Source organism: Hemitrygon akajei, chromosome 24 (genome assembly GCF_048418815.1).
Source record: "Hemitrygon akajei chromosome 24, sHemAka1.3, whole genome shotgun sequence".
Classification (NCBI taxonomy): domain Eukaryota; kingdom Metazoa; phylum Chordata; class Chondrichthyes; order Myliobatiformes; family Dasyatidae; genus Hemitrygon; species Hemitrygon akajei.
In genome coordinates this window covers 3,758,801-4,016,716 of record NC_133147.1, presented here as the reverse complement: position 1 = coordinate 4,016,716, position 257,916 = coordinate 3,758,801, and the positions used below count along the sequence as shown (strand labels likewise).

The following is a 257,916-nucleotide window of genomic DNA, read 5'->3' as shown; positions in this document are numbered from 1 at the left end:
CCATGTGCTCCCGCTCTACACCGGCCCATATCACTGAGTACTCTGTCTCTCATCTGCTTCTCATTATCACCTGTATTGCTGCCACCTGGATCTCATTGTGCCCCACCTATCATCTGCCTCTCTGTTTATTGCTCAGTGTATTTCAGTCCTGTGTTTTCAACTGTTTGTTGCCAGATTGAGCCAGTGGATTTTCCTGAGCCTGCCCAGCATTTGTATCTGTATTCTGTCCGTCTGAATATCGACTCTGCCTGTTTCCCGATGCTGGTTTTTGGATTGCTCTCTTTTTGACCTCTGCCTGAAGTTTGACACTGACTTTGTTCGCACCTCGTGATTTGTTAATATCACTGTACTGGATCTGTGATTGGATCCCTGCTGGATCCAGTGTCCTGACAGTACAATCTGGCCAGAATGGATCCAGCCAACCCTGGCCATCTGAGAGCTGCACTGGAATAACAGGGAGTGACGCTGGGCAGACACCAGAACCAGCTGGACCGTGTTCAGGGCAGTGGAGTCGCTTTCAGCCAATGTAGCTGACCTTGTGGCCCAGACTCAGTCACTCCAGCTGTTCCAGAGCGCCCATCAACATTCTGCAACTGCATCTTCTGCCCCGTCCTCCATGTTCTCGCTCACTCCTCCCATCCAAAAGCCCCATCTGCCTCTTCCAGAAAAGTACTCAGCTGAGTCTGGTACCTGCCGCTCTTTTCCTTCCCAGTGCACCCTCATTATTGAATTACGACCAACAACCTTTCCAAATGATCGAGCCAAGGTAGCCTACATCATCACCCAACTGTCCAGTCGGATGAGGGAATGGGGAACAGCCGTCTGGCAGGCAGGCTCACCTTTCTGCAGTAGTTTTCAGTTATTTTTGGATGAGATAAGAAAAACGTTTGACCGCTCCAAACGTGGGAGAGAGGCTGCCCATGGAATGCTACACATGCACTAGGGGCACAGATCTCCATCAGATAACGCCATAGCGTTCCGGACCCTAGCCACCTCGAGGGGCTGGAACTCGGAGGCACAATACAACAGCTTCCTGAATGGCCTCTCCAAACACATCAAAGATGATCTGGTCACCCAGGTCCTTCCTGCCACCTTTGAAGCCCTGGTGAATTTGGCCATCTGTATTGATGTTCACCTTCAGCAGTGCTGCAGAGACTGGGTTCCAGAGGGTCCCTGGGGGCACTGGGTGAGTTCCAAGCTCCTCATCAGTCTACGTTGCCCTGCCATTTGCCTCCATCTACAATTCCTGTTCCAGAGCTGAGGCTATGCATGTTGACCCTATCTGCCTGACGCTGACTGAAAGACGAAGGAGATTCAACACCCGCTCCTGTCTGTACTGTGGCCAACCTGGCCATTTCATCTCCACCTGCCCGGTAACAGCCAGCGCTCACCAGTACGATGAGGAGTATGGGTGAGTGTGACCCCTGTCCTGCCCTCATCGGCATCACTCACTTTCATACCTGCTTCTCTGGGGTAGCATGTCCAACGCCAAGCAGTCTCCCCCTTGTTCGATTCTGGTGCGGAGGGGTGTTTTATCGATTCTGGCTTGGCTGCCCAGTGGGGACTATCTCCAGTCACCATTAATAACCAACACCTTGAACGGTCAGAGATTGGCTAAAATCACCCATGTCACGGCCCTAGTGAGTCTCAGTTTATCCGGTAACCATCATGAACAGTTAACCCTTTATGTTATTGACTCGTCTCAAGCTCCCATTGCCTGGGCCATCCCTGGTTATTCAAACACAACCCCCACATTGACTGGCTCAGTTGCAAGATTGTAGGGTGGAGCCCATTCTGTCACTCTCACTGCCTGGGCCATGCCCAGATCCCCTTGTCTAAATGCCCAGAAATCCCTCCTGGAGGAATTTCCGGATCTTAGTGCCATCCCTCCTGAATACATGGACAGCAAGGCTGTATTCAGTAAGTCCTGGGCCACTTTTCTGCCGTGTCATCATCAACATGATTGCACCATTGATGTCTTGCCTTGCACATCTCCCCCAAGAGGCCGCCTGGAATACGCCCGTATTCCCTCTTCCACTCATGACCTCGGCATTTGAACTACTACAAGGAGCTTCAGTTTTCACCAAGCTTGGTATCTGTAAAGCCTACCATTTTGTCCACATCCACGAAGGGGAGGAGTGGAAGACGGCCTTCAAACCACCTCAGGCCATTATGAGTATCTGGTCACGCCATTTGGTCTCACCAATGCCCCCTCTGTCTTGCAAGCCCTGATAAATGATGTTCTCAGGAACATGCTCAACCAATGTGTTTTGTGTATCTTGACGACATTTTGTTTTTTTTTCTAAGTCCCTTGCTGAACACACAGGTCACATCTGCAGAGTTCTCCAGTGCCTTCTGGAGAAACAACTCTTTGTGAAGGCTGAGAAATGTAAAGTTCATCACAGTACAGTCTCCTTCCTGGGGTATGTAATTCCAGGTGGTTCCATTCTGATGGACCAACAGAAGGTCAAGGTGGTGGTTGAATGGCCCCAACCCTCGACTTGTTGGGAGTAGCAACGCTTCTTGGGCTTCGCTAGCTTCTATCGCTGCTTCATTAGAAATTGCAGTGCACTGGCTGCACCACTCACTGCTCATACCTCATCTGCTGTCAGATTCTTCTGGTCCCCTGCTGCTGAAAAACCGTTCTCTGATCTGAAGGAACGTTTCACCTCTGCCTCATCCTGATTCAACCTGACACAGACTCGTAGTTCATTGTGTCTGACATTGGTGTAGGAGCTGTTCTCTCTCAGTGTTCAGCCAAGGATGAGAGGGTGCACTACTGCGTTGCCTTCTCTCACTGCCTCACTCACATGGAGCGGAATTATGATGTCAGGAACTGGGAGCTGCCGGCAGTGAAGCTAGCTCTGAAGGAGTGGAGGTATTGGCTGGAGGGGGCAAAGGTGCCATTCTTGGTCTGGACTGATGACAAGAATCTGAAATATCCCTATGGCTAGGCTTCTCAACTCTCGTCAAGCTCATTGGTCCCTGTTTTTCCTCAAGATTCGGTTTTACTCTGTGCTTCCGCCCCGGTTCAAAGAATGGAAAACCTGATGCCCTCTCCCAAAGATTTCCTTCCCCTGAGGTACCCAATGTCATCCTCCCTGCTCACTGTCTCGTGGGTGCAGCACAATGGGACATTGAAGCCATGGTGTGAGCTGCTCAACAGAGCAAGGCAGCCGCTAGTTAATGTCCCACAGACTGTGTTTATGGTCCCAGCTCTGTCCACTCACAGGTATTGCAGTGGGGTCATTTTTTCTGGTTAACTTGTCACCCTGGAACCAAGCATACTCGGGCCTTCATCAGTCGGCGGTTCTGGTGGCCCTCCATGGGAGGTGACATCTGCAACTTTGCCTCAGCCTGCTCAGTCTGTGCTCAAGGCAAGAGTTCTAACCAGTCACCTGCTGGTCAGTTACAGCTCCTGTCAATCCCCAAGAGACCCCGGTCCCACATTGCTCTGGAATTCGTCACCAGTCTTCCCCCATCAGATGATAATACCACCATTCTCACAGTAGTTGATAGTTTCTCCAAGCCTGTACACTTCATTCCTTTACTTAAACTCCCCTCGGCCAAAGAAATAGCCAAATTACTAATACTGCATGTTTTTAAATGACATGGTGTACCTGTAGATGGTGTGTCAGGCAAGGGCTCTCAATTCACATCCAGCTTCTGGAGGGCATTCTGTAATCTTCTGGGTAGCTCTGAGTCCACCCACAGACTAAGTGGCCCAAACCAAAAGCTAGAGACAGTATTGCGGTGTCTGGCCTCCCAGAACCCCTCCGAGTGGAGTCAGCAGCTACCCTGGGCCGAGTACGCCATTAACTCTCATCCATCCTCCTCCACCAGTCTGTCCCCTTTTGAGTGCTACCTTGGCTATCAACATCCACTGTTTTCTGCCCAGGAGGAGGAGGTTGACATTCTATCTGACGAGGCATTCATCTGCCATCGTCAGTGGATGTGGAGGCGCACTCGCTCTGCCCTTCTCCGTGCCTCTGCTAGGATCAAGGATCAAACGTCAATCTGACCGCCATCGCTCAAAGGTCCCATGTTACCGCCAGGAACAGCGTGTTTGGCCTTCTACCCCAGACCTGCAAACTCGCCCCCCCCCCCACCGCTTCATCAACCCATTTCCCATTGCTAAAGTCATCAGCTCTGCTGTCGTCTGTCTCAAGCTCCCATCCACTCTCTGCTGCATTCATCCCACCTTCCATATGTTCTGCATCAAGCCTTTCATGAGCTACCCCCTGTGTCCTGTCCCCAAAACTCCCTCCCTCACGGCTCATCGATGGGGCAGTGGCCGTCATAGTACAACGACTGCTGGACATTCGTTGCCGGGACCGTGGTCTCCGGTACCTTGTAGACTGGGAAGGCTATGGTCCTGAGGAGAGGTGCTGGGTCCCCACCCATAACATCCTGGACCCCTCTCTCATTGCCGGTAGCCAGCTCAACCTGCCGTGACACCAGGAGGCATCTGTGTGCGGCCCTATCAGAACCTCCAGTTGAACTGTCTTTTTTTGTGTTTCCCACTAGCTGTCAGTCTGTGGTTTTATATTGCCATGCGCTCCTGCTCCACTCTGGCCCCTGTATCACTGAGTATTCCATCTCTCATCTGCTTCTCATTATCACCTGTATTGCTGCCACCTGGGTCTCATTGTGCTCTTCAGACAGGATGAAGAGGTCAATACTCCCCAATGCCATTCGGCTTTACAATTCAACCGCCAGGAGTAAGATATGTTAAAGTGCCGGGGTTGATTGTATTTAATGTATTTAAGTAAACTACTTAAGAACTTTTTAAAAGCTATTATTAATGCTTTTTGAGAGAGTGATTTAGATGCATATCATATTTTTACTGAGTTAAGTATTGTATGTAATTACTTTTGCTACAACAAGTGTATGGGACATTGGAAAAAAAGTTGAATTTCCCCATGGGGATGAATAAAGTATCTATCTATCTATCTACCTATCATCTGCCTCTCTATTTATTGCTCAGTGTATTTCAGTCCTGTTTTCACCTGTTTATTACCAGATTGTGCCATTGGATTTTCCTGAGCCTTTCCAACATTCGTATCTGGACTCTTATCTGTCTGAATATCGACTCTGCCTGTTTCCCAATGCTGGTTTCTGGATCTCTCTGGCTGTTTTGTCCTCTGCCTGAAATTTGATGTTAAGTTTGTTCATACCTCGGGATTTGTTAATCAATTAATGTCACTGTACTGGGACTGTGGCTGGATCCCTGCTCCAGCGTCCTGACAGACGTCCGGTGTGTGTGTGTGAAAGAGATTGTGTGTGACAGACAATGCGCGTGAGAGATTTTGTGTGTGTGCGTGACAGACAATGAGACAGTGACTGAGATGTGTGTGTGTGTAAGGGGGCCAGAGACTGTGTTTGTGTGAGAGAGAGAGACAGACTGTCTCTGAGTGAGTGAGTGAGTGAGGGGGATCAGAAATGGAGAGAGTGAACAATTTCAAGTTCCTGGCTGTCAACATCTCTGAGGATCTAACCTGGTTCCTACATATTGATGTAACTAGAAAGAAGGCAAGATAGTGGCTGTATTTTATGAAGAGTTTGAAGAGATTCTGTTTGTCACAAAAACGACTCGGACTTGTATAGATGTACCATGACAGACTGAATCACTGTCTGGTATGGGGGAGGGGCTTTGGCTCAGGACTTAAAGAAGCTACAGAAAGTTGTAAAATTAGACAGCTCCATTTTGGGTACCAGCCTCTGTAGTATCCAAGACATCTTCAAGGAGTGCTGTCTCAGAAAGGGGGTGGTCCATCATTAAGGACCCCCATCTCCAGGAAATGCCCCCTTCTCATTGTTTCCAGCAGGAAGGAGATACAGAAGCCTAAAGGCACACACTCAACAATTCAGGAACAGCTTCTTCCCCTCTGCAATACGATTCTGAAATGGACATTGAGCCCATGAATGTGTCAGGAGCGGACATGGAATGGACCCAAATGCAGGACGCAGGCACTGAAGTACTAGGGGTAGGACAGGATGGGGATGGCATGCAAGGGGTAATGCAGGCGGGGCTGGATCCCGGAGATCAGGCTAGGCGGGAAGATCCCAGAGGTCAGGCAAGGCGGGAAGATCCCAGAATTAGTGGCAGACAGGAGGATCACAGAGTTCTTGGCAGGGCAGGAGGATCCCAGAGTTCAGGCAGGCAGAAGATCCTCCTGGGGCGGGTGCATAACTCCTGGACAGGGCCGCCTCCCAGGCAGGAACAGAGGCCCGGGCAAGATGCGGAACCCTGGGCAGGTGCGGGCACAACCCGTAAGGAGCAATGGGTGGAAAAGGTTGGAGTCTTCAGGGCGGGCCGCTTGGATCCCAGGCAGAAGCACGGAGGCCTGGGCGGGTGCAGGGCACAACCCATTCGAACAGGGGGAGGAAAGGGTAGGAGTCCTCAGGGTGGGCCGCATCCTGGGCAGGACTGCCTCCCAGGCGGAGACACAGAGGCCTGGGCAAGACGCAGACACCTGGACAGGTGCGGGGCACAACCCATCTGACGTGACGGGTAGGAAGGGAACGGAGTCCCTCCGCCAGGCAACGGCAAGGGGGCAAGCGACAGGAAGGGACAGAACCACCCAAGAGGTAACGGCGACAGCCTGGCTTACCCGACAGAGGCAAGGGATCAGAAGGGAGCTGGGTCCAGGGTGGGCAGCAGGACAACTGGGATACACCGGTAAATTGGAAAAGGCAACCGACAGCGTGACAGCGCGGGCAAGGCAAATTAGGCGGAACAGCAGGACCAGCGCACGAGAGAAGCAGGGGGAACAAGACCAACTGGACAGAACAGATACAGAGCAGGCTGGCTATCAGGACAGAACAGGATTCCGAGCAGTTCAGCAACCGGGGCAGAGCAGGGTAGCAAACAGGGCAGAACCAGATCGAGAGTGAGCGGACCAGGTACAGAGCAGGATTCAGAGCCAGCGGACCGGGTACAGAGCAGGATTCAGAGCCAGCGGACCAGGTACAGAGCAGGATTCAGAGCCGGCGGACCAGGTACAGAGCAGGATTCAGAGCCAGCGGACCAGGTACAGAGCAGGTTAAACCAGCTTCAGAGCATGATGACCCCCCAACTAGGCTCCGTCCCCGAGCCCCTTATAAGCACCTGCCCCCTAATAGGCGACAGGTGTACCTCCTTAAACCAAGATGATCCAATGGCTCTGGGTGACAGGAGGGCTGGCTGCAAGGCCCGGAGTCTAGAAACCATGGACCGGAGCAAGACCCGGAAGGCGGGCTCCAGACCGGACCCTAACAGACTGCTGCCTCGAACAAACACGAGGAAATCTGCAGATGCTGGAAATTCAAATAGCAACACACACAATATGCTGGTGGAACACAGCAGGCCAGGCAGCATCTATATGGAGAAGCGCTGTCGACGTTTCGGGCCGAGACCCTTTGTCAGGACTAACAGAAAGGAAAGATAGTAAAAGATTTGAAAGTAGTGGTGGGAGGGGGAAATGTGAAGTGATAGGAGAAGACCGAGGGGGTGGGGTGAAGCTAAGAGCTGGAAAGGTGATTGGCGAAAGTGATACAGAGCTGGAGAAGGGAAAGGATCATGGGACGGGAGGCCTCAGGAGAACGAAAGGAGGGGGGTGGGGGGAGCACCAGGGGGAGATGGAGAACAGGCAAACAACGAAATATGTCAGGGATGGGGTAAGAAGGGGAGGAGGGGCATTAACGTAAGTTAGAGAAGTCAATGTTCATGCCATCAGGTTGGAGGCTACCCAGCCGGTATATAAGGTGTTGTTCCTCCAACCCGAGTTTGGATTCATTTTGACAATAGTGGAGGCCATGCTGCCTCCCTGTTTCATGTATTATTTCTGTTTTGCACTATTTAAAATCTAACTATTTAATATACATATATACTTACTGTAATTGGCTTACTACTATCCTTTTTCCTTCTGTATTATGCGTTGCATTATATCGCTGCTGCTAAATGAACAATAATAAAACTAATTCTGACTGAAAATCTCACACGAATGCGGAAATGACTCAATATAAGACGTCATAATCTTACATCACACTGATTAACCAGTTTTTTCGAGTCAGTGCTGGATCAAGCGAGTTAAAGCATTACAATCTTGCATCATCAATTCAGTCATACAATATGGATCTCCCTCGGAAGAGCTCTGCGATATTACTAATAATGTTGATCGGTCGCTCCACGGAGGTGCCAGTCAAAGGTGAGGAGCTGCCGTCGGTGAGAGCTGAACCAGGACCCTTTCCTTCCAAATACCCGATCCTCACCCTCCACCCGCCCCGGCTTTCGGCTCTGCTTGGGAGGGATCCCGAGGTGGAGAATGTGGCTGGGGAGAGAGGCTCGTATTGGGATATCAGCTGGTGGGCCGGTGAGGGAAGGAGAGGAGACGGGGGTTTCGGGCTTTGTATGAAGGATCGGTTCCCGCCCACCACTACCCGGCGGCGGGAGAGGCAGCGAACGCGACCTGTCCCGGCCGCCTCCGAAGCCATAGGTTGTAGAGACGGCCCGAAACGTCCATTGATTTCCAATGCCTGATCTGTTGATTTCCTCCAGAAGTTTGTGTGTGTTCCTCCGAATCTCCGTCCCTCGCTCCAACACACTACTCTATCCTCTCCCCTCCGTCGCTTCTCTCTTTTAACCCCATCTACCCTCCCTGACTTGCATCTCTCCCCTCCCCCTCTTCTCTTCCTCACCTCTCTCCCCCATCTACCCTCCCACTCACTCACTCACACACGCACGCAAAAGATATAGATGTATATATACACACATACACATAAATAAAACATGTAATATATATGTAGGTATATAAACAATATACATATATACAAATAAATTAAAAATCTAAATGGATATAAAATATATTAAGAGCAATATATACATAAAACACACATAATAGATATAATGTATATTAAATATTTACATTTGTATATATATCCACAAAACATAAAATATATATAAATATATGTACATCAAAATCTGTATGTTAAAAATAATATCTGTATAAGATTTATAAAAACATAGAGGTAGTGTTCAGGAGCCAACGAATGCCACCTGCCTTGGTTGCCTCCGATTCCTTCAGCAACAACTCATTTCCATTGCCTGACCTGTTGAGTTTTTCCAGAATTTTATGTGTGTTCCTCTGTACCTCCCCCACCTCACTCCATTACACCACTCCACCCTCTTCCCTCCCTAGCTGCCCTCTCTCCCCATCTACACTCCCTGGCTTCCCACTCTACCCCTCCTTCACTGCCCTCTCTCGATTTCCCCCTCACCTCCCTCACTTCCCTCTCTCCCTACCCTCTTCCTATTCCCTCATTCCCCTCCACCCATCTAACCTCTCTCACTTCCCTCTCTCCCACTCCCCCTCTGTCCCCTCACCCTAATATCACCTTCCCTTCCCTCCCCTTTGCTTCCCTCTCTCCCCTCACCTCAATGGGGATTCTGAGGTGAAACCTCTTTATCCAGAGAGTAGGTGGAATCTGGAATGTTCTTGTATACCTCGCTGCAATCACAGCATGGTATGGAAACACCAATTCCTTTGAATGGAAAATCCCACAAAAAGTTGTGAATACGGCTCAGTCCGTCTGTGGAATTTGTTGCTACAGGTGGCTGTGGAGTCATGTCTTTACAGATATTCAAGGCAGATTGATTCTTGATTCGTCAGGGCCCGAAGAGATACGGGGAGAAGGCAGGAGATTGGGCCTGAGAGGAAAAATAGATCAGCCATAACGAAATGTTGACTCAAGCCCGATGGAGTAAATAAATGGCCAAATTCTGGTCCTATATCTTATGGTTTTATGGTCTTCTGGGTAAAGTCATTGAGCATACCTACACGTAGTGTTGTTCCCGGATAGCAGCACCCATCATCAGGGATCCCAATCACCCAGGACAAACTCACTCCTCCCATCAGGAAGGAGGTACAGGAGGCTCAGGACTCACACTACCAGCACCAGGAACAGTTATTACCCCTCAATCATCAGGCTTTTGAATCAATTTCTTCAACGTCATTTGCCCCATCATTGAAATGTTCCCACAATCTCTGGACTCACTTTCAAGGACTCTTCATCTCATGTTCTTGATAGTTAATTGCTTATTTATTTATATTTACTTTTTTTGTAATTACATAGTTTGGTGTCTTTTACCCACTGGTCGAATGCCCAGTTGGTGTGGCCTTTCATTGATTCTATTTAGATTGTTATTATTATTATGGATTTATTAAGGATGTCCATAAGATAATGAATGGTTGGGTATGGTGACATGTGTACTTTGATAGTAAATTTACTTTGAATTTTGAACAGCATCAGAAATTGTTTCTGTACTGTCACATGTATAGTGAAAATCTTGTCTTGGGCACTGGTCAGATCACAGTACATTGTGGCAGGACAAGCTAAAACAATATCAAGTGTAAAAAGTACTGAGAAAGTGCAAGATCATAACGAGGTAGGGTGTGAGGCCAAGAATCCATCTTATCATACACTTGTGTGTCTGTTTATTTTACAGGGGAATATGTAGAAATATTAAATACAACATATCGGTGTAGTCCATCATCGGAAATGGTGGTAAACTTATCTGCATATAATCTGTCATGTGATATTCTGATGGCCACAATTAATGTAAGTGTCCTCGTCGAGACCTGTTCCTTACCATCCTGTGATGAGAGACAGTGTTGAGTTACGGGACGTTGGTGTGAATGGCTTCGTGTTGTGGGGTAACGGGAGGGGCGATGATGATCGAAGGATGCCTGATGGGTGTATGGCCAATTTTGCCAATGATTTAAAGATTTAAACATGTTCTTATGTAAGCAAACGATTGTTATAATTCAAGCTCCCAACTCCAGGCACGCCCTGGTAAATCCTCCCTGGACTCTTCCTAATTTAATAACATCTTTCCTCCAACATGGTGCTCAGATTGGGCGCACTAATCCAATTGTGGCCTCAACAGCATCTTGTATTACTTGTACGTAACTTCCCAATCCTAAATTTCAGAAGACAGGGCAGATGGACAAAGAGTTTTTCCTGGAGGGTATCATTAAGGGGAGGGCATGTTGAGATGAAAGAGATTTAAGGAGATCCAATGGGTAGGTTTTTCTTTTAATACAGGCCGTGGTTTATATTTTGGATGACGGCCAGAGGAGGTGGTAGTTTCAGATATAATTACTACATTTAAGAGGCATTAGGGGCAGTTAAATTTGAAAGTGGTCCTGATGTGAGCGAACGGGATTGACGTAGATGGGTAACATAAGCCAGCATGGCCCCTTTGTGCTCTGTACTGGACCCTGCTAGACCTGGGAAGGAAAGGGGATTTTGGGAGGGGGGGTGGTGACAGGGCAAGTGAGCAGAGCTTGTTTTCTTAACGACTGTTTTCTCTGTCTCCCTTTCCATCACAGAACAAACCAGTTATTGTCCAAAATAACTTTTCTCTACCAATAACTAACTTTACGCCAGACAAGAACTTCACAATCCGTGGTTGCCATACCATTGAATACATATGTGAACCGAGCATAAAATCGGTGTGTATTGTCTCCCCGCCACCTCTCCTGAGCCCTCCTTTTAATGTCAGTTACTTCTCTCCCCCAGTATCTGTTCCCATTCCCCACCCTCACTGTCCCACACCCTTCGCATGGCTTCCCTCGCATGAACCCCTTATCACCCTCGTTCCTTGATGACCAGTTGTGTGGTGAGTTTATCAACCCTCGTATCTCTTTTCTTACAGGGTAACGTGGAGAAACGTATAATAATAAATGGTGAGTCTCATCTTCCAGTGTAGTAGTCACCTTAGACCTGAACTCCCTCAATGCCCCACTCCCCAACTCTGCCTATTACCCTTCCTTTGCTAGTGCTCCTTTGTTTCCCCACTCAAAGTCCCGTCCCCTCGCACTCTTCTCATCCGCTTTCCATTGATGCCTTCTCCTACTCCTCCTCACTCTATACCCTCTCCTTCCTCCACAATCCCCCTACACCCTCGCTCTTCACCACACCCTCACCCACTTTCACCTGGTCACTTCCCTCATCACTCACTCTCATCTCCCTCTCTTTGTCCCCATCAATTCTCCTTCCTGAAACCATCCTCACACACTCTCTCTCCCCATCTCCCTCTCTCTCTCCATTCCCTAAGAATATAAGAACATAAGAAATAGGAGCAGGAGTAGCCATCGGGTCTGTGGAACCTGCTCAGCCATTCAATAAGAGCGTGGCTGATCTCTCTCCCCACCTCTCTCTTTTCCCCCCTCCCCCCTCTCCCCCCGCCTCTCTAACCCGTCCCCTCTCATTCCTCCTCCTCTTTCGCCCTGGTTCTCCTCTCTTCCCCATCTCTCCAGAATGTCTCTCTCTACCCACTCTCCACTCTCTCTCCCACCATCTCTCCCTCCTCTCCCCCACTTTCCACACCTTCTCTCTCCCCACCCTCTCTCTTCAACCCACTCTCTCCCTCTCACTCTCCCTCCACTGTCAATCCCACCACTCTCTCTCTCCCCTCCCTCTCTTCCCACCCTTCCTCTCTCCCACTCTATCCCTTTCTCCTGCCTCTTACCCCATACTCCCCCAGTCCCTCTCTCTATCCACCCCTCTCTATCCCTCACTCTCTACTTCCCTTTCTCCCCAACCCTCACTCACCCTTTCCACCCCACCTGTCTGCTCTCTCTCCCCTCCCCATCTCTCTCCCCACCCTCTCTATCTCCTTTTCTCTCTCCCCTCCCCATCCTGTTCTCCACCCCCCAACCTCTCATTAACCCTTTCCCTTGCTCACTCTCAATTCTCTGCCTCCCCATCTCTACCCCTCTCTCACTCCCCTGCTCTCTCCCCTCTCTTCCTCCACCCTCACCCCTCCCTCCCCTCTGTCTCTCTTCAACCCAATCTCTCCAACCCCACTCTCTTCACCATCTCTCCCACCACCCTGTCCCTGTCCTCTCCCCCTCCCCCTCTATCCCTCTTTCTCTTCTCCTCTCCCCCTCACTGCGCTGTCACCCCGCACCCTTTCTCCCTCCTCCACAACATCTCTCCCCACCCACCCTCTGCTCTCTCCCCCTCTCTCTACCTCCTCCCCTCTCTGCACCTTCTCTATTGCCACCCTGTCTCTCCAACCCCACTCCCTACCCCCTCTCTCTGCCTCCACCGTCTCACCCACCCCTCTCTCCCCTCCTCTCCCCACCCTCTCTCTCCCACTCTCTATCCTTCTCTCCTGCCTCTGACCACACACTCTCCTCAGTCCGTCTCCCTCCCCACTCTCTCCCTCCCTGTCTCTCCATACCTCTCCTCCCCTCACCCACCCCTCTCTCTCCCCTCTCCCCTTCAACCCTCTCTTCTTCCCCTCCCCATCTCTCTCCCCACCCTCAATCCTCCACCCTCTCCCCATAACACTCTCCCCTGCTTCTCCCCAACTTCTATCATTAACTCTCTCCCCTTAGCTCACTCTCAACTCTCTGCCTCCACATCTCTGTCCCTTTCTCTCCTCTCTCTACTCCACTCTTCCCCCTCCTTCTCCACAATCTCTCTTCCCTTTCCCTCTCTCCCACCACTCTCTCCCCACCTCTCTCTTGTCCCACCTTTTCTCTCTGCATCTGCTCTCTCCCCACCCTCTCTCACCCCTCTGTCTCCCACCAACCCTCACTTCCCCCATCTGACCCCACCCTCTCTCCCACCACCCTCTACCACTCCCACTCTCCGCCCTCTCTCCTGATCTCTCCCCATCTCTCACTCCACCCTCTCTCTCCCCATCTCTCCCCCACCGACACTCTCCCCACACTCTCTCTCCACCAACATTCTCCCTCTCTCTCTCCCATGTCACTGCCCCACCCTCTTATCTCACAAGCCTCTGTCCACACCCTCACTTCCCTTCCCATTTTATCCCTCTCTGTCCTGCCTCTCATCCCCTTTCTCTCCCTGATTCTCTCGCCCCTCACTCCCCCCCCTCTCTCCCCACCTCTCTCCACCTCCATTTTCTGTCTCTTCCTATCTCTCTCCCACCACTTTCTCTCTTCACCCTCGCTGTCCCCACATGCTCCTTCACCGCACTCTCTCCATCAACAGTCTCTCTCCCTCCCACCCCCGATTCTTACCCCATCCTCTCTCCTGCTGCCCTCTCTTTCCCCACTCTCTACCTCCCCTACCCTCTCTCACACCCTGTCCCTTGCTCCATCTCTTTTTAAAAAAAATTTTTTTAATTAGTTTTTTAAAACATTTTACAAAATTAAAAACCCCAAATCCCAATGAGGAGCATTAATACAGTGCAAGATTAAGCATACAATAACAATATGCTACAAAGGAAGAGAATTTAACAAAAAAGCACCTAAATTAAAGACAAGTGAGCTTAGTGTCCTCCCCAAGCCCCACAACACAAGAAAAAAACAACAACAACTCCAGACCAACCACCACACAGTATAAAGAGTATAAGTCCGGACAGTCAAACTCCCAGACTGTGAATACACTTAGTAACAGAGGATAATAATGCCTACTACCAGAAAAAAAAGGGAGCTGAAAGCAAGGGACCGAAAAGAAGAAAAAAAAGAAAAAAAAACCCTAGTCAAGAGGAAGGTTATGAAAGTACTCGTTAAAAGGTCCCCAGACCTTATGGAACTTTAGATCCGAATTAAGAACTGAATAATGAATTTTTTCGAGGTCCAAGCAGGCCATAATGTCGTTAAGCCATTGCGCATGAGTGGGCGGGGCAACATCTCTCCATCTAAGGAGGATCAAGCGTCTCGCCAGGAGAGAGGCAAAGGATAGTATTCGGCATTTGGTCGGACCCAGACATAAATCTGTCTCGCCCCAAAAACTGAACAGAGCAATTAAGGGGTTAGGTTCTAGGTGCTGGTTCAGAATACCCAATAATGTAGTGAAGACATCTTTCCAGAATTTCTCCAAGCTAGGACAGAACCAGTACATATGGATGAGAGAGGCCACGCCCCTCTTGCATTTATCACAGAGCGGACTAATGTAGAATCGAGATAGTTTAGATTTAGACATATGGGCTCTATGAACAATCTTAAACTGTAAGAGGCAATGGCGAGTACAAAGGGAGGTTGAGTTAACCGATTTGAGAACTGAGTCCCAGCTCTCCTCGGATAAGGAGATATTTAAATCCTGCTCCCAGGCCATTTTAATTTTATCCACAGGGGCCCGTCGTAAGGCTGCTAGTTTATCTCGGATAATTGATATTAAACCTTTACCTAGTGGAGTAATGGAAAGAAATAGGTCCATAGCATTTTTTGCAGGCATTTCAGGAAAGTTAGGAATTAAAGGAGCAGTAAAGTGTCGGATTTGGAGATATCTGAAAAAGTGAGCGTTAGGCAGGTTGAACTTAATGGAGAGCTGCTGAAAAGAAGCGAAGCGATTATCAATGAAGAGATCTTCAAAATGTCTAATGCCCTTCCTGTACCAAACATGGAATGCTGAATCGTACGTAGTAGGTAAAAAAAGGTGATTATGTGCGACAGGGCTAGAAACGGAAAACCCCTGGAAACCATAGCATTTCCTGAACTGAGCCCATATACGCAAAGTGTGTCTAACAAGAGGATTAGCTATTGATCTGGGCAGACTACTAGGGAGTGCAGAGCCAAGAAGTGCAGATATAGATAGTTCTTTAGTGGAGCTCAACTCCATTGCCACCCAGTTAGGGCACTCGGGTTGACCGTGGAAGAAAGACCAGAAGGCAGCACAACGTATATTAGCTGCCCAGTAATATAAGCGAAAGTTAGGTAAAGCCATGCCACCCTCTTTTTTAGATTTTTGGAGGTGGATTTTATTAATTCTAGAGCGCTTATTCTGCCACAGATATGACAAAATAATAGAGTCTAAGGAATCAAAAAAAGATTTAGGAATAAAAATTGGGATAGATTGAAATAAGTATAAAAATTTGGGGAGAACATACATTTTAACAACATTAATACCTTGCTCCATCTCTCACCCAACTTCTCTCTCTCTCCTCTCCCCACCCCTCTTGTTCACCCAGCCCCCATCTCTTGCTCACCCTCTCTGTCTCCCCATCTCTCTCTCTTCCTTCTCTCTCCCCTAACCCATCTCCCTACCCCTCACCCCTCCCCATTTCCCCCACTCCTCTCTCCCACCTCTCTACCACCCCTTCTCTACGCTCTCCCCCTCCCTCTCTCCCTCTTCCTCCACTCTCTTCCCCACACTCTCTCCCCGTCCATCTCCCCCTTCCGCCGGTGCTCTCCCCCCTCTCTCTCTAACCCTATATCTCCCCCTCCCTTTTCTAACTTTCCCCATTTCTCTCCCACTACTTTATCCCTACACTCTCTCTCTGCACCCTCCCTCTCCCACACACTCTCACCCCACTCTCTCCATCAACCATCTCTCACACCCTGATTCTGACCCCACCCTCCTGCTACCCTCTCCCTCCCCATTCTCTGCCTCCCATACCCTCTCTCACACACCATCCCTTGCTCCATCTCTCACCCAACCTCTCCTCTCTCCCCACTCTCTCTATCCCCATCTTGTTCAACCTCATCTATCTCTCTCGTCTCTCCCACCCATCTCTCCCCACTCTCTCTCCCCCTCTCCTCATATCTCTCTCCGCAAACTCTTTCATTCTCCGTCTACCCTCTTCTCACCCTCCCCTCTCTGTCTCCATATCTCTCTCCCTCTCCTCCCTCATTCCACCCACTCTCCCCCTCTCTCTCCATCTCTTTCTCACCCCTCGCCCCATCTCGCTCTCCCCTTCCCTCTCTCCCCTTTCTCTCCCCCTTCCCTCCCTCCCCATCTGTCCTCACTGCACTCCTCCCTCTCTCTCCCCCTCTCTCCCCTCCCCTCTTTCTACCCTCCTCTCCCTCTCCCCTATATCTTCCCTCCCTTTTTTGTAACTCCTCATCTCTCTCCCACACTCTCTCTGCCCCCTCTCTCCCTACACATTCTCTCAACCCACTCTCTCCATCAACCGTCCCTCCCCCTCTCAACCCCCTGATTCTGACCCCACCCCATCTCCCACTGCCCCGTTTTCCCCACCCTCTTCCTCCCATATCCTCTCTCTCATACTGTCCCTCGTTCCAACCTCTCACCCAACCTCTCTTTCTCTCCTCTTCCCCACTCCTCTCTTGTTCCTCCATCCCCCATCTCTCTCTCACCCTCTCCCCATCTATCTCTCTCTGCCTTCTATCTCCCCCTCTCCCCTCTCAACCCTCTATCCCCCTCTCCCCTCCCTCTCTTCCTATCCATTCTGTATCTCTCTCCCTTTTCTCTCTCTCCCCATCTCTCTCCCACCCCTCTCTCCCCACCGTCACTACTCTCTGCTCCCTACCTCACCCTCACCTCTCTGTCTCCCCTTTCTCTCTCCCCCTCCTCTCTCCCACTCCCCCAGCTCTATCCCCATCTCTGTCTCCACCCTGTCTCTTTGCATCTCTCTCCCACCCCTCTCCCCTTGCCTTACTGTCTCACTCCTCTCTTCTCTACCTTCTCTCTCCAACACCCCACTCCCCCAACCCACACTTCTCTCTGCACCTTCTATCTCTCTCCCCCCTCTCCCCACCTCTCTCCACCTCCATTTTCTGTCTCTCCCTATCTCTCTCCCACCACTTTCTCTCTGCACCCTCCCTGTCCCCACATGCTCCTTCACTGCACTCTCTCCATCAACAGTCTCTCTCCCTCCCACCCCCGATTCTTACCCCATCCTCTCTCCTGCTGCCCTCTCTTTCCCCACTCTCTACCTCCCCTACCCTCTCTCACACCCTGTCCCTTGCTCCATCTCTTTTTAAAAATTTTTTTTTTATTAGTTTTTTAAAACATTTTACAAAATTAAAAACCCCAAATCCCAATGAGGAGCATTAATACAGTGCAAGATTAAGCATACAATAACAATATGCTACAAAGGAAGAGAATTTAACAAAAAAGCACCTAAATTAAAGACAAGTGAGCTTAGTGTCCTCCCCAAGCCCCACAACACAAGAAAAAAACAACAACAACTCCAGACCAACCACCACACAGTATAAAGAGTATAAGTCCGGACAGTCAAACTCCCAGACTGTGAATACACTTAGTAACAGAGGATAATAATGCCTACTACCAGAAAAAAAAAGGGAGCTGAAAGCAAGGGACCGAAAAGAAGAAAAAAAAGAAAAAAAAACCCTAGTCAAGAGGAAGGTTATGAAAGTACTCGTTAAAAGGTCCCCAGACCTTATGGAACTTTAGATCCGAATTAAGAACTGAATAATGAATTTTTTCGAGGTCCAAGCAGGCCATAATGTCGTTAAGCCATTGCGCATGAGTGGGCGGGGCAACATCTCTCCATCTAAGGAGGATCAAGCGTCTCGCCAGGAGAGAGGCAAAGGATAGTATTCGGCATTTGGTCGGACCCAGACATAAATCTGTCTCGCCCCAAAAACTGAACAGAGCAATTAAGGGGTTAGGTTCTAGGTGCTGGTTCAGAATACCCGATAATGTAGTGAAGACATCTTTCCAGAATTTCTCCAAGCTAGGACAGAACCAGTACATATGGATGAGAGAGGCCACGCCCCTCTTGCATTTATCACAGAGCGGACTAATGTAGAATCGAGATAGTTTAGATTTAGACATATGGGCTCTATGAACAATCTTAAACTGTAAGAGGCAATGGCGAGCACAAAGGGAGGTTGAGTTAACCGATTTGAGAACTGAGTCCCAGCTCTCCTCGGATAAGGAGATATTTAAATCCTGCTCCCAGGCCATTTTAATTTTATCCACAGGGGCCCGTCGTAAGGCTGCTAGTTTATCTCGGATAATTGATATTAAACCTTTACCTAGTGGAGTAATGGAAAGAAATAGGTCCATAGCATTTTTTGCAGGCATTTCAGGAAAGTTAGGAATTAAAGGAGCAGTAAAGTGTCGGATTTGGAGATATCTGAAAAAGTGAGCGTTAGGCAGGTTGAACTTAACGGAGAGCTGCTGAAAAGAAGCGAAGCGATTATCAATGAAGAGATCTTCAAAATGTCTAATGCCCTTCCTGTACCAAACATGGAATGCTGAATCGTACGTAGTAGGTAAAAAAAGGTGATTATGTGCGACAGGGCTAGAAACGGAAAACCCCTGGAAACCATAGCATTTCCTGAACTGAGCCCATATACGCAAAGTGTGTCTAACAAGAGGATTAGCTATTGATCTGGGCAGACTACTAGGGAGTGCAGAGCCAAGAAGTGCAGATATAGATAGTTCTTTAGTGGAGCTCAACTCCATTGCCACCCAGTTAGGGCACTCGGGTTGACCGTGGAAGAAAGACCAGAAGGCAGCACAACGTATATTAGCTGCCCAGTAATATAAGCGAAAGTTAGGTAAAGCCATGCCACCCTCTTTTTTAGATTTTTGGAGGTGGATTTTATTAATTCTAGAGCGCTTATTCTGCCACAGATATGACAAAATAATAGAGTCTAAGGAATCAAAAAAAGATTTAGGAATAAAAATTGGGATAGATTGAAATAAGTATAAAAATTTGGGGAGAACATACATTTTAACAACATTAATACCTTGCTCCATCTCTCACCCAACTTCTCTCTCTCTCCTCTCCCCACCCCTCTTGTTCACCCAGCCCCCATCTCTTGCTCACCCTCTCTGTCTCCCCATCTCTCTCTCTTCCTTCTCTCTCCCCTAACCCATCTCCCTACCCCTCACCCCTCCCCATTTCCCCCACTCCTCTCTCCCACCTCTCTACCACCCCTTCTCTACGCTCTCCCCCTCCCTCTCTCCCTCTTCCTCCACTCTCTTCCCCACACTCTCTCCCCGTCCATCTCCCCCTTCCGCCGGTGCTCTCCCCCCTCTCTCTCTAACCCTATATCTCCCCCTCCCTTTTCTAACTTTCCCCATTTCTCTCCCACTACTTTATCCCTACACTCTCTCTCTGCACCCTCCCTCTCCCACACACTCTCACCCCACTCTCTCCATCAACCATCTCTCACACCCTGATTCTGACCCCACCCTCCTGCTACCCTCTCCCTCCCCATTCTCTGCCTCCCATACCCTCTCTCACACACCATCCCTTGCTCCATCTCTCACCCAACCTCTCCTCTCTCCCCACTCTCTCTATCCCCATCTTGTTCAACCTCATCTATCTCTCTCATCTCTCCCACCCATCTCTCCCCACTCTCTCTCCCCCTCTCCTCATATCTCTCTCCGCAAACTCTTTCATTCTCCGTCTACCCTCTTCTCACCCTCCCCTCTCTGTCTCCATATCTCTCTCCCTCTCCTCCCTCATTCCACCCACTCTCCCCCTCTCTCTCCATCTCTTTCTCACCCCTCGCCCCATCTCGCTCTCCCCTTCCCTCTCTCCCCTTTCTCTCCCCCTTCCCTCCCTCCCCATCTGTCCTCACTGCACTCCTCCCTCTCTCTCCCCCTCTCTCCCCTCCCCTCTTTCTACCCTCCTCTCCCTCTCCCCTATATCTTCCCTCCCTTTTTTGTAACTCCTCATCTCTCTCCCACACTCTCTCTGCCCCCTCTCTCCCTACACATTCTCTCAACCCACTCTCTCCATCAACCGTCCCTCCCCCTCTCAACCCCCTGATTCTGACCCCACCCCATCTCCCACTGCCCCGTCTTCCCCACCCTCTTCCTCCCATATCCTCTCTCTCATACTGTCCCTCGTTCCAACCTCTCACCCAACCTCTCTTTCTCTCCTCTTCCCCACTCCTCTCTTGTTCCTCCATCCCCCATCTCTCTCTCACCCTCTCCCCATCTATCTCTCTCTGCCTTCTATCTCCCCCTCTCCCCTCTCAACCCTCTATCCCCCTCTCCCCTCCCTCTCTTCCTATCCATTCTGTATCTCTCTCCCTTTTCTCTCTCTCCCCATCTCTCTCCCACCCCTCTCTCCCCACCGTCACTACTCTCTGCTCCCTACCTCACCCTCACCTCTCTGTCTCCCCTTTCTCTCTCCCCCTCTCTCTCCATCTCTTTCTCACCCCTCGCCCCATCTCGCTCTCCCCTTCCCTCTCTCCCCTTTCTCTCCCCCTTCCCTCCCTCCCCATCTGTCCTCACTGCACTACTACCAGAAAAAAAAGGGAGCTGAAAGCAAGGGACCGAAAAGAAGAAAAAAAAGAAAAAAAAACCCTAGTCAAGAGGAAGGTTATGAAAGTACTCGTTAAAAGGTCCCCAGACCTTATGGAACTTTAGATCCGAATTAAGAACTGAATAATGAATTTTTTCGAGGTCCAAGCAGGCCATAATGTCGTTAAGCCATTGCGCATGAGTGGGCGGGGCAACATCTCTCCATCTAAGGAGGATCAAGCGTCTCGCCAGGAGAGAGGCAAAGGATAGTATTCGGCATTTGGTCGGACCCAGACATAAATCTGTCTCGCCCCAAAAACTGAACAGAGCAATTAAGGGGTTAGGTTCTAGGTGCTGGTTCAGAATACCCGATAATGTAGTGAAGACATCTTTCCAGAATTTCTCCAAGCTAGGACAGAACCAGTACATATGGATGAGAGAGGCCACGCCCCTCTTGCATTTATCACAGAGCGGACTAATGTAGAATCGAGATAGTTTAGATTTAGACATATGGGCTCTATGAACAATCTTAAACTGTAAGAGGCAATGGCGAGCACAAAGGGAGGTTGAGTTAACCGATTTGAGAACTGAGTCCCAGCTCTCCTCGGATAAGGAGATATTTAAATCCTGCTCCCAGGCCATTTTAATTTTATCCACAGGGGCCCGTCGTAAGGCTGCTAGTTTATCTCGGATAATTGATATTAAACCTTTACCTAGTGGAGTAATGGAAAGAAATAGGTCCATAGCATTTTTTGCAGGCATTTCAGGAAAGTTAGGAATTAAAGGAGCAGTAAAGTGTCGGATTTGGAGATATCTGAAAAAGTGAGCGTTAGGCAGGTTGAACTTAACGGAGAGCTGCTGAAAAGAAGCGAAGCGATTATCAATGAAGAGATCTTCAAAATGTCTAATGCCCTTCCTGTACCAAACATGGAATGCTGAATCGTACGTAGTAGGTAAAAAAAGGTGATTATGTGCGACAGGGCTAGAAACGGAAAACCCCTGGAAACCATAGCATTTCCTGAACTGAGCCCATATACGCAAAGTGTGTCTAACAAGAGGATTAGCTATTGATCTGGGCAGACTACTAGGGAGTGCAGAGCCAAGAAGTGCAGATATAGATAGTTCTTTAGTGGAGCTCAACTCCATTGCCACCCAGTTAGGGCACTCGGGTTGACCGTGGAAGAAAGACCAGAAGGCAGCACAACGTATATTAGCTGCCCAGTAATATAAGCGAAAGTTAGGTAAAGCCATGCCACCCTCTTTTTTAGATTTTTGGAGGTGGATTTTATTAATTCTAGAGCGCTTATTCTGCCACAGATATGACAAAATAATAGAGTCTAAGGAATCAAAAAAAGATTTAGGAATAAAAATTGGGATAGATTGAAATAAGTATAAAAATTTGGGGAGAACATACATTTTAACAACATTAATACCTTGCTCCATCTCTCACCCAACTTCTCTCTCTCTCCTCTCCCCACCCCTCTTGTTCACCCAGCCCCCATCTCTTGCTCACCCTCTCTGTCTCCCCATCTCTCTCTCTTCCTTCTCTCTCCCCTAACCCATCTCCCTACCCCTCACCCCTCCCCATTTCCCCCACTCCTCTCTCCCACCTCTCTACCACCCCTTCTCTACCCTCTCCCCTCCCCCTCTCACTCTTCCCCCACACTCTCTCCCCATCCATCTCCCCCTCCCCCTCCCTCTCTCCCTCTCTCCCTCTTCCTCCACTCTCTCTTCCCCACACACTCTCCCCATCCATCTCCCCCTTCCACCGGTGCTCTCCCCCCTCTCTCTCTAACCCTATATCTCCCCCTCCCTTTTCTAACTTTCCCCATTTCTCTCCCACTACTTTATCCCTACACTCTCTCTCTGCACCCTCCCTCTCCCACACACTCTCACCCCACTCTCTCCATCAACCATCTCTCACACCCTGATTCTGACCCCACCCTCCTGCTACCCTCTCCCTCCCCATTCTCTGCCTCCCATACCCTCTCTCACACACCATCCCTTGCTCCATCTCTCACTCAACCTCTCCTCTCTCCCCACTCTCTCTATCCCCATCTTGTTCAACCTCATCTATCTCTCTCGTCTCTCCCACCCATCTCTCCCCACTCTCTCTCCCCCTCTCCTCATATCTCTCTCCGCAAACTCTTTCATTCTCCGTCTACCCTCTTCTCACCCTCCCCTCTCTGTCTCCATATCTCTCTCCCTCCCCTCCCTCATTCCACCCACTCTCCCCCTCTCTCTCCATCTCTTTCTCACCCCTCGACCCATCTCGCTCTCCCCCACCTTCTCCCTTCTCTTACCCCCTTCTCTCCCCTTCCCTCTCTCCCCTTTCTCTCCCCTTCCCTCTCCCCTTTCTCTCCCCTTCCCTCTCCCCTTTCTCTCCCCTTCCCTCTCCCCTTTCTCTCCCCTTCCCTCTCCCCTTTCTCTCCCCTTCCCTCTCCCCTTTCTCTCCTCCCTTCTCTCTCCCCCTTTCCTCCCTCTCCTTCTGTCCTCACTGCACTCTCCACCCTCTCTCCCCCTCTCTCCCCTCCCCTCTTTCTACCCTCCTCTCCCTCTCCCCGATATCTTCCCTCCCTTTTTTGTAACTCCTCATCTCTCTCCCACACTCTCTCTGCCCCATCTCTCCCTACACATTCTCTCAACCCACTCTCTCCATCAACCGTCCCTCCCCCTCCCAACCCCCTGATTCCGACCCACCCCATCTCCCACTACCCCGTCTTCCCCACCCTCTACCTCCCATATCCTCTCTCTCACACTGTCCCTCATTCCATCTCTCACCCAACCTCTCTTTCTCTCCTCTTCCCCACCCCTCTCTTGTTCCTCCATCCCCATCTCTCTCTCTCACCCTCTTCCCATCTATCTCTCTCCGCCTTCTATCTCCCCCTCTCTCAACCCTCTATCCCCCTCTCCCCTCCCTCTCTTCCTATCCATTCTGTATCTCTCTCCCTTTTTTCTCTCCCCCTCCCCCACCCTGTCTCTTTGCATATCTCTCCCACCCCTCTCCCCACACACTCTCTTCCCACCCTCTCCCCTTGCCTTACTGTCTCACTCCTCTCTTCCCTACCTTCTCTCTCCAACGCCCCACTCCCCCAACCCACACTTCTCTCTGCACCTTCTATCTTTCTTCCCCCTCTCACTCCCCTCCCCTATCACTCTCCCACCCCCTCTTTCCCTGTCTCTCCCCTTCCGTTTCACTCTCTCTTACACTCTCCTCTGTCTCTCTTTCCCTTTCCCCCTCTCCCACTCTTTCTCTCGTACCACTTCTTCCTCTATCAACACTCTCTCCCTCTCACTCTCCCCCACTATCTCTCCCCCATCCTCTTTCTTTCGGCACCCTTCCTCTCTCTTCCATGCTCTCCTTCACCCCACTCACTCTCTTCACCAATCCTCTTCCTCCATCTTCTCTCTTTCCAGACTTTCTCCTCTCTCTGTCCTACTATCCTTCTCTCCCCCACATCTGTCTCCCCTCATTCTATCCCGCTATCTCTCTATCACAGATCTCTCTCCTCCGTCTCTCCCCCCAATCCCACCCACTCCCTCCCCACCATCGCTCCCCCTCTCTCCTCCCTCTCCCTCTCACCTCTCTCACTCCCCGAGATCTCTCCCTATCTCACCTCCCTCTCTCCTCTCTTTTTCTCTCTCTCGGTCTCCCCTTTTCTGTCTCCCCATCCCTTTCTCTGTCTTCCCAACCTGTCTCTCTGTTCCCACCATATATCTCCCCCACCCTCTCTCTTCCCAAACTCTCTCTTCCCCTACCTCTCTCTCCCATATATCTGTCTCCCCACACCCTCTCTCTCTTGCTCTCACTCATCCCCTTCCTCTCTCTGGCCTTGTTCTCCCCTTCCCTATCTCTCTCTCCCCATACCTGTCCCCCTTACTTCGCTCTCCCCATCTGTCTCTTCTGTACCTCTCCCCCACACACCCTCTCTTTCCACTTCCTCTTCCCCCTCTTTCTCCCTCCTCACTCTCTCTCCCCCTCCCCAGCCTCTCTTTGTACATCTCTCCCCATCTCTCTCTCTCTTTTTCACCCCCATCTCTCTGTCTCTTTCTCACTCTCCCCATCTCTCTATCTTCCCACCCTTTCTTTCTGTTCCCACTGTATCTCTCTCCCCATCCTTTTTCTTCCCTATCTCTCTCACCTTGCCTCTGTCTCCCGTATCTCTGTCCCTCCACACCCTCTCTCTTGTCAAACTCTTCCCCCCTGTCTTTCTCTCTCTCTCTCACTCTCACTCATCCCTTTCCTTTCCACCCCTAAACTCCCTTAACCACCCCCCCTTGAGAAATTAGCAGGCATATTGCTTCTTCAGGCCAGAGACGAGGTGGGTGGCCTGGTCTTTGGGGACATTGAGGGTTGTGGAAATGTCTCATTGAGGGATGGTCAGACTGACGATGGAGGAGGGCCCCGGGACGGCCAAGAGACCTCACTGACAATCGGATCTCTGCTCCTCTCCACAGGGATAGAAAATCATATGAACAATACTGACGAGGAGATAAAGGACTCTGGAGGTCATATTACAGACGGTGAGACTGCATTTGGATTATGGTGTGTAGTTCTGGGTATCCACACACAGGAGGGATTTCAATAAGCTGGAGAGGGGAATGGGTGGCAGAAATGATATTGACAGAAATGTGAGGCATTGAGATACAAGGGAAGACTCGATAGGACTGAGGCTGAAGATCTTGTAGATCTTTATAGCATTGACGGGCATCGATGAAGTGAATGGTTACAGTCTTTTCCCCAGGACAGAGAGTCTAAAACTAGATGGCATTGTTTTAAGGCGAGAGGGGAAAAATTTGAAAGTCAAGTGCAGTCCATTGCCCTGAACACAAGTCTGGTGAGATACAACGATGTTGCCAGGTCTGGAGGACCTGGAATCCGTGGAAAGACTGAATAGCTTACAACTTTATCCCCCACCCTCGCTGTCCTCCATCTCCTCTCTCTCACCTCTACCTCCCACCCTAACTCACTCCCTCACTCTCCCCCAACTCTCCGTCTCCCCATTTATCTCTTTGCTCATCTCTCTCCCCTCTTGCTCTCTCCTCACTCCTCTCTCCCCACACTCTCTCTCCCATCTCTCTCCACCATAACCCCCCATGTCTCCGCCCCTCCCTCCACCCCTCTCTCTCCCTCTTTCGCCCTGCCTCTCCCCTTCTCTCTACACACTCTCTCTTCCTCACTTTCCACCCATCTCTTTCTCTCTATGGATTCTTTCTCTCTCCCTCTGCCCACCTTCCCCATCTCCCCCCCTCTCCTTTCTGTTACCCATTCCTCTCCCCCTCTCTCACACCCTCTCTCCCCACACGCATTCTTCCCCCACATGCTCTCCCTCTCTCTCCTCTCACTCTCCACTGCTCACACTCCCTATCCCCACGCTTTCTTTCCTCTCCTTCTCTACCATGACTTTCTCCCACCTCTCTGTCCTCTCTCCCCCACCCCCTCTCTGTCCCTCCCTCTCTCTTGCTGTCCTTCTCCCACACCCCCACTCTCCCTGACCCCTATCTCTCTCTTCCCTTTCTTTCCCTCTCTCCCCACCCTGTCTCTCTCTCTACCCTCTCTGTCCTATATCTCTCTCTTCCCTATCTTCTCTATCTCTCTCCCCATACTTGTCTGCCTCTACCTCTCACCCCATCTGTCTCTCCCGTATCTCTCCCCCACACCCCCTCTTTCCACTCCCTGTTCCCCCACTTTCTGCCACCTCTCTGTCTTCCCTCCCCACCCTCTCTCCATCTCCCATCTCTCTTTTTCTCCCTCTCTCTCTCTCTCTCGCTCTCCCCTATTCTCTCTCCCCATCCCTTTCTCTATTTTCCCACTCTTTCTCTGTTCCCACTGTATCTCTTTCCCCATCCTCTCTCTTCCCTGTCTCTCTTACCCTATGTCTATCTCCCCCGACCTCTCTCTCCCATATCTCTCTATCCCCACACTCTCTGCCCCCTCTATTACTCTTTCTCTCTCACTCTCACTCATTTCCTTCCTTTCCACCGGTAAACTCCCTTAACCATACCTTAACCATACACCCACTCGAGAAATTAGCAGGCACATTGCTTCTTCAGGCCATGACGAGGTGGGTGGCCTGGTCTTTGGGGACATTGAGGGTTGTAGAAATGTCTTTTCCCTTGGACAGGAGAGTCTGAATCCAGAGGGCATAGGTCTAAAGTGAGAGGAAAAAAGCTTGAAAGTCAAGTGCAGTTCATTGCCCTGAGCACAAGAATAGTGAGATACTGGAATAATGAAAGAGAAAATTTACAACGATATTGCCAGGTCTGGGGGACCTGAGATCCATGGGAAGACTGAACAGGTATCAGCTTTATTCCCCAGAATGTAGAAGATTGAGAGGAGATTTGATAGAGGTATATGAAATTACAGATAGGGTAAATGCCAGCAAACTTTTTCCACTGACGTTGGGTGAACTGCAGCCAGAGGTCATGGGTTAAGGGTGAAAGGTGAAAAGTTTAAGGGGACCTTGAGGGGAAACCTCTTCACTCGGAGGGTTGTGAGCGTGTGGAAAGAGCTGCCTGCACAAGTGGTGCATGCGAGCTCGATTTCAACATTTAAGAGAAGTTTGAATAGGTACATGGATGGGGGGAGGAGGGTATGGAGAGCTATGGTCCCGGTGCAGGTTGATGGGGGTAGGCAGTTTAAATACTCAGCATGGACTAGATGGGCTGAAGGGCCTGTTTCTGTGCTGTGCTTCTCTATGACAATCACAGTAGCAACACAAATAATTTGTGTATAATTCTTTGATGAAGTACAGGCAGGGTGGACAAAGGAGAGGCAGTGGCTGTCATTTACTTGGATCTTCAGAAGGCATTTGATAAGGTGCCACACATGAAGCTGTTTAACAAGATAAAATCCTGTGGTAGTACGGGAAAGATACTGGCATGGGAATAGCCAACAGGCAGGAAGGAGTCAGTGATTGGGAATAAATGGGCCTTTTCTGGTTGTCTACCAGTGACTAGTGGTGTTCCTCAGGGGTCAGTATTGGGACTGTTACTCTTCACATTGTTTGTCAGTTATTTGGATAATGGAATTGATGGCTTTGTGGAAAAGTTTATGGATGATATGATGGGCGGAGGAGTAGGTAGTGCTGAGGAAGTGGTGGACAGAGGGGAACAGGTGAGTGTTATTTTACTTGGATTTCCATAAGGCGTTTGATGAGGTGCCACATAAAAGACTTAACCGTAAGATAAGGATGCATAGAGTTGGAGGTGAGGTATTAGCATGGATAGAGGACTGGTTGTCTAATAGAAAACTGAGAGTTGGGATATATGGGCGTTACTCTGGTTGGTAATCAGTGGTGAGCAGTGTGCCACAGTGTTCGGTTCTGGGCCTGCAATTGTTAATGATATACATTCACTCACGATCTGGAAGAGGGGACTGAGTGTAGTGTATCTAAGTTTGCTGATGATGCTAATTTGAGTGGAAAAGCAAATTGTGCAAAGATACGGTGAATCTGCAGAGAGATTAAGTGAGTGGGCAAGGGTCTGGCAGATGGAGTACAATGTTGGTAAATGCGAGGTCATCCACTTTGGGAGGAAAAATGAAAGAGCAGGTTATTATTTAAATGGTTAAAAAAATGTAGCATGCTGCCGTGCAGAGGGATTTGGCAGTGCTTGTGCATGAATCACAAAAGGTTGGTGTTCAGGTGCAGCAGGCTCTCAAGAAGGCAAATGAAATGTTGGTCTTCACTGTTAGAGGAATTGAATTTAAGAGCAGGAAGGTTATACTTCAACTGTACAGGGTACTGGCGAGGCCGCACCTGGAGTACTGCGTGCGGTTCTCGTCTCCTTACTTGAGGAAGGATATATTGGCTTTGGAGACCATATGGAGGAGGTTCACCAGAGGGGCATTAGACTGAGCAGAGACTGAGTCTCCAGGGACTGGACTCGCTGGAATACAGAAGAATGAGGGGAGATAATATAGAAGCATATAAAATTATGAAAGGGATAGATAAGATAGAGGCAATAATGTTGTTTCCACTGGTAAGTGAGACTAGAACTAGGGGACATGGCCTCAAAATTTGGGGGAGTAGATTTCAGACAGAGATAAGGAGGAACTGGTTTTCCCAGAGAGTGGTGAATCTGTGGAATTCTCTGCCCAATGAAGCAGTGGAGGCTACCTCGGTAAATACATTTAAAACAAGATTGGATAGATCTTTGCATAGCAGTGGGATTAAGGGCAGGTAGGTGGAGATTAGTCCGTGGCCAGATCAGCCATGTTCTTATTGAGTGGTGGAGCAGGCTCGATGGGCCAGATAGCCTACTCCTGTTCCTATTTCTTATGTTCTTAACGCTCTGTGCAGATGGACTGGACTGTATCCACTACTTTCTGTAGGATTTTCCATTCAAGGGTGTTGGTGTGGCAGAGAGAAAAGATGTCATGGCCTCATTGCTGAGGATCCTTGATGCTGCCTTCCTGACACAGAACTCCTAACGATGCTGTTGGAGGTTGAGGGGGTGTGGGGGGGGGGGGCAAAGTGGGCCTTGTCTGCAAACAACCAGGCCGTGTCCACTGCTGACAAGCTGAACCTTAACCTCCCGAAGCAGCGGGTCTGGCATGTTTGGGGACATTGAGGGTTATGGGGCTGTCCCACTGAGGGATGGTCAGAGTGCCTTTGGAAGAGGGCTCCGGGACAGTGGAGAAAAATCACTGCCGATCGTATCTCTGCTTCTCTTCCCAGGGATAGGAAGTCACAAAAACAATACCAACGTGGGCGTAAAGTCATCAAGAAATCGCTTTACACTTGGTGAGACTGTACTTGGATTATTGTTCGTAGTTCTGGTTTACAAGTATAAGTCCCTCTACACACTCCTCCCACCCCCTCCTCCCATCATCCCTCTAACCCTCCCCGCTTGTCGTTCCACTCTCCACTCACCCGCTGTCATTCTTTCTCCAGCACTCCCCAGCCATTCCGCTCCCTCCCACCTGTTTGAATTTCCCACCCCCCACCCACACCAGCATCCGTCTCTTCCCCCACCCCTCCCTCTATTCACCATTCTTACTTCTGCCACCTCCCTCCCTCCGCTCTGTTAAAGAGTGAACTACCGCTGATAGATTTTGATTTTGTTCCCTGCAGGAATTTCTGTGGGACTCGTGATCTTTATCGTGCTGGTCTTGGTGATTTTTGCCATCAGGTAAATCCCGTCCACTCTCCTACTCCCACACGCTTCCCTCGTCAACCCCCACCCCACCGTGGGTATGTCTGCTCTTCGGATGTTTTGCACCTGACTGACTCTATGCCCTCTCTCTCCACGCAGAGAAAAGATCAAACCCTGGTTGCAAAGTTGCTGCCAACAAGAGGAATCCTCTCGATCACAGAGACTCTCTGTTCTCCAGGAGGTCATTTAGCCACTGACGGCGAGACATCTTGTTCCAGGTAGGGAAGACTGAGTAACCAGACTAATCCCCCTGCTGCTGCCCACCCACCCAGCTCCCAGCTTAGGCATCTTTCCCCACCTCCCACTGTCACTCTAACCCTCACCCCCATCCCGCTGCCCCTCTCCCACTCCGTCCCCACCCCACCATCTCAACGACCACTGGCTCCTAATTGTTTGCCAGCACCCTCACCTTGTCTGGCTCTCGATAACAGCAGTTTTCCTCAGTGATCATTTCTTTATCTGGCTCCTGTACCTAATAAAGTGGCTACTGCAGATACATCTGTATTCTTCTACTGCTGTAGCCCATCCACTTCAAAGTTCCTCTGCACAACACCATATAAGCTACTGTCACCTTCCTGTCAGTTTGAACCAGTCTGGCCATTCTCCTCTGACCTCTCTCGTTAACAAGGTGTTTTTGCCCACAGATCTGCCACTCACTGGATATTTTATTTTTTCTGCACCATCCTCTGTAAACTTTTAGAGACTGTTGTGCGTGAAAATCCCAGGAGAACAGCAGTTCCTGAGTTACTCAAACCATGCCGTCTGGCTCCAGTGGTGAAATTCACTTAGATCACATTTCCTCCCCCACGCTGATGCTTGGTCTGAACAACAACTGAATGTCTGCACGCTTTTATGCATTGAGTTGCTGCCACAGGATTGGCAGATTGGATGTTTGCGTTGACGAGCAGGTGTACAGGTGTAGTTAATAAAGCGGCCACTGACTGTAAGTAAACAGTCAATCGGCAGATCAGTTTATTGTTGTCAGTGGAGGATCTGGTGATTTTTTAGGAGTCCCACAATGTGAAAATGCGTTGTTTTACGATTGTTTATTTTAAAGTTCAGACAAAGGAACAGATACAGAGCATGTGAACTAAAGAGCAGACTGAGGCCAAGACGAAGATGGAGAATATGCAGAGGCTGGCACTGTTTACTTAAGCTAAGGCATCTAAGAAGGGGGTTGCCCACCTGATGACCCCTGGGAAGCATCTGCCACCCACCAAGCCCCACCTCAAGATCTCTATGCTATCACCTGGGTTTAGAGCTGTTTATCATAGGATCGAAACATCTAGTCCTATGAGCTCGAAATCATTCCTGACAAAGTAAAAGGCCAATTAATGCATATGCTAATACTCACCCAATGGAAAATGAAAAATTATGTAACATCTATACCGATCTATACCACATTTTGTGAAAAGTTTTTGCATTAAAAGTACAAACTAATATCTTAGCATTAAAAAACATTATTCCAACATCAGATATACAAAAGTATGGAGAAAATCTTTGATTTGCACGCCAACCATACAGGTAATTTCATTACAACAGTGCAATGAGGTAGTACAAGGCAAAGGAACAACAGAAGGTATATAAAGTATTACTGTTTCAGACAAAGTGTCGTGCAGGCAGACAGTGAGGTTCAAGAGCCACGATGGAGTAGATTGTGAAGTCAGGAGTTTATCCAGGTGACTGTTGAGTAATCTGATAACAGTGGGGTAGAATCCGTTCTTGAGCATGGTGGTACGTGCTTTCCGGGTTTTGTATCTTTTGCCCAATGGGAGAGGGAGAGGCGAGAATGTCAGGGTAAGTGGGCTCTTTGATTATGCTGGCTGCCTCACTAAGGTAACGGGAAGTGTCGACAGAGCCAGTGGAAGAGAGGCTGATTTCCGTGATGTGCTGCACTGTGAGCACAACTCTCTAGTGTCTGGTCACAGGCAGAGCATTTGGCTTGACAAACCGCGATGTATCCAGACAGGGTGCTTTCTCTCGTGCTATATTTCATTTGGAGTTTGAGGGGAGTTAGTAAGTCACCAAAGACTCTTGCAAATTTCTACAGATGTACCACATAGAGCTTTCTTGCAGGTTGCATCACTGTCTGCTCTGGAGGGGTCACTGCGCAGGATTGAAAAAAGCTGCAGAAAGTTATAAACTCTGTCAGTTCTATCATGGGCACTAGCCTCCCCAGTATCTAGGACATTTTCAAAAGGCAATGACTCAGATAAGCGGTATCCTCTACCATTAGAGTTTTGAGTGGACAATAAACCCCTGAACATTTCCTCATGTTATCCTTTTTTGGCACTACTGATTTCTTTTTCCGTATACTCATTGTAATTGCTGTTTTTATTATTATGTATTGCATTCTACTGCTACAGCAAAACAACAAATTTTACGACATATGCCAGTAATGTTAAATCTGATTTTGATTCTGACAATAGGTGTCAGGGCAACAATGAAGTAGATTGAGGCCCAGGTCAAATACAAGGGGTTCATTCAATAGGAGTGGTAGAAGCTGTCCTCGAACCTGGGAGATGGTTAACTCGCTATATAACTTGCTGTTTCTTCAACTCAGTGTCTTGACTAATAAAGGGAAGCATGGCATATGCCTTCTGAGCCCTACCCTATGTTGGAATTTTTTGAACACATTCTGAAAATCTAAATATACTACATTTACTATGTCACCTGACCCACCCTCCCCTTCCTAATTTAATAGACAAATGTGTTAAATTTTTGCTAACTCTGCCTAACCATCAAATATTCCTTTCTGCAGCTCAATCTCCTTTCTATCTTTCTTCCAAAGAACTCTCAACACCCGACAACATTGTCCTTGACCAGCATCATCTCTACTTCCCCACTTCCCTATCACAACGTCAGCCGCCTGTTTCTGTGATGGCAAACCCTTCCGCGATGGACTCGGGATGGAGTTGACGCATGTCGCAGATAGTGTGGAGGGGAAGCGCACAAAATGACAGGATCCCACATTGACATCGATGTCCCAGGCATCTGTCTCGGAGAAAATACCAGGAGCATTTCTGATATAAGATTATTTTGTTACATAAGTATCTCTGTCCAATGGAGTGGATTCCTTGGCCTTTGTATTTTGTATGTTGTATTTATCAGATATGTTATCCCAGAATATTCTACTGAATAGGATATTTGGGTTTAAGGATCGATATACAGTGTAATAGATCCAATATGCATTACAGTTCATGTATTTAAATATGACACAATAGTACTGCATAATCTGTTTCAGATATGTGGTTGTTGTGTCTTATTACCAATGGAGTGAATCTATTGGGCATGACAGCAATGCTTAAATTTGTATTGTATCAAGGAGACCACTCCAATTTTGTTCCTAATACATCCGAAGTTACTTATGATTAATTCTCCCTTCACCAGATTCTGTAGGTGAGTAGGGATACAAAGTATATGACTTCAGGGATTTCTCCAGACTTATGGCCTTTCTTCCACCTTCCCCCCCCCCCCCCCCCACCAACAGCCAAATGCATGTTAAATCATTTTTTTACCTGTTGGCAATTAAGGGCAGTGAACTTTATGAAAGGGAGCATCCACCAAGATGGGGGCAGGGCCGATGCATAAAGGGATGAGCAGGAAAGACTGGCGGGGTTGCATCACTCTAGACTCTTGGCGGTTAGTTTGTCAGAGTTACGGTGCCTGTCTCACGTGGAGTGAGAGAAGGGAGGGTTCTCTTCTGTTTCCAGCTCTGGGAAGACTTGCATATCCTGAGCTGACAGGAGCCTTGGGGAACGAGAGGGGCGCTTGTCCCTGGGTGGTAGGAGGCTCTTTTTTTTAACCGCCCTACCACCACCTCCCCTTTAAGGACAACCCTTCAGGCAGAGTGTTTACCCACTGGCTACCCCCAAACCGATCCCCACCTCCGCTATGCGCTCTCTGCGTGTGTGTGAGCATGAGATTCAGAAACTCTACCCATCCTCCCTGTGGATCTTCTCTGATTTCCTCCCACCAACCCAGAAACAGTGCTGTGCCTGTGGGCCAATGAGATGCTGTAGGTGCCCCCCATCTCTGGGCTGTGGCCAAGGTGGTAGAAACTGTGGGTAGGCAGTTGATTGACGTGAAGAACCGGAATGAGGATCTGTGTAAAGGGGTTGGAATGGACTTGATGGGATGAATGGACTGTTCCTGTGCTGTCCCTCCCCAGTAAAGAACAGAAATTATGTAGGATTGGTATAAATGGGAGGCTAGGGTAAGGCTGGATGTGATGTGGCTTCACATTCAGAGATGTCAGTAAACCTTTGGAGACACAGGTTACCAGGGTTGTGGGTGACCTGACCCATGGTTAGCCTGCCTTATCCCAAATTCTCATCTATATTTTTAAAGTGCATTTTAAAATATAATAATAATAATAATAATAATAATAATAAATATTATTAATAAAGTGTCCCAGTATGATTAATGTGTGGATATGGTTCATGTTCCATTCTGGCCAGTGTCAGGAGTATGATGAAATTAACTTGCCGGTGTAAGTGGATATTTCTAACGTGGGGAGAATTCGGCTCAGAGCCAGCACCCAGGAAGGGAACCCATTCAACACCTGCGGAAGGCCTCTGAGCCCGTCCACTGAGCCAATCCCTCAGATCGTAGATAATGTTTGGACCGCATATGCAAGTTATTACTTTTTACTTCGAGGTACAGCACAGTCACAGGTCCTTCCAGCCCAACTTGTGAAATGTGGCCTGATTTTAAGCTGGAAGGGGGACAGTGTTTGTTATGGACGGGTTTTCAAAATTTTATTGTACCTTATTTTCCTGTGGCTAATGATTGTACAGACTTCAATATTAAATTTTCTTTGAATAAGCTTGCGTCGCCTGATTGTATCTGTGTGACCTATGAACCTACTAACCGATACTATGGACTATATCATAATATATCAACCGATATCATAATACTATGATAGAATTCATCCTGCTGTTTGAAAGCACAGGGTAAATACATCCCAATGAAGAATAAGTACTCTAAAGGCAAGGTGACACAACCGTGGCTGACAAAGGAAGTCAAAGCCAACATACAAGCAAAAGAGAGGGCATATAATCAAACAAAAATGATGGGAAGTCCGATGATTGGGAAGCTTTTAAAACCCAAAAGAAGGCAACTAAAAAGCCACAAGGAGGGAGAAGATGAATTATGAAAGTGAACACACCAATAATATCAGAGGATACGTTATGTATCTAATATTTCAATAAAATTTGTGTTGTGTATGTGGCCTGTTTAGACAACTACGTTATTAATTAAAATGCTGGAGACAAGAACTAAGTTCCATGGTTCTTTACTGGTAGAGTCCGAATATTGAAACGTCTCGATAGAGTGGATGTGGAGAGGATGTTTCCAATAGTGTGGGCAGTCTACAACCAATGGGTACACTTCAAAGTAGAGGGATGTCAATTTAGAATGGAGATGAGGTGGGATTTTGTTAGCCAGAGGTTGGTGAATCTGGAATTCATTTCCACAGGCAACTCAGGAAGCCAGGCCACTGGGTGTATTTAAAGTGGAGGTTGACAGATTCTTGATAAGTCCAGGTGTGAAAGGTCATGGGGAGAAGGCAGCAGAATGGGATTGGGAGGGAAATGGATCAGCCATGATCAAATGCAGAAGCAGACTTGATGGGCCAAATGGCCTAATTCTGTTCCTATGCATTATAGTTTTTGGAATGTGGGAGGAAACTGGAGCACCCAGAGACAGCCCACCATAATGGGGAGGACAAAGTCCTTACAGACATTGATGGGAGTTATACATTATTATCGATTATTTACCAGTATTTACAACAGAATTGGTTGCCATCACTTTAGGCTTACAGTGGGTGGACGAAATTTGTCCATGCAAAGTTGTAATTTGTTCAGACTCCTTTTCAGTTTTGATGAATCTTAGAATAGGTCATTTTAGCAGGAGGTCATACTTAGTGTTGGAAGCTCATCAAACATTATTTCATATAGTAAGTATTGGTTTACATGTCTACTTATGGGTCCCAGCACAGGAGGCAACAAGGGGAATGAGTTAGTTAATTGCTTAGCTAAGAAAGCTGTTATAAGTTCAACAGTGGGCGTAGACCTTCCAGTCACAAGGTTGCGGGACCGGATGGCATCCCAGGGCAGGTACTCAGGATGTGCGCGGCACAACTGGCAGGTGTGTTAACAGACATTTTTAATGTCTCCCTCTCCCAGTGCCCTCCTGCTTCAAAACATCCACCATTTTACCGATGCCTAAAAAGACCAAGTTAACATGTCTGAACAACTGGTGTCCTGTCACACCTCAATAATAAGCAAAATGCTTTGAGACTACAAGGACTACATCTGCAGCATGCTACCATCCACACTGGAGCCCCTACAATTCACCTACCGGCACAACTGATCAACAAATAATGCAATAGTCACAGCTCGACACACTGTCATTACACATCTAGAAGAAGGATGCTTATGTGAGAATGCTTTTCTTGGACTACAGTTCAGCATTCAACACCATATTTGCCTCCAGGCTCGACAAGAAGTTCAGAGACATCGGCCTTCACCCTGCCTTGTTCAGCTGGATCCTGGCCTTCCTGTCAGATTGCCAGCAGGTGGTAAGAATGGGCTCCCTCACCTCTGCCCCTCAATACAGGAGCCACTGTGGTAGCAATGGTTAAAACTAGTGTCTAATGGAATACTTGACAATTCTGGAGCAGCTGGGCTTAAGACTGCTGATGCGTGTCGAGAATAACCTTGGATGATAAGCGCAGTACCAGAAACTCCAATTAATAAGATACTAGGCCTCTGGGACCAAGAGGGATGATGTGTCTGGGGGTAAATTATGAGCCCAGAGAATAGGGAACAAAGTCGACTGTTAAACTTGTGCTGACAGAATAATTGACATGACTTTTAAGCGATTGATCTTGTGCTGACTGTGGGATGCCAAAGTTATGTGAAGTTGTTTGTCTTGCTGTATAAATATGAGCTCTGTATAACCTAGAATTCAGAGTTCTGGTGGCGGTGGGGACTGCTGCAGACCCTCCATGCTGTCATGTTAATAATCTCTTAAAACGAAACTCTAAGTAACTCCAGGTGTTCTTAGTGTTTCCATGACAGCCCCTCAGGGCTATGTCCTAAGCCCGCTCCTTTACTCTCTGTATACCCAATACTGTGTTGTTACCCACTGCTCCAACCTGCTAATTACATTTGCTAACAATGCTACATTGATTGGCCTTATCTCTAATAATAAGGCAGCCAATAGAGAAGTCATCACCCTGACACAGTGATATCAAGAAAACAACTTCTCCAGCCTTTTCTAACATTAAATCTGTTTCATGGAGCAGGCTTTCTCTCAGTCCATTATCCGGGATTCCACAAACTAATTTGTCTGTAACTAGTGAGTCTCTCAAGTCCCCAAACTCACAGGACTTGCTCAGTGTGTGAAGCTCAGTATTGGTCAAAGCTAACACTTTATTTCTAATCACAAGAGAAGAACTTGTATCTTTTGAGCGTGACGTTTATACTTGGAACAAAATATTCCTCAGAAGTTTTCACCCGTGTCCATAGAAAAGGCTGTTCATCAATTGGAAAGCTGTCATATATGTCCAAAGCACCTTCGCCAATTCCGGCTCTGCGCACATCGTTATTTGAAGTGTTTCCAGTTATCTCTTAAGTTGCTGGTAAACTGCATTGGTGCTGGGAGGACATAGCTTATCCATGACAGGATTTTCGGGCTCTCACCTGGTGAATGCAGTCTCTCCATCAGAACCCAGCGCCTCTTTCTTCGGGGCAAACACAAGGAAATCTGCAGATGCTGGAAATTCAAACAACACACACAAAATGCTGGTGGAACATAGCAGGCCAGGCAGCATCTATAGGGAGAAGCGCTGTTGACGTTTCGGGCCGAGACCCTTCGTCGGGACTAACTGAAAGGAAAGATAGTAAGAGATTTGAAAGTAGTGGGGTGAGGGGGAAATGCGAAATGATAGGAGACCGGAGGGGGTGGGTTGAAGCTAAGAGCTGGAAAGGTGATTGGCGAAAGTGATACAGAGCTGGAGAAGGGAAAGGCTCATGGGACGGGAGGCCTCGGGAGAAAGAAAGGGGGAGGGGGGAAGCACCAGAGGGAGATGGAGAACAGGCAGAGTGATGGGCAGCGAGAGAAAGAAAAAAAAACAAACAACTAAATATGTCAGGGATGGGGTAAGAAGGGGAGGAGGGGCATTACCGGAAGTTAGAGAAGTCAATGTTCATGCCATCAGGTTGGAGGCTACCCAGACAGAATATAAGGTGTTGTTCCTCCAACCTGAGTATGGCTTCATCTTGACAGTAGAGGAGGCCATGAATAGACATATCAGGAGAATGGGACGTGGAATTAAAATGTGTGGCCACTGGGAGATCCTGCTTTCTCTGGCGGACTGAGTGTAGATGTTCAGCGAAATGGTCTCCCAGTCTGCGTCGGGTCTCACCAATATATAAAAGGCCACACCGGGAACACCGGACGCAGTATACCACACCAGCCGACTCACAGGTGAAGTGTCGCCTCACCTGGAAGGACTGTCTGGGGCCCTGAATGGTGGTGAGGGAGGAAGTGTAAGGGCAGGTGTAGCACTTGTTCCGCTTACAAGGATAAGTGCCAGGAGGGAGATCGGTGGGAAGGGATGGGGGGGACGAGTGGACAAGGGAGTCGTGTAGGGAGCAATCCCTGCTGAAAGCAGAAAGGGGGGGGAGGGTAAGATGTGCTTGGTAGTGGGCTCCCGTTGGAGGTGGCGGAAGTTACGGAGAATTATACGTTGGACCTGGAGGCTGGTGGGGTGGTAGGTGAGGACAAGGGGAACCCTATCCTGAATGGGGTGGCGGGCGGATGGGGTGAGGGCAGATGTCAAGTCAAGTCAACTTTTATTGTCATTTCGACCATAACTGCTGGTACAGTGCATAGTAAAAATGAGACAACATTTTTCAGGACCATGGTTTATATGACACAGTACAAAAAACTAGACTGAACTACGTAATAAAAAAAACAGAGAAAGCTATACTAGACTACAGACCTACACTGGACTGCATAAAGTGCACAAAACAGTACCGGCATTACAATAAATAATAAACAGGACAGTAGGGCAAGGTGTCGGTCCAGGCTTCGGGTATTGAGGAGTCTGATAACTTGGGGGAAGAAACTGTTATATAGTCTGGTCATAAGACCCCGAATGCTTCAGAGCCTTTTTCCAGATGGCAGGAGGGAGAAGAGATTGTATGAGGAGTGCATGGGGTCCTTCATAATGCTGTTTCCTTTTCGGATGCAGCGTGTAGTGTCAATGTCTGTGATGGCGGGAAGAGAGACCTCAATGATCTTCTCAGCTGACCTCACTATCCGCTGCAGTGTCTTGCGATCCGAGGTGGTGCATTTTCCGAACCAGGCAGTTATACAGTTGCTCAGGACGCTCTCAATACAACCCCTATAGAATGTGATGAGGATGGGGGGTGGGAGATGGACTTTCCTCAGCCTTCGCAAAAAGTAGAGACGCTGCTGGGCTTTCTTTGCTATGGAGCTGGTGTTGAGGGACCAGGTGAGATTCTCCGTCAGGTGAACACCAAGAAATTTGGTGCTCTTTACGATCTCTATCAAGGAGCCGTTGATGTTCAGCAGGGAGTGGTCGCTCCGTGCCCTCCTGAAGTCAACAACCATCTCTTTTGTTTTGTTCATATTAAGAGACAGGTTGTTGGCTCTGCACCAGTCCATTAGCCGCTGCACCTCCTCTCTGTAAGCTGACTCGTTGTTCTTGCAGATGAGACCCACCACGGTGGTGTCATCGGCGAACGATGATATGGTTCAAGCTGTGTGTTGCAGCATAGTCGTGGGTCAGCAGAGTGAACAGCAGTGGACTGAGCACGCAACCCTGGGGAGGCCCTGTGCTCAGTGTGATGGTGTTGGAGATGCTGCTCCCAATCCAGACTGACTGAGATCTCCCAGTCAGGAAGTCTAGGATCCAGTTGCAGAGGGAGGTGTTCAGGCCCAATAGGCTCAGCTTTCCAGTCAGTTTCTGAGGGATGATTGTGTTGAATGCTGAACTAAAGTCTATGAACTGCATCCGAACGGATGTGGGGGAAATGGGAGAGATGCGTTTGAGAGCAGAGTTGATGGTGGAAGAAGGGAAGCCCCTTTGTTTAAAAAAGGAAGACATCTCCTTCGTCCTGGAATGAAAAGCCTCATCCTGAGAGCAGATGTGGCGGGGACGGAGGAATTGTGATAAGGGGATAGCATTTTTGCAAGAGACAGGGTGGGATGAGGAATAGTCCAGGTATCTGTGAGAGTCTGTAGGCTTATAGTAGATAAGCCATCTCCAGAGATGGAGACAGAAAGATCAAGAAAGGGGAGGGAGGTGTCGGAAATGGTAAATTTGAGGGCAGGGTGGAAGTTGGAGGCAAAGTTAATGAAGTCAACGAGCTCAGCATACGTGCAGGAGGCAGCACCAATGCAAGCGTTGATGTAGCGAAGGAAAAGAAGGGGACGGATACCCGTATAGACTTGGAGCATGGACTGTTCCACAAAGCCAACAAAAAGGCAGGCATAACTGGGACCCATACGGGTGCCCATGGCTACACCCTTGGTTTAGAGGAAGTGGGAGAAGCCAAAGGAGAAATTATTGAGAGTAAGAACTAATTCCGCTGGACGGAGGAGAGTGGTGGTAGAGGGGAATTGGTTAGGTCTGGAATCCAAAAAGAAGCGAAGAGCTTTGAGACCATCCGGGTGGGGAATGAAGGTATATAGGGACTGGACATCCATGGTGAAAATAAGGCGGTGGGGGCCAGGGAACTTAAAATCATTGAAAAAATTCAAAGAGTGAGAAGTGTCACGAACATAGGTGGGAAGAGATTGAACAAGGGGGGATAAGACAGTGTCAAGGTATGCAGAAATGAGTTCAGTGGGGCAGGAGCAAGCTGAGACAATAGGTCTACCTGGACAGGCAGAGGTTTGTGGATCTTGGGTAGGAGGTAGAAACTGGAAGTGCGGTATGTGGGAACTATGTGGTTGGTGGCAGTGGATGGGAGATCCCCAGAGCTGATAAGGTTGGTGATGGTATAGGAAACAATGGCCTGGTGCTCCTTAGTGGGGTCATGATCAAGGGGTAAATAAGAGGAGGTATCAGAGAGTTGTCGCTGTGTCTTGGCCAGGTAGAGGTCAGTACGCCAGACAACAACAGCTCCCCCCTTATCAGCAGGTTTTATAGTGAGGTTGGGATTGGTGCGGAGGGAGCGGGCAGCAGAGCGTTCGGAAGGAGTTGGGTTGAAATTGGAACAGGGTGTAGTGAAGTCGAGACGGTTGATGTCCCGTCGGCAATTAGCAATGAAGAGATCCAGAGCAGGCAGAAGACCAGAGCCATGAAGAGGAGGAGGGTTGAAGACGGGAGAAGGGGTCATCGGTGGGGGTAGGAGAGTCCTTGTCAAAGAAGTAAGCTCGGAGATGGAGCCGGCGGAAGAAGAGTTGGGCATCATTTCGCTGAGGTGTGGGCAAAGGGGCCTCTTTCTTCATCGCTTCATCCTCACACGGAGGCGCCATACGTCATCTCCCTTACGTCACGTCCGGCTCACCGGACAGGCAACTGCTGTTTAAGATGGGGGTAGTAACTACCTGGCGGTACTGGTTTATGACCCTGACAATGTGGATCCCGGTCCTGTTAACTGAAGGTGGGGATCCCGAGCTTGGTCGTTTTGTTTGGACGGTGGGGGAAGGAGAGGGGTCGGAATTTTCGGGCTTTGGACGAAGGCTGTTAGCGAGTGGCCGTCGTTAATGTGGGGCGGTTGGAGGGGGCCGTACGACTCGGGCCTAGGGCTAGGCCTGAAGTCACGGTGTCGCCCGTTTGCAGCCGCTCGGAAAGGGGATGAAGCCGTTGTGCTTCACCAGGGGCAGTGTGGCGCGGTATCCATTTCGGAGCTGGAGCCACCCTGCCGGGCTTTCGCTCGGCTTGGACCAGCTCTGCTGTGGCCGACTGCAGATTTTTTTTTAGCTAAGTTGTGGCGCCTGAGTATTTAAAATGGACTGAAGGGTGTCTGGTGTATTTGTCTGGTGGTGTTTTCACTAATCTGTATGTGCTTATATATTCGAGCACTGGGCTTCAAAGCCACGGTATCGCCTAGCAGGCGCCGGGAGCTAGTCGACAGATACTGGTGGGCTGTGGGGTCTGGACTATGTATAAAAGCATATTTTGCATCTTTGTATTTTTGACAGATATTGTACATGGGTTTGTTGACATGTATGCATCAAGCTGTGGCGTCGCCGGGGAGGGGTTTGGGGGAAGAGGAGGAGGGGAGAGATGTGGGCGTCGGCGGGCACGGAGCCACGGACGTCTCCAGACCGCAATTCCCTGCATAAATCATACCAGAGCAGATTCAGTATCCGGACTCCACTGCCATCAGCACATACCAAATGCTGGAGGAACCGAGCAGGCCAGGCAGCATCTATGGTAAAGAGTACAGGACTTAAGAACTTTTTAAAAGCTATTATTAATGCTTTTTGAGATAGTGATTTAGATGCATATCATATTTTTTACTGAGTTAAGTATTGTATGTAATTAGTTTTGCTACAACAAGTGTATGGGACATTGGAAAAAAAAGGTGAATTTCCCCATGGGGATGAATAAAGTATCTATCTATCTATCTAACGGTTTGGGCGGAAACCCTTCGGTAGGTCGGATGTCCACCGCCATCAATACGGGTTCCAACGACCTCTGACATCTTCAAAGTGCCATTGCACAAACTCCAACTGGGCTCTGCAATCCCGTGTCTTTCAGTCCCTACTGCCAGCTCTTGGGTCCTTGGAGATTCCATCTTCCTCACACCCTACCATCCCTGAACACCCCAACCCTCCTCTCCTCTGATTCTACCAACCCCCCACCCCCCCATCCCAGCTCTCATCCAAGCCCGGTCTTCACCATCCCCTCCAACCTTCCCGTCTCTGAGGCAGATGTTCCTCATTGTGGGCCTCACCTTTGTCATAGTGCACCCGCACCTCAGTGAGTTTCACACCCGCCTCGACACTGAGCTCTTCTTCCACCGCCTCTGTCTCTGTGCCTACTTTGGCAAGGACTCCCTTCTCCACACTGATGACCCATTCTCCTGTCTTCAACCCTCCTCCTCTTCCTGGACCCCACCCTGGCCTTCTGCCTGTTCTGGATCTTTTCATTGCCAACAGTTGACGGGACATCAACTGTCTCAACTTCACTGCTCCTCTGTCCAATTCCAACCACACTCCTTCCGAATGCATTGCTCTCCAATCCCTCTGCACTAATCCTAACCTCACCGTCAAATCTGCAGATAAGGGGGAGTGCTGTATTAGTCTGGTGGACTGACCTCTGCCTTGCTGAGGCCCAGAGACAACTCAGACACCTCCTCTTACTTACCCCTGTAACAAGGCCCCACTGAGATGCACCAGGCCATTGCCTTGCACAACATTACCAACCTTATTAACTCTGGGGATCTCTCAGCCACTGCCACCAACCTCATATTTTCCTCACCCAGCACCTCCCATTTCTAACTCCTACCCAAGATCCACAAGCCTGCCTGTCCAAGTAGACCCACTGTTTCTGCTTGGTGCTACCCCACTGAACTTGAGGTATCTGCATACCTCAACTCAGTTTTATTACCCCTTCCCTCCTGGTTTAATCCTTTCCTACCTTCATCTGTGTCACGTCACACATTCTTGATCTTTTCAGTGACTTCAAGTTCCCTGGCCACGATCATCTTATTTTCAATATGGATGTCCAGTCCCTATACACCTCCGTCGTCCACTAGGAAGGCCTCAAAACTCTCCATTTCTTTCTGGACACCAGACCCCAACCAGTTCCCCTCCAACACCACTCTCCATCTGGCTGAACTGGTGCTCCCTCTCAATAATTTGTCCTTTGTCTCATCTCACTTCCTTCTCGTAAAAGGTGTAGCAATGGGCACTCACATGGGTCCCAGCTATGCCTGCCTTTTTGTCGGCTACGTGGAACAGTCTGTGTTCGAAGCCTATACTGGTATCACTCTCCAACTTTTCCTATGCTACATTGACTGCATTGGTGCTACTTCTTGCACTTACGTAGAGCTTGACCACTTCATCAACTTCATTGCCTCCAACTTCTACCTTGCATTCAAATCTACCTGGTCTTGTTTCTGACACCTCTCTCCCCATTCTGTCTCTTTCTCTGGATGCAGCTTATCCACTGATTCACAGCTACCTGGACTATACCTTTTCCCACCCTGTCACTGAGGGTGAGGCATTTTTCATTCCAGAACTAAGGTGTCCTCCTTGTTCAAAGAAAGGGGCTTCCTCATTCGTCCACCATCAACTCCGCCCTCAACTGCATCGCTTTCATTTTGCTTAACCCATCCTCCTGCCACCCCACCAGCCTCTGCATCCAGCGCAGAATTCTCCATAATTTCTGCCATGTCCAACAGGATCCCACCACCATGTACATCTTTCCCACCTCCACCCCAATCCCCTTCCACCTTCTGCTTTCTGCAGGGATTGCACCCTACATGGCTCCCTGGTCCATTTGTCCCTCCCCATTGATCTCCCTCCTGGCACTTATCCTTGCAGATGGAACAGGTGCTAAACCTGCCCATACACCACCTTCCTCACTATCATTCAGATCCCCAAATAGTCCTTGCAGGTGAGGCGGCATTTCACCTGTGCGTCTGTTGGGGGCCATGTACTGTATCCAGTGCTCTCAGTGTGGCCTGCTGTATTACGCAGATTGGAGACTGCTTCGCCGAGCAATTACACTCCGTTGGCTAGAAAAAGTGGTATCTCCATTTTAATTTTAATTCCACTTTCCATTCCCATTCTGACATGTTCGTCCACTGCCTCCTTTATTGTTGCGATCAGACCACACTCAGGTTGGAGGAACAAGACCTTGTATTCCGTCTGGGTAACCAACCTAGTGGCATGAACATCGATCTCTCAAACTTCCAGTAATAGCCCCCCACCTTCACCATTCCCTGTTCCCATTTCTCCCTCTCACCTTATCTTCTTACCTGCCCATCACTTCCCTCTGGTGCCCCTCCCCCTGTTTTCTTCTGTGGCCTTCTGTCCTCTCCTATCAGATTCTCCTTCCTGCAGCCCTCTATCTCTTTAACCAATCGACTTCCCAGTTCTTTACTTCACCCCTCTTCTCCATCTGGTTTCCTCTGTCACCTTGTGGTTCTTCCTCCTCATCCCTACTTTCTACTGTGACTACTGTGACACTTTTTACTGTGCATCTACAAACGTCGACTGCAGATGTTATCTGGCCTGCTGAGTTCCACCAGCATTTGGTGCATGTGGTTTGCTGAGATTCGTATTATGTGATTGTGATCTTGGCTGTGACTATTAGTGATGTGTCTTTGCATCTAGACCGCATAGTAACACTGTCTTGTTTGGCTGTTTCATGAGTTAAGTGGTTAAATGACAGACTTGAATTGAAAGATCTCTCTCTTTCTCCCCCCACCCCCCCACCCCACTCTGCAGTGGGAGGGAGGCAGCAAGCCTGTTCCGGCCTCATCCAAAGTCCTCCCAGGGCTGGATCACCATCACCTTACTCCCTCACGGCCCGCTGTCTTTCGAGGCTTTCAGACACAGCAGTAGAATTAGGCCATTCAACCCATCAGGTCTTCTCCACCATTCGATCTTCTCACTACTGCCATTGGGCAGGAGCCTTGGGTCCCACACTACCAAGTTCAGAAAGAGTAATTATACCATTACCATTAGTCTCCTGAACTAGTGTGGATAACTTCAATCACCACGACTCTAAACCGATTCTATGACCTACTGACTCACTTTCAAGGACTCTTTACAATTTTTGTTGTCTACTGTTTTTGTTCGTAGTTTCTCTTCTTTTGCACATTGGTTGGTTTTCAGTCTTTGTTATGTTTATGCATAGTTTTTCGTAAATTTCTATTGTATTTCATTTTTTTTGTGAATGCCTGCAAGAAAATGTACCTCAAGTTGTATGTGATAACATATACATGCTTTGATCACAAATTTACTTTGAACTTTGAATTCACTGGACATGGCCCCCCCCCCCCCCCCCCCCCCACCGAGTGCGTGTCTGTGCATTATAGAACCCAACCTCTGATCAGATCCCAGTTTGTGACCCACTCACGAGAATCTATCATTCTATAGACATAAACCCTGAACCTGTGTTCAGTTCTGGTCACCTCACTATGGGAAGGATGAGGATACTATAGAGAGTGTGCAGGGGAGATTTACAAACATGTTGCCTGGATTAGAGGATGTACCTTGTGACAATAGGTTGAGTGTACTTGGCCCTTTTCTCCTTGGAGCAACGGAGGATGAGAGGTGACCTGATTGAGGTGTATAAAATGATGAGAGGCATTGATCATGTATCCAGAGGCTTTTTCCCAGGGCTGAAATGGCTAACACGAGGGGGCATAGTTTTAAGGTGCTTGGAGGGGATGTCAGAGCGAAGTTTTTCATACAGTGGTGTGTGCATGGAATGCACTGCTGGCGATGGTGGGTGCAAAAGAGTTGTTTAAGAGAGTCTGACATACATGGACCTTAGAAAAATAGAGGGCTATGCACTAGGGTAATAGTGTAGGTTACCTGGTTTGCACAATCTTGCACAATATGCTGTAAATTTCTATGTTCTAACCCCTAATTTAGATCCCAGCCTATAACCCCATACCGGGGATTCTATATATAAACCACCCCCGAACCTCTGGACCAGTATGTAACCCATTCACAGGGATCTGTTTTTGTCTATATATAAACAGACTGAACCCCTGGATTAGATCCCATCCTGGAGATATGTTATTCAATTCATGTTTAATTGGCATTTAACCAGGTATGAATATTCATGACTATAGCCAAATGAGACACTGTTACTACAGGTTCAAGGTGCACGGTAACAAACCAGTATAGAATACTAGTAAAAATACAATGACGCAGAATGTGCAGAGGTGTATTAGTCCAGATCCCACAGTCCATCAACATTATCAGTTGACTAACCTGGTGCCCACTAGGTGACTCCATGGCTTTGAGACCCAGTCCTTGCTCTGACGCTCGACTCCTGCAAGGTGAATCTATGGCTTTGAGACCCAGTACTCGCAAATACAAGCCCATATACAATATTAGTCAAAACACAACCAGACAAATATATAGAGTGCCTATAAAAAGTATTCCCCTCACCCCCTGGAAGTTTTAATGTTTTATTGTTTTGCAACATTGAACCACGGTAGATATTTAATTTGGCTTTCCCAACATTGATCAACAGAAAAAAAACAGATCTCTACGAAATGATTTAAATTAATTAGAAATATAAACCACAAATTAATTGTACAAGTATTCACCCAGCTAAATCATCACTGGTGTAGCCAATTGGTTTTGGATGTCGCATAATTAATTAAATGGAGATCTGTTTTTGGAGACTTGTGTGCAGTCAAGGTGTTATATTGGAGGGATAGAAAGGTAGGCAGAAGGGATGGTGTGGCTCTACTGATAAAGAATGGCATCAAATCAGTAGAAAGATGTGGCATAGGATCGAAGATGTTGAACTCTTGTGGATTGAGTTAAGAAAATGCAAGGGTAAAAGGACGTTGATGACAGTTATATGCAGGCTTCCCAACAGTGGCTGGGAGGTGGACCGCAGGTTACAACAGGAAATAGAAAAGGCGAGTCAAAAGGGCAATGTTATGGTAGTCATGGGCGATTTTTAACATGCAGGTCGATTGGGAAGATCAGGTTGGTAATGGACTGCAAGAGAGTGCGTTTGCTGAAAATGACTTTTTAGAGCAATTTGTCATTAAGCCTACTAGGGTGTTCAGCAGTACTGGATGGGGTGTTATGTAATGAGCATAACATTAAGCGATTAGGGAGCTTAAGGTAAAATAACCCTTAGGAACCAGCGATCACAATATGATTTTGTTCAACTTGAAATTAGATAGGGAGAAAGTAAAGTCTGCTATAACAGTATTTTGGTGGAGTAAGGGAAATTACAGTGGTATGAGAGAGGAGTTGGCCAAAGTAAATTGGAAGGAGCTGTTGGCAGGGATGTCAGCAGAGCAGCAATGGTGTGCGTTTGTGGGAAAAATGAGGAAGGTGCAAGACATGTATTCCAAAAATGAAGAAATATTCAAATGGTAAAATAGTACAACTGTAGCTGACAAAGGAAGTCAAATCTATTGTAAAAACAAAAGAAAGTGCATACAACAAAACAAAAATTAGTGAGAAGATAGAGGATTGGGAAGTTTTTAAAAACCTACACAGATCAACTAAAAAAAATCATTAGAAGGAAAAAGATGAGATATGAAAGCAAGGTAGCAAATAATATCAAAATGGATTATAAAAGTTTTTTTCAAGTACATTAAAAAAGAGAAATGAGAATGGATGTAGAACCACTAGAAAATGAGGCAGGAGAAATAATAATAGGGGCAAGGGTATGGCTGATGAATTAAATAAGTATTTTGCATCAGTCTTCACTGTGGAAGACACTAGCAGTATGCCTAATGTTGTAGTGTGTGAAGGAATAGAAGTGGAGGCGGTTACTGTTACGAGAGAAGGTGCTCAAAAAATTGGAAGAGCTAAAGGTACGCAAGTCACCTGGACCAGAGGAACTGCACCTGGGGTTCTGAAAGGGGCAGTGTTAGCGATTGTGGTGGCATTAGAAATGATCTTTCAAAAATAATTGGACTGTGGCATGGTGCCAGAGAAATAGAAAATTGCAGATGTTAGTCCACTCTTTAAGAAAGGAGGAAGGCAGCAGAAAGGAAACTTTCAACCAGTTAGCTTGACATCAGTGGTTGGGAAGATGTTAGAGTCAATTGTTAAAGATGAGGTGATGGAGTACTTGGTGACACAGGACAAGATAGTACAAAGTCAGGATGGTTTCCTTCAGGGAAATTCCTGATGGAATTCTTTGAGGAGGTTACCAGTTGGATAGATAAAGGTGATGCAGTGGATGTTATATATTTGGACTTTTCAGAAGGCCTTTGACAAGGTGCCACACATGAGGCTGCTTACCAAGTTAAGAGCCCATGGTATCACAGGAAAGTTAGTAACATGTTTAGAGCATTGGCTGATTAGTAGGAGGCAGTGAGTGGGAATTAAAAGAATCCTTTTCTGGTTGGCTGCCAGTGACTAGTGGTGTTCCGCAGGGGCCAGTGTTGGGACCACTTCTTTTTATGCTGTATATAATTGATTTAGATGATGGGATAGATAGCTTTGTTGCCAAGTTTGCAGATGATACCAAGATTGGTGGGGGACAGGTAGCATTGATGAAACAGGTAGGATGCAGAAGGACTGAGACAGATTAGGAGGATGGGCAAGAAGGTAGCAATTGAAATACAATGTTGGAAAATGCACAGTCATGCACTTTGGTAGTAGAAATAAATGTGTGAACTATTTTCTAAACGGGGAGAAAATCCGAACATCTGAGATGCAAAGGGACTTGGGAGGCCTTGTGCAGAACAGCCTCAAGGTTAACTTACAGGTTGAATCAGTGGTGAGGAAGTCAAATGCGATGTTAGCATTCATTTCAAGGGGTAAAGAATACAAGAGCAAGGGTGTGATGCTGAGGCTTTATAAGGCACTGGTGAGGCCTCACCTTGAGTATTGTGAACAGTTTTGGGCCCCTCATCTTAGAAGAGATGTGCTGTCATTGGAGAGGGTCCAGAGGAGGTTCACAAGGATGATTCCAGGAGTAGAAGGGTTATCAGATGAGGAACGTTTGATGGGTCTGTACTTGCTGGAATACAGAAGGATGAGGGGGGATCTCATTGAAACCTTTCGAATGTTGAAAGGCCTAGACAGATTATGTGGGGAAAGGATGTTTCCCATGGTGGCAGGGTCTAGGACAAGAAGTCACAACCTCAGGATAGAGGGGCACCCTTTGAAAACAGATGCAGAGAAATTTCTTTAGCCAAAGGGTGCCAGAGACAGAGAAGCAGTTTCAGCGACAGGTTACTATCGATGCAATGCTCCTCAGACAGGATGAAGAGGTCAATACTCCCCAATGCCATTAGGCTTTACAATTCTACCGCCAGGACTTAAGAACTTTTTAAAAGCTATTATTAATGCTTTTTGAGATAGTGATTTAGATGTATATCATATTTTTTTACTGAGTTAAGTATTGTATGTAATTAGTTTTGCTACAACAAGTGTATGGGACATTGGAAAAAAGTTGAATTTCCCCATGGGGATGAATAAAGTATCTATCTATCTATCTATCTATCTAAATTTGTGGAATTCGTTGCCACATGCATCTGTGGAGTCCAGGTCGTTGGGTGTGTTTGAGGCTGAGATTGATAGGTCCTTGATTGGACATGGTATCAAAGGTTAAGGGAAGAAGGCTGGGAACTAGGCTTGAGGAGGAGATGGGAGAAAAGGATCAGTCATGATTGAATCACAGAGCAGACTCGATGGGCCAGATGGCTTAATTCTGCTCCTATGTCTTGCGATCTTTCAATTGATTGTAGTTAAATGCACCTGTATCTGGAAGATACAACTGCTGGTGAGTCAGTATCCTGGCAAAAACTATGCCATGAAAACAAAAAAATACTCCAAGGAACTCCACAAAAAGGTTATTGAGAAGTATAAGTCAGGAGATGGATACAAGGAAATTTCCAAGTCACTGAATATCCTTTGGAATACAGTTAAGCCAGTCATTAAGAAATGGAAAGCACAGCTGTATATCTGCTTAGAGCAGGCCATCCTCAAAAATTGAGTGACTAATGTCTTGTAGTGGCCTAGTCAGAGTCCAGACCTCACTCCAATTGAAAATTCGTGGCTGTACTTGAAAAAGGCTGTTCACTCACGATCCCTATGCAATCTGACAGAGTTTTGTAATGAAAAAGGGGGAACGTTGCTGTGTCCTGATTTGCACAGCTGATGGAGACCAATTCACATAGACTCAAGGGTGTGGCAGCTCCATGTTGCGCAGCTTGTTCATTATCTCTGTCAGCAAGCAACTGGCTTTTGGTGTAGACTTGCAGTACTTTTGAGTTCTTAACCTATGACAGAATCTTGCGATTATTAGATGTGCATTTAAGTAGAACGATAGCACCTTCTGTTGACCCTGTAGAAGCTGCTGCGACTAGTCGCACCGCCATCTTGCTGGAGTGTATAAAACCCTCAATGCCTCACTTAGATCCCAGCCTGCAACCCACTTCTGGAGATCAATTGTTCTATATATGGACACCCCAGTCTATAACCCTCTCCCAGGGATGTTATTCTACATATAAATGCCCTCGAACCTCTGGAAATTGATCCCACTATGTTAACGGATCCCAGGCTGTAACCCACTCCCAAGGAATTGTTGTTCTGTATATAAACTCCCCTGAACCCCAGGATTAGACCCCAGCCTGTATCTCACTCCTTGGCATCCATGGAGGGGTGACACAGACCAAGGGCAGAGCCTGCCCATTCCTGTTCTGTTTGTGTTGTTTACTCGTTCCCTGATAGGAGTGGACTTGGGCTGAATGGCCTATTTTTGAGACCGTCTGCTGAGCATTGGGGTTTATCTTGCCTGCCAGATATGCAGTGGTGGTGAATTCAGAAACATCGAAAACATATAGCACAGTACAGGCCCTTCGGCCCACAAAACTATACCAAACATGTCCCTACCTTAGAACTACCTAGGCTTTATCCATAGCTTTCTATTTTTCTAAGTCTTGGATCCCATGCCTCTTTACTTTCTCAATAAGCCTTGCATGGGGTATCTTATCAAATGTCTTGCTAAAATCCATATAGACTACATCTAAGGCTCTATCTTAATGTGTTTAGTCACATTCTCAAAAAATTCAATTACGTTTGGAAGGCATGACCTGCCTTTGACAAAGCCATGCGGACTATTCCTAATCATATTATATGTCTCCAAATGTTCATAAATCCTGCGTCTCAGGATCTTCTCCATCAACTTACCAACCACTGAAGTAAGACTCACTGGCCTATAATTTCCTAGGCTATACTGATACAGGACTTTGTGATATGGTGCAGCTCAAACTACCTGCGTCTCAATATCACCAAGACCAAGGAGATGGTGGTGGACTTTAGGAGATCTAGGCCTCATATGGAGCCAGTGATCATTAATGGAGAATGTGTGGAGCAGGTTAAGACCTACAAGTATCTGGGAGTACAGTTAGACGAGAAGCTAGACTGGACTGCCAACACAGATGCCTTGTGCAGGAAGGCACAGAGTCGACTGTACTTCCTAAGAAGGTTGGCGTCATTCAATATCTGTAGTGAGATGCTGAAGATGTTCTATAGGTCAGTTGTGGAGAGCGCCCTCTTCTTTGTGGTGGCGTGTTGGGGAGGAAGCATTAAGAAGAGGGACGCCTCACGTCTTAATAAGCTGGTAAGGAAGGCGGGCTCTGTCGTGGGCAAAGTACTGGAGAGTTTAACATCGGTAGCTGAGCGAAGGGCGCTGAGTAGGCTATGGTCAATTATGGATAACTCTGAACATCCTCTACATAGCACCATCCAGAGACAGAGAAGCAGTTTCAGCGACAGGTTACTATCGATGCAATGCTCCTCAGACAGGATGAAGAGGTCAATACTCCCCAATGCCATTAGGCTTTACAATTCTACCGCCAGGACTTAAGAACTTTTTAAAAGCTATTATTAATGCTTTTTGAGATAGTGATTTAGATGCATATCATTTTTTTTTACTGAGTTAAGTATTGTATGTAAGTAGTTTTGCTACAACAAGTGTATGGGACATTGGAAAAAAAGTTGAATTTCCCCATGGGGATGAATAAAGTATCTATCTATCTATCTATCTATCTACTCCCCTTCTTGATTAAGTGAACAACATCCGCAACCCTCCAATCCTCCGGAGCCTCTCCCGTCTTCATTGATGATGTAAAGATCATCGCCAGAGGCTCAGCAATCTCCTCCTTCGCTCCCCACAATAGCCTGGGGTACATAATGTCCGGTTCTGGTGACTTATCCAACTTGATACTTTCCAAAAGTTCCAGAAAATCCTCTTCCTGAATATCTACATTCTCAAGCTTTTCAGTCCACTGCAAGTCATCCCTACAATTGCCAAGATCCTTTTCCATAGTGAATACTGAAGCAAAGTATTCATTAAGTACCTCCACTATCTCCTCCGGTTCCATGCACGCTTTTCCAGTGTCACACTTTGATTGGTCCTACTCTCTCACATCTTATCCTCTTGCTCTTCACATACTTGTAGAATGCCTTGGGGTTTTCCTTAATCCTGTCGGCCAATGCCTTCCCATTGCCCCTTCTGCCTCGCCTAATTTCATTTTTAAGCTCCTTCCTGCTAGCCTTGTAATCTTCTAGATTCCTATCATTACCTAGTTTTTCGAACCTTTCGTAAGCTCTTGACTAAATTTACAACAGCCTTTGTACACCAAGGATCTTGTACCCTACCATCCTTTCCACGTCTCATTGGAATGTACCTACACAGAACCCCACGCAAATATCCCCTGAACATTTGCCACATCTCTTCCGTACATTTCCCTGAGAACATCTGTTTCCAATTTATGCTTCCAAGTTCCTGCCCGATAGCCTCATATTCCCCTTACTCTAATTAAATGTTTCCCTAACTTGTCAGTTCCTATCCCTCTCCAATGCTATGGTAAAGGAGATGGAATTGTAATAATTATCTCCAAAATGCTCTCCCACTGAGAGGCCTGACATCTGACCAGGTTCATTTCCCAATACCAGATCAAGTACAGCCTCTCCTCTTGTAGACTTATCTACATATTGTGTCAAGAAAACTTCCTGAACACACTTACCAAACTCTACCCCCTCTAAACCCCTCAATCTAGGGAGATGACAATCAATATTTGGGAAATTAAAATCTGCCACCACGACAACCATGTTATTATTACTCCTTTCCAGAATCTTCCTCCCTATCTGCTCTTTGATGTCTCTGATGCTATTCGGTGGTCTATATAAAAAAAACACCCAGTGGAGTTATTGACCCCTTCCAATTCCTAACTTCCACCCACAGAAACTCTGTAGACAATCCCTCCATGACTTCTTCCTTTTCTGCAGCCATGACACTATCTCTGATCAACAGTACCACTCCCCCACCTCTTTTGCCTCCCTCCCTATCCTTCTGAAACATCTAAAGCCTGGCACTTGAAGTAGCCATTCCTGCTGCTGCACCAGCCAAGTCTCTGTAATGGCCACAACATCATAGCTTCAAGTGCTGATCCACGGTCTAAGCTCATCTGCTTTGTTCATGATACTCATTGAAACATAGAAAACCTACAGCACAATACAGGCCCTTCGGCCCACAAAGTTGTGCCGAACATGTCCCTACCTCAGAAATTACTAGGCTTACCTATAGCCCTCTATTTTTCTAAGCTCTATGTACCTATCCAAAAGTCTCTTAAAAGATCCTATTGTATCTGCCTCCACCACTGTTGCCGACAGCCCATTCCCACTCCTCGCATTAAAATAGACACATCTCAAGCCATCGGACTGAGTGCGTCCCTTCTCTATCACCTGCCTATCCTCCCTTTTGCACGGTCTCCAAGCTTTCTCTGTTCGTGAGCCAACCTCCCTTTCCATCGTCACTTCAATTTGGTTCCCACCCCCCAGCAATTCTAGTTTAATCTCTCCCCCAATAGCCTTAGCAAACCTTCCCGCCAGGATATTGGTACCCCTCGGATTCAAGTGCAACCCATCCTTTTTGTAGAGGTCACACCTGCCCCAAAAGAGGTCCCAATGATCCAGAACTCTGAATCCCTGCCTCCTGCTCCAATCCCTCAGAGACACATTTATCCTCCACCTCACTCTGTTCCTATACTCTGTCACGTGGCACAGGCATTAATCATGAGATTACTACCTTTGAGGTCCTGCTTCTCAACTTCTTTCCTAACTCCCTGTAGCCTGTTTTCAGGACCTCCTCCGTCTTCCTACCGATGTCATTGGTACCAATATGTACTATGACCTCTGGCTGTTCTCCTTCCCACTTGAAGATATTGTGGACGCGATCAGAAACATCCCGGACCCTGGCACCTGGGAGGCAAACTACCATGCGTTTCTTTCCTGCGTCCACAGAATCACCTATCTGACCCCCCTAACTATAGAGTCCCCTATCATTGTTGCCATCCTCTTCCTTTCACTACCCTTCTGGGTCACAGGGCCAGACTCTGTGCCAGAGGCGCAACCACAGTTGCTTCCCCCAGGTAGGCCATCCCCCCACCCCCCAACAGTACTCAAGCAAAAATACTTATTAAGGGGGACAGCCACTGGGGTACTCTCTAGTACCTGCTTCTTGCCCTTCCCTCTCCTGACTGTTACCCACTTCTGTGTCTCCTGGGGTCCCAAGGTGACTACCTGCCTATAGCTCCTCTCTGTCACCTCCTCACTCTCCCTGACCAGACGAAGGTCATCGAGCTGCAGCTCCAGTTCCCTAATGCAGTCTCTTGCAGTCTAATGCTGCCGCTTGATGCACCTGGTGCAGATGTGGTCATCCGGGAGGCCGGGAGTCTCCAGGACCTCCCACATCTGACACCGAGCACAGAAAACCGGCCTCACACACATACTTTCTGTCTTTATTTTAAACAGATAACCTGCCTGGCCTCAACCCTTTATTGCCGAAGCCCCGTTGAGCCAAAGCCTTCCTACTCTGTTCCCAGTACTCCGTCGCCCACTCCTCTGTCTTCCATTTAAACACTTCCGGCTGTTCTCACTGGTTAACCTTTACGCGCTTGTGCAGTCGTGCCCTGTTGAAATGTTTCTTTAATGTGTTTTTTTTTACAGATAACACTGTAAAGGTTATAAATGTATCTTATGCGTCTCAACATATGGGGAATTGCTGGTTTAATTTCAAGTACTACAATATTACTTATGATGATATACATCTTTCTATTAATGTAAGTATACTTCATAACCGGTGGGTATTGAGGGTGGTGGGTGACGGTGGTGTCAGAGGGGCGGTGTGAATCTTTCAGATTACTGCGTTTTTCAGCTCTGGTGACTCTCAGGAAGGATTAGACTGTGCTGGGGAGACTTGAGTCACAGAGATATACAGCACCTCAGCAGGTTCTTCACCCCCAAATGGTCCATAGTCAGAAAGCCTAAAAAGTCTTTTCCTTGACGAAGAGGCATATGGGAGTGAGATGGATCAGCTGGTTGAGTGGTGTCGCAGCAACCACTTTACATTCGATGTCAGTAAAGCCAAAGAATTTACTGTGGTCTTGGCTAGAGAGAAGGTCCTATCTGCCCTCTAAACCTCACCTATCCATGAAGTTGTCTAGATGGCTTTTAGTTATTGCTAATTTGCCCGCCTCCACCATGATTTCTCGCAGCTCATTCCAAGTACACTCATTCTTCATGTGAAGCAGTTGGCCCTGATGTCCCTTTAAATTTCTCACCTCTGATCTTAAACTTAATCCCTCTTGTTTATTCCCTCTTATTCCCTCCCGTAACAAAAGTCTGTGGTTTTACCTTGTCTGTGTCTCTCATAATCTTACACACCTCCATCACTTTGCCATTCAATCTACATTATAGGGCATGAAATCCAAAAGTCTGTGCAGCTTGTCCTTGTAACTCAGGCCCCCAATCTCTGGTAAATCTTTCCAATCTTTCTGGTTTCGGTCTTTTGTATTGCAGCCAAGTGTGAGGTGTTTTTTCTTTGGCAGGAGAAAGCAAAGAGTGGGTCTTGCAGTACGAACGGTAGGACACTGAGGAGTGCGGTAGAACAGAGGGATCTGGGGTTTCAGGTGCATAATTCCTTGGAAGCCGACCGTTGCTGTGGTGACATCTGCACTGGACTTCGAGTCGAGTGGTCTTGTGTTCAAATTCCGCCGGCATGTACTTGCACGTTTTCATTCTGTGCTGGGTTGAGCATTCTCAAAAACAACAACAGACAAGCTGTAGAAATGGTATGCTTCTGACCAATGCACCACAAGGTGTGGAGCGGAACAACAACACTTCTTTGAAGGTGGTGTCACAGGTAGATAGGGTCATAAATAGACCTTCTGGCACTTTGGTCTTCATATATCAGAGCATTGATTACAAGAGTTGGGACAGATGTTCAAGCTGCACAAGACATCATCAAGGCCAAATTTGGAGTATTTTGTGCCTTTCTGGTCACCTACCTACAGGAAACATCAAGATTGAAAGAGTGCAGAGACATCTAGCAAGGATGTTGGCAAGACTTGAGGGCCTGAGTTGTTGGGAAATGTTGAATAGGATTGGACTTTATTCCTTTGAATGCTGAAGAATGCACATTCTGAAAGGGAGAATAAAAGTACAATCTATGTGAACTCCTGCAGCATCTGGTGACCCTGTGATCTGTGTCTCAGAGGCCAAAGTCAGAGTGTCTTTCAAGTGGGTGATCTCTGGAAAAGCATTAGTCCTTGATGGTGCACCTGGTAGGAAAGCCTGTGCCAATCTACTGATGGGAGTGTTCAAGGAAATCTTCAGACTCTCACTGCTGCAGTCAGTAGTTCCCACCTGCATCAGAAGGTTGTTAATCATACCAGTGCTCTAGGTGAGCAGGGTGACCTGCCTCAATGGCTATCGCCCAGTTGTACTCATATTGACTAGGTTGAGATGCTTTGAGAGGTCGTTCATTGCCAGAATTAACTCCTGCCTAAACAAGGACCTGGACCTGCTGCAGTTTGCTTATCGTTATAATAGGTCTACAGCAGATGCAATCTCACTGGCTCTTCACTAAGCCATGGATCATCTGGACAATTGCAATACCTACATCAGGCTACTGTTTATTGACTACAGCTCAGTGTTCAACACAATCATACCGTCGATTCTAACTAAAAAAAAAGCTCCAAAACCTAGCCTCTACCTCCCTCTGCAATGGATCCTTGACTTCCTCACTGGGAGACCACAGTGTGTGTGGATCAGAAAGAAACATCTCCTCACAATCGACACTGGTACACCTCAAGGTTGTATGCGTAGCCCACTGCTCAACTCTCTACACCCACGACTGTGTGGCTAGGCACAACTCAAATGCATCTATAAATTTGCCAACAACAGAACTACCACAGGAAACATCCTCTGAAAATCCACTCTATCAAGGCTTTTCACGATTCGAAAGGTTTCAATGAGCTCACCTCTCATTCTTCTGATTTCTAGTGAATACAGGCATAGAGCCATCAAATGCTCTTCCTACAACAATTCTTTCAATCCTGGAATCATTTATGTGAATCTCCTTCGAACCCTGTCCAGTTTCAGCACATTTTTTAAGATAACATTTCCAAAGCTGCTCACAATACTCCAAGTGAGGCCTCACCAATGCTTTATAAAGTCACAACATGGATATCCTTGTTTGTATTCTAGTTCTCTTGAAATTAATTGCATTTCCCGGCCTCACCAGAGACTCAACCTGCAGAAGGACTCCCGGGTCCCTTTGCACCTCAGATTTTTGTATTTTTCTCTCATTTCCCTTTCATTTCTTCTACCAAAGTGCATGACCGTACACTTCCCAACAGCATATTCCATCTGCCATTTTGTCCATTCTCCTGATTTGTCTAAGTCCTTCTGTAGCCTCGCTTCTTCCTCAAGACTATCTGCCCCTCCACCTATCTTCATATCATCTGCAGAATGTGCTCACAAAGCCATCAATTCCATCATCCAAAATATTGCAATATAATGTAAAAAGAACTGGTCCCAACACAGAATCCTTTGGAACACCACTAGTCAGCCAATGAGAAAAGGCTCCCCTTTATTACCATTTTTTGCCTTCTGCTAATCAGCCATGTTATCCATGTTAGAATCTTTCCTGTAATACTGTGGGCTCAAAGCTTGTTAAGCAGGCTCATGTGTGGCACCTTCTCGAAAGTCTTATGGAAAATGCAAGTACACAACATCAACTGATTCTCCTTTGTCTATCCTACTTGTTATTTCTTCATGTCACCAAAGACAATCGCAAATTTCTATAGATGTACCATGGAGAGCATTCTAACTGCTTGCATTACTGACTGGTACGGAGGGGTCACTGCACATGATCGGAATTCACTGCAGGAAGCTGAAAACACAGCCATCTCCATCATGGACACGAACTTCCCCAGCATCCAGGACACCTTCATAAGGCTAAGCGTCAAAAAGGCAGTGTCCATCTTTAAGGACCCCATCACTCAGGTCATGCCCTGTTCTCATTGCTACCAGCATGGAGGAGGCTCAGGAACCTAGACACACACTCAATGTTTCAAGAACAGATTCTTTGGCTCTGCCATCAGATTTCTGAATGCACAATGAATGCCTGAACACTTCCTTGCCATTTACCCTTCATTTCATTATTTACAGAATTAAATAATATTACTTGAATTACATGGAATATAGAACAGTACAGCACAGGAACAGGCCTTTCAGCCCACAGTGTTGTGCTGAATCAGCTAAAAAGCAAATCCAAAACACCCAAACACTAATCCCTCCTACCTACACAAATCCCTCCATCTTCCTCATATTCCTTTGCCTATCTAAACATCTCTTAAAAGTCTTTAATGTGCTTGTCTCAACCACCATAGCATTCCATGCATTCACCACACTCAGTGAGTTTTTAAAAAAAGTGCCCTTTGAACCTTCCTTCCCCTCCCCCCCCCCCACCTTCAGTGCATCCCCTCTGGAATTAGACATTTCAACCCTGTCTACTCTGTTTGCCTCTCATAATCTTATAAACTTCTATCAAGTACTTATTGTAGTTCAGTTTTTATTATGTCTTACAATATGCTGTTGCCACAAAACCACAAATTTCGCAACATTTGTCAGCGGTATTAAATCTGATTCCGAATGAGAGGAGATCTGATAGGGTTGTACACAATTATAAGAGTATAGATAGGGTAAATGAATGCTTATTTTTTTCAACTGAGGTTGTGTGAGACTAGAACTAGAGGTCATGGGTTAAGGATAAAAGGTGAAATGTTTAAGGGAAGCTTCTCTGCTCAGTGTGTGGAACGAGCTGCTAGCACAAATGGTGGACATGGATTCACTTGTAACATTGAAGAAAAGTTTGGATAAGTACATGGATGGGTGGGGTATGGAGGGTTATAATACTGGTGGGTTGAGGCAAAGGTCAGTCCATGTAGACTGGATGGGCCAAAAGGCCAGTTTCTGTGCAATTTGAGTCATATAATACTCCAGCAAGGTTACCAAAACTGCACACTACTCCAAGTGCAACCTTACAAGCACGCTAAATAACATGCTGGTGAGATAGGGCTGTAAAGAGAGCTTTTGGCACATTAGCCTTCATAAATCAAAGTGCTGAGCACAGGAGATGGGATGTTGAAATTGTCCAAGACATTGGTGAGGCCTAATTTGGAGTATTGTGCATGGTTTTGGTTACCTACCTGCAGGAAAGATGTAAATAAGATTAAAATAATGTGGAGAAGATCTACAAGGATGTTGCTGGGTCTGGGTGGAGTTTGTACATCCTCCCCATGGAATGTGTGGGCTTCCTCTGGGTGCCCTGATTAATTGGTCATTGTAAATTGTCCTGTGATCAGGCTGGGGTTGAATGGATGGGTTGCTGGGTTTGGCTTGTTGGGCTGAAAAGGACTGTTCTGAGCAGTATTTCTAAATGCCTAAATGAAGTTCCTAGTCCTATACTACATGGGATAGTCAAAATGTTTGTCTTAGTGGGACCTTGAGGAAATGGTCAGAGGGTGTTGGGGCAGAGATGTGTGTTCAGACACATGGGCAAAGTTGCTACTGCTAAGAGCTGTTTATTTGCATTCTCCTCCCCTCTCCTGCAGGATAGAACGATTCTCAATAGCGACGGCTATGTTCCGCCCGTAATGAATTTCAGTAAGCCTGAGGGATTCAAGGTGGAAGGCTGCCAAACTGTATCGATGAGGTGCCACAAGGTGAGAAGCGCAACAATCCGAACTCTTATCTCCCTCCTGCATTGAGTCTCACTGTTTTTGCCTCTGTCCCTCTCTCTTTCATTGCTTCCCTTTTCCCCTACCACCCCTCGCTCCCCCTATGTTTCCTCTCTATCCCCATTCCTCCCTCTTCCTCTGCAGCCCCCACCACGTCCCTCCAGTGTTGGTCCACTTCCTCTGTCCTCTTGCATCCACATACACACCCACTTCCCCCCAATGTTCTGGCATCCAGACCCATCCCCCATCCACTGTCCATCCCCCTCCCTTTCACTCATCCCTCTGGCGTCCCTCCCCCTCCCCATCCCTCAGGTATCCGTCTCTCTAACACCCACCGCTCCTGTTCCACAGACACCACTCCACAACCCCTTCTTTCACACCATACTGTGTTAAGCAGTTGTGCCCAATCATTTGTGAGTCACCCTGCCACTCTCTCCCCCTTTCTCTTACAGGATGGCGTGGAGACGATTTATAAAATTCAAGGTCAGTCTGGTCTTCCTGTATTGCGATCAGTGTTTAATCACCGACACATAGCAAACAGCACATAGAACACAAATTACACACAGATTACACTGGGATCAAGGGAAGATTGGTTTATTATCCCAGGTTGAGTGAAAATCCTGTCTTGCACACTGTTCTTACAGATCAGATCATTACACAGTGAATTGAGGTAGAACCAGGGAAAACAATAACAGAATGGAGAATAAAGTGTTAGTTACAGAGAAAGTGCAGTGCAGGCAGACAATAAAAAAGATCATAACAGGATTGATTATGAAGTGAAGAGTGCATCTTGTCATCCTAACACACTGTTCAATAATCTGATAACAGCTGGGTAGAAGTTGTTCCTGAGCCTCGTGGTAGGTGCTTTCAGACATTCGTATTTTGTATCCGATGGAGAGGGGAGAAGAGACAATGTCAGGGTGGGTGTAGTAACTGGAAGGGGGTAGGAAGGGATAGAGGGGCAGACAGATGGGGAAGGGGAGCTGGAGGGAAGAGGAGTAGGAAGTAGTTGGAAGGGAATTCAAGTTAATTTGAATTCATTGCCCTGTGCACTGGTACGGTGGGGTTCCGATGCAATGAAAGACTTGCTTGCAGCAGCATCACTGGCAATGCAGATTTTGACAACACACAGGAGATAAATTACAGAGAGTAAAAATAGAGTGTGCAGGAACAAGAGTGCAGCGAAGACACAATCAGGGACCAGTTCTGGCTCAGATGGTGGTGGTGAATCTCGACAACAACTGGCTGGTGGCCGAGGAAGCAGGGTAAACAACTAAATTCTTTATTTGCCAGACAAAGTGTGATTTAACAATCATTGCAAGCGTTAGAATGTATCCTCCCTTTGGAGTCGGAGGCAATTCATGGTGGCGGCCGTCACCGAGAGTGATTTAAGCGCCATGACGAATCAGAAAGATTGTGTAGAAGCCAAATCAAGGCATGATTTGGTTTTTTTCTCTGCACGTTGGGTGACTGACATTCCTTTTGTTATGGGTTCTTTCGGGTTTCTTTGCTTCACGGTTGCCTGTTAGGAGACGAATCTCAAGGGTGTGTAATGTTTGCATACTTTGATAATTAATGTACTTTGAACTTTGGGAAATGCCTGTAGTAGTGCAAGATGTGGTTCTGTCCTGTTCTGTTGCTGAGGGAGGTTTAAGTTGTAGAAGTCAGTTCAAAATCAGCATAGTTGAAGGGAAGTAGCTGTCCCTGAACATGGTGTTGTGGCACTTCAGGCTTCTGCAGCTTCTGCCCGATGGTAGGTGTGAGAAGATGGCATGGCCCAGATGGTGGGTGATCTACACGGTAGCATAGTGTTTAGCGCAACGCTTTACAGTACCAGCAACCCAGGTTCAATTCCTGCTGCTGCCTGTAAGTAGTTTGTGCGTTCTCCCTGTGACCACGTGGGTTTCCTTGGGGTGCTCCGGTTTCCTCCCACAGTCCAAAGACCTATTAGCAAGTCAACTTTTTAGGAGCAGCTACTTCCCCTCCACCTTCAGATTTCTGAATGGGCAAAGAACCCATGAACACTACCTCTCTTTTTGCACTACTTATTTAATTTCATTTTTAGTGCAAATTATAATTTTTAAATTATTTGTTACACTGCACTACCACCGCAAAACGTCAGGTTTCATGATGTGTGCCAGTGAAATAAAACGTGACTCTGGTTTTCAAAGCTTGGTGATTGGGTTGTGTCAGTTGTTTCAGGACCACGTTGTTGAAGGGAAGTAGCTGTTCCTGAACCTGGTGCCACGTGACCTCAGGTTTCTGTACCTCCTCCCTCGATGGGATGTGAGAAGACGGCACTTCATAAGGGACAATTGCAGGGGCCACAGACAGTGTGATGTGGAGGCCACAACTAATTTGGGGAGTGCTGGAGGGAGGTAGGGAAGAGTTGGGGAGGGAGGGGTTGAAGTAAAGGGAGATTGGAGATACCCCACTAATAGTCATTTCACTGTTTTTGCTTGCAGTGAAGGAAGAGGGTGGAGACGGCAATGGTGAGTGATCCTCATTCTTCAATCTCTGCCTGCCTCTGTCATCTCTTGCTCTCTCATCCAGCATATCCCGTCTCATTATTCACTGCTCCCTCCCTCCATTTCTCATCACTGGCCTGCCCCACCTTCATCTGTTCTATTTCCATCTCTGCATCATCACTCACACAAACCCTCATTCCTCATTTTCCCCCTCCCTTATTGCTCCCTCACCCCCTCCAACCATCCCCCTGACATGTCACCGCTTTCTCCACACCTTCCTCACTAACTCGCGGCACCCTTCTGTCCCCCTTGCACTTCCCCTCTCTCAACATTTCCCTTGCCCCCACTCTCCCTGTGACCCCTCTTTCCACACCTCCCTCGCTTCCTCTGCCCCTCTCATGTGCTATCCTTCAGCCCCTCTCTCGGGACAGGGGGCAGTGAACCGAATGTGACTGACCTTGTTCCCTGCAGGAAATTGGAAAATCTGGGTAGCTGTGGGCTTCGTATCTCTGTTCCTGGTATGTCTGATCCTGGGACTCTTTTGCTACAGGTAAATCACAACCTCTCCCTTTGGCCTCCACCCACACTTATCTGTTGCACTCCTTGGACATCCAGTGCCTGACTGTCTCTCTCCCTCTCCGCACAGGAAAGTACGTCGCCGGAATAAATATCATTTGCCCTTCTGCTGTGAATCCCGAATGAAGGACCCCATCGAAGACCCCGCTGTGGAACAGAACCTGTGTGAATCTCAGGAAACCCTGCAGTCGGAGCAGCTGACTGGCTGTGCCGATCCCAGGTAGGTCTGCTGAATAGCTGGCCCCTTCCCCCTGATACCAGTTCAGGGAGCATCGCTGTGCTCTCGCTCCACCAGCCCTTGTCACACGTACTGAGTTGCAGTGAAAGTCTCTGTTTTACATGCCAACCGTACAGATCTGATCAATACATAGTGCGTCGAGGTAAGCAAGGTAAAACAATAACAGAATGCAGGACAATGTGTTAGAGTTACAGAGAAAGTGCGGTGTAGGCAGACTGCAAGGGCCACAATGAGGTAGATTGTGAGTTCAAGAGTCTATCCTATCGTACTAGGGGGCAGTTCAGTATCTGACGGCAGTGGGGTGGAAGCTGTCCGAGGGCCTGTTGGTACATGTTTTCGTGCTTTTGTATCTTCTGCGCGGTAGGACGGGAGAAGAGACAGTGTCCTCTCTGGACACTGGGAGGTCCAGTGGGAGGTGGTCCTTGAGCCTGGTGGTATGCGCTTTCAGGCTGCTGTGTCATCTGCTTGATGGGAAAGGGGTGAAGAGAGAATGTCCAGGGAGTGTGGGATCTTTTGATTATGCTTTTCTGAGCAAGCAAGAGGTGTAGACAGAGTCCATTGAGGGGAGGCTAGTTCCTGTGATGTGCTGAACTGTGTCCATAACTGTCTACAGGCTTTTTTGTGGTCACAGGCAGAGCAGTTGCTTGTCCAAGCCGTGATGTACCTGGATAGGATACTTTCTATAGTGCATGCCGTCTGTACCAATCTACCAGTCTGTTGCAACAGTCGACTGCGGGAACACCACAGCAAAATGTAGAATAAAGTGTTACAGTTAATGAGAAAGTGCAGTGCAGACAGATTATAAGGTGCAAGGGCAACAATAAAGTAGATAGTGAGGTTAACCTGAGTGCTAGAAATCCATTCAATGGTGTTATAGCAGCACTGTAGGGCCTGGCAGGTGGTTAACCTCTGATATAATTTCCTGACCCTTTGACTCAGTGCCTTGACAAATAAAGGCAAGCATGCCATACACCACCTGAGCCCTGCTCACCCTCCCCACCACCCCTTCAAAGTGTGGAGCTTCCCCCTATGTTGGAACCTATTGAACACATTCCGAAAATCTCAAAGCAGTGGATTCTGGTTAATTGGGCAAGTTGGGACCAGTACTTCATGGCGGCGGCTGCAATTAGTCAAAGTTTCACAGAAATATTTAAAAAATGTATTTTTTAAAAATGGACTGAGCACCAGATTTTGTATTTAAATGAAACACAGAACAAGTAAATACTTATTAGGAACTAATAGTTTTATAGTATTGTATAACTCCCCAATGCCATTAGGCTTTACAATTCAACCGCCAGGACTTAAGAACTTTTTAAAAGCTATTATTAATGCTTTTTGAGATAGTGATTTAGATGCATATCATATTTTTTACTGAGTTAAGTATTGTATGTAATTAGTTTTGCTACAACAAGTGTATGGGACATTGGAAAAAAAGTTGAATTTCCCCATGGGGATGAATAAAGTATCTATCTATCTAACAAACAACAGAGGAATTCATCTGCATTGCATTCTTTTGACTGTAAATGAGCAAATTCAGGATAGACACTAAGTGTAGATAATGGACTGCATTTATACAATGCTATCAACAATTGCATCCTCCAAATTTTCATTTTCGTTGTAACATTCAAAGTGATTGTTGACACCTTGAATTTTTTTCATAGTTTTTTTTAACTTGTTGAAGTGGTAAAATTGTTTCATTTTCACTCCTGATCATCTCTGGCATATCCAAGCCCAAATGCTTGAAACCGCACTGAGAAAATTGGTTCTGAATTGTCTTTCTACTTTCTCGCCAAAGGTCAGTGCAAAGAAATGTGTTTTGAACAGGAATACACAGCTGGTGCTATTTAAAACTTACTTTTTTAAGCATGGTGTTGGATCTATCGGCCAGGCAAGTGTACGTGACTTGACACTAGTTAGAAACCCTTTGGCAGCAGTGTCCTGCCCCCAATTAAGCAGCATAGTGTCCCAAATAAACAAAGGGAACCTTAGCTATTTTCTCGATTAGATTTTGTTCTTTAAGAGTTGCCCCAAATAAGTGACTGCCCTAATGAAATGAATGCCCATTTTACCGGAAACCACTGTGTACCACATCTAGTGTGTCACCCGATCTACACTCCCCATTCTATCTTCGCTAGTAGATTAGACAAATGTGTTGAATTCTTGCTGACTCTGCCATGTTCTTTTCTGCAGCTCATGTCAACAATGAATTTGCTTATCCTCCTTCTGTTGAACTCACTGTGTCTGGCAAACTTGTTCCAGATTGCCATCGCCTCTCCCTCCCTGCACCGCCATCACACCTTCAGCTACTTGTTTTTGTAACGGCGAACTCTCCCGCGATGGACTCGGGAGAGAGTTGATGTGTGCCGCTGATGGTATGGACGGGAGGTGACTGGAATGATGAGATTCACATTGATGCAGTCCATCTATCGATGCCACTGGATGTGTCCTGGAGAAAACTCCAAAGATTTTCTGACATGAACTTATTTGGTTAGAAATGTGTGTTTGATTCCTTGGGCTTTGCATCTTGTATGTTGTATTTAACAGATGTGTTAACTGCTGAGGGTCTTAAGAATGTATGTGCATTGGAATAGATCCAGTGGGCATTATAGTTCATGTATTTATGATGCCCGTTTTGCATAATTTGTTTTAGATATGTAGTTGGTGCTTATTACCAATGGAGTGGATCCATTGGGCATGATAGCAATAAGTAAACTTGTATTGTATAAAATAATTTTGTAATAACTCTAAAGCTACATAGAATGTACAAAAACTGTAGGTGCACAGGAATCTGTCTGACTTTGGGGGTATTTCCAGACTTTTTGCTTTGATTCCCCCCACCCAACTTACCAACGGGTAAATTGCTGTTTTATTTTTTACCTGCCCGCTATTAAGGAGCGGAGAATTTTATGAAAGGGTGAATCCAGGTACTCTGGCATGGGAAAGGCCTGCAGGGTAGCGTATCTCCAAACTCCTGGGGGTTAGTTCATCAGAGTTTCTGTGCCTATCTCACGTGGAGTGAGAGAAGGGAGGGTTTTCTTCTGTTTTCAGTTCAGTCAAGACTTAATCCTGTTCCTCTTTATATCCTGAGTTCTGAAGAGACTTTGAGAACAATAAGGATGCTTGTCCCTGGGTGGTGGGTCCATCTGCTTTTTAACCACTCCTCTACCACCCTCTGCTTTACAGAGAGCCCTTCAGGTGGAGTGATTACCCATTGGCTCATTCCTCTTGGTGGCTCCCCTATTCGATCCTCGCCTCCGCCCAAGTGCTCTCTGCATGAGAGTACGGAGCTCTTCCCATTCTCCCTGTGGGTCTTCCCATCGATTTTCTACCACATCCCCAGAAACCGTGCTAGGTTTATGGGTGAATGGGACACTGTGAATCTCCCTGGGCTGTGACTGAGGGGTGGAATCTGTAGGTGGGGGTGGGTGGGGTGGCCGGTTGATTGATATGAAGATTTCGGTGAGGATCGGTGTAAAAAGGAGCTAGTTGGAGTCTGGAATGGACTCAATGAGCCAAATGGACTGTCCCTGTGCTGTTCCTCCCCAGTAAAGGACAGAATCTAAGTAGGATTGTTGTAACTGGGCGGCTGGGGTCAGGCTGGACGTGACGTGGCTTCACATTCAGAGATGTCATAAACCGTTGGAGACAGGTTCCCAGGGTTATGGGTGACCTGACCTGTGGGTCATCTGACTTTTACCAAATTTTCCCATATATTTACTTTGAAAAAAATTAGAGTGTTCAAAGCAGGCTTGGCATGCCTGAATACTCGAGCTAGGAATATTTCAAAGTTTAAAAAAAATAAGATAATAATTAATATTAATGTGTGATTAATGAGTGTATATGGCACATGTTCCATTCTGGGGAGTGTTGGGAGGGAATGTATGATGAAATGAAAGGATTGCAACAGGCATATGTTGCATGGGTGACTTGTAAAAGTGGATATTTCTAATGAGGGGAGAATTTGGCTCACAGTTAGCACCCAAGAAGGAAACCTATTCAAAACCCAGGGACTACCTGTAAGCCCCTCCATTGGTATTGACTATTCTGTGTGAAAACCAAACCTGTCCATGCATTTTGGGGTCAATTCCTCAATGTATACTCGACCTTGTACTTTTTATGTTGAGGTACAGCACAGTCACAGGCCCACTGGTCCAACTTGTGAAATGTTACTTAGTTTTAAGCTGGAAGAGGGGTCTGTTTTTATTATGTACGTTTTTTCAACATTCTATTATTTTGCTGTAAGTGCCTGTAAGAAACTGAATCTCAAAGAATATTGTATACACACTTTGGTAATAAATTTAATTTGAGTAAACCAGGTCACCAAGTTGTACCTATGTGACCTGTGAACTTATGATTTAATATAATAGAATTCACCCTGCAGTGAGAAGCTGAAGTCAGATGTGTCAGTAAAGGGAATTACAGAGGCATGAGAGAGGAGCTGGTCAATGTTGATTGGAAGGGGATACTGGCAGGGATGACAGCAGAGCAGCACTGTCTGAAGTTTCTGGAGACCTTTCATAAGGCGTGGGATAGATACATCCCAAAGAAGATGTATGCTGAAGGCAGGGTGACACATCAATGGCTGACAAGGGAAGTCAAAGTCAACATAAAAGCAAAAGAGAGGACATATAATAGAACAGAAATTAATGGGAACAGTGCATTGGGAAGCTTTTAAAAATGAACAGAAGCTAACTAAAAAGCTATAAGGAGGGAAAAGATTAAGGTAATCTGGCCAATAATATTAAGGAAGCTAACTCTGTTAATAAATTTTCTATTATTTCATTATTTCTCTTCTGGGATCCTCACTCCCTTTATCTTTTAGTAAACTAACTGAAAATTTGGTAGTTAAACATACTTTGAGGATCTGGGTACAATTAGGAAATTCTTTGGTCATATTGAGATTTTCTCTGTCTCGTCCCATTTTTTTTAAACTTTTTTTAAACCTTCGGTGACCGATTTTAAAGAATGGGATAGATTGGGTATTAAATGCTTCCAGGATTTGTTTGTTGGAGGAAGTCTTTCATTTGAGCAGCTAAATATAGTTTACCGAAAACTTACTTTTTTCGATATTTACAAATTAGAGACTTTCTGCATTCTCAACCACAGTCGGCCCTCTTTATCCACGAGTTCAGCATGCGCAAATTCAACCAACCGCGAAGCGAGAAAACCCAGAAATGCTCTTCCAGCACTTGTTGTTTGAGCATGTACAGACGATTTTTCTTGTCATTATTCCCTAAACAATGCAGTATAACAGCTATTTTACATAGCATTTACATTGTATTAGGTATTATAAGTAATCTGGAGATGATTTAAAGTATACGGGAGGATGTGCGTAGGTTATCATGGATCTGGATCGAAAACATCGGAAGTTCTCTTACTGAGTAAGTCGGAACGTGTACATTTGGTATTGTTCAGCATCAGTTGTCAAATGTTTGTCTTAGTATATAGTATATATATTTACCTTTCTATGCATATAAAACACTTAAGAACATATGTTTTAGTGCCGGGCTGGGGAACAGAAGTTCCCGAGTTCGATCCAGTGACAGATCGCTCCCTAGCGCGCTCTCCACCATGCCAGGTTGATATGGAAGATCAAAACCCCAAAACCCAATAATTAAAACACTGTGTTGCTTAGTAATAATTGTAGCTTTCATCGGGGCAGAGCCTTTCTCACTTTAAAATTCTTCCGAACGTTGACTGACTGTAGCCTAACACTTTTCCAATGACGGATGGTGTTTCACCTCTTTCCAATCACTTTGCTATTTCCACTTTATTTTCTATCGTGATTATTTCGTGAACAGAAACACTGCGGATTCAGAGCTCCGCCACTGGGTCCTAATGTCCACCGCAGTGAGACAGGTTAAATAAGGTTTGGTGTTCCGCTGGGTCCTAAGGTCCACTTCATTGAGACAGGTTGAATAAGGGACTTCAGCATCCATGTTTTTTGGTATCTGCGAGGGGTCCCGGAACCAATCCCTGGTGGATAAGGAGGGCCAACTGTATATACATTTCCTATAAGTTCTGATAAGGACTTATTAGATGTAATTTTTAATTTGAAACCTTTTTATAATGTTCAATATCCAATATTTATGGTATGTTGTTAGGAATGAGAAACGTTCCTGTAGATAAAATTAAAAATCTTTGGGAACAAGATTTACAGGCTTCAATTTCTGAGGAAACTTGGAATGAAGTTTTTGAATTGGTTAACACTTCATCGTTATATGCTCGTCATTCCCTTTTACAATTTAAAGTGGTTCATAGGGCTGACATGTCTAAAGATAAGCTATCTCGTTTTTATTCAGATATATCCCCTATCTTGATAGATGTAATAATGGAGAAGCTTCATTAATTCACATGTTTTGGACATGTCCAAGCCTTGAAAGATACTGGAAGGAAGTATTCCAAACTTTCTTGGTACTTTTCAAGGTAAATTTTAAGCCTAACCCTTTGACCGCATTATTTGATATTGTTGGAGGAAAAGACTTTATTTTGGAAACACCTGATTTGCATATTTTGGCTTTTACTTCTCTTATAGCTAGGAGGGCGTTCTTGCTTAGATGGAAGGATGCTGTTCCACCTACTCTTGCTTAATGGTTACGGGATGTTATGTCATGCTTAAATTTAGAGAAGATCCGATGTTCAGTTTTTGACTCTAGCCAAAACTTTTATACATTGTGTGGACCATGTTTGAGGTATTTTTAAAACCTTTGATTTGTTCTAAAAGTACAGATGGTGGTTAATATATATTATATGATAAGGGTTTTTCCCTTTTTTGCTTTTCCTAACAGCTCTGACTTTGGTAGTGGGTTTAGATTTTTTCTATATAACAAAATTAAATTTCAATATTACAATTTAATTATATTTTTATGAATACAGGGTTTTGTGATTTTGTTTTTAATACAATGTATTTGGGGCTATATTTTTTCTTTTGACTTGTATATCTTGTACTCTGTATTCCTTTATGCAGAAACTAATAAAAATATTGAAAACGAAAAGATATGTTGTGTATTCAATATGTCACTAATATTTGAGAAATACAGGAATTTAGTCTGACATTAGTGGTTTGCAGAATGTTAGAATCCATTATTAAGCATGAGGTTCCAGGACACTTGGAGGCACATGATAATATAGGCCAAAGTCAGCATGGTTTCTTTAAGGGAAAATCTTCCCTGACAAGTCTATTCGGAATTCTTTTATGAAATAACAAGCAGGCTAGACAAAGGAGAATTGGTGGATTTGTACTTGGATTTTCAGAAAGCCATCGTTAAGTTGCTACACATGAGGCTGCTTTGCAAGTTAAGAGTCATGGTATTATAAGGAAGATGCTAGCATGGATAGAGCATTGGCTGATTGGCAGAAAGCCAAGAGTGGGAATGAAGGGCTGCCGGTGCCTGATGGCATTCCACAGGGGTCAGTGTTGGGAGGCCTCAGAAGGATTGGACAGATTTAGGAGAAATGGCCAAAGAAATGTTAGATGGAATACAATTTCAGAAAATGTATGGTAATGCACTTCGATAGAAGAAATGGAAGCAAAGACTATTTTCTAATGGGAGGGGGAGTTCAGAACTCTGAGATGCAAAGGGACTTGAAAGTCCTCATGCAGGATTTCCTTAAAGTTAAATTGCAGGTTGAGTCTGTTGGCAACAAGGCAAATACAATGTTAGCACTAATTTCATGATGACTGGAATATAAAAACACAGATAAAATGCTAAGGCTTTATAGGCACTGGTGAAGCCTCACCTGGGGTATTGTGAGCAGTTTTGGGCATCTCATTTTAGAAAGACTGCTGACATTGGAGAGGGTTCAAGGGCTAGACAGGAGAATTAGATGTGTACTTGGATTTTCAGAAGGCAATTGAGAAGTTGCCACACGAGGCTGCTTAGCAAGATAAGAGCCCATGGTATTATAGGAAAGATAGTAGGGGGTTCAGAAAAATGATTGCAGGCATGAAAGGCTTATCATTTGAGGAGCATTTGATAGCTCTGGGACTGTAGTCACTGGAATTTACAAGGATGTGGGGGAATCTTATTGAAACCTCTCAAATACGGAAAGGCCTTGTTAGAGTGGACATAGAGAACACGTTTCCTATAGTGAGAAAGTCTAGCACCAGAGGGCTCAGCATCAAAGTAGAGGGACATCCATTTAGAGCTGAGGAGGAATTTCTTTAGTCAGAGGTTGGTGAATATGGAATTTGATGCCACAGGCAGCTGTGAAAGCCAGGTCACTGGGGACATTTCAGTTGGAGGATAATAGATTCTTGATTTGTCAGAGTGTGAAATGTTCTGAGGAGAAGGCAGGATAATGGGGTTGAGAGGGAAATGGATCAGCCATGATGAAATGGCGCAGAAGACTCGATGGGCCAAATGGCCCAATTCTGCTCTTATGTCTTATGGTTGTACTGTGAGTGAGAGTGAGAGACACACGCAGAGACTGTTTGTGCCTGTGTGAGGGAGTGTGTGAGTGAAAGAGCTGTGTGTGTAACTGCGTATGAGCAAAAGTATGAGTGTGTCTATGAGAGATAGAATGTGATGTGTGTGTGTGTGTGAGAGAGACTGTGTGTAATTGTGTATGTGAGCGAGAGAGTGTGTGTGAGATTGAGACAGGGAAAGAAAGCCTGTGCGTGTGAGAGATAGACTATGAGAGACAGACAAACAGAGGCTGTGTGTGAGAGACAGAGAGAGAAAGAAAAAAATGTCCATTCCCCTTCATCAGACACACGGCACTTATCATTAAGGACCCTCATCACCCAGGACAGGTCCTCTTCTTATTACCGTCATTGGGGAGGAGTTACAGGAGCTTGAAGGCCCACACTCAAAAATTCAGGAACAGCTTCTTCCCTCCACCATTAGATTTCTGAACGGTCCATGAAAACTATTTTGTTCTTCCTTTATTTGAAGCACTTATTTATTTGGTACTTTATAGTAATGTTGCACTATTGCCAAAAAACAACAAATTCCACATCATAAACACAAGAGACTGCAGATTCAAGATTGACCTGATGCAGACTGGGAGAACGCCTATGTTCTGTCCACCAGAGAAAGCAGGATCTCCCAGTGGCCACACATTTCAATTCCATGTCCCATTCCCATTCTGATATGTCTATCCATAGCCTCCTCTACTGTCAAAATGAATCCAAACTCAGGTTGGAGGAACAACACCTTATGTACCGGCTGGGTAGCCTCCAACCTGATGGCATGAACATTGACTTCTCTAACTTCCGGTAAAGCCCCTCCTCCCCTTCTTACACCATCCCAGATTTATTTTTATATTTTTCTCCCCTTCTCCCATTTTTCTTCCTCTCTCTGCCCTTCACTCTGCCTGTTCTCCATCTCCCTCTGCTGCTCCCCTCCCCCTTTCTTTCTCCCTAGGCCTCCCGTCCCATGACCCTTTCCCTTCTCCAGCTCTTCATCCCTTCTGCCAATCACCTTCCCAGCTCTTAGCTTCACCCCAACCCCAGGTCTTCTCCTATCATTTTGCATTCTCCCCCCCCCCCCCCACTTTCAAATCTCCTACTATCTTTTCTTTCAGTTAGTCCTAACGAAGGCTCTCGGCCCGAAACGTTGACAGTGCTTTTCCTATAGATGCTGCCTGGCCTGCTGCATTCCACCAGCATTTTGTGTGTGTTGCTTCAAGATTGTTTATTGTCATTCATCAGAACACGTGTATAAAGGAGAACAAAATGATTCTTACTCTGGATGCAATGCAGTTTACTAGGGAAAAAACACAATAAACATAAATATAAAAACAACCCTATAAAACATGCTGCAAGTGACCCTTATATATATAGACCGATTGGATGTACTATATACTGTATATATAAAGTCAATGTCCCTATCCCATATTCAAGTTAGTGGTTATTGGCCAAATCAAAGGGGGTGATGTATCAGCATGTAGGAGGGAGATTCAGAATCTGGTTGACTAGTGCCACGGCAACAACCTCTCACTCAACGTTAGCAAAACCACAGAGCTGATTATTGACTACAGGATGAAAAATCCTAGTAGGGTTGGAGTGGGGGGGGGGGGGGGGGAGGTGTGTGGCGCGGGGGTCATTCATTACGAGGTGGACAGGGTCAGTAACTTTATCTTGGCGTTATCATATCAGAGATCTGTTGGGGGACCAGCGCATTAAGTACTATTGCAAAGAAGGTAATGTAACGCCTCTACTTTCTTATTAGTTTTCGCAGATTCAGCACGTCATCTTGACACACCTTGACAAACAGGTGCACACTGGAGAGTATACTGACTGGTGACATTACAGCCTGGTATGGAAACGCCAATGCCTGAAGACTAGAATGCAAAAACAAGGATGAAATACTGAGACTTTATAAGGCACTGGTAAGGCCTCTCATGTACTTGTATCGTGAGCAGTTTAGAGCCCCTTATTCAAGAAAGGATGTGCTGACACTGGAGTGGGGTTCAGAGGAGGTTCATGAAAATGAATTTAGGAATGTAAGGCCTATCAAATGAAGAGTATTTGATGGCTCTGCGCCTGTACTCACTGGAACTTTGAAGAATGAGCAGGGGAATTTCATTGAAAGCTATTGAATGTTGAAAGTTCATAATAGAGTGGATGTGGAGAGGACATTTTCTATAGTAGGGAAGTCTAGGACCAGACTGCACAGGGTCAGAATAGAGGGATGTCCATTTAGAACAGTGAATAGGAGGGTGGTGAATCTGTGGAATTTATTGCCTCAGGCGGCTGTGAAGGCCAGGTCACTGGGTGCAGTTAAGGTGGAAGTTGATAGATTCTTGATGTCTGGGCGTGAAAGATTAAGGGGTGAAGGCAGGAAAATGGGGTTGGGAGGGAATTGTATCAGCATGATCACATGCTAAAGCATAATTGAAGGGCTGAATGGCCTAATTCTGGTCCTATGTCTGATGGTCTTATTGCCTTTGGACCGTTGGAGGAAACCAGAACACCCGGCGGAAACCCATGTGGTCACGGGGATGACAAACTCTTTACAGACAGTGCTGGGAGTTAAATATTGTTGTTGATTATTTACCAGTATATACAGCAGAACTGGTTGCCGTCATTTTAGGCTTACAGTGGGTGGAGGAAATTTGTCCATGTAAAGTTGTAATTTGTCCAGATTTCTTTGCAGTTTTGATGAGTCTTAAAACAGGTCATTCTAGCAGTAGGTCAGATTTACTGATGGAAGCTCATCAAATATTGTTTCGCCTACAAAGTATTGGTTTATATGTTGCCTTCATATTGATCCCAACAAATAGAGGCATTGAGGAGAATGAGCAGGTTGATTGTTTAGCTAAGAAAGCTGTTAGAAGTTCAGCAGTGGATATAAACCTTCCACTTAGCAAATCAGAAGCTAAGGGCTTGGTAAGGTTAAGAATCAGGGTGTTAAGGCAAGACTAGTGGGATAATGGGCATAAGGGGATACACCTTTATAGAATACATAGAACTGTTGGGTTTTTGGGAGAAGGGGATGAAACAGGAAGGGAAAGAATTATTTTGACATTAGTTAGATTGGCCATACAATGCCTAATTATTCCTTACAGCGTCATAGAAAAATACAGCACAGAAATAGGCCATTTGGTCCATCCAGCCCATGCTGAACAATTTAAGCTGCCTACTTCCATCAACCTATGCCAGGACCATAGCCTTCCATATCCTAGTCATCCATGTACCTATCCAAACTTCATTTGGTGCTCACATGCACCACTTGAGCTGGCAGCTCATTCTGCACTTTCATGACCCTCTGAGAGAAGTATATCTTGTTGGAAGACATCATTCTGGGTTGTGTAGGTTTTGCATTATTATAAAACAGCTGAACATATACAAAATTACACCGTGAAGCATACAAGGCGTTTAGGACAGAAAGGAAGGTCCTCCATCTCCGGTGGTGTTCAGGGCTTCCTTCATCGTGTCAGTAGCTTCCCCTCGGTTTTCACTACTGTCAGTCATTCAAGTCCCAGGTGGAGACTCAGGATTACCATTGAACTCAGATATAAAACGCTTCTTCATTGCTGTTTTCATAACAATTTTGTTTTACCAGTCAGGCTTGTTAACCCTGAGCTGAGCCCCTGAACCTGGTAGACCAGTGTGCCTCCACCCTTTGACCTGTTTGGCATGGGTGACCCTACCACGAGCCACAGCATAATGCCTTGACTCGAGCCAACATAGCTCTCTGGGTCACTGAGGAACAGAAGGCTCTAAACCCAATGACAAGATTGTGATCGTCTTGGAGGAAAAGAAAAGTAGTAAGGGTTTCCCCTGCATCCTCCCCCCACCCATTCCCACAGCATACTCCAGTCTAGTTGGTGGCGATATTGTATCTTTGCTGGACTGCCAACTGCCATGAAAGTCAAGAGAAGAAGAATAAGAAGGTGTTAAGCAATTATTGGGTAGATCTGGGGTGCCTAGTTTTCAAGACATCCTGGCACCTGAGGCAGGGACATTTCATCCTTGTAGGGCCCTGGTGAACATTTTAATCAAAGCAGGTTTGGGAGGTGAGGTCTGATCCCCATCACGGGTCCTGTGAAACTCACAGATAAGGGGGGTCCTGTAGTAGTCTGGCAGACTGACCTCTACCTTGCTGAGGCCAAGTGACAACTGTTAGACTCCTCCTCTTACTTACCCCTTGAACAGGACCCCACTAAGAAGCATCAGGCCATTGTCTCCCACATTATCACTAACCACTAACTGGGGATCTCCTATCCGCTGCCACCAACCTCATAGTTCCTCCCATTTCTATCTCCTTCCCAAGATCCGTTAACCTGCCTGTCCAGGTAGACCCATTATTTCTGCTTGTTCCTGCCCCACTGGACATATCTGTATACCTCAACTCAGTTTTATCCCCCCCCGGTTCAGTCCTTTCCATGACACTTCACACGCTCTTGATCTTTTCAATGAGTTCAAGTTCCCTGGCTCTGATCATCTTATTTTCACTATGAATATCCAGTCCCTATATACCTCCAACCCCCACCAGGAAGGCCTCAAAACTCTCCATTTCCTTCTGGACACTAGACCCAACCAGTTACCCTCCAACACTGCTCTCCTCCATCTGGCGGAGCTGGTCCTTTCATCTCCTCCCACTTCCTTCAAACAAAAGGTGTAGCCATGGGCACTCGCATGGGTCCCAGCTATGCCTGCCTTTTGTCAGCTACATGGAACAGTCCACGTTCTAAGCCTATGCTTGTATCACTCTACAACCTTTCCTGTGCTACATTGACGACTGCATTGGTGCTGCTTCCTGAATGCAGGTGGAGCTCAACAACTTCATCAACTTTGCCCCCAACTTTCACCCTGCCCTCAAAATTACCTGGTCCATTTCTGACACCCCTTCCCCTTTCTCGACCTCTCATTCTCTATCTCTGGATAGCAGCTTATCTACAGATGTCTTTTATAAACCCACTGACACTCACAGCTACCTGGACTACACCTCTTCGCACCCTGTTTTCTTGTAGAAATGCTCCTTCTCTCAATTCCTTTGACTCTGTCTCATCTGCTCTCAGGATGAGGCTTTTCATTCCAGAACTAAGGAGATGTTTTCCTTCCTTCCTTTCTTTCTTTCTTTCTTTCTTTCTTTCTTTCTTTATTTCTTTTTCTTTCTTTTTCTTTCTTTCTTTCATATTTTTATTCAGAAGAAAAAACAAGATTTACAGAGTGCAACACAGATACATCTCAACATAAATTGTGTGCATTCATATATTGTAATAAAATTGATCAAAATGTTATAGCATATCACATAAAGGTATACCACTCTGTAATCAAAAATTTAAAGATAGGTCATACATCATAAAAGAATTTTTTTATATAAAAAATGTCAACCCCCTACCAACTACCAAAGAAAAAAGCTGATGGATGATAATGAATAATTAGAAAAAAAAACCATATTCACTTAAGAAGAGAAGATAAAAATATACATAAAAGTCTGTGCACTGTCCCTATGCGACTTTCTTGTTCATTCATCCCTCCCCACTGATCTCCCTCCTGGAACTCATCCTTGCAAGTGGAACAAGTGCTAGTCCTGCCCCTACGCCTCCTCCCTCACTACCATTCATGGATTCAAACAGTCCTTCCCGACGAGGCTTCACTTCACCTGCAGACTGTTGGGGTAATCTACTGTATCAGGTGCTCCTGGTGTGGCCATCCACTGTATCAGGTGCTTCTGTGTATCAGTGAGAGTCAATGTAGAACGGGAGAAGGCTTTGCTGAGCACCTACCCTCATCCATCAGAAAAACTGAGATCTCCCAGTGGCCACCCATTTTAATTCCACTTCCCATTCCCATTCCGACATCTCAATCCATGGACTCTACTGTCGAGATGAGGCCACAGTCAGGTTGGATGAGCAACACTTTGAATTCAGTCTGTGTAGCCTGCAACCTGACGGTATGAACACCAATTTCTTGAGCTTCCAGTAAAGTCCCCCCCTCTCCTTCACCATTCCCCATTCTCATTTCCCTCTCTCATCTTATCTCCTTACCTGCCTATCACCTCCCTCTAGTGCTCCTCCCTCTTCTCTTTCTTCCATGACCTTTGGATTCCCCCTCTCCAGCCCTATATCTCCTTCACCAGTCGACTTTCCAGCTCACTACTTCATCCCTATCATTCCCCCCCCCCCCCCCCTCGGTTTCACCTACCACCTATTCCCTTGGACTCCTTCCTCCCTTGCCTGGCCTGCAGTATTTTGTGTGTGTTGCTTAGATCGAGCACCTGCAGATTTTTTAAAATCGCAAAAATGAGGAAATCTGCAGATGCTGAAATTCAAGCAGCACACACAAAATGCTGGTAGAATGCAGCAGGCCAGGCAGCATCTATAGGAGGAAGTACAGTCGACTTTTCGGCCCGAGACCCTTCGTCAGGACTAACTGAAAGAAGAGATAGTAAGAGATTTGAAAGTGGGAGGGGGATGGGGAGATCCGAAATGATAGGAGAAGACCGGAGGGGGAGGGATGAAGCTAAGAGCTGGGAAGTTGATTGGCAAAAGTGATACAGAGCTGGAGAAGGGAGAGGATCATGGGACGGGAGGCCTCGGGAGAAAAAAAGGGGGAGGGAATCACCAGAGGAAGATGGAGAGCAGGCAAGGAGTGATTGTGAGATGGACAGAGAGAGAAAAAAAGGGGAAAACAATAAATAAATAAGGGATGGGGTAAGAAGGGGAGGACGAACATTAACAGAAGTCAGAGAAATCGATGTTCATGCCATCAGGTTGGAGGCTACCCAGACGGAATATAAGGAATTGTTCCTCCAACCTGAGGGTTGCTTCATCTTGACAGTAGAAGAAGCCATGGATTGAGATATCAGAATGGGAATGGGACGTGGAATTAAAATGTGTGGCCACTGGGAGATCCTGCTTTCTCTGGTGGACAGAGCATAGGTGTTCAGCGAAACACTCTCCCAGTCTGCGTCAGGTCTCACCAATATACAGAAAGCTGCACCGGGAGAACCAGGCACAGAATATCACACCAGCCGACTCAGGTGAATTGACACCGCACCTGGAAGGACTGTCTGGGGCCCTGAATGCTGGTGAGGGAGGAAGTGTAAGGGCAGGTGTAGCACTTATTCTGCTTACAAGGATAAGTGCCAGGAGGGAGATTGGTGGGAGGGGATGGGGGGGTGGACGAATGGACAAGGGAGTTGCGTAAGGAGCGATCCCTGTGGAAAGCAAAAAGAGGGGGAGGGGGGAGATATGCTTGGTAGTGGGATCCCGTTGGAGGTGGCGGAAGTAATACCCGGAGGCTGGTGGGGTGGTAGGTCTGGACAAGGGAAACCCTATCCCGGGGGTGGTGGGAGGATGGTGTGAGGGCAAATGTGCGGGAAATGGCAGAGATGTGTTTGAGAGCAGAGTTGATGGTGGAGGGTGGGAAGCCCCTTTCTTTAAAAAAGGAAGACATCTCCTTCGTCCTGCAATGAAAAGCCTCATCCTGAGAGCAGAAGCGGCGGAGATGGAGGAATTGTGAGAAGGGGATGGCATTTTTGCAAGAGACAGGGTGGGAAGAGGAATAGTCCAGGTAGCTGTGACAGTCCGTAGGCTTATAGTAGACATCAGTAGATAAGCTGTCTCCAGAGATAGAGACAGAAAGATCAAGAAAGTGGAGGGGGTTGGAAATGGACCAGGTAAATTTGAGGGCAGGGTGAAAGTTGGAGGCAAAGCCAATGAAGTCAACGAGCTCAGCATGCATGCAGTCGTCGATGTAGCGGAGGAGAAGTGGGGCACGGAAACCAGTATAGGCTTGGAACATGGACTGTTCCACAAAGCCAACAAAAAGGCAGGCAGAGCTGGGACCCGTAGCTACACCTTCAGTTTGGAGGAAATGGGAGGAGCCAAATGAGAAATTATTAAGAGTTATTAATTAGTAAGCCTCCAACCTGATGGCATGATCTCCATCTTCCTCTGGTGCTCCCCTTCCCCTTTCGCTCTCCCCAGGCCTCCTGTCCCCTGATCCTCTCCCTGCTCTAGCTCTATATCCCTTTTGCCGTTCAACTTTCCAGCTCTTAGCCTCACCCCTCCCCCTCCTGTCTTCTCCTGTCATTTCGGATCTCCCCCTCCCACTTTCAAATCTCTTACTATCTCTTCTTTCGGATAATCCTGACAAAGGGTCTCGGCCCGTAACGCCGACTGTCCTCCTTCCTGTAGTTGCTGCCTGGCCGGCTATGTGTATTATTGCATCATCTTGTAGCACAGCACAACGCGGAAGTCTTCATTCATAGCAACATACACACAGGAATATGGAGCTCTTTAGGCATTTGCTTGTGATTTTACAACTAATTTTCGTCTGGCTATACACTCCGGTGTTTGTTGAAGGTGAGGAGCTGCCGTCGGTGGGGGGTGGATCCGGACCCTTCCCATGTGAGCACACGACCCCCTCCAGCCGCCCTTATTCCCGTGTGCCGGGGATGTCCGGTCCGAGCTACACCTCGGCTGCATGAGAGGCCCTTTTTTTTTGGAAGGTCGGTGGGGAAAAGAGAGGGGTAGGGTTTCGAGTTTTGGATGAAGGATTTCTTCCCCGCCCGCAGTCTTTAGAGGCCTTCAGATACTGTATTGCAACATAATTTAGTCAAGGCTGCGCCGCATTCGATCAAGGCTGATTTATTATCACCTTCGTTTCTGTTCTCCTGCCTGGTTCCCGTTGCCGATTAATCAAGAACCTGTCAGCTTTCATATCAAGGGCGCATGTCGGAAAATGTGTCCATTCGTAAATTGGATGGCGGTGGCGAAAAAGCTGCTTCTAAAACGTTGAGTATGTTGTCCTAAGATACTTGTACCTCCTCCTTGATGAGAGGAGATGAAATGCTCGAGGAACTGAGCGGGGTCCTGATGAAAGGTCTCGGCCTGGCCTAAAACGTCAACTCTGAATTCCTTTCCATCTGAACTGCTGAGCTACTCCGGCATTTTGTGTGCGTTACTGTTGATATTACGGACGGAAGAGTATGGGTTTGCTGACACTGAGTGAGTGATCATGCCCTCTTCTCATCACTCCCATAGGGCAAGGGCTACGGGAGCCTTGGGTCGCACACGACCAGGTTCAGAAACAATTATTTCTCCACAACTAGTAGTCCCCTGAACTGGAGTGGATAACTTCATTCACTACGACTCTGAACCTATCCTATTACCTACTGACTCACTTTCAAGGGCTCTTTACAATTCTCGTTCTCAGTATTGTTTTCATTATTGCTTCTCTCGTTATTGCACATTGGTTGTTTGTCAGCTTTTGACTGTTTATGCATAGTTTTTCATCAATTTCTATTGTATTTCTTTTTTTCTTCTATGAATGCAAGAAAAGTTATACATATATTGATCACAAATGTATTTTGAACTTTGAATAGATTGGACGACGGTGGGGGGGGCGGTGTGTGTGTGTGTGTGTGTGTGTGTGTGTGTGTGTGTGTGTGTGTGTGTGTGTGTGTGTGTGTGTGTGTGTGTGTGTGTGTGTGTGTGTGTGTGTGTGTGTGTGTGTGTGTGTGTGTGATATTCTATCCATTTCTTGATGATTGACTGAACTGTACTCCAATGGATATTAGGTGACTTGGATTTTTTTTTGTGCTTTTTAATAACCTTTTTACGGAGTTGCTTATAGTGTTCTTTTGTCTTTATGGTGTACTTTTTGCCAAGATACTGCCCCACCAGCAATTGGACCTTCCAGATACAGGTGTATTTTCACTACAATCAAATGAAACACTTTGACTGCACACAGTGATCTCCATTTAACTAATTATGTTTCTTCTAAAATCAACTGGCTGTGCCAGTGATGATTTGCTGTGTCATATTAAGGGGGGGGGGGTGAATACTTATGCAATCAATTATTTTGTGTTTTATATTTGCATTACATTTAGATCACTTTGTCTAGATCTGTTTTCACTTTGACACAGAAGAGTCTTTTTCTGTTGATCAATGTCAAAAGAGTCAAATGAAATCCACTGTGATTCAATGGTGTAAAACAATAAAGCATGAAAATTTCTATTAGGGCTGAATACTGTTTACAGGCACTGAACCCTGGATTAGACCCCATCCTGTATCTCATTCCTTGGTACCCATGGGAGTGACACAATCCGGGGACAGAGCCTGGGCCATTCTTGATTTGTGGCTGGGTATACCCACTACCTGACAGGAGAAGACTAGATGGGCTGAATGGTCTATTTCTCCTATTTCACAAACTCTGAGACCGCCCGCTCAGCGTTGGGGTTTGTATTGTGTGCTGGATATGCAGCGGTGATTAATTTGTATGTGTTCTTTTTTCACAGATAATGTCATCAGAGTGAAAAATGTAACTTATTCATCAGATTGCTCATTGGATTTCAAACATTACAATATTTCCTGTAGCTATATACATCTTTCCATTAATGTAAGTATCCTTCAGAACCGGTGGGCACTAAGGGTGGTGGGTGACGGTGTGAATCTTTCAGATCACTGCGTCCATCTCGGGCGACGCTCTCAGGGAGGATTAGACTGCGCTGGGTACACTTGAATCACTGAGATATACAGCACCTCAGCAGACCCTTCTCCCCCAAATGGTCCATACTCAGAAAGCCTGAAGAGTCTTGACGAGGAGGCATACGGGAGTGAGATGGATCCGCTGTTGAATGTGTTGCAGCAGCCACTTTGCATTCCACGTCAGTAAGACCAAAGAATTGACTGTGGTCTTGCCTAGAGAGACGGTCCCATCTGCCTGCGATTAACCCATTGCCCTGTAAACCTTGCCTATCCATGAAGTTGTCTAGATGGCTTTTAAATGGGTTAGATGGGTGGGTTGCTGGGCAGTGTGGCTTGTTGGGCCAGAAAGGACTGTTCTGCACTGCAGCTCTAAATAAGTAAATCAAGTTCCCCATCCTACACTACACAGGATAGGGTAGATGGTCAAAGTGTTTGTCCCGATGGTGTCATGAGCATGTTGGGGGCGAGAGGGGTGTATACAAGCAAGAGGGCAGAGTTGATGTTGTTGAGAACTGTGTTGTTCCCTTCTCCTCCCCACAACCCTGATTCCCTACCCGGGTTTTCACTCCTACAGGGGACAGCAGTTGCTGATGGCGACGTCTTTCATTGGCCCATAACCAAACTCAATAGGTCTGAGGGATTCAAGGTGGACGGCTGCCAAACCACATTGGTGAGATGTTACAAGGTGAGAATCACCTCAATCCAAGCTCCATCTCCCTCTTGCTTAATTTCTCGCCATCTTTTTGCCTCTCTCCCTTTCTTTTTCACCCCTCTCTTGCCCTGTCCTTCCTCTCTACCACCCCGTCCATCCCCTCTGCTTCTGTAACCCCCACCTACTCCCACTCCACCCCCTCGGCATCCGACCCCCTGCCCCGTCCCTTCATTTTCTTCGGCAGTTTAACGGGGGCACAACTGCGCAAGCGCATGTAAGTCGGACTGTGAGGCAGTGGGAGTATTTAAAGAGAACAGTTAGACGGAGCGGGCGACGTTGTAGCAGGTGACGAAGTAGTGGGAGACAGAGTAGGAAGGCTTTGTCTTGTGAAGCTTTGGCGAGCAGAGGCTGAGGATGAGCTTCACTCCAAGTGAGGTAAGGTCGGGTCAGTTCCTTTAAAAGGAGAAAGTTTCAAAAGTTGACGCAAGTATTGGGTAGGTCATGGCAGCTGAGATCGGCCCCGTGGTTTGTTCATCCTGCAGCATGTGGGAAATCAGGGATACTTCCAGTGTCCCTGACGACTATGTGTGCAGGAAGTGTATCCAACTGCAGCTTCTGGCAGACCGCATTGAGCGTTTGGAGCTGCGATTGGATTCATACTGGAGCATCCGCGATGCTGAGAAAGTCGTGAATAGCACTTTCAGTGAGTTGGCCACACCGCAGGTAAAGGCTACACAGGCAGAAAGGGAAAGGGTGACCACTAGACAGTGTAGCAGTAGGCAGGTAGTGCAGGAGTCCCCTGAGGTCATCTCCCTCCTAAACAGATGTACTGTTTTGGATACTGTTGGGGGAGATGTCTCATCAGGGGAAGGCAGCCGCAGCCGAGTTCATGGCACCATGGGTGGCTCTGTGGCACAGGAGGGAAGGAAAAGGCATGGGAGAGCTATAGTGATAGGGGATTCGATTGTAAGGGGAACAGATAGGCGTTTCTGCGGCTGCAAATGAGACTCCAGGATGGTATGTTGCCTCCCTGGTGCAAGGGTCAAGGAAGTCTCTGAGCGGCTGCAGGCCATTCTGGAATTGGAGGGTGAACAGCCAGTGGTTGTGGTGCACATAGGTACCAACGATATAGGTGAAAAATGGGATGAGGTCCTACAAGTTGAATTTAGGGAGTTAGGAGATAAACTAAAAAGGACCACAAAGGTAATAATCTCTGGATTACTACCAGTGCCACATGCTAGTCAGAGTAGAAATAGGAGGATATTTCATATGAATACGTGGCTTGAAAAATGGTGCAAGGGGGAGGGATTCAAATTTCTGGGGCATTGGAACCAGTTCTGGGGGAGATGGGACTGGTATAAACAGGACGGTCTGCACCTAGGCTGGACTGGAACCAATGTCCTAGGGGGAGCGTTTGCTACTGCTGTTCAGGGGGATTTAAACTAATGAGGCAGGGGGATGGGAACAAGTGCAGAGAGACAGAGGGGTGTAAAATGAGGGTAGAAGCAAAAAGTAGTAAGGTGAGAAGTAAAAGTGGCAGGCAGGCAAATCCAGGGCAAAAAGCAAAAAGGGCCACTTTTCAACATAATTGTATAAGGGCTAAGAATGTTGTAAAAACAAGCCTGAAGGCTTTGTGTGTCAATGCGAGGAGCATTCGTAACAAGGTGGATGAATTGAATGTGCAGATAGTTATTAATGAATATGATATAGTTGGGATCACAGAGACATGGCTCCAGGGTGACCAAGGATGGGAGCTCAACATCCAGGGATATTCAATATTCAGGAGGGATAGACTGGAAAGAAAAGGAGGTGGGGTAGCATTGCTGGTTAGAGAGGAGATTAACACAATAGAAAGGAAGGACATTAGCCTGGAGGATGTGGAATCGATATGGGTAGAGCTGCATAACACTAAGGGGCAGAAAACGCTGGTGGGAGTTGTGTACAGGCCACCTAACAATAGTAGTAAGGTTGGGGATGGCATTAAACAGGAAATTCGAAATGCGTGCAATAAAGGAACAGTAGTTATAATGGGTGACTTCAATCTACATATAGATTGGGTGAACCAAGTTGGTAAGGGTGCTGAGGAAGAGGATTTCTTGGAACGTATGCGGCATGGTTTTCTGAACCAACACGTCGAGGAACCAACTAGAGAGCAGGCCATTCTAGATTGGGTATTGAGCAAAGAGGACGGGTTAGTTAGCAATCTTGTCGTGCAAGGCCCCTTGGGTAAGTGTGACCATAATATGGTGGAATTCTTCATTAAGATGGAGAGTGACATAGTTAATTCAGGAACAAAGGTTCTGAACTTAAAGAAGGGTAACTTTGAAGGTATGAAACATGAATTAGCTAAGATGGACTGGCAAATGATACTTAAAGGGTTGACGGTGGATATGCAATGGCAAGCATTTAAAGATCACATGGATGAACTACAACAATTGTTCATCCCAGTTTGGCAAAAGAATAAACCAGGGAAGGTAGTGCACCCGTGGCTGACAAGGGAAATTAGGGATAGTATCAAGTCCAAAGAAGAAACATATAAATTAGCAAAAAACAAGCGGCACACCTGAGGACTGGGAGAAATTCAGAGACCAGCAGAGGAGGACAAAGGGCTTAATTAGGAAAGGGAAAAAAGATTATGAGAGAAAGCTGGCAGGGAACTTAAAAACTGACTGTAAAAGCTTTTATAGATATGTGAAAAGAAAAAGATTGGTCAAGACAAATGTAGGTCCCTTACAGTCAGAAACAGGTGAATTGATCATAGGGAACAAGGACATGGCAGACCAATTGAATAACTACTTTGGTTCTGTCTTCACTAAGGAGGACATAAACAATCTTCTGGAAATAGTAGGGGACCGAGGGTCTAGTGAGATGGAGGAACTGAGGGAAATACATATTAGTAGGGAAGTGGTGTTAGGTACCGTAGATGTCGGATTATAAGCCGCTACTTTTTTCCCACATTTTGAACAGCTTTGAACTCTGCGGCCTTTAATACGGTGTGGCTAATGCATGATTTTTTTCATGCCGCCAAAAACATTTTGCCTTGTAACAGTAGACCAATAAAATTGATGAGTAGTTCACAGAGGTCCAATGAAATTGTACGATAAATCAAGCGCACTTTCACAATTAAATTATTGTAAATCAGTCATTTGTACTCACCCTCATCAACATGGAAAACACTCGAAGAAAAGCATTGTGCTGCCTTTATGGCAGTTATTTAGTTTATAATATTTTCGCTTAGTAATTCATTTTCTAGTTAAAGTTAGAAGTGTTTTAACTATATTGGTTTTCTGTACTACATCGCGGGATGCTATGACGTCACACCCGGTTTCGCCGCGTCTTGTGGGAAAAATGCCAGTTTGCGATAAACGGGAAGGCGGGGGGGCGAGCGGCATTACGCGAGCGGCATTGGATCTGAGTGAACGCTGCTTTTAAGTTAAAGGCGATCAATAACTTTTCCTGGTAGGCTGCAGTATATATATTTTTTACCAGTTGTTAGGAGATATTGGAATGTTGTTCAGTAAAAAAGTATACGCAACGTATATTTAAAAGTAGCCGCGTTACAGGCATGGTTCGAAAAAAAGCATTTGCAATATGTATTTGTTTATGTTACCATATGGATTTAACTAAAAGTTAAAAAATCCTCACGTGTAATATCTTTCTGTGTAAATATCTCATATTACAACGTGGGACACCTGCGGCCGAAAATCCGGTGCGGCCTGTACAAGTAAAAAATTGATTTTCTTTCTAAACTTAGAGCCAGCGGTTTTTAATCAGGTGCGCTCTGTAGTCCGGAATCTACGGTAAATTGAAGGGATTAAAGGCAGATAAATCCCCAGGGCCAGATGGTCTGCATCGCAGAGTGCTTAAGGAAGTAGCCCAAGAAATAGTGCATGCATTAGTGATAATTTTTCAAAACTCTTTAGATTCTGGATTAGTTCCTGAGGATTGGAGGGTGGCTAATGTAACCCCACTTTTTAAAAAAGGAGGGAAAGAGAAACCGGGGAATTATAGACCGGTTAGTCTGACATCGGTGGTGGGGAAAATGCTAGAGTCGGTTATCAAAGATGTGATAACAGCACATTTGGAAAGAGATGAAATCATCGGACAAAGTCAGCATGGATTTGTGAAAGGAAAATCATGTATGACGAATCTGATAGAATTTTTTGAAGATGTAACTAGTAGAGTGGATAGGGGAGAGCCAGTGGATGTGGTATATTTAGATTTTCAAAAGGCTTTTGACAAGGTCCCACACAGGAGATTAGTGTGCAAACTTAAAGCATCCAGTATTGGGGGTATGGTATTGATGTGGATAGAGAATTGGTTGGTGGGGGGGGGGGGTCAGCGGGACATGCTCATGGAGTGAGTACTGTTTTAGATTCGCTCCATAACCTTTACTTTTTTTAACCTTTGATCACCCTTATCCAACTTATTTTTACCTACACCAAAAGATTTTTGCTATTTTCTTGGGCTTATCGTTAAGAGTTTATTGTGAATTTTTGAAGATATGCAAACAGAAATGGCCCTTAGATCTAAAGGACGAGAACCGGGGCGCAACCCGAACGGTAATGGAAAGAAGCAAGCTCATCCACAACGCACTGAATTAACTTATGAACTGTTTATGGAGGTTTTGGATAAAAAATTTGATGAACTACAACAAGTTTTTAAACAAGATATAAAGACTTTTCAAGATTATATGGTTAAGACGGATTCAGTAATTAACCAGCAGCAGGTTCTTATTGCGTCTCTGCAAGAAGAAGCTCGGAAACGAGATTTGACAATTGAAAAATTGCAACAGGATTTAATTTTGACCATTAAACTGGTGGAAACACTTAAAGCCAAGAGTGTCGACTTTGAGAATCGGTCCAGAAGACAGAACCTACGTATACTTGGTCTCCCAGATGGCATAGAAAAAGGCGATCCTTCGAAATATTTTGCTCAACTTTTAAAAGATTTGTCCTGTCGGTTTTCCCAGAGAATCCCCTGTTACTTGATCGAGCACATAGAATTTGGCGTCGTTCATCGAGTGCTTCAGCTAAACCCCCGGTGGTAATTGTCCGGTTTCACTATGTACACGACAAAGAACAACTTATTCGTGTGGCTCGGCGGGCTGGAATGATTAAATTTCAAGAGTACCACTTCCGTTTGGTTGAAGATTTTAGTCCTGAAGTTATGAAGAAAAGGCTTCTTTTTAAACCTCTGATGTCTGAATGTTATGAGAAAGATCTAAAACCTGCGCTCTTATACCCTGCGAAGTTTAGAATCTCTCCGTCGAATGCTCCATGCCAGGTTTTCCTTTCTACATCTGAAGCGAGAAAGTATCTGGAGGAGAACTTCCCTACTGCCACAGACACTAATCTCTAATAAATGAGTGATTCTGATCGTGTAAGATGGTTTTCGATTTCTTAAACCAGAGTTAGTCTCTGGTTATTGGTGTAGGTTTATCCTATACTTCATATTTAAGTTAAAGTGTGTTTTCGTTTTATTAATCGCTCTGTTTTATACACTTTAACCATTATACTATATTTTTGACTATTATTTTTGTTCCTTCAAAGGTATATTTTTAACCTTTCGAAGGGAAATTCTTTTTTATTAAGATGGTGGTTTTTTGGAAAAATATTCTTGGTTTTGTTTAAGATGGTATTATTTTTTCTTTTCTCGTCTTCTTCCTATAATGCATCGCTTATCATAGTTTAAATATTTCTTGATTTGTTTGGGTTATAACCCGATTTATAAGCTTTTAGTGATTATATTCTTTTTTTTACAACTAAGTATATTAAGAAGCATGGTTTTTAGTTTAGTTTAATTTTAAAGTCGGGGTGGTTTTTTAAAATATATATCCTTTATATACTGAGTGGTCTTCCGCTGATATGGGGGTAGAATTAGTCTCATTTTTTCCTTTTTCTAGCTATATTTTGGCTTTTCTTTTTCTTGTGGGGGTGGGGGATGGTCTGTTTTCTAATTTTATTTTTCTTTTACCAGTTTGTTTTAGTTTTTTTTATTTGGGCTGTTTCTGAACTACAAATATGTCTACGATGTCGTCACTTCCGGGTCCGCTCTTTATTTTTGTTCCTCTTCCGGGTGCATGAGTTTATAATTTGGTTAACCTTTTCTATACCAAAGGGTTGACTTTAGAAGCATGACTCAGACCATTAATTTTGTGTCTTGGAATACTAATGGTTTAAACCATCCGATTAAACGAAAGAAGATTTTCAAAGTATTCCAAAGACTCAATGCTCATATCATTTTTGTACAAGAAACTCATGTGAGGAAGGAGGACAAATATCGCTTTTTTAGGTCTTGGCGGGGTCAACAGTATCATTCGAATTCGAATGCCAAAGTTAAGGGAGTTTCAATTGTTATTGACTCCTCTATTGCATTTGTTCAACACAATATCCTTTCGGATCCAAATGGTAGATTTTTGTTAATTACGGGTTTACTTTGTAATAAAAAGGTTGCTATGGTTAATGTTTATGCTCCAAATGTGGATTGTCCTGATTTTTTAAAGTCCTTATTTACTTCTTTACCTAATCTAAATGAATATAAGTTAATAATGGGTGGTGACTTTAATTGTTGTTTAAATCCTTTGATGGACAAATCTATATCTATTCAGACTTTACCCAATAAGTTGGCCACTTGTATTAACTCCTTTTTGACTGATAATGGAATTTTTGATATTTGGAGATTTCAGCATCCTAATGACAAAGAGTTTTCTTTTTTCTCACATGTTTATCATTCCTATTCGAGAATTGATTATTTTTTTATTGACTCTTGTTTTATTCCTTCGGTAATTGGTTGTAATTATGATATTATAGCTATCTCTGACCATGCTCCATTAAAACTTTCTATTAAATTTATGGATACAGCTTCTAATGTTAGACAATGGCGATTTGACCTTATTGCAAGATCCGGACTTTATTAAATTTATGAAGGAGCAGATCGATTTTTTCTTTTCAACTAATTCCACGGATGATATTTCTTGCGGAACACTTTCGGACACTTTTAAAGCGTATATACGTGGACAGATTATCTCTTACTCTGTTGGTCTGAGGAAACGCATTAAGAAGGAAACTCTTTTATTGGTTGATAAAATTAAAGAGATTGACAAGAAATATTCGATCACTCCTAGTAAGGAGCTTTACAAACAAAGGGTTGAACTTCAAATGGAACATAGTTTATTACTTACATCTCCAATTGAAAATCAATTAATGAAAACCAGATCTGATTTTTATATACATAGTGATAAATCAGGTAAACTGTTAGCTAGTCAGTTGAAGAATGTTTTGGTTAAACGTCAAATCACTAAGATTCGTCAGTAGAATGGGGATTTGACAGTTAACCTTGATGAGATAAATAAGTCATTTCAAGACTTTTATACCTCCCTGTATCAATCAGAATTCCCTCAGGATCATAATACCATGTGTGATTTCCTTGAGAAATTGAATTTTCCAAAATTATCATCCGATGATCTTTCAATATTAGATACTTCGATTACGGATGCAGAAATTAAAGGGGTTATTTCCTCAATGAATTCTGGGAAAGCACCAGGTCCAGATGGGTATACAGTAGAATTTTTAAAATGTTTTTCCGCTACTCTGTCACCTTGGTTATGCAGGGTTTTTGAAGAAGCAATTAGATTGGGGAATTTGCCACAATCTTTTTATAGAGCTTCCATTTCTTTAATACTGAAGAAAGATAAAGACCCTACTGACTGCATCCTATAGACCAATATCTTTATTGAATGTGGACTCCAAGATCTTTTCCAAGTTACTGGCTTCCAGGCTGGAGAAGGTATTACCCCAAATTATTTCGGAAGATCAAACCGGTTTTATTAAAAATCGCTATTCTTTTTTCAATGTTAGGAGATTACTGAATATTGTTTATACTCCTTCACATAGCACTTCAGAATGTGTTATTTCATTAGATGCGGAGAAAGCATTTGATAGAGTTGAATGGCCTTACTTATTTTATGTGTTGGAGAAGTTTAATTTTAGTCTGACATTCATTTCTTGGATTAAACTGATTTATCACACTCTAGTAGCCTCGGTGTTTACTAATAATCAAAGATCTCCCTTTTTTTTGTTTATTTCGGGGCACTAGACAAGGTTGTCCTCTTAGCCCTTTACTATTTAACATTGCTTTAGAACCTTTGGCAATTGCTATCAGAGAATCACAGGATATTTTGGGTATTAATCATGGGACAGATATTCATAAGGTATCTTTGTATGCAGATGATTTATTATTATTCATTTCTAACCCTGAGAAATCTATTCCAGCAGTTCTATCATTGTTGGCTCAATTTAGTGAGTTCTCTGGGTATAAGTTAAATCTTAATAAGAGTGAATTGTTTCCTTTGAATAGACAGGTCCCAAGTTATGGAAATTTACCTTTTAAATTAGTTAATGACTCTTTTACTTACTTAGGGATTAAAATCACAAAAAAACATAAAGAATTATTTAGGTTTAATTTTTTACCCTTAATTGATCAGATTAAAGGCTTGTTTACTAAGTGGTCACCATTATCTTTATCTCTGATAGGTAGGATTAATGCTATTAAGATGGTTATTTTACCTAAGTTTTTATATATTTTTCAAGCGGTACCAATTTTTATTCCGAAATCTTTTTTTTACTAATGTTGATTCAAAAATTTCCTCATATATATGGCAGAATAAAAATCCCAGATTAGGTAAAATATACTTACAGAAGACAAAGAAGAAAGGTGGGTTGGCATTACCTAATTTCAGATTTTATTATTGGGCAGTTAATATTAGATATTTGTTATGTTGGTTGAAAGACTGGGATGGTTCTTTTGGCCCTCATTGGGTGAGTTTGGAAATTAAATCAGTACCAGGTTATGCTCTGGGTTCTATTTTAGGGACTTCTCTCCCTTTTGCTCTTTCTAAATTGCCAAAACGAATTGACAACCCGATAGTTAAATATTCCTTACATATATGGTTTCAGTTTCGGAAATTTTTCGGGATGACTCAATTCGTTTTAAATATTCCTATTGTATCTAATTGTTTTTTCCACCCTTCAATTATAGATCAAGCTTTTTTGGCTTGGAAAACTAAGGGTTTACTAAGATTTTCTGATTTATTTTTGGACAATTGCTTTATGTCTTTTGAGCAATTATCTAATAAATATAATTTGCCTAGATTTCATTTTTTTAGATATTTACAGGTTAGGCATTTTTTAAGTACGGTACTTCCTACGTTTCCAAATTTTGTCTCTTCAGATATTTTGGAGAGTTTGTTCGAATTAAACCCTTTTCAAAAAGGGTTTATATCAAAACTTTATAATATAATTATGAAGATACATTCAGGGCCCCTTTATAAAACAAAAAATGATTGGGAAAGAGAGCTTAATCTTATTATTCCTATTGAGAATTGGGATAGAATTCTTCAATTAGTTAATACATCATCTATATGTGCCAAACATTCATTAATACAATTTAAGGTCGTACATAGGGCCCATATGTCCAAGGATAAATTAGCTCATTTTTATTCTTATATAAACCCTATTTGTGATAGATGTCAAATTGAAATCGCGTCTTTAACTCATATGTTTTGGTCATGTCCGCTTTTGAAAAAATATTGGAAAGATATTTTTGATATTATCTCTGCGGTATTGAACATCGATTTACAACCCCATCCTATTACCGCAAACCCTAATGACTCACTTCATTTATCTTCTTCCGCCTGTCGAATGATTGCATTTCTCACTTTGATGACTAGAAGATCTATTTTGTTGAATTGGAAGGAAATTAATCCTCCCACTGTATTTCATTGGCTTTCTCAAACTATGTTATGTTTAAATTTAGAAAAAATTAGAAGTGGTGTATTCGATACCTCTATTAAATTAGATATGGAGACCATTTATTCAATATTTTCATATGATATAATATGACCCTGTTCCAAGCTTATTGAATTTTCCAGCTTTAATCTTATTTATGTTGAGAGGATTGGAGTTGATGACACTGATGATTATGTATTCTTGTGAGATATTATAAACAGCCCTTTTTTTTCCTTTTTAGTTTTTCTTTTTTTTTCTTTTTTTGCTTCTTTTTGCTTCTTCATTAGTTATTAGATTAGTATTTTAGTCAATTTTGCAATCATTTTTTTTCCTTTTTTCTGTTTTTTTATATCATATATTATGAAATACCTAGATTTACCTTGTTCATACATATACTATATGGTCCATGTTTTGGGAAAACTCATTTATACTGTAATCATTGCTTATGTATTCTTTCATGTGTAATGGGAATTTGTATGTTTGTAATCCCTTTATTAATATATCAATTGTATTTTGTTCATAATATTATTAATAATAATAAAGAGATTGAAAAAGAAAGAGAATTGGTTGGCAAACAGGAAGCAAAGAGTGGGAGTAAACAGGACCTTTTCAGAATGGCAGGCATTGACTAGTGGGGTACTGCAAGGCTCAGTGCTGGGACTCCAGTTGTTTACAATATATATTAATGATTTAGACGAGGGAATTAAATGCAGCATCTCCAAGTTTGCGGATGACACGAAGCTGGGCGGCGGTGTTAACTGTGAGGAGGATGCTAAGAGGATGCAGGATGACTTGGATAGGTTAAGTGAGTGAGCAAATTCATGGCAGATGCAATTTAATGTGGAAAAATGTGAGGTTATCCACTTTGGTTGCAAGAACAGGAAAACAGATTATTATCTGAACGGTGGCCGATTAGGAAAAGGGGAGGTGCAACGACACCTGGGTGTCATTGTACACCAGTCATTGAATGTGGGCATGCAGGTACAGCAGGCGGTGAAAAAGGCAAATGGTATGATGGCATTCATAGCAAAAGGATTTGAGTACAGGAGCAGGGAGGTTCTACTGCAGTTGTACAAGGCCTTGGTGAGACCGCACCTAGAGTATTGTGTGCAGTTTTGGTCCCCTAATCTGAGGAAAGACATTCTTGCCATAGAGAGAGTACAGAGAAGGTTCACCAGATTGATTTCTGGGATGGCAGGACTTTCATATGAAGAAAGACTGGATCGACTAGGCTTATACTCACTGGAATTTAGAAGACTGAGGGGGGATCTTATTGAAACGTATAAAATTCTAAAGGGATTGGACAGGCTAGATGCAGGAAGATTATTTCTGATGTTGGGGAAGTCCAGAACGAGGGGTCACAGTTTAAGGATAAAGGGGAAGCCTTTTAGGACCGAGATGAGGAAAAACTTCTTCGTACAGAGAGTGGTGAATCTGTGGAATTCTCTGCCACAAGAAACAGTTGAGGCCGGTTCATTGGCTATATTTAAGAGGAAGTTAGATATGGCCCTTGTGGCTAAAGGGTTCAGGGGGTATGGAGAGAAAGCAGGTACAGGGTTCTGAGTTGGATGATCAGGCATGATCATACTGAATGGCAGTGCAGGCTCGAAGGGCCGAATGGCCTACTCCTGCACCTATTTTCTATGTCTCTATGTTTCGGCGTCTGCTACCCCGACCCTCTGGCATTCAGCTGTAACACACTACTGCGACTCTACAACCCCTTCCTTCCCAATGTGCTGTGTTGAGCAGTTGTACCAACTCACATGTGAGTGATCCCTGCCACTCTCTCCTCTTTCTCTTACAGGATGGCATAGAGACGCATTATAAAGCTCAAGGTCAGTCTGGTCTTCCTGTATTGCAATCAACGTTTAATCACTGACAGATAGCAGACAGCACATAGAACACAAATTACACACAGATTACACCAGGATCATGGGAAAATTATCTTATTATTATCCCAGGTACCCAGGTTCAGTGAAGATCTTGTCTTGCACACTGTTCTTACAGATCAGATCATTACACAGTGAATTGAGGTAGAGCAAGGGAAAACAAGAACAGAATACAGAATAAAGTGTTACAGTTACAGAGAAAGTGTAGTGCAGGCAGACAATAAGGTGTAACATCATACGACATAGATTGTAAGGGCACGAGCTCAATTTCATACACTAGAGATCTATTTAATAGTCTGACAGCAGTGGGGTAGAAGCGGTTCTTGGGCCTGGTGGGGCGTGCTTTCAGGCTTTTGTATCTTCTGCTTGATGGGAGGGAGAAGAGAGAATATATGGAGTGGGTCGGGTCATTGATTCTGCAGGCTGCTTTACTGAGGCAGTGAGAACTGTACACTTGGGGGGTGGGGGTAGATTTAACAGGGAGGTAGAGAGGACGGGGAAGTGAGGTCCATGGGGCTTTGGCCCCGACAGGCACCCGCGTCTTGCGGCAGGTCACATGAGGCGGTATAAAATGCAGGGATATGCTTTGAGCAGCAGAGTCTTGTGATGTCTGGAGGGTGTCCGGTGGAGGGGAGGGGAGCGAGAGTAGGAGGGAGGAAAAGGGAGTCGATGAGGAAGGGTGAAATGCAGGGACTGAGTGTGACTGTGTGACGGAGGGAGGGAGTAGGGATGGGGATGGAGGGAAGGAGTGGGACAGAAAGGTACAGAGGGAGTTGGGGAGAGTGGTGGAACGGAGAGAAGGGGGTGGAGGGGAGAGGGATGGATGGAGGGGGTGGATGGAGAATGAGTGAGGTGATGGGTGGTGATCAGGAGTGGGGAGAGAGGGATGGAGGTTGGATCTGCCCCACTAATGTTATGGTTGCTGCTTTTCCCAGGGATGGAGGATGCCAAAAGTAATAAAGGTGAGTGGATCGCCGAGGGTGACCCTCCATTGTCCCTCATTCCTCTCCCCTGCCCCCCTCCCTCACTCCCCTCATGTTCACTCTTTCCCCTCCATCATCCCAACCTCCCCTGCATGATCACTCCCTCCCTCTAATCCTCAGTTGCTCCCTACCCTTTCCCTCATCTCTCATCCCCTCCTATATTCCTCACCCCTCCCATGTTCCTCCCTTGCTCCCACTGTTCGTAGCCTGTAATCACTGGTATGGTTATTATTGTCATGTATTCTGAGATACAGTGAAAATCTTGTCTTGTACACTATTCATACAGATCAGGTCATTACACAGGACATTAAGGTAGAACAAGGTAAAACAATAACAGAATACAGAATAAAGTCTTATAGAGAAAGTGCAGTGCAGGCAGACAACGAGGTGGAAGATCATAACGACATAGATTGTGAGGGCAGGACTCCAATTACATACACTAGAGATCTATTTAATAGTCTGATAACAGTGGGGTAGAAGCTGTCCTTGAGCCTGGTGGGACATGTTTTTGGGCTTTAGTACCTTCTGCCCGATGGGAGAGGGGAGAAGAGATAGTGTCCAGTGTGAGAGGGGTCTTTGATTTTGCTGGCCGTTTTATCAAGTCAGCAGGAAGTGTGGACAGAGAGGCTGGTTTCCATGATATGCTGAGCTGTGGCAGTCATTTTTTTTATTGTTAGATGTACCAAAGTACAGTGAAAATCTTGCAACTGTTCATACAGATGAGATCATTACACAGTGCATTGGGGTAGAATAAGGGAAAACAATAACAGAATGCAGATTAAATTGTAACATAGTGCAGTGCAGGCAGACAATAAACAGGACCATAACAGGATGGATTACGAGGTGAAGAGTCCATCTTGACATCCTAGGACACTGTTCAATAATCTGATAACAGCCAGGTAGAAGCTGTTCCTGAGCCTAGTGGTAGGTGCTTTCAGCCTTTCTTGTACCTGAGGGAGAGGGGAGAGGAGACAATGTCAGGGTGGGTGTGATAGTGGGAAGGGGATAGGAGGGAGAGGGATGGGGGGGTGTACAGAGATGGAGGGAAGAGGAGTAGGATGTAGATGGAAGGGAATTTGAACTCAGTGCCCTGTGCACTGGTACAGTGAGGCTCCGAGACAATGAAAGTCTAGCTTGCAGCAGCATCACTGGCAATGTAGATTTAGACAACACACAGGCAACGAAGACACAAATCAGGGACCAGTTCCGGCTCAGGTGGTGGTGGTGAAGCTCAGCGACGCCTGGCTGGTGGCCGAGGAAGCAGGGAAAACAACTAAACTCTTTGTTTGCCAGAAAAAGTGTGATTAACAATCATCGCAAGCGATAGAATGTAAACTCCCTTTGGAGTCGGAGGCAATTCATGGTGGCGGCTGTCACCGAGAGCGATTTAACCATATAACAATTACAACACAGAAACAGGCCATCTCAGCCCTTCTAGTCCATGCCGAACACTTACTCTCACCTCGTCCCACCGACCTGCACTCAGCCCGTAACCCTCCATTCCTTTCCTGTACATATACCTATCCATTTTTAAAAAAATGACAATATCGAACCTGCCTCTACCACTTCTACTGGAAACTCATTCCACACAGCTACCACTCTCTGAGTAAAGAAGTTCCCCCTCATGTTACCCCTAAACTTTTGCCCCCTAACTCTCAACTCATGTCCTCTTATTTGAATCTCCCCTACTCTCAATGGAAAAAGCTTATCCACGTCAACTCTATCTATCCCCCTCATAATTTTAATACCTCTATTGTCCCCCCTCAACCTTCTAGACTCCAAAGAATAAAGACCTAACTTGTTCAACCTTTCTCTGTAACTTAGGTGTTGAAACCCAGGTAACATTCTAGTAAATCTCCTCTTTACTCTCTCTATTTTGTTGACATCTTTCCTATAATTTGGTGATCAGAACTATACACAATACTTGAAATTTGGCCTCACCAATGCCTTGTAAAATTTTAACATTATATCCCAACTCCTATACTCAATGCTCTGATTTATAAAGGCCAGCATACCAAAAGCTTTCTTCACCACCCTATCCATATGAGATTCCACCTTCTGGGAACAATACACCACTCCTAGATCACTCTGTTCTACTGCATTCTTCAATGCCCTACCATTTACCATGTATGTCCTATTTTGATTAATCCTACAAATCACCTCACACTTATCAGCATTAAACTCCATCTGCCATCTTTCAGCCCACTCTTCTAACTGACCTAAATCCCTCTGCAAGCTTTGAAAACCTACTTCATTATCCACAACGCCACCTATCTTAGTATCATCTGCATACTTACTAATCCAATTTACCACCCCATCATCCAGATCATTAATGTATATGACAAACAACATTGGACCCAGTACAGATCCCTGAGGCACACCACTAGTCACTGGCCTCCAGCCTGACAAACAGTTATCCACCACTACCCTCTGGCATCTCCCATCCAGCCACTGATGAATCCATTTTACTACTTCAATATTAATACCTAACGATTGAACCTTCCTAACTAACCTTCCATGTCCTCTTTTGGAAGAGGACAGCGAGGCTTTGAGAAGAAGTGCGGCGGCGGCCATTTTCAAATGGCTTCTCAGATCGGAGTTCTGAGAGGCAGGACTGCGCAGGCGCGTGAAGGAGGCCTGGGAAGGAGGGAAGATATAAAAAGAACACAGCCTTAAGCAGCGGGCAGCTTCGTTTGCGGGCAGCGGAGTGAGCCGGGAGCAGAGTGTAGGGCTTGGGCTCAGAGGGCTTAGGCGGAAGAGGGCACAGCAGGCTTATCTTTTAGTTCTCCTTGTTATTTTCAATTATTCGGGAAGTATGAGTGTGAGGGCAGCTTGTTGTTCTCGGTGTCGGATGTGGGAGGTCCTGGAGTCTCCGAGCCTCCCGGACGTCCACATCTGCGCCAGGTGTGTCGAATTGCAGCTCCTGAGGGACCGAGTTAGGGAACTGGAGCTGCAGCTCGATGACCTTCGCCTGGTCAGGGAGAGTGAGGAGGTGATAGAGAGGAGTTACAGGCAGGTGGTCACTCCGGGGCCACGGGAGGCAGATAGGTGGGTCACGGTCAGGAAGGGGAAGGGGCAGGTACTAGAGAGTACCCCAGTGGCTGTACCCCTTGACAATAAGTACTCATGTTTGAGTACTGTTGGGGGGGACAGCCTACCTGGAGGAAGTGACAGTGGCCGGTCCTCCGGCACAGAGGACGGCCCTGTAGCTCAGAAGGGTAGGGATAGAAGAAAGAGGACCATAGTAATAGGGGACTCGATAGTCAGGGGTTCAGACAGGCGGTTCTGTGGAGGTGATCGGGAGTCCCGGATGGTAGTTTGCCTCCCTGGTGCCAGGGTCCGGGACATTTCTGATCGCGTCCAAGATATCCTGAAGTGGGAGGGTGAGGAGCCAGAGGTCGTGGTACATGTAGGTACCAATGACATAGGTAGGAAAGGGGAAGAGGTCCTGAAACGAGAGTATAGGGACTTAGGAAGGCAGTTAAGAAGAAGGACCGCAAAGGTAGTAATCTCGGGATTACTGCCTGTGCCACGCGACAGTGAGAGTAGGAATGGAATTAGGTGGAGGATGAATGCGTGGTTGAGGGATTGGAGCAGGGGGCAGGGGTTCAAGTTTCTGGATCATTGGGACCTCTTCTGGGGTAGGCGTGACCTGTTCAAGAAGGACGGGTTACACTTGAATCCTGGGGGGACCAATATCCTAACGGGGAGGTTTGCTAGGGCTACAGGGCAGACTTTAAACTAGTAAGATGGGGGGGCGGAAATCAATTTGAGGAAACTATGGGAGAGGAGGTTAGTTCACCAGTAGAGCAAGTAAGTAGACCGTGTGTGAGGGAGGACAGGCAGGTGATGGAGGAGGGATGCGCTCAGCCCGAAGTTGTAGGGGAGAAGAAAGAAAAGGATAATAAATTTGAATGCATTGCTAGGGATGAAAAGAGAGGAGGAGGTGGAGAGTATCTTAAATGTATCTATTTTAATGCTAGGAGCATTGTAAGAAAGGTGGATGAGCTTAAAGTGTGGATTGATACATGGAATTATGATGTTGTAGCTATTAGTGAAACATGGTTGCAGGAAGGGTGTGATTGGCAACTAAATATTCCTGGATTTAGTTGCTTCAGGTGTGATAGAGTAGGAGGGGCCAGAGGAGGAGGTGTTGCATTGCTTGTCCGAGAAAATCTTATGGCGGTGCTTTGGAAGGATAGATTAGAGAGCTCCTCTAGGGAGGCTATTTGGGTGGAATTGAGGATTGGGAAAGGTGTAGTAACACTGATAGGAGTGTATTATAGGTCACCTAATGGGGAGCGTGAGTTGGAAGAGCAAATGTGTAAGGAGATAGCAGATATTTGTAGTAAACACAAGGTGGTGATTGTGGGAGATTTTAATTTTCCACACATAGATTGGGAAGCTCATTCTGTAAAAGGGCTGGATGGTTTAGAGTTTGTGAAATGTGTGCAGGATAGCTTTTTGCAACAATACATAGAAGTACCGACTAGAGATGGGGCAGTGTTGGATCTCCTGTTAGGGAATGCGATAGGTCAGCTGACAGATGTATGTGTTGGGGAGCACTTCGGGTCCAGTGATCACAATAGCATTAGCTTCAATATAATTATGGAGAAGGACAGGACTGGACCTAGAGTTGAGATTTTTGATTGGAGAAAGGCTAACTTTGAGGAGATGCGCAGGGATTTAGAGAGAGTGGATTGGGTCAAGTTGTTTTATGGGAAGGATGTAATAGAGAAATGGAGGTCATTTAAGGGTGAAATTATGAGGGTACAGAATCTTTATGTTCCTGTTCGGTTGAAAGGAAAGGTTAAAGGTTTGAAAGCGCCATGGTTTTCAAGGGATATTAGAAACTTGGTTCGAAAAAAGAGGGATGTCTACAATAGATATAGGCAGCATGGAGTAAAGGAATTGCTCGAGGAATATAAAGAATGTAAAAGGAAACTTAAGAAAGAGATTAGAAAAGCTAAAAGAAGTTACGAGTTTGGTTTGGCAAATAAGGTGGAAGTAAATCCGAAAGGCTTCTACAGTTATATTAAAAGCAAGAGGATAGTGAGGGATAAAATTGGTCCCTTAGAGAATCAGGGTGGTCAGCTATGTGTGGAGCTGAGGGAGATGGGAGAGATTTTGAACGATTTCTTCTCTTCGGTATTCACTAAGGAGAAGGATATTGAATGGTGTAAGGTGTGGGAAACAAGTAAGGAAGTTATGGAACCTATGACAATTAAAGAGGTGGAAGTACTGGCGCTTTTAAGAAATTTAAAAGTGGATAAATCTCCGGGTCCTGACCGGATATTCCCCAGGACCTTGAGGGAATTTTGTGTAGAGATAGCAGGAGCTCTGACGGAGATCTTTCAGATGTCATTAGAAACGGTGATTGTGCCGGAGGATTGGCGTATTGCTCATGTGGTTCCATTGTTTAAAAAGGGTTCTAGAAGTAAGCCTGGCAATTATAGACCTGTCAGTTTGACATCAGTGGTGGGTAAATTAATGGAAAGTATTCTTAGAGATAGTATTTATAATTATCTGGATAGACAGGATCTGATTAGGAGTAGCCAGCATGGATTTGTGCGTGGAAGGTCATGTTTGACAAACCTTATTGAATTTTTTCAAGTAGTTACGAGGAATGTTGACGAGGGTAAGGCAGTGGATGTAGTCTATATGGACTTCAGCAAGGCCTTTGACAAAGTTCCACATGGAAGGTTAGTTAAGAAGGTTCAGTCGTTAGGTATTAATGCTGGAGTAATAAAATGGATTCAACAGTGGCTAGATGGGAGATGCCAGAGAGTAGTGGTGGATAATTTTTTATCGGGATGGAGGCCGGTGACTAGCGGGGTGCCTCAGGGATCTGTTTTGGGCCCAATGTTGTTTGTAATATACATAAATGATCTGGATGATGGGGTGGTAAATTGGATTAGTAAGTATGCTGATGATACTAAGGTAGGAGGTGTTGTGGATAATGAGGTGGGTTTTCAAAGCTTGCAGGGAGATTTATGCCGGTTAGAAGAATGGGCTGAACGTTGGCAGATGGAGTTTAATGCTGAGAAGTGTGAGGTTCTACATTTTGGCAGGAATAATCCAAATAGAACATACAGGGTAAATGGTAGGGCATTGAGGAATGCAGTGGAACAGAGAGATCTAGGAATAACAGTGCATAGTTCCCTGAAGGTGGAGTCTCATCTAGATAGGGTGGTGAAGAAGGCTTTTGGAACGCTGGCCTTTATAAATCAGAGCATTGAGTACAGAAGTTGGGATGTAATGTTAAAATTGTACAAGGCATTGGTAAGGCCAAATTTGGAATATTGTGTACAGTTCTGGTCACCGAATTATAGGAAAGATATCAATAAATTAGAGAGAGTGCAGAGACGATTTACTAGGATGTTACCTGGGTTTCAGCACTTAAGTTACAGAGAAAGGTTGAACAAGTTAGGTCTCTATTCATTGGAGCATAGAAGGTTGAGGGGGGATTTGATCGAGGTATTTAAAATGTTGAGAGGGATAGATAGAGTTGATGTGAATAGGCTGTTTCCATTGAGAGTAGGGGAGATTCAAACGAGAGGACATGATTTGAGAGTTAGGGGGCAAAAGTTTAAGGGAAACACGAGGGGGTATTTCTTTACTCAGAGAGTGATAGCTGTGTGGAATGAGCTTCCTGTAGAAGTAGTAGAGGCCAGTTCAGTTGTGTCATTTAAGGTAAAATTGGATAGGTATATGGACAGGAAAGGAGTGGAGGGTTATGGGCTGAGTGCGGGTATGTGGGACTAGGTGAGATTAAGAGTTCGGCATGGACTAGGAGGGCCGGAATGGCCTGTTTCCGTGCTGTGATTGTTATATGGTTATATGTGGAACCTTGTCAAAGGCCTTACTGAAGTCCATATAGACAACATCCAGTGCTTTACCCTCGTCAACTTTCCTAGTAACCTCTTCAAAAAATTCCATAAGATTTGTCAAACATGACCTTCCACACACAAATCCATATTGACTGTTCTTAATCAGACCCTGTCTATCCAGATAATTATATATACCATCTCTAAGAATACTTTCCATTACTTTACCCACCACTGACATCAAACTTACAGGCCGATAATTGCTAGGTTTACTCTTAGAACCCTTTTTAAACAATGGAACCACATGAGCAATACGCCAATCCTCCAGCACCATCCCCGTTTCTAATGACATTTGAAATATTTCTGTCAGAGCCCCTGCTGTTTCTACACTAATTTCCCTCAAGGTCCTTGGGAATCCTGTCAGGACCCGAAGACTTATCCACTTTTATATTCTTTAAAAGTGCCAGTACTTTCTTTTCTTTAGTCATAGTTTCCATAACTACCCTACTTGTTTCCCTTACCTTACACAATTCAATATCCTTCTCTTTAGTGAATACCGAAGAAAAGAAATTCTTCAAAATCTCCCCCATCTCTTTTGGCTCCACACATAGCTGTCCACTCTGATTCTCTAAGGGACCAATTTTATCCCTCACTATCCTTTTGCTACTAGTATAATTGTAGAAACCCTTTGGATGTATTTTCACCTTACTTGCCAAAGCAACCTCATATCTTTTAGCTTTTCTAATTTCTTTCTTAAGATTCTTCTTATATTCTTTATATTCCTTGAGCACCTCATATACTCCATGCTGCCTATATTTATTGTAGATATCTCTCTTTTTCCGAACCAAGTTTCCAATATCCCTTGAAAACCATGGCTCCCTCAGACTTTTAACCTTTCCTTTCAACCTAACAGGAACATAAAGATTCTGTACCTTCAAAATTTCACCTTTAAATGACCTCCATTTCTCTATTACATCCTTCCCATAAAACAAATTGTCCCAATCCACTCCTTCTAAATGCTTTCACATCTCTTCAAAGTTAGCCTTTCTCCAATCAAAAATCTCAGCCCTAGGTCCAGACCTATCCTTCTCCATAATTATATTGAAACTAATGCATTGTGATCACTGGACCCGAAGTGCTCCCCAACACATACCTCCATCACCTGACCTATCTCATTTCCTAACAGGAGATCCAACACTGCCCCTTCTCTAGTTGGTATCTCTATGTATTGCTGTAAAAAAAGCTATCCTGCACACATTTTACAAACTCCAAACCATCCAGCCCTTTTACAGAATGGGCTTCCCAGTCTATGTGTGGAAAATTAAAATCTCCCACAATCACAACCTTGTGCTTACTATAAATATCTGCTATCTCCTTACAAATTTGCTCCTCTAATTCTCGCTCCCCATTAGGTGGTCTATAATACACCCCTATAAGTGTTACTACACCTTTCCCATTCCTCAATTCCGCCCAAGTAGCCTCCCTTTATGAACCCTCTAATCTGTCCTGCCAAAGCACTGCTGTAATATTTTCTCTGACAAGCAACGCAACACCTCCCCCTCTTGCCCCTCTGATTCTATCACACCTGAAACAATGAAATCCAGGAATATTTAGTTGCCAATCACACCCCTCCTGCAACCATGTTTCACTAATAGCTACAACATCATATTTCCAGGTATCAATCCATGCTCTAAGCTCATTCACCTTTCTTACAATGCTCCAAGCATTAAAATAAATGCATTTAAGAAATTCTCCACCTCTTTCTCTCTGTTTATCCCTAACGGTGCAAACAACTTTACTATCTTCTTTTTCTTCATTCTCCCCTGCATCTTCAGTCTGAGCGCTCCCCTTCTCTATCACCTGCCTATCTTCCCTTACACACTGTCTACAAGCTTTCTCTATTTATGAACTAGCCTCCTCTCTCCTGTTCTCTTCAATTTGATTCCCACCCCCCAACCATTCTAGTTTAAAGTCTCCCCAGTAGCCCCAGCAAATCTCTCCACCAGGATATTCGTCCTCTTAGGATTCAAGTGCAACCCTTCCTTTTTGTACAGGTCACACCTGCCCCAAAAGAAGTCCCAATGATCCAGAAACTTGAATCCCTGCCCCTGCTCCAATCCCTCAGCCATGCATTTATCCTCCACCTCACTCTATTCTTACTCTCACTGTCGCATGGCAAAACTTTACAGTACCAGCAACCCGGGTTCAATTCCTGCTGCTGCCTATAAGGAGTTTGAACGTTCTCCCTGTGACCACATGGGCTTCGTCTGGGTGCTCTGGTTTCCTCCCACAGTCCAAAGACCTTCCGGTTGGTAGGTTAATCCCGAGATTACTACCTTTGCAGTCCTTCTTCTCAACTCCCTTCCGAACTCCCTATATTCACCTTTCAGGACCTCTTCCCTTTTCCTACCTATATCATTGGTACCAATATGTACCACGACCTCTGGCTCTTCACCCTCCCACTTCAGGATATCTTGGACGCAATCAGAAACATCCCGGACCCTGGCACCAGGGAGGCAAACTACCATCCGGGTCTCCTGACTGTGTCCACAGAATCGCCTATCTGACCCCCTGACTATCGAGTCCCCTATTACTACTGCCTTCCTCTTCCTTTCCCTACCCTTCTGAGCTATTGGGCCGGACTCTGTGCCGGAGGCACGACCACTGTTGCTTCCGCTAGGTAGGCTGTCCCCCCCCCAGATGTACTCAAACAGGAGTACTTATTGTGAAGGGGTACAGCCACTGGGGTACTGTCTAGTACCTGACGCTTCCCCTTCCCTCTCCTAACCACGACCTACTTGTCTGCCTCTCGTGGTCCTGGTGTGACCACCTGCCTGTAACTCCTATCGACTCCTCACTCTCCCTGACTGCAGCTCCAGTTCCCTAACACGGTCCCTTAGAGTTGCAGCTCGGAGCACCTGGTGCAGATATGGACATCCGGGAGGCTAGGAGACTCCAAGACCTCCCACATCTGACACCGAGAGCAGTAAGCTGCTCTCACACTCATAATTCCCCCTTTCCTCAAATACAGGAAAAACTGAAAACCAAACCTACCTTGCCTCGCCCGTTTCCGCCTAAGCCCATTGAGCCAAAGCCCTTAAGCCTTCACTCCGCTGCCCGCTGTATAAGACTGTGTTCCTTTTAAATCTTCTGCGCTTCACTGCCTGACATCACATGCCTGCGCAGTCCCGCCTATCTTAACCCTGATGAGAAGAAAAAAATCAAAGTGGCTCCCGCAGCTCTCCTGTTCCGATTCTCAGACTTCATTCTTCAAATTAAACCCGAATCAGGATTTCTGTCCTTTTAAATCTTCCGCGCTTCACTGCCCGATGTCACACGCCTGTGCAGTCCCGCCTCTCTTAACCCTGATGAGAAGAAAAAATCAAAATGGCTCCCGCAGCTCTCCTGTTCCGATTCTCAGACTTCATTCTTCAAATTAAACCCGAATCAGGATTTCTGTCCTTTTAAATCTTCCGCGCTTCACTGCCCGATATCACACGCCTGTGCAGTCCCGCCTCTCTTAACCCTGATGAGAAGAAAAAATCAAAATGGCTCCCACAGCTCTCCCATTCCGATTCTCAGACTTCCTTCTCCAAATTTAAGTGCCATAAAGGTTGTGTAGAAGCCACTTTGAGGTGGCAGGGTCTGGACCCTGGAGCTAATTGAGACCACTGAACCACTGTTTGGACATCGATCTAGCCACTGTGCCAGATTGAGAAGGTCAGGATGTTGGGGCCCAAGGCAAGGTACAGGTTGGTTCAGATGTTGCTGTAGACATTTACTCGGCTCTGCACTGAATGATGCGTCTCCGACTCTCTTTGTGGATTTCAGTTCAGAACACTATTTGCTTGCGGCTGTCGTTTGCATGATTTGTTTGTTCTTTTCTCTGCACATTGGGTGACAGTTCAAAATCTGAATAGTTGAAGGGCAGTAGCTGTTCGTGAACCTGGTGGTGTGGGACTTAAGGCTTCTGCAGCTTCTGCCTGATGGTAGGTGTGAGAAGATGGCATGGCCCAGATGGTGGGTGATCGACATGGCACAGTAGTGTAGTGGTTAGCGCAACGCTTTACAGTACCGGCAACCCGGGTTCAATTCCTGCTGCTGCCTATAAGGAGTTTGCACATTCTCCCTGTGACCACGTGGGCTTCGTCTGGGTGCTCTGGTTTCCTCCCACAGTCCAAAGACCTTCTGGTTGGTAGGTTAATTGGTCATCAACTGTCCCATAACTGGGCTAGGATTAAATTGAGGGTTGCTGAACGGCACGTCTCAAAGGACTAGAAGGGCCTGTTCTGTGCTGTATCTCAATAAATAAATAAGTCAATAAACAGTTTGCACTACGGGTGGGGAATTTCTTTTTGTTCTAATTGGGTTCTTTCTTGTAAAAATTGTGGACAATTTGTGTTTAACCACGTAAGATTCTGCAGAGGCTGGAAATCTTAAGCAATATGCATGAAATGCTGGAGGAACTCAGCAAGACAACGTTTTAGGAACAGCTTCTTTCCCTCCACCGTCAGATTTCTGAATGGGCAAAGAACCCATGAACACCACCTCTCTTTTTGCACTACTTATTTAATTTGATTGTTACTGCAAATTATAGTTTTAATATTATTTATTACACTGTACTGCTGTCACAAGTAATCAGGTTTCTCGGCATGTGCCAGTAAAATGAAACCTGATTCTGGTTTTCAAAGCTTGGTGATTGGGTTTGTGTCCGTTGTTTCAGGACCACATTGTTAAAGGGAAGTAGCTGTTGCTGAGCCTGGTGCCGTGTGACCTCAGGTTTCTGTACCTCCTCCCTCGATGGGATGTGTGAGAAGACGGCACTTCATAAGGGACAGATGCGGGGGCCACAGACAGTGTGATGTGGAGGCCACAACTAATTTAGGGCGTGCTGGAGGGAGGTAGGGAAGAGTTGGGGAGGGAGGGGTTGAAGTAAAGGGAGATTGGAGATACCCCACTAATAGTCATTTCACTGTTTTTGTTTGCAGTGAAGGAAGAGAGTGGAGACGGCAATAGTGAGTGATCCTCATTCTTCAATCTCTGCCTGCCTCTGTCATCTCTTGCTCTCTCATCCAGCATTCCCCGTCTCATTATTCACTGCTCCCTCCCTCCATTTTTCATCACTGGCCTGCCCCACCTTCATCTGTTCTATTTCCATTTCTGCATCATCACTCACTTACACCAACCCTCATTCCTCATTTTCCCCCTCCCTTATTGCTCCCTCACCCCCTCCAACCATCCCCCTGACATGTCACCGCTTTCTCCACACCTTCCTCACTAACTCGCGGCACCCCTCTGTCCCCCTTGCACTTCCCCTCTCTCAACATTTCCCTTGCCCCCACTCTCTCTCCCTCAACTTCCCCCCATCTGTCTCTCGCACCATCCCTCTTCACACCTGTCTTGCCCCCTCTGTCTTTTCATCGCCGCCCCATCTGTCCCTCGCACCATCCCTCTTTTCAGATATTCCATGCTCCCTCCTTCCCTCGGACCACCCCTCTCTCCACACCTCCCTTGCCTCCTCCATCTCTCCCTCACCACCCTCATCCATCTCTCATGTGACCCCTCTTCACACCTCTCTCGCCTCCTGTGCCCCTCTCATGCGCTATCCTTCAGTCCCTCCCTTGGGACAGGGGGCAGTGAACCGAATGTGACTGACCTTGTTCCCTGCAGGAAATTGGAAAATCTGGGTAGCTGTGGGCTTTGTATCTCTGTTCCTGGTATGTCTGATCCTGGGACTCTTTTGCTACAGGTAAATCACAACCTCTCCCTTTGGCCCCCACCCACACTTAGCTGTTGCACTCCTTGGACATCCAGTGCCTGACTGTCTCTCTCCCTCTCCGCACAGGAAAGTACGTCACCGGAATAAACACCATTTGCCCTTCTGCTGTGAATCCCGAATGAAGGACCCCATCGAAGACCCCGCTGCGACAAAGAGCCTTTGTGAATCCCAGGAAACCCTGCAGTCGGAGCAGCAGACGGGCGGGACACCTAATCCCAGATAGGTCTGCTGAACAATTTACCCCCTGCTGCATCCCCCTTCCCCACCCCCGCGATCCCACTTCAAGAAGCATCACTTTGATCTCTGTCCACCAGCCCTCTCCCTCTCTCACCCCAACTGTCTCCATCTCCCTCCATCACCCCCCCCCCCCCCCACCGGTTTACTGACCCATTGCCCACATTCCACCCCTGCCTGGCTCATGCTAACAACAGTAAATAATTACTAAGATGGTTTATTATTGTCGCACTTACTAAGTTGCAGTGAAAAACTTTGTTTTAAATGCTGTCCGTACAGATCTGATCAATACACAGTGCATTAAGGTAAGCAAGGTAAAACAATAACAGAATGCAGGACAATGTGTTAGTTACAGAGAAAGTGCGGTGTAGGCAGACTGCAAGGGCCACAAGGAGGTAGATTGTGAGGTCAAGAGTCCATCTTGTCGTACTAGGGGACTGTTCGATAGCTGACGGCAGCGGGGTAGAAGCTGTCCGAAGTCCTGGTGGTACATGTTTTCATGCTTTTGTATCTTCTGCCCGGTAGGACTGCATCCGGAGTGGGAGGAGGTCCTTGATCAGTTTGTCTACATTTTGACAGCGGCACGATAGAAGCTGTCCTTGAGCCTGCTGGTTTGCGCCTTCAGGCTTCTGTATCTTCTGCCTGATGGAAGAGTGGTGAAGAAAGAATGTCCAGGGAGAGTGGGGTCTTTGATTAGGCTGGCTGCTTTACTCGGCAGGCAAGAAGTGTGGACAGAGACCATGGAGGGGAGGCTGCTTTGCATGACGTGCTGAACTCTGTCCACAACTGTCTGCAGTTCTTTTGCGGTCACAGGTAGAGCAGTTGCTCTACCAAGCCATGATAGGATGCTTCCTGTGGTGCATGCCATCTGTACCAATCATTCCATTGCAACAGTGGACTACGGGAACACCACAGCAAATTGCAGAATAAAGGGTTACAGTTAAAGAGGATGTGCAGTGCAGACAGACAATAAGGTGCAAGGGCAATAATGAAGTAGATGGTGAGGTCAAAGCCACATTCTCACAGTCCATTCAATAGTCTTATAACAGCTCAGTAAAAGCTTTCCTCGAGCCTGACTTGTAATATAACTTCCTGACCCTTCGACTCAGTGCCTTGACAAATTAAGGCAAGCATGCCATATGCCTTCTCATCCCACCCCCCTTCAAAGTGTGTGGCCTCTCTGTGTTGAAATCTACTGAACACATTCCAAAAATCTCAATACAGTGAATTCCAGTTAATTGGGACACATTGGGACCAGTACTTTTTGGCGCAACTAAACGGCTGCCGCATTTAGTTGAAGTTTCACGGAAATAGTTAAAAAATGTATAAAAAAGATAAACTGAGTAACAGATTTTGTATTTAAATGAAATACAGAACAAGTTACTACTTATACAGTACTATAAAACTATTAGTTCCTAATAACAATCAACAGAGGACTTCATCTCCATTGCATTCTTTTGACTGTGAATGAGCAAATTCAGGACAGACACTGAGTGCAGATAGTGGACTGCCTTCATATGATGATATCAGTGATTGCATATACCAAATTTTCATTTCAAAGGTTCAACAGTTCAAAGGTCCAATTTAATGTCAGAGAAATCTATCAAAGCCCTGTTGGCAGCCGATGGAGTAACATCCTTAGATTGCTTCTACCCTACTTACTTTATTGTCTCCTACCAGTTTTTGTTTTGAAACATTATAATATTTTAATTTTGCTCTACTATGGGTGGGAAAAAAACAAAAGTAAGAGAAACCGAAGATGAATCTCCAGTCACTTTAGATTCAATCAGCAACTTCCTTAAACAGCAACAATCAGAATTTTCTGAGGTGTTTCAACGACTTAATGGCAAATTGGATACAACCCAACAAACTTTAACTGAGCCTGAGAATTGAATCCAGGAAAATACTGCAAAACTGGCAACACTTGAAGAGGATGTTGAAGATACAATTAAACTCTACAAAGAGTTATCTTTATCCAATGAAAAAATGATGAAAAGGATTATCAGTCTAGAAAATAGAAACTGGAGAAATAATTTGTGAATTCTAAGTCTTGAATAATCAATCGAAGGCGCTGACCCTACGAAGTTCTTTGCAAATTTTCTGAAACAGTTATTCCCTGTTTTATTCACTTCTGAGCCGAAGCTTGATGGAGCATATCGCTCGCCAACTTCGAAGCCATTGTCATCGGCAGCGAGACCAAGGTCGGTCATTCTAAGTTTTCATGAATTACGTATTAAGGACCTTTTAATTCGCCATACCCATTGACTAAGAGTGACTGATTTCCATGTTTACAAGGTCAGATTTGTGGAGGACTATTTGCCTGATGTCATGGCTGATTGTATGAAATACAAAGAAGTCACGTTGGAACTTTATGACAAAGGATTTAAACCATCCCTTCGGTTTCCAGCCTGTCTGAATATTGTTTTGAAGAATGGATTGCAAAGAAGGATAAAGTTGTTTGAAGACGCAGAAGAGTTCCTGAAGGCGAAAGTCTAAAACATATTTCATATTTGATCAATTTTTTTCTTCTGTTAATATGAATCTGAAATAAGGTTTCAATAAGCTTACGTTTTGGCTGTTCATATACTGTCTTGTTACGTACCCGTGACACGTGACAGTGGTACCCTTGTCACGTGACGGGTTGAAGTTATACTGGACATGAGGTAATGGTGGAGTGATGTCATTTTCCCGCCAGTAGAGGTCATGTGACAGGTTTTTTCTACAGAGTATAAAAGGGAGACCCACCCTTGTTAGGTGGGGCAGTTCGTGGCTGGATTTGGCAAGATGACTTCATATCACTGTGTGATTTAATGTGATGACGCAGTTTAGTTAAAAATGAAGTTTTATATAATGCCTAAAGTTTAAAAGGTCAGAGCCAACGGTTTCTTTGCTAATGGAGAGTGAAGTTTGGAAGACAAATCGAGAAGAATCGATTTTCGACGATGGATTGACTTCGACCTTGTGTGATCCTCATTCGGAAGGATTTCGTTTACTATTCTCACGATAGTCTCCGCTGAAAAAAGCGGGAGATTGAGAATATTGTGGAAGGAAGGTCAGTCACTTTAAGCTGCTATATTTAATAAGATTCGACGTGGGAGTTCGACGCTGGGAATCGAAGGACATCGACGTGGAAGAGAATTTACATCGCTTTAAAAAGTCTCTCCTTTTAAAAGTACCGTGAGCTTTTGAACTGTCGGCATATCGTTCTAAAAATTCTGTTTTCTTTCGGCATACCGTTTTAACGAACTGAGTTCTTTTCAATACCGCTTTGAAGACTGTTTGGGACTGCAACGCTATTAAGGACTGTTTGAGCAGCTGAGCTCGGATCATTGTTTGGGTTTGTTTACATTTGAAGGGGGTTAGTTATCAGTGTTTAATAAACGTGTTATTTGTTATAAAACCCTTCGTCTAACTCATCTATAATTATTGTTGCCTGAATACGTAACATAAATATGGGGGCTACGTCCGGAATTGAATTTGTTTGAGTTTAATAAGCTTTTTGAATTTTGAATCGGTGTTTTGGTAACGGGGATTGCTCGATTTTTTTTTGTTTGATTGGCTTGTGAGTGGTATTCGGCAACGATGAATATTGATGAGTTTCTGGATTCGCCAGTCGCGGATTTGTTAGTGAAGGCGAAAAAAACTGAAGTCTCTGAACTTGCTAATCGGTTGCATCTTAAAGGGATTTTGCCAACTACATCAAAAGCTGTAATACAGAGAAAGATCGCATCACATTTTGTGGCTTCGGGTCATTTTGAAGAATCGATTTTAGAATCGTTTCCAATAAGTAATCTGGAGATGCAGTTGCAAATCGAACAAATGATGTTAGAAAGGTGTAAATTGGAAGCTGAGCAAAAGCAAAGAGATTTTGAATATGCAATGGCGAAATTAAGGTCTGTAGAACAGTCTGCTGATTCTAAAAAACCGTTTGTTGCTAGCCAAGAAATTAAATTGGTCCCTCCATTTAGTGAAACAGAGGTGGAAAGGTATTTTCAACATTTTGAAACTATTGCTCGGATGTCAGAGTGGCCGAAAGATAAATGGTCAGTGTTATTACAGAGTGTAATCAAAGGCAAGGCACGAGACGTTTACACAGTTTTAACTGCTGCACAAGCATTAGATTATGATATTGTGAAAGAAAATATTCTCAAATCGTATGAATTGGTCCCAGAAGCGTACAGGGAAAGATTCAGGAGTTTGAAAAAGTCTGTGGAAAAGACTTATGTGGAATTTGCCTATGATAAAGCTATGTGTTTTGAGAGATGGGTTTCTTCTAAAAATGTAAATGAGGACTATGAGACATTGAAAGAGCTGATTTTGATGGAGGAATTTAAAAGAAGCATTCCTGTTGAAGTAAGGACCTACTTAAATGAGAGGGATACTGATAAATTGCAGGACTGTGCTAGATTAGCTGATGAGTATGTTTTAATCCATAAGAATAAATTTCCTCAGGGTAGAATTTTCAAGAGGAAAAATAATATGGAGACTCAAGGTAAATTAGAAATTAAATCAGAGGTTAATGAGAGAGGTAAGGAGGAAGGAAAACCTGTGAAGGAAAGACAGTTTGGTCTTATTTGTAACTATTGTAAGAAGCCTGGCCATGTAATAGCTAACTGTTTCAAATTGAAAAAGAAAGAGAAGGAAGCAGTTCCGGATGCTTGTGTGCAACATACTAAAGCACCTGTAAAGTTACAGGGTTTGGTAAACACAAATGAGGATTTGTTAGAGTCTGACAAAGTTAGAAAGGGATATGATCATTTTATAACTGAAGGGTTTGTATCCTTGAAAGAAGGATCTACTCTGGTGCCAATAAAAATTCTTAGGGATACTGGAGCTTCTCAATCACTGATGTTAGATAGTGTGTTGAAGTTTAATGAAGAGAGTGATACTGGTGAGATAAATTACATAAGAGGTGTTGGAAGTGATTTTATGCCTGTACGTTTACATGAAGTAAATTTAAAGTCAGGGTTAGTTACAGGATTTGTTAAGGTAGGATTACAGCATAGCTTACCTGTGAAGGGTATTTCTTTATTGTTAGGTAATGACTTGGCAGGTGGACAAGTTTTTCCTGAAGTGCATTTGACAATGGAATCAGAGGAACCAGAGGTGAATTCTAACACAGATTCTTCTTGTGTTGTGACTAGAGCTATGGCTAAAAAGATTGATGTGCAGAATGAGGTTGTTACTCATGACTGTTCAACTCAGGATTTGAGTTTTGAGGATGTGTCAGAAACTTTCTTACCTTCGTTGTTTGAACAAGATTCTGGGAGTAAGTCTGACTATGAAGATTTATCTCTGTCTCGGAAGGAGATGATAGCAGAGCAGAATAGAGATCCTGAGATTATAAAATTAAGGGAACAAGCTTTACTAGGTAGTGAAATTGAGAAGGTGTCAGTAGGATATTATTTGGAAAAAGGAGTGTTGATGAGGAAGTGGAGGTCGCCTACAATTCCTGCAAGTGAGGAATGGAATGTTGTTTATCAGGTGGTTGTTCCTAAAGTTTATCAGAATGAGATTTTGACTTTAGCTCATAGTGTGCCTTTAGGTGGACATCAAGGGGTAAGGAAAACTGTGGACAAGATTTTAAAACATTTTTACTGGCCTGGTTTAAGAAAAGATGTGGCGATGTTTTGTAAGACGTGCCATACTTGTCAAATTGTGGGTAAACCAAATCAGGTTACACCAGTAGCTCCATTACAACCTATTCCAGCATTCGGTGAACCGTTTTCTAAAGTTATTGTAGATTGTGTTGGTCCATTACCAAAGACAAAAACTGGTTATCAGTATTTGTTGACTATCATGTGTACTTCGTCTAGGTTTCCAGAGGCAGTACCACTTAGGAATATAAAAGCTAAAACTGTGACGAAGGCTCTTATAAAATTCTTTACTTATTTTGGATTGCCTAAGGAAATACAAACTGATCAAGGTAGTAATTTTATGTCTGGATTGTTTCAACAGATAGTTTATAAATTGGGAGCTAAGCAAATTACTTCGTCTGCATACCATCCAGAATCGCAAGGTGCCTTGGAGAGGTTTCATTCTACTCTCAAGAATATGATTAGGACATATTGTGTGGAGAATGAAAGTGACTGGGATGAGAGTATAAACTTACTTTTATTTGCAGTAAGGGAATCGGTACAGGAATCTTTAGGTTTTAGTCCATTTGAACTTGTGTTTGGGCATAGAGTTAGAGGACCTTTAGCTTTATTGAAGGAACAGTGGATTAGTAAGGAAGTGCATACTAATTTGTTGGACTATGTTTTGAAATTTAAGGACAGGTTACATAAAGCTTGTAGCTTAGCCAAGGAAAATTTGAAGTTGGCTCAGGAGAAAATGAAAACTTGGTATGATAAGGAAGCTAGGATGAGGATGTTTAAGCCTGGAGATAAGGTGTTGGTTCTTTTCCCAGTGCAGACAAATCCTTTACAAGCTAGATTTCATGGACCTTATGAAATTGTGTCTAGAGTTAATGATGTGGATTATGTAATAAAAACTCCAGATCGTAGAAGGTCAACACAACTTTGCCACATAAATATGATTAAACCATATTTTGAGAAACAATCTGATACTGTGACTGTTGTGGTTAGTGAGAATGAGTTGGATTTAACTGGGAACATGATAGATGATTCATCTGACTTTCATTCTAAATTTAACATTGTTTCTGTTAGGTTACCTAATTCGATCATTTTGGAAAATATGGATGAGAAATTAGCACATTTACAGCTAGAGCAGAAACAACAGATGAAGGAATTGATTTTTAAGTATAAGGATTTGTTTCCAGATGTTCCGAGAAGGACTACTATAGCTTCACATGATGTAGATGTTGGAGATGCCAAACCTATTAAACAACATCCATATAGGATGAACATGGAAAAATGTGAACTTGCTGAGAAAGAAATTGAATACATGTTAGAGAATGATATTATTAGACATTCTAACTCGAATTGGAGTTCGCCATGTGTTATGGTGCCAAAACCTGATGGTAGTATTAGGTTTTGTACGGACTATAGAAAGGTGAATGCTGTAACGAAAACAGATGCATATCCAATTCCTAGAGTAGATGATTGTGTAGATAAAGTTGGAAAAGCAAAGTTCCTTACAAAGATTGATTTATTGAAAGGGTATTGGTGTGTTCCATTAACGGACAGAGGTAGAGAGATTTCTGCATTTGTAACTCCATCTGGGTTATATGAGTATAATGTTCTTCCATTTGGGATGAAGAATGCCCCAGGTACTTTTCAGAGGATGATTAATTCTGTGATTCAGGGATTGAAAGATACTGATGCTTATATTGATGATTTAGTGACAGGAAATGATACTTGGGAAGCACACATAATTGCGGTGGAGAAATTGTTTGAAAAGCTTTCAAAAGCTAACTTGACTATTAATTTAGCCAAGAGTGAATTTGGACATGCTACTGTGACTTACCTTGGTTATGTTGTAGGTCAAGGTAAGGTAGCTCCTGTTCAGGCAAAAGTTCAGGCAATTTTGGAAATTCCCACTTCGACGGGGAAAAAAACTCTCAGAAGGTTTTTGGGAATGGTAGGATATTATCGAAAATTTTGTAAGAATTTTGCTAATGTTGCCCTTCCATTAACTAACCTTCTGCAGAAGAATGTGAAGTTTGTGTGGACAGTGTTTTGTCAGGAAGCATTTGAAAAATTGAAAACAATGATATGTCAACAACCTGTGCTTAAGGCACCTGACTTTGAAAAACCTTTTTCATTAGCTGTGGATGCTAGTGATGAAGCTGCGGGAGCAGTATTGATGCAAAGGAATGAGGGTGATGAGGTTGATCATCCAGTAGCTTACTTTTCTAAGAAATTTAATAAGCATCAAAGAAACTATTCAACAATAGAGAAAGAATTGTTATCTCTTGTTTTAGCTTTGGAATATTTTGAGGTATATGTTGGTACAACTCAAAAACCACTTATTGTTTACACTGATCATAATCCGTTAGTTTTTCTGAGTAAGATGAAAAACAAAAACAGAAGATTGTTAAATTGGAGTTTGATGTTACAAGAGTACAATATTGTGATAACTCATATTAAAGGTAAAGATAATGTGGTTGCTGATTGTCTATCTCGATGTTGAATGTACAATGTTTTTTTTTTGGAGTGGTTTTTTTTATTGTAACACTCCTACTGTATTGTATATTGTGTATGTTATATAATTTATACCTTTGTTTTATTTTGGGTTTTTTTTTTGTAAGTAATTGTTAAAAATTTTTGTTCTTGATAGACCAAAAATGTGTTTTTGGAGGGAGGTGTTACGTACCCGTGACACGTGACAGTGGTACCCTTGTCACATGACTGGGGTTGAAGTTATACTGGACATGAGGTAATGGTGGAGTGATGTCATTTTCCCGCCAGTAGAGGTCATGTGACAGGTTTTTTCTACAGAGTATAAAAGGGAGACCCACCCTTGTTAGGTGGGGCAGTTCGTGGCTGGATTTGCCAAGATGACTTCATATTACTGTGTGATTTAATGTGATGACGCAGTTTAGTTAAAAATGAAGTTTTATATAATGCCTAAAGTTTAAAAGGTCAGAGCCAACGGTTTCTTTGCTAATGGAGAGTGAAGTTTGGAAGACAAATCGAGAAGAATCGATTTTCGACGATGGATTGACTTCGACCTTGTGTGATCCTCATTCGGAAGGATTTCGTTTACTATTCTCACGATAGTCTCCGCTGGAAAAAGCGGGAGATTGAGAATATTGTGGAAGGAAGGTCAGTCATTTTAAGCTGCTATATTTAATAAGATTCGACGTGGGAGTTCGACGCTGGGAATCGAAGGACATCGACGTGGAAGAGAATTTACATCGCTTTAAAAAGTCTCTCCTTTTAAAAGTACCGTGAGCTTTTGAACTGTCGGCATATCATTCTAAAAATTCTGTTTTCTTTCAGCATACCGTTTTAACGAACTGAGTTCTTTTCAATACCGCTTTGAAGACTGTTTGGGACTGCAACGCTATTAAGGACTGTTTGAGCAGCTGAGCTCGGATCATTGTTTGGGTTTGTTTACATTTGAAGGGGGTTAGTTATCAGTGTTTAATAAACGTGTTATTTGTTATAAAACCCTTCGTCTAACTCATCTATAATTATTGTTGCCTGAATACGTAACAGTCTTTTATTATATTTTTGATACTTTTTTATTATATCCCTTTTTGAGGCTTTATTTTAATATAGCTTTCTTTGAATTTGTTTAAATTGACCCTTTTATATTTTTGAATACTGAGTTATTTTTCTTTCTACATTCTGTCTTGGTAGGGACATATTTGACCTTGAAGGACCGGAGTTTCTGTCAACAGGATTTTTTGGGAAGGGAACTTAGTTCTTAGCTCGCTGACTACCTATTGGTTAGCCTTCTGGCTTTGGGTGGGGGAGAGGCTAGGGTCTATTTCTTTCTGGGAGCTGTGTTGGGTTGATTATATGATTGTCTGTTTGACTACCTTACCGTACGATTTGCATTCCAGTTTTAATAACTTATGGCCAGATTTGTATTTAAAATAGTTCGAAATATTAACTTATTTAGTTTGAATGTGAAAGGGCTGAATCATCCCATTAAACAGACCGAAGTGTTTGCATATATTAAAAAATTAAAAGCACCCATTATTTTTTTTACAAGAAACGCACATACACAGCGGTGATAGCTTATGTTTTTTTACTCGGTGGAAGGGTATGCAATTCCATTCTTTGTTTAATGCAATATCTCGTGGAGTTTCGATTTTTGTAGATAATACAGTTTCCTTTGTTCAGCATAAAGTTGTTTCGGATCCTAATGGTCGATTTGTTATTGTATCAGGGAGTTTAGACAGTAAATTGATTGTTTTTGCTAATGTATATGCCCCCAACGTAGACGATCCAGGATTTTTTGAAAGTCTATTTTCGTTTCTGCCAGACTTGTGTACTTACTCTCTTGTAATTGGTGGAGATTTTAACTGCTGGTTAGAACCAGTATTAGATCGCTCATCTGTCAAACCAGCCGCACTTAATAAATCAGTTTTGTTTATCCAATCCTTTCTAACTAAATGTGGTATAGTTGATGTTTGGCGTTTTCTTCATCTGATGTACTGTTTTTCTCTCATGTCCATCATTCTTATACCAGGATTGATTATTTTTTTATTAACAGTCGAATGATTCCATTGATTCAATCGATCGAATATAAAGAGATTGCTACTTCTGACCGTTCTCCTGTACTTCTATCTCTAAATCTTCCTGGTCCTATCCCTATGAGTAGATTTTGGTGATTTAATTTAACTCTGTAGTCTGATGAGGACTTTTTAAAATTTATGAAGAATCAAATTACACTTTTTTTTGAAGGAAATACGTTGGAAGAGACTTCTAGTCTTATTATATGGGATACTTTTAAAGCATATATCCGGGGTCAAATTATTACTTATACTGCAAACATCATTAAAAAAGCTAACAAAGAGAGAAACGAACTAGCTAATCAGTTAAAACAACTGGATCGTAAATATGCTTCGGTACCTGATCCTGAAACATATAAGAGACGTATTGAAACCAAAACTAAATATGATCTCCTTTTAACCTATCGAGTTGAAAGCCAGCTCGATATCTTCTAAAAGATAGAAGTCAATTTTATATTCACAGAGATAAAACTGGTAAGCTACTGGCTAATCAATTGAAGCCATTTATAGCCAAGTGGCAAATTAAAGAAATACATAAAATTAATGGGGATATGACAATGGACCACTTTGAAATTAATGACACTTTTAGGGAATTTTATTCCCAATGGTATAGTTCTGACTCTGTTAATGATAATATTGCAGTGAATAATTTTTTAGATCAATTAATTATTCCTAATCTTTCAATAGATGACCATAGACAATTAGATCAACCCATTTCTCAGGAGGAAATTGCTCAGGCTATTTGAGAATTGCATTCTGGGAAATCCTCAGGACCTGATGGATTCTCTGGAGAGTTTTATAAGGCTTTTTCCTCCTTGTTTATACCACACTTATGTTTTACCCTTACAGATTCTTTCAAGGCAGTCTTTTCACGAAACTTCCATTTCACTAATTCTCAAAAAGAATAAGAATTCTACTGAATGTTCTTCATATAGACTTATTTCTTTACTCAATTTTGATACTAAAATTTTATCTGAAGTGTTGGCTTGCAGACTTGAAAATATTATATTTTCTATAGTTTTGGATGATGTGACGGGGTCCTGAGTTGACCCTATGAACTGTGCTCTTAACAAGAAAGAGTGAGAGGGAGGTGTCCAACGCAGAGACTTTATTATTAAGAGAGAGAGAGACAAAGACTGTTGGAGATGGTGTTATGGTTTCTTTGCAAGCTTGTTTTGAATATACAAGGACACTGCTTGCTTGTAAGTTCTTACAGAGAGAGAATTGTGGAGCTGGTGTTCTGCATGCTGAGATATATAGCAGGTCCGCTGATAGATTTACAGACACACATGGTTCTGGACACTGCACGAACTTTGTTGTGCCCACAGGAAGGTGGGTTTTGGAGGATCGATCGGGAGAATCTATCAGTGGCTCTTGCAGTACAGAGAAGGTGTGACCGGTGTGGAGTTATTTGTGTGTCCAACCTTTGCCTAGGTTGATAATTCCACCACAGAAGAACGGTCACCTTTGGTCACAGTTGGTGACTTTTAACAAAAGGATTTCAGAGGACACTGGGAAGATCGATGGCACCAGCTCACCTGAAGACCTACACCTCTTTCTCTCTCCAACTCAACTCAACTAAATACCACAAACTGAACTGAACTTTCTTCATTGTCGTAAGACTGTATCCATTTACCCCTAGTTTTGAAAAAGCCTGATTTTCTATTTCCTCACTTATATACATATATAATCATTGTTAACCTCGTTGATATATCTGCATTTATATTTATTGGATTGCATAGTTACTAATAAATACTACTAGTTAACTGTAATACCAGACTCTGAAGTGTTTCCATTTCTGCTGGTTCTTTAACCTGTCATGGGGTACGTGACAATGATTAGACAGGATTTATTAAAAAATTGATATTCCCATTTTAATATACGGTGTTTGTTAAATGTTATGCATTCTCCATCTAAGGAAATATTGGAATGTGTGATATCTTTGGATGCAGAGAAGGCCTTTGACAGAGTTGAATGGAATTATCTTTTTACATTCTTAGAAAAATTTAATTTTGGACCTAATTTTATTCATTGTATTAAATTACTTTATTTATTTCTCTCCACTAGGGTTCTTCCTAATCTTCAGAATTCTAAACCATGAGAATTGCCCTATATGGGTTTCTTTGGAAGTCAATTCTGTTATGAAATTTTCCATTACTTCTTTACTTGGATCCTAGCTTTCACTATCTTTAAATAAACTAACTGACAATGTGGTGGTCAAACATACTTTGAGGATTTGGTTACAGTTTAGAAAACATTTTGGTTTATTGAGATTCTCCCTCTCGAGTCCCATCTTTTCTAATTGTTTTTTTTAAAGCATCTTTAATGGACCTATCTTTTAAAGAATGGGATAGATTGGGTATTAAGTGATTTCAGGATTAGTTTGATGGAGGGAATCTCTCTTCTTTTGTGCAACTTTCAACAAAATTTAACCTTTCCAATTCTCACTTTTTTAGATTTTTACAGATTAGAGATTTTTTAAGATCTTAACTACATACATTTCCTACAAGTCCAGATAAGAATATAATAGATACAATTTTTAATCTGAAACCCTTTGACAACAGTTCAATATCTCACATTTATGGTCTGCTGTTGGGACTGAAAAAGGCCTCTTTAGATAAAATTAAAGGAGACTGGGAAAAGGATTTACAGATTTTTATATCTGAAGAGAACTGATAGATTATTTTAAAATTGATTAATTCTTCATCATTATGTGCTCGTCATTCTTTATTACAATTCAAAGTGATACATCGAGTTCATATGTCTAAAGACAAGCTCTCTCGTTTCTACACAGATATTTTCCCCTACTGTGATAGATGTACCAATGGAGTGGCCACACTAATTCATATGTTTTAGACATGTCAGAACCTTGAAAATTTTTGGAAAGATGTATTTCAAACTTTTTCTGTACTTTTCAATGTTAGTTTTAAGCCCAATCCCTTGACTGCCATTTTTGGTATTGTTGAGGATAGTATTACAAAACTGAAGCCATCTAATTTGCGGGTATTGGCCTTTATGTCTCTTATGGCCAGGAGGGCAATCTTGCTCAGGTGGAAGGAGGATGCCCCACCCAGTCACGTTCAATGGCTATCTGAAGTTATGTTGTGCCTTGATCTAGAGAAGATTCGTTGTTCGATTTCTGATTCTAAACATGATTTTCTAATGTTATGGGGAACCTTTCTGAGATATTTTCATAATCTTTGAACTGTTATTTATGAAGGAGTTTGATGAGGAGTTGTTAAAGAAGTTTCCTGTAAGTAGAGAGGAGATCCAGTTATGTCTGGAAGACTTAAATTAGAGGCTGAGAATAAAGAAAGACAGAGGCTGTCTGATGCCAGAGAAGCAGAAAAACAGAGGCAGTTTGAGTTGCAAAAGATGATGCTCGAGAGTCAAGCTTCTGGTTCTAGGGAACCGGTTGTGCTGTTTGTTGCCAGTCAGGAAGTTGGACTGGTCCCTCTATTTGATGAGGCTGAGGTTGATAAATACTTCCAGCATTTTGAGAAGGTTGCTCAGAACCTGCAGTGGCCAAAAGGAGGTTGGCCTCTTCTTTTACAGAGTGTAATTAAAGTTAAGGCTCAACAGGCTTATTCTGCCCTGCCAATTGAAGATGCAGCTACTTATGACATTGTGAAACAGGCTGTACTTAAATTGGTTCCAGAAGCCTATAGACAAAGGTTTAGAAATTTGAGGAAAGCTGTGAACCAGAATTATGTGGAATTTAATTATGAAAAGTCTGTATGTTTCGAGCGATGGTGTACATCTAAAAATGTGATTTTAACAACTTGAAAGAGTTGGTTCTAATTGAGGAATTTAAAAGATGTGTCCCTAATGACATTAGGACATATTTGGATGGGAAGGATGCTGCCACATTGCAAGAATCTGCTGGATTAGCAGATGAATTTGCCCTCACCCACAGGGCTAAGTTTATTCTGAGTAAGACCTTCCAAATGAGTAGCATGTGTAGTCAGGGTAAACCAGAAATTAAATCTAGGTCTAGTGACAAAGGTAAGGATGAAGGGAAGCAAGTGAAGGAGAAATATTTTGGTCTTACGTGTCACTATTCTAGGAAAGCTGGCCATGTTATGGCTAACTGTTTCCTTCTGAAGAAGGAAAAGGAGGCAGTTCCAGATGCCTGTGTCCGGCGTGTTAAAACACCTATAAACCCATAGGTTTCTGAACATACTGATGAAGCTCTGTCAGGGGCTGAGAGGTCTGACTGATTTAGGAAGGGATTTGATCATTTTATGTCAGATGGGTTTGCGTCAATGAATGAAGTGACAACCCCGGTACCAGTGAAGATTCTTCGAGATAATGGGACCTTCTCAGTTACTTATATTGGGCAGTGTTCTAAAATTTAGTGATGAGACTGCCACTGGGGAGGTAAATTTTATTAAAGGCATTGGGCATTGTTCCTGTGCCACTGCACAAGGTAACTTTACAGTCAGGGTTGGTTTCGGGAACCTGTTAAAATAGGACTATGACCCAGTTTACTGGTGGAAGATGTTGCTCTGTTGTTAGGAAGTGACCTAGCAGGTGGTAAAGTTGTTCCTGCAGTGTATGTGACAGCTAAGCCAAACACTGATGATGTAAAGATGGATTCTGACCTTTATCCCTCCTGTGCAGTAACTTGAAGTATGACTAACTCGAGTATTTTGAATTTGATTGATCAGAAATTGCCCCACTTACAGCTGCAGCAGCGACTGGAGATGAAACAGTTAATTAGGAAATTTAAGGATTTATTTACTGATGTCCCGAAGCGAACGATAATAGCCTCCCATGATGTTGATGTCAGGGATGCTAAACTGATTAAACAGCATCCTTATAGCATGAATATAGAAAAATGTAAACTCGCTGAACAAGAAATTGAGAAAAATGCTAGAAAATGATATTATTAGGCCTTCAACATCAGATTGGAGCTCACCTTGTGTTATTGTGCCTAAACCAGATGGTAGTGTTAGGTTTTGCATGGATTATAGAAAGGTAAATGCTGTAACAAAAGCAGATGCTTATCCTATCCCCAGGGTGGATGATTGTACAGACAAGGTTGGAAAAGCTAAGTTTCTTACAAATCTGTTAAAAGGGTATTAGTGTGTTCCATTACTGGATAGAGGTAGAGAAATTTCTGCATTTGTAACACCTGGGTTGTATGAATACAATGTTTTGCCATTTGCAATGAAAAATGCTCCAGGAACATTCCAGAGAATGATTCATTCTGCAATTCAAGGGTTAAAACATACAGATGCCTATATTAATGATTTAGTCACAGGGAGTGGCACATGGGAAACACAGATCTCTGTAGTGGAAGAGTTGTTTGAAAGGCTCTCAAAGGCCAACCTTATAGTTAACTTAGCTAAGAGTGAATTTGCCCATGTCACTGTGACCGATCTTGGCTATGTTGTAGGTCAAGGCAAACTGGCTCCTGTTCAGGCAATTTCTGAAGTTCCCATTCCAACTGGTAAAGAGGCTCTCAGAAGATTCTTGGGAATGGCCCGCTATTATCGCAAGTTCTGTAAGAACTTTGCCGATATTACCCTCCCATTGACCAACCTCCTGAAAAGAGGTGACATGTTTGTTTGGACAGAACCTTGTCAGGAAGCATTTGATAAATTGAAAGCTATTTTATGTCACCAACCTGTACTCAAGTCACCTGACTTTGCAAAGCCATTCTCTATAGCTGTAGATGCCATAGAACCATAGAACATTACAGCACAGAAACAGGCCTTTTGGCCCTTCTTGGCTGTGCTGAACCATTTTTCTGCCTTGTCCCACTAACCTGCACCTGGACCATATCTCTCCATACACCTCTCATCCATGTACCTATACAAGTTTTTCTTAAATGTTAAAAGTGAGCCAGCATTTACCACTTCATCTGGCAGCTCATTCCACACTCCCACCACTCTCTGTGTGAAGAAGCCCCCCCCCCCAATTTTCCCTTTAAACTTTTCACCCTTCACCCTTAACCCATGTCTCCTGTTGTTTTTCTCCCCTAGCCTCAGTGGAAAAAGCCTGCTTGTATTCACTCTATCTATACCCATCATAATTTTATATACCTCTATCAAATCTCCCCTCATTCTTCTAAGCTCCAGGGAATAAAGTCCTAACCTATTCAACCTTTCTTTGTAACTCAGTTTCTCAAGTCCTGGCAACATCATTGTAAACCTTCTCTACACTCTTTCAGCCTTATTAATATCCTTCCTGTAATTTGGTGACCAAAACTGCACACAGTACTCCAAATTTGGCCTCATCAATGCCTTATACAACCTCACCATAACATTCCAACTCTTAATACTTTGATTTATAAAGGCCAATGTACAAAAAGGTCTCCTTACTACCCTATCTACCTGTGACGCCACTTTTAGGGAATTTTGTATCTGTATTCCCAGATACCCCTGTTCTACTGCACTCCTCAGTGCCCTACCATTTACCTTGTATGTTCTACCCTGGTTTGTCCTTCCAAAGTGCAATACCTCACACTTGTCTGTATTTGCCATTTTTCAACCCATCTTTCCAACTGGTCCAAATCCCTCTGCAAGCTTTGAAAACCTTCCTCACGGTCCACTACACCTTCAATCTTTGTATCATCAGCAAATTTGCTGATCCAATTTACAACATTATCATCCAGATCATTGATATAGATGACAAATAACAATGGACCCAGCACTGATCCCTGTGGCACACCACTAGTCACAGGCCTCCACTCAGAGAAGCAATCCTCCACTACCACTCTCTGGCTTCTCCCATTGAGCCAATGTCTAAACCATGTATACCTAGCGACTGAATCTTCCTACCTAACCTGCCATGAGGGACCTTGTCAAAGGCCTTACTGAAGTCCATGTAGACAACATCCGCTGCTTTCCCTTCATCCACTTTCCTGGTAACCTCCTCGAAAAACTCTAATAGATTTGTTAAGCATGACCTACCACACACAAAGCCATGTTGACTCTCCCTAATAAGTCCCTGTCTATCCAAATACTTGTAGATCCTATCTCTTAGTACTCCTTCCAATAATTTACTTAGTACCGACGTCAAACTTACCAGCCTATAATTTCCCAGATTACTTTTAGAGCCTTTTAAACAACAGAACAACATGAGCTCTCCTCCAATCCTCTGACACCTCACCCATGGACACCGACATTTTAAATACATCTGCCAGGGCCCCTGCAATTTCAACACCCGTCTTCTTCAAGGCCCGAGGGAATACCCTGTCAGGTCCTGGGGATTTATCTACTCTTATTTGCCTCAAGATAGCAACCACCTCCACCTCTTCAATCTGTATAGGTTCCATGACCTTACTACCTGTTTGCCTTATTTCCATTAACTCCATGCTAGTTTCCTTAGTAAATACAGATGCAAAAAGCCCGTTTAAGATCTCTCCCATTTCTTTTGGTTCCATACATAGCCAACCACTCTGATCTTCAAGAGGACCCATTTTATCCCTTACTATCCTTTTGCTCTTAATATACCTGTAGTAGCTCTTTGGATTATTCTTCACCTTGACTGCCAAAACAACCTCATGACTTCTTTTAGCCCTCCGGATTTCTTTCTTAAGTTTTTTTTTGCACTTTTTATACTCCTCAAGCACCTTACTTGCTCCCTGTCTCCTATATATGTCATACATCGCTCTCTTCTTCTTTATCAGAGTGCCAATATCCCTTGAGAACCAAGGTTCTTTATTGTTATTCACTTTGCCTTTAATCCTGCCAGGAACATACAAACTCTGCACTCTCAAAACTTCTCCAGTGTTCCCCTACACACACTTTTGTCACCTGTCCTAACTTGTTTTCTAATAGGAGATCTAATATTGCATCCTCTCTGGTTGGTATCTCTGTATAATGATTTCAAAAACTTTCCTGAACACATTTTACAAACTCTAACCCGTCTAGACCTTAAACAGTATGGGAATCCCAATCAATATGTGGAAAACTGTCTAGACCTTTAACAGTATGGGAGTGCCAATCAATATGTGGAAAACTGTCTAGACCTTTAACAGTATGGGAGTGCCAATCAATATGTGGAAAACTGTCTAGACCTTTAACAGTATGGGAGTGCCAATCAATATGCCAGTGATGTAGCTGCAGGAGCAGTATTATTACAAAAGGATGATGATGGTGTTGACCATCCTGTGGCTTACTTTTTGAAGAAATTCAATGAGCATCAAAGGAATTATTCCACCATAGAGTAAGAATTGTTGTCACTTATCTTGGCTTTGCAGCATTTTGATATTTATGTTTGCCCAGCTCAGAAACCACGTGGTTTAAACAGATCATAATCTATTGGTGCTTTTGAGTAATGTGAAGGACAAAAACAGACAGTTGTCAAATTGGAGTTTGAATCTGCAGAAATATGATATTATGAAAACTCATATTAAAGGCAAAGATAATGTAATTGCCTTTACAGATGTTAAGCTTGCAATGTATTTTAAGAGTGGTGTGGAATTTATTTTTATGTACTTGCTTCTGTGATGTGTTGTATTAGTCTGTACTATGCTATATGATAACCATACATGTATTGTTTCACATACTGTAGTTTGCAGTAAAAATTTTGCTTTTTTAGATCAAAGTTTTCATTTTTCAGGGGGATGAGTTATGAGCCTGCAGTTGTTTACTGAGACTGTTTTTTTAAGAGCGCCTGAGAGAGGCGGGGCTATGACATCAGTCACAGGCTGACACTGCTGACTGTGCACTTAAACAGAGAAAGGGAGGGAGAGTAAGAGAGACTGGGGAAGTCGGTAGCTTCAGTTTGTCGCATCTGAGGCTTGGAACTCTCGTATGTCCACAAGGGTGGGTTTGATCATCAGCACGCAGTGCATAACAGATAAGTGATTGTCACCACGGTTGCAGTGCCAATTTTTTAGGTGCTGGCGCTGTACGAGGGGTGATTGATAAGTTCGCGGCCTAAGGTTATACAGCTCTCATTACATGCTCGTGCAGTTCAACTGTGATTATGCAGAAAGTTTGAAGTTAATAACTTTTGTGGTATTTCTGTTTCAGATGATTGAAAATTGATAGGTTTTCTAAAATTGTCTACCTCCCCCTTAGGCCATGAACTTATCAGTCACCCTATTTGCATACCTGCTCATTTCATGTACTGGGCAACTTCCTTGCCCCATTCATGTAATGAGCAAGTACACAAATACTCAAATTGGGTGTGACATGTATATATATACACGCACACACACACACACACACACACACACACACACACACACACACACACACACACACACACACACACACACACACACACACACACACATTTCAGTGTATAACTGGTACAATAAAATATATAATACTTAATAATATGACAAAGTATTGCATGGTTGCACTCACTAATTACTGTATCATAAAATATAATTATCAAGGAAGTAAAGAAAAAGATGGTAATTGTGCACTTCACCAATTTAAAAGTAATTACATACTTACCAAGTACCACCAATGAGAAGTTTCACAATAATTTCCGCAAAGGGTCAGGCGTAATATGTGTTTGGGGATCTGAAGCAACTCTTGTCCTGGTGTTGTCTGCTGATCTGTGGTACCGCAGCCATGAAGTGACATACAGCTCAGGATTCCACTGAACTAGAGGAGGTCCGTGTACCTTAACAAATATAAGCACTGATACATGATCTATGAGAACTCTTGTGCGTGTTCTTGTTATTATCAAGTTCATGTGACTGAATCCCCTGTCACACTCAGCAGAACTAATAGGAATAATGTGAACAACTCAGTAATGGGCTTAAATCTTGGTGGATGTGGCATCCACAATCCTCCTCATAATCTCTGAAGGCATTTATTACAGAGGAAGAAGACTTATACCTCTTACAGAGAGATGATATTGCAGCTTCTCCATAATTAGGCAGTGTATCAGCAGGCCTGTTATCTTTATCAAGGACACACATTTCATTTAGCAGGGATTTGTACATACTTTGAGGTTTAGAAGTTTGAGAACCTGTCAAGGATGTTGCTGTGAACATACAGTGCTGCAAATTGTTTATAAGACTACTAAGAAACTGTAGATGATTAATGGAGACAATTTTGTTGTTGCTTGTTAAGGTAATATCTCCAAACTTCTCATTTTCAACTTCCTCTTGAGCTTCTAGAGTTTTTGTACCAGGTTCCTCTTTCAGACCATGCAGTGATCTTATACTCCGTTAGATCAGTTTGTCTGCATAAACAATCATAGTAGTGCATTTCTGTAAACTCTCTGACAGTAAACCAAATTCATGCAACGCGTCATACATTAGAGCTAAGTCCAATAGAAACTGTTCTGAAGAGAGTCTTTTCCACAGACCTTCATAGGTTTTTCTGTCACTCTCAGATCTTGTTTCATCCTTCATTGCTTTTTCAAAATGAAAACACAGTGCTTCATAATTTTGCCACACTGCTGAAACTGTTCAAAACGAGCTAACTACCCACCTGGTGCCCAGAACATGGCCTATTTTGCAAATTTGTTGTTCTAGTTGAGAGGCACATTCAGAGAGTTCCTTTTGATTCAGAGGTGATCTATTGTAAACAGAATACAATTTGTCTATAAATGATTGAAAATGATTTATTCCATGAACTTCTCTCACCAAATCACCTACTGCGAGTTCTAATCTGTGATTAAGACAGTGCCAAATTATCATATCAGGGTAATGTTCCTTGAGAATTGTAGCAACACCAGAGTTGACACCAAGCATTACGCTTGCCCCATCACTGGCAAATGCTACAAGGTTCTGTTTCAAGTAAGAGTCATCAAACCCACTGTTATTGAGACAGTTCAATAGATGCCTAGTAATAGTTTCAGCTTTCTGATCAGGCAGTTCAATTAGATCTAAAAACATAAAACTGGGATCATCTTCCTTATCACTCATATATCAAATAAACTATTAGGGCGGTCTTAATGCTCAGGCTTGTTGATTCATCAATGGGTACAGAAAGTTTGCCATTTATCTGCTTGATATGCTGGCAAATTTTCTTTTTCATATTAATGGCTGTGTGATCAATTATCTCTAGCAGTAGTGAGGGAATGCAGTTCAATTCCAATGTCAATACCATTAATTTTTTGAAGTTCCAATAAGCCAAAGTGACCAGTGTTTGGTCTGTCATTCTGAGCTAAGTAATATGCAGAGATGAAAAATTGAACAAGTTGCCTTTAGATGCGAAGCATTCATGGTGTCACATAATTTTCCAAGAGCATCTTCACTAGCTGTATTTTCAACACTTAGAGCAGCAGTACGAGCTCTTGATAGTTTGTGATCAACAATTTTTTTTCTGAAAGACTTCAAAAGTGTACTTGGATAAGCTCCATAATAGGATACTTAGTACATCTGCCATTCATTTGACATCCTCAAACCCTTAGAAGTGAAGTGTCAGATTGCTTTTGTTCACAGTTGCTCATACTTTACACCCAAGTTTATCATCCTTGAAGTCTAACCAGGGATAGGTTTCCTTCTTCCACATTTCTTCAGTCCAAACATCTGAACAGGGATACAAGCCTAAATTCGAAGGACCATTACTTTCAGAGCTGCATTTGGACCCGGTTAGAAAATTTCAACTGGTGATGAAATTTTAAGGGAATTGGGGGACATAAGAAATGATTCTCTGATTCTGGTAAATAGCGGGTTAAAATTAAGTACCAGCTTGTGTATGCTCTGTTCTGTGAAAAGTTACAGGGACTGTCCTTGATTGAAAATGCTGCTTTCAGTTTGTTTAGGTTAACAACTCACAGCTGTCCCTTTGAGAGCGTTCTGTGGGCTGTGTTCACATAGGTTGCCTACATCATTCCCCACGATGTCACATCACTGATCTATGTTCCCACCTTTATCTATTCAAGTTTTACTGATAAGGCATGATCTTGTCTGCAATTAAAACCCATGATTTAGTGTACTCTCTTATCTAATTAATTAAGTTTTGCTGTAACTGACTTGGTGGGAATATTCATGAAACTGACTGTTCTTTGTTTCGCCAGTTCTATAAATTGCCATGTTTCTGAGTGTTAGACAGAAAACTCGTTGCAAACCGCCGGGGAGAGAGAGAGAGAGAGATAGTCTGTCTTCCTGATGATCAGCTCCGAGTCCTTTCTCGCTGGCTGAGTTCGAACAAATTAATGGGTGAAAGGTTAAATAAAGGCTTGAGTGTGGTGTAGTTACTTGGTCCGGCAAATTTAAGTTTACACTAGAAGCAGGCGAAACACAGCTTTTGTCACCTTTACTTTTATCAGTCTCTTGTACGTTATTCTTGTTACACTCCTCAGCTTGTTTACAAAAGAAAGAGGTTAACATTGTTTGCTTAGAAGCCATAGGGTTGTTAATGAGAAAAAATTACTTTGTATTAGCGAGTAATCCACGGACCACCACAAATGTAGCCTTACTAATACGACTGAGGCAGAGCAGACCGCGTTTAGTAGTGTTCCTAAGCAGGTATAAAAATAACAGAAATAAAACAAATAAGCTTTTTACACTTTTAGTCACCTAAATTGGAACAAAGTAATCAATTATGAAAAAAGAACGTCTATTGCTAAAGCCACGAATATTGCTGAATATTAGTATGAAAAGTGGTAGGTTGGCAACTCTGCCTCATACCGTTTCTCTCGCAGAAATGGTTAGACAGTAGGTGTACCTGAGAGTGTCGATACTCACAATATCCTCACACATCGGGTGTTACATGGTTAGACCAATACAGATCCTGTTTAGTCTTTAAATATATAAAAAGTTAAAGAAGCTTGAATCTTTACATAAATTATTATTGTATCTATACGAATAAAAAATATGATATTTTGGAAGTGACAAATGTTAACAGGGCAGGACAGCAACCATTTGGGAGGTTTGGAAATGCATTTCATCTCGTTCATTGCCTCACTAAATTACTCTTTTTCCTATCAACACAAAGATGAAAAGAGCCTCTTTCCAATCAGCTGTAGTTGGTGAAGCTAGGCCAAGGGGTTGATCCGCTATTAATGACAGCTGAAATGTCGTAAAACTACAAGTGTTTGTAGCTTATAGCCTAGAATTTTTTTTTCCATTTGGCTTGTAAAAAAAAAACTAAATTCACTTTATCCAGGTGTAGAAGAGGATTTTGGATGATTACCTTGAATATTTAACCAAAGTCAGGGCGAAGATAAGCAAGCAGTGAATTTTTTTTCCATTATTTTCGACTTTTAACCTTAGGTTTCAATGTTCATTCCTTGCTTAATATAGCTCCTACCTGGAATCCAATGATACCCATTGGAAAGAGCGGAAAAATGCTCACACTTGTGAACAGTAATCTCTCGGCTGGAGAGAGACTGAGGATCTGTGAAATGGCGGGAGGCTACAGCAGGGTATGCTGGGAAAACAACAGGTCGAGCGAGGACGAGTTTCACAAATATCTAAATAAGAAACAGTCACAGTTCAAGGATTTCACCAAAAACAATCAAATATCCTATCCTAATGTTATTAGTGGTATTTTCCCCACCAGCCACCAACCCCTTTCCCCAACCCCCGCTTCCGTAAAATTCCCTCTATTTAATATGTGGCCGCTGTTAAATTCCCTGCTTGTTTATTTTGACTTTTTTTTTTACAGAGGTGTCGGAGCGGCGCTCCGGTGAGCTCTGGCAGCACTGCACCCCTGTCACATCGTATAATCCTCAGGAGTGGATTTTTGAGATATCCTACAGGACCACTTGTGTGTTAACCCTTGCCTGGGTATGTTGTGTGGTAACCACACGAAGATGATATTCCTGTGACAGGTTGCTTTTGGTGATAATTCGTATGTGGATTTGGAAAGACTTGACGAACAAGATCTTCAGTGACTATTACCTTGTTTACCTACGTGGGAACTGCGGACTACTTCGTACTTACCTTCTCTCTTCATTACAACGTGGATTACAAATACCTCTCTCCCATCATTTATTACCTGAATGACGGAACTTTCCTACTTTACCATTTCAGGACTCTAAGCCTTGTTCTCCCAAGCTCAATAGTTTGGGAGCCATATTTATACACATATATACACATAGCGCTGTTAACTTTAGTTTATCTTGGTTAAGTTACTATTTTATAAGCGGTTACTTATAAAGCTAGTGGTTTTAACATTAAAACCTGACTCAGTGTGAAATCTCTTGCTGCTGGTTTGTTTCTAAAACATTACATTTCATAATAGTAAGAACCCAAAAGTCCCCCCCCCCAGTTCCCCTGCCTCCCATGCATAAACGGCAGTGAGCAACAACCCCCCCCCCCTTTTATTGTAACATTCAAAGTGATTGTCGATTGTCAAAGTGTGTCTAACGGCCACGTAAGTGTATGTGACTGACACTAGTTAGAAACTGTTTGGCAGCAGTGTCCTGCTTCAGTTAAGCAGCATAGATTAAGGGAATACCAGTTATTTTCTCGATTAGTTTTTGTTCTTTAACAGTTGCTGCAAGTAAGTGGCTGCCCTGATGAACTGATGGCCCCGTTAACCAGAATCCACTGTATACCACATCTACTGTGTCACCCGACTGACCCCATTCTACCTTCACGAATAGATCAGACAAATATGTTGAATTCTTACTGACAATGCTTAACCCCTGAGTGTTCTTTTCCGCAGCTCGTGTTTAGAACATTTGATAGCCAATGAAATCACTTTCTTTCTTCTGGCTAATTTTCCCAACCCGACAACATTGAGAGACTCTTCTCTCTCCCTGGGTCCCTACAACACCTTCGGCTGCCTGCTTTACTGACAGCGAACCCTCTCATGATGGACTTAGCGAATTGCTGATGGTGTGGAGAGGAGTTACGTGGAATGACAGGATTCCACATTGATGCGGCCCATCCATTGATGCCCCAGGTGCTGTCCTAAAGAAGACTCTGGGAGAATTTCTGACATGAAATTATTTTGTTACATAAGTGTCTCTATCCAATGGAGTGAATTCCTTGCGCATTGTACAAAGGGTGATTGATAAGTTCATGGCCTAAGGTAGAAGGATTCAATTTTAGAAAACCTAGCACATTTATTTTTCAACATAGTCTCCTCCTACATTTACACACTTAGTCCAGCGGTCGTGAAGCATACGGATCTTGGACCTCCAGAAAGTGTCCACAGATGGGTGCTTGATAAGTTTGTGGCCTAAGGCAGAGGAAGATGAGTTATACAGCTCTCATTACATGCACATGCAGGTCAACTCTTTGTGATTATTCAGAAAGTTTTAAGTTAATAACTCATCTCCTTCTACCTTAGGCCACAAACTTATCAATCACCCCGGTGAATTATTAACTGATGAGGTATTAATGTCAAACTTTCTGAATCTCAGGGAATATTGAACACACATTTTGTTAATAAATTTATTTTGAACGATCCCGTGTCACCCAATTCTACCCATGTGACGTATGAACCTACTAACCCATTCATCATATTTCACCCTGCAGTTTGAAAGGAGAAGCTAAAGTCAGATGTATCAGTATTACAGTGGAGTAAAGGGAATTACAGAGGCATGAGAGAGTGGAGGTGGCCCACGTTGATTGAAAGGGGACACCAGCAGAGATATCGGCATTACAACAATGGCTGGAAAGGAGGTGCTGGCATTGGAGAGGGCTCAGAGGTAGTTCATGAAAACTTGGTGAAGGGGTATTCTTTGGCCTCTTTATTGGGAGCTCCTCTTCCTTTTTTGTTTCTTAAGATCGGTAGCTGAGATTTTAACCCTGTTATTAAACATACATTAAGAATTTGTTTTCAATTTTGTAGATCCTTTGACTTTAATAACTTTGTTCTTTCTAGTAAAATCCATCTTAATTTTTTTTAAACCTTCAATTTTTGATCAGACCTTTTCAATTTAGAAAACCGGATGAATAGTAACTATTTTAGATTTGTTCATTGCTAATTGTCTAATGTCTTTCTCTCAGTTAGTGGATAAATATGACCTATCTAATGTACACTTCTTTAGATATCTACAAATTAGGAATTTTCTACACAATTTACTGCCAGAGTTTCCCTTGGCTTTTTCACCCAATATTATTGATACCCTTTTTCAGGTCAAACCATTTCAAAAAGGACTGATAGCTATAATTTATAAATGGTTATTGAATTTGCATATGTTATCTAAATGATAAAATTAAATCTGCGTGGGAATTGGAGTTTCACAAGTCACTTTCAGATAATCAATAGGATAAATTTTTCATTTGGTAAATACTTCTTCAACTTGTGCCCGTCATTCCTTGATACAGTACAAGGTAGTGAATCGGGCACGTATGTCAAAGGAGAAATTAGCCCATATTTTTTCTAATATTAATCCTATTTGTGATAGATGTAATATTGAGGTGGCTACTTTAACACATATGTTCTGGTCTTGCATCGTTAGATAAGTTTTGGAAAGAAGTCTTTAAAACTTTATCAAAGGTTCTGAATTTGGATCTACAACCAAATTTACTTACAGCAATTTTTGGGATTATTCCATCAGAAGCAGGAGATATTCCTGTTTTTCCTGTGTTACATTCAATGGATGATAGCTTTTACAACTTTATTGGCAAGGAGAGCCATTTTGCTTAAATGGAAGGATTCTAATCCACCTAGTTATTTATTGGCTTACCTCCATTACGTCCTGTTTAAGTTTAGAGAAAATAAGAAGTCGGACATTTGATATATACTCTAAACTTAAGAAAACTTGGCGACCTTTTTATTCAATATTTTCATATGCTCTGACTTATGGCCCTTCTAGTTACCTTTTTGAAGTTTTGGATTTCATCAGAAAGTGTTTCCTTGTTTTTTTTGCTTTCACTCTCAGTTTGAGCTGCCCAGTTCTTCTTTCTTTTTTTTTGTTTTTATTTGTGTTTTGGGTTTTTTTCCTGTACATTTCAATTTATAAAAGTTTCTTTATATTTTTTTCTTTTATGGATAATAGGAGAATCAATTGCCTTTCTCTTTATTATACACCAGTAGATTAATACTTTGTTTGATCTTGATAATGTTTATTTTTCCTTTTATTCGAACTGTTATTGATATAGATATTTGTGATAATTCTCCTCTTGTTTATTCTTGTTTATATATATGTAGTTTTTATTTAACTAATAAAAAGATTGATAAAGAAAGAAAGTTCATGAAAAAGATTCCTGGAATGAAAGGCCTATCATTTGAGGAGCATTTGATGCTCCTTGGTCTGTGCTTGCTGGAAATTAGAAGAGTGAGGAGGGACCTCATTGAAACCTATCGAATGTTGAAAGGCTTCAGTAGAGTGGATGTGGAGAGGATGTTTCCTGTGGTGAAGTCTAGGACTAGAGGGCACTGCCTCAGAATAGATGGACGTCCATTTAGAATAGAGATGAGGAGGAATTTCTTTAGCCAGAAGGTGGTGAATCTCTGGAATTTGTTGCCACAGGTAACTGTGCAGGCCAGGTCACTGGGTGCATTTAAGGGAGAGGTTGATAAGTCAGGACGTGAAAAGGTTATGAGGGAGAAGACCAGAGAATGGGGTTGAGAGTGAAATAGATCAGCCATGATGAAATGCTGAAGCAGACTTGTTGGGCTCGAAGGGTCGAATGGTCTACTTCTGCACCTATTGTCTATTGTCTAATTCCCCTATGTTTTATGGCCTTTGGAATGTGGGAGGAAACAGAGCACCTGGAGGAGAAACTCGTTACTGGAATTTGAACCAGTGTGATTCTAACCACTAAGCTACCATTCTGCCCTTTAGTACGTGTGTGTGTGTGTTAGGTCGCACACAACCCGTTGTGTTAACTTCATTTTGTCTGAGAGTCTGCTGCTGTAAAATCCGGTGGTACCCCGTGGTGATTCTGTCATTAAACACAGATGATCACTCTACAGTCAGTCTGCTGTGTTCAGAGCCCAGTCTAGCGTAGGGGCTGAGGGAAGGGGGTCGAGCAGTTATTTAGGGACTTGTTAGGGGTGGTCTACCATCTCTGAGCTGAATTCTCTTACTCTCCCACATACCCTTCTGCCCTTCCCTCCCTGAGTGCCCTGCTCCCCTTCTCACCTCCTCAGTTGCTTCGTTCCCCCAACCCTACTCTCTACACTCCCCATATCTCAGCTACAACTTCTACATGTTCTTCATCTTGCTCTTCCCTCTCTACATTCTTCTATCGCAAGTGACTGTCTTCAAACAGGGGGACTCTGTCCATCAGGCTTAGACACTGAAGGGCTCTTGCACCACTGTCATCTGCCACCCAGTAGGAGAGCATAACAGACCATAAACTCACTGGGACCAGCCACGCTTCTCCTGGCAGTCTCAGTTCCTGAGCGTCGGCATCTTGGACGATCTATCTTGAGCTCAACAAGCTGAGGCAGTCACAAAGAAGAAACACTGGCAGCTCTACTTCAATAGGAATTTGAGAGATCACCAAAGACCCTAGCAAATTTTGCAGTTCAATGCCAGTGTCAGGTGTCTCTGTATGTCCTCCCTGTTGGCTTTCTCCAGTTTCCTTCCACAGATCAAAGATGCACCGAGTAGGTTAATCGGTCATTGTAAATTGTCCCGTGCATAGGTTAGGGTTAAATCAGGGTTGTCGTGGATTCCGGTCAAAGGGCCACAGGGGCCTATTCCATGCAGTGTGTCGAAATAAAATAAAGAAATAAATAGATAACCGCAGATGTAGAGTGGAGAGCATTCTGCCTGGCTGCAAAGCCGCTCAGTATGGAGGCTCCAATGCGCAGGATCACAAGAGGCTGCAGAGGGTCGTAGACTCGGCCAGCTCCATCATGGGCACAATCCTCCCCACCATCGAGGACATCTTCAAGAGTTAATACCTCAGAAAAACTGCAAACAATTGGTCACCATCCAGGATATTGCCCTCCTCTTATTACTACCTTCAGCGAGGAGGTACAGGTTCCTGAAGAAACAGACTCAATGATTGAAGAATGGCTTTGTCCCCACCGCCATTGGATTTCCAAGTGGTCTTTGGCCCCAAGAACAATGTTGTGACTGACTGAAACTAAATATAAATGCTTTTATTCAGGGGATCTTTGGGGGAGGGAGTGAGTCCAGAACAATCTCACTGTTTTATATTTTCTCAGTACAAAGATAACAATGCATGATTAAATACATTGTGGTTCGAAGGGCCTGTTCCTCTGCTGTGCTGGTCTATGTTCTATACAGTCTGGTCATGGCACTGTAGGAAGGATGCTGGAGAGGGTGCAGAAGACATTTACTGGGATGCTGCCTGGTTTAGAGGGCATGTGCTATCGTGAGAGGCTGGATGAACTTGGGTTGTTTTCTTTGGCGTGGTGGAGGCTGAGGGGAGATCTGAGAATGGTCTATGAGATTATACAGTAGTGTAGACAGGGAGTACAATATCTGTTTCCCAGGGTAGAAAGCTCTAATACCTGAGGGCATGCATTGAAGGTAAGAGGGAGTAGGTTCAAAGGGGGATGTGAGGGGTTAAGTTTTTTACTCAGAGAATGGTGTTTGCCTGGAATGTGCTGCCTGGTATGGTGGTAGAGGCAAATACTCAGGTAAGAGGACTTTAAGAGACATTTGGCAAGGCACATTAATGTGAGGAAGGTGGAGGGATATGGACATTGTGTAGGTTGGGGGGTCTTAAATGTACATTTTTGCTGGTTCAGCACAACATTGAGGGCCGTAGGGGCTGTTCCTGTGCTGTATTGTTCTATGCAATATGTACAATTTCAATTGCTAGAATCACCTACTTAACTTTAGCATTTTAATGTAGTCAGGTAAATTTACAGAATTGCATATTTACCATGGTAGCACACCCCAACTTGTAGAGCCCCTTGAGGACAAACTGCAGCAGACACGCAAAAGATAACACAAGAGAATCAGCAGATGCTGGAAATCGAGACACACACGCACGCACGCACACACACACACAATGCCTGGAGGAACTCAGCCCGCCAGGCAACATCTATGAAGAGAAGTAAAGAGTCGACTTTTCTGATGAAGGGTCTCAACCCAAAATATCTACTATTTATTCCTCTCCATGGATGCTACCTGACCTGCCGAGGTCAACCACCATTTTGTGTGCGTTATTCGAAGTGTGCCCCTTTTGTCAGTCTTGAGGGAAGGATCCATGAATATACAATACAACTAACCAGAGGGTTAAATGACATAAAAAGATCTCTTCTGACCTGCACATTAAGTGACAGGGATGCATCTTTAACAATGTGCTAATACTAGGAACATTCATCTATTGTATCCACAAGACAGTCTGGAAATGCTGGAAATCTTGAGGAAGGGGCACAAAATATCTCTCTTCTCTCTTTATTCCATTTCACATCCTGTCCCTCTCTCTTCTTCCCCTCTGATACTCTCTCTCCATTCCCCTTCCTCTCTCACAACTCTCCCTCCCTCCCCACATTTTCTCTCCTCACTCACTCCCCTCCCTCTGCTTACCCCTTCAGACTCTCCCATTATCTCCTCAACCCCTCCTTTCCTATACTCACTCAGCTTTTCCTCCTCACTCTTTCGTCCTCTCCCTCCCCCTTCCCCCTCCTCTTTCCCAATGGGAAATGGGAAGGTATGCTGATCCTGAGATACCCAGTTGTCAAGATTCTCCTCTCGGCCATACCAGTGTGGTCCAAAGGAAAGCTTATGAAGCAATACATTTGGCACCAGTTTGGCTGAAGGATGTTCAATGACGTCCAACTGCCTTAGGGGCGCCACTCGGGAATTGCTGTCTGGGTTTACTCCCTTAGCCCTCGCCTCTCCCAAGGCAAGCTACTTAGCTGGGGATCTGGTTCACGAGTACCAGGGCGTGTCCACAGGCCGGTGGGCCAGACCTCCTACCCATCCTCCGTAGTTCAGCTTGAGTCCAAAAGGAGTTCAGATTCCATTTGTCGCCAGCGAGGAGGCAGTACATGGAGCTTGCTGTTGGAGAAGCTATGCATTGGCAGGGAGAGTCTTAGACACTCGGCTGCCCTTTTCACAATACTGCTAGCCAGTGGTGGAAGCTGAAAGTGAGAGCAACGAGCACTACCCACAAGACACAATGCAACAACCATCGTGACGCAACACACACAATAGTTAAATGAGTAGTACAAAAAAGTAGTGAAGTAGTGTTCATGGGTTCAATATCTATTCAGAACTCTGTGGGCTGAGGGGAAGAAGCTGTTCCTGAATCGTTGAATATGTGTTTTCAGGCTCCTGTACCTCCTCCCTGATGGTAGCAATAACAGGCCATATCCTGGGTGATGGGGATCCTAAATGATGGATGTTGCCTTTTTGAGGCATCGCTTCTCGAAGATGTCCTGGGTGGTGTGGAGGCTAGGTCACATGATGAAGTTAACTGAGTTCACAACATTCCCTCTGCCTCTCCTCCTTTACCCCTTCTCCTCTCCCTCTTCTCCCCCCACCCATTCCTCTCCCACTCCTTATCTCCCTCATTACCCTCCCTGCCATTGAGGACATTTTTCAAAAAACTGTGTCTGAAGAACGTGGCATCGGGGGCATGCCTACTTCTCATTAACTACCATCAGGGAGGAGGTACGGGAGCCTAAACACCCACCCTCAAACACTTCAGGAAACCTTCATCCCATCCACCATCAGATTATTGAGTGGACCATGAACCCATGAACTCTACCTCACTGTTCCTCCTGGAACTACTAATTAATATTTATAACGTATAATGATTTTTTATGTCTTGTACTGTACTGTTGCCACAAATAGCAAATTTCATGACGTATGTCAGTGATAATAGACCTGATGTTTATTCTCTCTCTATTTCACATCTCTTAATCTCTCTCTCTCTCTAAAACTCACTTTTAATCTCTTGCTCTCAATCTCTCCCTCTCTCGCTTTTAGCAACATGTGTGCACTGAATGTAAGCCCGAAGTTATTCTAAGGATGGTAAACTACCAAATCCAATTTGTTGTTCATTGTTTATAAGAAATAAAATAATGCACAATAAATAAAGCCCAGTACGTCTAGACAGAAAATGGCATATCCTGGCATTAAAAAAGGATAGCCTTGGGCCTTCGGGCTAAATGATTTCCTTTTTTCCCTATTTTTTAAAAAATTTAATTTTAATCTATAATTTTTTATACATTCATAAGTACATATTGAGATAATATAAAAAGTAATAAGGCACTTAAATAGATAATTATGTGCAGTTGTAATTCCACCCTATTAGACTAAGCAATGACAATAATTGTTAAGAAAAATAGTAATAATAGTGGATTAATAATAATTTCCATGTATCTCTTCTGAACCATTACTTCTGGTCCAAAATATTATATGTAACCTTATGTAACTACCATTGTAGGATTTTATATCCTAACTCGTTCATGTTTGCTCCACCCCGAAACATAATTATCCAATCCCTATGTACTGATTTACTTAATTTTTTCATATTTTTCCCCTTTCCCAAATCTTTTCCTTTACTTGTGTTAATTCCCTATTTTCAAAAAAAACAGTAAACAATCGAACCAAGGGTGCTTACATTAGCAATATTACTGTGTTGATGAGAAAAGCAGTATAAATCATTAGGAGAGTCAACCAGAGTCTGCTCGCTTTGGGGTTATAAATTCAATCCATTTATTCCAAATTTGATTAAATTTTTCTTTTTGAATTCTCAAAGAGTAGGTCATTTTTTCCATTTTAAATATTTCCAAAATAATTTCATGCCAATCTTCTAACGTATTTAGCCACTTTCTGGTGATTGATTTCTTACTTGCCGCTAAGAGGGGCTAAACGATTTCCACAACCCGAAATGTCGACTGTACTCTTTTCCTAGGTGCTGCCTGGCTTGCTGAGTTCCTCCAGCATTTTGTGTGTGTTGCTCCAATTTCCAGCATCTGCAGATTTTCTCTTGTTTGAGAGAGAGAGAGAGAGATTGAGCAATGTTCACATCTTTGGCTACTAGAGCACAAAGGAATTTAAACTGTGCACAAAAGGTTGTCACCCTTCACGTTGGCATGTTAAGTATATTTCAACATCTTAAAGTTATATTTCAAGTTTCAACAAATTAACCAGATTGCATCACCTAATCTACTTTCATTTCATATAATATACTCTCTGCAGCTGGTAACAGGTCTGGCATGTTCTCAGCTGCCACCATGCAGGGATGTGGAAATCGTTAAGCCCGAAGCCCAAGGCTATCCTTTTTTAACGCCAGGATATGCCATTTTTCTGTCAAGATGTACCGGGCTGTTGCATCCCAGTTAAGTGACATTCTTTTGTCTTGATGAATATCTGTCAAAATAAAACCCTGCCTTCCACTATATGAGAGTCGAGAAGGCAGAATGAAACCACCAAATAATCATTCTGAAAAACAAATCTTCCGATCGCAAACAGAGACGTGTTAAAATACCTATCTGGATCTTTTGTCATCTAGCTTTGTAATGATTGACCATTTCAAACAACGTTAATAACATGTGAAAATATTGATATTATTACATGCTGTCGCATAGTATATGAGAAATAAACTATTTATTGTGCATTATTTTATTTCTTTTAAATAATGAACAACAAATTGGATTTCATAGTTTACTATCCTTAGAATACCTTCGGGTTTACATTCAGCATGCACATGTTGCTAAAAGAGAGAGGGAGAGATTGAGAGCAAGAGATTAAGAGCGAGTTTTAGAGAGAGAGAGAGAGAGAGAGATTAAGAGATGTGAAATAGAGAGAGAATAAACATCAGGTCTATTATCACTGACATACGTCGTGAAATTTGCTATTTGTGGCAAGAGTACAGTACAAGACATAAAAATCATTATACGTTATAAATATTAATTAGTAGTTTCAGGAGGAACAGTGAGGTTCCTCTGATGAAATCTGATGGTGGATGGGATGAAGGTTTCCTGAAGCGTTTGAGGGTGGCTGCTTAGGCTCCCGTACCTCCTCCCTGATGCTAGTTAATGAGAAGCGGGCATGCCCCGGATGGTTCAAGTCCTTTGTGATGGATGCTGCGTTCTTGAGACACAGTGTATTGAAAATGTCCTCAATGGCAGGGAGGGTAATGAGGGAGATAAGGAGTGGGAGAGAAATGGGTGGGGGGAGAGGAGGGAGAGGAGAAGGGGTAAAGGAGGAGGAGCAGAGGGAAAATTGTGAACTCAGTCAGCTTCACCTCCCAGGACATCTTTAAGTAACGACACCTCAAGAAGGCAACATCCATCATTTAGGACCCCCATCACCCAGGACATGCCCTCTTATTGCTACCATCATGGAGGAGGTACAGGAGGATGAAGACACATATTCAACGATTCAGGAACAGCTTCTGCCGGAAACGTCGACTGCCTAGCTTGCTGAGTTCCTCTACATTTTGTGTGCGTTGTTCCCTCCCTCTCAATCTCTCTCTGTAAATCTTCCCCTCTCCCTCTTTCAACCTTCCTCCCACTCTCTTATTCTCTCTCTCTCTCTCTCTCTCTCTCTCTCTCTCTCTCTCTCTCTCTCTCTCTCACACACACACACACACACACACACACACACACACACACACACACACACACACACACACACACACATTCCGCGCTGCTTACCTTGCTGGGTCCCCCGTTGTTCGTCTGTTTGCCCGTTTTTCTCTTTGTCTCTGTCTCCCTCCTTCCTTCTCTTTCTCTCTGTCTCTGACTCTATCTATGTGTCCCTCTCTCTCGCTCTCTTTCTATCTGCTTGTCTCTCTTTTTTTCTTCTCTCTCTGCCTCTGTCTTCACAACCCCTCGCCCCCCCCCCAACCCCACAGGCATCACCTGATCTGCCAAACATTCCCTCCCGTCTGGGTTATCCCCTAACCTCCAGCGCCTGGGTGTTTTGTCTGCGACTGCCTGTGGCTCTTGATGAGGGAGTGTCGGTGTATTGGGGGAAATCGCAAGTCTCTCAATAAAACTCCGCACTTTTGCGAAACCCATGCCCGAGGGGGCGTTAAATCACTGTGGGCGAAGACTCCGCTAGCGACTGGGGAAGCCAAAGGTACTTACCTTTTAGATTGTAAGAAGACCGAGCGAGCGGGTCAGGACTTTTTGATCCTCTTTTTTAAAGAGCCGCAGAATCCGCACCTGGGGATAAGGTGTTAGGTCTGGTCTCCCAGCCGGACAGGTGCATCAAGAAGGCGGCATCCCTCACCATCCTGGTCATACCCCCTCCTTATTACTACCATCCGGGACATACCCCCTCCTCATTACTACCATCCGGGACTAGGTACAGGAGGCTCAAAGTTTCTTCCCCACCGCCATCAGGTTTCTGAAAGTTTATGGTCCACTTATCCATGAAAGTTACCTGCCTAATCGTCTCTTGCATTATTAACCCACTCCCGGAGACCCCTGTAAATATTAGCACACTCCCCTGTCCCCCTATAAATATTAACATACTCCCTGCGTCCCTCTGTAAATATATAACATACTCCCAGAGACCCCTGTACATATTAACAAGCTCCCCGGGACCCCTTCCGTAAATATTACCACAATCCCGGGACCCCTGGAAATACTATCACATTTCCGGCGCGCCTTTGGAAGGTGCCCGGGGAAAATCCACACATTCCACGCGGTGGACGCACAGGGAGAGACGCCTCACTGAACGGAGCCGGAATCGAACTCCGAAACGCTCCGAGCTGTACTCGCATCGCGCCAACCGCTGCGCTACCGTAGACCGCCAGGTTATTACACCTCAACTATCAGGCTCTTGTACCGACGTGGGTAACTTCATTAACGTCAGCTCTGAACTGATTCTACAACCTACAGACTCACCCTCAAGGGCTCTTTACAACTCATGTTCTCAGTATTATTATTTTTTTTACTTAACACACACAGAACGCTGGAGAGGCTCAGCAGGCTAAGCAGCATCTAGGGTCTCGGCCTGAACCGTCGACTGTTTACTCCTTTCCATAGATGCTGCCTGGCCTGCTGAGTTCCTCCAGCACTTTGTATGTGTTGCTTCGATTTCCAGCATCTGCAGATTTTCTCGTCATTATTTTTATTTCTACAGTTTGTCTTCTTTTGCACATTAGTTAATTTTCAATATTTGTTTACGTATAGTTTTCCGTAAAGTTTTCTTGTACAGTATTTACTTTTCCCCTTGCTGGTAAGGAAATGTTTCTCAAGCTGTATATGGTACTTTGATATAAAAAATGACTTTCAACTTTGAACTAATGTATTTCGAAAGGTTATTAGAACATAGAACAGCCCATTCGGCCTATAAACTGAACCATTAAATTAAATTAACACCTTCTGCCCACGCAGTTAAATAATTTTAGTTCTGAGCCACGCCTCTGACGCGCACGCCAGCAATTAAACATAATCGAGGGTTAGTGGTTAAGAGGAGACAGTTTAAGGCGGGCCTGATGTCGTCGGTGAGACACCGCGCCTTGCGGGAACAATCTCCCGGATTCCTGCGGCGGGCAGCAAGCCACCTCTGGAGCGGTGACACAGGTTCCCACCTATTGCAGTCTCGGTCCATGTGCTCTGGGAGTGGACGGGACGAGAGTGTAGGACGTGGGGGGAGGGGCGTTTCGGGGTGAGAAGGATGGGGTAGCAATGAAGGAGAGAGGGATCAGGAGGGGTGGAGGGAGGGGTGAGGGTGAGAGCAGAGAGGGACGAGAGGCGGAGAGAGAGGGACGGATGAGAGGATGAGGGAGGGTGGGAGGGATAGGAAGAGAGGGATGATGGAGAGACAAGGAAGGAGGTATGAGGGAGAGGGTTGACGAAGGGTACGAAGAAGGGAGGGGAGATTCCAGAGAGAGTATTAAAAGAGGAATGAGCAAGAGAGAGGTGGAAGAGCGTTGAGGGAGAGATGAGCGAGAGAGGAATGAGGAAAGGACGAACGGATGAGGGAGATGGGGATAAAGGAGTGAGGAAGAGGGTGTGGAGAGGGATGGAGGGGAGATGAGGGAGGGCCAGGATTCTCTCCAGGCCGAGACTGCCTCTCCAGCTGTGGGCCGTCCAGCTGTCTGTATCTGGGTGCCTCGGGACGTGTGTGTGGGGGAGTGGAGGGGAAACAGGAGATTGCACCTCCACCCCGCCACACCCGCCTTCTCTGCTCCTCCCCCCCCCCCCCCCCATTCAATCCCAGTTCTTCCTGGGCTGGGAGTTGTCAGTATCTCGGAGCGGCGGCTGGGAGCCTGTGTGAGGCAGAGAGAAAGAGAGAGAGAGAGCGCATAGTCCGTGAGTATACACATAACCTCCGACCCTCCGCTCACCCTCCTTCTCCCTTCCCTTCCCTTTTCCCTATCTCCCCTCTCGCTTACACTTCTTCTGACAGCTTCACACAGTCGCTTCTCTCCCTCTTGTCAAACCATCAAACTAAATTGTTCTGTCACACTGTCGATCTATCTCTTGCTCTCTCAAACATAAAACTCTCTATTTCTCTCCCCATCTGAAACTCACCTATTCTGTCACACCCTCCCTCTCTCAAGCTAAATCTTTTTCCCCTCTCCCTCTTTCAAACTAACTCATTTTCTCCCTCTATCTCTGTCAAACCGAGCCCCACTCTTTTCCTCTATAAACTCCTGTGTCATAAATTCCCGTTTTCTCCCTATCCCTCTCTGTCACTCTCTCCCATTTCTCCCTATCACTCCCTGACATCCCTTTCCCGTCAACCATCACCATCGCACTTTTTCTCTCTCTCTGTATCCTTCTCCATGTTCCCCTGTGTCTCTCTCTCTCTTTCCCTTTTTCTCTTGCTCCCTCCCCCATTTCTTTCTGTTCTCTCTGTCAGTGTCTCTCCCACTCTCTTTCTGTCCTTTCCGTTTCTGTCACCCATCTTCCCCATTACTCTCTGACCCTCTGTCAAACCACAAACTTTCCCCCTTCTCTCTCTGCATCAACATCAAGCCACCTCTGTCAAATGGCTTCTCAAACCCAATCTCGCTCTTCCCCTCCTTCTCTCTCTGTCAAACATCAAACCATCTCACACACATTTGTTGTCCTCCGTCCCTGCCGTGTTTAAATAGTCCCCCTCTCCTTTTTCCTGCCTAAAACACTCATCATACTTTCCCTCTGTCAAACTATCTATCTCTTCATTTTCCTGTCTCTCTGTGAAGCAGTCTTTCTCTCGCTCTCTCGGCACACTTTAGCAAATGTCAAACTAAGCCAAACTCTCTCTTTCCCTCTGTAATCTCGCTCCCTATTAAACTCTCTTTCCGTCAAACTCTCACTCTTTTTCACGCTTTCTCTCAACCCCTCTCTTGCCAAAAGTCAGACTAAGCCCATCTGCTCCTCTTCCCCCCAGTCTCCCCCACCAAACCATCTTTCCCTCTGTCCAAGTGTTTCATCCATCGCTCTCAAGCTCTCTTTCCAATCTCCTCTCTCTCTGAAATGCCATCTCCATTGTTTCGCTGTCACACCTCCTCTCCATTTCGCCCTCAATCACCCATCATTCCTCCCGCATACTTCCTCCAACAAACTTCTTTTCCAACAACCCCCCAGTGTCAAACTCCCTCTCTAGCTGACTCTCTGCCACTCTCCCTCCCCAATCACCCATACTCTTGCTATCTCTCCACTTCTCTCATTCCCTTTCTCAACCCCACACTCCCAGTCTCTCTTTCCACGCTCACTCTTTCACTTCCCGTTTCTCCCACTCACAGTGCCTGTCTCCTTTCTCTCTCTCTCACTCCCACTTTCTTGCTCTCTCCTCCTGTCTCTTGCTTTCTGACTCTCTCCACTCACCTCTCTCCCATAATGCCTCCTCTCTTTGACTCTCCCTCTTTATTGATTGCTCTCCCCAGCTCTCTCCCACTTTGCCCCAATCTCTCCCACAATCTCTTTCCCAGCCTCATTTTCTTCAATTTATTCTCTCCTTCTCTTTCTAACTGATTCTAAACAGTTTCCCCTCTCTCCCACTTTGACTCAGTCTCTTCCACCCTCTCTCTCCCACAATTTCTCCTTTCCTGTTTTTCTCTTTCCCGTTCCATTACTCACTCTTCCTCTCTCTCTTCCACTTTTTCTGTCTCACCCTCACTCATTTTCTCCCCCCTTTTCTCTTCTAACCCCACCACTCTATCCCACTCTCTGTCTCTCCCCAGCTGTCACATTTTCTTTCTCCCACTGTCCACCCTGTGTGTGTCTCTCTTTCGCTTTTACCCCCTCACTTCTTTCATACTCTCCCTTCCTCCCACCCATTGCCCCTTCTCCCTTTCCCTCTCGTCCGTCAGTCTCTCGAAGTGACAGTGGGACTGAAGGAGTTAATCCAATTGCAGTCTGCCCAGCGTAACTAGGGGCAGTGGGGCTGGGAATGATGGGGTTAATCCAATTATGGTCCTGCCTCGTGTAACCAGAAGTAGTGGGGCTGGGGATGAAGGAGTTAATCTGTGGAAATGAAAGAGTTAAGACCGTTCACAACTCTCCCTCTCTCTAGAACATAATTTTTTATACTAGAATATAAAATAGTGAGAAGTTCGAGGATTTGGGAAACTTTCAAAAAACCAACAGAAGGCAACTAAAAAAGCTGTAAGGGGAGAAAAGATGAAATATGAGGGTAAGCTAGCCAACAATCCCAAAGAGGATAGCAGAAGACCCCCTCCCCCAGATACATAGAGAACAAAATAGAGGCGAGAGTAGATATTGGGCCACTGGAAAATGACGCTGGAGGGGTAGTAATGGGTGGGGGAGGAGACAAAGAAATGGCGGATGAACTCTAAGTATTCTGCGTCAGCAGAGTGCCAAAAGTTTGAGTGTCCGGAGGCAGAAGTGAGTGTAGTTGCTATTATTAAGGAGAAGATGTTTGGGAAGTTGAAAAGTCTGAAGGCAGATAAATCACCTGGATTGGATGGATTACAGCATAGTGTGCTGTAATCTTGGCTGACAAATCAGTTGGCATTGTTTAAGGAAATAACTGGCAGGACCGACAAAGGAGAGTTAGTAGATGTTGTTTACTTGGAGTTTCAGAATGCATTTGAAAAGGTGCTGCACATGAGTCTGCTTTACTAAATAGCCCATGGTATTACAGGAAAGATACTACCATGGATAAATAATTGGTTGACTGGTAGAAGTCAAACATTGGGAATAAGGGGCCTTTTTCTGGTTAGCTCTCAATGACTAGTGGTGCTCCCCAGGGGCCCGTGTTTGGACAGCTTCGTTATACGTTATGTGTTCAGTGATCTGGATGAAGCAATTGCCGGCTTTGCGGCCAAGTTTGCGGACTAATGGAGGTAAGTGCTCGGTCATGCACATCGGCAGAAGGAATAAAGGCACAGACTGTTTTCGGGACATCAAATTTTAGAGGGGAAAAGCAGGAGAACAGGAAAATAACAATTAGGGTAGACAAAAGAGTGTCAAGAGATGTTCTTAATTTGAATTTTCAGAAGGACTTTGACAAAGTGCTGTACACGAGGCTGCTTAACAAGAGCCCATGGTATGGCAGGAAAGGTACTGTCTTAGAGGAAGATTGGCAGGAGACAACAAGCCTTTTCTGGTTGTCTGCTGGACCAGTGGTGTTCTGCAGGGGTCCGTGTTGGCCTGTTTCTTTCCACGTTGTATGTCAATGACTTGGATGACGGAGTTGATGGTTTTGCGCCCAAGTAAGGGTGGCGAGGGTTACGGACAGTTGCCAGGAGAATGTGGTTGAGAGGGATTATAAATCAGCCATGATGCAGTGGCGGACTAGACTCGATGGGTCGAACGGCCTAATCCTCTTCCTGTCTTATCGACTGTTGTTTGAGCCTGGATGTAATTGACAACCGACTATGACTAGAACATAAAAGCAAGGGTGTGATGTTGAGGGTTTATAAAGCACTGTTGAGGCCTCACTTGGGGTATAGTGAGCAATTTTGTGCCTCTTAACTAGCTTCTGTCGGGGTGTAATTTGCGATGGAGTGTAGCTTGCATTAGGGTGTAATGCGACAGACTATAACGGGGGCGTAGCTTTTGTTCGGGTGAAACTTAAGACAGACTTGCCTTTGGTGTCCCGCCATAACTAAGACGCATTGTTGCTAATGTCGAGGTGTAATCAGTGACGAGTCACAGCATGCGTCTGCATGTGGATTCTTAGTGGGACAGGGGAACACCTCCCGTCTGTCTGCCTCCATAATCTGATCCCCTTCTCTGTCACCCAGCAGGTTCCGCGAACCCCTGTCCACCACACTCCCCATGGCTAGAGCTCCGGCCGGCTGCCGCCGGGACCTGAACTGGATCTACCACAGCCTGTGTAACCTAAAGGAAGGTTGGGGTATCCTGGTCGAGGCGCTAGCAGTGGCGGGGTTGGCGCTGGGCGCCGGACTGACGGTGGCCCTTCTGGCGCTGACCCTCTGCTCGCGGGGCCGCAGCTCGGCTGCACGGTGGAAGGCGTTGTCGCTACCGGCGTTGCGGGTGATGTTGGCGGCCGGCGCCTGGGGTTGTCTGGCGCTCAGCTTCGCTTTCGTGGTGAAGCCGCATGCCGACAATTGTGCGGCCCGGCGCTTCCTCCTCGGTGCCGTGCCCGCCCTCTGTTTCGCCAGCCTATGCGTCCAGGCAGGGCTCCTGCTGCGGCGGGGCGGCGGCACAACGTCCCCGCTTTGCCTGCTAGCCGCCCTCACCCTCTTCCTGGTGGAGTGTCTGATCAAGGCGGTGTGGCTGATCACGTCGACTGTCCGGGCGCGGCCACTGAAGTCCGTGCCAGGGCAGAACCCCTGTTCGGTGGCCAAGAGCGACCTCGTGGGTTCTCTGGTCTATGTGATGGTGCTCTTGGCGACCGGGCTGGCGCTGTCGCTGGCCGCTCTCCTCAGGCTGCTCCGGCGGGGCTCCCGCCGGCGGAGGAGGGAGGCCGGCTATCTGCTGGTAGCCGCTGCCCTCTCTGCCGCCGTCTGGGTCTCCTGCCTGGCCGCCTACCTGCGCGGCGAGCGCCGACCATCCTGGATTCCCTACCGCGACGCCTGGGACGATTCACCGCTCGCCGCCCTGTTACTGGCAAACGGCTGGGCGCTGCTGGCTTGCTGCCTCCTACCCTGGGTGCTGGAGGCGTGGAGGGTCTGGAGAAGAGGCGAGGAGGATGAGGACGAGACGGACAACGAGGGGCGGGAGAGCCTGGGCGTGTCCGAGGTCGGGTCTGCGGACAACAAGTCATTCCAGCCCGAGGCAGGTAAGCGTCTCCGAGAGAGAGAGAGATAGAAGTTTCGGGGAGGGACGTGGGCTGGAATTAAAGGGAATGGGACAGTGGGGGAAGAGAGGGCGGAGAGATGGGGTTATGAGTGGGATAGGAGAGAGGTTAGACAGAGTTAAGGAAAAGGGTTGATACGAGGGAAAGGGAAGAAAAGGAAGAGGTGAAGAGGAGGGGTTAGATAAGGAGTGGGAGAGAAGGAAAGGGGAGCGGAAAAGGATAGGGAGGGAGGAAGATGGGAAGAAATGGGGAGAGAGGAAGGAGTTAGATGGGCAGGGAGAGTGAGAAGGATGGATTAAATGGAGAGGGGGAGGGATTGAAAAAGGATGGTAAGGTGTTGTAGGGGGAGGAAGTTTGGGGAAGAGTTAAATGGGAGGGATGGGTGGAGTCAGCTAGGAGGGCTGTGTTGAGAGGGAGGGAGGGTCTGCAGGAAGTAGAGGGGTGGGGAGTGAGAGCGAATGTGTTTAGGGAGGGGAGGGTGAGGTCAGAGGGATTGGAGACGGTTAGGACAGAGAGAGGAAGAGAGAGAAGCTGAGGAGATGGGTAGGGAGTATGCGGATTGGAGGAGGGCTGTCGATGGATGATGAGAGAGATGGAGGGTGGAAGGGGAGGGAGTGGTGTTGGATAGGTGGAGAGGAAGAGAGGTTTTGAGGAGGTATGCAGGGCTGGAGAGGTCAGGCGATGGATCGTGGGGTGGGAGAGAGAAGGATAGGGAGGGACGGATGGTGTGAGGGATTCAGGTGAGGGTTGGAGAGGGAGAGGAGTTTTGAGGAGGAGTACAGACTATGTGGAGTGGGGGATGTCTGTGGATGGATGGGGATAGAGGAAGGTTCTCTTGGAGAGGGAGGCATTGAGGGGAGGGGTGAGTATATTCAGGGAGAGATTGAGGAGAGGGGAGGGAGTGGTGTTGGTGAGCTGAAGGTCGGAGAGGAAGAGAGGTTTTAAGAAGGCAGGTAAGGAGAGGCCCGTGAACAGATGGTGGGATATGAAGGGTGGAAGAGGGATTGGTGTTGAGGAGGAATGGATGGGGGAGGGAGATAGAGTGAGATTGGCAGGTGAGGATGGAGGTAGAGGGTGCATTGTGCTCTGAAGTTAAAGTAGGACTAAAGCCTGAAGCTGTTCTCCATTCATCCACCTCCAGGGAAGTTGAAATCCCGCTTTGAGGACGTCCAGCCGATGGCGATGCTGAAGCTGGAGTCCATACCCCGGCGGCAGGAACAGCGGTTGTCCACCGTTTCTGTGAGTATCCCATCCTCACTCTGCTGTCATCGGTCCTAGAATACCCTCCCCACACTCCTGAGAGGGCTACGGGGTCTTCAACATGCCTCCATTGTCCTATCAATCTCCCCCTCTCCATCTACCTCTCCCTCTCCCTCCTGTCCCACCCCAACTCTCCCTCCCCCATATCTCTCTCCCTCTCTGTGCACCTCCTTTCATAAATCCCGGCTACCCCCTTTCAGTCACCCTCTCTCTTCTTTTGCCTCCCCAGAACCCCCAGTACCGGATGCACTTCCTGTGAGCGAACCGGTGCCAGCACGTTCGGCCTCAGGAACCCGCTGCGCGCTGAAACTCGCAGCAGCAGCAGCAGCACAGGAACAGAGCATCAGATTCACAACGTTCACAAAAAGAAAAATGTCCTAAATGTAAATTCTACACGATCTTTTACAAGCTAGAACACAATCAGAATAAAAGTTTTTAAAAAAACAAGTCCATTGCAGTCCAAGTGTCACTGTACTGAGGTAGTGTTTAGGTTTGTGTAGGTTGGTTCAAGAACCGAATGGTTGAAGGGGAGTAGCTGTTCCTGAACCGAGTGGTGTGGGACTTCAGGTTTCTGCACCGCTTGTCCGATGGGAGCTGCAAAGAGATGGCACGGCCCGAACGGTGGGAATCTGTGATATTACTCCTTGAGGCAGCGCCTCCCGTAGAGAGGAGAGGGAGGCATAGGGCTGGATATGTGAGCGGCCGAAGGATGAGGAAGGGACGAGTGGGGGTGGGAGTTAGATCGATGGGTGTACGATATGCTGAGGAGAGGGAGGAGGCGCAGAGGGGGCGGGTAGGTGAAGCGATGAGGAAGGGGAGGAGGTAATGGGCAGGTGAAGGGAGGGTGAGAAAGAGAGGAGGGCAGAACGGGATGGGCCGGTGAGGAGAAGGAGTGGGACGAACAGGCAGAGGAGAGAGGTAGTTGCAGTGGCGAGGAGGTGGGGCGAGGGATCGGTGAGCGGGAAGAGTTAGACCAGGAAATGGTGAGGGACGAGGAGGGGGGAGGGTTCGGAAGGAAGATGGAGGGGAATAAAGAGGACAGCAGGAGAGGGTGGAGGGTTCGGGAGAGGAGAGGTGGGTGAAGGAACCAGGAGGAGGGCGGCGATGTGGAGTTAGATGAGGGGAGTGGGAGTGTAGGGATAGATGAGGGGAGGAAGAGGGGAGTGTAGGGATAGATGAGGGGAGGAAGAGGGGAGAGAGAAGGGGTGAAGATGAGGTGCAGGAATAAGGGTGTGGTAACAGAGAGAGGAGGGGGAAAAGAGGGGAGGGTTAACTGAGGCGGGAGAAGTGGAGGAGCAATGATGCGGTGGAGGAGGGCGGGGGCTGCTTCGTGACGTCGACAGGCCTCTGTTACCAACTCCGCTGACGTCAGCAGGAGCCTAAGGTGAGGATGGAGAAAGGGTTTAAAGTGTGGGAGCCCATCCTACCCCACCTCCTCGACTCCAGGAACTTCCCCCGAGGGATCTGTGGCCACGTTATTCGTCTAGCCGACGGGAGCCAGAAAATGGGGCCGGGACGGGAGGAGCCGGGCGTGACACCGGACGAGAGAGGAATGTGGGCCAAGGAGAAGATGCTCTGGGCCTGGCTCTGGATACACGACCGCCTGAATCAGGGGCGCCTCTTCCTGCTGGTAGGAGACACAGTCTGGGGGACCGACTGTGGCACTGTCGCGTCCCACGCACACCATTTGCAACATTGTCCCATTAGAAATAGGACGCCAGGCACACCCCCCCCCCCCCTCAACCGAACTCAAACTACTGGTTCCCCGTTACGTCCATCACACACCATCTGGAACATTATCCTACAGTGAACACACCGTCCGTAACACTGTCACGGTGCAGAAGTACCGTCCCGTCGTGGACACTCTCATTTTAGACTGGCCGCATGGAGCATTGTAGTGTTGCAAACTCGCCGCACCAATAAAGCAATGAAACAGACCAACCACGATCATCTCAAGGCTCTGCTGAGTATTACCATTACTAAAACCAATATCAAAACAATTGTAACATCAATAATAATATAATTTCCAATACCAACAATATCAATACCAATATCTATACCAATTCAGTTTCCAATACCGATATCAATGCTATTAATAATATCAATACAAATATTGACAATATTTCCAATACTAATAATATATCAATACCAGTACTAATACAAATACCAGTATCAATCAATACTAATATCAATACCAATTCAAAGTTCAATTCCAATACAATGCCAATATCTATTCCAGTTCCAGTACAAAACCAATATGAATATCAATGTTAATATCAATACAAATTCCAATCCAATACCAACACCGATTCAAATTCTATTTTCAATGCCAATACCAACACCAATTCCAATACCATTTCAATACAATTCAAATACCAATAATAACACCAATTCCAATACCAATACCTAATTCCCCTGGGCAGGTGTCGTCGCTGATTATGTTCATCCTGGTGGCCCTCTATGGGTACTGGAGTGAGAGGCCAGGGGAGCACGTCTGCATCTTCAATGGCAGGAACTTCATCTGCCGCCTCCTCTTCTTCTGTACCTTTGTGACGATGATCACCAACCTCACCTTCCTGTGCCTGGATCCCTACCTGCCATACATAAAGGTGCCAAAGTACCTGCACCTCATCTGTCTGGCAGAGCTGGCGACAGCAGGTAAGGGGGCATTAGGCCTCATGGGTGGCCGGCTGAGGAAAGGCAAGGCGTCTGCGTCTCAGGCAAAAAGGGAGGCGCTCTCCATCTGGCCCATATTGCTGGGGTCAGACAGAGTAAGGCTCCCTCCAAATCACCCCATCATACACTCCCAGGGTCAGACAAGGACAAACCAGAAGGCTGAGTACAGGGTTAATGGTAGGTTACTTAAGAGTGTGGATGAACAGCGGGACCTTGGGGTTCAAATGCATACATCCTCTCAAGGTCGCTGCACAGGTTGATAGGGTAGTTAAGAAGGCCTATGGGATGCTAGGCTTCATTAATGGGGGATTGAGTTCAAGAGAAGAGAGGTCTACTCTTGCAACTCTACAAATCTCTGGTGAGACCACACTTAGAGTATTGTGTTCAGTTCTGGTCACCTCATTATAGGAAGGATGTGGAAGCTATGGAGAGGGTGCAGAGGAGATTTACCAGGATGTTGCCTGGATTGGAAAACAAGTCTTATGAGGCAAGGTTAGCAGAGCTGGGACTTTTCTCTGTGGCGCGTAGATGGATGAGAGGGGACTTGATAGAGGTCTACAAGATTATGAGAGGCATAGATAGGGTGGATAGCCAGTACCTGTTTCCCAGGGCACGAATAGCAAACACAAGAGGGCATATGTACAAAGTTAAGGGAGGGAAGTTTAGGGGAGACATCAGGGTAAGTTTTTTTACACAGAGGGTTGTGGGTGCCTGGAATGACTTGCCAGGGATGGTGGTGGAGGCTTAAACATTAGGGGTATTTAAGAGCCTCTTGGACAGGCACATGGATGAAAGAAAAATAGAGGGTTACGGGGTAGTGTGGGTTTAGTACTTTTTTTTGAAGGAATATATGGGTAGGCTCAACATGGAGGGCTGAAGGGCCTGTACTGTGCTGTAGTATTCTAGAGTCTAGTGAAGCTCCCTCCACACTGTCCCATCACACGCTCCAGGGGTCAGGCCCAGAATGAAGCTACCTCCACAGATGCCCGGCATCTCCCCCCACTCCGCCCTTCCCTCTCTGACATGCCACCTCCTCTCTTTTCTTCCTACAGTGATCTGGCTATTTGTCTGGGCTCTGCTCAGCATGTTCATCATGGAGCAGTGGATCCATTCGGAGCCATCCTCGGCTAACGTCCACAGCACTCGCACCATCATCATCATCGCCTTGGCTGGAGCTGGCTGCTGGGTAAGTAGTTGGACGTGGGAAATGGCCGTTGCTCTGGGCATGATGGGGTGCTACAACTATCTGACAATCTGGGAGCGATGGGACACTGTAAATAGCTGCCTGTTTAGTACTCGTGGGACACTGCATATGGTGGCCAGCCTGGATGTTAGTGTGACAATGCAAATGGCCATCGGCTTTGGACTGAGGGCCACTGCAAATGGCCAAGAGCCTGGGACTGATGGGTCACTACAAATGGTCTCAGGTCTTTGATGGGACATTGCATGTGTTTGCTGGTCTGAGACAGATGGGACACCAATAATGCCCACTGGTCTGTGACTGATGGTACGCTGCAAATGGCTGCTGGTCTGGGACCAATGGGACAAAATGGCCGTTGGTCTGATACTGATGGGACATTGCAAATAGCCACTGTTCTTGGATGGTTAGGACCCTATGAATGTCTGCTGGTCTGGGTCTGTTGCTGCACTGCAAATGGCTGCTGATCTGGGATGGATGAGAGACTGCAAATGCTGCTGGCGGTGTTCCCCTCCATGTTTGTTCCCACTCCCAGCCCTTGGCCCATCGCTTCCTATACTTGTCCCATCCCAATTCTCCTTAGAAGCTGTCAGAGACTGTTCTTCCCCCATTGATCAGCCTTCCTTCCCCTTTCCCAGTTGGCAGTGACCTCAAGAGAAGGACTGCAGCTGCAGCTGGTCACTCTGCCTCAGCCCATGCCTCCTGAACTCCGGCAGGATGCCCAGTGAACACAGCGGGTCAAGGAGGGAGGGAGGGAGGGATGCTGTATGCCTTCGTCTGCAAGTCTGCTAGTGAGGTTGGGGCCAGTAAGGGGAGAGAGAGAAGGGCAGAACCATCTCAGGGGGTGAGGCTGGGACAGGTGGCATTGAGACGGTGGAATGGTCATTCACAGTGAGAGAAAGGCTGCCAGCGGAAGTGTGGGGATATGAGGGAGAAATTTATCACTCAGAGGATGGTGTGAGTGTGGAATGAGCTGCCATTGAAAGTGATGGATACAGGTTTGATTGTAACAATTAAGGGAGACTAGATACTCTAAGTGCATGAATTTGAGGGGTCTGGATGGATATGCTCTGGCTGCAGGTAGATGGAATGAGGTAAAAGACCAGGTCACAGACTAGATGGGCTGAAGCGCCTGCTTCTCTGTTGTGATGTTTTGGACCTTTAAGACTCCATAATCAGAATTAGAATCAGGACTAGTATCACAGACTTATGGTGTGAAATTTGTTATTTTGTGGCAGCAGTACATAAATAATACTTCCGGCACATTGGCCTTCGGATATCAGAGCACTGAGTACAGGAGTTAGGATGCTACTTTGTACAAGACATTGGCAAGGCTGTATTTGGAGTATTGTGTGCAGTTCTGGTCACCTCCCTAGACCATAAGACATAGAAGCACAATTAGGCCATTCGGCCCAATGAATCTGCTCTGCCATTTTGTTGTGGCTGATATATTAGTCCCCTTAACCCTATTCTCCTGCCTTCTCCGCATAACCTTTGACGCCCTTACTAATCAAGAATTTATCAACCTCCGCTTTAAATATACCCAATGACTTTGCCTCCACAGATGTCTGTGGCAATAAATTCCACGGATTCACCACCCTCTGGCTGAAGAAATTCTTCTGCATCTCTGTTTTAAAGGGACATACTTGCATTCAGAGGCTGTGCCCTCTGATCCTAGACTCCCCCTCTATAGGAAACATCTGCTCAACTTCTACCTTATCTAGGCCATTCAATATTTGAAAGGTTTCAATGAGATCCCTGCCCCCCTGTTGTTATAAACTTTCATTTCTGGAATCATTTTTGTGAACATCTCTCCAATGACAGCACATCTTTTCTTAGATAAGGGGTCCAAGTGCAGTCTGACCAATGCATTATAAATTGTCAGTATTGCAACCTTGCCCTTTTGGTCTAGTCCTCTCAAAATGAATGCTAACATTGCATTTGCCCTTCTCACCACCAACGCAACCTGCAAGTTAACCTTTAGGGAACTCCCCATGTCCACTCCATCTAGGCCATATATGTCAAACTCAAGGCCCGCGGGCCAAATCCGGCCCGCGGTGGAATTATCTTTGGCCCGCGAGATAATATCTAATTACTATTAAAGCTGGCCCCAGTAATCGAAGCGCCTATGGCGTATGATATGGCTAATGCTGAGTTTATTCAGGTACCAGGTTTTCAGGGTTTTTAGTGTTTATTCAGCAGTCTTCTTCATAAGAAACAGAATTTGTAAAGTGAAACACTTTGTAGTTATAGCAGAGACTGAGACACATGAGAGCAGGCTGAAAAAACAGAGGCAACGAAAGCTGCGTTCGCACGCGTCCGACTGATCCGGCCCGCATGAAGCTGCATTTTGCTCAATCCAGCCCGTGACCTGAAATGAGTTTGACACCCCTGATCTAGGCCTTTCAATATTCGATAGGTTTCAATGAATACCCCCCCCCCCCACCCCATTATTCTTCAATACTCTGGCAAGTACAGGCCCAGAGCTCCTCATACATTAACCTTGTTATTGCTGGGATCATTCTTGTGAATGTACAGGAAAGATATCAACATATAGGGATAACATTCTTGAAAGAGTGCAGAGAAAATTTATAAGGATGTTGCCAGGACTTGAGGACCTGAGTTATAGGGAAAGGTTGGATACAATGTTCCCTCGAACATAGGTATGGTAGATACACACAGATTTTTTCCACTAAGGTTGGGTGAGACCAGAAATAGAGGTCATATGATAAGGGTGAAAGGTGAAATATTTAAGGGGCACCTGAGGGGGAGCTTCTTCATTCAGAGGGTTGTGCAAGTGTAGAGCAGCTGCCAGTGGAAGTGGGGGATGCAGGTTCGATTCTGACATTTAAGAGACGTTTTGGATTGGTGCACAGATGGGAGGGATATGGAGGATAAGTTCTGGGTGCAGGTCGATGGGACTAGGCAGAAGACCAGGAAGGTATGGATTCAACGGGCCGAATGGTCCTTTTTTGTGCTGTCGTGCTCTGTGAAAAGGTCTCGAAGGCTCTGCTTTCACCGCTGTAGATCCAGGCTCAAAGCATCTGCCGTCTCTTTTGCTTGCCCCTTCCTAACCATCCCTTTCATTTCCCCAGGTCCTGATGGTGGTGCATCTGACCCTGAGGCTCCAGGAGTTCAAGTCCTCCATGTCCTATGGGGTTTCGGGCCTATATGCTGGTCAGGGTGAGACCCTCCCCACCAAGTCCAGAAGTGACCTGAGATCCGGAGACCAGAGACCGGTCTTCCAAATCCGGAGACCTGAGACCCGAGCTTCCAAATCTCCTGTTGTTTTTGTCTGAAAAACTTGTTATTTTTTAATGGTTGTGCTGTGAATCCAACTCCCCACATTTCATCTCGACAACCAGCCTCTTAAACACATACATTTCCGATAAGGCAGCTTCCAGGACATGTAAGGAAGGTGACCCTTTGGCTTCTGCATCATGACCCCAGGACAACGCTGGAAGATTTCTGAAGGCTTATGAATTTTAAAAGCATCTCTTCACTGACAAGAAATCAAACATTAAAATTCCTGCCCGCTCCTGGAGTTATTTTTCAGCTGTAACCACCAGAATATGGAGATCGAGATTCTTTCTTTGCGGGGTGGGGAATGTTCTGCAGTAGTCTCTGAATGTTTGAAAATTGAGGGAGGGGTGGTGAGGAGGGAGCGCCATATTTGGGAGCGACTGTGAGGAGGGAGTGCTGATGGAGAGGGCATTGTGGCAGGGAGCACTATGGGAAGGGTGGTGAGGGAGCATTGTATTGTGCTGTGCTGTGGGTGGGGTAGACAAGAGAGCACAGTGGGAGTGGGCTGAGGAGCAAGTGCTGTGGGAGGGGGTGACTAGGGAGAGCTGTGCGAGGGCATGAGGAGGGAGCGCTGTGGGAAGGGTGATGAGAAAGGGTGGTGAGGGATCACTGTATCTAGGGTTGCTGTAAACCCATACCCCTCTGTGTTTCCTTATGGAAGAGGCAGTGGCTCAGAGACAAGAGCCTTGTAGGAAGTCTTTTGCTTGTGTATAAGACTCTGGTCCCGTTCTCAAATAGAGTTCAGAAGGACTAGAGGGACCTCAGTGAAAGTTATAAACACAAGAAATTATTCACCTGCTGGAAATCCAAAGCAACACACACGAAGTGCTGGAGGAGCTCAGCAAGTCAGGCAGCATCTATAGAAAGGAAAGAGCAGTTGATGTTTCAGGCCAAGATGCTTCTTCAGGACAGAAAGCACTGGATAGAGTGGATGTAGAGACAATGTTTCCATCAGCGGAGTGTCTAAGATCAAAGAGCACAGCCTCAGAGTAAAGGGTGTCCTTCAATAAACTGCTATGTGAAGTGTTCAAATATACAGTGGGATTCTGGTTAACTGGACCCTCAGTTAATTGGGGAACCTGCTTATTTGGGAGAATTCCTAAAGAACACAAACCTAATTGAGAAAATTGATTCCCTTCTCTTATTTGGGACACTACACCACTTAATTGGGAAAAGGAAGAGTCAGTCACGTGTCCACTAGGTGCAACACTATACTTAGAGCAAACAGTTGTTAAATAGCATCGGTTGTGTGTAGTTGTATTATTTTATTCTTTTGGACCGATAGACACCAATTCAAAAAGCAGTGATTTTTGATAATATTGTTTTGACACTACTTCATGCAGGAAGGCATTGAAGGAAGTCCATTATCTGCACTAAGTGTCTGCACAGATTTTGCTCACTTATAGTCTATGTAAAGAATGTGCTGTACTGGGTGAATTCCTCTACTGTTAATTGAAAGTTAGTGAGAAATAAGCAAAAGACAATTTAGAATTGTATCAGAATGATTTTACTACTTCAGCACGTTAGGAACAAAGAATTTGAAGGTATTGACAATCAGATAGATAGATAGATAGATACTTTATTCATCCCCATGGGGAAATTCAACTTTTTTTCCAATGTCCCATACACTTGTTGTAGCAAAGCTAATTACATACAATACTTAACTCAGTAAAAAATATGATATGCATCTAAATCACTATCTCAAAAAGCATTAATAATAGCTTTTAAAAAGTTCTTAAGTCCTGGCGGTAGAATTGTAAAGCCTAATGGCATTGGGGAGTATTGACCTCTTCATCCTGTCTGAGGAGCATTGCATCGATAGTAACCTGTCGCTGAAACTGCTTCTCTGTCTCTGGATGGTGCTATGTAGAGGATGTTTAGAGTTATCCATAATTGACCGTAGCCTACTCAGCGCCCTTCGCTCAGCTACCGATGTTAAACTCTCCAGTACTTTGCCCACGACAGAGCCCGCCTTCCTTACCAGCTTATTAAGACGTGAGGCATCCCTCTTCTTAATGCTTCCTCCCCAACACGCCACCACAAAGAAGAGGGCGCTCTCCACAACTGACCTATAGAACATCTTCAGCATCTCACTACAGACATTGAATGACGCCAACCTTCTTAGGAAGTACAGTCGACTCTGTGCCTTCCTGCACAAGGCATCTGTGTTGGCAGTCCAGTCTAGCTTCTCGTCTAACTGTACTCCCAGATACTTGTAGGTCTTAACCTGCTCCACACATTCTCCATTAATGATCACTGGCTCCATATGAGGCCTAGATCTCCTAAAGTCCACCACCATCTCCTTGGTCTTGGTGATATTGAGACGCAGGTAGTTTGAGTTGCACCATATCACAAAGTCCTGTATCAGTTTCCTATACTCCTCCTCCTGTCCATTCCTGACACACCCCACAATCGGCTTGAATGTTACAAAAACAATGAAGATTTGGAGGATGCAAACATTGAAAGCATTGTACGAAGGCAGCCCACTATCTGCACCTGACAGTGTACTCTGGCTGAGTTGCTCCGTTGAAAACTATTAGGAACTAGTACACAGTTTTATAGTCCTGTAGAATTGGTAGTGTCCTAATTTGTTTTGTAAATTGTTTACATACATAATTTGTTACTCAGTTAAATAGTAGTTTGTCCTTTTCCAATACCCTTGTAACTATTTACAGTAGATGAAACATCCAGTAGTTAGGGCTGCTGCTTAATTGGGCCTAAATGTGCTGGTCCCAATGTGTTCCAATTAACTGAAATCCACTGTGTCTTCCTCCTCCTTGACTTTATTTAATTCATTGTCTATTCTGTAGACTATTTTCTAAATGGGGAGGAGATTCAAAACTCAAAGGTGCAAAGGGACTTGTGAGTCCTGGTTCAGGATTTTTTAAAAGATGAACTTGCAGGTTAAAAACCTCCCAACCATTGAGCTTATCTACATGAAACATTGTCACACAAAAGCAGCATCCATCATCAGGGACTCCCACCACCAGGACATGCTCTCTTCTCACTGCTGCCATCAGGAAGAAGGTACAGGAACCTCAGGACTCACACCACTAGGTTCAGGAACAGTTATTACCCCTCAAGAATCTCTTGAACTAAAGTGGATAACTTCACTCAACTTCACTTGCCCCATCATTGAAATGTTCCCATAACCAATGGACTCGTTTTCAAGAATTCTTAATTTCATGTTATACCTGTTTATTTATGTACCTATTAATTAATTGTTTCGTATTTTTGTATTTGGACCATTTATTGTCTTCTTCACTCTGGTTGAATGCCTTAGTTGGGCAGTCTGTTGATTCTGTTATGGTTATGGTTCTATAGATTTATTGAATTTGCCGCAAGAAAATGAATCACATGGTTATATATGGTGACATATATGTACTTTGACAATAAAATTTACTTTGAACTTTAAGGGTAAGTCTGTAGTAAAGAAGGCAAATAAGATTGTCATGATTCATAACCTGGACCCACCTCACCTCCTCATTAGTCAAGCAGGCACAGCATCAACTACATTTTCTGAAGAGAGTGAGGCATTCAAGGCTCCCCACTCCCATTCTATCAACTTTCTACAGTAATGTCCTGTCTGGCTTCAAGGCATTAGACCGCAAGACCCTACAGATGACAGTAAAAATCACCGAGTGGATCACCGGGGTCTTCCTCCCATTTAAGACATTTGTAGACAAAGGGCCCAAAGCATTGTTAATGATCCCGACCAACCATCCCACAATCTCTTTGACCCACTACCATCAGGAGGGAGGTACAGGAGCATCAGGACTAGGCCTGCCAGACTGCATAACAGCTGGGACTAATGAATACCCTGCTACCACCAAGGTCTCACCACGAGGATAGTGATTTGTTCAATGCCTAATTTATTTATTGAGATGCAATACAGAATTGGGCTTTCTGACCCTTCAAGCAGCGCCACCCAGCAACCCACCCTAGCCTAATCACAGGAATTGTCAATGACCAATTAATTTACTGACCAGTAGGTCTTTGGACTGTGGGAGGAAACCAGAGCACCCTGGAGAAAATACATACATTCCACAGGAGGATGTACACACTCCTTACAGAGGACACTGGGATTGAACTCCGATGCCCCGAGCTGTAATAGCGTCATGCTAACCACTACACTACCATTACTGTTTACCTGCTCTGTGCACTATGTGCATTTTTGAATTACATTTTATTAACTTATTTATTGGAATATTTTGTTTACGTGCTGCGTGTGATATATGTTTTGTGGGTGAGGAATGTTGTTTCATTTGGTTGTATATATGTGCCTTCAGATGACAATAAACTTGAACAGTTTTGCAGGAGAATCCTACAAAAAGTAATGGATACTTCCCAGTCCATCACGGGTAAAGCCCTCTCCACCACTGAGCATATCTACATGGAATGCTGACGCAGGAAAGCAGCATCCATCATCAGGGACTGCCACTACCCAAGTCATGCTCTCTTCTCACCACTGCCATCAGGCGAAAGGTACAGCAGCCTCAAAACCCACTCCACCAGGTTCAGGAACAGTTATTACCCCTCAACCATCAGGAAGGAGATACAGGAGCCTCCAGACCCACACCACCAGGTTCAGGAACAGTTATTACCCCTCAACCATCAGGAAGGAGATACAGGAGCCTCCAGATGCACACCACCAGGTTCAGGAACAGTTATTACCCCTCAACCATCAAGCTCTTGAACCACCAGGGATAACTTCACTCAGTTTCACTCACCTTCATCACTGAACAGTTCCTACAGCCAATGGACTCACTTCCAAGGTCTCTTCATCTCATGATCTTGATACTTGCTTACTGATTTATTCATTCATGTATTTCTATTATCTCTCTGCCTTGTATTTGCCCAGTTTATTGTCTTTTGCACATTGGTTATCCATCCTGTTGGATGTGGCCTTTAATTAAATTCTATTATGGTTTTGATACTTACCGTGCATGCCTGCAAAAGAACACATCTCTCAGGGTTGTGCATGGTGACATGTCTGTACTTTGAAAATAAGAGCAAACACAAGGAAATCTGCAGATGCTGGAAATTCAAACAACACACACAAAATGCTGGTGGAACACAGCAGGCCAGGCAGCATCTACAGGGAGAAGCACAGTCGACGTTTCGGGCCGAGACCCTCCGTCATTTCTAGAGGTCATGGGGGGGGGGGGGTTGTACTCCTTGTGAGCCGTTGGCCAGACTGCATTTGGAACAGCATGAGCAGTTTTGGGCCCTATATCTAAGGAAAGATGTGCTGGCCCTAAAGGGCATCGAGAGGAGATTTACAAGACCAATCCCACGAATGAATCATTTGAAAAACATATGACATCTCTACATCTGTACTGTATGGAGTTCAGAAGGATGTGGATTTGCAGAAATCTCACTGAAACCTGCTGCAAACTGAAAGGGCTGGGTAGTCAAAGTCAAAGTAAAATTTATTATCAGATTGCAGTACATACATGTCACTATAAACAAACCTGAGATTCTTTTCCTGTGGGCATACTTAGCAAATGTATAGAACAGTAACTGTAAACAGGATCAATGGACAACAAACTGCAATCGCAAATATAAATAAATATGCAATAAATAACAAGCACAATATAACAAGATAAAAGGGTCCTTAAATGAGTGTAGTTATCCCCTTTTGTTCAAGACTCTGGTGGTAACTGTTCTTTAACCTGTTGATATGATCCCTGAGGCTCCTGTATCTTCTACCTGATGGTAACAGCGGGAAAACAGCATGGCCTGGGTGGTGAGGATGTTTGATAATGGAGGCTGCTTTTCTACAGCAAGGTTTCATGTAGATGTACTTAATGGTTGGGGGTTTGCCTGTGATGTACTGGGCCGAATTCACTACCTTTTGTGCTCAGAAGCATTGGTGTTCCCATACCATGCTGTGATACGGCCAGTCAGCACACTTCCCACCACAGCAGATGTGGATAGGATGTTTCCACTAGTCAGGATCAGATGGCACGGCCTCAGAATAAAGGGTTGTCCCTAAAAACTCAGATAAGGGTGATGAGTCTGTGGAATCTGTTGCTACAGAAGGTGGTGGTGGATGTGTTTAAACCAGAGATTGATAGATAAGGGGGTTAAGGATTACGGAAAGAAGGGCGTAGGTGGTGGGGGGGGGGGGGGTGGGGAAGGAGGGTTGCTGAATGCCTAAAAGCATCTACCAGCCGGCTCAAGGACAGTTTCTACCCTGTTATTGTCAGACTATTGAACCTAGTATGATAAGGACTCCAGATCTCACAAGCTACCTTGTCGTGGCCCTTGCATCTTATTGTTTATCTGCACTTTCTCTGTAGCACTTTATTCTGCATTCTTTTGTTTTAGCTTGTGCTGTGTAAGGATTTGATCAGTAAGAACAGTATGCAAAGCATGCATTTCACAGTAACATGGTACAGTGGGGGAAGATGTTGGTGGGGGAGGGGTAGTGGAGGGTGGATGGTTGGGGCCGCGGGAGGGGAAATGGGGTGATGGAGATAGGGGGTTCGGGGTGGGACGCCAGTTTCGCCTGACGTCACAATGCCTGAAATTACAACACGGGCTGAAAATGCAACACGGTCGCGAGAATGGCCCGGACGGGCATTTCCTGCCCAGCGAGAGGTTCAGGGAGATGACCGGAGGATCGCCCACTGCACCCAGCCGATAGGGGGCGGAATCCGGTCGTGAACGCCCCATCAGCGGCCGCCTCTCCGAGTGGGCCGTTGCTCTAGGTGACGTTTTCGTTCCCAAATAATATAAAAGCATTAACCAGAAACAGCCATTTCTTTTTTAAATGGTTTTCTTCTGTTTGCGACGCTGAGACGAGTCACGGGTGCGTGACTGACTCCCGGAAGTCCGGGAGGTGACGGCATACGTCACATGATTCAACTCAGCTGGGCCAAGTGCAGAGAACGACTCCACAACATGGAGTTGGGGAGCGGAAAGGTAGCGAGAAGAGCGGGCGAGAGATAGAGAAGGGGTCGGGAGCAGAAGAGAGCGAGAGGACGTAGACCTTTAATAGTTAGCTATATTGCAAAAGCGAGGTCTCAAGTCATCGGTTTAATGCCCTGTTCAGCAACAAGAGTTCACGCACTGAGGCACAGTCATCTGACGGTGTGAGGGGCTCCTTCAATACAGTGCGGCTGGCTCTCGAAAAGGCCGGCGCTTCCCCGGAGAACTGGGAGGCTTTAACGTTGAACTGACGGGTAAGTTTAAACACAGAACTTTGGTAAATTTGTTTATTATTGACAGGTACAGTGAGAACATGTCTTGCGTGCTCGTTCATACTGATCATACACCGGGGGTAGTTCAATGGAAAACAGTATCAGAGTTTAAACTAGAATTGGTTTATTTTTGTCACGTGTACCGAGATGTAGTAAAAAGCTTATCTTGCATACTGTTCATACAGGTCAGATAATTACACAGTGTAAGGTGTTACATTTACAGAGAAGTGCAGTCCAGGTAGACATTAAGACCGTAAGATACAGTATAGGGGCAGAAGTAGGTGAGTTGACCCATCGAGACTGATCTGCCATTTCATCATGACTGATCCATTTCCCTTTCAGCGCCAGTCTCCCGCCTTCCCTCGCAATCTTTCACACCCTGACTAATCTAGAACCTATCAACCTCTGGTTTAAGTATACCTGGTGCCTTGGCCTCCACAGCTGCCTGTGGCAATGAATTCCACAGATTCACCACTCTCTGTCTAAAGAAATTCCTCTTAATTGCTGTTGTAAATGGATGTCCCTCTATCCTTAGCCTGTGCCCCCTGGTTCTAGACTCCCCCACTATAGGAAACATCCTCTCCACATCCACTGTATCGAGGCTTTTCAGCATTTGACAGGTATCAGTGCGACCCCCCCCCCCCCCCCATTCTTATGAATTCCAGTGAGTACAGGCCCAGAGGCATTAATCATCATATGGTAGCCCTTTCACTCCTGGAGTCGTTCTTGTGAAACTCCTCTGAACCCTTTACAATGTCAGCACATCCTTTCTTGGATAAGGGGCCCAAAACTGCTCACAAAACTCAAGTGAGGCTTCACCAGTGCCTTATAAAGGCCCAACGTTACATTCTTGTTTTTATATTCTGATCCTCTTGAAATGAATGCTGACATTGCATTTGCCTTCCTCACCCACCCCCGACTCAACTTGCAAATTAACCTTCATAAAATCCTGCACAAGGATTTTTAAGTCCCTTTGTCCTTTGGATTTTTGAGCTTTCTCTCCATTTAGAAAATAGTCTATGCTTTTATTTCTTCTACCAAAGTGTGAGACCATACACTTCCCGATGCTGTATTCCATTTGCCACTTCTGTGCCCATTCTTCTAATTTGCCTGTCCTTCTGTAACCTCTCTACTTCCTCAACACCACTGCCCCTCCACGTATCTTACTAACATCTGCACAAAACCATCAATTTCACCATCCAAATCATTGATATATAACGTAAAAAGAAGTGGTCCCAACACAGACCCCCGTGGAACAGCACTGGTCACTAGCAGCCAACCAGAAAAGGCTCCCTTTCGTTCCATACTTTGCCTCCTGCCAATCAGCCAATGCTCTATCTATCTGAGTATCTTTCCTGTAATACCACTCTCAGGCTCTTAACTTGTTAAACAGCCTCACGTGCTGCATTGTGTCTAAGGCTTTCTGAAAATCCAAGTACACATCAAACGATTCTCCTTTGTCTATCCTGCTTGTTACTTCAAATAATTCCAATGGATTTGTCAGGCAAGATTTTCCTTTGAGGAAACCATTTTTATCATGTGCCTCCAAATACCCTGAAACCACATCCTTAACAATTAACTCCAATATCTTGTTAACCACTGAGGTCAGGCTAACTGGCCTATAATTTCCTTTCTTCTCCAGTCTTCCAGAACCGTGCCAGAATCCATTGATTGTTGAAAGATCATTACTAGTCTTTTCAACTACCCCGTTCAGAACCTGCAGTGTAGTCCATCTGGTCCAGGTGACTCATCTACCTTCAGTTTCCTAAGCACCTTCTCTCTAGTAATGGCAACTTCACACATTTCTGCCCTCTGACACTCTCTTTATGACTTTTTTAGTTGCTTTCTGTTGGTTTTTGAAAGCTTCTCCATCCTCTAAAATCCCACTAATGTTTGTGCTATTATATGCCCTTTCTTTGGGTATACGTTGACTTCCCTTGTCGTTGCACCATAATTGTTGCACCTTATAATTGCATTATAAGGTGCGCAATTGTATCGAGATGGTTTGTGAGTTTGTTCGTTTATGTGCCATACAGAATGACGTGGACGATTATGGTCTTTCCATGTCAATTGGACTTCACAAATTTTTCTACAGAAGTGGTTTGCCTTGGCCGCTTTTTGGGCAGTGTCTTTCCAAGATGGGTGACCCCAGCATTTATCAATACTTTTCAGAGATTGTCTGCCTGGCGTCAGTGGTCGCATATGCAGGACTTTTAATATTGACCAGCTGCTCATATGACTATCCCACCGCCTGGATTGTGAGGTTAAGAGTCTATTCTGTTGTACTGCGGAATCTTTCAATAGCTTTATTACATCAGGGTAGAAGCCTTGTTGGGGCGTGCTTTCAGGCGTTTGTATCTTCTACTTGACTGGATGGGAGAGACAAGAAACTGTTAGGGGTGGATGGGGTCTTTGATTATGCTGGCTGAATTATTGAGGCAGTGAGAAGTGTAGACAGAGATGTGATGTCTGGAATGTGCAATTGGAGGAGAAAATCATAAGACCATAAGACAAGGAGCAGAATTAGGCCAGTTGGCCCATTGAGTTTGCTCCACCATTCCATCATGGCTGATTTATTATCCCGCTCATCCCCATTCTCTTGCCTTGTCCGCATAACATTTGATGCTCTGATTAATCAACATCCTGTCAACCACTGCCTGACGTATACCCAATACTTAGCCTCCACAGCCACCTGATTCACCACGCTCTAGCTAAAGAAACTTTTCCTCATTTCTCAATTCTGAGGCTGTGTCAGAACTTCCCCACTATATGAATCATCCTCTCCACATCCTATCTAGGCCCTCCAGTCTTCGATAGGTTTCAATGGGATCCCCTTTCATCCTTCTAAACTCCAGCGAGTACAGCTCAGTGCCATGAAACTCTCCTCATAAGTAAACCTTTAAATCTTGTGAACCTCCTCTGGACCCTCTCCAATTCCAGCACATCCTTTCTTGGATACGGGGCTGAAAAATGCTCACAATACTCCAAGGGCGGTCCGACCAATGCCTTATAAAGCTTCAGCTTTACGTTGTTGTAGTGAGAAGGTGGAACTTTGGTGTCAGCATCTCAGCGAGTCCATCTTGAGCCCAATGCATCGATGGAATCACAAAGGAGGCAGGCCAGCAGATCTACCTCGTTAGGAGTTTGAGGAGATTTGGTACATTACCAAAGACTTGCAAATTTCTACTGATGTATGATGGAGAGCGTTCTGCCCGGTTGCATCGCTGTGTGGTAGGGAGTCTCCCAACATGGAGGATTTTAAGGTGCTGCGGGGTATTGTAGATTCAAGTCAGCTCTGTCACGGGCACAACGCTCCCACCATTGAGGACACCCTCCAGAGGAGATGCCTCTATAAAAGCGGCATCCCTTGCTCAGAACCCCCACCCCTGGGCTGGACATACCCGCTTCTCATTACTACCATCAGGGAGGAGTCTGAAGACACATGCTTCAGGTATTGAAATGTTATCTCTTAAAATTTGTTCTTCCTTATTCTTGCACTTTATTTGGTTCACCTGTACACCTCGTTAATGCAAATATTTAATCAGCCAATCATGTGGCAGCAACCCAGTGCCTAAAAGCATGCAAGTATGGTCGAGTGGTTCACGTGTTGTTCAGACCAAACATCAGAGTAGGGAAGAAACAGCAAATTTTAAGAGATGACATTTCAATCCGAGTCCCTCCACCAGGTCTTCAGAGGAAGTCAGAATAACAAATTGGGGGGGAGGAGGATGGTGTACACTGACAGGTGAAGGTAGGTGCATGGGGGAGCAGATGAAGTAACAAGCTGGGAGGTGATAGATGGAAGAGGTAAAGGGCTGCAGAAGGTAGAATCTGATAGGAAAGGAGGGTAGACCATGGGGGAAAGGGAATGATGAGGGAGACCAGAGGGAGGTGAGGAGTAGAGAAGGGGGTGGTGGAAGAGGGGAGCCAAAAGGGAAACGGAAAAAAAGAAAGAGGAGGAGGAAGAAGAAATTACTGGAAATTAGAGAAACGGATGTTGGTGTGTCGCGTTCCACTGGGCTTCTTTCCCCTTCCTTTTCAGACCTGAAGAAGGGTCTTGGCCCAAAGGGTGGCACGGTAGTGTGGTGGTCAGCACAACGCTTTACAGTGTCAGCGGCCTGAGCTCAATTCTTGTTGCTGTCAGTAAGGAGGTTGTACGTTCTCCCCGTGAATGCATGGATTTCCTCTGGGTGCTCCGATTTCCAAAGACGTACTGTTCGATAGGATAATTGGTCATTGTAAATTGTCCCGTGATTAGGCTTGGTTCAAATTGGGGTTGCTGGCTGACGCAGCTCAAAGGATGTATTCCGCACTGTATCTCAATAGATAGGCACATAGTCGACTGCTTATTCCACTCCGTTGAGCTGCCTGACCTGTTGAGTTCCTCCAGCATTTTATGTGCCACTGTAGATTTCTAGCAAAAATCCAGGTCTGCACAGGAGCAATGGAAAGGGGAGTGAGGGAAAAGGGAGATGTTAGGGGAGAGAGAAAGAAAAGGGGACGATAGAAAAGAGAGAGGAGAGGTAAGAAGATAAGAGGGGATGAGAGAGAAGTGAGGGTGGGAGAGCGGAAGACTTCAAGAGACGGGAGAGGAGGGGAAAGGGCACTGGAGAAAGCAGAGGGAAGGGAAGAAGAGAAAAGGGGGCGGGGAGAGGAAAAAGATAAGAGAGATGGGAATGAAAGAAGGGGAGAGAGAGAAAAGCGAATGAGAGAAAAGGGAGTGAGGGGAGAGAAAAAATGAGTACAAAAGGAAAGAAGGAAAGGGAAGGGATAGAAAGGGGGAAATGGGAAGAGAAAGAAAATGAGAATGAAAGGAAAGAGGGAGGGGGAGAGTGAAAGAAAAGAGGAGTTTGAAAGAAGGAGGGAAAGAAAAGGGAGTGAGGGAAATGGTGAGAGAGAAAGTGGAATGAAAGGGAGATGAGAGAGAAAAGGGAGTGAGAAAAAAGAGGAGGGAATGAAAAGAGAGAGGGGAAAAGAGGTGGAAACATTTCAATGATGGGGCAAGTGAAGTTGTCCCTTTTATTTCATGAACCTGTTGTAATAACTGTTCCTGAACCTGGTGGTGTGGGTCCTGAGGCTTCTCCACCACCTTCCTGATGGCAACAGCGAGAAGAGAGCACGTCCTGGGTGGTGAAGATCTCTAATGGTGGATGCTGCTTTCCTGCGACGTTTTGTGTAGATACGCTCAGTGGTTGGGAAATGTTTACCTGTGAGAGACTGGGCCGAATCTATTACTTTTTGTAGGATTTTCCATTCAATGGCATTGGTGTTTCCATACCAGGCTGTGATGCAACCAGGTAATATATTCTTCACCTCAAAACTATAGAGGTTTATCAAAGTTTTAGCTGTCATGTTGAATCTCTGCAACTTCCAAGGAAGTACAGGTGCTGCCACACTTTCTTCTTTATTGCATTTACATGCTGGGCCCAGGAAAGGTCTTCTGAAATAGTAACAGTTAGATGTTAACCCTTTCCACCTCTAAGGACTGGTTCATGGAGGCAGCAAAATAAAGGGGCAGAGAGGGTCCAGAGAGGAGAAAAGGATGAGAGAGGTGGAGAAGAAAAGAGAGAACGAAAGTGTAGAGAGGGATGGTAAGAAAGGCAGAGGACAAGGGGTAGGGGTTTCAAACTTGGCCCCTTTGACTGGTTTGGAAATGAGATGCGGGTGGGGGTGCAGTGGGGGATGGAGGGGCATCCGTTTCCGCGGCAGGTGGGGAGTTAGCTTATCCGTCCAGATGAACCATGGCGGGCAGCAGGGCCTGTCCCTTCCCATTGACCCCTACGTCTCACCCTCTTCTTCCAGGGTCCGTCACTCTGAGCGTCCGTTCCGAGGAGCATTGGAGGAGGGAGGGCCTCTCCCACTCTCAGCAAGGAGGAGCCGAGGAGGAGGGTCCCTCCCTCTGCCTTTGAGGAGGAAGAGGGTCTCGGCCATTCCCAGCAACGAGGACGGGAAGACGAGGAGGAAAATAATTCGCCGGCCAGGAGGAGGAGGGGTGTGACGATGAATGCCATCGTGGCTCTGTGCCACTTCTGCGAGCTGCACGGTCCCCGGACCCTGTTCTGCACCCAGGCTCTGCACTCGGCCCTGCCGCTGGGAGGCATGGGAGGGGAGTCGGGGGTGTGTGGTGCTGCTGATGACGAGGAAGGGGGCATCCAGATGGGGGCACAGGCACGCAGCCCGGCTGACGGGGGCAGCGAAGCCTCAGGGAGCCCCGGACTTAGGAGGGCCGAAATGTGTGAGGTAGATGGGCTTCACTGCATGCTACTCCCTTCCCCCTCACCACCGCATCCTCCGCCTGACATCTGTACCCTCCTCTCTGTAACTCCCCTTATGCCCTGCCTTCCTCTTTCAAACCCTTCCCTCAACCCTTCCCTGTCCTCCTATTAAAACCCCTTCATCACTCCCTTTGTATCTCTGTAACCCCTACACTTCCCATCCTCCTGTTTGAACCCCTTCCTTATCCCCTCCTTACGTGTAACACCCTCAGAACTGTACACTCCTTGTTCTCCTGTATGAATACAATCCACTATACTGCCTCTCTCTCCGACACCCCCAGTTCTCTCCCTTGCCCCAGCCCCTCGTTTTCTGCCTCCTCTCTGTGCCCCTCGTTTTCTGCCTCCTCTCTGTGCCCCTCGTTTTCTGCCACCTCTCTGTGCCCCTCTTCCCCCTCTCCCTGGAACATGCCTCTCCCCTCTCACTAATGTCTATCTATTTATCTTTTGCTCTCTCGTGATCTCACTCTCTCGCGATCTCCCTCTCTCGCGATCTCCCCCCCTCGCGATCTCCCCCCCTCGCGATCTCCCCCCCTCGCGATCTCCCCCCCTCGCGATCTCCCCCCTCGCGATCTCCCCCCTCGCGATCTCCCCCCCTCGCGATCCCCCCCTCGCGATCTCCCCCCTCCCCCACTCCCCCCACCCTCTTCCCTCCCCCCGTCTCCTCTGACTCTCCTTGTTGTGTTCCAGGGCTGCCGCTCCTTCTCTCTCGGCCACCCGGGTTACGTCAGCCTGGACCAGGAGGCCTCCGTCAAGTACGTCAGCCACCAGCACCCCACCCGCCCACAGCTCTTCAGCATCGTCCGGCAGGCCTGCGTCCGCAGCCTCAGCTGTGAGGTGGGTCCATGAGGAGGGGGCTGCAGGCCGTTGGGGGCTGGGGGGGTGGTGTGCGGTGGTGGGGAGGGGTCAGGTAAAACCTAGGGGGTACCAGCAGTGGCGGGATGGGAGGGGGGGGGGGCGGTGGTTTCAGTGGAAGCGTTTCATTTGCACTGGGACCCTGCACACGCACCCCTCCCCAGTCCCATACTTGCTGTTCCCATCCTCCTTCTCCAGACCCTTCCTTCTACTTAACCTTGCCACTCTATCCTAAACCGAACTCCCCTCCCCACCCCTCCCTTTTCTCTGACCTCTCCTCACTTCTCACCTCCCCCCTCACCCTCCCCTCTCCCTATCTGTCGTCTCACCACCCTCCGTGCTGTCTCCTGCCATCTGCACTCCTCTCTCTGCCCCTTTTCTGCTGACCAAGGGGGACATTTATTCCCCCGTGACCGGCTCTCTCGACGTTTGGCCCCCCTCCCCAGGTGTGCCCAGGCCGGGAGGGGCCCATCTTCTTCGGGGACGAGCAGCACGGCTTTGTCTTCAGCCACACGTTCTTCATCAAGGACAGCCTGGCTCGGGGCTTCCAGCGCTGGTACAGCATCATCGTGGTGATGACCGACCGGCTCTACCTCATCAACTCGTGGCCCTTCCTCTTCGCCGCCGTCCGCGCCATCATCGGACAGCTGCAGGCCAGCGCGCTGAGGGTAGGAACTGCGGTGGGGGCACCCCCACCTAGCCCGTGGGTTGTGGGGGGGGGGGTGGGATGGGAGATGGAGGAGGCAAGGGAGGGAGTGGGAGGTGAATGACGGGAGGAGGAGGAGTGAGGAAGGATGGAGTAGCGTGTTACGAGGGTTATGAGGGAGGGAAGGACGGAGGGTGTAGAGGAGTGAGAAAGGGGGAGGGAGGGGATGGATGTTTGAAGGAGCGGTGAGTGGTGGGGTCTGGAGGAGGAATGAGTTGGGGGAGTTAATCGTGCGTCTCTTTTGCTCTCTCCCATCTCTCCCCGCTTTCCTCTTCCCTCCTCCACCAGGTGTTTGAGGGAGAACAGTATGGCTGCCCCCAGCGGGCCCACCGGATGAACACGGCCTTCACCCCCGGCGCCTTCCTGCACCAGCGCAACGGGAGTGCGGCACGGTCCCTGCCGTCGCTCACCAACGCCGGCAACCTCTGGGCCTCTCTGCACACCAGCTTTGCCTGGTGAGGGGGAACGGGGAGGGGAAAGGGGGGAGGAACAGAGAGGGGGTAGGGAAGGAGAGAGAGGTGGATGGGTGGGAGGGGAGGGAAAGGATGGTTGGGAGGGGACGGACAGGGGATAGAGGAGGAAAGTGGGCTGGTGAGTGTAGCAGAGGGGAGGGTTGAGAAAGGAGGGAAAGGAGATAAGGAGAGGGGTGAGTAGGGCTTGCAGGGAGCAGGGGAGAACAGAAGTGTGGTTTGGTCCTTGTTCTTCCAATTCCAGGCCTTCCTCCATGCTAGCTCCCCGCTGAGGGGTTAATTAGGAGGGGGAGAGGGGGTATGAGAGATGTGGGCTCCACATCTATGGCTATGAATTCCACAGATTCACCACCTTCTGGCTATAGAAATTACTTTTCATCTCTGTTGTAAAGAAACGTCATATTCCGAGGCTGTGCCTAGACTTCCTCTCCACATCCGCTCTAAATGGGCCTTTCAATATTCGATACATTTCATAAGACCATAAGATATTGGAGCAGAATTAGGCAATTTGGCCCATCAAGTCTGCTCTGCCATTTCATCATGGCTGATCCATTTTCCCCCTCAGCCCCAGTCTCCTGCCTTCTCTCTGTATCCCTTCATTCCCTGACCAATCAAGAATCTATCAATCTCTTGACTTAAATATTCATAAAGACTTAAGGGAAGGGGACTTGTGGTCTTTCTTAGGCCTCAGAACTGATCACAAAATTCTGAATGTGGCCTTGTGTGGCCTCAGTAATACATGCTTGCTTCTATATTCTCATCTTCTCAAAGTGAAGGCCCATTTGCCTTCCTCACCACAGAATCGACCTGAAAGCTAGGGAATCCTGCTCGAGGACTTCCAAGTCCCTTTGCATTTCTGATTTCTGAATCCTGTTTAGGATATAGTCTACACTTTTATTTCTACCGAAGTGCATGACTGCCCACTTCTGACACAGTATTCCATCTGCCACGTCTTTGCCCATCCTCCTAATCTGTCCAAGTCTTAGACAGGTATGTGGATAGGGAATTTTTAGAGATTTTTAGAATTTTTAGGGTTCCTATACTATTTCATGCCTTGGACCAATACCATTAACCGAGGGGTCCATGACTCCCGGGTTGGGAACCTCTGCCCTAGAGGGATATGGGCCCAAGGCAGGCAAATGCGACAAGCTCAATAGGATCTAGTGCTTTCCCGGCATATATAACGAATAAACTCTTTTTGTGCTTCCAGCCGGGTACAGGTATCGATTTTAACCGCCATTTGGATGACAAGCTCTGCCAATCTTCATCAGGCATGATGTCTGGGCAGGTTTAATCTGGTGGTATTTATACCCCTGTCATCCGTCCTCCTGTTTGGTTAGTCCTCATCCAGTTTACAATCAAATTCCAGTTCTTACTCAGAGTGAGAGCTTAGTCTTTGATAAAATTATTTTCCTCTAGCTTTATTTCAATGGCTTCCTTCACGAGGCAGTCCCAAAAGCCAAAGGTGCGGCACGCTAGTTTTGTGCCGTCAAAGTCAGTCCTGTGGCGATTGCGAGTGCAATGTTCTGCTACCGCTGATTTCTCTGGGTAACCCAAACAGATACACATCCTGTGCTCCTTGATGTGGGTTTCCACCGTGCGTCCAGTCTGTCTGATATACACTGCTCCACATTGTTATGTACCCCGTAACTGGGTCACTTACCAGCAAAGATAGAGAGGTCCGTTGAAGTCTGATGGTAATATTTTTAACAGTATTTATTGGTAAAAATACACAAAAATAAATTCAATGCCACCATACAGATAATATACGTCGTCAATACTAAATCTAAAAGCACGGTATAATAATAATCAATAAGAAATAACTATCGTCGTCTAGGGGATAATGTATTGTCCAATGGAAATATAAAAGTCACTCAAGTTCATTCAAGCTGCAGCTTTTGGTTGGAGAGAGAGACAGATTAAAACTTGCCCATTCCTTTTATGATGTCGATCCTTTGAGAGTCGTTGGGGCTGATTTCTCCTTTGTTGCCTTTGTTGTTAGCGAAAGCTGTTCTTCTGTGGCAAGGCCCACCAATTCCGAGGCAAATGGAAAAGGACGCACGTGGCTTTCCACCGGCTTTCACTATTACGCTGTTACAGGATTTCTATCGTTTCTTCTGGTGCGTCTGAGGGGCTGTTCCCACAGACCCTCTTTTATCCCCACTCACGGGGTCTCAGATGTCAATCAGGGTGGAATGATGCCATCCCCCAACCAGCCCACGTTGCCCGAGGGCTTCCATGGAGCACAGTATTCAATACACAATTCGGTCTCCAAGAGACAATGGTCGTTTCCCTTGGCTTTGTACCGCCGAGGGGCCAAACATTCCAAACGTCTCTCTCTCATTTCCTGGGTCTCCTGACCTGAATTAATAACGATCTTGCGATTCTCAAAAAGGAGGGGGCACAGGCGTAACAACATTCACAGGGAGTCCTGTAAAAGCCAGCCGTCCTGAGCCCATGTCATCTCTGACCTGGATAAACTGTGATGTGAGCTTCCTTACGGGTTTGTGGATGGGATTAATCTGGTATCTCTTCAGGATCCTGGTAATCCTTCCAGAAACTGGAAATATGGGAAAGACAGGTGGTAGCGACAGATTCTAACCAGGTTTGCTGGTTTTTCCTTTGGACCTTTTAAGAACCCAGTTGATTTCCTGTGTCTATGGATTGAGCTGCCAGAGGAAGGGGTAAAGGCAGGTAGAACTAGTGTTTAAGCTACAGCAACGGCAGGTACAACAGATAGCCTCTGTTGGTCTGTTTCCCTTGGTGGGTGAGTCCAGGACAAGAGGTCACAGTCTTAGAATTAGAGGGTACCCATTTAAAACAGAGATGAGGAGAAATTTTTTTAGCCAGAGGGTAGTGGATTTAAGGAATTCGTTGCCACATACAGCTGTGGAGGCCCAATCATTTAGGGTTTTTAAGGAGGAGATTGACCGGTATCTAATTAGTCAGGGTATCAAGGGATATGGGGAAAAAAGCCGGAAATTGGAACTAGACGAGAGAATAGTTTAGCTCATGGTGGAGTGGCAGAGCAGACTCGATGGGCCGAATGGCCTACTTCTGCTCCTTTGTCTTGTCATCTTGTGGTCGGGGTCAGCCATGGATGTTGCATCCTGGGTGTCTTATGTGCAAGCCAGGGCAGTATGATATGGAGAGCAAGCGGTTGCCCACACAGCAGGCTCCCCCTCTCCACGCAGTCGATGAATCCAAAGGAACCGTAGAAACCGATACAGTCTGGCACCTGCGCTGTCGCAGCAGTTGCCAGTCAGTGTTGAACTCAACGTGGAACAGCCTCGGGTTCCCTGGCTCCGGACTCCTCCTCGGGGTTTACTCCTGAAGCCTTCCCCGTGAGCGGGTACAGTCACAAGGCAGCGGAGGTTTGAGATCAGAGTTTCCCTGCTCTTTGATGAGCTGCCAACCACGGCTGGTGAGTCTCAGCTGGCCAAAGCGATTGGTTTTAAGGGCCAGCAACCCGCCTTTGCCCCTCCTCCTGTCAGTGGTAACGGTTCTGCTGGGTCTGGTAGCTAAGCCGCAAATGAAGGCCAGGAGCTGTACTTGGTTCTCGGAGACTATTTGAGATGCACGTCATTGGGAGCGTTTAATAGGTAGTTGGAGCTTATCCCCATTCCCATCCCTGGCTGTAAAAACCTTAAGGAACCACAAGTATAACTACAATGTTTCAAATTGATTCAGACAGGTACCTGGATACAAAATCATGCAAAATCCATCACAGGTAAATCCCTCCCTACCATTGAACATATCTACACTGTGCAGTCTTGCAGGAAAACAGCATCCATTATCAGGGACCCTCACCACCCAGGACACGCTCTCTTCTGTACCTGCAACAGCCAGGTGCGTCCTGACCCACCAGGTTCAGGAACAGGTATTACCCCTCAACCATCAGGCTCCTGAGCCAGAGGGGGTAACTTCACTCACCCCAGCACTACTGTTCCCACAACCTATGGACTCACTTTCAAGGACTCTTCATCTCGTGTTCTTGATATTTATTGCTTATTTATTTATTTATTACTGTTGTTATTTTTCCTCTCTTTTCTGTTAGCAGTTGTCTTTTGGTCATGGTTGTCTGTCCCGTTGGGTGCTGTCTTTCACTGATTCTATTATATTTCTTGGATTTACTGTGGGGCTCACAAGAAAACAAATCTCAGGGTTGTATATGGTGATGTGTGTGTACTTTGAGAATAACTTAAACTTTGAAATTTGAAAGACTTAGATATGGGCCAAAGGCATATGATTGGGACCAGCTCAGACAGGGATTCCTGGTCAGCAGGGATGTTTGGGCTGAATGGCCTGTCAATATGCTGTGTTTACTCTGGAGACCAATACCCCTTATCTCCCCCCCATCTGCCCAGGCTGCTGAAATCCTGCGGAAGTCGTCTGACCGAGAAGCTTCTGGAAGGTGCCCCCACTGAGGATACCCTGGTCCAGAGGGAAAAGCAAGCAGGTGCGAAGCATCGGGGAAGTGGGGGGGGGGGGATGCCGCGACTCCCCAGCGGTCCATTTGGGGCTGAACAGACCTGGGGGAGGCAGCAAAAGGCCATTCTGCCTGCCACTACAGTGATTTCTTTATCTGGTGGCCAGCCCGACCACTGTCAGTCTAGTGGGACAACAGTGCCCTGGGATGGGATTATCCGAGGACTGGGATGCCAGAATCCGGGTATGTCTCTCCCAGTTCTCTCCCCACCCCTCCCCAGTATTGACTTTGGCTCCTAATGCGAGTAATGAGTGGGATCTTCCTGGACAGATGGTCATATCTGAAGAACCATGGACAGGGGTTTTTATGTTATGTGACTAACGGTATCTCTTTCTTCCCACCCCCTCTCACTCCTACCCTACCCTACCCTCCATTGCCTTAAACATTCTGCCTCCCCTCCCCACAATTATCTCCCCTAATTCTCTGTCCTTTTCTCGCTCATCCAATCTCCTTATTCCGCCACCCCTCTTTCCCCTTTCCTCATGTCATTTTTCTTTCCCTTTCCCTTTCTTTCATCTCTTACCACCTTCCTTCTCTCCCCTTCGTCCTCTCTCTCTCCCTGCCCCCTCCACTCCCTCTTGCACACTCTCTCACACACGTTGCCTCTGCTGCCCTCCCCCCCACTGACCCTCACCCACGTTGTCTCCCCTCCCTCTCCCACTTTTCCTCACACGTCACTTCTGCTACCTCCCTCACCGTCCCTCATGCACGTTGCCTCCCCTCCTTCTCCCCCTCACCCACCACCTCCCCTCTGTGTTCTCCCTTACCCATTGCCTCCCCTCCATCTTCTACCTCACCTGTTGCCTCCCTCCCCCTCCCTCTCTCACCTGCCGCCTTCTCTCCCAACCATCGTCTCTCCTCCCTCCTTCTCCCCCACCCATCACCTCCCCACCCTCCTTCTGCCCCACCCATGCCTCCACTCCCCTTCCCTCTCTCACCCATTGCTTCTCCCCTACCCCACAGAATTAGAGGAAGACTCCCTTTCCTGGGAGGACTCGGAACGCCCGCCCCGCCCCATCGATGAAGCAGTTGGCCCCCACGAGGGGACGCTGGGCTCTTCGCAGCTGGGTCACCCCGCTGAGTGTGCCTGGGGCTCCGGCCGGGCCTTATGCCCTGGGCCATCTCCAGTCTTCCGCTCCCTACGCCACATGAGGCAGGTAGGTCGGTGCAAGGGGTGGTCAGTGTCTTGGCGACCAGTGACAACCTTCTTGTGCCCTCACTCCTTTCCCCCGTCCCCCAGGGCACGGGTCAATCAGTCTTTCGTTGTTGTTAGTCCATGTACTCAGTAGCCACTGCATTGCTAATCTTCCTTCCCGAAGCCACAACTCAGTATTTCCTGTTAGTCCATGCACTCTGCATCTGTCACATCACTGATTCACCTTCCTGAAGGTCCAACTCAGGACTTCCATTCAGTCCATCTACTCGGCATCCACTGCATTGCTAATCCAACTTCCCAAAGCCACAACTCTGGATTTCCCCTTGTTAGTCCATGAACCGTGCATCCGCCACATTGCTCACCCCCCCCCCCCCCCCCCCGAAGCCACAACTCAGGATTTCCTGTCGTTAGTCTGTATACACTGCACCGCCACGTCACTAATCTGCCTTTCTGGAAGCCACACGTCAGAATTTCTCCTTGTTACTCCACGCACTCTGCATTTGCCGTAGTGTTAATTTGAGAAGGGGGGGGTGACGGGTGAGGGAGAAGGGGGGGGGGGGCGAAGGATGAGGGAGTCACATCTTGGCCTCGTTATTCCATGTGAGTAGCAAGGAATGTTGCCTAATGCTGCAGTTGAATATTAAGTGTTCTGTACATTCTCTATCACTCTCCTCTCCACCACTGTCCCCACCACCCGCCCCCCAGGTCCTGTCCCCAGTGTCCTTCCACGTTCTTGCCTGGCACGTGTTGATGGGGAACCAGGTCATCTGGAGGGGTCCCAACCGCAAGCTGATCGAATCAGCCATCGATGTTCTCGTGGTAAGCACACCATCTTCTAGCTCTGAGCCATGTAACTTTCTCTGTCAGCTCTTTTCCTCTGTTTATATTTAAAAAAAACAAATGCCCCTCGGGTTCTTGTTAAATCCCTGAAACCTGTGCCCTCTAGTTCCTGCTTCCACAACCCAGCGAAGTGCACGCAGTGACCACTTCATTAGATGCCTCCTGCACCTGACCATCCACTTCAGGGCTTGATGTGTTGTGCGTTCAGAGATGCTCTTCTGCACACCACTGTTGTAATGTGTGTTTATTTGAGTGACTATCAACTTGAGCCAGTCTGGCCATTCTCCTCTGACCTCTCTCATTAACAAGGTATTTTCACCGGCTGGATATTTTTTGTTTTTCGCAACATTCTCTGTTAACCTCTAGAGGCTGTTGTGCACGAAAATCCCAGGAGATCAGTTTCTGAGAGACTCAGTCCACTCCGTCAGGCACCAACAAATCATTTAGATCAAATTTCTTCACAATTCTCATGTTTGGACTGAAATGCAACTGAAGCTATTGACCATGTCTGCATGCTTTTATGCTTTGATTGCTGCCGTGTGATTGGCTGGTCAGATATTTGCATTAACGAGCAGGTGCATCCAATGAAGTGACCACTGAGTGTGGAATGTGTGCATTCACACTATCCATGCCCTTTGGGACTTTATACACCTCTACAAGGTCACCACCTGGTCTCCTGCCCTCCGAGGATTAAAGACCTAACCTGTCTAAACTCTCCTGTAACTCAGAACCCCTCCTCCCAACAGCGTCTTCGAGATTCTTTCCTGCACTCTTTGCCATTTAATGCCATCTTTCCTGTAGCAGAGTGACAGATACTGTAGGTGTTTTAAAAAAAAAAATACTCTGTTCAGACTGTGCACTTAGAGTACTGTGTTCAGTTCTGGTTGTCCCTTTGCAAGACCACCACCAAAACCATCTTTCCTCATGTTGGAAAATTGAACATCTTTAAATCTTTCCACTGAGGTTGGATGGGGATACAATCAGAGTACTTGGGTTAAGGTTGAAAGGTAAAAAGTTTAAAGGGACCATGAGGGGAAACTTCTTCACTCAGCGGGTTGTTGGAGTGTGGAACAAGCTACCAGCACAAGTGGTCCATGCGAGCGCGACTTCAATGTTTGAGAGAAGTTTGGATAGGTACGACGTGGCTGGGCCTGTAGTCCCAGTGCAGGTTGGCGGTACTTTAAGTGGTTTGGCCCGGACTAGATGGGGTGAAGCACCTGTTTCTGTGTTGTACTTTCCTAATCCTTCTCCCCCATCCGCCGACTTCACTCTCTGCTTTCCACTTTCTGCAGGGGCCTCTCACTCTCTGTGACTCTTTTGTCCACTTGTTCCTCTGTCTACTGCCCTCCCAGCGCGATGTGTACAAAGCCAGGCAGGGAGTTAAACAATCTCAAAAATTACGTGAGCTGGAAACTTTCTTCAGGGTTTTTACTGAGAGAACTTTGTGAAACTGCAGAAAGTTAGGTAAAACACATATTAGATTAAACACAGAATTGTCGAGCGCTTGAATATACTAATATTATTGATTATTCTCACGATCAGAGTTAATGGAGATGATATGCACATGCATCATGTATCAACTATGCTGTGTTGACCAGAGGGAACTTGTGGTGCAACCATAGCTTAATAGTAATAAATGATAAACATAATAGTTCCTTCATAAAACATCTACCAATATTAAGAAATGACGGATATTGCTGTTTCAAGGACAAATAAAGAATGGATGGTGATGGATGTGTTTCTACAGTGTTTGTGCCTAGTCGAAATCCAAATTAACCCACGCAGGAAATGACATAACAAAAAACCAGCTTACGAACAGGAAGTCTCCACTAGTCTCCCTCCTTGCCCTTCTCGCTTGCAAGGGGAAGAAGTGCTCCACCTCCCTATTTGCCTCCTCCCTCACCTCCATTCCGGGCCCCAAGCAGTCATTTCTGCTACGAGTCTTTCGGGGTTATCTCCTGTATCTGGTGTTCTTGGGTGTGACCTGATGCAGATTGGGGGGGTCCGCTTTGTCGAGTACCTTTGCCCCGTCTGCAATAGGTAAGATTTCCCGGTTGCCGACCATTTTAATTCCACCATCCGTTCCCATTCCAACATGTCCATGGCCTTCTGTACTACCAGAATATGGTTACTATCAGGTGGAGAATCAACACCTCATATTCCACCTGGGTTGCCTCCAACCTGACAGCACGAGCATCAATTTCACCAACTTCCAGTAATTTCTACCCTGTTACCCCCCCCCCCGCCCCATCTCTCCTTTTCCATTCACCATTTTGGCTTCCCCCTACCCCTTCCCTTCCCTTCCCTTGCCTATCATCTATCTCTGATGCTCCTCGTCTGTCCTTTTCTCTCATGGTTCACTGGTCTCTTCAATCAGATTCCCTTTTTAGCCCTTACCTTTTCCACCTATCAACCATAGAAAACCTACAGCACAATACAGGACCTTTGGCCCACGAAGTTGTGTCAAACATGTCCTTACCTTAGAAATTACTAGGCTTACCTATAGCCCTCTATTTTATTAAGCTCCAGGTACCTATCTAAAAGCCTCTTAAAAGACCCTATTGTATCCGCCTCCACCGCCGTTGCTGGCAGCCCATTCCACACACTCACCACTCTCTGAGTAAAAAAACTTACCCCTGACATCTCCACTGTACCTACTCCCCAGCACCTTAAACCTGTGTCCTCTTGTGGCAACCATTTCAGCCCTGGGGAAAAAAGCCTCTGATTATCCACATGATCAATGCCTCTCATCATCTTATACATCTCTATCAGGTCACCTGTCAACCTCTGTCACTCCAAGAAGAAAAGGCCGAGTTCACTCAACCTATTCCCATAAGGCATGCTCCCCAATCCAGGCAACATCCTTGTTAATCTCCTCTGCACTCTTTCTATGGCTTTCACATCCTTCCTGTAGTGAGGCGACCAGAACTGAGCACAGTACTCCAAGTGGGATCTGACCAGGGTCCTATATAGCTGCAACATTACCTCTCGGCTCCTAAATTCAATTCCCCGATTGATGAAGATACCATACACCTTCTTAACCACAGAGTCAACCTGTTCAGCTGCTTTGAGTGTCCTATGGACTTGGACCCCAAGATCCCTCTGGTCCTCCATACTGCCACGAGTCTTAACATTGATTCTATATTCTGTCATCATATTTGACCTACCAAAATGAGCCACTTCACACTCATCTGGGCTGAAATCCATCTGCCACTTCTCAGCCTAGTTTTGCATCCTATCTGCCAGCTTCTCATCCTCCTTTGCCCCTCACCCACCCACCTATATTTCCTTTCATCTGGCTTCACCTAGCACTTGCCAACTTGTACTCTTAACCCCCTCCGCCCCAGTTCTTCCCCCTTCCTTTCCAGTCCCGATGTGAGGTCTTGGTCTGAAACATCTGCACTTTATTCTTCTCCATAGATTAACGTGAGCTGCTGAGTTCCTCCAGCATTTTGTGTGTGTGTAACAGAGAGGATGTGGAGGCTTTGCAGGGAGTGCAGGAGGGGTTCTCCAGGATCCTGCCTGGATTAGAAGGCCATAGGGATAGGTTGGACAAACTTGCAATGTTTTCTCTGGAATAGCAGTGGCTGGGAGGAGACATGACAGAAGTTTATAATGTTATGAGATTATCTATATCTAGTGTAGATATAGTCACACATCCACCCCTCGAGTGTGAAAATATCAAGTACTAGAGGGCAAAGGTTTAGTGGGAGAAATTTCAAAAGAGCTTTTGGTGAATACTCTTGGGTCTATCTGCTGTGCACTAATTTCTGATTGACCCATGACAGAAAGGGTGTTTGGGCTTTGGGGAGGGTGCAGAAGAGATTTACCTGGCCGCTTCATGGATTAGAGGGCGTGAGCTACAAGGAGAGATTGGGTTGTTTTCTCTGAAGTGGTGGAAGCTGATTGGAGACCTAAGAGAGGTTCGTAAGATTACGAGAAGCATAGATTAGGCAATATATTTTCCCCAGGGAGGAAATATCCAGTACCAGAGGGCATGTATGTAAGGTGAGGGCGGTTAAGTTCAATGGAAATGTGCGGGTCAAGTTTTTGTTTTTTACACAGAGGGTGACAGGTGCTTGAAATGCGCTGCTAGGGGTGGTGATAGAGGCATTAAAGAGGCTCTCAGAGACACGAGATACTGCCGATGCACAAAATGCAAGAGGAACTCAGCAAGTCAGGCAGCATTTATGAATGGGGAAAGAAAAGTCGATGCTTCGGGCCGAGACCCTTTGTCAGGACCGGAGAAGAGGATCTTGGTAAAGCGGGTGGATGTGTGGGGAATGGAGGGAGTTTGATGCTGTGTAGCAGAAGGGATTAATTCAAGATTCGGTATTGTTTCATGTAATTTCTTATTCATGAGTGTAAAGGAGAGCGAAATAAATGTTACTCTTGAATCAATGCAGGTCAAAAATCCAAGGTAATGAACACAATAATAAAAAACACAATAAATATAAATACACAAGATAGCTTATATACATAGATTGTATGTATATAAGTGATGTTAGGAACAGGAGTGTCTGTACAGAAGGTGACTCTGATAGGAAATGGTAAAGTGGGTTAGTGGGAGGAGATGTTGATCAGTCTTACTGCTTGAGGCAAGTAACTTTTAGAGTCTGGTGGTCCTGGCGTGGATGCTACGTAGCGTTCTCCCAGATGGGAGTGGGACAAGCAGTCCATGAGCAAGGTCGGTGGGATCCTTCATGATATTACAGGCCCTTTTCTAGCCCCGTTATATGGTTAATGTTGTCGTAGCCGGGGGTGGTAATGGGGACAAGCTCCCACTATGTATTAAGTGCTCCCATGCATCTCAGATAGCTTCCTACAGCCAAGTCCAGCTCTTGGCCTTAGCTACTAAGTCCAGTGGAACCGTTTCCACTGACAGGAGAAGGGGCAAAGGCGAGTTACTGGCGTCTTAAACCCAGTCGCTTCGGACAGATGGGTCTCGTCAGCCGTCTAAGAGAAGGAAAACTCTGATCTCAAACCTCTCCTGTCTTGCTCTTGTACCCACTCATGGGGACGGCTTCAGGAGTAAACCTGGAAGAAATATCTGTAGCTGAAGTCCCTAAGGCAGTTCTATGTTGAGTTCAATGTTGACTGGAAATTCTGGCAGGGCTGCTGGTGCCCAGCTGTATTGGTCTCTGCCATTCCTTTGGATTCATTAGTTGCATGGAGAGAGGGTCCTTCCACTTGGGTAACAGCTTGCTCTCCATACTGTACTGTTCTGGCTACAGAACGCGACATCCATGGTTGACACTGAGCAGTGGGGGGGCCGCTCTGTCTATTTGAGTCTTTGCTGGGGGTGGGGTAGGCTGGTGCTGTTGGGCCGTTTTGACTACCCGTTGAAGAGCCTTGCTCTCTGCAGCAGTGCAGTTCCTGTTGCATGCAGTGATGCACCTTGTCAGGATGTGCTCTGCGGAGCATCTGCAGAATGACGTGAGTATGTACGTGCATCGGCCAGCTCTCTTCAGCCTCCTCAAGTAGTTGGGCATTTGATTCCGAATTTAACTTGTTTGGTGCAAACTTTATGGGCTGAAGGGCCTGTACCTGTGCTGTACTATCGTACAATGTACATTGAAATTTAACACACAGTGGGTGTCAGAAATGTTCAAGTCGCTCCTTGAGATTTGTGCACAGTGTGCAAGTGCGTCCTCACCAGCCTCTCATACCCCTGCAACGTGACCTACCAACCTCCTGCACTCCCACCCTCCCAGCCCTCTGCCTCATGACGCACCTTTCCGGGGGAAGAGAATCTAACCCTTCCTCCATTTCCCGAGCAGACCATGCTTCCGGTGGGTTGTGTCCGCAAGGTTCCCTACAGCAACTGCTACGAGGAAGCCTACCGCTGCAATTTCCTGGGACTGAGACCCGAGGTGCAGATCCCTTCGCACATCGCCTCCTCCGGTGAGTGGGGGGGGGGGGGGGAGGGATCCTCGTGAGGGAGGGTGTTTATGAAGGTTGGTGATTTGCTGTGTGGGTGGGGGGGGGCCACCAGCCTCTCCACCCCGGTGTGAGTTTGGGGGAGGGTGTGGCGCCGTGAAATTCAGGAGCAGAATAACGCCATTCGTTCCCAGCTGATTATTCTTTTTCCCCCGAAGGAGGGTCTCTTCCTGAATCATCAACTGTTTATTCCCCTCCATAGGAGGGAGTGATGATGTGGAAGTTAACTCGGGGACGTTCTGAGGCGCAAGTCATAGGAGCTGAATTAGGCCAATGTTGTGCTGTAGAGTTCTGTGTTTGGTTTTTCATCCTTTTATTTTGAGGCAACATACCCCTGGTTCCTTGACACGCCCCCCCCCCCCCCCCAACTCAAGTCATGGACTGGTCCTCTCCATGGGGGAACAAAAAAGTTGGAAACAAAAGTAATAAGTATTTTGCATCAGGCTGCACTGTGAAAGACCAGCAGTATGCTAGAAATCTGAGAGTGTCAGGGGGTAGAAGTGAGTGTAGTTGCTATTACTAAGGAGAAGGTACTTGGGAAGCTGGAAGGTCTGAAGTTAGATAATTCACCTGGGCCAGATGGACTACACACCAGGGTTCTGAAAGAGATTATGGAGGTATTAGTAATGGTCTTTCAAGAATCACCAGAGGCTGGAATTCTGGAGGCCTGGACAATTGCAATTGTCATTCCACTCTAAGAAAGGGAGGCAGAAGAAAGGAAATTATGGGCCAGTTAGCCTGACTTCAGTGGTTGGGAAGATGTTGGAGTCCATTACTAAGGATGAAGTTTCAGGGTATTTGGAGGCACATGAGAAAACAAGCCAAAGTCAGCAAAGTTTCATTAAGGGGAAATCTTGCCTGACAAATCTGTTGGAATTCTTTGAGGAAATAACAAGCAGGATAGACAACGGAGAATCGGTAGATGTGTGGACTTGGATTTTCGGAAGGCCTTTGACAAGGTGCCGCACATGAGGTTGCTTAACAACGTGAGAGCCCATGGTATTACAGCCCTCTCACAGTATCCATTCGGTTTCAATGAGATCCTACCCTCGTCCTTCGGAGCTCCATTGCAAGCAGACCCAGAGAATCAGAATCACTGAAAAATGTTCTGAAATTTGTTGTTTTATTTGACGTGCAAATGTTTATTCAAATGATTCCTACAGATGCGCCGTGGAGAACATTCTGACTGGTTACATTGCTGTCTAGTGCGGAGGCTCCCGTGCACAGGATCAAAGGTGGCAGCAGAGTATGATAGATTCAGCCAGCTCCATCCTGGGCATAACCCTCTTCACCACTGAGGGCATATTCAAGAGGCGATGCCTCAAAAAGGCAGCATCCATCATTAAAAACCCTCACTGTCTGGGACACGCCATCTTTTCATTACTACCATTGGGGGGAGGGTAGTATTGGAGCCTGAAAACCCACACCCAACAATTCATGAACAGCTTCTTCCCCTCTGTCATCAGATTTCTGAATGGTCCATGAACGCCACCTCACGATTTTTCCTCTTTTTGTACCATTAATTTATTGTAATTTCTACTTTTTTTGTGCCTTGTAGTGTACTGCTGCCACCAAACAACTGTTTCATTTGTTTACTTATTGAGGTACAAAGCTCTTACAGTCCTCTGCGCCGCACTGCCCAGCAATTCCTGTAGCCTTTTCACGGGACTCGTTACAATGACCAGCTAAACTTACCAACCGGTGCGTCTGTGGACTGTGATAGGAAACAGAACACTAGGACAAAACTCATGCCGTCACGCGGGAGGGGGGTGGGGGTGGAGCGTACTGTTCCAGCTCCTTACGGGCAGCGGCAGGTATTAAACCTGCATCCCTGGTAATGTAAAACATCGTGCTAATCACTACACTACCTTAGAAACATAGAAAACCTTCAGCGCAATAGAGGCCCTTTGGCCGAACATGTCCCTACCCTAGAAATGACTAGGTTTACCCATAGCCCTCTATTTTTCTAAGCTCCATGCACCTATTCAAAAGTCTCTTAAAAGACCCTATCGTACCATGCCGCCCTTTCATAACACATGTTAGTGATAATAAACCTGACTCTAACACTATCACATCAATATACTATTATCATATCCATAACTACGTAAAACATGGTTTATAATTTCAAGCGAATTAAATTAGAATCAGGTTTAACATCACTGGCATAGGTTGTGAAATTTGTTATGCAGCAGCAGTTCATTTCAATTTGTAATAAAATCTGTAAATTACGGTAAATATAATACATAAATTAAAATGTAGTGCAACAAACGAGTGGTGAGGTAGTGTTCATCAGTTCAATGTCCATTCAGAAATCTGATGGCAGAGGGTTTGAAGCTGTTCCTGAATCATTGAGTGTGTGCATTCAAGCTCCTGTACTTCCTCGCTGATGGTAGCAATCAGAGGGCATGTCCTGGGTGGTGGGGGTCCTTAATAATCGATGCCGCCTTTTTTTTGAGACATCTTTCCTTGAAGGTGTCCTTGATGCTGGGGAGGCTAGTGCCCATGATGGAGCTGGCTAAGTTCACAACTTTCTGCAGCTTATTTTGATTTCCTTCCCCCCCACACCGCCCCCCCAAACACCCCATACCAGACAGTGATGCAGCCAATAAGAATGCTCTCCACGGTATAACTGTACATCGATCCGGTGCATTTTGATTTATTTAATTCCCGTCCCCTACCACCTCATACCAGCCAGTGATGCAGCCAATAAGAATGCTCTCCACGGGATACCTGTACATCGATCCGGTGCATTTTGATTTATTTAATTCCCGTCCCCTACCACCTCATACCAGACAGTGATGCAGCCAATAAGAATGCTCTCCACGGTATACCTGTACACTTGCGAGAGTCTTTGGTGCATTGCAAATCTCCTCAAACTCCTAATGAAATATAGCCACTGTCGTGCTGTTACGAACCCCGTAACTGGGTGTCTTACCAGCAAAGATAGGAGTAGCCGTTGAAGTCTGATGATACTATTTTTAACAGTATTTATTAGTAAAAATACACAAAAAATAATATCAATGCAAATATACAGATAATATACATCGTCAATACTAAACCTAAAAGTGCGGGTATAATAATAATCAATAAGAAATAAGCTCTATTGTTGTCTAGGGGATAATGAATTGTCCGATGGAAATCTAAAGTTCATTTCAGTTCGTACAGGCTGCAGCCGTTGTTGATCGCTTTGTTGCAATTGTTGGAGAGAGAGAGAGAAAGAGAAAAACTTGCTGACTTTCCTTGTTCCGATCTTGATCCGTATCAGTCCTTTAGCTAGACCGTTCCGTGGAGGACTCGCCACCCAGGCAAGGATGGACACACACAAGCCCCCCACCGGTCTCGTACGTTTCTCCTGGTGCGTCGGAGGGGTGTTCCCCAGACCCGACTTTTATCCTCACTCACGGGGTCTCAGATGTCAATCAGGTTGGGATGATGCAATCCCTCAACCAGACCACTCTGGTTGCCCCCCGAAGGGGTTTCAATGAATAGTACAGTACTCAATACACAATTCCTTCTCCAAGAGACAATAGCAGTAATCAGTGGTTCCGTTCCGCTTTTGTTAGGAGACATTCAACCTTGTGTATTCTGCGTTGTCTATAACAACTGCCTTTGCTGTGATCCTGCGTCTCTCTCTCTCATTACTGACATGATGTGTATCTCTCTCATTTCCTGGGTATCAGACCCGAAATAATAGCGACTTTGCGATTCTCGAAAAGGGGCGGTGGGGGGCGACTTTGCTCCCTTCATTCGTAACAGTGCCTTCTTTGTAGCTGCATCGATACCTACGGCCCAGGGATAGATCCTCAGAGGTGTCGACACCCAGGAACTTGAAGTAGTGCACTCTTTCCACTTCCCATCCCTCGACGAGGACTGGTGTGTGTTCCCTTGCCTTCCCCTTCCTGAAGTCCACAATCAATCATTGGTATTTGGCTATCACGTATTTGCTGCACAAATCACTCTCTCACCTAGATGGGGTCAGTTGTGCTGTGAGGATTACATTCCTTGACTTCTCTAGTGCCTTTAACACCATCCAGCCCAAGATCTTAAAGCACAAACTAACGGAGATGGGAGTAGACTCTCACATGGTGGATTGGATAGTGGACTACTTGACAGATAGACCTCAGTATGTGCGGTTGGGAGACTGTAGGTCTGACACAGTGGTCAGCAGCACAGGAGCGCCACAGGGAACCGTACTCTCTCCGATCCTGTTCACCCTGTACACATCTGACTTCCAATATAACTCGGAGTCCTGCCATGTGCAGAAGTTCGCTGATGACACGGCCATAGTGGGGTGTGTCAGGAATGGACAGGAGGAGGAGTATAGGAAACTGATACAGGACTTTGTGATATGGTGCAACTCAAACTACCTGTGTCTCAATGTCACCAAGACCAAGGAGATGGTGGTGGACTTTAGGAGATCTAGGCCTCATATGGAGCCAGTGATCATTAATGGAGAATGTGTGGAGCAGGTTAAGACCTACAAGTATCTGGGAGTACAGTTGGACGAGAAGCTAGACTGGACTGCCAACACAGATGCCTTGTGCAGGAAGGCACAGAGTCGACTGTACTTCCTTAGAAGGTTAGCGTCATTCAATGTCTGCAGTGAGATGCTGAAGATGTTCTATAGGTCAGTTGTTGAGAGCGCCCTCTTCTTTGTGGTGGCGTGTTGGGGAGGAAGCATTAAGAAGAAGGACGCCTCACGTCTTAATAAGCTGATAAGGAAGGCGGGCTCTGTCGTGGGCAAAGTACTGGAGAGTTTAACATCGGTAGCTGAGCGAAGGGCGCTGAGTAGGCTACGGTCAATTATGGAAAACCCTGAACATCCTCTACATAGCACCATCCAGAGACAGAGAAGCAGTTTCAGCGACAGGTTACTGTCGATGCAATGCTCCTCAGACAGGATGAAGAGGTCAATACTCCCCAATGCCATTAGGCTTTACAATTCAACTGCCAGGACTTAAGAACTTTTTTTAAAGCTATTATTAATGCTTTTTGAGTTAGTGATTTAGATGCATATCATATTATTACTGAGTTAAGTATTGTATGTAATGAGTTTTTGCTACAACAAGTGTATGGGACATTGGAAAAAAATGTTGAATTTCCCCATGGGGATGAATAAAGTATCTATCTATCTATCTATCTATCTGGTCATTACTGTCGTTGAGTGCAAGGTTGCTGCTGTGACACCGGTCAACCAGCTGCTTTACCTCGCTCCTATACACCACCTCGTCACCATCTGAAATTCTGCCAATGACAATAGTATGGTTATCTCTGTACACAATACACTTGAACCCCAGGGGGGGGGGGGGGCGTCAAGATTAGTTGTTTTGCACCAGCTCTACTGTGCAAGACATAAAATTACTTTGCCAGAGTAAACATAAAGAGTGTAAAAGAGGTACTGTTCATGGCTTCATGGACCGCTTGTTGGTCGTAGGGAACAGGCTGTTCCTAAACCGTTGAATGTGGGTCTTCAGGCTCCTGTGCCACCTCCCAGGATTGTAGTAATGAGAAGAGGGCATGTTCCGGGTGATGAGGGCACTTAATGATGGTGCCTTATTGAGGCACCACCCCTTGAAGATGCCCTCGGTGGTGGGGAGGGTTGTGTCCATAATGGAGCTGGTGGGGCCTACAAACCTTTACATTCTCTGGAAATCCTGTGCACTGGAGCCTCCATGCCAGACGATGGTGCAACCAGTCAGAATGCCCTCCGCCATACATCTGTGGAAATTTGCGAGAGTGTTTGATGGTGTACCAAATTTCCCCAAACTCTGAATATAGTTTAGCCGCTAGAATACCTCGGCCCAGGACGTAGAATGGGGAAAGGTCAGTCTCTGACAATGAGATTCCACTGCTCCCCACTCCTCCTCCTTCCCCCCCCGCCAACCTTCTAAATTCCACTTGGTACGGGTCCAGAGACACCAGAATCAGGTCCATTATCACAAACAAATCTAGGGCACTTTGGCACTGTGGCGGTGAGTGTGACACTATTTCAGCTCGGCATCGCTCGGAGCTCAAATCTGGCCCTGTCCGGATTTGTACGTCCTACCCGTGACCACGTGGGTTTCCTCTGGGTGCTCTGGTTTCCTCCTACAGTCTGAAGATGAACTGGTTAGTAGGTTAGTTGCTCATTGTAAATTGTCCCATTATTAGGCTGGGGTTAAATCCGGGGATTACCGGGAGGTGCGGCTTGTTGGGCTGGGGATGCCTTTTCTGTGCTGTATCTCGAAATAAAGTAAAATCATTTAACATATTATCGATGACCAATATCGCACGGACATCAAACACTCCTCAGGAGTTCAGCCTGTCATTGCCCAGGATTTCCCTTCTTGTTTCGGCTTCTCCAGGGGTTGTCCCAACGTTCCTGAGGCTGAGAGGCCTCTGATCTGGCTTTTGGGGGTGGTGAGGAAGAGATATTGGTGTGTGGTCAGATTCAGCTACCCCAAGCCAGTAGGAAGAAGACTAGAATATAAATGCAAGGATATGTTGGTGATGAGACTATTTTCCAAACGGGGAGTGGCTTCAGAAATTGAAGGTGCAAAGGGACTTGGGAGTCCTCATGCAGGATTCCCTAAAGGTTAACTTGCAGGCTGAGTTGGGAAGGCCAACGGGGGTTCATTTCGAGAGGACGAGAATAGAAAAACAAAGGTGTAATGCCGAGGCTTTAAAAGGCATTGTCAGACCATATATGGAGGATTGTGAGCAGTTTTGGGCCCTGTATTGAAGAATGGATGCGCTGGTATCGGAGAAGGTCCAGAGGAGGTTCATGAGAACGATTCCAGGTCAACATCATCATCATGATCTGCCATGTCATATGATGTGGGCGATTGTGGTCTCCAGACCAGGATTGTTCTTGGCGAATTTCTCTGCGGAAGTGGTTTGCCATTTCTGTCTTCTGGGCAGCAGTGTCTTTACAAGATGGGTGACCCCAGCCATTATCAACATCCTTCGGAGACTGTCTGCCCGGCATCAGTGGTCGCATAACCAGGACTTGTGATGTGCACCAGCTGCTCATACGGCCATCCACCACCTGCTCCCATGGCTTCAGGTGACCCTGTTCGGGGTTGGGGGGAGGTAGTGTGCTAAGCAGGTGCTACACCTTGCCCAAGGGTGACCTGCAGGCTTACTGAGGGAAGGAGCGCCTTGCACCTCCTGTGGTAGAGACATATCTCGACCCCGCCACCATGGTATGGAAGCATTAATGTATAAGGAACATTTGTTGGCTCTGGGTCTGCACTCACTGGAGTTCAGAGTGGTGGGGGGGGGGGGAGGTGAAATCTCATTCAAACCTATCAATTATTGAAAGGCTTAGATAGAGTATACGAGAGATGTTTCCAATAGTGGGAGGGTCTATGACCGGAAGGCACAGCCTCAGACTGGAAGGATGTCCCCTTTAGAACAGAGACCAAGAGGAGTTCCTTCAGCCAGAGTGATGAATCTGTGAAATTTACTGCCACTGTTGGCTGTGGAGACCAAGGCACTGGGTATATTTAAAGTAGAAGTTGACAGGTTCTTAATTAGTCAGGGCATCGAAAGTTATGGGGAGAAGGCAGGAGAATGGCGTTGACAGGGGAAAATAAATCAGCCATGATGAAATGGAGGAGTAGACTCGATAGCCTGAATGGCCTAATTCTAAATGATGGCATTTGGAGGCAAGTGGGGATCAGGGGTTGAATGTTGATTTTTGACTGGTGAGCAATTGGGTCTGTGGGGGATGTGGATACCTGATGTTTCATTTCTCTCCTCCCCTGCCCCCAGACAGAGAGGGGGGGTGGGTGGGGTGGGTGGAATTGGTCAAATAAATGTGGATTGGAGAAAAACTATAGGACGAAAGATGAGTCCAACATGGTGTGGGTGGGGGGCGGGGAAGCGGGCTCTTTGGCAATTATGATACCAATCCAAGTGAGCTATTCTGCGTTCATATCCCTCTCTGCACGTCCACGTTCCTACCTGAGCCTTGCTATGCCTCTATCGCATCTGCCTGCACCACCACCCAGGCAGCACATTCCAGCTACTTGACCTCTGTCTGAAATCACTTTGTCCCGCACATCTCCTTTGAGCTTTTCACCTCTCTCACCTTGAATTTTCACTGTCCAGTGTTAGTTGTTTTCACTCTGGGGGATAAAGATCCCGTTGCTTGCTTGCTCTGTGTCTCTAATAATCTTATATGTCTTGCCTCAGCCTCTGCCGCTCCTGCGAAAACGACCCAAGTTTGTCCAGCCTCCTCTTCTGGCTTATGCCCTCTAATCCAGGCAGCGTCCTGGTGAACCTCTTGTGCACCCTCACTGGGTGGAGGGACGGGGTAAAGATGTTGACCTTTTGGGTGGGGATGTTGACCTGTCATGCCTGGGTGGTGGGATAGGGTGGAGACGTTGACTTGCAGTATCAATTCAGGACTCTGGGAGATTGTTCGGGAACTGGCCTATCAGTTCTTGGTGGTGACATGGACATTTCACCCCAGAGAGGGTAATAACATTGTCTTTTCACCCCTGGGTGGTGGAAGATGGTTGCGACACTGACCTTTCACCCCAGGGAGGTGCTAGAAAATTGACACACTGACCTTCCGCCCCAGGGAGCTGGAAGATAGTTGGATCAAGCGTTGCTCACACCAGTGACACCTCGTCTTCTTCACTCCCACCCTCCCACCCCCATCAGTCGAAACAGAGAGGTGGAAGGGGTGGGCATAGGATGGTGACAGGCCAAGCTGACCCCTCTCCTCCTTCTGGCTTTGCAGAGTTCTGTGTGGTGGTGGATGTCCGGCCCCTCCACTCCCCATCGCCCACCAGCCATGGCGACCAGGACCCCCTTGGCAACTACGAGTTCACCGTCAGCAGCAGTGCCATGGTGACCGATCGAGGTAAATTTTCCTCCATTCTCTCCCCCCACCCCCGAACCTGAGTTTCCTAAGGGATGGAGGGAGGGAGGAGGAGGAGGTGTCTGGGCTGAGGGGTGGGACGAGGGAGGGGGCAGGGTGGAGCTATTTGATGGAATGAGGGGTGGGGAGAGGTATAAGGAAGGAGTGTCATGAAAGGAATGTTTCTTAGGATGGGGAATAGAATTTGAACAGAGGGAGCATCCCAGATGGACTTGTTTCCCAACAGGGAGAGTGTCAGGGAGTTGGGAAAGGGGCATTTGGGAATGTGGGGGGAACTGTTAGGGTTAGAGTTAGGAGAGGAGTGTAGCCTTCATCGATTCGGGGACTGAGCTCAATAGCCATGAGGTAACATTTCAGCTTCATAAAATTTAGATCAAACCATACTTGGGGTCCATGTTCATTGAGCCCAATTTGATAGGGTTGTTAAGACGGTGTGTAGTGCGTTTATTAATTGGGTTCAAGAGCCGTGAGGCAATGTTGCAACTCTAAACCTCTGGTTGGGCCACATTTGGATTATTGTGCCTCATGATGTGGAAACTTTAGAGAGGGTGCCATCGGGCAGGATGTCGAGAAGCCTGAAGTCTGACACCACCAGCTCTTCAACCACTCTGTTCTTGAACCAACTGGCACAACCTTAATCACGACCTCAGTACAACAACACTGTGACATGCAATGGACATTTGCATGCAATGGACTTTACTTTCTTAGTTCTGTGTTGCTTCTTCCAAAAAAAATGTGATTTAAAAACAAGAGAAAATCTGCTGATGCTGGAAATCTAAACAACGCACCCAAAATGCTGGAAGAACTCAGCAGGCCAGGTAGTATCTATAGAAGAAAAGTCCATTTGACGTTTCGGGCCGAGATCTTTCAGCAGGACTGGAGGAAAAAAAGATGAGTAGATTTAAAAGATGGGGTGAGGGGACAGAGAAATACAAGGTGAGGTGGAACTGGGAGGGGAAGGAATGAAGTGAAAAGCTGGGAAGTTGATGAAAGAGATACAGGGCTGGAGAAGGGGGAGTTCAAAAGAAAAGGACAGAAGGCCGTGAAAGAAAGATAAGTGGAGAGAAGCACCAGAGGGAGGTGATGGGTGGGCAAGGAGATAAGGTGAGGGAGGGAAAAGGGATGGGGAAAGAGGGGGGGTCATTACCGGAGGCTTGAGCAATCAGTGTTCATGCCATCAGGTGGGGTGGGGGGTCTACCCAGATGGTATATATTGTGTTCCTCCAACCTAAATGTGGTGTCCACACAACAGTAGAAGAGACCATGGATTGATGTATCGCAATTGGAATGGGAGGTGGAATTAAAATGGGTAGCCACTGGGATATTCCGCTTTTTCTCATGGACGGAGTGTAGGTGCTCGGCAAAACGGTCTCCCATACTATGTCTGGTCTCAACGATATACAGGAGTCCACATCGGGAGCATCAGACACAGTATATGACCCCAACAGACTCTCAGGTGAAGAGTTGCTTCTCCTGGAAGGACTGTTTAGGGCCCTGGATGGTTTAGAGGGAGGAGGTGTAGGGGCAGGTGTGGCACAAGGATAAGTGCCAGGAGGGAGATCAGTGGGGGAGGGATGAATGGACAAGGGAGTCATGTAGGGAGTGATCCCTGTGGAAAGCAGAAAGTGGGGGAGAGGGAAAGGTGTGCTTGGTGGTGGGATCTCTTTGGACATGGCGGACTATACCTGGACAATACCTCCTCCTACCCTGTTAATTGTAAAATTGCTATCCCCTTCTCTTAATTCCTCCGCCTCTGACACATCTACTCTCAGGATGAGGCTTTTCATTCCAGAATGAAGGAGATATCATCCTCCTTCAAAGAAAGGGGCTTCCCTTCCTCCACCATCAATGCTCCTCTCAACCGCATCTCTTCCATTTCACACACGTCTGCTCTCACCCTATCCTCCTACCACCCTACCAGGGATAGGGTTCCTCTTGTCCTCTCCTAACACCTCACCAGCCTCTGTCCAGCACATAATTCTCCATAACTTCAGCCATCTCCAGTGGGATCCCACCATCAAGCACATCCCTCACCCCCCCCGCTCTCTTTTTGCTTTCCGCAGGATCGCTCCCTACGCGACTCCCTTGCCCATTCGTCCCTCCCCACTGATCTCCCTCCTGGCACTTAACCATGCAAGCGGAACAAGTGCTACACCTGCCCCTACGCCTTCCCCCTTAATACCATTCAGTGCCCCAACAATCCTTCCAGGTGAGGCGACACTTCACCCGTGTCCGGTACTCACAGTGTGGCCTCCTGTATATCGGTGAAACCCGATGCAGATTGGGCGACCGCTTCACCGAGTCTGCCAGTAGCCATCCATTTTAATTCCACTTCCATTCCCAAACAGATGCGTCAATCCATGGCCTCCTCTGCTGTCGTGTGGACATCACACTTGGAGGAACAGCAACTTGCATTATGTCTGGGTAGCCTCCAACCTGATGGCATGAACATGGATTTCTTAAACTTTCTGTAGTACCCCCTTCATCTTTCTCCATCCCTTCTTCCATCTCTCACCTTATTTCTTGCCTGCCCATGCCTTCCTCTGGTGCTCCTCTCCCCTTATCTATCTTCCATTGCTGTCTGTCCTCTTCTATCGGACTCGCCCTTCTCCAGCCCTGTATCTCTTTCACGAAACAACTTCCCAGCTCTACCAGTTTCACCTATCAACTTGTGTTTCTCCCTCCCCTCTCACCACCTTTTAAATCTACTCAGTTTTTTTTCTCCAGTCCTGCTGAAGGGTCTCGGCCCAAAACGTCGACTGTACTTTTAACCATAGATGCTGCCTGGGCTGCTGAGTTCCTCCAGCATTTTGTGAGTGTTGGTTGTGATTAATGATTTTTTTTCTTTCTGTGTGAATGTTGCGTCTGTGGTTCTCCGTGCCTGTGACGCTGCTGCAAGGGAGTTTTCCATTGCGCCTGTGCAATGTGTCACGGTAGCGGAGTGATCAGACTCTTGTCGCTTTACAGTACCAGCGACCCAGGTTCAATCCCCACTGCCGCCTGTAAGGAGCGTGCACGCTCTCCCTGTGACCGCGTGGGTTTCCTCCCACGGTTCAATGGCGTTCCGGTTGGTAGGTTAATTGGTCATTGTAAATTGTCCCATGATTAGGTTCAGATTAAATTGGGGGATTGCTGGGCGATGTGGCTTGAAGGCAGCAAGAGCCTATTCCATGTGGACTCTAAGAAGTTAATAAAAGTAAATGAATTAATGATCAGTGATTGATGAAACAAGGTGATGTGGAGGGTGGTGGGGGGGTTTGATGTGAACAGCTGGGAGAGGATAGATGGAAGAGGTCAAGGGCAGAAGAAGGGGGAAAATAATAGGAGAAGGCTGTGGACTGTGGAAGAAAAGGAAGTAAGAGGGGCACCGGAGGGAGGTGATGGGCAGGTGAGGGAAAGTGAAGAGGTAAGAGGGGGACCAGAGTGGGGAATGGAAGGAAACCAAAGGGGAGGAGGAGAAATAACTAGAAGTTGGAGAAATTGATGATCATGGCATCAGATTTGAGGCTACCCAGACAGATCATGGGAAGCGAGGAGGAGGGCACTTGAATGGTGGGCGAGGATCGGAGAAAGGGTCAGAGGGGAGCTAGAATGGAGAAAGAGAGGAGGAGGGAGGGTGGGGAAAGAATTCCCCTGAGTTCCTCCAGCATTTTGTGTGTGTTGCTCAAGATTTCCAGCATCTGCGTTTAGGGGGCTGCAGTCAGATCAGATGCAGCCTTCGGCAATGGGGAGAAGTGTGTTCTCACTCGGGGTCAGTGCGCCCCTTTGAGTGCCTCTCCAGCTCAGACCCTCACCTGTGCTGTGTCTCCCCCACCCCACCCACAGGTCCCACCATCCTGAGTAAACTGGAAGCTGCCTTGAGCAACGAGAGCTTGTCGGTGGAGGTGGTGGATCAGTGTCTCATCTGCCTCAAGGAGGAGTGGATGAAGTGAGTGCCGAGAGGACAGGGTAGGGTGGGAGGGGAGGGGAGGGCTAGGGTTAATGCGAAGTGGTGTTGAGTGGGGGTGAGTAATGGAGGGTGTGGGGAATGGTTAACCAGCCAGACCTCTGGGTCTGTACACATCAGCTTGGGTACCTCCCTGACTGTGTCTCTCACCCATTCGCGCTCCTTGTGTTTGAGCTCTGTCAATCTGTCTGTCTCTGTCTTCACCAGCCCCGGTTACATGGAGCTGTCTGTCCTAGGGTTAGGAGGGGTAGGTGTCAGCCCTTGGTGCTGGGCTGGGCTTTGGGGTGTCTGTTCCCTGTAGGGAGGTGTCTGCATGGTCAGAGGGCATTGGTAGTCTGAGTATACATGGGCCAGGGAAACACACCAAGCACTGTGCTGTAGGAGGCTGGGGAGGAATGGGCAGCTTGGGGTAATATTGAAGATTGACTCTTAACGTTGTCCCCATTCTCCATCCCTCCCTTCCTCTCTCCCCTCCCCTTCTGCTCCCTCTCCCCTCCATCTCTCACCCTCCTTCTGTCCTCCATTTTCCCTTTGCTCTCACATCCTCATCTTCCTTCCCCTTCATCTCTCACTCTTGTCCCCTCCCAAACCTCATTTGGCTCCCCTTTCCTTCCCTACTCCCTCTTGCCACCTCTTTCTTCTCCCCCACTTATGCTTTGGCCTTCCCTCCCTCGTTCCCCCCACCCCACTTTTTGGCCCTCCTTCACGCCCTCCTTCCCCCCCATGTTTCGCCATTTCCTGTCCTTTTCCCTCACTCGCTTCCACTCTCCTCCTTCTTACCCTCCCTTTCTCACTGCCTCCTTCCCTTTGCCTTCCATTCCCACCCCCAATCCTGGATCCCGACCTCCCTTTCTGCTTTATCACCCCCTTCTCCTCCATCATCTACCCATCCCCCCTTCCTCCCACTGCCCCTGAACCACCCCCCCCCCCCACCCCCAGTAAGGTGAAGGTGCTGTTCAAGTTCTCCCGGGTTGATAGCCGCCCCAAGGAGGACACGCAGCGGCTTCTGGCCGCCCTGGGAGCCAGCGACGAGGACAACGTCAAGCTCCTCAAGTTCTGGATCACTGGGCTCAGCAAGACCTACAAGTCCCACCTCCTGTCCAGCGTCCGGGGTGGTGCCATGCCCCCGACTGAGGCCCGCAATTAGCGAGTGGACCCAGTGGGGCAAAGGAGGAGGGCGGGGGATGCAGAGGAGCGAGGAGTGGTGGAAGGGAATTGTATTAACACCAGTGGGGACACAGTCAATGACATGGGGCTCTGCGGGAGAGGGGTCGCTGAGGGAACTGGAATAATGTCTGTGGGGTTCCAGTCAGTGACAGGACGCTGAGGAGAGGGTTCGCTGAGAGACTGTGTGAAGGAGCTGGATTAACGTCAGTGGGGATACAGTCAGTGATGGGGGCTGGGGGAAGAGGGGTCTCCGAGGAACAATGTGAGGGAGCTGGATTAATGTCAGTCCGGATACAATCAGTGACACGGCGCTGAGAGGGACGGTCCATTGAGGGAGCTGTATCAATGTTAATGAGGATACCGTCAATGACGCAGGGTGCGGAGGAAGGCAAGTCACTGAGGGCCAGTGAGAGGGAGCTGGGGAAACTTTGGCTCCTGAGGCCATTCTGCAGAAGTCGGATGTTTCGGTTCTGGATACTAATGATGCACCTTTTAATCTAACACAGGGACTGAGAGTTTGGATGTGTGTTTTCAATGCCAATTTTGCTTTAAGTGTGTGTTTAACTGTGTATTTAATATTTTCATTATTAAAGCCAGTGTTTTACTATATCTGCTAGTCATCGAAAAGCACAGCTCAGAAATGGGTCCTTCGACCCATCTAGTCTGTGCTGAACCATTTAAACTGCCTACTCCCATTGCCCTGCACTGGGGCCTTCATACCCCTTCCATCCAAGTACCTGTCCAAAGTTCACTTGTGCTGGCAGCTGGTTCCACACTCACCATCCCCTGAGTGAATGGAGATCACTCCTGCAACATCCGGAAGAAAAGACAAGGCAACAGGGGATCTGAACATCAAAATCACATTCAGATTTATTTATTTATTACATTTTATTTTTAAAAAAAAATTATTTATTAGATGCAGCGCAACCGAGCCTTACCACCCAGCAATTTCATCCCTAGCCTTAATCACAGGAGAATTTACAATGACCAAGTTATCCTACCAACCGGTACATTAGAGGAGACCAGCAGAAACCCATGCTCAGACTGTGGAGTGATGTTAAACATCTTAGAGGATGTTGGAATTGAACGCCGAACTCCGCCACTCCAAGTGCTGCGCAGACTGCTACGTCTTACGTATGTAAACACAGAGTAAAATGCATTGTTTTGCATGTGCAACCAGCCTCTTGTAAGAATGTGTTATTGCACATTCTGACACCACAGTGCTTAGCGGAACAACAAACAACAGCAAATCAGTAAATATATCCTAAATAATAAATCAGTCCTACTGAAGCATCTCCACTTGGAAGGTCAACTGTTTATCCTCTCCATAGATGCTGCCTGACCAGCTGAGTTCCTTCAGCGTTTTGTGCATGTCACTTTGGATTTACAGTTTCTGCAGAATCTCTCTTGTCAACGACAGCCAGATATGCCCCTTTCCTCCCTCCCACTGACCCCCCCCCCCCCCCCCCGTTCAAATACAAAGACAGGTTCCCAACTTCAGAACAGCAGCTTCTGGGCCTTCCAAGGGCTTGTGGACATCAGACAGACTTGTACACGCTGACACAGGGTTTTGACCATAAGGCCTCGACTCTGAACTCACCAACTTTGGCCTTTGACCATTGGGTTTTGACAGTTGGTATTGACCCCAAGGACTGACAGATGATGGAACCCGAACTCCAGGTCTTGCAGAAGACAGCAGACCATTGGAGACTCAGCCAGCTCCATCATCTTACGAGGGGTGATTGATAAGTTCGTGGCCTAAGGTAGTAAAGGAGTCAATTTTAGAAAACTGAGCAAGTTTATTTTTCAACATAGTCCCCTAATACATTTACACACTTAGTGCAGAGGTCATGGAGCATACACAACTTGGACCTCCAGAAAGCGTCCACAGGTGGGTGATTGGTAAGTTTGTGGCCTAAGGTAGAAGGAGATGAGTTATACAGCTCTGGTTACATGCACATGCAGGTCAACTCTTTGAGTGATTATGCAGAAAGTTTGAAGTTAATAACTCATCTATGTATAGTATAATTAAATCATTTAGTATATTATATTGAATTATATAGTATAATACTAGATAATATACTAAATAACATTAATATATGCCATTGAATAAGTCGTTCAAAACGGTACCGAGGCCGTGTTCAATGGTTCATTAAAGTTTGCTTCCTTTTCGCACTGGTAGTCTAAAACGAGCTACGGGCTACGCGCACCCTCTGGTGGTCAGGGCGGAGTTTGCAATAGTCAGGTCAAAGTTAAGTTTTTTTTAGAAATAAGATTCGGATGAACTTCGTTTGAACTTCGGATGTACATCAAACATACAGTAAAATGCGTCAGTTTGTGGTAATGACCAACATAGTCCAATGCCAGGCAAGCGTTGCCAACTTTCCAGCGCTAATATAGCATGCCCACAACTTGCTAACACTAACCTGGACGTTTTTGGATTGTGGGTGAGATCAGAGCACCCAGAGGAAATTGACGCGGCCATGGGGAGGACGCACAGACTCCTTACAGACAGCAGCGTAACTGAACCCTGATCAATTCTACTGCTAGTGGAGTAAAGTGTTCCTCTAACCGTTACGATACCGCGTGACCCTATGTGCAAATATGCACAGTGGTTGGAATTGGCCCGAAAAGTCGACTGTTTATTTCTCTCCACGGATTCTGCCTGGTTTGCGGAGTTCCTCCAGGGAAAAAAAACTGTTTGTGCGTGTGTGTGTTACTCCAGGTTTCCAGCACCTACAGAATCTCTTGTCTACAGAATCCAGGAGATGGAAAAACTAGAAAAATGGAAAGGAAAACACTCGTTCGAAGACCAGAAGTACCAGGTTTTCTAAAGCTTTGCGGTAAGTGATTTTATATTCTAGGTTGTTCGCAACCATGGAAGGGAAGCTCCATGGAACGCTAATGAGATTCCAGCGCATTGGGCTCAGTAGCTTAGCGACACCGTCGATTGAGCAATTTAAGCTTCATTATGGTAGAGAATCAGCAGGACTGAGATATGCGGAAGCGCCACAGACAGAAACGTGAGGCGTCCAGAGATGAGACCATAATGCCATAACATAAAGAAACTGAATTCGGCCATTTGGCTCATCGAGTCTGCGCCGCCATTTCATCATGTCTGATACAATCTGCCTCTCAGTCCCAGTCTCCTGCTATCTCAACGTATCCCTTCATGCCCTGGTCAATCAAGAATCTATCAACCTCTGGCTTAAATATACATAAAGACTTGGCCTCCACAGCGGTCTGTGGCAAGGAATTCCACAGATTCACCACTCTCTGGCTAAAGAAATTCCTCCTCATCTCCATTCTAAAAGGACGGCTCTATTCTGAGACTGTATCCTCTGGTCTTAGACTCTCCCACTATAGGAATCATCCTCTCCACATCCACTCTATCAAGGTCTTTCACCGTTTGATAGGTTTCAATGAGGTCACCCGTCATTCTTAATCCTAGTGAATGCAGCCCCAGATCCATCAAATGATCTTCATATGACAAACCATTCAATCCAGGAATCATTGTCGTGAACCTTCTTTGAATCTTCTCTAGTTTTAGCACATCCTTTCTAACATAAGGGGCCCAAAACTGCTCACAATATTCCAATTGTGGCCTCACCAGTGCTTTATGAAGTCTCAACATTACATCCTCGCTTTTATAGTCTAGTCCTCTTGAAATGAATATTGACATTGCATTTGCCTTCCTTACCACAGACTCAGTCTGCAAATTAATCTTTAAGGAATCCTATACAAGGATCCACGTCATTTTGAGCCTTTTTTTCCATTTTCTCTCCATTTAGAAAATTGCTATCCACATCTATGAAAGTGCATGACTATGCGTTTCCAGACACTGTATTCCATCCGCCATTTCTTTGCCCATCTCCTAATCTGTCTAAGACTTAGACTCTTAAGTCCTTCTGTAGCCTCGCTATTTCCTCAAAACTATCCACCACTCCACCTATCTTCATAACATCTGCAAACTTTGTAAGAAAGCCATCCAAATCATTGACATACAAGTTAAAAAGCATCGGTTCCTATTGGAGTATAAAAGTTGCATTGTTTGCTGTGTAACCAAAACTATGTAGTCTGAGTTTGCTATTTGCTATGCATGTATCCAATTGAATGTAGAAGACAATGGTGTGTTAATGAAAGGTAGCTAAGAGATGTAGATTAGAACATGATTAAGTCAATAGGTAGAAACAATGGTGGCGGATGTACTTGTGATACGCAACTATAGACCGATTGGATATGCTAATGCAACTAAACCAGGAGATTGCTATAAAAAATGCTATGTACAAGGATCGGTGGGCAATCAGCGACTAGCTCAATGACTGTCTCAGCCTTGATTTGCAAATTAAAGTTTAACCCTTCTTGAAGAATCTTCTGCGTCTCCTGGTCGTTTGTGGGGCACGATAAACCACGACATTCCAACACAGACCCCTGTGGAACACCACTATTCACCGGCAACCAAACAGAAAAGGTTCCCTTTATTCCCACTCATTGCTGCCTGCCAATTAACCACTGCTTTATCTGTGGCAGAATCTTTCCTGTAATACTGCAGGCTCGTAGCTTGTTAAGCAGCCCCTTGTGTGGCACCTCGTCAAAGGCCTTCTGAAAAACCAAGTACACAACATCAACCGATTCTCCTTGGTCTACCCAGCTTGCTGTTTCTTCAAAGAATTCCAACAGATTTCTTCCTTTGAGGAAACCATGCTGACTACGACGTACTTTTATCATGTGCCTCTAGTACCCTGAGACCTTATCTTTAATAATTGTCTCCAACATCTTCCCAACCACAGAAGTCAGACTAACTAACCATAATTTCCTTTCTTCTACCTCTTTCCTTTCTTGAAGAATGGTGACATTTACAATTTTCCAATCTTCCAGCACCAGTCCAGAATCTAATGATTCTTAAAAGATAATTGCTAATGTCTCCACAATCTCTTCACCCACCTCTTTCTGAATCCTGGGGTGTACACCATCTGGTCCATGTGCCTTATCTACCTTCAGGCATTTCAGTTTCCTAAGATCCTTCTCTCTATGGTAATTTCACAAACTTCACAACCTCTGACACCCGGAACTTCGGCCATATTGCTGATGTCTCCCACAGTGAAGACTGATGCAAAATACTTATTCAGTCTTCCTCCTTTTCGTTGTCCCCCATTACTTCCTCTCCAGCATTGTTTTCCAGTGGTCCGATAGCCACTCTCGCCTCTCTTTTACACTTTATGTATCTGAAGAAACATTAATATTATTTACTTATTATCTTCCCTTCATATTCTATCTTTATTATCTTGATAACGTTTTTAGTTGCCTTTTGTTGATTTTTAAAAGCTTCCCAATCCTTTAACTTCTCACTAATTTTTGATCTCTTACATGCCCTCCCTTTGGTTTTTATGCAGTCTTTGAATTCTCTTATTAGCCACAGTTGTGTCATCTTTACTTGAGAATACTTCTTTCTCTTTGGAATGTATATATCTTCTTGCTGAACTGCTTCTAGAAATTTCAGCCATTGCTGCTCTGCTATCATCCCTGCCAGTGTTCCTTTCAAATCAATTTTGATGAACTCATTTCTCATGCCTCTGTAATACCCTTTACTCCACTGCAAACTGATACATCTGACCTTAGATTCTACTTCTCAAATTTCAAGGTGAATTCGATAATCTTACGATGACTTACCCCTAAAATTTCTTTTTTCCTTAAGCGCTCTAAGCAATTCCAGTCCATTGTACAACACCAGTCCAGAACAGCTGAGCCCCCAGTGGGCATTCAACTATCATGCCTGGCCTCTGTACTCTCCTAGCTGAGCAGATATAGAGTCGGGATGGAAAAAACTTACCATAGAGATTTTATTTTGCTTTCTCTGACTGTAGCTTTTCCTCACTGAAGTCTCGGAAAGTGAAAGCCTCATGATGATCACTGACTCTGTCCTCTCACTTGACGGCCGTTGCGCTTTCCACTGACTTTCTTTAATTTGCTTTTGCTAATCAATCTCCAACGCCAAATGATTGCTGGGTAGATAACATCTGTGTATGAAGGAGTGACTGTGCTGTCTGTTTTTTTTTCTGAATCTATCACCGGCCCTTGCGCGGTGATAGTCCTCCCTTGCAGCAAGTAAAATAAAGGCACATGATTGACCCACTCTGAGTTAATTGTTGTTTGTTATAAGATGTAGCAAAAAGGTGCTGGACAAGATGTTGATCAGCATGATGACTTTGGGAAATTAATTGTTTTAGAGCCAGGTGGAATTGACGTCGATTCTGCGTAGCTTCATCCCTGATGGGAGTGGGACTAATATTTCAAAATAAGTTCACTTTATTGCCATTCAAGCATACACATGTATACAGCTAAACGAATGTTCGTCTCTCCGGGGCTAAGGTGCACAACACAGTAGACAGAGTCACACACAGAACACTTCGAATTAATACTGGTTTAAAAGCAAAGACTCACCACACAGTTCTCCGGATTATGTCTCCTTCCTCTAAGTTCAGCACTTTTACCACTAACTAACCTTCATCAAAGTGGCCCGTCATTGCATTACATGGATCGTGAGCTCGGAATTGCATTTCGAATAAAATGACGCCAGGGGGCAGAATATGACCTTCAACGCATCGTAATTGCGTTTTTACAAGAATAGATTTAGCAAGTCCTATTGCGTGTTACTGCAGTTCCTCTCCGGACAACTTAAGTTAAAAGGTTTTACGAGTATGTGAAGAGCAAGAGGATAAGACGTCAGAGAATAAGTGTGACAGTGGAAAAGTGTGTATGGAACCGGAGGAGGTAGCAGAGGTACTTAATGAGTACTTTGCTTCAGTATTCACTACAGAAAAGGATCTTGGTGATTGTAGTGATGTCTTACAGCGGACTGGAAAGCTTGAGCATGTAAATATTAAAAAAGAGGTTGCTTTGGAGCTTTTGGAAACCATCAAGTTGGATAAATCACCAGGACTAGACGAGGTGTACCCTAGGCTACTGTGGGAGGCGAGGGTGGAAATTGCTGAGCCTCTGGCGATGACCTTTGCATTATCAATGGGGACGGGAAATGTTCCGGAGGATTGAAGGGTTGCAGATGTTGTTCTATTATTCAAGAAAGGAAGTAGAGATAGCCCAGGAAATTTAGCCCAGTGAGTTAATGGAAAAGATCTTGAGAGGCAAGATTTATGAAGATTTGGAGAGGCATAATATGATTAGGAATAGTCAGCATAGCTTTGTGAAAGGCAGGTCGTGCCTTACAAGCCTGATTGAACTTTTTGAGGATGTGACTAAACAGATTGATTAAAGTAGAGCAGTAGATGTAGTGTATATGGATTTCAGCAAGGCATTTGACAAGGTACCCTATGCAAGGCTTATTGAGAAAGTAAGGAGGCATAGGATCCAAGGGGACTTTGCTTTGAGGATCCAGAACTGGCTTGCCCACAGAAGGCAAAGAGTGGTTGTAGACTGGTTATATTCTGCATGGTGGTTGGTCACCAGTGGTGTGCCTCAGGGATCTGTTTTAGGACCCCTACTCTTCGTGATTTTTATAAATGAACTGGATCAGGAAGCGGAGAGATGGGTTAGTAAATTTGCTGATGACACAAAGGTTGGAGGTGTTGTGGATAGTGTGGAGGGCTGTCAGAGGTTTCAACGGGTCATTGATAGGATACAAAATTGGGCTGAGAAGTGGTAGTTGGAGTTCAACCCAGATAAGTGTGAGGTGATTCATTCTTGTAGGTCAAATATGATGACAGAATATAGTATTAATGGTAAGACTCTTGGCAGTGTGGAGGATCAGAGGGATCTTGGGGTCCGAGTCCACAGGAAACGCAAAGCTACTACGCAGGTTGACTCTGTGTTAAGAAGGCGTATGGTGCATTGCCCTTCATCAATCGTGGGATTGAGTTTAGGAGCAGAGAGATAATGCTGCAGCTATATAGGACCCTGGTCAGACCCCACTTGGACTACTGCGTTCAGTTCTGGTCACCTTACTATAGGAAGGATGTGGAAACCGTAGAAAAGGTGCAGAGGAGATTTACAAGGATGTTGCCTGGATTGGGAAGCATACTTTATGAGAACAGGTTGAGTGAAATCAGCCTTTTTTCCTTGGAACTTCAGAGGATGAGAGGTGACCTGATTAGGTATAAGACGATGAGAGGCATTGATCGTGTGGATAGTCAGAGACTTTTTCCCAGGGCTGAAATGGCTAGCACGAGAGGGCTCAGTTTTAAGTTGCTTGGAACAGGGGAGATGTCAGGGGTAAATTTTTTATGCATAATGGTGGTGGAGGCGGATACGATAGGGTCTTTTAACAGACTCCTGGACAGGTACATGGTGCTCAGAAAAATAGAGGGCTATGGGTAACCCTAGGTAATTTCTAAGATAAGGACATATTCAGCACAGTTTTGCGGGCCGAAGGGCCTATATTGTGCCTGTAATTTAAGAGATAAAATTTTCATTCTGTTCAAATAGACCCACACGTGGCATGAGAGCTAGGGAGCCCGCTTATTCACCTCTGGACTTCCAGGTTCATCAAATTTTAAAAATTAATTTGATCTTTTTCGCTCACTTCCTATTTTGACTAATGATATCCTAGCGTATCCGGTATCCTTCCCTTCAAAATTCAGAGAGCAGGATACTGTTCTTGAATGTTGTGTTGAATGAGCTTTTTGCCGCTTGTTAGAAACCCGAATCCTGAATAATTATTGGGAATTATTCATTCGCCTTTACATTCTTGTATTGGAAATGACATTAAACGATATTGAGTCTCGATCGGTTCCAGTTAGTTGTCTGTTACAGCCAGATTTGAACAGGTTCTTATATTTCGATGCAATCACAGAGCAAACGAATCATCATCAACTCATTCTGTGAGATGTAGTATTTTTCTTGTCCTGTTCTCCATCACTTCAACCTGTACCTCTCTCCACATCCATTTCTCTATCTGTATAACCCCCATCGAAATTAACGAGACTGTTCAAAACCACCTGTCTTTCTGAGTCTATATCTTTAATTTGACTTCAATGCAGTGGCCTTGATACCAAAGATCGGTTAGTGTAATTCAACAAAGGTGATTGTCTGTGTGAATGTGGTAAGAGAGAAAGAGAAGGATAGGGTTAGACAATAGACAGCAGACAATAGGTGCAGGAGTAGGCCATTCGGTCCTTCGAGCCAGCACCGCCATTCAATTTGATCATGGCTGATCAACCACAATCAGTACCCCGTTCCTGCCTTCTTCCCATAACCCTTGACTCCGCTATCTTTAAGAGCTCTGTCTAATTCTTTCTTGAAAGCATCCGGAGAATTGGCCTCCACTGCCTTCTGAGGCAGAGCATTCCATAGATCCACAACTCTCTGGGTGAAAAAGTTTTTCCTCAACTCCGTTCTAAATGGCCTACCCGTTATCCTTAAACTGTGGCCTCTGGTTCTGGACTCCTCCAACATCGGGAACATGTTTCCTGCCTCTAGCGTGTCCAATCCCTTAATAATCTTATATGTTTCAATCATATCCCTTCTCATCCTTCTAAATTCCAGTGTATACAAGCCCAGTCGCTCCAATCTTTCAACATATGACAGTCCCGCCTTCTCAGAAATTAGCCTCGTGAACCTACGCTGCACTCCCTCAATAGCAAGAATGTGCATCCTCAAATTTGGAGACAAAAACTGAACACAACACTCCAGGTGTAGTCTCACTGTTAAGGATCCGGCCTGAACACTGGGTCAAAGGGGCTCTGCTGATAGCTCTCTCTCTCTCTCTAACTCCGTCTTGTTTTACGGCTGTTGGCACCCAGCTTAATGGTGCATTACCGCCACCTTCTGTTCCGGAGTATGCGATGGACTCACATTCTAAATCCCTTCACCCAATCGCACACATACACATACCCTAACCTACACTTTATCCTTCCCATCCTAGTACCCTATTTCTGTTTATCCATCATATCCTATAAAAAACCCCTGTACCCCTTAAGAAAGCTAAAAATACCCTGACCTGTGTTCTCTCATCCATGCCCAACAACCCTTTTAATGTGAATTCCTGCACCCCCAATTCCCTTAGATTAATTCTCATAATCTCTCTCTGTATCCCATACTTCCTGCAACTCAGAACTACATGCTCTACTGACTCCTCTTCCTGACATTCCTCACACAGTCCTGTCTGGTGTTTCCCTATCAATTTCAATGTTTGGTTTAGTGCACAGTGCCCCAGCCTTAACCTAGTCCACACAATTTCCGCTCTTCTGTATCTACTTCCTACCCTAGTACCTGCAACACTTTTTTGTATTTGATATAAATGCCTCTCTTTCCCCTCCCTGTCCCATCTTTCTTGCCACATTTGGTTAATTTTTTCCCCAGATTACACACTTAACCTCTGCTTTACTGATACTAATGTGCATTTCTATATTTTCTTTCTTTATTGCCCTCTTTGCCAACTCATCCACCCATTCATTGCCCTTCGCCCCTACATGAGCTGGAACCCATAGAAATTTAACCTGACCTCCCTGATTTGCAACTCTTGTGACTGACTGAAGGACTTCATGAAGTACATCTTGCCGGCTGTTTGAGTGAGAAGACCTTAAGCTTGCTAGTACTGAAGATGAATCTGAGCATATCAACGCTTTGACTAGTTTAGTTTTCTCCACCCAACGCAACCAACACTGCCATCATCTCCACTGCATACTGCTGATAGCTCTGGACCACGACAGCCCTTAAATTCGACCTTCTTTCACCTGGCCACGTGGGCTTTGAACCAGCCCCTTCCCTAATTGGACTCTCGCCAATTACCCACTTATCTCCTTAATAGCACCCACCTGTTTCTGTTCTCGCTCATTACCCGGTCCATTTAAACCGTGCCTCGACTCACACTCTCTGCCTGTTCGTCCCAGTCCTGAACTGAGTCGTTCCAGCCTGCTATAGCGACTACTGCCAACGGAAATAGTTGAATTCTGTGTTTCCAGATTCTGCCTGTTAGGAACCTGATTCTTGCCTGAAGCACCCGTAATCATCTGCCCTCGCTGGACAGCCTTTCCCGGGTAAGACCTCCGCCTGACATTCCGGCTTCGTGCCTGCCTCCTGGTGTTGAAAGAGTGTTGCCCCTGCGACCGCTAATAAAATCCTGGTAAAAGAACATTCATTGGCCTGCAATTGAGTCCTATTGCAACCGGCCCCTCCTGACACTCACCGAGGCCCTGTACAACTGCAGAAGGACCTCTTTGCTCCTATACTCAACTCCCCTTGTTATAAAGGCCAACATGCCATGAGCTTTCTTCACTGCCTGCTGTACCTGCATGCTTATTTTCAGTGACTGATGTACAAGAACACCTAGATCTCGTTGTACTTCCCCTTTTCCTAACTTGACACCATTCAGATAGTAATCTGCCTTCCTGTTCTTTCCACCAAAGTGGATAACCTCACCTTTATCCACATTAAACTGCATCTGCCATGCATCTGCCTACTCATCCAACCTGTCCAAGTCACCCTGCATTCTCCTAACATCCTCCTCATATTTCACACTGCCACCCAGCTTTGTGACATCTGCAAATTCGCTAATGTTACTTTTAATCCCTTCATCTAAATCATTAATGTTAGGGATCATTAATGATACGGATAGAGAGAGAGCGATAGATAGAGAGATGGAGGGGGCAGGAGAAAGACTGTATGTGTTAAGGAGACTGTGTGTGTGAGTGTGTGTGTGTGTGTTGTGGATGTCGGGACTGAATTCTTTAGAGACTCATTGTTGAAGCAGGTGAGCAAACTGTCTTTATACTAACAATAGTTATTTACTGAATCTTCAAATAAATGCCCCATTCTCTCCATTGCAGTAAATAAAACACCGTTTATTAAAACAACAACATACACAAAATGCTGGTGGAACACAGCAGGCCAGGCAGCATCTATAGGGAGAAGCGCTGTCGACGTTTCGGGCCGAGACCCTTCGTCACATCGTTTATTACCTTTGATTATATATATAGCTGCCACTTTATTAGGTACACTTTTACACCTGCTCGTCAATGGAAACATCTAATCAACCAATCACATGGCAGCTACTCAATGCATTAAACCATGCAGCCATGGTCAAGAGGTTCAGTTATTGTTCAGAACAAGCATCAGAATGGAAAGTAATGTGATCTAAGTAACTTTGATCGTGGAATGATTGCTGTTGCCCGATGGGGTGGTTTGATTATCTCACAAACTGTTGATCTCCTGGGATTTTCACGCTCAACGGTCTCAAGATGTTGCAGAGAATGTGGAGAAAACCAGTGAATGGCAGTTCAGTGGACGAAACCGCCTTGTTATTGAGAGAGGTCAGAGGATAGAGGCTGGGCTGGTTCAAACTGACAGGAAAGCGACTGTAGCTCAGATGACCAGGCGTTACAACATTGGTGCGCAGAGGAGCATCTCTGAACGTTCAACACGTCGAAGCATGAAGTGGCTGGGCTACAACAGCAGAAGACCACGAATAACACCAGGGTACTCCACCACACAAACTATGTTGTCTTTCGCTGCTGCCACCAGGAAGAAGGTACAGGAGCCTTAGGACACACACCATAAGGTTCAGGGACAATTAATACCCCGTAATCATCTGGCTCTTGAAATCAATGGGGATTAACACTCAACTTCACTCACCCCATTACAGAACTGTTCCTATGCATTCACTTTCAAGGGCTCTTCGTCACGTTCTCATATTTATTTATTATTATTTCTTCTTTCTTTTTCAAAAAATTGTATTTACGCAAGTCGTTGTCCTTTGCTCATTGGTTGTTTCTACCTCCTGTTCGGTGCGGCTCTCTTTGATTCTTTTGTTTTTTATGAATGCCCGCACGAAAAGGAACTGAGGGTTACATACAGTGACATATATGCACTTTTATAATAAATTTACATTGATTTGATTTGATTTCATTATGCTGGCTGCTTACTGAGGCAGAGAGAAGCATGTAGAGTTCATTCAGGGCAGGCTGTTTTTCTGTGGTGTACGGAACCGTGTCGAATGTCATGGAATATAACATTTGGATTGTGACATACACATTTATAAAGTACATGCATAAAGTACACTTATAAAGTACAACAAGAATGGTATACAAAGTTCTAGTCATGAAACCATGAAGAGGATGTGATGACAATGATGTTTATACCCCTTAAAGAAACAACGGAATGTGTAGGGGAAATTCTGTCGTTTTTGTGAGATACTCAAACCCCCCAGGAACAGCCTTGACGTAGATATTAAATTTCTGTATTTTTATCTGCAGTAATTACCCGAAACGACAACAACTGCCAAAATAGGATAGTGAATATCCGTTACCTGATGAAGTATGGAGACTCCCATCGTTTCCAAAGACGAATAGGTACCTCGTGGAGTACATCTCAAGGGCGCGGTTCAGTGTGTTTTGAAAAAAGTCAGACGATCCTTCCAAAGAGGGATGGATGTGGCATCGGACCCTCGCTCATTTGGGTTCGTTTCACACGCTAATCAAATATGTTACATCACGAGAGAGGGAGAGAGGGAGAGAGATAATCTGTTGGCCTTTATTTTTATAGGATTTCATTAAAATATAGCTGTATATAGGGCTTTATATGGAACACCAGAAAAATCGAACCCAACATCGCTTCCTTACCTGGTGTAGAGGTTAATATGCGTCAGCGAGCGTGCAGTGACTTTCCGAACATGGGAACCTTCAGCAATGGAGGGATTCTATTATGTAGGCTTCTATTCCTCTGAGGTTCTGAGAAGGAAAAGCGATCTCAAGTTCAAGTTTAGGTGTAATTGTCATTCAACCATGTACATGAATGCGGCCGAACGAAACAGCCGGGCCAAGGTGCATTAACACAGTGCCAACAGTCAAACACAACACCCAACATATAGAGCCCATATAATTACGACAGCAGGAACAAACATGTAGTCACAAAAATTAATCTAGCTGAAGTCCATGAGTGTCATGGCCTGTAGCTTGATGTTGCATGGGATTTCTCCGGGAGCCACCCTTCTGCAGTCTGTAGCAGTCGTCATTATGATCTTTGGCGTGTTTCTTCAAGGCTGCAGTTATGTCTGCTTCTGCTGCCAGTCGTGAGAGCGTTCCAGAATCGTACCGGGCCGTGTAAAAATGTCATCTGCTGCGGATGTCATTTAATCTTCCACTTCCCTCCCCCCACTCAAGTTAACGCTATGTCCTCTACCACATAACCTTTCTACTCGAAGAAATCCTTAGGGCTTCTACAAATATGTTAAGAGCAGAAGGATTGCAAGGGACAAAAATGGTCCTCTGGAAGATCAGAATGGTGGTAATCTATGCATGGAGACAAAAGAGATGGGGCAGACCCCAACTGAATTTTTTTTTTTGCATCTGTATTGATACAGATTGCAGCGGAAGAGGTATTCGCTGTCTTGAGGCAAATTATGGTGGGACAAATCCTCAGGGCCTGACAAGGTGTTCACTCGGATCCTGTGGGAGGTAAGTGCAGAAATTGCAGGGGCCCTATCAGAGAATTTTAATTATCCTTAGCGACCAGTAAGATACTGGAGGGTAGCTGTTGTTCCGCTGTTTAAGAAAGACTCTTCAAATAAGCCAGGAAACTAGGATGGCGAACCTGCCATCAGTAGTAGGAACGTTCTTGGAAGGTCTTCTAAGGAATCCAATATTTGAGCATTTGGATATACAGGGACTGATTAGACACAGTCAGCATTGCTTTGTGTGTGGTAGGTTGCGTCTATCCAATCTTATAGTTTCTCGAGGAAGTTACTACTAAAGTTGAGGAAGGCAAGACAGTAGATGTTATTTACATGGACTTTAGCAAGGCCACCGACAAGGTCCCAATTGGAAGGTTGGTCAAGAAGTTTCAGTCGCTAGGCATTCAAGATGAGGTAATACGTTTGATTACACATTGGCTTCGCGGGAGAAGTCAGAGAGTAGTAGTAGATGTTTGCATCTCTGACTGGAGGGCTGTGAATAGTGGAGAGCTACAGGGATTGGTGCGAGGCATTTGCTGTTTCTAATCTATATCAACCATCTGAATGAGAATGTGGTAAACCGGATCAGCAACTTTGCGGATGACACCAAGATTGGAGGTGTAGTCGACAGCGAGGTAGACGATCAAAGCTTGCAGCGCGATCTAGACCTGCTGGAACAATGGGCTAAGAAATTTCAGATAGAACTTAAGGCAGACAAGCGCGTGCTGTTGCATTTCAGTAGGACCAACGAAGTTGGACCTTACACAGTGAATGGCAGGGTACTGCGGAGTGTGGTAGAACAAAGGAATCGAGGAACACAGATCCATAATTTATTGAAGGTGATGTCATAGGTAGATATGATCGTAAAGAAAACTTTTGGCACACTGACTGACATTGATCGCAGTAGTGAGTACAAGAGTTGGGGTGTTTTGCTAAAGTTTTGCTAGAGGCCTAATTTGGAGTATTGTGGCGGGAAAAATTGTAAATAAAATTGAAAGAGTAAAGAAAGTTTACTTGCGTGTTGCAGGAAATGGTGGGAATGAATAATAAGGAAATATTGAAAAGTTTAGAACTTTATTCCCCAGTACGCAGAAGATTGAGGAGAGATTTGATAGTATACAAAGTTATGAGGTTTATAAATAGGGTAAATGCAAACATTCTTTTGTTCCACTGAGATTTGGTGGGACTACAAGTCATGGGTTAAGGGTGAAACATGAGGGGGGACATCTTCACTCAGCGAGCGGTGAGAGAGAGGAAGAAGCTGCCAGCTCACGTTGTCATGGTCCGGTCCGTGAAGTTCGCATTCCAGTTCACGGTCCGGTCCATGGACTCCGGACTCCGGATCTTCTGGCTGTCCGTTGTTTCAGTAGGGCTTAATCACAGGCACCTGATTCTCATATTGAGGCTGGAATCTAGGTGGCCCTGGGTTCGAGTGTGGTTGCTGGTTCGTCTCGTCGGTATTCCGTCCTCGCCTCTGTGGGGTAAGTCAGGCTGTTCTTGCCGTTACCCTACGGTGGGATTCGTCCCTTCCTGTCTTTGCCTCCGTTGGGTAAATCAGGCCGTCTTTGCCGTTACCCTGAGGCTGGACTGTTCCCTTCCTTCCCTCTGAAGCATGGCCTGAAATCTTGCCGGCTACCCAGGCCTGCGTCCTCGCCTGTATCGCCATCAAGTTCAGCCGCCGGAGTGAGACCGGAGCCTTGCCACGCCAACAGAAAGAACTGTCTATCGTTGAGCTTGGAGCTGTCTCTTTGTGTCCCTGTGTTTAGTGTCCGTGTATGAGTCCCGGCCCTATGTCCTGCCCCAAGGAGGGGTCCCAGCTCTGTGTTCTGTGTTCCTGTGCTCCAGTCCAAGGCTCAGTGTTCCTGTGCTCCGTGTCCAAGGCTCCGTGGAGGTTCCAGTCCGTGTCCAAGGCTCCGAGGAGGTTCCAGCCCGTGTCCAAGGCTCCGAGGAGGTTCCAGCCCGTGTCCAAATCCATGTCGTAGCCTAGGCCCTGAGTCCTGGTCTCGTCCAGGGCCAGTGCCCGTGCCCATCTACGCCTCTCCTCGCTTCTGCTTTGCTCTCCCTCGACTTAGGCTCTGCGTTCCTGCTCTCCCTTGATCAAGACCAAGTCTGAGCTTCATGTCCTCGTCCACCCCTGGAGTCACGCGTCCTGCCCCCACGTCTAGTCCTGTTGCCTTGCCACGTCCAGCACTGGATCTGGAGTCCGAGACCCAGGTTCCGGGTCCCTGTCCAGTCTCTGGCTCCGAGTCCTTGTCCCGGTTCCTAGTTCCTAATTCCCAGTTCCTAGTTCCTCGTCCAGTTCCCACTTTCCTACTCTAGTCCTAGCCCATGCCCGGTCTCCTAGTCTTGTTCAGGACCGGTGTCTTGTCCAGCGTCGTTTCTTCCCCACTTCCCTTGCTTTCTTGATACACATAGTCCTCTCCCTAGTACTTCAGTGTCTGTGTCTTGCATTTGGGTCCGTTCCCAACGACCACCTTATGACACAAGAGGGGTATGTGATTTTGATTTCAATGTTTAAGAGGTTTGGACAGGTGGATGGTTGGGAGGGGTATGTAGGGCTATGGTCTGTGTGCAGGTCGATGGGACTAGGCATTTTAAGTGTTTTGGAATGGACTAGATAGGCCAATGGTCTTGTTTCTGTGCTGTAGTTTACTATTTCTATATGACTTTATGATTTCCGTATGTCCCGTGACACTCTCAAACTTCTGGTATGCTGCTGCTGTTTTCCACAGTGAAGACAGACGCAAAATATTTGGTCAGTTCGCTCGCCATTTTCTTGTCCCCGACTGCTACCTCTCCAGGGTAATTTTCCTAAATCTACTCTCGCCTCTATTTTACGTAACGTCAATTTAGTTTGCAGTGTTGATCAGATAAGCGGTGGATGTAGTAGCAATAGAAACAGTGCAAAGGACATTTCCCAGGTTAATTGCTGGGGACTTATGTGATAAATCGTTTCTCTCCACATAGCTAATGTACGTGATCACTTCTTTGTCATTTACACTTTACAGCTTCACTGTTGTTAGCAATATGATATTACAACTGAATTAAGGTAGCAAATTTCGCTATTACAGGGACATTCACGAACAGATACCATGTTGTAAATGCTGTCAGCGCCACGTGCGTCTGTCCTGTCACAACACCTTAGCACCTGGATCAAATTGCCGCTTGATATCAGAGCTGAATTAAGGCAACTAATCCGTGATTACAGGAACATTCAAAGGTTCATTTTATTGTCAAAGTATGCATGTACAATACAACTATATTTTTCTTTTCCTCCATATAGCCGTGAAATACAGAAAGACTGAGTTTTTGATGAAAGAAAATACATCAACGTCACCTCCCCCCCTTCCCGGCACGAAAAAGAAAAGTAACAAAACTTGCAGATTCTAAAAATCCACTCCTTCACACACAGAAAAAAACAGCGGCAATTACAATCTCCAACCGCCTCACCTGCAGATAAAGAGCGACCATAACAATTCACGACCTGCTCATTCGCAAAAAAAAAGTGACATTCACAATACAGGTAACATGTTGAATTAAACTCCACAAGAGGACCACAAACGTCGCCGTAGGGATTGGAGGCTTTCATATCTCAATGTCTTGGGGAGTTATTTTGGAGTCAGGGCCTTGTGATTTGGTGCTATGTAGGGTCACCCATGACAAAAAGGTTCAAGGGTAAGAAGCCAGGTGGAGAGTGGCCCCACCAGTGCTCCAGGTTTGGGGGTTCAGTTCTGGGCTGACAACTCTAACAACTGGTTAAAATAAAATTGTTATGGAGACAGCAATGGATATTCCTTTTACGTGGCCAAGAACAGACAGAAATAGAGGATCTTCATTGCTGCCCTAAACTTCAGTAGCGTATCGGCCAATTAATTACCGATTATTATGAATCAAATCATGTTTAATTGTTAGGCTATTTATGCAAATGGCACATATATAATACAAGTTGCAATCATACATGTTATCAATTTACGATTTGTTGATAGGCAAGTCAGCATTCTTGTACAAATTCTCATGGAATATCAATTCTAATCAATGTTAATAATTGTGTCCATATGGACGTTTGGCTTTCAAACTTACAAAATTTGGAAGATAACTAAATTTGGACTTTTATTTAACAGAGTCACCAGTTAATTTTTATGATTTGACGAATTTCACAATTAGATTCGCTGGATACATCACCGCGTTCTTCAGCTGCTCTCTGAATTTCCTCTGCGTCAGGACGTAGATGGACGTATTCGTGCACGAGCTGAGGACCTGCAGCATGAATCCAACTGCTTCAAGATCACTTCCAGCATAATCCAGTTTTCCTGCAAAATGCATGCTAATGACGTAGTATGTTACAGTGCTCCATAACAGCATAAACGTGCCGGATATACTGAAGACTAGAACAATAGATTTCCTACGGTTCTCCATTTCTGGGTCCCTATCGTTCGCTACATTACTGCGTCCGCGGAGTCCCCTACGGACTCTACTGGCCATCACAATGTGTCTCACTGTCATAGAATTGAAAAGTAACAGTAGGAAAAACGGGATACAAGGGGTTAAGACGACATCAACAATGTCAAATGCAATCCATACAGGCAATATATAGAACGTGGGCTTCATATCACACCCTCGAGGAACATTGTCCATTGTATATTCAGGATGAAATACAAAATACCACGGAATGTTCGTTAAGCAGCTCAGTGTACCCGTGAGCCCAATAACAACAGCCGCCGTTTTCTCGGTGCAATATTTGCTTCTCAGCTTCTGACAACAGATGGCCATAAAACGATCAAAGGTGAACGCCACAGTGAACCAGACAGAGGCTTCCGTAGCAGCGCAATACAGGACAACGGTAACCGAGCAGACCGGGGTAACGGTCAAAAATGAAAGTGGGAAATATCTATCCACTGTCGTGGTTAATAGGACGTTGGTGACACCGACCAAGAGATCGGCCGCCGCCATGGCCACTAGGTAGCGAGTGATGCACTTGGAGAGTCCGCACTCTCCTCGGCATAGGATAACAATCGCCACCAAGTTACCTGTAAAGGGAGGAAAGAAGATCATTGTATTCTTGGTTTTCAAGATTGATTTTGAGCGTCTTCAACAAGATTGGCTTGATCATTTTGATTGAAGCTTGGAAATGAGCTTTGAATGACAACTCACGTAATATAATACATAAACAGAACTTCCCACTGGGATAAAACTGCAGCAAAAATAAGCATTAATCAGGATTAGGAGGGCAGAACGCTGAAGAAATATACTTTATTCCGCAACGCTGAAATGAAATCAGCAATGTATTAAACTGGACACAATACCGATGGAACCACAATATGGGCACTTACTACGCAGGCACTGTTGGGGTTTAAGGTGTGTCCAAGGATAGGTAACAGCTCCGGTGAGGAAGCGTGTCGTGCCCATTCCCGCGGAACCCACTCAACGTTTGCTCCCTTGGACACTCAGCTCTCATTTGTGGCTCCAAGTTGCTGTTTACATACGACAGCGGCCACATTCCGGTATACCGTTTCTCCCGGAAGGCTGAACCAGCCGGAAGCCGGTTGCCTTCCGCCCGGTGGGATGGGGACATGCCTGTCCAAGCATGCAAAGGCAGCTTCGGCGGACCTGGTGGATGAGATCTACAGTGAGATCCAACAATCAGGAAGGCGGCACTGTTACGCTCCGTGGACAGCGAAGGGCCTGACAAGGCAGAAAAGACGTCATGGTCATCCAGTGCAACCAAGGAAGAAATCAGTTGGTGACGATTACTCACTGGGTATTACTTACTTAGTTTATTTAGAGATACAGCGCGGAACAGTCCCTTCCCACCAAACGAACCGCTCAGCACAGCAACCCACATATTTAACCCTCGCCTAATGACAGAATAATTGCCAATGAGTAAATAGCCAACTAACCGGTACGTCTTTGGACTGTGGGAGGGAAGCAGAGTACGCGGAGGAAACCACGCAGTCACTTGGAGACCGTGTTAAAGTCCGAACTCGGAACGTCCCCGGCTGTAATCACGTCGCGCTAACCGCTGCATTTCCGTATTACGGCTGAATTAAGGCAACAAAAAACCGAGGGACCACGTAGTGCATGAATTGCAAAACGGTAGTATGTGGCAGAAATTAAACCTGATCACATCGGTCTGGTTTCATTCTGTGTGATATCGAAAAGCACCGTAATAAACTTACCGCAAATTATAGTCTAAAGCCTTCAATATGGGCAGCACTCACCCGGAACACCAATGAATGTCACGGTAGGATAGTATATGGCCGCTGCTTGATGAAGTACTGAGGTTCCCATCTTGTCCAAGAAGCCACAAGCTATATCATACAGGACGCATCAGAGAGAGGGTTTAATGCCTTCTGAGTTAACGCGCTAGCCCCTTCTTAAATCGGAATGAAATTTTCAGTGTCCTCAGTCCCCTGATCATTGATGTTAGTTACACTCATTGCACAAACAAGTTATGTCATTTGTCTCCAGTTGAATACTATTTTTGGAAGACACTAGAGAGAGCAAAGTGAAAGTGCGATCTGTAGGTACGTTCATAATATTTCTCTTCTTCTTAAATTTATCACATCTCCTGCGGCATAGGTCACCGGCAGAGTCCTCTGTCCTGGGTCGAAGGTTGATCGGCTCTGTAGTTTCTGTTTTCACCACGCAAATTCATATGTCGTTTCGGTGAAGGTCCCCCGGAGATGAGCTCTTCGGAGCTTTTGTTTGCCTTTCTGTAGCTCTGAGTTTTTACAGGATAAATTTTTTACATGATAGTCCCATGACCCGTTACATGCATCAAATGGCCACTGAATATTCATAATCAGCGAGCACAAGTGCAGTTTCTTCAAAGCCTTGTTGAGACGTCTAATGTGTTAGTGTTGGTCAGACAGCCATTGAGCACTGAGGCAGAAAAACAGACACTTCGTCAATCTAGTCCGTGCCGGTGTGTTATTCTGTCTAGTGCACCTGAACCATATCCTTCCCACCTATGTACTTATCCCAACTTTTCGTAAATATTGCAGTTGAACCCGAACCAACAACTTCCGCTAGCAAACGAGCGTAAATCTGCAGATGCTGGAAATTCAAGCAACACACAAAAAATGCTGGTGGAACGCAGCAGGCCAGGCAGTATCTATAGGAAGAAGCACAGTCGACGTTTCTGGTCGAGACTCTTCGTCAGGACTAACTGAAAGAAAAGATAGTAAGAGATTTGAAAGTAGAGGGGGAAGGGGAAATGCGAAATGATAGGAGAAGACCGAGGGGGTGGGGTGAAGCTAAGAGTTGGAAAGGTGATTGGCAAAAGTGATACAGAGCTGGAGAAGGGAAAGGATCATGGGACGGGAGGCCGAAGGAAAAGGAAAGGGGCAGGGAGCGCCAGAGGGAGATAGAGAACAGGCAGAGTGATGGGCAGAGAGAGAACAAAAAGGGGAGGGGGAAATAAATAAATCAGCGATGGGCTAAGAAAGGGAAGAGGGGCATCAACGGAAGTTAGTGATGTCAATGTTAATGTCATCAGGTTGGAGGCTACCTAGACGGTATATAAGGTGTTGTTCCTCCAACCTGAGTGTGGCTTCATCTTGACAGTAGAGGAGGGCATGGATAGACATACCAGAATGGGAATGGGACGTGGAATTAAAATGTGTGGCCACTGGGAGATCCTGCTTTCTCTGGCGGACAGAGCGTAGGTGTTCAGCGAAACGGTCCCCCGGTCTGCGTCGGGTCTCACCAATATATAAAAGGTCGTACCGGGAGCACCGGACGCAGTATACCGCACCAGCCGACTCACAGGTGAAGTGTCACCTCACCTGGAAGGACTTCCGCTAGCAGGTCGTTGCATACCATCACCAGAGTTTGAGTAAGGAAGTTTCCCGGAGTTTTCCTTTAAATACCGCACTTTTCGCTTTTAACCTATCACCTCTAGTTGCAGTCTCGCCCAAACGCAGTGGAAAATACCTACTTGAATTAACACTCATAAATTTGTTCACCTTTATCAAATAAAATCACAAGTTATAGCAGCAGATTTCGGCCATTTGGTCCATCGAGTCGCCTTTGCCATTTAATCATGGCCGAATTATTTCCCTCTCAGCCACAATCTCCTGCCTTCTCCCCGTAAACCTACATGCTCGAACTAAACGAGAACATATCCAACTTTCTCGTACATATACCAAAATGTCTTGGCCTCCACTGCCGAGTGTGGCAACGAGTCCCACACATACACCACTCTGGCTAATCTCCGGTCGTTCTCCCATGTTCCAAGTCATACAGTCCGAACCTATTCCATTTTCCCTTATAACTCAAGTCCTCAAGTCCCGGCGACATTTTTGAAAATTTTCTCTGGAATCCTTCAAACTTATTGATATCTTTGTTGTGGGTAGGTGATAAGAATTGTAGCGAATACTCCAAATTACACCTGAAAACGTCTTATACAATTTCAACATACATTACAATCCCTGTATTCAGTGCTTTGATTGATGAAGGCGAATGCGTCAAAAGCTCCAAATACACTCTTATCTATCGATGACGCCGCTTTCAAGAAATTATGGATCTGTATTCCCTGATCTGTATTCCCAGTGACCTACCAATAACCCTACAAGTCCTACCCTGGTTTGTCCTCCCAAACAGCTGGAAAAATAGGAAGATGAGATTTCATGCAGACTATTGTGAGGGCAAACCAGGGTAGGACTTGCAGCCTTCTTTTAGCCATCGTGATTTCCCTCTTAAGTGTCCTCTTCTCCCACAAACGTTCTGGATATCTGTACTTTTGTGGGAGAAGTGACTGGAGTACTGTTGACTGCACTAGTCAAGTTGAACAATGGTGTGCTAGACCCGACGCAATCACGACGGACGGAGCAAGAAAACACTAGGCTGGGCAGTGGCGGACGTAATGCGAATCAATGCGTTGAGGGAGATGCGGGATTAGGTAAAATGTGGAAGAGTTTGGCCATGTTACCGAAGACCAACGAGTAAAGAGTAAAAGAGGCCGACGTTTCCAGAGGATTTTTGTAAAATTGTCAAGATGTGTTACGACTGTTAATTGGGGCTTACTGAGGCAACGCCAGCAAAGTTAGATCTCCTTATCTAACACAGATAAATTCGCAGTGAAGATTCACCAATGTGTTACAAAAATGGAAAGTGTCAGAAAAGGAGGGGGTTCCTTTAAAGGGGCTTTTGATCTTCGGGGTTACAATCCCCAATTTCGAGTTCGTTGATGCACGCTACGTACTTAAAAAAAAACAGGCCTAACAGATGTGATGAAGAAACCTTCCAGGATAAATTTGTGCTGAGACAGCCAACACAGGTCTGAAATGGGGAGGGATTCCGCGGCTGTAAGTGTTCGTTAGTACGTCGGAAACCTGTGCAGATTTGGTCATTTCTGATATAAACTCGAAGGGATATAGTCTCAGTTAACACGTTATTAAGTCAAGTCAAGTCACCTTTTATTGTCATTTCGACCATAACTGCCGGTACAGTACACAGTAAAAACGAGACAGCGTTTTTTAGGACCATGGTGCTTCATGAAACGGTACAAAAACTAGACTGAACTACGTGAAAAAACACATTAAAAAAAACTACACTGGACTACAGAGCTACCCAGGACAGCATAAAGTGCACAAAACAGTGCAGGCATTACAATAAATAAACAAGACAATAGGCACAGTAGAGGGCAGTACGTTGGTGTCAGTCCAGGCTCTGGATATTCTGAGAGCTTGGGGAAGAAACTGTTACATAGTCTGGTCGTGAGAGCCCGAATGCTCCGGTGCCTCTTCCCAGATGGCAGGAGGGAGAAGAGTTTATAGGAGGGGTGCGTGGGGTCTTTCATAATGCTGTTTGTTTTGCGGATGCAGCGTGTAGTGTAAATATCCGTAATGGCGGGAAGAGAGACCCCGATGATCTTCTCAGCTGACCTCACTATCCGCTGCAGGGTCTTACCTCCTGCACCTGATAAAGCGTCACTGAGGGTATATTCGTGCTCTTCTGGTGCTGAAACCTGTCCACTATAAGGTTCGACATGTTGTGCGGTCAGAGATGCTGTTCCTCACACCTCTGTTGTAACGCGTGGTCATTTAAGTTATTGTCATCTTCCTGTCATTTAGAACCAATCGGATCATCCTCCTCTGACATCTCATATTAACAAGGCGTTGTTGCCCACAGAACTTCCCCTCACTGATTTTTTTCTCTGTTTTCTGGACCATTTTCTGTAAACTCTAGAGACTCTGTGTGTGAAAATCCCAGAACATTCCGTGGTCAAAGTCACTTACGTTACATTTCTTCCCCATTCTGATGTTTGGTCTGAACAACTGAAACATACTATATTAGCATGCTGTGTGACATTACGCTGATGTCACACGATTGGCTGATTAGATATTTGCATTAATGAGTAGATCCAGAGGTATAACTAATCAAGTGGACACTGATTGTATGTTCAACATAGTGTTCAGGCAAATCAGCTTCAGGTTAATAGTCAGTGCACAACCTTATTCCAAGCGCAGATGGAATCCTTAACATAGAACTCTGTCGTCTGCTGGTCAAATATAGAAAACGAAGCGTACTCTCCGACATCATAGACTACACCATGTACGGAGTAAGATGATAAATTAGACTAAACTTGGCTGCCTGCGCAGGATCTATTTCCCTCCATTCCGAGCGCGTTCAATGTTACTTCACGGCAACAATAACGTCTGCTTCCACTACCAATCGTGACAGCGAGTTCCAGAATCCTACTGGACCATGTAAGAATCATGCACCACATCGTTCCTTCTTCTTAACTTAAAGTTACGTCCTCTGCAAAATAATATTTCTCCCTCGAAGAAATTACTTTGAGAACTTACTATATCTTCTGTTAACTTTATTATCCTCTGACTACTTACTATGTCTTTTGATAATGTTATGAACCTCCAATAATTTTTTAAAAACTCTTTTAGGTCGTCCTTTAGCCTCCGACTTTCCAGAGAAAATCATCCCAGTCTGTTGAGCAATCAAATGCTCTATAACCACTGGTGAATATTTCCCGTCATGTGGTGACACGAAATGTACACTATGCCCCAAATGTGGCCTAAACAGAGCGTTGTAGAGGTGCAGCACTATTTACGGATTCTTATACTCATCATCTCGGTAAATGGGGGGGGGGGGGGGACATGTCATAGGCCATCATTGACATTCTCTCTACTCGTAATGCCACTTACAAGGAACAATGGGCTTGGATCCCTAGGTCCTTCTTTACATCAGTCCTCCTCGAGGCCCTGTCATTTACTGAATAATTTGGCCTCATATTTGATCTATCAGTAAAGTTAAATACTATCAGTTGTAGTTCTGGAGTGAGACAGAGCGCCTAGTGATGACAAAAGTTGTCATGACACAACTTTTACCTTAAAGCCTACTAAGCAACAGAGTTGGTCATTGACATCTGGAAGCGAAGAGCTGTTTCAATCAACGGTGCCGAGGTGGAGATGGTTGAAACCTGCAGGTTCCTAACAGCGCAACCCACCAATAATCCGCACAGGTCCAACTGTAGTTGCCATGAACAAAAAAAAAACAAAAACAAAAACGCACCAGGTCCTCTACTTCCCGCGGAGACCATAGAAATCTACGATGTCCTCGTTGATCCTAACCAAACCTTAGAGATACACCACAGGGAGGAACCTATCCTGATGAATCGGGGCTTGGTATGGCAACTATTCTGCCAAAGATCGCAAGAGACTGCAGAGAGATGTGGACACAGCTCAGCACATCATCGAATCCAGCCTCCACTTTACGGACACTGTCTACACTCCTCACTGCCTCAGTAAAGCAGCCAGCATAATCAAAGACCTACCCCACACCAGCAGTTCTCTCTTCCCGCTCGCCCCATCGGCAGAAACCACCAAATCCTGAAAGACATACCATCAGTTTCCAGCAGTTTCTATGCTGATCGTCTTGCACAATTGCAGGATAGTCTCGAATGTTAAAGAAGGAGTCGTACCATCCAGTGCACCTTGTCGTGGCCCTTGCACCTTAATGTCTGCCGGCACTTCACGCGCCTGTAAGCGTCATCCTTCATTCGTTATTTTGTTGTCGGTTTCCCCCTTTACTACGTCGATGTAGTGATGTGATGAAATTATCTTCACAGATGATTTTCAATGCAAAGTTTTTCACCGTAGGTCTGGACATGAGACAATACAATGAACCAGGTTACCAATTATACTTATCACATACAAATTGTTCCAATTAAGTTTTGTAAATCTGCTCTATGCCCATATTTGCAATCGAAAACGTTCCTCAAAATGCACATTTCCAGTATTTTTGTTCTGCCACGCAAATTGTACCACTGAATCCATCTACCTTTACGTTCAAGTCATTTTACATTTGAGAAACAAGAGAGGACCCAGCACAAATGGCTATGGAACACCACTGCCCTCAAACTTGTATGTTGAAGCCAATACTGAATCGACACTGTCCAGTCATATGGTATCCCATGCATATTAATCTTCCTAATCAGCTTATCTTAAAGGACTCTTTTGAAATGTCTTACTAACTTCTATGTGGACAGCATACACTGCTGTGCCCTTATCAGTCAATGGTGTTGTCTTCTGAAAAAAAAGGGAACATTCAGTATTGTAAAACATGGGCTCTCCTACACATAGCCATGCTGACTATCCCTAAGAAACTAATGCTTCTCAAAAAGTTAGTAAAGCCTATCCCTATGTATTTTCTCTAACAGCTTCCGTACCAATGCGGTGATGCCGACCGCCACATGATTATCTCTATTTCTCTACTTAAACAGTGGGCCTATATCTGCGAATTTCTGCTTCTCTGTGACCTCACCCGTGGCTACAGAGGATACGAGCATCTTTGTTAAGCCCCAGTCAGTCGTCACTTAGAAACAGAGAAACATAGAAAACCTACAGCACAATACAGGCCCTTCAGCCCACAAAGTTGTGCCGAATATGTCCCTACTTCAGAAATTACTAGGCGTACCTATTGCCCTCTATTTTTACTAAGCTCCACGTACCTTGTGTCCTCCAATAACCTGGAATAAATTCCTGCAGACACTGGTATCTATCCACCTTGCACATTCTTCCTTGGACCCAAAATTCAGTCCCATCCAAGGGATCGCACGGATTTAACTATCCCAGGAAATGCAGGGAACCAGAATTCTAAAGAGAAAAGAAATAATATTTGGCAATTCGGATTGTTTGAAAACACAATGAAACAGAAAACAAGGGGTTAAGAAGCAAATAAATGCCAGCGTCTGCCAACCCCAACTGCACAGTAGTATAGTCAGTGGCCACTTTATTATGCACCTCCTATACCTAATTCAGTGGCCACCGTGCGCATGCATATTCGTGGTTCTGCTGTTGTAGCCCATCCCCGTCAAGGCTTGGGATGTTGTGCGTTCAGAGATGCTCTTCTGCACACCACTGTTGCATCGCGTGGTTATTTGAGCTATTGGTCGCCTTCTTGTCATCTTGAACCAGTCTCGCCAATCTTCTCTGACCTCTAAAGAGCAAACACGAGGAAATCTGCAGATGCTGGAAATTCAAACAACACACACAAAATGCTGGTGGAACACAGCAGGCCAGGCAGCATCTATAAGGAGAAGCACTGTCGACGTTTCGGGCCGAGACCCTTCGTCAGGACTAAGTGAAAGGAAAGATAGTAAGAGATTTGAAAGTAGTGGGGGGGAAGGGGGAAATGCGAAATGGTAGGAGAAGACTGGAGGGGGTGGGGTGAAGCTAAGAGCTGGAAAGGTGATTGGCGAAAGTGATACAGAGCTGGAGAAGGGAAAGGATCATGGGACGGGAGGCCTCAGGAGAAAGAAGGTATGGGGGGGGGGGGGGGGGAAAGCACCAGAGGGAGAAGGAGAACAGGCGGAGTGATGGGATGAGAGAGAGAGAGAGAAAAAAAAACCAAACAACTAAATATGTCAGGGATGGGATAAGAAGGGGAGGAGGGGCATTAACGGAAGTTAGAGAAGTCAATGTTCAGGCCATCAGGTTGGAGGCTACCCAACCGGTAAATACGGAGTTGTTCCTCCAACCTGAGTCTGGATTCATTTTGACAATAGAGGAGGCCATGGATAGACATATCAGAAAGGGAATGGGACGTGGAATTAAAATGTGTGGCCACTGGGAGATCCTGCTTTCTCTGGCGGACCGAGCGTAGGTGTTCAGCGAAACGGTCTCCCAGTCTGCGTCGGGTCTCACCAATATATAAAAGGCCACACCGGGAGCACCGGACGCAGTATACCACACCAGCTGACTCATAGGTGAAGTGTCGTCTCACCTGGAAGGACTGTCTTGGGCCCTGAATGGTGGTGAGGGAGGAAGTGTAAGGGCAGGTGTAGCACTTGTTTCGCTTACAAGGATAAGTGCCAGGAGGGAGATCGGTGGGAAGGGATGGGGGGGGGGGGGCGGGGACGACGAGTGGACAAGGGAGTCACGTAGGGAGCAATCCCTGCGGAAAGCAGAAAGAGGGGGGAGGGAAAGATGTGCTTGGTAGTGGGATCCCGTTGGAGGTGGCGGAAGTTACGGAGAATTACACGTTGGACCTGGAGGCTGGTGGGGTGGTAGGTGAGGACAAGGGGAACCCTATCCCGAGTGGGGTGGCGGGTGGATGGGGTGAGGGCAGATGTCCGGGAAATGGGAGAGATGCGTTTGAGAGCAGAGTTGATGGTGGAAGAAGGGAAGCCCCTTTGTTTAAAAAAGGAAGACATCTCCTTCGTCCTGGAATGAAAAGCCTAATCCTGAGAGCAGATGCGGCGGAGACGGAGGAATTGTGAGAAGGGGATAGCATTTTTGCAAGAGACAGGGTGGGAAGAGGGACCATTCGGGGCCCCAGACAGCCCTTCCAGGTGAGGCGACACTTCACCTGTGAGTCAGCTGGTGTGGTATACTGTGTCAGGTGCTCCCGGTGTGGCCTATTATATGTTGGTGAGACCCGAAGCAGACTAGGAGACCGTTTCGCTGAACACCTACGCTCGGTCCGCCAGAGAAAGCAGGATCTCCCAGTGGTCACACATTTTAATTCCACGTCCCATTCCCATTCTGATATGTTTATCCATGGCCTCCTCTACTGTCAAAATGAATCCAAACTCAGGTTGGAGAAACAACTCCTTATATACCGGTTGGGTAGCCTCCAACCTGATGGCATGAACATTGACTTGTCTAACTTCCGTTAATGCCCCTCCTCCCCTTCTTATCCCATTCCTGACATTCTCTCTCTCTCTCAGCCCATCGCTCTGCCTGTTCTTCTCCCTCTGGTGCTTCCCCCCACCCCCCCCCCACCTTCTTTCTCTCGAGGCCTCCCGTCCCATGATCCTTTCCCTTCTCCAGCTCTGTATCACTTTCGCCAATCACCTTTCCAGCTCTTCGCTTCATCCCACCCCCTCCAGTCTTCTCCTATCATTTCGCATTTTCCCCTCCCCCACTACTTTCAACTCTCTTACTATCTTTCCCTTCAGTTAGTCCTGACGAAGGGTCTCGGCCCGAAACGTCGACAGTGCTTCTCCTGAAAGATGCTTCCTGGCCTGCTGTGTTGCACCTGCATTTTCTGTGTGTTGCTTCTCTGACCTCTCAACAACGAGCCTCTTTTCACCAATGGAACTTCTACTCGGTTTTTTAAAACATTTGCCGAGAGTGAAAATTTCAGATGACCAGCGATTTCTGAGCTACTCAATCCATCCTCTCCGGACATGAACAATAATTCCACGAACAAAGTCACTTAGATAACATTTCTTTCCCATTCTGACACTGGTTCTGAACAACAACTGAACCACTTGACCATGCCCACATACTTTTACGCATTGAGCTGCTGTCATATGATTTGCCTTAACGTGCAGGTGTACAGGTGCACCTAACCAACTGGCCACAGAGTGTAAATGGCATCAACACGGAAATAATTCCTTCCAAATCAATGTGAAGTATGAAGAGTTTCTACAGACTGCAAGAGATGAAGTATAGTTCTGAGATTATGAATAAAACAAAATATAGAAGGCGAGAAAACAGGAAATGAAGCTACAGCTCGATGATCTTCGAATTATGTGAGAGAATGAAGAGGTGATAAACAGGTGCTATAGGGAGGTAGTCGCCCCTAGCTTGCAGAAAACAGGTAACTGAGTGACTGTTAGGGGAATTAAGTGAAACACATAGCTATTGCAGAGTGCACCTGTGCCCTTTCCCCTCAATAATAAGTATATCATTTTAGATATTATTGAGGGAGGCGACCTACCAGGGGGTCCGGCACTGAGTCCGGTGCTGTGGCTCAGAAGAGCAGAGCGGTGAATAGGACTGCAGTGTTGACAGGAGATTCCTTAGTTTGTAGAACAGGGACGAGGTCTTGTGGGCGCGATAAAGACTCCCAGGGGTCATGTTGCCTCCTTGTGCCAGGATTAGGGATGTCTCGGATCGCGTCTATGGCTTTCTCAATGGAAAGGATGAGCAGACAGATGCCTTGGAACAAGGGGTAGACGGGAAGAAATGGGCAGACAACATTGCAGATTGGACCGGAAAGAGCATTGCCTCAACCTAGCTACTCGCCCACAACCGTGAGAGGTGGAGGCAACTGGTGCAGCGTTCATCCGTACAGCGCCCCGATGACCCAGGCGGGTTACCGGATCTGCACTCGTAACCGTAAATCTGAATTTCCAGCACCTGCAGAATCTTTTGCGTTTCACCTTGCTTTTTAGCTCGCCTCTGCTTCTGAGGGTTCTGGGTAATTATCTGTTATCGTTAAATTAAATAAACTTCAATTATATAGATGAAGTAGCGAGACATAACCTTTCTCCAGCGTTCCAGAAAACATAGAGAGTTGACATGTTAACACTGGTACAGAGGGGTGGAACATTTCCTCTGGTAGAGACAGCACAGATATGAAGTGTTCCCACTTGCCAAGGCTGGTTACATAAGACTATAGCGAAGGTTTTAAATGAGGAAGATACACAAAAAGTTAGTCTGTATCAGTCTGAATGGCAGCAAAGTCCATCTTTCAGGTTTGACCATTCGTCAGACGGTAGACTCAGAAAAACAATATGCCGGGTATGTTGCATGAAGATTGAGGAAAAGGGATCCACGTGATCGGCAAAATCGAAGAGAACATGAAATGAGCTCTAGATACAACGCTCTCTGCGCCAAAATTGAATGAGAGCAATGACAGTGTGAGACTAATGTAAAAGGAAAGCGTTTTATATTACCAGGGTTGGCAGATAAGGCGATTTCAGTGGTATTGTTTGACTGCAGAAAGCTAGCGAAGAATTTATTAAGCAACAATAGCTTCTCGCCCATTTCATTTTATTGTTAAATAGCAGAGGCTGTCAATTCAGAAATGACGATGCTGTATTGCGTCTAATGACATTTAGTCTGGTGACACACATTGCTGAACAACAAAATGAAGACCATAAATGAAATAACCTGCAGCAGCAGAGGAAAAGGAAAGAACGAATAGCCGTGGAGATCTGTGCCTCGGACTGAGGGAATTGCATCGTGGAACTGCACCAAGTTCCAGAGCTTGGACCACTTTTACGTACTGTGCTAAAGTCTTAGGTACCTTAGTCATATCTATGTGCCTGAGGCTTTTGCACAGTACAATAGATGTGGATATGCGAGCCGTGGTTGCTTTGCCCTTGACAACGAAGGCCACAGAGAAAATACTGATGTATACCAAGCTAAATTGTTGATTAATTATCTTTAGTTTTAAGACCTGATTCTTTGTTAATTCCTATTGCATGCAAGGACCTTCTGTATGTTGCTTCGGACACATTCCTACTACTGATCTTGACCTGGCTTCACGGAACTTCTTACTCATCAGAGGTCATCTTGGCAGTTTGGAAACTGTAATTACAAACTGAATTAGAACGAAAAATTGTAGCGGGGGTGCAGGTGGTCATCGTGTCATAGAGATGCGGAGCCCAGAGACGGTTACTACTGTCTAACATACATGGCGACAGTGATGACTACCTAATCACATGTAACCCGTATCCTTCTTCTCCTTGCTTTTGTAGGTGTCAAGAAATATCTGCACTGGAAACGATTGGGATATAGAGGAGATGTTGATATCATTCATCAAATTCATTTGAGTATGACGACCCCTTCTCCAAGTCTTACCCTCCCACATTCACAGGCATTAGGGAATAGCACAGATGCCAACATATTTGAATGCCACGTTACCGACGTCATTCCAACATCGGCACGTCGGATTGCGTACTGGGTTGGGGGCTGGCTTTTCTCGTCGGTGCTGACCTATGGTGTTTGCTAGATGGAGAACAAATTGGATTGAATTCGTCTGCGGCTGCAGTAACACAAGATAAGGAAATGCAGTGTGTTTGTTCTTGCAGAAACGTTGCTCCAGGTGAGCATCTCATGCGCCGTCAACCTTCATGTAATGCCACTCAGGGACATGGTTTATATAGATTTTTTTGTGACTGTATGTACTATGGTGACTATATATGTCATTGTCGCTACATGGGCGACCTGCACTGTGTGCAGTCTGAGCCTGTATATACTTATGTTATGCACATTGGCACCGGAGGAGCACTGTTTCGTTTTGTTGTACAGATGTATGTGAATGAATGACATGTAATCTTGAACTTGAACTTGATTAGGACTCCGATCAAAGAAACAGACGTCGTCTGCCATCAAACGCTCAACTTACTCCAACTCCCTGTGACACGTCAAGTAACATATGTACATCAATGCTTTGCTGTCCTGTTTATTTGTTGAAAACAGCAAAGATTTTATTCGTGTTCCAATCAAACTATAAGACCATAATACTATAAGGTATAGGAACATATTTGAGTCTGGTCCGCTACTTGATCATGCCAATCTTTTTCCCTCTCAAAAAATTCTATCTTCACAAACGAGAAATTCTGCAGATGCTGGAAATCCGAGCAACACACACAAATTGCTGGAGGAACTCAGCAGGCCAGGCAGCATCGATGGAAAAAAGTACAGTCGAGCGATGAAGCAAAGAGCTAGGAAGTCGATTGGTGAAAGAGTCAGAAGGTTATGGAAGAAAGAAGAAAGCGGGGTGGTTAGGAGCACCAGAGGGAAGCGATGGGCGGACAAGGAGATAACATGAGAGAGAGAGACAAGGGGGATAGGAAATGTTGAGTGTGTGTGTGTGTGTGTGGGGGGGGGGGGGGGGTGGGTTAGCCGTGAGAGTCCGTTGGTTTATAATAGACATCGGTGGATTAGCTGTGTCCGGGAAACGAAGTGTCGGAAATGGACCAGGTGGATTTGAGGGCAGGGTGGAAGTTGGAGGCAAGGTGGATGAAATCGACGAGTTTAGCACGGGTGCTGGAAGCAGTGCCTATGCAGTCGTCGATGTAGCGTAGGGAAAGTGCAGGACGATCACCAGTGTAGGCTTGCAACTTAGACTGTTCCACGTAACCGACAAACAGGGACCCATGCGAGTGCCCCTGGCTACTCCTTTTGTTTGAAGAAAGTGGGAGGACCCAAAAGAGAAATTATTTAGAATAAGGACAAGTTCCACTAGGCGGCGGAGAGTGTTAGTGGAGGGGAACTGATTGGGTCTGGTGTCCAGATAGAAACGGATTTCTTTCCGTACCCTTTTGCACCCAAGCCTATCAAGAATCTATCAACTTCCGCCTTATGTGCAGACAATAAACTGTTATCCATCGTCACCGTGGCAACGAGTTCCATAGATTCACCACCCTCTGGCAGAAGAAAGTCCTCCTAAATCTCCGTTTTAAGTAACGTCCCTCTATTCTGAAATTGTGCCCTTTGGTCCAAGACTTCCCCCATATAGGAAACATTCTTTATGCATCCACCCTATATAGGCCCTTGGGCTTTCGGTAGGTTTCAATGAGATTACCCCCTCCCCCGCCGTACATCCTTCTGTATTCCAGTGAGACAAGCCTGGAGTCATTACGAGCTGACCATATGATAAACCTTTCATTCTGGAATCACTTTCCTGAATTTGCTTCGAATCCTCCCCCAATGTTAGCAACTCCTTTCTTAGATAAAGGGCCTAAAACTGCTCACAATTCTCCAAGTGAGGCCTCACACGTGCTGTCTATCATGCTTGTTATTTCCTCAAAACATTCCAACAGATTTTGCAGGCACGATTTCCACTTGAGGAAACCATGTTGACTTTGGCATATTTTACCATGTGTTATTAATACCGTAAAACCTCATCTTGAAGAGTGGAGTGACATTTATAGTTTTCCAGACCGCACATTCACCCTAGCAATAGCAACTGCACTCAGTAAAGGACTAGATAGGATAGTGTTTTTCAGATATGATCCGGCAAGTTTTCTTGATCTCTGTATGTAAGTCCCAACGAAAGAGTGTGCAATTTCCTATTAGAGAATGAGGAATGAGGCAGAGAGTAGCATAAGTTTGTGCAGGGGAATGCTTTGCGTCTAGTGATCATAATGCCAATAGTTTCAAGTATGTATTGGGACAGGATGTTTTCCGGCAAAGGTATACTTGGTAAGTGGGAGTCCTTCAAAAGTGAAATTTTGAGAGTAAAAAGCTTATATTTGCCTGTCAGGATAAAAGGCAAGGATAACAAGTTTAGGGAACCTTGGTTTTCGAGGGATGCTGAGGCCCTGGTGAAGATAGAAAAGGAGGTGCATAGCAGGTATAAGCAGGGAGGAACAAATGAAGTGCATGAGAATTATAAGAAGTACAAGAGAACACTTAAGAAAGAACAAACACGAGGAAATCTGCGGATGCTGGAAATTCGAACAACACACACAAAATGCTGTTGGAACACAGCAGGCCAGGCAGCATCTTTAGGGAGAAGCGCTGTCGACGTTTCGGGCCGAGACCCTTTGTCAGGACAAACTGAATGGAAAGATACTGAAGTAGGAGGGGGAGGGGGAAATGCGAAATTATAGGAGAAGACCGGAGGGGGTGGGATGAAGCTAAGAGCTGGAAAGGTGATTGGCAAAAGTGATACAGAGCTGGAGAAGGGAAAGGCCGGGAGGCCTCGGGAGAAAGAAAGGGGGAGGGGAGCAGCAGAGGGAGATGGAGAACAGGCAGAGTGATGGGCAGAGAGAGAGAAAAAAAAACAAACAACTAAATATGTCAGGGATGGGGTAAGAAGGGGAGGAGGGGCATTAACGGAAGTTAGAGAAGTCAATGTTCATGCCATCAGGTTGGAGGCTGCCCAGCCGGGAGAAATCAGGAGGGCTTAAAGAAGTCACGAGGTTGCTCTAGCAGACAACATGAAGGAGAATCCTTAAGACTTCTACAGGTGTGTCAAAAGCAAAAGGTTTGCAAGGACATCGTTGATCCTCTGAAGAATCAGAATGGTAATCTATGCATTGAGGTCAAAGAGAAGGAGAAGATCTAAAACTGATTTTTTTTTGCATCATTATTTAGTCGGGAGACGGACATGAAGTCTATAGAAGTGAGGTAACGCAGCAGTGAGGTCTTGGCCGTATGCAGATTACAGAGGAGGAGGTGTTAAGGCAAACCAGGGTGGACAAATCTCCAGGGCCTGACAAGGTGTTCGCTCGGACACTGTGGGAGGCAAGTGCAGAATTGCAGGGGCCTTAGTAGAGTATATAAATAACCCTTAGCGACGGGTGAGGTACGAAGTATCGGAAGATAGCTTCTGTTGCTCTGCTGTTTAAGAAAGGCCCTTAGAATAATCCAGGAAATTATCGGCCGCTCAACCTGACGTCAGTAGTGGTAAAGTTATTGGAAGGTATTCTAAGGGACCGGGTATATGAGTATTTGGAGGTATAGGGACTGATTAGGGATACTCATCACGAGTTTGTGCGTGGTAGGTCGTGGCTAACCAATATTATAAAGTTTTACGGGGAAGCTCCCAGGCAAAGTGACAAAGGTATTGAGGAACAAGGCCTTCACTGACTTAAACAAGGAATTCGACAAAATCCCACATGCGAGATTGGTCAAGAAGTTTAAGTTACTTGGCATTCTGGAGGAGCTGAGTTATAAGGAAAAAAGAAATGTAGAATATTTTGAGGAGATTTGATAAAGGTGCACAAAGTTATGACGTTAGGGGAAATACAAACAATCTTTTTTCCCACCGAGTTTGGCTGAGCCTACAAATAGAGGTCATGGGTTAGGAGTGAAACGTGAAATGTTTAAGGGGAACATGAGGGGAAACGTCTTCACTCCGAGGGTGGTGAGAGAGTGGAATGAGCTGCCAGCGGAAGTAGTGGTTGCGATTTCCATTTTAATGTGTAAGTGAACTTTCGATCGATACATGCATGGGAGGGGTATGGAACGCTATGGCCCGGGAACAGCCAAGACAGCTTAAATGGTTTGGTACGGAGTAGATAGGCCGAAGGGCATGTTTATGTGCTGTAGTTTTCTGTGACTATATGACTCCATGGCTCAATTCAGTCTCCTGACGCCCTCGAACTTCTGGCATACTGCTGGTGTCTTCCCCAGTGAAGACAGAAGCAAAATGTTTATTCAGTTGGGCCGCCATTTCCTTGCCCCTGTGACTATTTGATATTAGCCAGACTAATTGCGGGGGCTTATGTGAGAATTCACAATCACATTGTGTTACACGAGCGTGGCGGTGGACAAACCCAAGTGCAGAACACGGGCGTGGAGGCAGGGTCAGGAGGCGTTATTAACATAGCGAGCGTGGAGTCGGTATCAAGGAGCGATGCTAGACTTAGAACTGGCAGTCCTAAGAGCCATGAAACACACCGGAGTCGACTAACGAATTGGCAGCTCCTTGTAGTGGTCACAGGGTTTTTTTTCTGCATTTGCTGATGGAAAGCAGGTGTTTGTAGTTAGTGAAACCTGGGAGTGATTGGGAACTAAATGAGGCCCAATTCCTGAGAAAAATAGCCAGGTGAGCGATTGTCAGAAAGGACCATAACACATTTGTCTCTGCACTGCTAATATACGTGGCCATTTCTTTATCATCTACATTTTACTGCAGTACTGCTGTCAGCAATATGATATTACAGCTAAATTAAGGCAGCAAATTAGCTATTACAGGGACATTCATAGAATAGAATACATGCAGTTAGCGTCACAGGCGTCCGTTCTGTTGTAACAACTTATAAAACATATGTATACAGTAATACAAAAATGCAGTTTGATTTCAGAACTGAATTAAGGCAGTGAATTTGCCATGACGGAGACATTCACAGAAAAGTTAAAATATTACGTAACAGTTAAACTCTCCAAAAAGACCACGACCTCGTCTTAGCGTTTGGAGGCGTGCGTACCTCAATGACCCAGAGAACAATGTTGGCTGGACCCAGGGCCTTATGTTTGACTCTCGGGAGGGTCACCCATGTCAAACAGATCAAAGGGTAGAGGCCAGACTAATAGTGGCCCACCACTCCTCCAGGCTCGGGGTTTCAGCTCAAGATGAACAAACCTGACTGTTTAAAAATAATGCTACAGAAACAGTAATGAAGATTCTTTCTATGTTGCCAAGGACAGATAGAGATGGAGAACTTTTATTGCTGCTCTACACGCCAGATGTGTAACGAGCAATTAATTAATAATTTCACTGTTAGCTTATTTATTGCAAATACTAAATATATAATTCATGTTGCAATCACACATGTTATTGATTTACAATTTGTTGTTAGGGAAGATAACTTTCTTGTATAGAGAGATTCTAATGGAATATCAATTTTTATCAATATTGGCAAGTCGAGCATATGAGGGTAATTGGCATTCAAACTTCCAAAATTTGGAAAATAACTGAATTTGGACTTTTATTTAATATTTGATGGAGTCGCCGGTTAGTTTTATGATTTCACGAATTTCACAATTAGTTTTGCTGGATACATCACCGCGTTCTTCAGCTGCTCTCTGAATTTCCTCTGCGTCAGGACGTAGATTGATGTATTCGTACACGAGCTGAGGACCTGCAGCATGAATCCAACTGCTTCAAAGTCACTTCCAGCAAAATCTAGATTTCCTGCAAAATGCATACTAATGACGTACAATGTTTTAGTGCTCCATAACAAAATAAACGAGCCGGATATAGTGAAGACTAGAATAATAGATTTCCGACGATTCTCCACCTCTGGGTCCTTATCGTTTGCTGCATAACCGCTTCCGCGGAGTCCCCTACGGATGCTGCTGGAAGCCAAAATGTGCCTCACTGTCAGAGAATTGAAAACTAACAGTAGGAAAAACGGGACACAAGGGGTTAAGACTACATCCGAAATGTCGAATGCAATCCATATGGGCAATATGTAGAACGTGGGCTTCATGCCACAACCTCGGGGAACATTGTTCATTGTATATTCAGGTTGAAATGCGAAAAACCACGGAACGTTCATTAAGCAGCTCAGTGTACCGATGAGCAAAATAACAACATTTGCCGTTTTCTCGGTGCAATATTTGCTTCTCAGCTTCTGACAACATATGACCATAAACCGATCAAAGGTAAAAGCCATCGTAAACCAGACTGAGGCTTCTGTAGCAGCGCAAAACAGGGCAATGTTAACCGAACAGACGGGCGTTATGGTCAGAAATGAAAGTGGGAAATAACTCTCTACTGTCGTGATTAATAGGACGTTGGTGACACCGACTAGGAGATCCGCCGCCGCCATTGCCACCAGGTAGCAGGTGATGCACTTGGAGAGACCGCACTTCCCTCGACACAGGATCACAATCGCTATCAAGTTACCTTTCGTGGAAGGAAAGAAGATCGTTGTATTCTTGGTCCTCAAGATTGACTTTGAGTGTCTTTAACAAGATTGTCTTGTTCAATTTGACTAAATTTGGAATTGTGCTTTAAATGACAGCTCACACAACATAATGCAGAAACAGGGAACTTCCCACTGGGGAAAAACGGCAGCAAAATAAGCATTAATCAGGATTAGGAGGACAGAACATGGAAGAAATATATTTTATTCCGCAACGCTGAAATGCAATCAGCATTTGATCTGCGTACCTTGCCGATGGAACCACAATAAGGGCATTTACTATGTAGACACTGCAAGGCGAGGTGAATATCGGGCATGAGAAAATATTTATGAGAAGTTCTTAGTCCTATGATGCATTTTATAGGGTCAGGTCGTCTAAACAATTTTACAGCTATCGCCTTGGGATTGAAGGTTTGAGCTAGAGCTTTTTACGAAGTTATAATAAGTAATCCAGCTCAACCGGGTAGGAATGGACAAAGAAAGTGTATTGGATACTTAACCCTCACTGGACTTTGAAATGGAATGCAAGGGCTGGGTCATTACTCACAACTCTAGAAAGCAGATGTAAGGCCAGAGCTGGAGTACTATCTGGAGTTTTGGTGACTACACTCAAGGGCGGGTGTGATTGCAATGAGCCGGTGCGTTATTTAAGTTATATACACACACACACACACACACACACACACACACACACACACACACACACACACACACACACACACACACACACACACACACACACACACACACACACACACACACACACACACACACACACACACACACACCAGTGCAAGGCAGTTATCAGGTAAACAGTAACGCAAGTAGTCAAGAAGGTGAACATCCCGCTGAGGATATGTTACAGTGGGGAACAGGAGCAACCTCGTAAATTTAGAGGTGGATGTAGTAGCAATGGAGACAGTGTAAAGAACAAATTCCTGAGGCCTTATATGAATCATAATTAAATTGTAAAATAAAAATCACGTTTCTTTATATTCGACTAACTAGGTCGCCTGTTCTATATATTTAATGCTTTTACTGTTTTACTGCCGTTAGTAGCAGATGCGTCGCTCCTGAGACCGGTAAGAAATATTAAACATCTGTAAGGTAGAAAAGCAATGTCACTTTGTATTATATTGTTTAGACTTATTGAGAGATGCAGCGCGGATTAGACCCTTTTGGTCAGCAACCCAATGATTAAAATCTAGACTAATCACAGGAAAATTTACAATGGCTGAATAATCTAGTAATCAGTACGTCTTCGAACTGCGGGAAGAAACAACAGCACCCACAGTAAACCAGGCAGCCACGAGGAGATCGTAGAAACTTCTTACAGTCGGCTTCAGAATTAACCTCTAAATTGCGGAACACCCCGAGCTGTAACCATGTCGCGCAAACCGCTATGCTACCATGGCTCCCCGGTATTACAGTTAAATTCAGGCAGCAAATTGACTATGGCTGGGCATTCACAGAACCGACCACATACCGTAAAAGAGTGAATTTAAGAAGAACATGCACTGGAAAACGTTAGCATGTGATAGAAATCAAACCTAATCACATGATTTGGCCGGGAGCTCTGGGGTGTGCATGAGGCTGTGGCCAAGTCTTTAAGCTGTTAAATTGTGTCCTTCACACTTGTGCAGCACAAGCGAACAATTAGAAGACCATTTCGTTTTGTGAGATATCGAAAAGCAACGAAGCAGCCTTAACCCAGATTACAGTCTTAAGCCATTTATAATGGCAACACTCACCCGGAACGCCAACGACTGCCAAAATAGGAAAGTATATAGCCGTTACTTGATGAAGTAGCGAAGTTTCCATCTCCCCAAGAAGCCCTAAGCTACCTCGTGCAGCGCGCATCAGAGAGAAGATTTAGTGCCTTCTGAAGTTACCCATCAAAGGCTTCTTAAATCGGAATTAAATCTCCAATGTCCTCCGCCTCTTGATAATTGTTGTTAGTTACACTAATTGCACAAACAAGTTGCATCATTTGTCTCCAGATGAATACTATTCTGGGAAGACGCTAGGAAGAGTAGAGCGAAAGTGCGATCTATACATAGGTTCATAATATTCTTCTTGAAAACTGATCACACATACTCGGGCATAGTCCGCTAACAGGACGACAGAGTCCTCTGTCATAGGTCGAACGTTGATCGATCCTGTGTTTTCTGTGTTCACCACACAAACAAAATCATACGTCGAGCTGAAGATACTTCTTCTCCCAGTGATGAGCACTTACGTTATCGTTTCTATAGCCATTGGGTTTTTACGGGATGGAGTTGTTAGCCCCATGCTCAGTTAGATTCATGATATCGTCCCTGAATATTCATAATCAGCGAGAATAAGTGCGGGTTTATCAGTGCATTTTTGAGGCCGCTAATGTGTCAGTGTTGGTCATACAGCGATTGATTACTCTGGCAGAAAAACAGACACTTCGTCAAACTAGTCCATGCCGATGTGCTATTCGCTGTCTAGTCCCATCGACCCGCACCTGAGCTATACCACGTTCTCAATGTACGTATCCAAACTTTTCTTAAGTATTGCAATCGAACCCACATCAGCCACTTCCGCTGGCAGCTCGTAGTACACTCTCAGCACCGTCTGAGCGAAAAGGTTTCCCCGAGGATCCCCTTACATATTTAACCTTTCACCCTTTACCTATCACCTCTAGTTGTAGTGTCGTCCAAAGACAGTGGAAACTGCATGCTTGAATCAACACTTCATGCCCTGACGAATCAAGAACTTATCAAACTCTCCCTTAAATAAAAACAATGACATGGCCTCCACGTCCGCGTTTGGCAACTGGATCCACAAATTCACCACTCTCAGACTAACCTCTGGTCATTTCCCTACGCTCTGGGATATACAGGGCTAACCTATTCAACTTCCCCCTATGAATCAGGTCCTCAAGTTCCAGCAACAATCTTGTAAATGTTCTCTGGGATCTTTCAGTCTTATTAATATATTTGCTGTAGTTAGGTGGTGAGAATTGCAGACAACACACTAAAGTACGTCTCTTAAACGTCTTACAAACTTCAGCATGCATCACAACTCCAGTATTCAATACTTTGATTATGAAAGCGAATGTGCTTAAAGCTCTCTTTATACCCCTATCTATCGGTGACGCCACTTTTAAGGAATTATAGATCTGTATACCCTCATCCCCCTGTTCTACAACCCTCCTCAATGCAGTTCCGTTCACCGTGTAAGTTCTACCCTGGTTTGTCCTCTTAAAGATCTGTGTAAGTGGACAGATAAGATTTAAGGCAGGCTATTATGAGGAACATATACGGAGTACAGGAAAGAACTTGTTTGCTGCCTTGAGGCAAACCAGGTCCAGGCGGATCTTGGTTGCCCACTTGCAAATTGTGGGAGGCTAGTGCAGAAATTGTAAGTGCCTTAGCAGAGATATTTAAAACGTCCTTAGCTACGGATGACGTTGTAAGCACCTTCTCTCCTGCAATCCGTATATGGACCTCACACATGCCGGCATTAAATTCCGTCTCCTATTTTCAGCCCATTTTTACAGATGGTGCGGATCAAGCTGCAAACTTTGATAGCCTTCCTTGCTCCACACTACATTCTCTATCTTGATATCATCCACAAATTTGTCGATCCAGTTTACCATATTATCACCCAGATCGTTGATGTAGATGAAAAAAGAAGAAAAGATCCAGCGCCGATCCCTGCTAAGATTGACGAAGACAACATCCACTGTCCATAATCAACTTCCCTGGTAATCTCCTCGAATGGCTCGGCACGTCGTCTTTGTTGAATAAGGGACCATTTGTATAGTTTGCTTCATTTGCATAGACTCTGCGTCCGTCTTCCGAGTAAATACAGATGCAAAATAAATTTTAAAAAATACATAAATTAAGAACACACTATTTCTTTCGGCTCCGTGCACAGATTATCTCTCTGTTCTTCAAGAGGACCAATTTTGTCCCTTGCTATCCTTGTGTTCTTAATGTATCTGTCGAATCCGTTGGGATTCTCCTTCACCTTGTCAGGCTGAACAACCGCATGTCTTCTTTTAGCCATCGGGATTTCCCTCTTAAGTGTCCTCTTGTCCCACAAATGTTATGGATATCTGTACTTTTGTGGGAGAAATGACTGCAATACTGTTTACCTCACGAGTCAAGTTGAACAAAGGTGTGCTAGACTCGACGCAATCATGACGGATGGAGTAAGGAAACAATAGGCTGGGCGATGGTGGACGTAATGCAAATTAATGCCGTGAGGGAGATGTGGGATTTATCATGATGCGGGTGAGTTTGGCTAGTACCTCTCCAGAGGATTTTAGTGCAGCTTTTAAAATGCGTTTATGGGGCTTACCGAGGCAATGTCCGCCAAGTTAGATTGAATATCTTCTCCTTATCTAACACAGATAAGGAGAAGTGCAGATAAGGACTGCGCAGCGAAGATTCACCAATCTGTCATAAAAATGGAAAATGCCAGAAAAGGAGGTGGTTCTTTTGAGAGGGCTTTTGTTCTACAGATAAGTTAAGGAAAGACGGATTGCAACGATCAAAACTGGTCCTCTGAAAGATCAGAATCGCAATCTATGCGTGGAGCCAAAAGAGTTGGGGGAGATCTTCACTAGAAATTATTTTTGCAACTGTATTTACTCGGGAAACGTACACAAAGTCTATAGAATCACAAACAAGAGAACATATGCAACCAAAAGACACAAAACGCTGCAGCAACTCAGCAGGCCAGGCACATCAATGACAAAAAGTACAGCTGACGTTTCGGGCGAGGGGCTGTATACAGATTAAAGAGGAAAAGGTGTTGGCTGTCTTGAGGCAAACTAGAGTGGACAAATCCCAAGGGACTGACAAGGTTTTGAATCGTGCCCTGTGGGAGGAAAATGAAGATATTGCAGGAGCCCTAGGAGAGGTATTTAAATTATTTCTTGCGACTGGTGAGGTAGTGGAGGTTCCAATGATAGCTGATGTACTTATTGTTAAGAAGGTCTCTAAGAATAAACCAGGAAACTATAACCAGAAACCAGGAGCAGTGTCTCAGAAAGGAAACATCAATTATTAAGAACCCACCTCACCCAGGGAATGCCATTTTCTTACTGTTACCATCAAATAGGTGGTACAGAAGCCTGAAGGCACACACTCAGCGATTTAGGAACAGCTTCTTCCCCTCTGCCATCTGATTCCTAAATGAACATTGAACCCTTAGACACTTCTTTCCTTCTGCCATCCGATTCTTAAGTGGACATTCATCCCGTTAACACTACCTTACTATTAAAATATCTATTATTTCTGTTTTTGCACGATTTTTAATCTAATCATTATACGTACATTGTAATTGATTTATTTATCATTATTTCGTTCTTCGTGTATATTATGTATTTTATTGAAATGCTGCTGCTAGGTTAACAAATTTCACGACACATGCCAATGTTAATAAACCTGATGCTGATTCTGATTCTGGTAGGTTGTGTCTAACCAATCCTATAGATTTTCTCGAGGGTGTTACAAGAGAAATTGATGAAGACAAGTCAGTAGATGTTGTTTACATGGAATTTAGCAAGGGTATTAACAAGGTCCACCGTGGAAGGTTGGTCAAGAAGCTTCCGTCGCTTGGCATTCAAAGCAAATTAGTAAACTCGATTACACGTTGGATTTGTGGGAAAACCAGAGAGTGTAGAAGACATTACATCTCTGACTGAAGGTTTGAGACTAGTGGAGTGCCGTACGGATTCGTGCAGTGTTCATAGGTATTTTTCATCTATATCAAGGAGATGGATGATAATGTGATTACCTATCAGAAGATGCAGAAGACACCAAGACTAGAGGTGTTGTGAACAGCGAGGATGGTTATCAAAGCTGGCAGCACGATCTGGACTGAGTGGAAGAACTGGGCTGAAAAATGCAGATGGAATTTAATGCTAACATATTTGAGGTACTACGTTTTTGGATGACCAGTTAAAGTAGATCTTACATAGTGAGCGGCAGGGCTCTGAGGAGTGCTGTCGAACGAAAGGATCTGGGAATACAGGTCCAAAATCATTAAAAGTGGTGTCATGGTTAAACAGGGTCGTAAAAATATTTTTGGCGCACTGACTTAGCAGATCAAAGTATTGAGTACAGGAGTTGGGGTTTTATGTTAGAGTTGCATAAGACGTTGGTGAGGCATAATTTGGAGTATCATAGGTATCTGTTAGTCTCGAGGTACCATGGATTTGAGCCTTGGAAAGTTTCCAGGGCGCAGGCCTGGACAAGGTTGCATGAAAGACCGGCAGTTGCCCATGTAGCAAGCCTCCCCTCCCACGCCACTGATGTCGTCCAAGGGCCGGTACAGCTTGCTACCGGTGTCGTCGCAGAACAATGTGTGGTTAAGTGCTTTGCTAAAGGACACAACATGCTGCCTTAGGTGATGCTCGAACTAGCGACCTTCAGATCACTTGGACACTTGGAACGTCTTAACCACTTGGACACGCGCCAACACTAATTTGGAGTATTGTGTGTAGACAATAGATAATAGACAATAGACAACAGGTGCAGAAGTAGACCATTCGGCCCTTCGAGCCTGCACCGCCATTCTGAGATCATGGCTGATCATCTACTATCAATACCCGGTTCCTGTCTTGTCCCCATAACCCTTGATTCCCCTATCCATAAGATACCTATCTAGCTCCTTGAAAGCATCCAGAGAATTGGCCTCCACTGCCTTTCGAGGCAGTGCATTCCGGTCCCCCACAACTCTCTGGGAGAAGAAGTTTTTCCTTAACTCTGTCCTAAATGACCTACCTCTTATTCTCAAACCATGCCCTCTGGTACTGGACTCTCCCAGCATCTGGAACATATTTCCTGCCTCTATCTTGTCCAATCCCTTAATAATCTTATATGTTGCAATCAGATCCCCTCTCAATCTTCTTAATTCCAGGGTGTACAAGCCTAGTCTCTCTAACCTCTCTGCATAAGACAGTCCGGACATCCCAGGAATTAACCTTGTGAATCTACGCTGCACTTCCTCTACAGCCAGGATGTCCTTCCTTAACCCTGGAGACCAAAACTGTACACAATACTCCAGGTGTGGTCTCACCAGGGCCCTGTACAAACGCAAAATGATTTCCTTGCATCCCCTTTGTACTCAATTCCCTTTGTAATAAAAGCCAACATTCCATTAGCCTTCTTCACTGTCTGCTGCACTTCCTCATTCACCTTCAGTGACTGATGAACAAGGACTTGTAGATCTCTTTGTATTTCTCCCTTACGTCTCTACACCGTTCAGATAATAATCTGCCTTCCTGTTCTTACTCCCAAAGTGGATAATCTTACACTTATTCACATTAAACGTCATCTGCCAAGTATCTGCCCACTCACTCAGCCTATCCAAGTCACCCCGAATTCTCCTAACATCCACATCACATGTCACACTGCCACACAACTTATTATCATCAGCAAACTTGCTGATGTTATTCTCAATGCCTTCATCTAAATCATTGATGTAAATCGTAAACAGCTGTGGTCCCAATACCGAGCCCTGTGGCACCCCACTAGTCACCACCTACTATTCCGAGAAACACCCATTCACCGTTACCCTTTGCTTTCTATCTGCCAACCAGTTTTCTATCCATGTCAATATCTTCCCCCCAATGCCATGAGCTCTGATTTTACCCACCAATCTCCTATGTGGGACCTTATCAAATGCCTTCTGAAAATCGAGGTACACTACATCCACTGGATCTCCCTTGTCTAACTTCCTGGTTACATCCTCGAAAAACTCCAATAGATTAGTCAAGCATGATTTGCCCTTGGTAAATCCATGCTGGGCCGGCCCAATCCTATCACTGCTATCTAGATATGCCACTATTTCATCTTTAATAATGGACTCCAGCATCTTCCCCACTACTGATGTTAGGCTGACAGGACGATAGTTCTGTTTTCTCCCTCCCTCCTTTCTTAAAAAGTGGGATAACATTAGCCATTCTCCAATCCTCAGGAACTGATCCTGAATCTAAGGAACATTGGAAAATGATTACCAATGCATCCGCAATTTCCAGGGCCACCTCCTTTAGTACCCTAGGATGCAGACCATCTGGACCTGGGGATTTGTCAGCCTTCAGTCCCGTCAGTCTACTCATTACCGTTTCCCTCCTAATGTCAATCTGTTTCATTTCCTCTGTTACCCAATGTCCTTGGCCCATCCATACATCTGGGAGATTGCTTGTGTCTTCCCTAGTGAAAACAGATCTAAAGTACTTTTAAAATTCTTCTGACATTTCTCTGTTTCCCATAACAATTTCACCCAATTCATTCTTCAAGGGCCCAACATTGTTCTTAACTATCTTCTTTCTCTTCACATACCTAAAAAAGCTTTTGCTATCCTCTTTTATATTCCTGCCCAGCTTGCGTTCGTACCTCATTTTTTTCTCCCCGTATTGCCTTTTTAGTTAAGTTCTGTTGTTCCTTAAAAATTTCCCAATCATCTGTCCTTCCACTCACCTTAGCTCTGTCATACTTCCTTTTTTTTTTAATGCTATGCAATCTCTGACTTCCTTTGTCAACCACTGTGGCCCCTTTCCCCCCTTTGAATCCTTCCTTCTCCGGGGGATGAACTGATTTTGCACCTTGTGCATTATTCCCAAGTATACCTGCCATTGTTGTTCCACTGTCTTTTCTGTTGGGATATCCGTCCAGTTAACTTTGGCCAGCTCCTCCCTCATGGCTCCATAGTCTCCTTTGTTCAACTGCAACACTGACACCACCGATCTGCCCTTATCCTTCCAAGAATGCACCCCGTAGGCACTCTACAAACTCCCTATCCTGGGGTCCAGCACCAACCCGATTCTCCCAGTTCACCTGCATGTTGAACTCCCCCATAACTACTGCAACATTACCTTTGCCATATGCCAATGTTAACTCCCTATTCAACTTGCACCCAATATCCATGCTACTGTTTGGTGGCCTGTAGACAACACCCATTAGGGTCTTTTTGCCCTTACTGTTCCTCAATCCTATCCACACAGACTCTACTTCTCCTGATTCTATGTCCCCTCTTGCAAAGGACTGAATCTCATTCCTCACCAACAGGGCAACCCCACCCCCTCTGCCCACATTTCTGTCCCTACGATAGCACGTATACCCTTGTACATCCATTTCCCAGGTCTGATCTCCCTGCAGCCATGTCTCCGTTATCCCAACAACATCATAGTTACCCATTCGCACCTGAGCATCAAGCTCATCCGCCTTATTTCTGACACTTCGTGCAGTCAGATATAGAATTTTTAGCCCATTTCTCCTCTCTCTGTTTAAATCTCAGCGTATTGTACTTAACCCAGCTCCCCGAACTCCCATCGGGCTATACGCCCCTTAAATTTTGCTGCCCTTCCTAAATTCATTTATTCTTTCAGCGCATTTAACTCCATGTTTCGTCAGACCATCTCTCTGTACATGTGTCCTCCTTATCACTTGTTCCGCCTCACCTTTCTCTACTACACACTTAATATTCCGGAACCGTGTAATCCCCACCTGTCTTTTATTCTTCATCTCGCTATCGTCTCTCGCAGTCTGGATCCCTGCCCCCTGCAAATTTAGTTTAACCCCCCCCCCCCCCCCGAGAAGCACTAGCAAACTTTCCTGCAAGAATGTTAGTACCGCTCCAGTTCAGGTGTAAACCGTCCCGTCGGAACAGATCCCACTTTCCCTGGAACAAAGCCCAATTATCTAAAAACCTGAAGCCCTCCCTCCTGCACCATCCTCTCAGCCACGTATTAATCTGTATAATCCTTCTGTTCCTTGCCTCACCTTGCCTCGCACGTGGCACAGGTAGCAATCCTGAGATTGTTACCCTGGAGGTCCTGCCCTTCAGCTTCGCACCTAACTCCCTAAACTCACTACGCAGGACCCCCTCACTCATCCTACCCACGTCGTTGGTCCCTACATGGACCACAACATCTGGGTTCTTGCCCTCCATCTCGAGAATAACCTGCACCTGATCTGAGATGTCCCGGACCCCGGCACCAGGGAGTCAACATACCATCCGAGACTCCCGATCTTCCCCACAAAATCTCCTATCCGCCCCCCTGACTATAGAATCCCCTATCACTACCGCTCTCTTCTCTTCCCTCCTCCCCTTCCTAGACGAGGGTCCAACCTAGTGCCAGAGACAGGACCACTGCAACTTGTTCCTGGTAGGTCATCCCCACCAACAGTATCCAAAACGGTATACTTATTGTTGATGGGAACGCCCACAGGTTGGCTCTGCTCTCTCTGTCTACTACCCTTGCCTCTCTTGACTGTCACCCATTTGCCTACCTCCTGTCTTTTCGGTGTGACTGCCTCACGATAACTCTTATCTATCTCTGCCTCTGCCTCCCGAATGATCCGTAGTTCATCCAGCTCCTGCTCCAATTCCCTAACTCGGTCTGATAGGAGATGCAGCTGGATGCACCTTTTGCAGGTGTGGTCATCAGGGACAACTGTGTTGACCCTGACCTCCCACATACTGCATACGGCGCACACCACTGTTCTAACTGTCTCCCCCATTACCTGATCCCAGATTAGTCAGAATAAATGCAATAAGTACCTACTGACCTTACCTTTGTTACCTCAGCAAGCACGTACTCAGGCTCACTGACTTCCTCTCACCGAAGTCCCCTTGCGCAGAAGCCCGCTGAGCCAAAGCCCAGCACTCTGCTCCCGCGCACTCCGCTGCCCGCACCGACACTGCCTGCTCCTAAAAGTGGGCCTCTTTTTAAACTCTTTTTAAAAAATGTAAAAAAGATAGAAAGAGTACAGAGAATATTTACAAGGATTTTCAATATTTTAGAACTTTATTGCGAAGAATGTAGACGATTGAGGGGAGATTTGATAAAGGTATACAAGATTATGAGGAGTATAGATAGGGTAAATGCAAGCATTTTTTTCCCACTGAAGTTAGCTGAGACGACAAATAGACGCAATGGTTTAAGAGTGAAATTCGAAAATTTTAAGGGGAACGTGAGGGGAAACATCTTCACAGACGGTGGAGAGAGTGGAACGAGCTACCAGGGAACGTGGTGGATGCGATCTCGATATCACAGTTGAAGAGAAGTTTGGATAGATACATGGGTGGGAGGGGTATGAAGGGCTATGGGCTGGGTGCTGGTCGATTTGACTAAGCAGTTAAATGGTTCGGCGTGGAATGGATGGACCGAAGGCATGTTTCTGCTCTATAGGTTTCTATGTCTATATGAGTTTTGACTCACTTCAGTACCCTGACACTTTCGGACTACCGGCATGCTGCTAGCGCCTTTCAGAGTGAAGACTGACATAAACTTCAGGACGTCTGCCATTTTCTTCTCACCCATTACTACCTCTTCAGCTTCATTTTACAGTAGACCTTTATCTATTCACACGTCTCTTATAAGTGGTATCAATTTAGTTTACAATGTTGATCAGATAAGAGATGGATGTATTACAATGGAGACGTTAGCAAATGACGTTACCAGGCTAAATATTGGGGGTCTTATATGATGTCTCATAATTAAACCGTAAAAACAAAATCACGTTTCTCTCTGCACAGCTGATGTATGCGATTATTTCTTTATCATCTGCACTTTAATGCTTCAATGCTTTTAGCAATATGATATTACAGCTGAATTAAGGCATCAAATTAGCTTTTGCAGAGACATTCACAGAACAGATAAGATATTGCCTTTGAGTAAAACCCTCCCAGAGGACCACAACCTTGACCTATCGGAGGCTAGAGTTCCTCATTGGCCCGGAGACTTATGTTGGCTTGGGTCAAGGCCATGTGCGTTGGCTGTTTGTAGTGTCACCCATGACAAGTCATTCAAAGGGTAAGGCTAGAGTAAGAGTAGCCCATTGGCCCTCCAGGTTCGAGTTTTATATTAGGGCTAACAACACTGAATGCTCAAAATAAAAAAAATTATAACGAAAACAGCAATGATAATTCATTCTATGTGGACAAGGGCGGACAGATGTGGAGGACCTTCGTTGCTGACTAAACCTAATAAACATATGAACATATTAACATAAACATAAGTAATAATAATCAATATGGCTCAGATCATGTTTGACTGTTAATTTATTTATTGTGTTATGAACCCCAGATTCAACAGCTGGGACGGTCCGTGACGTACTGGGAATCTGTGTGTTATGTACACCAGTATCAATTCTTGGGACGGTATGTGATGTACTGGAAATCTGTGAATTTGCTTCTGTCAGTGTCACGCGATGACCTACCTAACAGTATAAAAGGAGCAGCGCATATTGCTCCAGGGAGTTATTTGGTGGAGAGACACTTTGGGAGAGACACACTTTGGTGGAGAGCCGTTTGTTTAATTTTCTATGTTTCTGCTTGAGTGTTAATAAATTCTGTTGTTTTCTGATAATATCCTGACTCCATTCCACGTCTATTATTGCTGGTTTAACGTAACATAAAATAAGGGTCTCGTTCTGCGATCAGACCAATTTAGAGCTATTGGTTAATTAACGATCTAATTGGGAAATGGGGAGAACCCGATTCTTTTTGTTTAATTGGTTTGCTTGTGGAATTCAGCAACAATGGAGGTTGAAAGGTTTCTGGCAGAACCTAACCCTGAAGCACTGGATGACGCTACGAGGGTTGTGCTGTTGGGAATTGCTCAAAAGTTAAAATTTAAGGTGAACACTAATATGAGGAAGGCTCAGATACAGACGTTAATAACACAGTGTTATATATCCAAGGGAAAACTTGAAGAGGATGTGTTGGAAATGTTTGCTGAAAGTAAGTGTACTGAGGCTGAGCTTGCGCTCCAGTTAGAAAAATTAAAGACGGAGCATGAGTTGCAACTAAAACAGCTAGAGGCTGACGAAACAGAAAGGCAGGAACAGTATGATGCTAGACAGGCAGAAAAACAGAGAGAAGAGGTAGAAAAACAGAATGAGTTCGAGAGGGAGAGGTGGCAGCAAGGTCAAATGTCAGACCTTGGTGATAGGTTTAGTGTCAGTCGAGAAATTAAGTTGGTACTTCCATTTGATGAAGCAGAAGTTGGTAAGCACTTCCTGCATTTTGAAAAAATGGCTCAGAATCAGCAGTGGCCGATGGACCAGTGGGCTGTTTTGTTACAAAAGGTACTTAAAGGGAAAGCCCAGTAAGCGTATTCTGCCCTAACACTTGCAGAGGCAGCTGATAATAACACAGTGAAAGATGCTGTGCTTAAGGTTTACGAGTTGGTTCCGGCGGCGTACAGACTAAAGTTTAAAGGTTTGAGGAAGTCTGGGAACCAAACGTATGCGGAGTTTGCCTATGAAAAACTGGTGTACTTCAAACGTTGTTGTACCTCAAAAGGGGTAAATGAGGATCTTAACAACTTGAGAGAATTGGTTTTCATTGAAGAATTTATGTTGTGTCTCTGATGGGATAAAGACGTACCCAGATGGAAAAGAGGCTGCGACCATTTCAGAGTCTGCTAAGTTAGCAGACGAGTTTGCCTTAACCCATAAGCATAAGTTTCTCCCGAATGAGATCTTCCAAGAGAGTAGCTGGGATGATCCCGGTGAACTAGAAGTTGAAGCTGGAACTAGTGATGAAAGCCTAGAAAAGGAGGCAGTCTCAATTGCCTGTGTTCAGGTTGTTGAAGCATTTGTAAACCTGCAGGATGCTGAACATGGTGTTGAAGCTCAGGTAATGCCTGAGATGTCTGATTTAGTTGGAAAGGAATTCAGTCATTATGTGAAGTCTGGATTGCTTTCAAGGCCTTTGACCTTGCTGAAGGAGCAGTCGTCTGCTGAGACAGTACATGTTGGGTTGTTCAACTATGTTTTGGAATTTAGAAATAAACAAACCCAGGGTTGTCGTTTTGTTTACCAAATTTGTGGTTTGGAGAAACAGGGCTTGGAGACTTCTCAAAATAAAGGGAAGTATTGCTCTGACCAAGAGGGACCATCTTCAGGTGTTACTGTGGAACCATCTGAAACGAAAGGTCTTGGGAATAGAATTAATGACTTGTTTGGAACTTTTTACAAGGTAAACATGATTTCAGTAAGTTTAACGAGTGTGATTAGTTTATGAATACTGGCGATGGGTTAGCACCTGTTCAAGGTAAAGTTCGGGCAGTCTTTGAAGGTCGTACTCAAGTTGGGAAGCAAGCTGATCACATGACGGCTAATTGTTCTGTTTTAAAGTGGACAAGGGAAAATGGTTAATCAAACTCCATTTTGAATACAACAGGATCTGGTTTTGCAGGAATTTGATTTTGTAACAAGGCATGTGAAAGGCAAAGATAATATCATGGTTGATTGATTGCCTAGATGTTAAGCTTAAGAGTCAAATAGAAACTAATATTTGTATACGCTTCTGTAATGTGTTACATAATAATCACATATGTATTTCTGCAATCCTGTCACAGTCCGGTCCGTGGACTCCGGACTCTGGGTCTTCTGGCTGTTCCTTTTTTTCATTTCCGCTTAATCACAGGCACCTGATGCTCGTCTTGCGGCTGGGAATGTAAGTCGCCCTGGGTTCGAGTGTAGGTGCTGGTTCGTCTTGTCAGTATCCCGTCCTCGCCTCTGTGGGGTAAGTCAGGCCGTTTTTGCCGTTACCCTGTAGTTGGATCTGTCCCATCCTGTCCTTGCCTCCGTTGGGTGAGCCAGGCTGTCTTTGCCGTTACCCTGAGGCGGGACTGTTCCCTTCACTTCCCCTTCTTTCTGTCGCCCTTGGCTGAAGCCTCGCCTGCTAACTTTCACCTGGAGCCTCGCCTGCGTCTTTGCCTATTCTCGCCATCAATTTCTACTGCCGGAGCAAGGCCGGAGCCTTGCTGTGTCCAGATAAGGAACCGTCTTTCGTTGTTTCGAACTGTCTCTTTGTGTCCTCGCCTGCGCTAGGTAGGTCCGGCTGTTTGCGGCTACCTAGTGCTGACAACTGTTTCGTCGTGTTCAGCTTTCTGTGTATGAGTCCCGGCCCTACGTCCTGTTCCCAAGGAGAGGTCCCGGCTCTGTGTTCTGCGTTCCTGTCTCCCAAGACTAAAGCTCTGTGTTCTGCGTTCCTGTCTCCCAAGATCAAGGCTCTGTGTTCTGAGTTCCTGTCTCCCAAGACCAAGGCTCTGTGTTCCGCGTTCCTGTCTCCCAAGACCAAGACTCTGTGTTCTGCTTTCCTGTCTCCTAAGACCAAGTCTGAGTTTCATGTCCTCATCCAGCCCAGGAGTCCCGCGTCTTGCCCCCACGACCAGACCTGTTGCCTTGTCACGTCTTGTCCTCGCTTAGATCTGGATCCGAGCCCGAGTGAAGACCCAGGTTCCGGGTCCCTGTCCTGTCTCTGGCTCGGAGTCCTTGTCCAGGTTCCAAGTTCCTAGTTCCTCGTCCAGGTCTCGTTCTCCTAGTCTAATCCTAGCCCAGGCCCCGTATCCTTGTACTTCAGTGTCTGTGTCTTGCATTTTGGTCCGCTCTCAACGCCCACCTTATGACAAATCTACAGTTAAAAAATTTGCTTTTGGGGAGAGGTGTTATGTCCCACCAGGGTTAATTTTTTTCCTGTGGACAGAAACTTAAAAACTTCAAAACGCTGAAAGATCTGGGACTGACTTTTGCTCTGTTGGATTTCTGCTGACTACAGAATTGCTGGGTTGCTGTCGTGAGCAGCTTGTGTTTACATCTACTACAGTGTTGTTTGGACTTAAGCAAGGACACTGCCTAATCCTCAGTTGCTATGGCGAAGAGAGGTGGAGTTATTTGATGGACAATTGACTTTTACGGTTGTTCGCAGCATGTTTATTTAAGCAAGGTCAGATGACTCTCACACAGACACATGGTCAGAGTCGAGCTGGGTTCGATCATGAAAGATACCAGTACGTGGGGTCGCTGGTTTAAACTTTCAGTAGCCCAAAGAGGTGAGTTGAAATCGATCCAGAGTATTGAAAATGACTCTCACAAGTGCTGCAACTAGAAGAAGTTTGCAGAGAGGAGCGGAAAGAAAAGGTTTGAAACAGAAGAAACCTAATGACAAAGAGATCACTATTTGGACTCTCTCCAAGTAGCCCGCAAGGGTGTGTTTGATTCCATTCGAATACGAAAATGTGGTTGACACATAGTTAATCCACAGGAGCGGATTCTCTGGTGAGGGAAAACCTTTGTGAATACCACGTGTGTGTTAAACCTTGTCTGGGTTTGGTAGTTCATTGAAGAAGCCACTCCTGTGGCAAATCACTGTCGGAGTTATTTCGTATGTCGTGGGATTGGATAGGTGACTATCACGTGGTGTGATTGGCAGACCTTGTGGAATCTACCGGTGTGTCTACCCTTGCCTGGGTGGTAGTTTTCCCTTGAAGAGGGTCCCCTTTGTGATAAGCTACTATTCGTGATAATCTATACGTGGATTCGGTTTGAGTATCCCCTGGCCACCGCTTTGGGATGACCCTTAGCTTAATTCGGGCGTGGTATTGTGGTAACCACTTGTGAGAAAGGAATTATTATCCCTTATCTTGTATCTGCAACATTTTGATGTGCATGTTTGCATAACTCAGAAACCACACGTGGTTTACACCGATCATAACCCATTAGTATTTTTGAGTAAAATGTAAAGCAAAAACAGAAGGCTCCTGAACTGGAGTCAAATTTTCCAGGAATATGATCTCTTAATAACTCATAATAAAGATAAAGATAATTTAATTGCCGATTGTTTGTCCAGATGTTGAATTTCCAGTGTATTTTCTTTTTACTTAATGGAGTGAAATTTGATATTTGTATCCACACCTATAATATATTAGTTTGAAGAGTGCTGTATGATAACGTATATGTCTGGCATATTTTATAGATTTTGTACATTTGTATATTGCGTAAATTGTAGTTAAAATTTTGCTCTTGATAGCTAAAAAATTCTCTTCTTGGGGAGAGGTGTTATAAACCCCAGTTTCCACACCTGGAACGGTACGTGATGTACCGGGAATCTGTGTGTCATGTATCATAGTATCAATTCTTGGTACGGTACCTGATGTACTGGAAATCTATGACTTCGTTTCTGTGAGTGCCACGGGATGACCTACCCCAACAGTATAAAAGGAGCAGCGCAGATTGCTCCAGGGAGTTAATCTAGTGGGGAGACACTTTGGTGGAGAGTCGTTGTGTTTGGATAGCAGAGTCGATAGTGAGAGTGAAGAGTGCAAGCTTCGATCGAACCCAAAGGGGAGTGGGTAGTCGATAACGCTGTGCATTTCGGAGGTGACTGACATTTCGTAATCCAAACGTGGATTTTTGCCACCCACTTTGGTAAACCCCTGCATGGTCTCGGGTGTGTGGTGACCAATCCTGGACAAGGGACATCTCCTGTCAGCTACGTGGTGAAATTCTCTCTTTTTGTGGACTCTTCGTAGACTCTTCGAAACAGATCGCATCATGAGCTCGCTTC

The 257,916-nt window shown here is 45.4% G+C and overlaps 5 protein-coding genes across 16 annotated transcripts; all 5 read left to right on the top strand.

Annotated features, from left to right (window-relative positions):
* Positions 1-8,036: 8,036 nt before the first annotated feature.
* On the top strand, positions 8,037-34,924 carry LOC140715814 (uncharacterized). The gene is made up of 9 exons (XM_073028211.1): positions 8,037-8,189; positions 10,487-10,599; positions 11,373-11,495; positions 11,699-11,729; positions 25,396-25,461; positions 29,619-29,684; positions 30,015-30,072; positions 30,196-30,314; positions 32,858-34,924. The coding sequence occupies exons 1-8, from the start codon at positions 8,114-8,116 to the stop codon at positions 30,284-30,286; spliced, it is 624 nt and encodes a 207-aa protein (XP_072884312.1). The 5' UTR covers positions 8,037-8,113; the 3' UTR covers positions 30,287-30,314; positions 32,858-34,924.
* A 45,681-nt stretch (positions 34,925-80,605) lies between these two features.
* Positions 80,606-133,344, top strand: LOC140715813 (uncharacterized). 6 transcript variants are annotated; one of them, XM_073028208.1, is made up of 9 exons: positions 80,606-80,900; positions 82,838-82,938; positions 83,602-83,712; positions 95,272-95,302; positions 96,292-96,318; positions 108,155-108,181; positions 108,837-108,915; positions 109,012-109,168; positions 120,348-121,092. In XM_073028208.1, the coding sequence occupies exons 1-8, from the start codon at positions 80,825-80,827 to the stop codon at positions 109,166-109,168; spliced, it is 609 nt and encodes a 202-aa protein (XP_072884309.1). In that variant the 5' UTR covers positions 80,606-80,824; the 3' UTR covers positions 120,348-121,092. The 6 variants fall into 6 exon arrangements, with proteins under 6 accessions (XP_072884309.1, XP_072884307.1, XP_072884308.1 ...); XM_073028206.1 differs by having other exon boundaries at positions 120,179-121,092; XM_073028207.1 differs by lacking the exon at positions 120,348-121,092 and adding an exon at positions 109,705-113,256.
* A 10,652-nt stretch (positions 133,345-143,996) lies between these two features.
* LOC140715572 (G-protein coupled receptor family C group 5 member C-like) lies at positions 143,997-152,854 on the top strand. Of its 7 annotated transcripts, none has more exons than XM_073027931.1 (4): positions 143,997-144,133; positions 150,210-151,207; positions 152,367-152,464; positions 152,715-152,854. In XM_073027931.1, the coding sequence occupies exons 2-4, from the start codon at positions 150,241-150,243 to the stop codon at positions 152,742-152,744; spliced, it is 1,095 nt and encodes a 364-aa protein (XP_072884032.1). In that variant the 5' UTR covers positions 143,997-144,133; positions 150,210-150,240; the 3' UTR covers positions 152,745-152,854. The 7 variants fall into 7 exon arrangements, with proteins under 7 accessions (XP_072884032.1, XP_072884033.1, XP_072884028.1 ...); XM_073027932.1 differs by having other exon boundaries at positions 150,207-151,207; XM_073027927.1 differs by lacking the exon at positions 143,997-144,133 and adding an exon at positions 145,914-146,319.
* A 1,021-nt stretch (positions 152,855-153,875) lies between these two features.
* On the top strand, positions 153,876-159,981 carry LOC140715542 (uncharacterized). Its single transcript, XM_073027896.1, has 4 exons — positions 153,876-154,115; positions 154,909-155,143; positions 156,214-156,347; positions 159,455-159,981. The coding sequence occupies exons 1-4, from the start codon at positions 153,876-153,878 to the stop codon at positions 159,656-159,658; spliced, it is 813 nt and encodes a 270-aa protein (XP_072883997.1). The 3' UTR covers positions 159,659-159,981.
* Positions 159,982-166,373: 6,392 nt separating this feature from the next.
* LOC140715812 (folliculin-like) lies at positions 166,374-202,192 on the top strand. Its single transcript, XM_073028203.1, has 12 exons — positions 166,374-166,852; positions 172,673-173,110; positions 173,833-173,979; positions 174,444-174,665; positions 174,992-175,158; positions 179,541-179,632; positions 180,626-180,819; positions 181,524-181,637; positions 187,439-187,562; positions 196,330-196,452; positions 200,296-200,398; positions 201,356-202,192. Exons 2-12 carry the CDS (start codon positions 172,871-172,873, stop codon positions 201,561-201,563), a joined length of 1,734 nt encoding a protein of 577 aa, XP_072884304.1. The 5' UTR covers positions 166,374-166,852; positions 172,673-172,870; the 3' UTR covers positions 201,564-202,192.
* Positions 202,193-257,916: the final 55,724 nt, after the last annotated feature.

Bases quoted from the DNA above. Each gene is read 5' to 3' on its own strand.
- LOC140715812 (XM_073028203.1), top strand. From the start codon at position 172,871: ATGAATGCCATCGTGGCTCTGTGCCACTTCTGCGAGCTGCACGGTCCC. The intron at 179,633-180,625 runs GTGCGAAGCATC...CCTACCCCACAG, and splicing joins CCAGAGGGAAAAGCAAGCAG to AATTAGAGGAAGACTCCCTT. The intron at 196,453-200,295 runs GTAAATTTTCCT...CCCCACCCACAG, and splicing joins TGCCATGGTGACCGATCGAG to GTCCCACCATCCTGAGTAAA.
- LOC140715814 (XM_073028211.1), top strand. From the start codon at position 8,114: ATGGATCTCCCTCGGAAGAGCTCTGCGATATTACTAATAATGTTGATC. The intron at 11,496-11,698 runs GTGTGTATTGTC...CTTTTCTTACAG, and splicing joins GTGAACCGAGCATAAAATCG to GGTAACGTGGAGAAACGTAT. The intron at 25,462-29,618 runs GTGAGACTGCAT...TTCTCTTCCCAG, and splicing joins TGGAGGTCATATTACAGACG to GGATAGGAAGTCACAAAAAC.
- LOC140715542 (XM_073027896.1), top strand. From the start codon at position 153,876: ATGGAGAAAGGGTTTAAAGTGTGGGAGCCCATCCTACCCCACCTCCTC. The intron at 154,116-154,908 runs GTAGGAGACACA...TCCCCTGGGCAG, and splicing joins AGGGGCGCCTCTTCCTGCTG to GTGTCGTCGCTGATTATGTT. The intron at 155,144-156,213 runs GTAAGGGGGCAT...TTCTTCCTACAG, and splicing joins GGCAGAGCTGGCGACAGCAG to TGATCTGGCTATTTGTCTGG.
- LOC140715572 (XM_073027931.1), top strand. From the start codon at position 150,241: ATGGCTAGAGCTCCGGCCGGCTGCCGCCGGGACCTGAACTGGATCTAC. The intron at 151,208-152,366 runs GTAAGCGTCTCC...ATCCACCTCCAG, and splicing joins GTCATTCCAGCCCGAGGCAG to GGAAGTTGAAATCCCGCTTT. The intron at 152,465-152,714 runs GTGAGTATCCCA...TTGCCTCCCCAG, and splicing joins AGCGGTTGTCCACCGTTTCT to AACCCCCAGTACCGGATGCA.
- LOC140715813 (XM_073028205.1), top strand. From the start codon at position 80,825: ATGGAGCTCTTTAGGCATTTGCTTGTGATTTTACAACTAATTTTCGTC. The intron at 95,303-96,291 runs GTCAGTCTGGTC...TGCTTTTCCCAG, and splicing joins GACGCATTATAAAGCTCAAG to GGATGGAGGATGCCAAAAGT. The intron at 108,916-109,011 runs GTAAATCACAAC...CTCTCCGCACAG, and splicing joins CTGGGACTCTTTTGCTACAG to GAAAGTACGTCACCGGAATA.